This window comes from Triturus cristatus, chromosome 1_2 (assembly GCF_964204655.1).
Source record: "Triturus cristatus chromosome 1_2, aTriCri1.1, whole genome shotgun sequence".
Classification (NCBI taxonomy): Eukaryota; Metazoa; Chordata; class Amphibia; order Caudata; family Salamandridae; genus Triturus; species Triturus cristatus.
In genome coordinates, this window is record NC_140580.1 from 298,647,882 (window position 1) to 298,891,674 (window position 243,793).

Sequence of the window (243,793 nt, forward strand, 5' to 3'; positions counted from 1 at the left end):
CTTAGATATAATGGAATGTTGTTCCAAGCCTATCAGATGAGAACAAATAACATCCATCCCGTTTCTTATTTTTGCGAATTTGGAGATCAGTATTAGATACTGAGAGGAAAATCTTAATATCCTAAATGGTGTATATCTTGAAAACATTGAAGACATATATTAGTTTTTTCTATGACTTTGTAAAGCCCTGGCCTTGTGCAGACTTCAATAGCAAATTAGAAACCAGTATAGTTTGTGCAGGTGATTAGCAATGGGAGTCTTGTGACACTAGGCCCAGTCTAGCTGCTATGTTTGGACCATCTGTACTCTCTGGGTGGCATGTTCAGGAAGGCCTATTAGTAGAGAATTACTGTAATCTATACATGAAATTCTCGATGATATCATTATACTGATACTGGAAGAAGTGGGAAGTAGTGGTAGGACATTTCAAGCACATATAATAGATACTAGTTTGTTTATGAGGAGGAGGAAGGAAAGGTTAGAGTCAAGTGTTATTCCCAGATTTGTGCCTCTTGGACTGGCTGTGGGGAGGTCCAAATATAGATGGTCACCATTCTCGCATTCACAGGTTTTGGTTTTTGCATAATGACCACGTCGGTTTTATGATGCATGAGAGTATTAAAACTTTTGGGAAGAACCTGATTATCACTGATAGTCAATAAACCGTAGCGAAGGGACTCTCAACTGGTCTGTCTTTTAGGAATTGGGAGAAGAGGAGATTAGGGAAATCATGATAGAAGCAAAATCAGGAAACCAGATGACGTAAACTCTATCTCCTTTTTCCAAAAGTGTGCAAAAGTAAGAGCCCCTTAGGTGACATAGCTAGTAAACCTGTCCTTAATTACAGGTACTCTTCTATGAGACTGGAAGGAAGGGATAGTAAGGCCTATCCTAAAGAAGTGTAACTTCTTAATTAGGGGAACTATAGCCATTAATTCAGTTATTTGCAGTAATTGAAATTAGAGAAAGAGCTGTATGAAAATAACTAACAAAGCGTTCGAAGAATGTTCGAAGGATATTTGGTTTAATGGCAGCCGTGATTTAAAAGGGGAAGAGGAAAACGGAATCAGCCATGACACTAACATTGGATGAGCTCTGACCAATAATCAACGAGAGCCATAATGCTGCTCTGATTACGCTGGATCTATCCGCTGCCTTTGGTACTGTGGACCGCAATACTCTGACTGAGAGTCTTGGTATTGGGAAAACTGTGTTAAGCTGCAGCAGAGGCTTTTTAGAGAACAGATCACATAAACTGCTGTTGTCTCCTTATCAATCGACTCTGCAGAAAGTGGTATGTGTATCTCTCAAGATTCACCACTATCATCTACATTATTCAACATATTTTATATATATATATATATATATATATATATATATATATATATATATATATATATATATATACACTTAAGGCACTCATTGTGTCTCTTGGATGCTCAGGAGTTTGTTAAGCGAACACCACACAACTGATTGTCAAAAAGCACCTGAAACAGGCATGTTCCATCATGCATACTCGCAATGCAATCATGATTGGCAGTTCGATTCCAGCAATTAAATGTTAATAATATGGAACTATTGCTGGTCGGAACAAAAAGTGCCAGATGGCTCGAATCTATAAGCCCAATTTAAATGGTTCAGCTACTGTCTCAACGGCAAAGGCTAAATCACTTATGGCCTCATTTATATGTTGGCGTTCTGTATACTCCATCGCAATGGCGAAGGAGTATGCATACTACCAACGTGAAGGTCTGCCCACCCGATTTAAGTGTGGGTGGGCATTCAGTTCAGCTACAGTAGAGACTACCCTGTCACCACCATAGCCAAATGTCTCCTGCGGGCCAACGGAGTAAGGGCTTTCAGAGACATGGCTACATGTCCGCCCTCCCAATCAGGATGAGCGGTCATGTAGCCATTTTTTAGCAGGCAAACCCTGGTGGTGAGGGACAGTCAACACCAAATAATGCACCCCTCGCCATGGGATATTTCTCCTACAGAAAGAGAAGCATTGCTTTTTTTATTTTAAAAAAGAAACTCCAGTTTGGAGATTTTCTTTATGAAAATGAAAAAAAAATACTGTTTGCTGCTGGGTTGCACCAAACAACGAATTACAATGACGGGAAGCACTGTGATGGTGGTTACTGTGAATGCTTTTGATGGAGTGGGTAGTACAAAATGTTGTATATCTCCCCCATTCTGCATGAAAATACTAATTGAATAATCTATTCATTATAATATTATTAAATGAGTTTGCATGAATATTAAACCAACATTACTAATATCCAAATTACACATGGAATTGCATGGCTAAATACCCTTTATGAATAAAATCTATACGCATACTAACAGTAGTATATGTAATAAATAGAATACTGCATGATATATGTTGCTTTTGTAATGTCTCTGTAAGGTTGCTCGAGAGGAGGACAAAAGAAAAAGGGTGAATATAAATGCTTTAAATGTTGCTATACGCTAGATAAATACAAGTACATAGAGGGATTGGTAAGGGGTTAACATTAGATTTATTATTTCTATGCATTAATTACTCTTTTGTGTTTGTTTCGCTTAAGTTGGCGTTTGTGCCTAAATTCCAAAATGGCCGCTGACGCGACACGACGAAGTGGCCACTGTCCCACGAGGCATGGAGTGAAGTGCGCAGAAGTGACAAAGTCTTCCAGACCTCGTCGTGAACCCTGATCTCCGTGTACCAAAACAAGGACACTGTGGGATGGCGGCCAAGACGAAAGACAATAGACTTTCACACTAAACCAGAATGGACCGACTTTAAATGAACTTGTGACATCACCCCTTGAACTGTACCAAAATCCCAAAAAGACTCCATCGGACGATCTCAACCAACCAATCACGACCGTATTAAAATAACGAAATGTATCTTCTTGCTTTGATTTTATTATAAAAATACACGGTAGAATAGAGAGGGTCCGGATGCTGCCCAATTATCTGATGACTGTGAACTTTTCCTAATTCTATGGGCACTGACAGATGCTTGCACGTCTCTGGTCTTTACCGATCCTTTGAGACTGTAGCGTGCTGTGCATAAAACTTAGAACTTTTAGACGAATGGCAACAGGTTTGAGTATGCAGACCTAATGACTTAGAGGACTTCATATAGCCAGATTAGGTAAGTATGATGTTCTGCGATTTATTTGAAATTTGATATAAACTTTCCAAATGCAAACCTAACTCTTCAAGATATTTTAGCTAAACAGATATTGATTAACAAGAAATGAGTTTGTGGTTTATTAAGAAGGGTAAGATCTAAGTCTTGAAATGTGTTTTAGCTGGTTCTAGATCACCATCAACCAATCCAACTATTTGGTCCATTGACCATGTGGGAGGAGTGCCTTGATGTTTAGGATTGAGATCTGTAGGTGGAAGGGGTATTGATGTATATTTTGTAAATTAACTTTTCTTTCCCTATAGGTTATAAGGTGTTCCCCTTACATGTCGAGCGCTTGAACCGCTCATCCCTCCAACTGCGTGCAGACCGGTGAATGGTTAGTGTGAGTGTTGGTGTTATGGGCCCCACCAATGACTGCATGTGTGAATGAGTTAGTGTGACGTCGGGTCTGTGACGCAGGGAGGATACCGGTACGAATTTGCTTTCCCCGTTACCAGGGTTTTTGCGCTCCATCAGTTTCTCTGGTAGCAAGATGATGGTTATATTGTTTTGGTTTGGTGATTATTGCTTGTAAATTGCTTATTGATATCTGATTAGTATTGGTTTATGTATTAACACTCTATGTTGAGTCACGTCGAGTTCTATGTTGTTTGACGGCTTCTGGGATGTAGGAAGTCGGAAGTTGTAATGGTTTCGTAGTAGAGCAGAGGTAAGCGCTGCTCTCGGGAAAGACGGAATTGTTGTTGCCCTGTGGGTACACAGGGAAAACGTGTGACGATTGGAGTTGCACGACGCATTGTCTGGGTTCGATTTGGCAACATCATCTTGTGTTGCCATTAGAGACATTTTCTGTATGAGAGAAGTGTATGGTAGCGAAGGTCACCTGTGAAATTTTGGTCTTAGGAACCAGGAGTCCAAAAGGAGCTCTGATTACGCTTCTCACTGGAAAGGTAATAGGTGTTCCCTAAGCTTGCTAGAAGGATAAAGTAGAGGGAAGTGCTACTTTATTATCGTATGTCATCATTCTATAGTAGGACAGACTGTTCGCTGTTTTCGGGAAAGGCAGAATTCTGTGTGAATGAACTACATTTCTGTATGAAAGTGCGTGAATGAAATTGCATTGAGGTTAATTGTGAAACTCTGGTTTTATTTCTCAGGAGCCTTACGTCTCCAACTAGGTGTCTTAATTCTGGAGAAACGGTTAGCTGATGCTTGCTAGAAGGGTGAAGTAGAGGGATGTGCTACTTTATCAACAAAAGTAACGATTCCGTAGTAGGGCAGAGGTAAGCGCTGCTCTCGGGAAAGACGGAATTCTTGTAAGAAAGGTCATTGACTATTCTTGATTAGCGAAACAGTTAATGGTGGTGTATTTATGTAGTTACTAACAGATTTGTAAGTAAAAAGAACGTAAGAGAAGGTTACTGATACATTTTGTAAAGGAGGGGTCAGCAGGAGCTGCAGAAGTGAGAAAAGCTGACGTCAGAAAGACCGCGCTGGGATTGGCTAGTCAGTAAGAAACGTAGACACCCCTGATTGGTGCGTTAGTGTACGCCGCGCTAGGAGTGGAGAATTACAGGGTGACGTAGACGCTGCTGATTGGTGCGTTAGTGTGAGACGCGCTGGGATTGGAAAATTACAGAAGTGACATAGACGTCCCGGATTGGTGCGTTAGTGTGAGTCGCGCTACGATTGGTTAAAACAACAGAATAGTCGTAGGGAAAAACTAGCGATACACGGAAGACAAAATGATGTATTACGATGCACCAGAAAAAGAGAAGAAGTCCTGGTTTAGAAAAATCAAGGGTTTATTTAAAAAGGACAAACCGATTGTGACTAGAGAGGGACAGTTGCTTCCCCCACCGAAATCGCCCGCATCCTTTATGGTTGCGAAATATGGATATCATACATGTATTTGGTTGGACAATTGGGCGAAGTATAGATGATGGAGTTTTAGCATTTCCAGAGCATGGTTCATTTAATTTAGCGGTTTTGAGAAATTTAAGAGAGAGAATGTTGAATCTAGAACCGAGACCTAGACCAACACAGTTTGAAGCATTGACGGAATGGGAAGATGAGATGCATGACGGAGAAAGACAGAGGAGTGGCGGAAGATATAGGTACATGTTTGGTAGATCACATGGACAGGAGAATCATGATGACAGAATGAGGAGATGGCGAACTGCAAATATGACTGATGGTTTGTTTCCTGTGAGACATGTTGAAGAATTTAGTGGTAGAAAATGTATGGAAAAGAGACATAATATAGAATATGGAGGGTATGGAGTGAATGAATTGGAGGATGATGTTCTTGACAACATGTTTTATAAAAATCCACCCCCGTATCAACCAGATTCTGACATGTTGACACCAAGTGCCCCAATGAGAGAGACTTTGCGAATCATTAAGACAGAACCAGTACCCCAAGAGTTAGGGAAAAATAATTCTTTCGGCGATATAGAGAGAAAACAGGATAGGTAAGTAGTGAAAATTCAGCAGAATTAGCAAAAAACACTTTAGAGTTAACTGAAAAGATTAGGGAGTTGACTAAAAACTTAGAAGCCGTGACTGTTCCCGTAACCATAGGTCCAGTATTTTTGATAAACAAATAGATAATGAACATTGTTTAACGGTCCCTTATAACAGTAATAAACAGACAGTGAGGCCAAGGATAAATTCAGAAGAGAACCCATGGAGACAAACAATAAGTACATCAGAACAGAGTACGCCTAAAAATTTGATAGCAAATCCAGGTTTAGTTGAAAGACTGATAATGACTACAGATTCCATATCAGAGACCCCAAGAGACTTAGAACGAGGTAATGAGGAAAAACTAGTAGGTCCTACTTCAGAAGAATTAAGTGAATGGTTAAGGAGCTTACAGAGAAAAGACAGAGAATCTCAATGTATAGCTGTGGCCAAATTAAGAATGGTTTTGGAAGAATTCATAGTAGGGACTATCCCCACAGAAAAATTAAAATCCTATCAGGATGAAAAATTACTCTTTTTGTGCAAGAGTATAACTTGGAGAGCAAAGAATCTACATGAGAGACTAGAGGAAGTAGCAAATGAAATGGGTATAGACATTGAAAAGGTAAAGGCTTTGCAAAAACCATATTGAGTAGATTTTACTGAGAAAGATATTGCAAATTTGAACACCACAGGACGGATAATCCAGATTAAAGACAGTCATTTTGTTGAGAAAATGGGGAGATGTGGATAAATCGAGAAGTAGGTGGTTTAGAAAACGAGATGATGCCTCAGAGAAAACGTTTGCAGCTTTCCCCGTAAGAGAAAAAGAAAAGATAGTGACAGATTGCCCTATGAGAGAAATTTCAGGAGGAGGATATGTACATGTTCCTTGGACTAGGCAAGATATTTTATCATTTACAAATGATTTCCCTCTACTTCGCGAGAAGCCAGTCGAGTGGTATAGACAAGTGGACAGATTTCTAAAGTTATCAAAGGTTTTGTGGATTGATTTGAATAGCCTATTTGACGTAATAGTACCAGCAGATTTATGGACAGAGTGCAAAATTGTAATAGACTGGCCTACAAAAGAATACCCTAGAGATCCAAAGACAGGTGCCCCTGATCCGGAGGTGATGAAAAAATATGAACAAGTAATTACCTTTTTGAAAAACAAAGTACCTCCCAAAGATACTGATTGGGTAAAAATTGACCGAACTCCTCAAGAATCTAAGGAGTCAGTGCATGCATATTATGAAAGGTTAATCCTTGCCTTTAAGCAGTTTAGTGGTGACGAACATTTGAGTGAAAAGGATTTAAGTCATTTTGTATACAGATTTGTATATAGTCTACGTCCTGAAATTAGTGAAATGATTTAGCAGCATACAGTGGATTGGCAAAACAAGAAAATAGATGAAGTACTGAGACATGCAAAGTATTTTAGTGATGAAATTGAAGCCAAACAGCGTAAATGAAAAGAAAAAGATATGTGGGCACAAGTAAAAGTAGCAGAAAGACAGGAAGCTCAGTTGATTGAACAAGCAAAGAGTGCAGGACCAAAACCTAGATTTAATGCTGGAAAAGGAAAGGGACAGTTCAATATTGAAGAAGCCAAAAAGAAATGGCCATGTCATAATTGCGGAAGAATAGGGCACTGGAAATCCGAGTGTAAATTTCCCCCGAATACTAATGGTGATAATGCATCATTGAATCCGCAGGTGCAGAAAGAGGTGAATGGTCAACCGCAGCGACAGCAGCCGGTTGTTACCCAACAGAATCAGGTGCCAAAACCGCCTATTCCACAGAGCGTAAATTCACAGAAAAAGAGTAATGAGATAGGATTCGACAATGAAGAACAGGTAACTAACCTGCCGCGCGCTAACGCTGTTTCGCAGTATTGGCTACAACGCGATGAGAGTGAGTCAGAAGAAGGTTATTGACGGTGCCGAAGGAAGGAAGAAGAGTGCGTGCTTGGCGCAACTCTAGAAGTAGACCAGACAGGCCCTTTTGTGGACGGAAAGGTAAATGATGAAAATATTACTTTCCTGGTAGATACTGGTGCTACTCGATCAACTGTTATGTCAGCTGATGTTAAGAATCTTCCTCTCTCGGATGAAACAATCCAAGTGGTTGGAGTATCCAACAGACAGATCAAAACGTATCTCACAGAACCAGTAAAGGTCAATATAGGGAAACGTTCCGAAATGCACCATTTTGTCGTGTGCGATTCAAGTCCTGTAAATTTATTAGGAAGAGCCCTATTGTGCAAAATGAATTGCACTATATTATGTACCCCTGATGGTATAGCATTTGAGACCCCTGATGAAGACGTATTGTATAAAATGACTATGGCTAATATGGAAACTGAGGTTACTGAAGCCTATGCTGTATTCAACCCTGACGAATTACCAAAAGAATTGAAACAGACAGTGAAAGCAGAAGTCTGGGATTTCACAGGAGAAGATGTAGGATTGATGAGAAATGTGGATCCCGTAAAAGTAACCGTGAAGGAAGGAATAAGCTACCTAAATGTTCCTCAATATAAATTAACACCTGAAATAATTGAAGGAGTTACCCCTACAATTGAGAAAATGATTAAACAAGGAATTTTGAGAGAAATAATGAGTAGTCCATGTAAATCACCAATTATGGGACTGAAAAAGCCTAATGGAAAATTCAGGATAGTGCAGGATTTGAGAAAGATAAACAAAATTGTTGTGTCATGCTGTCCTATTGTACCAAATCCATCTGTGATTTTGTATCAGATTCCTCATGATGCAGAATGGTACACAGTAATTGACTTATGTCACGCTTTCTTTTCCATCCCGTTGCACCATGATAGCCAGCAAATTTTTGCGTTTCGTTTTGGCAAACGTATTTTGGCTTGGTGCCGAATCCCACAGGGGTATACAGAAAGCCCCTCGATATTTAATCAGATATTGAAAAAGTCTTTGGAAGATTTAGAAATGCCCGAGAATTCAGTGCTAGTCCAGTATATCGATGACCTGCTTGTGACATCGAAAACTCGAGAAGCCTGTGTAATGGACACCATAGCATTGCTAAATCATTTGGCAGATGGAGGACTTAAAGTGTCACCATCGAAATTGCAATTTTGTCAGAAAGAAGTACAATATTTAGGTCACAAAATTGAAAAAGGATTGAGGAAAATAACAACAGACAGAATCAGAATATTAAAAGGAATGGGAGCCATAATGACGCAAAGAGAAGTGAGAATGTTTCTTGGAATGGTTGGATATTGTCGTCAGTGGATAAGTAACTTTTCCCTGATCGCAAAACCTTTGGTACGCCTGATGAGAAGTGATGTGAGAGATCCCATTGACTTAGATAGGGAAGAACTAGCAGCATTTAAGAAATTGAGAGACAGCTTGTGTGAAGCGCCAGCGATAGGAATGCCTGACTATAATAAGGAGTTTGAGTTGTACTGCACTGAGAGGAATGGATGTGCACTCTCTGTATTGATACAGAAACATGGAAAATTGAGAAGACCAATTGCATATTTTTCAGCTATGTTAGACCCTGTAGCTGTAGCCTTGCCAGGTTGTTTGAAAGCAGTAGCTGCTACTTGTAAGAGTCTGGAACAGAGTTAGGGAATTGTGATGGGATATCCTGTGCGAGTGTTTGTACCTCATGATGTGGCAATCCTTTTAACAAGGAGTCGCACTCAGTTCATGACACATAGTCGGCTGACTAAGTATGAGAAAGTCATATTAGGTGCAAAGAATGTGAGCCTTGTGAGATGCCTGAATGTGAATCCTTCAACGCTATTGCCTGATGCTGAGAATGTTGAAGTTAGAGACAAATCGGATCATGATTGTTTGGATGTATTGGATTTCTGTACCAAACCACGTCCTGATATAAAAGATGTACCTTTGCCAGAAAGTGACTTTGTGATGTTTGTGGACGGATCATGTTTGAGAACAGACGAAGGAATGCTAAGTGCAGCATATGCAGTATGCACAGTTGCAGCAGTAATGGAAGCATCTTACCTGAAGGGAGTAAAATCAGCCCAGGTTGCTGAACTTGTAGCCTTAACTAGAGCATGCAAGATCGGAAAGAATGTGAGAGTGACTGTGATAATTGATAGTCAGTATGGTTTTGGTGTTGTGCATGATTTTGGCCAGATATGGCTGCAGAGAGGATTTCTGACTTCAAGTGGAACTCCTATAAAGAATGCTGAAGGGGTTGGAAAGTTGCTTGAGGCAATACAGTTGCCAAAGCAATTGGCTGTTGTGAAGTGTGCTGCTCATGTGTAAACCGCTGATTATATCGCGGTCGGAAACAAATATGCCAAAGATATGGCCCAATAGTGTGCTCGAAATCAGAACTCAGTCAACAGGGCTAAAGAGAGAGAGATTAATTCTTTCCCCCTAATGTTTACTAACATTGTGGGTACCTGGGAAGAAGTGAGGCAATTGCAGGAAGAAGCAGGAGATGAGGAAATGAGACAGTGGGTAAAAGCAGGATGTGCACCAAGGGAAACAGATCATGTGTGGGTTTATCGAGATGGAAGACCAGTCATGCCTGATAGCATGGTGTCTGCCATTGCACGGCTGTATCATGGACAGGGACACATTGGGAGGGACGCGATGATTCGGTCCTTCAAGCAAACGTGGTACAATGCAAAATTTAGTCTTGTAGCTGAGAGCCTTTGTCAAAGATGGCTTATATGTCAGCAGTTCAATCCTGGAAGAAAAACAGTGGTAAGCCTAGGAATGATAGGTCGAGAAGGAGGGCCTTTCACCAGAATGCAGATTGATTTCATTGAGATGCCGTCCTGTAATAGATTGAGGTATGTTTTAGTAATGGTCTACTTGTTTTCTAGATGGGTAGAAGCATATCCCACAAGAAGGAGTGATGGAATTACAGTGGCAAAGCTGCTCTTGAGGGAATTCATCCCTAGATTCGGGTTCCCAGTTACAATTGAATCAGATAGGGGAAAGCATTTTCATAATGAGATCATGAAGTTGATTTGTGAAGCATTGAATGTACAACAGAAAATACATTGTGCCTATCGCCCAGAGGCTTCTGGTGTGGTGGAACAAATGAATGGCACTATTAAAAACCGATTGGGAAAAAGGTGTTTAGCCACAGGTTTGAAATGGCCTGATGTCTTGCCTCTGGTACTCATGACTATTAGATCAATTCCAGATATAACCACAGGTTTAAGTCCACATGAAATTATCATGGGAAGAGCAATGCGCCATGTATTCATACCAGTCAACAAGCTGTTGCCTATATCTGATGACTTGGTGTTGGATTACTGTAAGGGGCTGGCTGACGCAGTTTATTCTGTGTTTCATCAGGTTGGATCGGACGCCACCACCCTTGAAAAGAAGCAAGCTCATGATCTGAACCCAGGAGACTGCGTGAGAATCAAAGTACACAGAAGAAGAAACTGTCTGGTCTCACATTGGGGGAAACCACGACAAGTGATTTTGACTACAACAGCTGTGAAGTGTGCTGGGATCAAGAACTGGATCCATGCTAGTCACACATTGAGAATCCCAAATCCAGTGGATAATCAAAAACGAGAATATTATGACGAGTCAGAAAGTAGCTCTGAATCGGATGCTGAGAAGTATTAACAAGAGAAAATCCTGAAATGGGGGAGACAGAGCCAAACTTGACATTTGCCCCGGAGAATATTCCCTTGAGAAGGAGATTGCAGATTTCTGATACCAGCTCAGACTCAGAGACTGAACAGATACCGGTATGCTCCGGAAAGGAGAAAAGCAGTGAAGAGACAATCAAAGAAGTTATTTATGAGGAAATTCCTGATGAAAAACTAAGAGAAATTCCACCTGAAGTAACAAAAGTAGATGAACAGGTGCCAGATACAGAAAGTAAGGGAAATATTCTTGCGGAAGACCCCCGAGGAGTAGTAGGGAATTCCAACATCCAGTTAGAAGAAGGGACAGTTAGTCAGCAGGAAGATATTGGGCAAGAAACACGAGGAGGGACAGAAGTAGGGAAATTAAAAGAAGTGGTGGAAAGAAGAACAGCTGAAAGCAAAAAGCAAGTTGAAACAGTATCAGAGGAAAGTGATGAGGAAGTACGAGAAGGTCGAGTCCTCAGAAAAAGAGCATGGAGAGCTGAAAAGAATGATAAAGGAAATAAATCGAAAAGATCAGCAAGAGATGAAATCTGGCCTAACAAGATAAAGAGATTAAGATATCGACTGACATGAGTGAATTCACCAAGAGCAGAGCAGGTGAATGAAATATCAAGTCAGGAAAAATCGAAAATTGAGAAAATAACTACAGCAGACGAAAACAAAAGAACAAGAAAGCCCAACCAGAAGTATAAGTCGCCAGAATGGTCGTATGTGACAAAAGTGCTGCTAATTGAAAGAAAATAGAATACAGGAAAATACATAACTGATAGAACCAAGTAGGTGCTTAGAGCCTTGGGTTAGACAAAACTAGTTGTGAAGTAGAAGAGGCTAAGTCAAAAGACACTGATCATTTTGCAAAAATGGCAAACACAGAAAGTAGAAAAGCTAAATGTGTGTTTCTAAAAAGATGGTTTAAAATGTGTTGTTGTTGTACAGAATTACTAATGCTTCTATGGAGTGTGTTAGCATTACTGATTTCATTTAACGTTACAATAGTTACAATAGAAGGACATAGTGAGAATAAAACTGATATAGAGAAGGTTCAGAAAGTATATCCGACTAGAATAGATAGAAACTATCTACATAAAGACAGGTCTATAAATGATTTCTCTAACAATGTGTTTTCAAAACTTTTGTACGAATATGTAAAGACAATGGATGTGAGGGATTGCTACGTTTGTATGCAGTTACCTGCATCTGTATCGGAGGGAGTGACCTACCATCACCTCCCTGTAACATATGGAATAACATGTAGTGTAATAGCTAGTCTGTTTTACCAAATAGGGAAGTTAGAATATTATTTTTCAGATGTAGATAACATATTTTCACAATTACCTGCGATTAACAAATTAAATAAAGTAAAGCCTGCAAAGGTGTTAGGTGAATTTTTCTTAGAAACTAAGGAACTAACATTAGAATATATATTTAGAAATAATTTGACTTGCAGTTTAAAGAAGAAGGGACGTTCTTGGATATGGTTGAAGAAAGGAGATTGAAACTGCAAAAGAAAGCATTTGAGAGAAAAGAGGAAAAGACAGTCTGGGATGTTGAAATGGAAAAACACTTGAAGGGAGAAGCTAGTCCAACTATGGCTTTAGAGTGGCCTCAGAAAGGGAAGTTGTGTATTAGAAGGAATCAAACTGCATATGATAATTACTTTGTAGGTAACAGTGAATGCCATGATACATACCGAATCATGGGTGGATGGGGATTTAAAGGAGGAAATGATCCAGTTTTTCCTGGGTTATATTTTATCTGCGGGAACAAGGCATATTATCGGTTGCTAGATCATTGGTATGGTACATGTTATGTAGGTCTGGTTTTTCCAAAGATATTCCACATGGGAAGAGGAGAAGATGGTGTACATAAGTTAGGTAGTCTATTAGCTTGTAGAAAGAGAGAATCTTGGTCAGAAATTGTAGGAGACATCTTTGGAGCATTGATACCAGCAGTGGGAATATCTCTGAATGCACACAAAATTAGAAAACTATCAGCAGTAGTGGATCACTTGTCAACAAGCACCGCTGGAGGATTCTTATTGGTAAATACTGAAATGGTTGCCATGCGTGCTATGGTAATGCAAAATCGACTTGCTCTTGATTTATTATTGGCAAAAGAAGGTGGAGTCTGTGGAATGCTGAAAGTTCAACATTGTTGTACTTACATTCCTGACGAAAGTAAAGATCTGAAAATCTACATTAAAAATATAACTGAATTGCATGAGGAAATTACACCACTGGAGGTTGAAAGTGTTTGGGAAAAGATTGGGAATAAACTTTTTTTATCAAAGATTTTTTATTAAACTTAGGTGGTACCTTTATAGGTAGGATCTTATTTCCATTAACCTGTGTGAATTTTATAGTATTAATTTTAAGATTAGGATGTCTGTGCCATAAAAGAAAGAAAATACAGAAAAAGTTAAAAAGAGAAAATTTGAAAAGAAGACAGAATAAGAGACAAGAGAGGGAATTTGAAGAAGTAGAATTAGAAGAGATGAAAGAAAGTATGTATAAAACAGCTAGAAGAGAAGAAATTGGGGAAACAGATGTAAACTAACTAAAAGAATTCATTTCACTTTCTTGACAAATTGATACAAAATTTTAATGATGTGGTGATAAAATCACCAAAGGGGGGATTGATGGAGCGGGTAGTACAACATTTTGTATACCTCCCCCATTCTGCATGAAAATACTAATTGAATAATCTATTAGTTATAATATTGTTAAATGAGTTTGCATGAATATTAAACCAACATTACTAATATTTAAATTACACGTGGGATCGCATATTGCATGGCTAAATAACCTTTATGACTAAAATCTGTACGCATACTAACAGTAGAATATGTAATAAATAGAATACTGCATGATATATGTTGCTTCTGTAATGTCTCTGTAATGTTGCTCGAGAGGAGGACAAAAAAAAAGGGTGAATATAAATGCTTTAAATGTTGCTATACGCTAGATAAATACAAGCACATAGAGGGATTAGTAAGGGGTTAACATTAGATTTATTATTTCTATGCTTTAATTACTCTTTTGTGTTTATTTCGCTTAAGTTGGCGTTTGGGCCTAAATTCCAAAATGGCCGATAACGCGACACGACGAAGTGGCCACTGTCCCACGAGGCATGGAGTGAAGTGCGCAGAAGTGACAAAGTCTTCCAGACCTCGTCGTGAACCATGATCTCCGTGTACCAAAATACGGAGATAAGGTGTTCCCCTCACATGTCGAGCGCTTGAACCGCTCATCCCTCCAACTGCGTGCAGAACGGTGAATGTTTAGTGTGAGTGTTGGTGTTATGGGCCCCACCAATGACTGCATGTGTGAATGGGTTAGTGTGACGTCGGGTCTGTGATGCAGGGAGGATACCGGTACGAGTTTGCTTTCCCCGTTACCAGGGTTTTTGCGCTCCATCACTTTATAAATGACCGCGAGCTTGTGGTCATTTATAAATTCTGCGGTCTGGACCTCAAATAGGGCAATCGAGAAATTGACTTCATCACTCTGGCAGAGCAACGGCCCGACCATTGAAAAATAATCAGGCCCTTAGTGTCTATATAAACAAAGGCCTATCCTTGAGGCAGAAGATTAATTCCCTTACCTCCCTTTGTTTTTATCTGGTAAAGGATATTGGAAACATTTAGAAATATCTACTAGAGCACCTTCTCAAGCAAATAATATTGGCCTGTGTTATGTCCAAAATTGACTATTGCAATATTCCCCATTTCTGTCTTACAGTATCTTCAATTACAGTTTATCAAACCTATGGTAGTCAGAAATGCACGAAACCTGAGAAGCCACCATGAGCCTGGCTCACATGCAAAAAGGGAAATGGACAGGCTCCCAGTTAGGGAGAGAATTCTGTTTAAAACCACATCCTGGTGCATTTTTTCTTTCAGGAATACAAAATGAAGCCAAAAGAGGCAAATTCCATTTGGTATATACCCTTTGGAGAGCGTTGCTCCACATCTAAAGCACTATTTCTTACTACTCGAATCATGAAATTGAATGTAGGTGGCAGATTACTATCATACTTTGGACCATGGTTGTGAAATATACTACCACTTAAGAGTAAATCTATTTAGTCCTATATGAGTTTAAGGAGGGCTCTTAATACTCACCTATTCTGTTAAGGACTAATGGGAAGCTGCTGATTTGAGACTCATGGAGTGAATTGTCTGAAAAGCACCAAGATGCCCTAAGATGAACGTTGCAGTTTATAAGAACTGTTCTGTGACGCAACCAGTTGCTAAAGCCCTTCAAGAGTGGGGCGTTCCTTCTGTACCAAGCTGTAGTCTGCAACTCAGCTGGCTCAGCGGTCTTTCCAAGGCACCCTGCCCTGTGAGCTTACAATGCACGTTTTATGGGTGATTTAGCTAATATATAAATATACGTAACTTTGTCTTGCCACATGTTACTGCATTGCTATAAAACTGCAGCTTTAAATTTGGTTTCATGTTTGTAGGCGGTGTAAATACACACATATGACACTTAATTTCCATGTTATTAATTTCGGGCACCATCTAACATGGTTTTACATAACAAGATTAATAAGCCAGTTTAGATGAAACTAATGCACAATGTTTTTGGGTAGAAAGCACAAATGCTGCGCCAATGTTTAGCCAGGATGGGAATGGCACAGAGTTACAATCAGGCAAATGCACAGACAGGAAACAGTAGGGGGCGAGCTTGACAAAAAGTATGTTCTTACAGGCACGTCGATATTTTAATCTAATTTTATAATGTGTTCATTAACAGAAAGCTGTGGAGTAGTTATCCATCAATAAGTTGACAACTCACTAGGGGAAATGGTAAAATTGGACATTGGTTCCCCATTATAACACGTGTATTTGTAAAGCGCACGTATCATCACCCAAGGGAATCAAGGCGCTGAATAACCGATGTTTGTTTAAAGGCTCTAAACTGTGCTTCTGCACTTGAGTAGATCTTGTAATTCTAGGGTAATTGGGCTATCTTTTCTGCCTCAAATTGTAAATATGTGCACAGTAAAATACATCCTTAGAGTGAAGTGTCCAGTGCTTGTTCTGCCTACATATATGTTTCTACTCCTCACCAATTTCTATTTTCGGCAGTCTCTTTGGATATCCAACTACACACACCATGGTTTTATATGTACAGTCCCATGCACAGTACCTGATGTGTGAGATAATGTATGAGATGCTCAGTGATGGAAAAATCTATGGAATTTTTTAGTTAAAAGTGCAGCAGTTATAGTTTCTGTTTTGAGCAACTGGATGGGAACATACATGTGATTAAATGACGGTGATGAAGATAACATATTTCTTTCCACAAAAATGAAATTTATCAATGATGAAGCAGTCCAGTCACATTTAACATAACCTATAGCATCCTCGCACAAGGCGTCTTCCACAAGAATATCACTACTGGAAATATCCATTAGCAGCTGAAGGAATCCAACCTTAAGATTGAGGTCATCCCTACCTACTGCCCAATCAACCACCTTTTGTTCATCCACGGGAGAACTACTACTGGACTACAAGGGCAGATACAGGCAAAAGTTTTCCTTTGCAACTGCCAGTCGGAATTCAAATTGCAGTGCACCACTGAGACAGCACCACCCAGTTGTTGCATGTTGCCATGCTCATTACCGACCATGGTAACATCTGTACCCTCATCCTTCCAGAGACAAAGATTCAGATGTTAGTATGGTCAACCACTTAGCAAGGCTGAATAATCACACTTCACACATGAACTTTGCAGGTACTGTACTCAAAGAGTTTACCTCATTCTTGGCCTCTTGGCACCAACCTGTTCAAATGAGCATCTCCAAATCCAAATGCATCCCAGATAACTGAGCAGTTCCCGAGGCTCCACATTATCACCTATTCTCTTCAATTTCTACTCTGAACTCATGGGCAATAGCCAATGGCAGTAGCCGAGCTGACAAAAAACAAGCCTTCTATCCCACAAAGGTTTTCTTAAAAGTCTCAACTGCCAGTAACATTAGTCCTCTAAGGTTCCTAACATAGGGTCAAAGGTCACTTACCAAGGCGTTGTCAGGTGTTTAGAAACATAAATAATTTTTGCAAAATATGTACACCTATGCATATAAAAGCAACATTGAAAATTAAGAAATGTAAAACACTCAGTAAATGTTAAGGAATTTGAAACTGAAGGCTAACAATTAGGTTTGTGTCCTTAGCGTCATTCATGGGAGCAGGTCAAGTACAGCAAAGAGCATCTAATATGGACAATTGTGAACTTAAGGCAGCACTGGTATGCTCTGACAAATCAATCAATCTATCAGGATTTATAAAGTGCGGCTAATAACCCAAACAAAAAAACAGAACATGAATTAGGAACAAAAAAGAAAAGTCCAGCATATTGCTTTGACTTTTGGAGAAAAAAAAACAAATATTGAAATGCTCCAACCTTTCTTTTATAATTAACATTCAGATGTTTGTATTTTTTTATTGTGAATTAAATCAAATGTTTTGTATTTTATGTATTTGTTTTATGTATATTTGACTGGGTATTTGCATGTATTACTTGAGATTCAAATTATTGAAATTGCTTAGGACTGGGTGCGCAGCTTCCACTAGTGGATCAGTGGAGGTGCACAGAAGTCAAAAGTTTAAGACCTACTGCTCTATATAACTACCTCACCACCATACAAGCCTGTCTAGATGAAGGTAAACCTCTTTAAAGCAGTCTTTGTCTAGCGCATCATCAACAACAAACAAGCTTTTGTACAGTTGAGGAGAAAAATAGGATGGGGTTAACGCCAAGAGTTGGCATGTTGCCATGTTGATATCACACACACACAACTAATTGAATGCGCTTCCGGCAGGATGTCACGCTGATAAAGCTAATAAAAAATCTAATAAAGAAATTAATTAAAAAAAAATAGGATGGCTGAAATATGATGGGAGAAGTATGGTAGGGGAAAAGATTTTTTTCCATTACTCTGCATGACACAATTCATGTACATGGATAGATTCTGACTCTAAATTTGAATCCTAGTTGTATGTATTTGGTGCCTCTGAGTATCTTGATAGATCATTAACAGGGCTTGCTCCCCTCTCAAATGCTATTGATGCTGAAACCACAGATACAAATCTTTGAGGAGAGCTGTCCATGATGTTAATAAGAGATTCTTCAAGCCACGAGTGGAAAGTACACAAACTAGTAACCATATAAGAGGCCTCATAAGTCACAATTTGGGGTTCTCCGCTTTCTGTGTCATGTGGGGCATGGAAATTACTGGTCAAGGAAGTTAATAAACTACAGTCAATTGAAGAGGTATATGGTGGTGAAGCTAGGCCTGTAACAGGAATGGAAGCAGTTTCACATTTTGTTCACTTCAGTTAATTGGCGACTTTATAAAATTTAGCTTAAAACATGAGGATCCCACCCAAGCATAGGTTGTTTACTGAGAGAGGAATGTACATTTGCTTGCTTCCATATGAAATATTAATGGAGGCATAACACTTTATCAATCTGAATTCAACAGGATTTCATTTAAAAATATATATATTTCATTGTTGAGGTTTGTGATTTACATCCCAGCTATTTATCGTCTCTTTGTAGCTGTTGGTCCTATACATATTAATGATAATGATATTAATGTTAATCATAAAACAGGAAGAATAAAGACTGGAAAACATAGTCATAAGTTCAATATTCCTACATTGTCGAATGCAGCTATAGCTCAGTGTGAGCTGCATGCATATGCATGCAATACCAGAATATAAATCCCATAAGATATGAGATTTATATTTTGTAGGATGAGATATCTGTCACCGTTGTGACTGAGTAACCCTTCTGCTGAGATCTAAACCAGGCCCTATGTCAGCATATGTAATGAACCAACGTCCCAGGGGAGTATAGGTAGCTCGAGTGTCCAGCTATGGCAAAATTAAGCAATAAGAATGAGATAAGTTCAACAGGATCTTCCTAAGGTACCCGGGAGACTTTTACCAAGTAATTTTAGTTAACTGAAGAACAAGTCCCATGTTTTTTGGGTACAATTTATTGCCAAAATTATAAAATGAAGATGAAGTAATATTTAGTGAATTAATATTCAAAACGAAAGTCTCATGGGCCATTGAGAATTTAGGTAGGAGCCAGGCCGCAGGAGAGGAAGCCTCCCTTAGCTTGACTATACTGAATTTGTAGACAATTATTGTCACCTGGCTTCTTTGGGTGTACAGTGAAACCCTTGAGACTGTGTTGTTATCAAAATCCATGTGGATATTATTATGTTACTTTTGTCTAAGACAGGAAACGATGGAAGGGACTGTGATGCCTACTAACCCTTAACCCTAATATATGTTGTCACAAAGTTGGTGTGGGAAAGTTTGCCAAACAGGCTTTGGAAGATGATTGTGCATGAGGGCCAGGTTGGATTTATAAACTGATGAATGCTTAAACAATTTAGGTTGCTTCTGCTTTATCTTCAAGATAAATACATTTGCTATTTTAACTCCACATGAATTGTTGTTCAAGTGGTGATTTAAAAATATCTAAGAGTCTTCTCCTTCTCTTTATTAGTGGGAATTTCTTCATAAGGTGAAAGAGAGAGGTTAGCCGTGAGTTAATTGAGTGAATTATAATGAATATATATATATACACATATAATTTTTATTGTATTATATACATTTTATATATTTTCTGTCCGGGGGCACCATCCACCATCCCCCGGGGCCTGCCCACTTTTTTTGATTTTGATTTTTTTATATAGGGGAGGGGTGGCCCCCCATTTGGGCCCCGGGCCAGGACTTAATTTTTTTTTTTTTAAAGGGGCGGGACCTGCGCGGCAGACGTCATTGCTTTCAGACCCAGGGAGCTACTAAATTGCAGCTCCCTGGATCTCAAAGCAATGTCTGTTTCCCTGCTCGCTTGACAGCGGACAAGGAAACAGATATGCTCTGCTTTCAGCAAGCGAGAGCATTTTCTGCTCACGCTTGATGAAAGCAGAGCCCTTGTTTGCTATGGCATGGCAGGAGCAGTGCTCCCACTAAGCCATAGCATGCTGTAGTGTCCCGGGGTGGACACCCCGGGCCCTGGGGAGGTGGTGGTCCCTGGGGCAGAGGGGTCTGAAAGGCCCCCCCACATTATGAGAATTAGCCCCGGGAATTTGGCGTTCCCCGAGGCGGCGGGTGGGCCCAGTTGGCCCACCCACATTCATAATGAAAAGTGCCCCAGGGAGGTGTTGGTCTCCGGAGCTTTGATAAGCCGTAGGAGGGGGGAGCGTGCACCCCCTCCTACATTTACTATATGCCATCGGGACCTGGTCCACCCAGGGGTTATTCTAAAGCAAGCGCGGGAGTCCCCACTTGCCTTTTTTTAAATGTTGCTGTCGATCCGTAGATCTGCCCTCGAGTCTGTGTCCCAATTTTTATTTTACATTTGCTTTACCCCAGGAGACTCCACCCCCCCCCCCCCCCCCCCCCCCCCACCATATTTGGAGGTCAGGGTATTCCTACCCTGCCTCCTTTTCTTTATTTTGTAGTTTTTTTTCTGGGACTGAGCTTCAAGCCGAGCCCCAAGATGGCTGCCATCACTTCCTGGTTGAAGTGTTGGCAGCCAATCAAATGTTAGTACTATCTGCGAGTCCACTGTAAGGCCTTGCGTCCCCAGATATCTATATTTTTTAAAGTTAGATGTCTCAAAACCTACTGAATGGATTCATAGCAAATAACAAAAAGCACGCTTTCAGTAACAACATCTAGCTTTCACCCAAATTTGGTGTAATTCCGTTGAGCAGTTTGGGCTGTAATTGTGTTAAAAAAATGGAAAATACCCCCAGATTTAACATGGGGAAAACGCATTTTGGGACCCCCTTTTTTTCAGCGACCGCTTGATGGATCACCCCGAAACTTTCAACACAGAAGCTGAACTAAAAAGGAGAAGGTTTGTAAATATTTAGTGGAGATTCGTCAAACGGTGCCAAAGTTATTGGCAAAAGAAAAAACGCTTTTATATGGAAACTTTGGCCCTAACTATACCTGCCTGCTGGCGTCCGCCAGTAGGTAATGTATATATACACACATACACCTATTATGTCCCTTTAACCATTGTTTTTTTCAGTCAATATATGTATATATATTATATTACCTACTGGCGGTCGCCAGTAGGTAGTTATAGTTAGGACCCTGTTTCCATAGGAAATCCGCAACATTCTATTTGGAATAACTTTGGCGCCGGTCGACGAATCCTCGCGAAATTTTCAAAATAGGTGGGGCGCTCCGCTCCGCTCCTACCCTGAAAGTCTCGGGGGGATTCGTCAAGCGCGGGCTGAGAAAAAAGGGGGGTCCCAAAACGCGTTTTTCCCATGCATTTTTCCATAGGACCTTTAGACACAGCTACAGCCCGAACGGCCGAACAGAGTTACTTGAAATTTGGCAGAGAGGTAGTCCTCAGGTCAAGGAAGTGCCTTTTGTAGGTCTGGTGTAAATCTGTTCAGTAGATCCTGAGAAAATAGCATTTAAATCAATATATATATCTGAGCCAGCTTACGGTGCGCTTACCGTGCGCTTACGGTAAGCTTACCGTACGCGTACGGTGACGTGCGCGAGCGCGATTCTGATTGGCTGTTCGATCTTAGTAAACATTCGAATCGGTCGAAACCAGGAAGCGACGGCCGCCATTTTCTCTCTCGCACTCTGAGGGGGGGAGGAAAAACAAAGGGAAAAAACATGTAAAGGGGCTGTTTTGACAGCTCCTAACCACCTAGCCTTGATGAAGGTGACCCCAAAGATCCCCCAAGGCCAAAAAGTCAATTTTAATTATTTTTAAAAATTCGGCGATTACGCTTACCGTACGCGTACGGTAAAAATGTTTCCAAAAAAAAAAAGAATCCATACTCTCCCCACCCTGTGTGCAAATGGTGCCCGAAGGGCTAAAAAATTAAAAGATTACCTTTCACAACGAAGCGCATAATATGTCCTCCATGTGCGCACCGTGCGTACATGGCCCATCTAGCGTAACGTGGGCACGCGGTGCGCAACGCGCACCGCGTGCCCACCGTGCGTGCACGGCACTAACTGCGTAAAGTGGGCGCGCGGTGCGCTTCGCGCACCGCGTGCTCACTGTGCGCGCACGGTGCGCGAAGCGCACCGTGCGCGCACGGAACGAACTGCGTTAAGTGGGCGCGCACGCCACGAATGGCGTAAAGTAACTTAGCATTTAAAAAACCGTACAAATTCACTGAAAAAACCATAGGTTTCACACACGTTATAGTTAGGAATTAGCATTTAAAAAACCTTGCAAATTCACTGAAAAAACCATAGGTTTCACACATGTTATAGTTAGCTGGGCATTTTACTGATAAAAAACCATTGAAATTCCCCCGTTATAGTTAGTGCAGGCAACTATAACTCACGCGACCGCAATCCTCTGCTGATGACATATGTGTCTTTATGAAAAAAAAATATTTGTAATATATGTATAGCTAAAATTTAATGGAAGAAGACATGGGCAAATAAGTGTCTAAATACAGTATTAGCATCAGCAGAGGATTGCGGTCGCGTGAGTTATAGTTGCCTGCACTAACTATAACGGGGGAATTTCAATGGTTTTTTATCAGTAAAATGTCCAGCTAACTATAACATGTGTGAAACCTATGGTTTTTTCAGTGAATATATATATATTTATAGATACCCATATGTGTACATACATATTATATCTTTTTTGTGACCATAATACACTATAAGTTCCTGCATTTCGCTTAGTTTTTCGCTCCAGAGTTGACAGTAAATAGAAGGGTCTCTGATTGTCACCCAAGGGCACCTTTGATGGCCTTCATATAAATTCCGTAAAAACATCATCCAGCTGCCTCAGTGAAATAATATAATGACGATTGAAAAAAAACGGGGCAGCCAGAAACTCAGACATTACAACCACTGCTTAGTCAGTCTAAATTGGTATCTTTTGTACTCCGAGTACAGAAATAATCAATGTAATTGACTAATAATATCAATTATTACATTTAAGAGGTACCTTGTAGCTCTAAAATACACAATCAGCCTTGATTACTATAATTAGTAACAAAGTGAATATTGAAGGGCTTCAACTAGTAGCCCTGGAATAATAAAATATAGAACTCCCTTGTGGAGTTCATGCTTTAAAGGACATCAACAGAAGAGCCCAATCGACAGAATGGGGCCAAAGACGATTATGCAACGGAAAGAGGAATGCTACAAAATGGCTTCCTAAATTAGATCCTGCAAACGGAGCTATTAGCTGCACTGCTCCTCGTAATCACAAAGGCACAACTTAATTTCGATTAAAAGGGTTTAACTGGTGCTCTTTTGTCCCTAAAGCGTGTCAGTTAGAACTTGGATTCACCTCATTAAACGTTTCATGTATTCCTCCCAGTTTGAAAATTGGCTTTACGAAAAGAATCCCAGTTGGAGAATCTATCTATGTACTTATGACCCGTCCGCACCATATCAACAAACTCGGTGTTCAATTAGGTATTTGATGCGTGCAAAAAATAAAGTGTAGATATCAGTCGTTAGCATATGACAAAAAACAGACACAGTTAACATTCTCTTCAGTCCATTGGTTTAATTCCTCTGCCTAGCAATTAATATGTAATGCTGATTCACCATACTGGGATCCTGGGACATATAATAGAGTTCTAAAAGAGGGGGATACTGTATAAAGTCTCAAGATATTGGTTGATTTTTAGTATGGATTATAATGCCTGTAACATGCAATTTTGAGCTTGTGTGCAATTTAAAAACTTTTTCTTAACAATATTGTAAATTTTAAATCTCAAACAATGTTATGTATTTTCATCTTTGATGGTCTAAATGACCGAGAATAAAGATTAAGAATAATAATAATAATAGAGAAATATATTAATTAATTTTATAAAATAATACACTTCTTTATGGGCAATATTATTTTTTATTTTACATCTATTTCGAAAATGAGAAGCACCATTTTACAGTAGAAATCAACTTGTCTGAAATACCAATTACAATTCTATTTAATAAAAGAAACATAATGCAGGGAGACTGTCATGGAGGAGAACATGGAGTCTGCTACGTGAGCAGCCGCCTGCACCCGGAGCACTTCTCGCCCGTTCTATAGCATGATGCCGCCCTACCTGGTCGTACACGTTCGGTGAATTACCGGAGCGCTTCCTAAGGCTTCGTGCTGTGTTTTGGGCTCCGCGCAGTGTTTCTTGTGCCGGCTGGGGATGTGTATCAGGCTCCCCGGTGCTCTTCATTCTTCCTGCTTGCTGCGCTGGAGCGAGGCTGCCCTGGAGCTTAGGTGGGGCCACACAGGGCCGGCTTTAGGGTGGTGCGACCGGTGCCGCCGCACCGGGTGCTGGCTTCCTGGGGGTGCCGTGCTTGAAAGTTTATTATGCTTTTGAAGCACCTGCTGCAGCGTTTCTTTCCCCCGGCAATTACCAGGCCTCACATAAATGTCACAATAACTCCTGTGATTAATTATCCTCCTGGAGAGAGATCAGCCTTTTGCATAGTTGAGGTTTTGACTTATGTGAAGTTAGTGTAGAGCAGGGGTACTCACAAACTTTCTCTGGGGGGCCAAATTTACAATGTGGTTTGTGGCCGAGGGCCTCACCGGTGGGGGCGGGGTCAGTGGGGGAGGGGGCGGGGCTAGAGCAAAAAAAAAACTGTGACCATGAGGTTGAACACAGGCCCCTGCAGCAGACGCCTTCGTCCACTGAGCCACCAGACCCGGTATTCACACATCTCTATCTATCCATCTATCTAGCTCTGTCTCCCTCCCTCCCTCTATCACTCTCCCTCTCCCTGTCTCCCTCCCTCTCCCTCTCTCTCTTCCTCTATCTCTCTCTCTCACCCTCTGCCTCACTCACTGCGTTTGTCTACCTCCCTCTCTGTCTCCCTCCCTGTCTCCCTCCCTCCCCCTGTTCCCTCCTTCCCTCTCTCTCTCTCCCTCTCTCTCTCTCCCTCCCTCTCCTTCCCTCTCTCTCTCCCTGTCTCCCTCCTCTCTCTCTCTCCTTCCCTCTCTCTCTCCCTGTCTCCCTCCCTCTCTCTATCTCTCTCCCTCTCTCTCAATCAGTTCCTCATTCCTATCTGTGGCTCTCCCCTGTGCTCTGCAGCTCACTCATTCTCTGCAGCTCACTCATTCTCTGCAGCTCACTCCTCCTTCCTTCCACAGCCCCAGAGCAGGCCGTTGGTGGGAGCTGTGGGCTCGGTGTGTGCCAGGCTGTAGGATTGGTTCGCCGCATTGTGGCGACATTTTTACAGGCTTTGCACTCTATTTGCTTTATTTAATATTTTCGAAGATGTTTAATTTATTGGGCAGACGATTTTCTTTCTTTTATCTTTCATCCTCTTTTTTGACAATGACAATTGTCACCAGAAAGCTGTGGAAACGAAGTGACATGGAGGACATATTTAAACATAAAACTTAGGAGGCATCGTTTTTTTATTAATTTGGAAGCTCCCCTTCACGTATTACCAGACACTAAAGATTCCCCGCCCCGAGTAAACTGCATTAGTCACTTGACTCGAGAACTGGTTACATTTTGTATGTTAATACACCATGTCGAATGAATATGGATTTTAATAGTGCACGCTTGTGCTGCAAGTGTGGTTGTCTGATTTAATGATTCTTGCTATCAACTTCAGAGGAGTGAAAGGCTGAGGTGGCTTGTATTCAGATTGAGGATGGCCACTACTGGAACTCTCCTAGTCCGAAGCTTTCACGTGATGTTCAGATACTGAGTGCACTGACATTTTGTATTAAATATTTGGTACTCTAACTGAAGGGATTCGTGTTCTTATTATACATGACACAGACTGGATGTGTGTTCTAAGAGCTGGAAAGTTCTCTTGCCACTGTGTGCCCTTTCAGTTGTAACCCCCCCCGCCCGTCACCTCACCCCGCGCTGAGTCAGCTTCCCTGGAACGCACACAGCCGCCCCACCCAAGTACTTCACAGGTCTTTTAAAGACCATTCACTTGTTAATGAGGCTTTGTTGTATTTCATCTCTTCTTAGCGCCCCTGCATCTCCACTCATTCAGAGGGGAGATGCAGGGGCGCTAAGAAGAGGTGAAATACAACAAAGCCTTATTAACAAGTGAATGGCTTTTAAAAGAATCACCCGGCCCGGCCTCCATAGCTCCACGCTGCTGCAACCGGCGGTGCTTGCACAGGTACGATGTCTGCAAGGTCCGCGGGCCGCCAAGGAAGGCTTGCCGGGCCGCTGGCGGCCCGCGGGCCGTACTATGAGTATCCCTGGTGTAGAGGGTTAATATGCCTGCTGCAAAGAACGTGTACCAAGTAGATTACAGAGTGCGTATGATGTAATCAGATCAGCAGGTTACTCCTTTCAAAAGAGACATCCTTTTGTTACTTGCAATTTATAACTTAAAGTCCTAATATAGAATAGTGAGCTATTAACTTTCATCATAGAACTGCATACACACTGCAAAGTATACATTATTAGAACATTGATTAATATTGCAAAAAGGATTAATTTGGCTAGATATTGATTCTTATTATTAAAGAGAACTCCCAACTATGCTGTTTCTTTTTCGACTCGGAGTTTGTGCTTCTCCACACGAAGCACTCTTAAACTATATTGCCTACCAGTATGGATGACATGTGACTCCTACACTTTTAGTCCTTTGGCTTATGTAACATTTCCTATACACTGATTTACACACATATGATTGATTGTCTCTGTGTAATGTGTGTGTGATGCAAAGTGCTCGGACACCCTACACTGGTATGAGTGGCGCTATACAACTAATTCAATGCTTCTGAGAGAGTGTGGTTATGGAGACTTGGTCACTGTTAAAGGGTGCCAGTGAGAGAATCCGTGGTGGAGGTGGTTATTGGGGGGGCGCCAACAAACATTGTCGCACAGGGCGCCACCAGCACTTAAGCCGGCCCCCACAGAGCGGCGGATCGCGGGCTCCTTCGGATCAACTGAGGCAATGGAGGTGGAGGCAGCGTCAGCATCAGTCAGTTTTTCGACGCAACTAGGCGGGTCGAGGGGGAGCCAGGACCAGCGTCCATCATTTCTCCTGCCATTTCTGCTCCTCCGGTGTGTTTGGCAGCTGGGGGGTAACTTCTAGAGACAGAATTAGAGCAACTGCAGGAGGCGCAACCACTTATGTGAACACAGAAATCACAGGTTTGCTCCCCACCGCAGGTGAGAGGGATTTCAGAGGTTCTGGGGGCCTCAGAGGCGGTTATAAGAGGGGGAAAAAGAAAGGTAAAATACGTGGGGCCGCCTTGGGACTGGTGAGGGCTAAAGGGAACGGAAAGTAGAATAAACAACAAGCTGAGGAGCAAAATAAAAATCAAGTTTCTGAAAGCACAACGAACGAAGTAACTTCTATAAGCTGCACAGCGTTCCAAACCTATCAGGTTAAAGGCAGGAGTATTAAACCCGGGAGGAATAAAAGTAATCCCCCCCATCAGTAAAGTCAGGGTCACCCCTTGTCAACGGTAGTTTTTTAGAGTGCAACCCGAAGTTCTTGATATCACAAAGAAAGGGAAGGCTCTTGGAGGGGGGACCACCGGTGGTTTTTTGGCTAATTTACCTATTGATGACATGGAATCTGCTAGTTCTTCATCCACCCAGGCCGAATCATTAACCACGGTTACCGATAGTTCACTCGAGACAGTGCCAGATAAAACAACAGAGCTGGTTGAAAAGAACCATGTTGGGACTGTCAGTCATGAGTGCGGAGGGGTAGATAAAGGTTCTCATTTTTAAGCATCGGTGGGGCCCCCAGCAGTCTCATTGGAAACTCTTTTTGCCACGTTAACAGAGGATATAAAAAAAGGGTTCTCTGTATCGGCTACCAATCAAGGCGAGATAAGGTAGTGTTGTGAGTCCCTAGAGAGGAAGGTAGATCTCCTAAACACCAGGACGGAGTCCCTAGAGAAATCTGTTGAAAAACTAATAGACAATCTCGGGGTAGCAGAGGCCGAGATTTAGACACTTAAAAGGGAAGAAGTCGCTCTCTGTGACAGAATGGAGACATTGGAAAATAACTCCCGTAGGAATAATCTTTGCCTTATGCACATACCGGAAGGGAGCGAAGGGCTGGACCTTAAAATGTATATCATTGCACTGCTTAAGGAAGCTTTGCAGCTTGATGAGTCAGTTGAGATCCTAGGTAACGACATACAGAGAGCCCATAGAGACCCGTTCCGTAGGAACCCAAATAGAACAAAGCCAAGGAAAATCATCCTTATTAATTTTCTCACTTACTCACTGAAGGAGAAAATTCTTAATTGGCTTTAAAGGTAAAAACATTAAGGGTCAGAGATTTCTCCTTCAAAATCCGTTCAGATCTTGCCAAAGTTACCCTCAAAAGACAGTGGGAACTAGGTAGGAAGATGGATGACTTCAAGAAGATTGGTGCAGTGGTACAGTTGAAAATCCCCGCCTTCCTGAAAGTTATGCATAACAATAAAATGCATAATATAAGATCAGTTCAGGAGGCGGAAGAGTTGCTTGACGCCATTGGAAAGAAGGTCCCCTTATAGGAGTTCCCTATTCTTTGGGTTCAGTTTAGATTGAGGCAGAGGCCCGTTTTTCTAATATCAGATCCTCTTTTTCTTTCAGTCTTGTATAAATCGAAATTAGAAAGCAAGAATGAATGATGACCTGAACTTTGATGGGCTCACTTATTCACTTGATTCTTCAGAATATACTTATTCTCTGGTAGGGGTGCACATGTTGTTTGTTTGTATACTACACATGTTTAGAACTGGAGGGATTGGGCTGCTCCGAGGTGCAACACCTGGACAACACGGATCCAGATAAATGGGGGATGGGTTCTCCAGGATGGGTTAGAGTAGTGGGTGGGGGGTTGGGGAGTACGGGGGCATAAAATATAAAAATTCCTCAATTGCCACAATTATATTAGATCTAGCCCAGATAGCTGCAGAGGGACTTCGAGGGGTCCGGCGTTGGTTTTTTCCTGGCTTAGAGCAGGCCTGGAGTTTCAGACTTAAGCTTCCATTAAATCACTCCTGATACTGTCCTGGAATGTCAATGGTCTGAGCGTGAGGTCTAGAATAGACAGAATTTTGCAATAGCTAAGGGACTCTCCAGCGCAGGTCATTGTCCTCCAAGAGACACATTTCTTAAGGAAGAGACCAAGGAAATTCTTAAAAGCCAGAAATGGGTTGACTCTTTTATTTGTACTAACCAGACGGCCAACATTAGAGGGGTTTTGATTCTCTTTAAAAAGCAAGCCAATGTCCAGATTCTATGGCATATGGAAGACCCAGGTGGCAGATGGGTAATATTGAAGGTTACTATAATGGGCATTCTTCTTACTTTGATTGGCTACTACGGCCCGAAACAAGATGACCCCTCATTTCATAAAACAATATTCTCGCACCTTTTAGATTTTCCTGAACCGGTTATCATGGCCGGAGATTTCAACATCATTCTCAACCCTAAACTTGACAAATCTGCGAGTAGTAGAGCTGTCGTCCCCTCAAGATCTTGGGTGTATCTTCAGACCATGATGGCCCAAAACGGTTTATGCGATATATGGAGGGAAAAGTCGGGTCAGCAATTGGGAATATCATACCAAAATTTTACATACAGACATAAATCAAGAATCGATTATATCTTGGTTGGCCACAGTTTAAGGAGCAAAGTCAAAGATATAATTTACTTGTCGTCCCATCTGTCGGGCCATTCAGGAATATTATTAGATCTTGACTGGGACTAGGCCCGGGAGCCCAGAGCTTGGTCTTTTGTCTGTACGTTGCTCCTCGAAGAGGAAGAGATGGCCTTCCTATGTCGAGAGACTGAATCCTTTTTAGGACTAATTTGGGTACAGCAACTATCACTGTGGTCTGAGACTCCCTTAAAGCCTTTTTAAGGGGCATTATTACTAGCAGGTCGACTTACAGAAATAAATAGTATAGGGGAGAGATCGCATCTCTGGAGGCGGAAATGTTGGCTGAAGAGGCAAAACTGAATAGCCAGGCTGCTCTAGGGAGTCAGCAAGAAGACCTGGGTAAACGTAAGAGATTAAGGGAGCAGTTGGAGAATGTCCTCCAAACAAGGCTTTTGCGTAGATTGGAGGCAAGTAAGATCGCCCATTTAGAGTATGGGGAAGGTGCAGGAAAACTATTGGCATAGAAGGCCAAAGCAGACCGGTTACGCAACCAGATTAAGGAAATTACAGTTGGGGATGGGGAGCTGTTTTATCCTCTGACAAAGAAATTGGTGAGGCCTTCTTTGAATATTTTCAAGATATATACCAAGAAGACTGTGTAGAGGATAGGCCTAAAGTCAAAGACTGGTTTTATAGGACTACATTGACATCTATGAGTCTTAAACAACAGGAAGATCTTGATCAAGACATCACTCAAGAGGAAGTGAAGAAGGCTTTAGCTGCTTGTAGGAGAGGCAAAGCCATGGGCCCCGATGGATTACCAGCAGAGCTATATAGATCATTGGGTGAGGCGATAATTCCTGTGTTGACACAACTATTCAACATGATACTAGCAGAGGGTGTAAGGCCCCCCGGGTCTTGGAATGACACTACAGTCATCTTGATCTTGAAACCCGGCAAAAATCCAGCAAGCTGCGGGTCATACTGGCCCATTTCACTCTTAAATGCAGATTATATAATTTTTGCCTCAATCTTGGTAGCAAGGTTGGGGTCTGTGGCTGATGATATCCTCCATTCAGACCAAAAGGGGTTTGTTAAAGGAAGACACCTATCAGACCTCACATATGATCTTATCGAAGCAGTAGATATCGCCTCAACATATTCACTCCCTCTTGCAGCCTTGACCCTAGATGCCACCAAGGCTTTCAACAGGGTCAATTGGGTTTACCTGTCGGAAGTCATGGGGAAATTTAATTTGGGCAAAAAGTTCTGTCGCACTATCCAGTTGTTATATCAAGAGCCTTCAGCCAGATTGTTGGTCAATGGAAATCTGACTAAACCACTTAAGATCACAAGGGGTACCAGGCAGGGCTGTCCCCTCTCCCCTCTCCTTTTCGATATGCATATGGAGCCTTTTGCTCAGAGGCTGGGAGAAGATCATAATATTGTGCCTTTTAGTTATGGAGAGTGAGAGAGGAAGGTAGCCCTGTATGCAGATGATGTTTTGGTCCTTTCGGCGGATCTAGCAACAACGTTCCCGGCAGTGATCAGATTAGCACACAAATTCTGGCAGGTCTCAGAATGAGGTGAATGCCGGGAAGACTGAGCTCATGACGTGGAATCTTGAGAGGTGCCAACATTGGGTCAGCCCCAACATGCGATACTTGGGAGTTAGAATCGTCCAGGATATAGCCAAGATTGCAGAAGTTAATTTAGCACTAGTCTCAAGAGTGTCAAAAACAGATGAAATCTTGGGCCCACCTCCCTTTAACCATTCTGGGGAAGGTGAATTTAGTTAATATGGTGATACTACCCAAGATAACCTTTCTCTTTAATTCAATCCCCCTACATTTTGATAAACCAGCCATCGTTAAAGTTCAGCAGGCTGTAACCTCTTTTATCTGGGCATACAGAACCACCAGAATAGCCTGGAGAAAGTTAAGGTGTAGGAGAGAGAAGGGGGGCCTTGCGCTACCTGACCTACAGTACTATGCTTGGGCCTTTCAGTTCTCACACTCGCGGATGTTGTTAAAAATGCCTGTTAGCACTGGGGCAGGGGACATGTTCCTGGCTATGTTAAGGGGAGCTAGTCTGCCTGAAGAGGGTTTTTTGTTTAAACTTGGGGAACCAAAATTCTTCAAAAAGGTTAAACTCAAAGTCCTCCAGGCAATGGTCAGAGCATGGGCAATACTAAAACATCTGGTGGGCCTCAATTATTTTTCAAGCCTAGCGCCACTTTGGGACTCACCGGGCTCGTCGGAATGTCTTCAGGATAGGCTTGCTTTACCACTCAGAGAAGAAGGTTTGAAAGTATGGGGAGATTTGGCCTATGAGGGTACTCTCATTTCATGGGAACAGCTGAGAGAGAGAGAGTGGGAGTGGGCCTCTCAAGATTCACGTACATACAATGCAGAGCTGGGTCAAAACCCAGCAAAGCCAGAAAAAATCCATAGGTTGTGGTAATAGTCTTGAACAACAGCTAGTAGCCAGGCCAGTAGGGAGGAAGGAAGTCTCCTACTGGTACTGGGCAATAGAAGAGGCAGTGGATGGCGAATTCAAACTCGCAAACGAAGTATGGAGTGAACATCTTCCAAATGAATTGTGTGAGCAGCTGTGGCAGAACTCATTTAAGACACTCTTTAACATAGTAAAACCTGCATGGCTGAAGAGAAAGCACATATTCACTGTACATAGGGCCTATCTCTCCCCTCTAAGGCTGTCAAAGTTTTCAACGGGGTCGCAAGTTAGCTGTACGAAGTGTGGTCTAGTTGAAGCTTCAGACGATGAAGTCCAGAAAACATTGCAGAGTATTTTGAAAGTCCCAATCCAAATAGATTTGGCTCTGATAATTTTTGGACTTACAAAACAAGTCACCGGTCCAGCTTGCTCTCTTTTATTTTACGCTATTTTACTAGCCAGGAGGCAAATATGTAAGCGTTGAATTGATCCTACTCCTCCGATGCACTGAGTGGTTGGCCTCAATGTTTGAGACCTCTAAGATTGACCTGTCCAGAGCCTGTAGCAGAAAAAAGACAGCATTTTGGGACCTGTTACTTAAGTGGGTGGAGGCATTAATGATAGGGAGGCATACACTTGTTTTAAACAATGAACTCAAGAACAGCGGGTCCTATGATTATGCCTCCTTGGTACTCCCCGGACCATGTTGGGTGCCCCCGCTCAGTCTCCAATGAAGATGTCCATCAGGTTCTTGTGGACCTAGTCGGAGAGAAACCTCCCCCCTTTCAGGGGGAAGCAACATCCATCTCTACCAATGTACCTTATAGGCCGAAGACACCGTGAGATTCCAACATGACACCTACACTCCTCAGACTGTGGAGATATGGTACGGACAGCTTGGGTGTTCAATGGGGTTTGTGGCAATTGAGGACAAAAAAAGGAACATAATGCAGGAAACACCCTAAATACAGGGCTGTTTTGACACTGTCAGTGTAAGAATAACCATTGTCAAAGCCAATAGGTCTGGATTTATGTGCTAAACCATGCAGCCTTAGCACATTAGTATGAGAAACAGAAGATGGAGCCAGCAGGAGTACTTGTAAAGTCCTATAGTTATAACATTGTACCTAACACAGTTCAATTTAAGGTGGTGGTGAAAGAAAGCACTCAAACAACCAAAAGCATTAGGTGCAAGATAAATACTCCACTAAGCTGAGGCAAGACATGTTTGACAAAGTCTTAAGCGGGTGGCTGAAAGAGGCTGGTTAATGACAGCCAATTATTGAATGGGGGGCTCCTAAAGCCCACTCACTCTATATATATTCAAAGCAATATGTCTGATAGAGAGCTGCACAGTTCAAACCCAGACCTCAAAGAGGAAGCTCTAAAGAACTCTTACCTTAGTGCTTCAGGCACTTTACCAGTTCCGTTTCATAAGAGTCCATTGGCGGTATTAAACCTCATCAATGAGTGTTACATACTGTTTAGCTCCTCTTGAGTGGCCCAGTAATCTGGACAACATTTCTGCACCTGGGAATTGCCAATACTGCAAAGAATGGTAACTCTTAAGTGACAACATATTTGCAGACTCTAAACAGACTGGAAACAGCAGTGCTTGGAAAGGCTAATAGCCATAGGAATCAGTGTTTCTGCTCCAATTCAACAACAACAACAACAACAAGATGGGTGATGGAAAACAAGGCTCCCACCAGAAGGGACCACTAGCAACCCCTGACCAGTTTTGACCTACTTAGATCTCATCAGTGACGTATAGCTTGAGTTCTATGACACAGTAAGCACTGTAGCGACGCCTGGACATACTCTGCACTTAGAGTGTAAACTGCAACATCAACAAGGTCATGGATAGAATGTTTGAAATGATCTCAGCCGCTGGTAATCTCACGGAATGCATCCCAGTCTTGTTACAACCTACTTAGGTCTCATCAGTGAGGTATAGCTTGAGTCTTATGGCACAGTGAGCACGGGACCTACCAGTCACACTTGGGGCATAAAATGTAACAACAACAAGGTTCTGGATGGAATGCTTGAAATATTCTCAGCCACTGGCAGTCGCTTGGGCCTCATTCCAGCCCATAATTTTTCGCCTACCATGCAGCTGTATATAAAGGTCTTTCTTATGCAAATCAGTACCAACTATGCTCCTTCTGGGAACAGTCCAGAAGGGATAACAAGGATCCCCAGACCAGGTTTGACCTACTTAGGTCTCATCAGTGAGGTATAGCTTGAGTCCTATGGCACACTGAGCATAGGGCCCATGTCTGGGCTTACATATCCCACTTAGGACGTAAACTGCAAACACAAGAAGGTGATGGTTGGAATGCTCGAATTAATCTTAGCCACTGGCAATCACTTGCAACCCATTCCAGTTCATCGTTTCTTGCCTACCATGTCACTTTAGATGAAGGCCCGCCTTACAGTTCCAATCCTGCCCCTTTTGGGAACAGTCTATCTCGACCTGCCAGACGAGGCCTCGTCTAGAACGGAACACAAGCAACTCCAGACAAGTAGCAACCTCTTTAGGTCTCATCAGTGAGGTATAGTGTGAGTCCTATTGCATAGTGTTTTTATGATAGATATGTGGTATGAGTCATAGGTGTATCGGCGTCTCAAGGAAAATACACATTGGTTGTCTTAGATTCACTTATATGACGGTGCTGCAAGGTGTAAAGAAACCACAAACTTTCCTATTGCATAGTGAGCACCGGACCCACATCTGGGCATTCTCCTGAATCACAAGGGCAGTTTCATAATAACAGAACAAAAAACCTCCTTCTCCACCAAAGATGATTGTTGGCAAAATACCACATCTCAACCCACACCAGTATAGACCCAGTACACATGCAAGATCAGAAATGTATCGTCTCCATTTTACCTTCCAGGCAGAAGACTACCAATGAGGTTAGATTCTTCATGAAGTCTGTTTCAATAATGTCAATAATGTCACATTCCACAAAGTAATGAATAGAACAGTAGTAGTAATCATGATCAAGAATTCTTGGCCTTGGAAGACAACCCACCTGTGTATTAGAAAAAAAGTATCCCCTAACATCACAATGCAACGACGACAAGCACTCAGAGAACTTCAGAGTGACCAGAATCTGATCATCAAGGAGGCCGAGAAAGGAGGAAACATTGTCCTTCTAAACACAGATCTCCTTACACTAGAAGAGAAACAGCTCCTCCTCATTGAACATCCAATGATCCTAACCCTATACCTGTTGCCCAAAATCAACAAACCTGGGACACCACCTAAAGGCAGACTAATAATTGCGGGCATTGACTCAATCTGCTCAAAGCTTGGCACATTCATTGATGCAGAGTTACATCCATTCATGAAAGATCTACCATCTTTTATTAAGGACACAAAAGACATCCTAAAAAAGGTTCAAAATATTTCTGGCGAACCGACTATCTCTTGATAACCATAGATGTGGTCAGTCCCTACACCACCATAAAACATCATGATGGAATTGAAGCAATAAGAAAGTGTCTACACACAAGATATGTACTCTATCTTGGACCGGAGACTCTCCTAAAACAATTCATCAATAGCCTGACACCAAATAAGTGGGGAATAGAAATAACACATACTATCTCTGAAAAAGAAATTGATTTCCTTGTCCTCACAATTTATGAGGATCAAAACATACTGCACACACAAATTCATAGAAAATACACAGCTGCCGACTCTATCCCTCATGCCTCTAGCTGTCACCCACACCAGACCATCACCAATATTCCAGTGGGGAAATACCGAATAGCTCGCAGAAATTGTAGCCAACAACAGGACTACGATCGAATATCTTCAGAAATCACTGAGCGTCTCAGTAAGATGGGATATAATTGAAGCAACCTGACTCAGATCCAGTGTCTCTATTTAAACACTGACGGTTGCTCAATACTGCACCACCATAAACTCAAGTGCTCATCGCCAACTATTTGGTTCACAACCAAATAGAATAACGGACATTATCACATCCAATTTCTTTTCAAATACTGGTCATTGCTTGTGAGTAATCCTACAATATCTGCTGTCTTCAAGGCTTTATCACAGTTTAGCTTTAAACAAGCTAGGAACGTCAGAGACCAATTATGTCCCTTAGTTTTTTCAAGACAAAAAAGATGTGAAAACCTATCTTCAACAACCAACAGGCTTCTATACTTGCTCCAATTGCTCAATATGTAAATTGGGAATGTCCAAAACAAAGAACATATCTATCAATGGACACATCTATCGGATATGGGATTTCATTAATTGCAAGAGTACCAATGTAATCCATCTCATCTCCTGTCCGTGCAACCAACACTACATAGGTAGTACTATTAGATCCCTGAAAACAAGGATTCAAGAACACTATCCTAATATCCACAAAAATGATCTGAAACAACCACTGGTAGAACACTTTGAAAATTACTATCAACATCATCACAACTTTTCCTTCTGTGGCTTGAAGAAATTGAAACAGCATGCATGAGGTGAAAACTTAGAATCGAAACTAAAACAACAAGAGAGTGCCCTTATCATCCATTTTGAAACAGTGGCGAAAGGCCTAAATAAAGACTCTGAGTGGCACTACTGGCTTTGAAAGCCTACAGGACAGGGACTCGACATTGAATGATATCTTACACCCAGCCGGGAGCATGATGACCCTATGGGACACTATGGAGGTTCTTGAACAATGTCTGACATAACTGGCTCGATAAGCGAAACAAGAATGGCGTTCTTAGATACTTACTCTAAACTCTGCTTTACTGATTTCTAACTCAGTCTCTACTTACAAATGTTTATAAAACATGTCCTCATATTAGTGTCCTTTTCCTTCCTTCCTACCTATGTTCTCATAAGTAGAATGATGAACATCAAAACGCTTGTTCAAACAAGACAATTATCCAAATTTCTAAGGGACAGATACTCAACATCGAATGATATCTTACAGCCAGCCAGGAGTATGCCGTCTGACTTTATTGGACGCTATGATGGTTCTTGAATATTGCCTGACATAACTGGCTCAAAAAGCGAGAGAGGAATGGCTTTCTAACTCAGTTTCCACCTCTACTCTCCTTTGTAATGTTTCCGAACATGTTCTCCAATTAGTGTCCTTCTCCTTCCTACCTACTTTCATGTAAGTAGAATGATGAACATCAATATGCTTGTTCAAACAAGACAAGTATCCAAATTTCTAAACTAATCCTTATGTCCACCTAAGCAAATAACTTAATAACTTGCTGTTCTTCCTGCATTGCAGTCCAATCCTCAAAGATCAGACCATGACTAAATATTTTAAAATCAAACAGAAGGCTAGGCATAGCATCATGACTTTTGACCAATACTTATTATATATGCAAATATAGCCATATCTATATACAAACACTGTCAAGCATATGCTAATATATACATTTGATTGCAAATTACACCATTCCAATATGACGACCATCTCATTCCGTACAATAGAACTTGTGCAAGCTTGTCCTTTCTCTAATAAATATCGAGCGTACACAAGACGCCGATCCGCACCAGAACAGACCTGCATTGAGCGATCTGTCCTGGGACAAGACAAAAATCAGTGATCTGCTCTGTAAGTGTTATAGCATCAGTGCCTACTTGCACCTTTTGTTATTATCTAAAAATCGCATAAGAATAGTCAACTGGCCCAAAATTCCGCTGCAAAGCATTGGATTTAAAATTGACTATATTTTCACGCCCAGTGATCAAGCCATAATTTCCTGACTCAGTCTGTCCTCTTACCCGCTGCACGGCAATAGAACCGTAATGATTATGACTGGTCGCCCTCTGCACGCTTATTCTTTTCTTTACCAAATACGCTTTTGACCTGAGATCGCATATACTATTGTAGGGAGTGGGGTGCCTGGTGGGGCAAGAGGGACCACAGTACGCTCTATTTCTGTACACATGCTTTTATTGTGTTCTGGTTTTGGTGTCCTCTGTGGGGAATAGTAGACCACACAACAGTGTCAACGCTCAGTTCTCTTAATCAGGCAAACAAAATGGTTGGCAATAGTCTCTCCCATTGCTCCTCAGGAGTCTTCTTCAACTCCTCGGGGTCTTGTGGTATTCTGGGCTTTAGGGTCTCTCTCTCTCTTGGACAAAGGTGCGGGAAAAGCAAAGAAAACAGATCAGGGTTAAACCGGGTTTTCGGTTACCCTTTTTAAGTGCCACCATCACCAGTTATTTCGCAGTAGGGGAGGGAAACCGTGAGGGAATTATCGCATTGCTTGAGCAGAACCACACACGCGTGCTCTAACTCCCCGTGCCTCCCCACCACCCCCACCAAAATGACCCCCTCAGTGGTACTCGCCTCAAGCCACGACTCGTATCCAGGGCCGTGGAATAGGGACACGGAGTGTCTTCTCCCTCCTGCGGCCCGCCGGGTTTGGTTGCCGTGTACAAGATGCTCTTCTGGATCCACGTCTTTCTGCCTTGCTCGTCCTCTTCCGCGTCCCTATCGCTGCTCGTCTCCGCCTTCTCCAACAACTTTCTTCCGCTGTCTTGTGCCTTGAACCCTGTGTGTACCCCTTTTGGTTCCTCTCCTTCCGCTATCGTCAGAAGCTCCTCCCCTCTCTCTCTTCGGTCGAGACTAGTACGCTGTTTGTTTCTGGCTTGGTAGGTGTGGCTGGCTCCCCCATCGGCAACTTACGGTCCGCATCAGTACAGACCTTCTCACAACTATCAAATCCTTTCGACCCAGTTTGCTTTTATTGCTTACCGCGACTTATTGTCGGTATCTCTATGAGCACTAACTCATGATAACCTTTGAGCAACCAATCCTACTTAAACCTCGAGCACACAGCATACATGCTATAACTATAGATTTTACATTAAGATGACACATGTCAAGGCTTACAGTCCTTGTCCCCAGCACAATGTTCATCATTCTTAGGCACTAATGTTATTTGAACGTAGAATTATCTCCATTCTTCGTTGTGCAATATACTATGTTCTTTTCCTCTAGGAAAACATTTCCAATTTGCCTTTCTGCCGCAAAACATGTGCTTAATGATGCTGAGTGCAATGTTCAAGAAATAAGATGTGTTAAATGTTTTTAAGAGTTAATCTGTTTTATATGACATGTTAGATAAACAATTGCCTATATAATGAAAGCATGGAGACTTAAATCATAAGTACACATCCAGATATGAGTATACAACATAAGGTTTTGTTCACCACACTAAGCTAAAGATTTGTGCTTGAAAATCTGTTTTCATGCCTACTTTACCATACCACATGCTTCAAATACTCACTTAAATTGTCACCTTGCACTTGCCAGCACCTCTATCACATCTTGCTATCTCTTCTTCTTCTTCTTTCTCTTTCTCTCTTTTCTCTCACATTAACACAACCCAACAATTCTCTATTTCTGTAGTACTTCATGACGAAATATGACTTATCTAATCCACCCAATATCAATAATGTCACACTGTCCGACCTCACGGGTTATAGATCTTAATACCAGATGCTAACTCATGTAGTGCAGGAATCATTCTGCATGGAGTTTCTGAGAATCTTTTTACTTGGTACCTGGTGGAGGCTTTCCTTTGATCTCATTGGAACCTCACAACTTAATGTCTCCCATCACATTTTTGCAGCCGTGAGATAGCCCCAGCAACATGGCCAACAGGGGGCGAAACACGTGTCGGCTGTCAAAAATCATCACCCTGATGTTGATATTATGTATATGATGAAAATCCCGATCTGAAAATTAAAAAGCAGTACCTTAAATAAAATAAGATACAATGTGTCTCTTTGTATACTAAAATTTAAAACAAACAAAACTGACATGAATATTTAAAAAATAAAGTAGGAGGACGTACTCAACCATTTCTACAGCCACCTGTGGGTTCTGTTGTACTTTTTGTGGTACACAGCTACTTCATAAGCACCTACAAGGAGAGTCAAGACAAGTTTATTATGATATGGAACTCCTACGGAGGTCCACAAAAATACACACTGCAGGTTAAACGAGAAATACTTTACATTCAATAAATAATTCTTCCTTTTTACAAGGCTGCCTCCTAAAAAACTATTATCATACAGACTGAGCGGAGAGCAAGGGATGATGATACAGTCGTATGAAACAGCAAAGTGCAAAATACGCATCCAAGAAGAAAAGCAAAATAAATAAAAAAATAAGTCAAAGCATTCCTATGGAGCAAGAGGAAAAATATTAGAACACGTATACAATCAAATAACCAACAATCAAAATATTACAACATAAAAAATAGAATTACATTTACCTAATAAACAGCCAAGAAACTTTAAAAAAATGTATAAATCCTATAACAGACCATTTCATTTGGTGGGGACAAGACAAAAAATAAACGGGCCTCATGGGCAGAATGAATGTTAAATTTGATAAATAATGTTCTTAAAAAAAATTGCCTAGCCTTTTGTAGCCCCTGACACACAAATAGCATATGATTAAAATCTTGAACTTGCAAACGGCACATTTCACAAATTCTCTCCTTTTTCTGTATTTTATCCCAAATACCAGTAAATTCTCTTAGGGGCAACAAGTGGAGTCTCCCAGTGCGCTCCCACAAACCACCTTGTTACACAACTTGGGCTGACTTAAAACAATATCTCCGGCCAGACTAATGGAGGTTACAGACTTCTTTATAAACAACTTCAATACAGACTTTGGCATGGAAGTCAGTGTTCCAGTTAAGCCCAAATACACCGTTTGCACGCTCAAAGGTCCTAAAGAATGTTGATTGTTCTTTCAGCTTAGCAAAGATTTCCCCTCTCAAGGCAGCCCTAAGAGTATCCTCTTCCCCCCAGAAGAGGGAATTACCCCACATCAAAACCGCTGCCAGAGATAAAGTATATGAGGAGAGTAAGTCAAGTTCAAGACATAAAGCATGGGGGGCGGCCAGAGAGATTAGGTTACAAATGGGGCGCAGAATTCGACCTTCGGCCTTATCGAAGGAAAGCCAATGGTTCATATCCAGCACCTCAGCAGCGTATGATAATGAAGGGGGAATTTTAACCTTGAACACTGACAAAACATGGGCAAAATTGCATCTCCCACAGGTCTTATAGAATCTGTTCAGAGCGCTAGCCTGGGGCACAGCCCTACTTACTCAAAGTTTAATATGCTCTATATCTCTACTGGTTTTAGAAAAAAACATTCCTAGATATAAATAGGAATCAAACAATTCCAGTTTTTCAGACCCCAACATCCACTGGACACACCTCTTTATTCTGAGCCCTTTCTTGCGGAAAACCAAGATCTTACTTTTGGCGATGTTCATTTTCAAGAAATGAGCCTCTGCATATTTAGTTAGGGCGTCCAGGCCAGGTTGCAAGCCAATAGGCGTTAAATCAACAAACACTGCACCAATTCTAGGGGCATCCCCCCTCACTGAATTTTAAATGCCGGGAAGATCAGATATATATATAAGGAAAACAAAAGAGGGGCCAGCAGGCAACCCTGCTTGAGCCCATTATGTGTTCTATTCTTACAAGATAACCCCAGCGAACCTCCCATAAAAACTTGGCACCAGGTATCTGAATGTAATTCTATGATGAGACCCAGAAGATGATGTGGTATACCAAGTTGAAGGAGCTTTCTCCACAGCGTTTGGCGATCCACTTTATCAAACGCCATGGAGAAATCAATTAATGCAGTATAGACTGGCATTTCCTGTAAAAAACGTATTTCTCTACGATGGTCTGGAGGACTCCAATGTTGTCCAGTGTACTATGTTTCCTTCTGAAACCAGCTTGTTCTGGCAGTGTGAAATTCTGGTCATGGGCCCATTGTTGCAGATGATATAGTATGCTTTTAGCAAATAAATTGTCTGAAGCTGGATGGCGAAGTTTTGGGACCCTTTTCTATACAAAGGGACTATCACAATCCCCTTCCAAGAAAGGGTAGTTTCCCTGGTTCAAAAGCAATAATTAAACAGTGGGGCTAAAAGAGCTCCCCTCGCAGCTGCCTCCTATTTAATTAACATAATCGGAATTCTGTCCGGATCTTGCACGCTGGATATTCTGGCGTTCTTTATAAAACCCCACTAATTCATCCCCTGACGTGGGACCAAATTCCGAAAAAGAGGACTCATCCACTTCAATCATCACAGGAACAACTGGACTGTTATTCTTATATAATAGGGAGATATAATCCACCCAGTCCTTTCCTGGGATCGGAATAGACAGAGCCTTGTACCTTGAGTTGCAATATTCCGCTATTAGGTGTCAATACTTTCTAGTATCTTCGGCCCTTGCAGCTTCCCTCAACCCATCCACTTAGAGTAGTACTCCCTTCTCCTTTCACTAAATTTACGGCGACTTCTTACTCATTTGAGGTGATTCATTTCCTGCTGACGACCCATAGAGAACTGTATATGCTGTTTTTGAACTAGTTGATTCATTTCTTGATTTAATATTTTCAACGGAAATGTACCCTGTTTAGACGAGCGAGAGCCAACAGATTTAGAGCTTGAATTGCGAATCTCTTCCATTTGGACCTCAAAACACTGACTGATATTAGTGGGAACACAACCCCACTGTTCTACATCAGCCCTCTTAACTATCTAACTAACCTCAGCTATATTTTTTAATGTCCAAAAGGAACGCCCGTTTGCTTTATTAAAAACAACCATACCCGGGCCAGAGTTCCCCGGATCCAATACAAGTAGATCAAAAGCCACTGTCATACCCACTACACTATGGTCACTCCATGCCGACGGGAGGACAAAAAGATTTTCACAAGCCCCAAACATTTGATAAGAAACAACCACATAATCTAAGAGACTCTGAGTATGGTGAGAATGACAAATAAATAGAGCAGCTTTGTCAACAGGCACTCTCCCACTTAAAATAATCAGACCTATACTTCTAATGCTCTCAAGCAAGGGAAACCCTAGTTTATCAATTTTTATATTTTTCAGTAATAAAATCTCAGGTATATGCCAAATGTCCTCTTTATTGGTGTTGGCATAGATCTCCGAGGCAGAGTTAGAGATTTTGGCATTTTAATCTCCCAGGATTATCACTAGGGGGCATTCTTCCCTAATAGCTATATCATGAACAGTAGATGGTCATAATGTCTCCTAGGAAGGCTGTACCAATTTGCCAAGAGGAAGAAAGAAGAATTGCCATAGTCTCCCAAACTTGCCAACTTCAAACATATACAAAGATTTAAGGGATGACGAAATACCATCTGAATCCAATTAATCGAATTCTTAAGCAGAATAGAGACCCCCCCACTAGCGTGTCCCCTTTCAGAGCACTTAGCATAACTGGAAAACACAAAATAGCCATCACAATCAAACTCTTTACAAGAGCAAGTTTCTTGTAAACACATAATTAAAGGGTTCAGGGTTTTCAAAAAATTAAATGTTATCTCATTATGACCCAAACCGGACATATTCCAAGACAATAGTAAAGCCCCCAAGCAACCTCAAAGGATCACTCCTTTCCGCTGCAGGACGGATGTTGTTCAAAGCTCTTGCGACCCAGCTCCACTGGGCCGATTCATCTTCCATGTCCGAAGCCTGAAGATAAGCTGCCAAGCCCTTCACCATATTTATTGATCGTCCCCTCTTGCCCAAGGAAACGCGATATTTGGGGGATTACCAGGTAAATACTCTGTGTCGGGACCCATCGCATCTAACACTACTGGTTTAACGGCCCTTGGGGCTTTCGGGCACTGAATTATGGGATGCATGGTAGAAAATTCCTCATATTCTAAAACCGATGTAATGTCAATCCCTCGTTTGAGAAAATGCTCGCATTTCTGCACACGGAGAGCATATATATATATATATATATATATATATATATATATATATATATATTCATTACCAGCTTTTGTGATCCAAAAGAATACCAGGACACGCAGGAGTGTAATCAGCAAGGTTTAATGGGCAAGGTCACGCCACACCAACGCGTTTCGCTTTACAGCTTTATCACGATGTAATTCACCGAGTTTCACTTCCTGTTTTTTAATCCTATACAATTCATGAACATGAAGAAAGGACTTCAGGAATGAACCATCATAGTTGAGAGTAAACAACAGCGCCATTTTAGCATGTTGAATTAGAGTCTAACAGCAATACCCCAGTATAATACTAAAGACTGCATAGACAAACATTTCATGTGATATTAATTGCAAATAACGGTACATTCGCAAAATTCATTATATCGACATTACCTCGTTTTTAAAAATGAAACTCGAAAAAAAAATTTGCAAAAACATTTTTTTGTTCATACCACATGATTATACACACGTATAGATGGTTCATAGATTAGAAGTAATACCCACAAAGCTAAATAACTTGTGAATTCAAGTCCTTAAAGAAATACTGAGAAAACAATTGCGCCCCAGTGGGCTCGAATCTTCTAGAATATTGTCACATGGTCTACATGTTTGAATCACTTTAAAGAAACATCAATTCAAGTTAATTTTAAAAAATGTTACAAATGATCTTGCCCCAGTGGGCTAATAGTGTGGGTGTTCACGAACTGTATATTGAAAAAAAATAAATAAACAACATTTTTCGAGGAAAAACTCTGGTTTATAAATAATCTTGACCTCCAATGTTGTTATTTACCAACTTGCTAAAATCTCAATAGAATGCTACATAGTATCTTCATATAGTAAATCAAATTCATTTTAGTAGAAACCTCATAATATTTAAATTTCAAGATGTACAGCCATTTCTTCGCTAGAATTGAGTCCTTCCGGCATCACGGTGTCAAAATCAATAATGTACCTCGATTCCAAACATCTGAGTTGGCGCTCTCTGTCACCACCTCTCTCTTGTCGTTTGATTGCATCTAGAACAACATAAGATAGCAATTTTTCATTTTGTTTGTGTACACTGAAAAAGTGACGAGCTACAGTATATTGGACATCGTGTTTTTTTATGGCACGTAAGTGCTCCAGAACCCTTTTCTTGGCTTGATGCACTGTGCTTCCTATATAAAATTTGCCACACGGGCAAATTAAACAATAGACACAATAATCTGTTTTACAGTTAAAATGACCTTTTATCACAAAATCTCTTTTCATTTTGGGCAAGTTCAGAATCTTGCAATCTGCACTATGGGCACAGGCCTTGCAACGTTTGCAAGTCACAAAACCTAAGGGACATTTAAGATGATTTAAGTCTCTGGTGGTTATGGCATTTTTGCTTAAATCATCTTTCAAAGATCTGCTTCTTCGAAATGTGATCTGCGGATTTTCATTTAGATATCCACTAAGCACACGATCATTCTTAAGAATATTCCAGTTTTTTTCAAACAGTTTTCTTATTTTGAACGCACTTTTCGAAAAGGTCGTTATAAATCTGACTGATTCTTCAGTTTCAGATGGTTTTGGTTTCTGGCATAGCAGGTCTGATCTCTTCAATGTATCTGCTTTTGTCACAGCTTGTTTTATGATTTTTTGACTGTAGCTCGTCACTTTTTCAGTGTACACAAACAAAATGAAAAATTGCTATCTTATGTTGTTCTAGATGCAATCAAACGACAAGAGAGAGGTGGTGACAGAGAGCGCCAACTCAGATGTTTGGAATCGAGGTACATTATTGATTTTGACACCGTGATGCCGGAAGGACTCAATTCTAGCGAAGAAATGGCTGTACATCTTGAAATTTAAATATTATGAGGTTACTACTAAAATGAATTTGATTTACTGTATGAAGATACTATGTAGCATTCTATTGAGATTTTAGCAAGTTGGTAAATAACAACATTGGAGGTCAAGATTATTTATAAACCAGAGTTTTTCCTTTTTTTTTTTTTTTTTTTTTCAATATACAGTTCGTGAACACCCACACTATTAGCCCACTGGGGCAAGATCATTTGTAACATTTTTTAAAATTAACTTGAATTGATGTTTCTTTAAAGTGATTCAATCATGTAGACCATGTGACAATATTCTAGAAGATTCGAGCCCACTGGGGCGCAATTGTTTTCTCAGTATTTCTTTAAGGACTTGAATTCACAAGTTATTTAGCTTTGTGGGTATTACTTCTAATCTATGAACCATCTATACGTGTGTATAATCATGTGGTATGAACAAAAAAAAAAATTTTCAATTTTTTTTTTCGAGTTTCATTTTTAAAAACGAGGTAATGTCGATATAATGAATTTTGCGAATGTACCGTTATTTGCAATTAATATCACATGAAATGTTTGTCTATGCAGTCTTTAGTATTATACTGGGGTATTGCTGTTAGACTCTAATTCAACATGCTAAAATGGCGCTGTTGTTTACTCTCAACTATGATGGTTCATTCCTGAAGTCCTTTCTTCATGTTCATGAATTGTATAGGATTAAAAAACAGGAAGTGAAACTCGGTGAATTACATCGTGATAAAGCTGTAAAGCAAAACGCGTTGGTGTGGCGTGACCTTGCCCATTAAACCTTGCTGATTACACTCCTGCGTGTCCTGGTATTCTTTTGGATCACAAAAGCTGGTAATGAATTTATTGGTTTACGGAGCCCATCCAGGACCGCCGCGTCAGAAGCACCGGACTTCCGTAACCTTTGGCTGTGGATATATATATATATATATATATATATATATATATATATATATATATTACCTACTGGCGGTCGCCAGTAGGTAGTTATAGTTAGGACCACGTTTCCATAGGAAATCCGCAACATTCTATTTTGAATAACTTTGGCGCCGGTCGACGAATCCTCGCGAATTTCTCAAAATAGGTGGGGCGCTGCGCTCCGCTCCTACCCTGAAAGTCTCGGGGGGATCCGTCAAGCGGGGGCTGAGATAAAAGGGGGGTCCCAAAACGCGTTTTTCCCATGCATTTTTCCATAGGACCTTTAGAACGAGCTACAGCCCGAACGGCTGAACAGAATTACTCAAAATTTGGCAGAGAGGTAGTCCCTAGGTCAAGGAAGTGCCTTTTGTAGGTTTGGTGTAAATCTGTTCAGTAGATTCTGAGAAAATAGCCTTTAAATCAATATATATATCTGAGCCCGCTTACCGTACGCTTACGGTAAGCGTACGGTGGCGTGCGCGAGCCCGATTCTGATTGGCTCTTAGATCTTAGTAAACATTCGAATCGGTCGAAACCAGGAAGCGGCGGCCGCCATTTTGTGTATTTCACTCTGAAAAAAAAGAGTGAAAACAAGGAAAGGGGGCAATGAGGAGAGTTACAGACCCCCTAACATTTGTAAGGGGGTCAAAGAAGGACAGAAAAGTACAAAAAAAACATTTATTGATTTTTAAAAAAATCACGGGGTACGCGTACGGTAAGCTTACGGTAAGCGTACGGTAAAAAAAAAAAAAAAAAAAAAATGAAAAGCAGATTTAAGAGTTTAGATATTAGGGAGCTCTAAAAAGAGCTGTTGTGTTTATGAAGTCATTTTTTTAGTGGTACCTACAAGTAAGTACCGATGCAGAGTCTAAGGTTCAAGAGGAAGACTCTGTTCCCTTCATCATTGAAGTGCACACCATCTCCTCTATAAATGTCTTGCATGTCATAACGCAAGTTGTTGTGGTAAATGGCACCCATACCATAGTCACGGAGGAAAGCAGAAACAGATTTGTTGACGTGCTTTCTTGCTTTGTCATCGCACTGCGTGCCCACCGTGCGTGCACGGCACTAACTGCGTAAAGTGGGCGCGCGGTGCGCGAAGCGCACCGCGTGCTCACTGTGCGCGCACGGTGCGCGAAGCGCACCGTGCACGCACGGAACGAACTGCGTTAAGTGGGCGCGCACGCCACGAATGGCGTAAAGTAACTTAGCATTTAAAAAACCGTACAAATTCACTGAAAAAACCATAGGTTTCACACATGTTATAGTTAGCGGAAATTTTACTGATAAAAAACCAATGAAATTGCCCCGTTATAGTTAGTGCTGGCAACTATAACTCACGCGACCGCAATCTTCTGCTGATGACATATGTGTCTTTATAAAAAAAAAATATTTGTAATATATGTATAGCTAAAAATGTATGGAAGAAGACATGGGCAAATAAGTGTCTAAATACAGTATTAGCATCAGCAGAGGATTGCGGTCGCGTGAGTTATAGTTGCCAGCACTAACTATAACGGGGCAATTTCATTGGTTTTTTATCAGTAAAATTTCCGCTAACTATAACATGTGTGAAACCTATGGTTTTTTCAGTGAATATATATATATATATGTTAGCTAGGATGTGGTTTCATAGGAAGAGCGTTTTTTTATTTGCCAATAACTTTGGTGTCATTTGTCGAATCCTCACGAAATTTTCAAAACTAGTTTGCTACTAACTTCAGCTGTTGACTTGAACATTTCGGGATGATCCGTCAAGTGGGAGCCGAGAAAAAGGGGGTCCTAAAACTCGTTTTCCCCATGTTTATTTCCATAGGAACTTTAGACACAGCTACAGCGTGAACTGCTGAACGGAATTACACTAAATTTGGCAGAAAGGTAGCTGTTAATCCAGGAAGCGACTTCTGTTTGGTAGTTTTGGAAATATTAAAGAAAATACAAATTTGTATATATAGGTACACGAAGGCTCTGCGACCCCTTCCGATCTCGTGCTGAGATCTGATTGGCTGCCAACTCTTCAAACCAGGAAGTGTTGCCAGCCATCTTAAGACTCTCCTTTAGCAGAGTGCCAGAAAAAAACACATTTAAAAAGAACAATAACGGGACAGGGTAGGAATACCCTGACCCCCTTGGCCTCTTGAGGGGTTCACACAGGGATGTCCCAGGGCCACAAAAAGCATTTAAAAAAAACATTTTTGACAGGATCTGCGGATCTGGGCAAACTTTTTTTCGTTTCTAATTGCCCTACGGGTGGGCCAGGTCCCGGGGCAAGTTTAATAAAGGAAGAGGATGGCACACGCCCCCTGGGCTCATTGATGCCCTAGGGACACCACAGGGCTTGTTTAAGAAAAAATGCAGGAGAGACCAGTATGGCCTTCCCTGCTGTCCCGGGGACCACCACTTCCCCAGGGCCTATTTAATTATCAGTGGGGGGAGGCCTCTTGGACCCGTCCCAGCCCTGGGGACAACCATCTCCACAGGGCTTTATGTTTGAAGAATGAGGGTGCTGCTCAGGAAACTATAGCGGCTCAATTTCACTGGTTTTGTATGAGGTAATAGGGACATTTTAGTTAGGCTAAGATTTCACTCTTACAAAACCAGTGAAATTCAGTAGTTATTATTACCTGAGCTAACTATAACTTACGCCCCGCAAATGCACTGCTTATGACCTCACATATTACTTCACTCGTGAAATGGTCAGTGACATCACTGTACGAGTGAAATGTGAGCCTAAATATAACGTCCCTGTAACCTTTTTTTCAGTGAATTTCTAAGGATTTTTTATTCTGTTTCCTAACTATAACATACCTGTAATCTTTGTTTTTTTAAGTGAATTATTAAACTTTTTTTAATTCTATTTCCTGACTATAAAGTCCCTGTAACCTTTGTTTTTTTCAGTGACTTTCTAAGGTTTTTTAAAATTCTATTTCCTACCTGTAACCTATAACCTTTAAAAATGACTGTGGATGAGTGCAAGAGTGCCTCAGTGTGTGTGTGACTGTGTGTGTGTCTGAGTGGGTCTGGGACTACCTGCATACATGTCTCACTGGGTGTGTAAGTGGGTCTGAGTGTGTCTCTGACTGTTTGAGTAGGTTCATAAGTGTCTGAGTGCGTCAGTGATTGGGTGCATGAGACTTTGAATGGATTGACACTTAAGAAAGACCGATAACATGCCAAGTGAAGCTTCCAGTGAAAGAGCTTTGACAGGGTCTGCACTAGTATCCATCACCCATGTTTGGAGGACTATTTCTGTACATGGTTGAGAAGATTGTGTCAGTACTTGCCTGCATATCTCAGAGAGTGTAGAAGTACACCTCTATCAGTGCCATGAGATGTTTAAGTGAAAGGTGCTGGTATTTAACTACCTGCTATAATACCTCTATGGCTGCCTAAATGTGTATATAAGTGCCTGCACAAATAATTCAGTGCCTATGTTAGGCACTAGAGAGCTATGTAGGCATCACTGCATCTACCTTTGAGTGTGCTGCATGCATAAAGATTTTCTGGTGAGTGACTGAAAGTATAAGTGCTTCTGTAGCTGTATCTGTAACTGAAAGAGAGGCTCTATGTTTTTGTGAATATCTATGTCAATTGTTTTAGGGATGGCATACTCTATGTATAACTTGGCATAGAGGCCAGCAACTGCACAAGTAGCTTATTAAACTCAAAAGGATATATGTCAATGTCTTAAGCACAAAACATCATCCTTTATGGCATACCTACTGCATTTCTTAGAAGTGTGTTAAGTGCACTAAAACGTGGGTTTGACATTTCAGATAGACCTACAACATGCCAACTGAAGCTTGCAGTGAGAGTGCACAGACAGGGTCTGCACTAGTAGCCATCACCCATGTTTGAAGGTTGGCAAGGTTGTGTCAGTACTTTTGTTCATATGTGAGTTCAGCAGTATACCTGTATGAGTGCCATAAGATGTTTAAATAAATGGGCTGGTATGTGATTGTGTGTTGTAGTAGCTTTGTGGTTGTCTAAATGTATATGTAAGTGGCTGCACAAATACTTATGTGCCTCTGGTGGAATATAGAGAGCCATGAACGTGGGACATCAACTACCTTTGAGTCTGCTGCAGGCAAAAATAGTTTCTAGTAAGTGACTAAATGTATAAGTGTTTCTGTAGCTGTCTCTGTAACTGAAAGAGAGGCTCTATACTTTTGTGAACATCTATGTTGATTGTTTTAGGGATGGCATACTCTATGTAGTACTTGGCATAGAGGCCTGTGAGTGCACAAGTAGCTTATTCAACTCAAAAGGACAGCTGTCAATGTCTTAAGCACAAACCAGCATCCTCTAAGGCATACCTACAGCATATCTTAGACGTGTGTTATGTGTACTAAAAGGTGAGTTTGACACTTCAGAAACACAGATTACATGCCAAATGAAGCTCTCAGTGACAGTGCACAGACAGGGTCTACAATTTCTCTGCAAGGTTGAGAAGATTGTGTCAGTACTTGCCAACATATATGAGAGAGTGTAGAAGGTCTCCTCTATCATTGCAAGAGTTGTTGAGTGGATTTGACACTTGAGAAAGACAAATAACATGCCAGGTGAAGCTTTCAGTAAAAGAGCACTGATAGGGTCTGCACTAGTAGCCATCATCCATGTTTGAAGGACTATTTCTGTACATGGTTGAGAAAGTTTTGTCAGTACTTGCCTACATATCTCAGAGTGTCGAAGTACACCTCTATCGGTGCATTGAGATGTTTAAGTAAATGTACTGATATGTAACTACCTGCAATAATACCTCTATGGCTGTCTACAAGTGGCTTCAGAAATACGTCAGTGCCCGTGATAGGCAATACAGAGCTACATAGGTGTGACTGCAACTATATTTGAGTCTGCTGCATGTATTAATAGTTTCTGGTGAGTGACTGAATCTATACGTCAGTCAAAGAACTTTTTTGGCAATATTTCTTTGCATAACAGAGTATCCAACACAAACAATAAATACAATTCATCATTAGATTATCTAAAAGCATTACTATAAAAGCATATAAAATAGATTATATAAGCCAAATGTTCGTTACTCATGGCTACAAAGTTCATTGATACTTAATTACACCCCCTATCAAATTAATATGACATTCAGTGATTAACATCAATACCCAATAAGATGGACGCCACTCCCTTTAACCCTTATCAGTGCATCCTTCTTTCAGGAATCTAAAAGTACTTTCCAACATTTTGCAATAGCCCACAGGTAAGTGGGCAAAACCAAGAGGACTAAAGGGTTTTCAAGCCGTTGAAAGTGGTTCAGCGCTTGCCTATATTGTCTAAAATAAGTAGTAATCACATAAGGTGCCTATATTGTTTTTCTTTGTTGCTAATAAAATAAAGAAAAGAACGGTATGTGATGGGCTGTCTGTTCAAAAACACCACCACTAGATTCGTTTTTGTTTGTCTCCCATCTAATACCAGCTGCATGTTCTAAAAATATCTGCTTCAATTTGGCTTTAGGGAAGGTAGAACTAGCTGATGGAGAATCAAATAACTCACACAGGCCCACTCTTGCCAAAGTGGAACCTACATATCTCACCCAGGTAATCTCTTTGGTATGATCCAGTTTCAAGCAATCCCGTAATCTTGCTAGAATAAGAGCTATTGGCTCTCTCTCTTCCAAATAGAATGCCACAGTATCAGAGGGGGCAATCTGACTGTGTCACTACTATATGGGAATCCTAACTCATTAATGGATATGTAATTTGAGCAGCTTCGAGGCAAAGAGAGCAGCCTTTTAGCAAGAGCATTTTCAATATGTTGTAATGGATCTATATTTGCTATGCCCCACTGTTGCCCCGTAAGTGGCTTCCGCCTTTGCTTTTGAAGAATAAATATGTAACATTTCATGCATAGGTTTATTCCCCACCTTCTTTGAAAATTTATAAACATCAGCAACATCTATCTCCAAGTGGAGGGCTCTATTGTTCACCATATCCTTCCATGAGAGATTCCTGTCAAATAAGATCCCAACATATATATAAGAGTCAACCATCTCCAATCTACGCGGGGCAAGATAAAAGACTGAACACTTCTTTGGTAATGAGCCTGTGATTAGAAAATATGATTTAGGGGGGCGTGGCTTGGTGCTCGAGCGAGATGGCAGCGCACGGGTGAAGCGCCCGGTGTCTCCTGAAGTTTCACGTATTTTAACCGGCGCGAAGAGGCGCTGTCGGCGGACACAGATGGCGGAATACTCCCCCAGCGCAATGTGACCCTCGGAGCCCCCTTCTGTCAATGGCAAGTGGTTTTTTTTTTTCCTTCCTGCATTTCTGTTTTTGCGGTCACGTAGTATCGCGGCCGTCATATTGTTTTTCTATTTTTACTGCAATTGAGTTTTTCAAAGGAATGAAGTTGCGGCTCCCCTTTATTTTGTTCTTTCTGCATCCAGCAGTTTTTGTGAGGAACAATTTTTGTTTAAATATCAGGAACTTCGCTGACAATGCTGCGCTTCCACTGCTATATACTTTAATGAGGGTCCTGTGAGGTATGAATTTGACAGCCATTTTGTGTTTTACCTGCAATTCCTACAGACTTCCTGCGCCTGTGTTCCTCACTTATTGAATTTAACTGAGCTGTGTGAGGATTGCTCATTCACAGCTTTTTCTGAGGAACACTAGGTCTATATTGGTAGTATAACGCTCAATAAAGCAGCTACAAATGATCTTTGCCCCATTGGTAATTTCTTTTTTTATATACGTCAGGATTGAAGGCTTAAACAACGCTTTATGGGCAGACTTAAAGCTTTCAAGTTACTTTTATAAAGAATTCAAAACTTTTTTCTGAATTTTCTAAGTTCGACATTTCTTTACGGTCCACTCCTCATAGCTTAGAAGCGACAATGGATCCCTCTTCTGGGAATTCTGGGAAATCAATAACTAAATGTCTCAAGAAAGATCCTCCCTCACCAGCCAAGTCAGCTTCGCAGGTATCGATCGAAATGTTACTCGAAGAGATTAGAGCTCTCCGACCCTTTATGGAAGAGACGAATTCCAAATTGCAAGTCTTAACAGACAATTGTTCTCAATTGGATACGAGAGTTTCTGCAGTCGAGAACTCCGTTTCTTCCTTTCAAGAAACATGTGTTCAGGTTTCTCAGTTACACTCACAAGTCTCTACGCTTCAGAAACAGCTTGAGGAGTTGGAAAACCGCAATAGACGGAATAACCTACAAATTTACGGACTGGGAGAAGGACTTGAGGGATCTGACCCATTGACTTTCTTTAAATCTGTTCTTCCCAAATTCCTTCACATGCCTGAAGGAACTATCCTCAACATTCAACACGCTCACAGATTGGGACGTCCCTCATCTATTGCTTCACCATCACAAAGACCAAGAGGAGTCATCTTATATTTTTTGGAATATACAGACTTGTTGAAATTTTTATCAGCAGTCAGAGCATCTCCGAAAATTACTTGGTCAGGTTCGTCTATCTTCTTTGCACAGGATTACGCCAAGGCTACCGCTAATAGACGTAAGGCGTTCCTCAATATGAGACCTGACCTACGTTCTCTGGGAGCCCGATATGGCTTATTTCATCCATGTCTATTCAAGGTCACGTATAACAACAGAACGACAACATATGAAGACCCGATACGTCTCCAAAGCTTCATTAATTCATGCAAAACAGATGTTATGGATTCGTCAGGACCTTTGTCGTCATTTTAATGCTTAATTAATTGTGTTTGTTTTCTTCTGTTCCCTCACAGGTTGCCTCAGGCTTCTACTCTTCTCTTCATAGTTTCCTTATACTCAAGACTTGTCTCCATAGACTGTTGTTAAGCTTATTGTTATCACAGAAGTTCGCTTGATTTTATTTGGTTTAATGGTATCCCTTTGCTCTCACGTTTTCCTGTATGCTTTAATATTTATTCTAGTTTGTTGTCATTTGTCTCGTCTCCACAGATTCCATACCCTTGTAACATGGTTTCTTCCTGATTCTCCATTCGGTTGATCCTGGATGTGTCGCCTACTCCATGTGGTTCCATCCCCCATCCTCGTGTATTCCTGAATCTCCCCCTTGTAGGTATGTTGTTTCTCTGTATTTCTTTTTTCTTTTTATCTGTCCTCCATGAATCCTCTTGCTTCTCCTCTCCAAACAATCTCCTTTATCTCCTTTTAGGTGTCTTTACTCCTTTTAATCCCTTTGTCTTTTTTCATTACACTCAGTCTCTTTTTTCGGTCTTTCCTATTATTGATGTTGTCGCATCTCAATTCTCATTGTTCCTTACTCCTGTCTCTATTCGCTTACTTCTTCTTAGCATCCTTTTTAATAATTTTCCTATCTACGTATTTATTTCACTACTCCTTTATTTTTTCCTGTTGATGCATCAGGTACACTTGTTTCTCCTTTTTTCTTTCGAATCTTTATCACATTATATATTATTTACTGTAATGCATCATAGGATATATTCTTGCTTCTTTATTTTTAATTTACGTTCAAGTGAGTTGGGTTATTGGCTTGCATTTGTTGCATTCATTATTTTTTCTAAGATATTATGTCATTGAAATTAGTATCTTGGAATGTTAGGGGACTCAATTCTCCTATTAAGAGGCAAAAGATCCTGACCCATTTAGCAAATTTGAATGCCGACCTGGTATTTCTCCAGGAAACGCACCTTACAGAGCTGGAATCGTTGAAAATGAAAAAGAAATGGGTAGGGGATGTTTTCTTTCCTATTGGTGATGGCAAACGTAATGGTGTCATGATACTTGTCCGTAAAACCGCTCCTTGTTAAACTTATCTCGCAGGAGTCTGACACCGAAGGCCGTTGGCTTAGTGTCAAGCTATTGCTGAAGGATGTTCCGGTTTCTTTATTTAATGTCTATGCCCCTACTGGTGCTGACTCCTCCTTTTGGTCTGCACTAACACAGCAGATTACTCTTTGTAAGGAGGATAATTTTATATTAGCGGGAGATTGCAAGTATTTGATCCCTTTATAGATCGCAATTCTAAAGCTTCATTTATCCCTAATAAATCACACAAATCCTTCGTCCATACTATTAACCATCACAGTTTATTGGATGCATGGAGACTATGCAATCCAATCACTAGAGAGTATACCTTTCATTCCCCGGTTCATCATTCAAAATCACGAATTGATTACTTTTTTGTCTCACATAATATGTCCCAAGCATTAAGGAGTGCAGAAATAGGACCTATATTATTATCTGACCATGCCCCTGTTTCAATTTGTCTTGATATCATACCCAAGGCTAATGTTTCCAAGAGATGGCGTTTTAATAACGCTCTCTTATTGGACCCGATATTTCCTGCCTCATTTGCTACCTTCTTTAATGAATACTTCTCAATTAAGCAAACTGATTCCCTTCCCATCTCAACTATTTGGGACGCCATTAAGGCCTCAGCAAGAGACTTTATAATAAATTATGTTGCTAGAAAACGCACTATGGCACGCAAACGGACTCAAGCTCTCCTCCTTGATATAAAGAGACTGGAACATTCTTTTTATACCTCTAATTCGAAAGATGTTTTGAATAATCTCATAAAAGCAAAATTACAGTTTAACAAAGAATCAACTGACAATGCTTCATTATATTTATTAAAGTCTGGTGCAAAATTCTATGGGGGTAAGAACAAAGCAGGGAAAATTCTAGCTAATTATTTGAAAAACTAGAAACAACAAGTTGAACATTGACTCTATTTATGATGATCATTCAGTTTTACAATTTAAAGATGAAGGTATTTTAAATGCTTTCCCTTCTTTTTACAAATTAATATACTCCTCCGAAACAAATCCTACGGACCTCATGCTATCCAATTTCTTATCTACTATACAAAAATCTAAGCACTTCTCTCCTGACCTATCATCACTAGAATCTGATATCTCACACCAAGAATTGCTCGATGCGCTTAAACACCTCAAAAAAGAAAAAGCACCTGGACCGGACGGTTTTACGGTTGAATTTTTTCTTTATTTCTCCAAACTTTTGTTGCCCAAGCTGTTACTTTTGATTGATTCGTTTTGTCTTCTGGAAAAATCAGTTGGTTCTTTTTCAGAAGCACACATATGCCTCACACCCAAAGAAGGTAAGGATCCCAAGCATTGTAAAAATTATAGACCTATTTCTCTCGTAAACATAGACTACAAAAAAATTTCTAAAGCATTAGCCCTCCGTTTGGAATCTTACCTACCACATATTTTAGGCAAAGAACAATCTGGTTTTGTTAAAGGACGCGTCATTACAGACAATACACGATTATTTTTTTATATTCTTTCTAAAGCTTCACATTTGAAACATCCTCTTGCAGCAATAGCCTTAGATGCCGAAAAGGCTTTCGATAGAGTTGAGTGGCGTTATCTATTTTACACCCTTAAATGGTTTGGCTTTGGTCCTAAATTTACATCCCTAATTTCCCTATTATATTCAAATCCACGCGCCGCGGTGGGCACTAATGGGTTAATCGCCTCATTTTTTGATCTCGGTCGAGGTGTACAGCAAGGATGCCCTCTTTCTCCTTTTCTTTTCAACCTAGCCCTTGAGTCTTTCATTTCCAAAATCCGTCAAAATGTGCTTATACATGGTTTCGAGATGCTCACAACTCATATTAAACTTGCGTCTTATGCCGATGACATTTTGCTTTTTATTTCAAACCCTAATGAATCTGTTCCTGCGTTTTTAACAGAAGTACGCTCCTTCTCCCTTATTTCTGGATATAAATTAAATAATGATAATGCGAAATTCTTCCCTTGACTAAATACACTTTTAAAGCAGACTTTACATCAACTAATTTCACATGGAAATCCAACCATATTAAATATTTAGGATTACAATTCGCGCCTACGATCCCAGGTATGGTAGCATTATGTCTGAATACCTGTATTCAGAAAATCTCGGAGCTTACTACTAAATGGCATCCTCTTTATTTATCTTGGTGGGGTCGCCTCGACACTATAAAGATTATGCTTTCCCCCATAGTGTTATACACCATCTCCAACATACTGGTTCTTATCTCAACAACATTTTTTAAATCTATTAATTCTATCCTTTCCATGGAATAAGAATAAACCCCGCATGTCTGTGTCCAGATTAATCCGTCCTAAGGCCGAAGGGGGAGTTAATTTTCCCAACTTTATTGTTTATCAAAATGCCTTTTTATTGCGTCGAGCCTCATTCTGGATATTGGACTCCACAGATAATTGTCCTTTATGGACGCTGGTTGAAAACTCATTTTTATCTCCATTCTCTTTTCAAGAATACTTATCCTTTTCCCGCAAACCTCAAACTCTTTCTACTCCCATACTTAAACTCACTTCTAAACTTCTGGACTCACTCTACCCTCCGACCCATAGCACTCTAGACTCCTTCCTCGCTTCACCTATTTGGTACAACAAAACCCTATTAATACGCAACAGGCCCTTTTACTGGAAGACTTGGAGACTAAAAGGCTTAGTTTGGATTCATCAACTATTTACCAATTCGGAGTTCATTCCCTTTGTATTGCTCAAGCAATTATATGATTTACCAAATTCATTTTTTTTTTTTTGCTTGTTTTTTTTTTAAAACCTTTATTACAGTTTCAGAGACATACAAGTATGGGCCTACAACCAACAGGCCGGCCACTAATGCACACTATAAGCATAGACACATCTTAACAGCCACATCGGTGAAGCAATAAGAGAGCTACTGGAGTGCTAATCAACTCAGCCAGCCGCAGCCGCAGTCCATAGGCAAACAAAGAAAGGTTTCATATTTTTAAAGAAAACGAAAAACATCACACACACAAGGCAGAGGAGGTCAATAGTAGTAACATGTGCTCCCCGTATCGAAGGGGTAAACAAACCCAGGGAGAAAGAGGGGGGGGGCAGGCAGAAGAAACCAAATGCACATGTCGCAGGAGCATAGAGGAGTGCGCGGGCTAGGGAGACAGAGCAGCATCCATCTCTCGCGTCTGGGGCGGGGCGCAACTACCCCCACGATAGGAGTTCCAGGGACCCCACACCTTAATCCACTTCCCAGGCTTGCCTCTCGCCACATACACCGTTTTCTCTCTGAACATACACCAGTCCATGTGTTCCTTCCACGCTGAGACCGTTGGTGGCCTCTGGGAGCCCCACAGTTGTGCAATGTCACGCTTCGCTACCATATAGCCCAGAGTCACCCACTGCGTCTGCATCACATTGTAATCAGTCGGCTCCCAGACATTCAGCAAACATCTCCGTGCCTCCGGCAACAAGGCAACATGCGTGACTTCTTCTAACACCGCATGCACTCTACACCAAAACCGAGTCACTTCTGGACACTCCCACAGGATATGGAGGAAAGTCCCCAGTAGTCCACAGCCTCGCTTACACAGACCATCCACCGAATACCCCATACGCATCAAACCAGGCCCCATGACGTACACTCTATGAAGTATCTTAAGCTGGACGAAACGCAAGCGGGCCGGGATAGCCACCTCTTTCGGGGAGGCCACCGCTGACACCCAATCCTCGTCGTCAAGTTCCAAGCCGTCGGCAGTCCATGTCTCTCGCAATGAGGTCAGCAAACCCATTCGATCATTGATAAGCTTCTTATAAATCAGCGAAATGGTGCTATCCGGCACATAGCCGTCCAATACTCTATCTTCCAACGGGGAGGACTCCGGAATAGCCGCAACGTCCGGGAATACGGAACACAAAGCGTGATGAACCTGAGCGTACCGAAAGTATTCCCTATCGTTCAACTGATATTCGGTTTTCAGCATGTCCTAATTCATTTTTACCTAAATATCACATTCTTAGAAACACTGTTCTTGACACTTGTACCCATTTAATTAATACCTCTTCTACAGCCCACAACTGTACTTTTCCTACAGATTTCTCTTCTTTACTTCACACCTTACATAAGGCGTCCAAAATATATACTTTCCTCCAGTCTCCTGACAAAAATAGGCTAAAATCAAAGACAGAGCTAGCCTGGGAAAAAGATTTTAACACATCCTGGTCTCTTTCTATGTGGAGTAATTTATGGATCAAGATCCATAAATCTACACGAGCAGCTAGTCTAACGCAAACATTATTCTATATTTATAATAGGCTTTTATTGACCCCAACTACCTTGAATAAAAGATTCGCCTGTGTACCCGATACTTGTTGGACTTGCCATTCTCCAAATGCTGATTTACTCCACTTGTTACTTTCTTGCCCATTAGTGCATGAATTTTGGAAGCGTGTGTGGTCTCAAATCAATTCCATTTTCAGTACTAATGTTCCCTTCTCTATCATTAACATCTTTTTAGGAAGTATGTCACCGATATGGCTTGAGCATTCACCCAATGTTCGAATTATTGACCTGTTATTGGCGGCTGCTTTTCAACAGATAACACGGAATTGGAAGGATTTCTCAAAAATTTCTTACAAAGCATGGTGGTACGATATTTGTCATAATAATAGATTGGATACTTTCCTTATCTATCCCACGCATTTGTCCACAAAACGTCTTCTATTATGGTCACCTGTAACAATGTTTTTTGATACTTGTGCTAAACGATCTTCTTCATTATCTCCTGCCCAACAAGAAGTGCTTAAACCCCCATGAGTCCTCCAGACATTCCCATTTTTTCTACTTTATCTGTTGTTTATTCCATTTTGATCCTTTTTGTTTTATTATATAACACTTTCTCATGTATTACTTATTGACTGAGTGTATGATGTATTGATTGTTGAACACATATATGTATTGTATATTGACACCTCTATGTTTTCAATAAAACTTTTCTTTTGATTTAGACTCATTAGCACACAAAACAAGATAGGTCATAAAACTGGTATATCCCTCTATGAGACTATGCAGTGCTCAAGGAGTGCACACCATGAGCACTGCATTGTCTGAGTAGAGGAGAATGGGGAGATGAGCACCTTCAATACACAGAACATCCCTAGTACATTGTTCTAAGGTATTCTCCACCCTATTAGAATACAGGGAAAACAGGAATGGAGAGAAAACCCATCCTTGTCTCACTCCACGTTTAATACCATAGGGCTTTGTGCATTCCCCGTCTTTGCCAAACCTGACACTGGTTGTGGCCCCTACATAGAGCTGCCTTCTGAAATTGATAATTGTTGTATCTACTACACGCAGTTAAATGCTGCTGATAGGTCCATGAACGCCACATATGTAACTGGCCTTTTTCGCAATTGTGTACTTAGCAACCATTATGCTTAGATTAAGGCATTGGTCACTTTACCTTTTTCTGAACCCATATTGAACCATAGAAATACCTTGTTTCTCCTCAACCCATTCCTCCAATCTATTTAAAATTAAGCAACCCATCAATTTGACTGTGCTATCGGTCACCGATATCAGCCTATAGTTTTTGGGGTCTCCCTTATCTCCCTTTTTATAGATGTTTCCATAAGCGGGGGACCCACTTTGGCGATTGTGTGAAACACATTAGTCAGAAGAGGAACCCATAGATCATGAGGGTTCAAGCAGGTGTGGGCGGGAACCTGTCAGGACCAGGGGCGTTTAAGGAACTAATTTGTAGCAATCCCTGAGAGATCTCATCCGGCTCAAACTTTAAAAATATATCCTTTCCTTTATCCATTGGAGAACTATTAGGGCTTGCAGTCTTCAGGGAGCTCTGGAAAATATTTCGAAAATGTGTGCCCCAACACATTTCCTCAGTTTGTTGACTCAACAGACGGGCCTAAAACATTCTGGAGAAAGGGAGCGTTTACCATTTTCCAGGAGCCTCTACTATCTTTTGTCTCATTAGCTCTCCTCAGCTATGCCCAAGCTTCCTCTCTTAAAGTTTGAGGTCTGCTCTCTCTGACCACCTTATATTTAGCCCTTAGACTCTGGATCAGACGGAGATCTCTAGGTCCAATGTGTAAAGCTTTGCGCAGATTGAATAAAGCTTTAGTACATAGGATAGCAATCCAACGATCAGGGGGAGGTGTTTTAAATGGAAAGGCCTTGTCAAATAATGTATAATTTCATTTAATAATGAGACAAAGTGAGCTTTAACCTAATGAGGGTCCAGACATGGGTCTAAACATGCCATTAATTCTACCTATTTATGTTGTAATTCTATAGGGAGATAAATTCTCTTTATCCACTTTGTCCCATTTTAGAATGTAGCCATTTTACCTAGCTAAAAGATGTTTTGGGGCTATGTATGGACAAGTCTTCGTTCTACCTTCCCATTTAAAATCACTGTCAAGGGCAGCATGATCGCTGAGCACCAGGAATTTGGTCTGCATGTTTGTCCTTCTCCCACTAAGGGTGTTTGAGACAATTATATAATTTAGGGTCGACCCCTGGTCAGAAAACTACAATATCGCCTCCAAGGTACCAGTAAGGGAATTTATACTATTTAATATTGTCAGATTCCACATCACCTAAAGCCTATTCAAGGCCTTAGCATAGGTATCTTGTTCAAAGTGGATCATATTGTTGCCAACTCAGTCTGTTATTCCACAGACAGATCTCCCCATGTTTTGAAAGCATTTGGCGTTAAAGTTCCCCATCCAGATAATGTGTAGGGCTTTGGGATGTTGTGTAATGATTTCACCAATTGCCTGTTCCAAGGTGTCAACCACTAGTGACATATCCCTATCAAAAAAGTTATTATAGAAATCGAGTAAGATTACATTGGAGTCAATATTCTCCTCACATATCAGAACTAGGGCTGAGCAGAGCTCGTGGAGTTTCGCTCCGTGGAATTCCACAGAGTTCTCGAAAAACTCAGCAAAATTCCACAGAGTTCCATGAGGGGGTGGAGTTCAGAGTCCATTTAAATGCAAAGCCCTGATTGCATTTATTGGTGTACTGTACTCCAGACAAATCCTATTTATGGCACTTAGCCATTGATCTGGCTTGATCTGTACATATCGGGTAACAAACTAACTAGTTGTACTTTTAGGAACCTCGGTCTTGAGGCCGGGGGCTGTGAGGGATTGCCCCCCTGGAGTGGTGTCCAGGCCAGTACAGAATTCTGGTGCGATGGATGGGGGGTGATGGATGGAGGGGGCACACCAAGAGACAACTAACAGCACCAGGGGTGTGGGAGAGGGCAGAAGGAAACACACCCTCAGGCGGCTGGCAGGAGTACCTCCACCTCTCCAGGCTCCCAGCCCTGCCCCGGACCAACAGCCAGAGAACATCGATCTGGACTTGCAGCAGGCCTTGGAGGCTCTAACAAAGCCACCCTAGAGGTTCATGACCCCTCACGTCCCTCTGCTGCCTCTCATCTCATGGGCCTGGCCACCCTTGCTCTGTGCTGTCTCCCAGGAGACGCCGTTCCGGTTGCTGCTGATGAGTGCTGACTCCGGCCGACCAAGATCCAAAATGGCGGCACGGGCATGAGGGCTCCCCTGCACAGGCAGAGATGGGTGAGTCCAGTCCGTTTTCTGGTTTCTCTTCCTACATATGCCTGCTGCCGTGTGTGCTATTATGCTTATCCCTAGCTGTGCCTGCTTTCCTGTTCCCCCTGCTGCGTTTGCCTGTCTCGGTCAGGGACCATGTCTTTTCCTGCATCTACTTATCTCAATGTTCCTGGCCTTGTATAAGTATTGTTCCGGCTGTGCCTACCACAGCTTGTTATTGTACCTACTCCTCCACAGCTTGTTGTAGCAGTGGCACACCAGGTAAAGCTGTGTGACAGCCTCCTGAATGTAGGAATGGCTGCTGCTTACAAAGATACACAATGTTCAATGGAAGGTGATGGGATGAACACCAATCTTAATGCAATATATCCATCTTTGTCCAAAATCATCAAATGGTGCCTGCTTACTAGGCCGGTGCCTTGCCCCGGTGGCACCCTGATATGACCTTGCTGTGTGGGGCGACATTTCACCCCAAACCCAGTCGCACAGCTGGATTGTAGAATTACAAGAATGTTCCAAATGTTTTACTCATTTTAATCCTTTTTCTATGTATTGTGCTCCAGGTGAATATGCTTATGTTTCATTTAATCCACGTCAGGTGTAATGCTATTTCAAAGCTTCACATGTTCAAGATGTGCCCATCCGGACCTCTGTCAAAAACACAATAGAAACGCATGATTTCATCCACGGCAGTGTTCTTTATTTATACCCAATGCATTTCGAGCTACACAAGCTCTTCTTCAGGGGTAACTGTAAGTATCGAAAAGTCACCATTACTACGTTGTACTTCATTTAGCAGTTAAAATAATCCATATTGTTTAATTAAATGCCAAGCATATACCAAAACTAAAGCCTTCATAAACAATCTATTGACATTCATACAGTTAACTAAACCAAAAAAGTCCCTGAGTGACCAACTCATTTAATCCCATACCTACTCAACCCAGTGATAATTAATCCATTCCAACTCCCCACCTGTTTTAATTCAACCCATGTTCAACTTGAAGCTCTTACACCTCTACCTTTCAACCTTCCACATGCTCCCCACTCTCGTACTCCACCCGCTATCCACACACCCACTCAACACCCACCACATCTTTCAACGCTGCACTCTATCCAAATCACCTCCACACTTTCACCTCACTTCTCCAAACGTAAACTTATCTACACTGCTCACACCACACTCACTCGAATCTTTCAAAACTGCTCACTTTTAACTACAAACTCCCAAATTCCTCCCACATTCACGTACCTGTCAAACCAGATTCGCACTTTTGTCCCCACTTCCTTTTCAATAACAGTTATTCCACCCATATGCAACCTTCCATTTTTAAACAAACACCCACCTGTTGATACTTGGGAATCCACATCACACCGCTACCAGAGTAATTTATAGAAAAAAACTCATGCCACCTTTGAAAAGGCTTCAACGAGACGCAAAACATTGGCAGTCCCTGCCATTAACACTGCTTGGGAAAGCTGCACTTTTCAAGATGATGGCGCTTCCCACGTTTCTCTATGGCCTGCAGAATACCCCGTTCCTTGTTCCACCAAGCTACTTCAAAGCAATAATGGCGGAATTGTCCAATTTACTCTGGGGAAAAAAAATGGCCCGTATCGCCATGAATAAATTGGTAAAGAGCTGGCACGATGGTGGAATAGCACTTCCAAACATACAACTATATTATTGGGCATTCCAGTTTATGGTACTTAATCAATGGATTCACGCCCCACAAACAGACCCCGTCTTTAGATCAGACAGACATGGGTTGGGGGAAGGAGGAGTAATGTGGGCACTATACACCAAAAAGCGGACTACACCACTGACTGGACCCACGGCACACACAGTCCAAATTTGGCAAATAGCAATCAAAAAACTAGGATGGGATGGTGTCATAACCCAACTAACCCCACTCTGGGAAACACAACGACTAGGAAGACTTAGTACTAGTTAACCCCTTCTGTGCCCATGACGAGCTGGACTCGTCATGGAGCACAGTCGCGCTGTGCCCATGACGAGTCCAGCTCGTCATGGCACCCACCCACGGGGGAAGCGCTGGCGCTCCCCCCATGAGTGGTCGATTTTTTTTTTTTTACTGGAAAGGCAGGGGAAGACCTTCCCCTGCCTCCCCCCGCCCCCCCCGCATCATCAATGACGTCAGCGCGCGAGCCGCGCTGACGTCATTGGAGGTTTTCCCTTTGCTCTCCGAGGCGCAGGAAGCCATTTGCTTCCTGCGCGTCGGAGAGTAAAGGTGAGTTTTAGGGCTTCAGAGGGTTTTTTTTGCATCAGTGGGTTTGGGTTAGGGTGGGGGCACTTTGGTATGCCCAGGCATGCCACGAGGCTCGGCTTCGCTCGTGTGTGCCTGTTGTTGCTTCCCTGTGAAATGGATCCAAATTTGAAAAACGCTCGTCTTTCTAGTTGCTTCCCTGTGAAATGGATCCAAAAATGCAGAGAAATGCCCTTCTTTTTAATTTTTCAAATCCAAAGTGCAGCAGCATGATTTTTGAATCGGTGGGTTTGGGTTAGGGTGGGGGCACTTTGGTATTCCCAGGCATGCCACGAGGCTCGGCTTCGTTCGTGTGTGCCTGTTGTTGCTTCCCTGTGAAATGGATCCAAATTTGAAAAACGCTCGTCTTTCTAGTTGTTTCCCTGTGAAATGGATCCAAAAATGCAGAGAAATGCCCTTCTTTTTAATTTTTCAAATCCAAAGTGCAGCAGCATGTAGAGAAATAGAATTTCTTATATGAGAATTAAATACCTAACTAATAGCAAGACGTAGGGGTTGCAAAGTGGCCAGATTGGTTTTTTTTTACATCCAAATACACCAGCATCACTTTACAGAGTTTGCCAGTGAAGTGCTACTTTCATTTTCTCGTCTTTCTTTGAAGAGCATTGTTGTTTCCAGGTTGGGAGAGTGTACCATTCCTGGAGGTACTGCAATACCTGGTTGATGGGTGGATTGGAAAACACAATGTGTACCATGGCTCTGTGTTTATGGATGTGGTCTTTTTATACCACACTGCTTACGTTTTGTAAGGATGTAAGCAATGGACAGTGAAACGGTTCCCTTCAGGGCCCTCTAGTCATGTCCATAACTTTTCAGGTGAAACCACTCGCTGATTTCTGAATAGTTAGTGAGAGATCGTTTAGGTAACCATGTTGTTTCTGCTTACATTTCACATGCTTTGCATTCCCTATGAGTGGTTGCTTTTTTTTTTTTTTTTTAGGCAGCATATTACTCTTATCAAGTGCATAATTTGAATTGAGCCACATCCAAGTGTTTATAGCGGGCACAATTAGGTTATAGCTGAAGGCAGTGCGAGTTTCTCTCAGTGGGCAAGTATGGTGTTCAGTGGGGATGTGGCACTATGGCCAGAGCTGTGGAATTTGGAACTGGGGAACCGGGTTCCGCATTCATGACCAGTCCACCACACCACTGTACTGAGGGAGCACATTCCCATGCTAGACCGTAGAAGGCCCCACTAGACCTTAGAAGCCTTGATGTCTTAGCACAAGCAGGTGTACCCTAGTGGTGTCAATTGTGGGTTAACCTTGAAGGCCTGTCCACCACAATCCATACTGAAGTTCATCTCCAGTCTTGCGGGCAGGCCTACGAAGCAGCACACCCTAGAGCAACAGTGATCCAGTCGCTGTGACTGTCACTGAGGTCACATGAACTTTGAGCAGGTTAGGGCGATGCGAACGGTGTGACCTCACTGGGTACCTATTTCGGGTGGGTGTTTGCATTGTGCTGAGGGGATTACCAGGTAATTATTCACGCAGCTCTCTGATGGATGTCACATGAGGTAAAATACTGCAATAAATGGCAGACACTCTGAAAACAAGAGCAAACGTTATGTTACATGAGGCAATGGTGGTAATTGTGCATGTATCAAAAGCAAACAAAATACAAGAGGTAGCAAACAATACGTTACAAGAGGAAAAGTGTCATGTGTGCAAGTTACAAAAGAGTACAAAGTACAAGTAGGGGTATAAAAGTGCAATAAATGGCAGACACTCAAAACACAGGAACACACTGGGAAGGCACTTCTACGGGCATGGAGAACAGAATTTCCTATAATGTAAAGACTTCCTTCAGACAATAGAGAGGGTGTGAATTAAGTTTGGAAGTGTCTTTGCAGGAGGAGAACTTTGAGGTCAGTTTTGAAGGACTGGGAAGAGGGAGGGGGTGGTCCGGAGCTGAGGCTGAGTTCCAGATTCTCGCCGCGTTGCTTGTAAAGGATTGGGCCATCGATCTTTCCTTCTTGAAAGTGGGAGGTTCAAGTAATACATTTTGCACAGTACGTGATGGTCTAGAGCATTATATGCATATGTGACAATAAAGTTTTTTCTCCTTTTTATTCTAGTCTAAAGCTTTTGATTCCTGATTCCAGTTTCGACAGTGGTTGTTCTGCAGTTTTGTGTAGTTGCATTGTTTTGGTAAGAATTTTTTTTTTGTTGTATTTACTCCAAATGAGTAATATTGTAATGTCTGAATTAATTTTTTTGTAAGTGATGTCATAATGGCAGCATATTTAGTTAGTGGTTTGAGCATGAAATTCTTTGCAATGTGTTTTGCATAGTCTTATGTGTAATTGCTTTTCTCTTTCTTTTTTAGTGGGTTATTGTTGATCCATACTGTGTCTGTACAGAGTAGGTGGTGGTGAGTAGTTTAGCCCGGTAAAAATGGTGCCTCACTTGTGTGGGAAGCCCAATTACCCGCGACAGGCAAGGGCCAAAAACGTAGTGATGCGACATCAACATTGCCTATCCAAAAAAATGTTTGGGCCCTTGCCTGTCGCGGGTACTTGGGCCTCCCACACAAGTGAGGCACCATTTTTACCGGGAGACCCAGGGGAACGCTGGGAGGTGGGAAATTTGAGTGAGCCCGGTGATGCCACAACTTTCCCACACAAAAATGTGTGGAAAAAAGTGATTCTTTCAGCTAAAATTGAGGTTTGCAGGGGATTCTGGGTAAGGAAACGTTGGGGGATCCACGCAAGCCATACCTCCCTGGAAGCCCCCGGGTGTCTAGTTTTCAGAAATGTATGGGTTTGGTAGGTTTCCCTAGATGGCCGCAGAGCACCGGGCCAAAAACCCAGGTGAAACCCCTTGCAAAACCACGTGGTTTTGAGATAGGCAAATTTGAAGTCACCTCACTACGTTTTGGGCCCTTGCCTGTCGCGGGAACTTGGGCCTCCCACACAAGTGAGGCATCATTTTTACCGGGAGACCCAGGGGAACGCTGGGAGGTGGGAAATTTGAGTGAGCCCGGTGATGCCACAACTTTCCCACACAAAAATGTGTGAAAAAAGTGATTTTTTTCAGCTAAAATTGAGGCTTGCAGGGGATTCTGGGTAAGGAAACGTTGGGGGATCCACACAAGCCATACCTCCCTGGAAGCCCCCGGGTGTCTAGTTTTCAGAAATGTATGGGTTTGGTAGGTTTCCCTAGATGGCCGCCGAGCACCGGGCCAAAAACCCAGGTGACCCCCCTTGCAAAACCAGGTGGTTTTGAGATAGGCAATTTTGATGTCACCTCACTACGTTTTGGGCCCTTGCCTGTCGCGGGTACTTGGCCCTCCCACACAAGTGAGGCACCATTTTTACCGGGAGACCCAGGGGAACGCTGGGTGAGGGAAATTTGAGTGAGTCCGGTGATGCCACAACTTTCCCACACAAAAATGTGTGAAAAAAGTGATTTTTTCAGCTAAAATTGAGGTTTGCAGGGGATTCCGGGTAAGGAAACGTTGGGGGATCCACGCAAGCCATACCTCCCTGGAAGCCCCCGGGTGTCTAGTTTTCAGAAATGTATGGGTTTGGTAGGTTTCCCTAGATGGCCGCCGAGCACCGGGCCAAAAACCCAGGTGACCTCCCTTGCAAAACCAGGTGGTTTTGAAATAGGCAATTTTGATGTCACCTCACTACGTTTTGGGCCCTTGCCTGTCGCGGGTACTTGGGCCTCCCACACAACTGAGGCACCATTTTTACCGGGAGACCCAGGGGAATGCTGGGTGGTGGGAAATTTGAGTGAGCCCGGTGATGCCACAACTTTCCCACACAAAAATGTGTGAAAAAAGTGATTTTTTCAGCTAAAATTGAGGTTTGCAGGGGATTCTGGGTAAGGAAACGTTGGGGGATCCACGCAAGCCATACCTCCCTGGAAGCCCCCGGGTGTCTAGTTTCCAGAAATGTATGGGTTTGGTAGGTTTCCCTAGATGGCCGCCGAGCACCAGGCCAAAAACCCAAGTGACCCCCCCTTGCAAAACCAGGTGGTTTTGAGATAGGCAATTTTGATGTCACCTCACTACGTTTCGCGCCGTTTCCTGTCGCGGGCACTAGGCCGACCCACACAAGTGAGGTACTGTTTTTCTCGTAAGACTTTGGGGAACGCGGGGTGGGTGGAAATTTGTGGATCCACACAGATTCCGGAACTTTCCACGACAGAAATGTGGGGAAAATGTGGTTTTTTTGACAATTTTTTAGGTTTGCTAGGGATTCTGGGTAACAGACCCTGGTGGGAGGCAGTCAAGTCACCCCATCCTGGATTCCCCTGGGTGTCTAGTTTTCAAAAATGTATAGGTTTGCTAGGTTACCCAAGGTGCCCGCAGAGCTAGGGTTCAAAAACTACAGCTAGTCATTTTGCCAAAAAAGGGTCATTTTTCACTGCGAAATTGAGGTGTGACCACGATGCGTTTTGCGACGTTTCCTGTCGCGAGCACTAGGCCGACCCACACAAGTGAGGTACTGTTTTTCTCGTAAGACTTTGGGGAACGCGGGGTGGGTGGAAATTTGTGGATCCACACAGATTCCGGAACTTTCCACGACAGAAATGTGGGGAAAATGTGGTTTTTTTGACAATTTTTTAGGTTTGCTAGGGATTCTGGGTAACAGACCCTGGTGGGAGGCAGTCAAGTCACCCCATCCTGGATTCCCCTGGGTGTCTAGTTTTCAAAAATGTATAGGTTTGCTAGGTTACCCAAGGTGCCCGCAGAGCTAGGGTTCAAAAACTACAGCTAGTCATTTTGCCAAAAAAGGGTCATTTTTCACTGCGAAATTGAGGTGTGACCACGATGCGTTTTGCGACGTTTCCTGTCGCGAGCACTAGGCCGACCCACACAAGTGAGGTACCGATTTTCTCGTAAGACTTTGGGGAACGCGGGGTGGGTGGAAATTTGTGGATCCACGCAGATTCCGGAACTTTCCACTACAGAAATGTGGGGAAAATGTGTTTTTTTTTACAATTTTTTAGGTTTGCAAGGGATTCTGGGTAACAGACCCTGGTGGGAGGCAGTCAAGTCACCCCATCCTGGATTCCCCTGGGTGTCTAGTTTTCAAAAATGTATAGGTATCTAAGTTTCCCAAGGTGCCAGCAGAGCTAGGGTTCAAAAACTACAGCTAGTCGTTTTGCCAAAAAAGGGTCATTTTTCACTGCGAAATTGAGGTGTGAGCACGATGCGTTTTGCGCTGTTTCCTGTCGCGGGCACTAGGCCGACCCACACAAGTGGGTTATTGTTTTTCTCGTAAGACTTTGGGGAACACGGGGTGGGTGGAAATTTGTGGATCCACGCAGATTCCGGAACTTTCCACGACAGAAATGTGGGGAAGATGTGTTTTTTTGGACAATTTTTTAGGTTTGCAAGGGATTCTGGGTAACAGACCCATGTGGGAGGCAGTCAAGTCACCCCATCCTGGATTCCCCTGGGTGTCTAGTTTTCAAAAATGTATAGGTTTGCTAGGTTTCCCAAGGTGCCCGCAGAGCTAGGGTTCAAAAACTACAGCTAGACATTTTGCCAAAAAAGGGTCATTTTTCACTGCGAAATTGAGGTGTGACCACGTTGCGTTTTGCGCCGTTTCCTGTTGCGGGCACTAGGCCGACCCACACAAGTGAGGTACCGTTTTTCTCGTAAGACTTTGGGGAACGCGGGGTGGGTGGAAATTTGTGGATCCACGCAGATTCCGGAACTTTCCACGACAGAAATGTGGGGAAAATGTGTTTTTTTGGACAATTTTTTAGGTTTGCAAGGGATTCTGGGTAACAGACCCATGTGGGAGGCAGTCAAGTCACCCCATCCTGGATTCCCCTGGGTGTCTAGTTTTCAAAAATGTATAGGTTTGCTAGGTTACCCAAGGTGCCCGCAGAGCTAGGGTTCAAAAACTACAGCTAGTCATTTTGCCAAAAAAGAGTCATTTTTCACTGCGAAATTGAGGTGTGACCACGATGCGTTTTGTGACGTTTCCTGTCGCGAGCACTAGGCCGACCCACACAAGTGAGGTACCGATTTTCCCGTAAGACTTTGGGGAACACGGGCTGGGTGGAAATTTGTGGATCAACGCAGATTCCGGAACTTTCCACTACAGAAATGTGGGGAAAATGTGTTTTTTTTGACAATTTTTTAGGTTTGCAAGGGAGTCTGGGTAACAGACCCTGGTGGGAGGCAGTCAAGTCACCCCATTCTGGATTCCCCTGGGTGTCTTGTTTTCAGAAATGTATAGGTTTCTAAGTTTCCCAAGGTGCCCGCAGAGCTAGGGTTCAAAAACTACAGCTAGTCGTTTTGCCAAAAAAGGGTCATTTTTCACTGCGAAATTGAGGTGTGAGCACGATGCGTTTTGCGCTGATTCCTGTCGCGGGCACTAGGCCGACCCACACAAGTGAGTTATCGTTTTTCTCGTAAGACTTTGGGGAACACGGGGTGGGTGGAAATTTGTGGATCCACGCAGATTCCGGAACTTTCCACGACAGAAATGTGGGGAAAATGTGTTTTTTTGGACAATTTGTTAGGTTTGCAAGGGATTCTGGGTAACAGACCCATGTGGGAGGCAGTCAAGTCACCCCATCCTGGATTCCCCTGGGTGTCTAGTTTTCAAAAATGTATAGGTTTGCTAGGTTTCCCTAGGTGCCCGCAGAGCTAGGGTTCAAAAACTACAGCTAGACATTTTGCCAAAAAAGGGTCATTTTTCACTGCGAAATTGAGGTGTGACCACGTTGCGTTTTGCGCCGTTTCCTGTTGCGGGCACTAGGCCGACCCACACAAGTGAGGTACCATTTTTCTCGTAAGACTTTGGGAAACGCGGGGTGGGTGGAAATTTGTGGATACACGCAGATTCTGGAACTTTCCACGACAGAAATGTGGGGAAAATGTGTTTTTTTGGACAATTTTTTAGGTTTGCAAGGGATTCTGGGTAACAGACCCTGGTGGGAGGCAGTCAAGTCACCCCATCCTGGATTCCCCTGGGTGTCTAGTTTTCAAAAATGTATAGGTTTGCTAGGTTTCCCAAGGTGCCCGCAGAGCTAGGGTTCAAAAACTACAGCTAGTCATTTCGCCAAAAAAGGGTCATTTTTCACTGCGAAATTGAGGTGTGACCACGTTGCGTTTTGCGCCGTTTCCTGTCGCGGGCACTAGGCCGACCCACACAAGTGAGGTACCAATTTTCTCGTAAGACTTTGGGGAACGCGGGGTGGGTGGAAATTTGTGGATCCACGCAGATTCCGGAACTTTCCACGACAGAAATGTGGGGAAAATTTGTTTTTTTGACAATTTTTTAGGTTTCCAAGGGATTCTGGGTAACAGACCCTGGATTCCCCTGGGTGTCTAGTTTTTAAAAAATGTATAGGTTTGCTAGGTTTCTCAAGGTGCCCGCAGAACTAGTGTTAAAAAACTAGAGCTAGGCACTTTGTCAAAAATGGGTACATTTTCACTGCGATATTGAGCTGTGACCACGTTGCGTTTTGTGCCGTTTCCTGTCGCGGGCACTATGCCTACCCACACAAGTGAGGTACCATTTTTATCGGGAGACTTAGGGTAATTCAGATTTGTAAAGGAACTGTTATTATCTATTGACTTTCGATGCATTTCTGCCTTCCAAATGAAAGACATTGTGTAAAAAATGAGTCATTCAAATAAATGACTGATAATTCTCATGCTAGTATGAGTATTCCCAATTTCAGAAATGTGAAAATATCTACTGTTTCTAAACTCTATATTTTGTTCCCATTTCAGAAATACATAGGTGTCTTTCATACCGATTTTTCCATGTACACATTTTTACAGAATAATTACTATATACCCGGTACATAATAAAAAACCATTGCAAGTTGCTGCTCAGTTTTTGGCTCTGGGCTCGTCGGGTTCTTGGTGAACCTACAAGTCCTATATATCCCCACAACCAGTAATGTCCAGCGGATGCAACGGTATATTGCTATCAAAGATCTGTCATAATTAGAAGAAGTTACAGGTGAAAACGTTGACACAAAAGGCTGTTTTTTTCAACTAATTTTCAATTTATCCTATATTTAACTGTTTGTTTCTATAAAAAAACCTTGATGGATCTACGCAATGACCCCTTGCTGAATTCAGAATTTTGTCTTCTTCTCGAAAATGTATAGCTTTCCAGGATCCATTATTGCTTTTGTACCCATTTCTGCCATTAACTGGAAGGAGGTCAAAAGCACAAAAAATAGCAAAAATAGGCTATGTCCCAGAAAAATGCCAAAACTGTGTAAAAAATGTTGGGTTTCTGACAAAAGTCTGGTATCCCCGAAAAGCTGGGAAAATGGTGATTTCAACCCCACAAACCCTTTTTTGATAGCATTTGCAGGGAAAAACCCAGATGCTTTCATTTACAGCCCATTTTTCCAATTTTTCTGAAAAAAACCAAAATGTTGCTGTATTTTGGCTCATTTCTGTGACCCCTCCAGGGGGATCCACAAACCCTGAGTACCTTTAGAATCCCCATGATGTTGGAAGAAAAGGACGCAAATTTGGCGTGGATACCTAATGTGGTCAAAAAGTTACAGGGGCCTAAGCCCAAATAGTCACCAAAAGGCTTGGCACAGGAGGAGGAAAACGCCTGGCAGCGAAGGGGTTAAGGGTTCAAACGATGGGACACTATCGGAATATCAACGGTGGGTGATTTGTGGTTCAAGGGAGAGGTGGCTACTTTCGCTCACCTCCAGGAACAGTACAAAATGGAGCCCTCCGAAATATTCAGATACACACAGATCAGACATGCATTCTTGACAGCGATACCAGCTGGTACCACACTGCCGGAGGCCTCCCCATTAGATGATTGGCTATTGACAGAATACATGGACAAAAAGGCTATTTCCCTCACCTACCGCAAAATTATTAACAATCTACCAGATCCCACGAAACCTCTCCATGAAAAATGGTTTAACGAACTTGGGGAATTAGACAACACAGACTGGCAGGAAGCGCTCTCGTCCCCGCGAGAAGTAGCGATATCCTCAAAATTAAGATTGGTACAACTGAAAATACTTCATCGTACTTATTACACCAGAGTGACCTTACACAGAATAGGAGGGGCCAAAAATGCGCTTTGTCTGAGGAAATGTGGGGCAGAGGGTACTTTTTATCACAACAGTTATTTGAACCATTACACAAGTAGGTGGAGTTTCGGTCCTGACAGAACCCAAAAGATGTCTCCTGTATATTTGGGAGCCCACTGATCTCAATCACGCAACACAGGACTGGGCAATGCCAGGAATGATGTTCGCCAAGCGTAATATAGCTAAATACTAGGGGTCACAATCCTCTCCGACACACCATGACTGGTGCAGGGACATGGATGGTGCTGTGGAGGCAGAAAAGGCGACGTACATGCACCGAGGGTGCCCCAAAAAGTGGGAGCGAGTATGGGGAGCCTGGAACGGGTATAGAGGGAACATTTGTACTCCGCCTCTGACCGCGTCAGACACAAATTCTGCCTGAGTTGGATGAGTGAGGGATAATGATTGTAACTTTCTGACAAAATTAAAGTGCTGAATGTAATGGTATCATGACTGTATCAATGTGCTGTGAGACGTGCGATGTATATTAAGATTACATTTGTAACCGCAGTTATCAATAAAAATAATTTTTTTTAAAAACAATGCCAAAGGTTGGAAATTTCTGCCACCACATTATGTGTTGATGACAGAGCTAGACCACGTTTATTAAATAAAAAGAGGTGATGAAAGTTAAACTGCAAGGAGAGGGAAACAACAAACACAATAACAAAAAGTCCCACGATGGCACACTTCCACAAAAAGCTATTGTTTTTAAGTTGTTTTGAAGCTCAGTGGCTTTGGAGGGCAGAGGATACCTCCTCTGCTCTTCACGAGCGTTTTCGTTAGAGATTTGTTCTCCTACAGCCTGCTGTTCCTAGTGTGTAGTCTGGATTGCAGCCCTCTCTGTCTGCAGTAATGCGTGCATTGCACCATCTGCTGTATAGATTTATAAGCGTTCTACAAGGATATATTTTTAGCAAGCACCACAGGAGCCGCCTTCTTCTCAGCGACTGCTACAGGTTGCCAGAAGAACAACAATAAACATTCAACTAACTAATGCATGATCAGCGGCAGATACAACCGGGTTCTCCTCTCTTCTCAGCCCCCTCAACTCTGTGTGTAAGGCGCACGCTGCCTCCGGTTTGCCCTGGGCAATGCCCCGTAGAGCTTCTACAGGAAATGCAATAGCTCTGAGTGCCGCACCTCTAGCAGCTGCACCAGGCTGCGTGCCCCGGTCAGGACAATAACCTGCTTGGCCATGGGCCCTGCACTGTCACCGCACGGCATCATTGGCTCCATGGCAACTGGAGTCACAGAACAACGAGAGCAGCCTTGACTCTGCCCACTCAGTCCTCATAACAATCTTAGCGCGGTGACCAAAAATGAATGTGTCCTTCTGAAACGTATGTGGTGTGCATGTAAAGCACTCCAATACCTATGGATCGAGTTTGACCTATTTAAAACAAAAAAAACATAACTGGCAAGTCTTTTCCCGTCAGGCGGTGCTAAGCCTGCAACAGCCACAAGGGAGGAGCTAAACTTGCAATAGGGAAAGGCGAGTAGAGGCCATCACACACTGTACAGTGTGATGGCCAACAACAATATTATCTTAGTGTAATCACCAGAAAGGGAGTTAAGCACACAAAGGAGGGACAAGTGTACCAATAACAAGCCAGCATTTCTGAATGCCACAGATAACAACCAATGGTCATCGGTGGGTGTGCCACAAGCCAACTGAAGCAATACAACAGGTCTTGCAGACAGCGCAAGCGCCGGTAGAGGCTCGACTTAGATCAACTAATACTTCTCTTTGCATAGATCGTGTTTGCCAGTTCTCATCAGAACGTTCTACAAAACCTCCAAATGGCTGCCAATGTTCTGCAGAACTTGAGGCCTCAGAAAAGTAACAGTAATTTAACATTTTCACTGGTACATAATAATACTCTGGTCGCAGAGCTGAAAAAAATTGTTATAAAATATTTCCTTCAAAGGCAAGCCTGACTTCTATGTGCCAGAAATGTCTTAAATGAAGCCTCATTGTTTTCCATTTAGATTTTCTAATTTCTGGGTTTGATGACATGCTTCCTCAATAATGGTACAACGCTTCCAAAATAGCAAATAGATTAGATATTGTGACACTGATAGGTGCGCCTGATCTCCTGCTCTTTACTTTCTGCAAGCCAACCATCATCCTCCAAGTAAAAGTCTTGAACCTTAATAGTCTACAATCTTTTACCATGTGAATGGTTGCTACATAAGGTGCATTGTATCATACTGTTGGCTCAAAATAGAGGATACCAGTATCTTAGGCTGTCATTTGGTAACAGCTGGTTTTAATGCTCTCTTTCCCCATGACCAGAACACTGCTCCCTCTCCACTACACTGACTCAAATTTCCTAGCATTGAGTTTCCAATCCAAACCACTGTGGTGGACACTTGCTTAATTTACTCTAAGTAAATCCTTCCCCCTTTCTCAGGAACACACTCCGACTGCAAGTTTCTTTCATCCTTAGGTCCCCATCTGTGGTGATGCCACTGGTCCCACATTTATTCTTCCTCCGTCTTGAAGCCTCCTGCTCCCTGCCATTAATGGCCCTTAACTGTTGCCAAAGTGGGCCATTGAAGAGCATCTGAGGAATGGTTAAGATTGGGTGCAAGGGCTCTCACAATCGCTCTCTTCAGAAAGCAAGCTCTATTATATATCTGTCATGAGCGCACACGACGAGCGCACGCTGCGTGACGACACCGTCTCGGAGCGCAGGCAGCACCGGCACATTGTACTACACTACCCATGAGCACTCGCGCGTCACGTCGAAACGTCGCGAGAAGTTGGCATAAAAGCCAATGGAGTCCGGAGAGTAGCGTCGGAAATTCTTCGTCCCTGTTGCTGCTGGTCTCGTTCCTGTTCGTGGTGTATTAGCAGAACGGTAAGGGTGCATTGCACCAACCACTTCGCCCTGGTCGTGTCCCACCAACCCTCCGTTGGAGAGCGGCTGCTCATGCGGAGGTTGGTGCACTTCAGGAGGGGTTCCTCGGCCGGCGTTAACACCCAGCAGTGAGGAGCTTATGGTCACTGGATTCGTTTCGGCCTGCATTGTCGGCTGGCGGGGGGTTCACGATGGTCTTCCCCTGAGTTGCTTCACCCACATCCGTTGGGGAGCGGCTGCTCGTGAGGAGGCTGGTGCACTACCTGGATTGCTTCCTCGGCTGGAATTATCATCCAGCGGCGAGGGGTTTGGTTTACAGTCTTGTACCTTTGGGGGCACTGAGCCTAGGTGTCTGTACTACTCATGACTCTACGTGTAAGGGGCATTACACTAGAGATGTTATTGTGCTATTTACGTTAAAATGCCAAACTCTGTTGTATGAGAGTAAAGCCTAAGGATTATCTTACCACTGCAGTGGTAAAAGTTTTGGAGGGCTGTTGGTTTTCATATATGAAGGTCGGCTACAAGGTCGGGTTATAAGTAATCCTTCTGGCTCTGTCTTTTAACAGGGGTTGGTAGGAGTGGTAGAAGCCTACTCTCTAACCCTGTGAAGTGCGGTGGAGTCTAGACAAGGGTAGGTTTATGCCGCTTAACATAGTATAAGTTATTACTGTTGCTTCTGGCTGCTAGGAGTGTGTATATGTCCATGTAAGGCTAGATGTTCTCTTATTTCTGTTTTCCTGCAGTTATAACCTTCTGGTACATCCGTATAGAATGCCTCTCCTTCTATCCAAGCCACAGCCGTTACAAAGATGTTTTCCTTTTCTTTACAGGTATATGAAGGTTATTCACCCCTGGTAGGGGTTAGTCGTTGAATTTATTTTTGTTCTCATATATGTAATAAGAAGGTGTTTTCAAGCTGGTGTTCTTTTCTTCTTTTGTTCCAGATCTCCTTCCCTGCCGTTCCCTCCCTTTCCTTCCCCCACTTGATCCTTCCACTGACCTTTGCCATTACGGCTTGTAGGCTTGGTTAGATCAAGGGGTGGACCATTCCCAGCTACAAACCGATCCTGAGGACCGACCACCATTACAATATCTTAATGAAACCTCACAAACCTCATTGTGTGAAGAGCTTTGTGATATTGCCCCAAATTCTCCTACTCCTCATCGATGGGGTATCAGCCACACCTCTTCGATGTTGGAATCTGCTGCATGTGGGCTATGCTGCTGAATATAGATAATTCTGAGTGTTGTTGGGCCTTCCACCATCACCTCTAATGTGCTCCCTGCTAATCCTACCGTTCCATCATGATAAGATTTTACAACATCCTGGACTGAAATCCAGGACTGTCACATGTAATCCACACTTGGTCAGCTCTAACCATAATTTCCATATGCTATGCACCATCTAGGCTGATAGAGACTCCTGTCATTGTCATTGTTTTTTCATTCTTCTTCCACCACCTTGCACATTGTACATAGAGCCTGCAATGTCCACTGTTTTCCATCCAATACACTGCCAATTGTGTTAATTCACAATCATAAAGGTTCCCTCTGTCATCAGCGACTTAGGGTGTAACTCTTGAGTACGGTCTACTAGTAAACATTCCCTGGATGCAGCCACCAGTGAACGGGGAATAACCCCGGCCACATTATACGACAGAGGGTAGGACAGGGATTTGCCTGACAACTACTAAAGCTCCAACCTTAAGGAAATTAATTGCTCCTGAATCATATTTTTCCTTTGAATGTGTAGAGCTAGAAATAGAGGGGCCCATTAGGATGGTGGGCGGATCACCCCCGCCGGGCCGGCGGTAGCCACCGGTGGCCCGGCGGGGGCGATCCGCCCGCCATCCATGCCTGAATGACCCCCGCCATATTAGTATGGCTGAAGGGTACGCGGCAGACGGAAAGACCGTCCGCCGCTTTTCTGCCGGTCGACTTGTCGACCGGCGGAAAAGGGGCATAATATGGTGGCGGTGTCTGCAAGACACTGCCATCCATATTATGATGCTGGCGGAGATATGCCTTTCCGTTGCCGCCATGGAAAGGCATGCGGTGTTTTGTATTGGGGGCCCCCGGGGTGTTGGGATGGTGGGGGGTGCACTTGGGGGGTACCCATGGTACCCACCTACATTTGCATGCACACGGTGGCAGGCACAACATGCATTTTTTACATTGTGGCGAGTGCTGCTTACAGCACCGCCCGCCGCAATGTAAAAAATGTAGGATGCGACCATCCTGATTGGCATGGTGGGACCGCCGCACTTATGGCGGGCGGTCCCTTTTGCCGTTGCGGTGGCCGATGCCCAAAGTACTTATTTTTCTTAGAGAGTAAGTGTTGACCTGGACATTGATTTATTGTTCGCACTGTGTGCAGTTTGAGTTGTAAGTCATGCTCACTTACCTGTATATACACTTTCCCTCCCCTGAGAGAGCGTTTAACTGCTTGTCCACTACTACCACTGATAGTCAAGAGCAGAAAGGGTACTTGGCTCAGTTGTACAGGATCCATAGCAGGTCAGGCCCCAGGACATCAGGAGAATCATCATCGCAAACCGTTATTCAATTTAAAAAATAAAGTAATAAAAGAGTAAAATATAATACAGAACAGATTTCTTACATCAAAGGAGTGAAGTCCATTAAAACGAATACATAAAATTAAAGATAACAGGTTGCGCAAGCCAGGAGCAACTGAGCACCACCTAAACGTTGCAGCTGCCCACGAAGTGCTGGGCAGCTGGGGAAAGGAACCTGGCACCGGCGTGCCTCCTGAGCCCTCTCTGGGCTCGGGGATGCCCTAAAACAACGTGGGAGCCTCGTGGGCTCTGAAATACAAATCTGCCCTGGGGCAACGTTGGAGCCTCGTGGGCTCTAAACAAACAATGCGCCCGTCGTTGGAGTCCTGCTCAGGGACTCGAGAAACCAATGTCCCCGTAACTTTGGAGCGTGTCAGGGCTCTATTAAACTATTGCCCCCGACGTTGGAGCGGCCCGCAACGGCGGCACCGCTGTGGAGGACAGGGGGGCAGAGACCACAACCACGTGGAGTCCCGCTTACCTGGGGTTCCCGGTTGTCTCCGCGCAGTCTCCTCAGCATACAGGGCTCTCAGACCACCCGGAGCCCTGCGTGAGTCGCACTGTTTTCCTCCTGCGCGTCCGGGCCACAGGCAGGCGGGGTAGGCTCCCGGCCTCTGCTGCAGCACGTCCCCGTGCGGGGTGAGCTCCCGCCGGGGTCTTCGGACGCGGTGCTTCTTCTGCACCGGCGAAGGCGGGGTAGGCTCCCGCCCTTCTACTTCCGGTTGTCCCAGAGGCCCGCCCCTGGCCTGCCTGACTTCCTGGATGTCCCGTCCCGGGCTGCAGCGGTGATTTTTCCGGCAGTAAGAGGGGTAGGCTCCCTCGCGATAGGAAATATACGGCGGGGTGGGCACCCGCCGTGAGATTAAGACAAATAAGCGGGGTGGGCACCCGCCAACGACCACGGCAATGTCCCTGGCAGGGTGGGCACCTGCCAGGGGACTTCAGGATCAGCACAGCCTACACGTTGAAAATGCCGGGTGGGCACCGGCTTCCAAAAATAAAGTGCTCCTAGCGCTAAGGATAAAAGTGAAAGCGCTCTCAGCGCTAAAGGCAAGTCCAGCAAAGTTCAGGAAGGTAGGCAGGGGGCAAGGCTGGGCCCAGAGCCAGCTCACTGGGCCTCCAGGCAGGGAGGTAGTCCAAGTGGCGGTCCTCTGGCCCAGCAACAGCAGCAGCCCCCTCAGGCAGGATCCTGGAAGAGAACAAATTGTAAGGGGACACAGCCCCTTCTTATACACAGGTTTACCTTTGTTTCAAGGTGCAGGGGAGGGGCGAAACCAGTCGCAGCTGGTTGGGGAGCACCCTTGATGTGCTCAGCCCCTCACTCTATTCACTGGCAGGGCTAGGGTCATCAGTCGCACCACAGGGGGCAGAGCCAGCATTGTGTGGGGAAATCCCAGCCCTATTCACAGGACCCAGGTGCACCACTCCCTCACATCACACATGCTGATCTCAACACTCACCACCGGGGCAGACCCACCCAGACTCCTGGAGCCAGGCTCACCAGCCAGCTCCAGCCAATCACGCGCCAGACACATTTTACACTAATATGCCAACTCCTAGAAGTGGCACTTCCGCACATGACATAATCACGCATTATACATCATTGCGAAGCATTCGATCACACAAGTCCGCACATACCAAACTCGAGCCTGCAAACCCCACGCATCAGGAACTACCAGGGACACATACATTCCCCATGCATTCCTATGGGAGGGCAGGCCTATCTCACCACATGGACTCAGAGTGCGCACGCACTTTACTCTGGGACACAGGGAAAGTGCGCAGAAACCAAAAATCACTACCACCAGGTCACCAGTGAAAGCAAAAAGTTCAAGAGTGAACCTGCCAGAAGGGCCAAGTCCAACACCCAGGAAGAGATGAAAACTGACTCGCTTGACATCTCGGATACTCCTGGAGTAGTCATCCCTCAAGAACTGGATACCGAAGACGGTGGGGAAACCTGGTAGGAGGAGTGGTGGATACCCCCGGAGGTTGCCTGTGAGCCACCGCAACTCAGGAGAGTTGCGGCTATTGCGGTATGTGACTCAGAAGGGGGGAGGGAGTGAAGGGAAGGAACCGGGGCAGGGGTCTCCCTTCTTCACGCACGGTGTGTAGTATTGCCTTAGTTTCCTGCACTTGACTGAAAAAACCCTCACTTCCCCTCCGCTTGAAGCCCGCGTTTTTTTCTGCACATTCCTTTCACGAAGAGCACCCGACCCTAATAGATGCTGGCAATTGAATAGCGCTTTTCAACCCTAATTTTTTTGTTACATTATTTTGTCCGTTATTTGTGGTTGAGGAAAAAGCCTGAAGGGACTAGATACTGGCACACCCTCAGCACCTGAAGTTAAGGGGCTATTACTGTAGTCCCATGGGGAGGAAACCCCCTTACTATCATACAGTTAGGGCTAACGGAGAAAACCAACAAGCTCTGATGGACACAGGCTGCCTACAGAGCGTGATTCAGCCTTCTGCCATCCCGGGAGGCATCACACGAATCACAGGAGAGGTTAACATCCAATGTGTGCATGGGGACAACAAGAAGTATCCCACTACCGATATACAGATACAGCATGGACCCTCATACAAACCCGTACCTCTGCGAGTAGGTTTGATTCCCAGATTGCCAGATAGTCTGGTACTGGCCTCTGAATATCTCCACCTGTCTGCATCAGTATCAGAGACAGGCGTTGACCAAAACGACTGGTGTCAAACAGCCCCTTTCTCCCAGATGCCTTGTCTTGTCTGTCCCCAAGGGAAACCCCGGAAAAGCGGGAAACAAAAGAAACGGGAAAAGAGAGACTGGACCAGAATTGCTTTAACCCAGAAAAAAGAAGACCCCATGTGGCAGTATGACAAGGGGTTCCTTGCTGCCCAGAGAGAAGACCCTACCATGAGAAAAGCTTGGAATAGGGCCGCCGACGCTGAAGACCCTGAACAAGTAGGTTCCCAGTTTCTCATTAAGAGAGGGTTGGTATATAGAAAAGGAGGGAAGGGCCAACCTCTTCAGTTACTGGTACCTCAACCATACAGAGAAAAAGTGATGTTTCTAGCACATAGCCATCTTTTAGGGGGGCACTTCGGAGAGGAGAAGACAGAAATAATGATCTTAGAAAGGTTTTTTGGCCAGGTATATACCAGCAAATCCGTAGGTATTGTAAGGAGTGTCCGATTTGCCAAAAGAATAGCCAAACCCTGCCCTCTAGGGTACTCCTACATCCTCTACCCATCATTAGTGAACCCTTTTCCCGAATAGGGATGGATATAATTGGACCCTTGCCCCCTTCCCGGAGTGGTTGTAGATATGTGTTGGTGGGCTACGACACTCGCTTCCCAGAAGCAGTGGCGTTGAGACATCCCAACACCCTGCATATCGCAAAAGCCACGGTGAATATATTTTTATGGGTAGGTTTTCCCCGGGAAATCATAACAGACCAGAGAACCCCCTTTGTAGCCAGGCTTCTGAAACTAGTTTGCTTGCAACTAAACATTAAACAGATTCGTACCACCCCCAAACAGACAGGTTAGTTGAGCGGGATAATGCCACGCCCAAAACCACATTAAAAAAACTCCTTGATCTGGAGACCCATAAATAGGAGGATATGTTACCCCTAGCCCTTTTTGCCATAAGGTGTAAACCCCAGAAAAGCACGGGGTACTCCCCGTTTGAGTTACTGCATGGCCGACGCCCACGCACCCTGTTAGACATGGTAAGGGAAGAGTGGGAGGAGGAACCAGAAGGGGCCAAACCCCTCCTCGACTACGTCCTAAACCTGAAAACTCACCTCCAAGAGATTCGGAGTATCTGTAAAACCCATATGGAACAAGCACAAGAATCCCAGAAACATCAATACGATAAAAGAGCCAAAGAGCATACTCTGAAGGTGGGTGACTATGCTTTACTCATGATGCCCCTTCGCAGATCACAAACTCTTGGGACAGTGGCAGGGCCCCTTTCGTGTCATAGAGATAGTTACTCCGGTAACATATCGCTTAGAAATGGATCCTGAAAAGAAGACCAATACCCAGGTCTTCCATATAAACCACAGTGACTCTAACTAAAAACCCCTCACCGTTTTTTTTATCAAAGCATAGATTCTAAGCTGACTGAAGATCAGAAAAATGTCTTAGATCATAGGCTAGGGCCTCGCCAAGACTTAGTCTCCTCCAAACTCAGGAGAACCACATTGATTAAACATGCCATCCCAACACAAACAGGGAAAACGTTGACACTCCGCATTTACCGTTTTCCAGAGTCCCGTAGACGAGCTATTGAGGAGGAGATACAGCAAATGCTCCAGATGGGGGTGATAGAACCATCCAACAGCAAATGGAATTCTCCCATTATATTGGTGCCAAAGCCGGATGGGTCCATCAAGTTTTACATCGACTTTCTAGCAGTAAACAAAATCTCGCAATTTGACTCCTATCCGCTTCCGCAAGTTGATGAGATGATTGAGAGGCTGGGAAAAGCTCAATACATTGGTACATTAGATTTGCGTGAAGGATATTGGCAAATCCCATTGAGAAAACAAGACAGGGAGAAAACGGCTTTCTCGACCCCCGGAGGATTATATCAATTTACTGTATTACCCTTTGGGCCACACAGGCCCCTGCGACCTTCCAGAGGTTGATGAATACCGTGCTCAGACCCTGTGCCAACTACACTGCTGCCTATATCGATGATATTGTGATACACAGCAATACCTGGGAACAACATCTTGACCACCTCACTACAGTTTTCAAAACTCTGTGAGAAAGTGGCTTAACTATCAACCCTGCCAAAAGCAAGTTAGCAGCTAGATCCGTAAAATTCCTAAAATACCTCCTTGGGGAGGGTCTCATAAAACCCCAAAAAGAGAACGTTGCCGCCATAGCTGACATTCCCTTTACCCAGACAAAAAAAGACCTCTGAGCCTTCTTAGGCATCTTGGGTTACTACAGAAAGTTCATTCCTGATTTCTCCTAATAGGCAGCCCCCTTGACAGACCTCCTTTAGAAACAAGTGAACACAGAAAAAGAGTTACGCCATCCTTCTGCTATGCTACAACTCACCTTCGATAATCTAAAGACTGCCCTCACTTCTAAGCCCATATTACTTACCCCAGATTACAGGAAACCCTTCATACTCCAAACAGACACCTCTGAACAAGGACTAGGTGCTGTTTTGTTCCAAACAGACTCATAAGCACAAGAAAGACCCATCCTATACATAAGTCGAAAACTCTTTTCCTGCAAGAAAAAGTATTCAGTGATAGAGAAGGAAGCATTGGCAATAAAATGGGCGATCGAAACCCTTTGTTGCTATCTGGAAGGGTGGAAATTCACTTTATATACCAACCGTGCCCCCATAGAATAGCTTTCCCGCAAGAAAGGATATAAAGACAGGATCATGCGATGGTTTCTGGCTCTGCAACCCTTTAGTTTTCACACTCTTCACCGAAAGGGGAAAGAACAATCAAAGATACCGAAGATGGTGGGGAAACCTGGTTGAGGAGTGGTGGATACCCCCGGAGGTTGCCTGTGAGCCGCTGCAACTCAGGAGAGTTGTGGCTATTGCGGTACGTGACTCGGGAGTGGGGAGGGAGTGAAGGGAGGGAACCGGGGAAGGGGTCTCACTTCTTCACGCACTGTGTGTAGTATTGCCCTAGTTTCCTGCACTGCACTAAAAAAACCCGCACTTTCCCTCCGCTTGAAGCCCGCATTTTTTCTGCACATTTCTTTCACGAAGAGCACCCGAACTTAATAGACGTTGGCAATTGAATAGCGCTTTGCAACCCTAATTTCTTTTGTTACCTCATTTTGTCTGTTATTCGTAGTTGAGGGAAAAGCCCGAAGGGACTAGATACTGGCACACCCTCAGCACCTGAAGTTAAGGGGCTGCTTAAACGGGAAAACGTGTCTGAGGTGTTGCCAATTGTAGGAGATAATCTTCCGTTCAGAAGGAGATACTTTCTTTACTTTTGCTCCCTGCATGTCTCCCTTTTAGATGGTGAAGGGTTCTATGCTGACAGGATCATTGAAAGACCAGTATAACTTACGCCCTTCTCTTTTCCTCTTTTCTGAGCCTCTCAGGGTATCCTTCCAATAAGGAGAAAGAAGAAGCACTTTAGAAGAACACCACCGAATACAGAGTGAGGAAGAGGAAGGTACATCCCTTGGCTATACTGACTTTTTGATTCCTGCTGTTTTCAATAAAGATATTATCACAATTGATCCCCGAATTTGGCCTCCTAGATTCTCCTTCCGCCCGTCCCTCTCACAATTATTGATTGTTCTGCAGCCCCATCACGAGGGCAGGCTGGTAAGTGATTTCTCCAAACAGTAGGTTCATCAGGGAGCACAATAAACACCATACTGTGCCATTGTCAAGGTAAAGCAAACCAGGACAACTTCCCTGTTAAAACTTAGGTTTACACTGGTCCATATCCTAACCCACAACAAAAGTGGTGCCAACTTAATAGAGTCCAAAACATAATGCAAATTAGGCTCTGAATGAAGAATACAATTGGAGCTGGTAGGTGGGCGATTCAGTCTCCATCTGCATATCCGATATTCTTCAACCTCAATAGGGAGACATTATGAAACCCCCACACCACCATACGTAGCTGTGGGGACACTGCAATTTATATGTCTTGAGATATGAAAGGAATATGACCACGGTCTACTTTCAGCACAAAAGGGGAAATAAAGAACCTGCCGCCCTGCTCAGTTTCAAACGTGCAGCGTTTATCTGTGGCTGCCAAGAGCCTGATGTACTAAAAGTAACCCTGAGGTAGCAAAAGTTCTGCACAGAGCTCAATGTCTGGTCTGTAATCTGTAGGCAACCTATGTTCGTTTCCCCAGGGCCGCATGCCAAGATATGGGACTTCCCAAAAATGGTGGACATGTCTAAATTATCCATGAAAGCAACAAATTATTCAACCAAAATCCGCAGGGTGCCTGGGGTGCGTGCCATTAAAAGAGCATCATCTGAATATAACAACGCTGGGACAAAACATTAGCTATTTACGAGACATCTCTGGTGGCTATAGACAAATGCCTGCTTGACTCATTAAAATCAAAGATAAAGAGTAAAGGGTCTACTGGCGCACCCCGTTGGATAGAGGAAAAAAACCTCAGTAGTTTCCCCTTCATGGCCATATTGTACCCTAGCCCCCAAATTCTCATTCAGGGTATACAAGAAATTCACCAGGGGAACCTCCATTCCCAACTCCAATAAAATCAGCCACAAGATTGCCCTGTTGACGCTGTCGAAAGCCGTAGACAGGTCCATTAAGGCAAGGTATAGTGGACAGCAGTGCCTGGCGATGGTGTACTTCCTGACAAACAAATGCAGGTTCAGCCACTGGTCCACTGTACCAAGCCCTAGAAGAAAACCATACTGACATGGGGACAGGACATTGTTACGACTTATCCAGGTCTGCAAATGATTAAAAATTACCCTCCTCAAAACTTTTACATAACTGTCAATAAGCAAATCTGGCCCATAACATTTTGGTGACCCACGGTCCCCTTTTTTGAAGATAGGAACACTTGCTGAAAGAGCCCACAAACTTGGTAACCTAGTACAAAGAGAATTGTTAAACAAATTATTGCTCAAGGGGCTCCAGATCCTGGTGCTACACTTATTGAGGTCTAAGATCTGGTCCAGGGGCTTTACCTGCTGGACTCAGCATGATGACTGATTCTACTTCTTCCAGGGAGACCTGAAAAGTGGGGGGGGGGGGGGTGGATTCCCCAAACAAACCATCAAGAGGTTGTGTTGAATCTTATCCTCAACTGACTGATAAATTGCTCGACCCACTTCACACCGGATAAGTTACAGGCAAAAAGGTGGCTGGTGATGCATCCCTCTTGCTGAACCTATTTACAATCTCCCAATTTTTTTTACTGTTATTACGTGAGGAAGCCAGTACCAGCTTCTACCAGTCCCTTTTATTTAAATACTTTTTCCTGTCCTCGATGGTACAATAGTATACCCTCCTAACCTCCCGCTCTTTCTCACCGTCTTTCGGATTTTCAGAGAGAGCTTTCCTTAGACAAGGGTTAGCTGCGGAGCAAGCTCCATCGAACCAAGGTGGGTAGCATGAGCAAGGACGGAGGGGTTTTATCTAATAACTTTTAATACTTGAGGATAGGAGTTGGAAGCCTCCAAAAAAAACGTCTCCTGTGTTCTCGGTGAGATAGTCCATGAATATAAGTAAGTGTTTTTTAAGGAGAATACTGAGCATCTGCTTAGAGTCTTTAAGTGACCAATTCAAACTAAACCCATCCCTTGCATGAGGATTTGTTTAAAAAATAGTTGCCAGCAGTTTATCCTTTCTCATGGGAAAGACCCCTTCTAAACATAGTGGGTAATGATCCCCCCAATGTGACTCTAGGATGGTACACTTGGAGAACCACTAACGGAGGCTCCTTGGAGCAAAGATTTAATCAATGATGGAAAACCACCCCCTTCCTCTGAAAGTGGGTACACTCTAGCCAGCATCCAAAGAAAAATTGACTAAATCAACTAGGTTATTTGAGGCTAAGAAATATCTCAACTCACTTCCCTGATTGGCAACACAGTCGTCAATAATGTCAGAACCCATGGGGCCTAAATCCTCTTGCTGATACCCCAGTTTGGAATTGAAATCTCCACAGAGGAAGAATCTAGGTTAGAAGGTAAAACTAGAACCAATCACTTAAATCCTGCTTTAAATTGGAACAGTCCCTCAAAGTGGTGGAGAAATGAGTCAGTGAAATCATTACCTTGGAAATTCACTATATAATGCTAGCCATCATGGCCGCATGGGTGTGATCCGTTCGAGCTCCACCAAACCCACTCTATTAAAACAAAGACACTGGACTTCTGCAGGGGTTTCATCACCACCACTTACCGATGAGTATTGAGAGAGAAGACTCAATGACGCGCTTTAACTAGGGGTTCCCTCCGGAGATCTGCACAGCCCATTCCTGCGGACGCTGCCTGTGAGGGTGGCGAGGGCCGAAGTGAAGCCTGTGGGGGAGGCACTGACCCACCGTGCTCTCTCCCAAGAGATCCAGCAACAAATTCCCTGAGCTGCGAAAGACGGAGGTGGTCTCTAGCCTTTAGGAGGTGGCTGGTGCTTTTCTGCCGGGAGCAGCTGCAAAGTTGGCGGTGCCCGGGCAGCTCTGATCTCTACAAGAGTCCGCCGGGAGGGGTATGAGGTCAAAAAGAGGGCCTCCTGGACAAAAAATGGCACACGCCCTGTGGCAGTAAGAGGGGAAGGCGCCCACCTATCTGGACCTGTGTGGTGTGTGTGGGTCTGCCCTTGTGGTTCCCCCTGCAGCCCCCGTTGATGAAGGAGCCCTGACAGTGAATGCTGCGGTTGGGGCGCGAGGAAGCCTGATTTATTAGGGGCCTCATATCGGCTCCTGTGACGGTGTCGCAGTTGCCACTCGAGTCAAGCTATCCTGGCAGATGAGGGGTGAAACCCCGAAATCGATCCAAGGATGCTTGTTTCCAGTCTAGGGAGGACCTGGCCTTGCACTAAGGGCTGGACTGTTCCCATTTTGTGCAGGGTCAAGACTGATTTGCATATGGCTAGGTTCAAACTGGAATGGCATGGGGAGCAAACAAACAATGGATTTAGGCCCAGATCTCTGTACTGGGGTGAATGTACGACATTGTACTGCATTATGTCCATCAATTGTTCTTTTTGCATTTGTCACCCCGAGTAGTACGTGTATGCCCAGACGTGGGTCCTGTGCTCTCCATGCCACTGCAGTCAAGCTATCCTGGCTGATGAGGGGAGAAACCCCGAAACCGGTCCTAGGATGCTTGTTTCCAGTCCAGGGAGGACCTGCCCAGGCATTTCTGGCTGGACAGTTGCCATTGGGCGCAGGGTCAAGACTGATTTGCATATGGCTGAGTTCAAACTGAAATGGCCTGGGGAGCAAAAAAACAATGGATTTAGGCCCGGATCTCTGTACTGGGGTGAATGTATGACATTGTTCTGCATTCTGTTAATCAATTGTTCTTTTTGCATTTGTCACCCCGAGTAGGACAGGTATGTCCAGACGTGGATCCCGTACTCCCCACGCCACTGGAGTCAAGCTATCCTGGCTGATGAGGGATGAAATCCCAAAACCGGTCCTAGGATGCTTGTTTCCAGTCCAGGGAGGACCTGAACCTGGCAGTTCAGGCTGGACTGTTTCCATTGGACACAGAGTCAAGACTGATCTGCATATGGTTGGGTTCAAACTGGAATGGTATGGCGAGCAAAAAAACTATGGATTTAGGCCCAGATCTGTGTACTGGGGTGAATGTATGACATTGTTCTGCATTCTGTCCATCAATTGTTCTTTTTGCATTTGTCATCCCGAGTGGTACGGGTATGCCCAGACATGGGTTCCAAGCTCTCCATGCCACTGGAGTCAAGCTATCCTGGCTGATGAGGGGTGAAACCCTGAAACCGGTCCTTGTGTAAGGATGTGGGTTCGTCCTCGGGTCGGTCCGATGCTCAATAAGATCACCTCTTAATAGCCACAATTCTGCATGCCATAATAGACCAGAATTTTAAAGTGATCAAATGAGGGAAGGAAAGGGAGGGATCAGCAGGGAAAGAGACCTGAATTATAAACAACACACTATCAATATGTGTAGTTGTATCCACCTGTGCAAAACATGTCATAAACTCCTTAATGTACCTGTAAACAATAAGAAAGCCTTTGTGTAAACACTTGAAACTGAGTCCATCTTCATGTAGATAAACATTAGTATAGGTTTTATGTAACACTGCTCGCTCTTCAATAACGAGTGGCTTATAACCTGGGAAGGATACCTCATTTAACTGTAACAACAAAGAAAAACAATATTGGTAACACATGTCCATTATCCAATGACTACTCTCTCTTCCCTCTTTATGAATCTCTCTTTTGAAATGTTATTTGATGTACCCACCTAACACTTAATGCTCTGCATCACAGGGAGTGAACCTTAACTTGACAGGACTCACGTTGAACCCTGTTAATAAACAGCAAAGAATAAATGCAGGTGAACAAAAAGCATACTACCATCTCTTAGGCTTTGGAGCCGTATTTGCAGAAGTATAAGATGATTGGGTTTTTCGTCATACCCCTAGGATAGTCTGTGAATGCCAAGTAATGTTAGTCTGAATAATGCGACTCAAGAAATGTCTCGTAGAATTATTTGCACTGAAACTCTGTAATGGTCATTGTATCCTTAGAATCCAAAAATATCCATATATAGAGGAAATCCTGTCCCCTCAGCAAAAGTCAGTATATACTTTAGAACCAAATAGTGTGATCCAATATTCCCAAGAACTTTGTACCGCACTGTCTCCAAGCGCACTCATAGATTGGGACATTTACCACAAGGGAAAAACAAAACAACACTCCAGACACCCACTCATTGACAAGAGCACAGTGCAAGGAGTGACTCAAAATACTAACATGGCAAAAGCCCAAAAAAGAATAAGAAAATGGTGCAAGCACCCTTACGATAATGGGAAAAGATCACAATGAATTTCTGCAGCGCTTCCACAGGCCTCGTAACTGGAATAATCTGCCCGCCTCGATGTCTGAAGCCGTTTAAATACTTCCTGGTTGAACTTCCAAACCTCGAGGAGGTTCCTCTTCCTGGTTTAAGTGAAAGCAGTGGAATCATGGGAATTGTAGTCTTCATTCCCATGTATACTTCCCTTCACATGTAATTTCATGCTTCAAGCAGTTTAAGGAACAGCGAAACCACCCTGGTGAGTTCGCATGGCGGTTCTGATGTAGCTCTTTCCTTAGCAAGCATGTTAGTCGCTCTTTCTCTATGTGTCCTAGCTGAGTGTGTAACACCTAGGATGCTTGTTTCCAGTCCAGGGAGGACCTGGCAGTGCAGGCTGGACTGTTCCCATTGGGCACAGGGTCAAGATTGATTTGCATATGGCTAGGTTCAAACTGGAATAGCATGGTGAGAAAAAAAAGATAGATTTAGGCCCAGATCTCTGTACTGGGGTGAATGTATGACATTGTTCTGCATTATGACTGTAAAGATAAGGAGCCTCCTGCTACGAATGTGAAGTTCACCTAGGCAGGGAAATACATACTGTGAAATTACCTAGGGCAACTTCAAAACTTATTTAAATAACCATAAATGATAAAAACAATAGAAAAGCTGTCACTCTAAATTAGAAAAATACAATTTTTTTTTAATTATTTTCATATATTAATTCAATAAGTACAGTTCATAACAGAGAAGTAAATATTTGAATCACATACATGCTGCATTCATCCACCTAACCATACTTACGTATCATTCAAATGTTTCAATTGTTCACACTAATAAATTGTTTGAATTTTCCTGATACACAGTAATTTAACCAAAAGAAAAGAATGGTCAAAGTTATATCAACACAAATAAATGTTCTTATGGAGTTCCAAAGAATAGACAGAACAAACAGGCTGAAGATATAATATCTGTGTCATAAGGTAATGTAATTGACGGGTGGTTTTCATATCATCTCTACGAGCGTTTCGGCAAAGACCTGCCTTCTTCACGAATGCCACCTCCAAATGACTTCTCTGTGGATTAAATTTGACAAAAATTGTAAAGTGTTGCTACTCTTGTAAAGGGCATAAAGCCTCAACAATATAATTTAAAAATCTCGAAAACGAGAATCTCCACATTTAAAATGCCTTTCAAGTAAATAGATAGAAAAAGGGAAAGGAAAAGGATAGGACCTAACACCCAAACAGATGGTGAAAAATATCGAAAAGATGTATAACTCTAAAACCCTAGAGGTACATTTTATCAATGCAAGTGCTCACTCACTTGCAAATGATGGGTCTATAACATCCTCGATTGGATAGGTAATGTAGTTTAGAGATTTAATAAAAGACGAATTCAAAAAGCCTCTCGTACACTATCCTGTTGTGTGATCCGAAGGAATAGGGTCATCCGTGTGAACCCAAGAAGTGAAACTACAGAGACCTTAAAACCATTGTCCATCAAGTGTATATGGTTATTATAATAAAATGACCAACTCAAATATGCTTACTCAAAAGATGTAAAGGTCACAGTTAGTGGTAAGTATTCACAGAACAGGGATGAAAAAAGGACTTGCCAATGGTCTCTCTTGTTTAAAGATCTGTATCCTACAGCACCAAGCAAATGATAGATAACAGCAATTATAAATTGAGGGAAACAGGACAATGAAATTCATCAATCGAGGTTACCCCAGAAAACTAGTTAGAGAGGCATATCAAAGAGCTCATTTTTATGATCGTGATCACTTATTACAATCTGTAGCTAAGAACGAAGAGCCCAAACTAGTGTGTGTCACCAGGCACTCAGTCTTCAATGAAAAAATACACCAGATCATTAATGCCCAATGGCATTTACTCAATGTAAACAAAGAACCCAATACCATCATACCATGGCCCATGTATGCACATAGGCGTAATAAAAACCTCAGAGACCTGGTGGTACATTCTAGAATAAAGTCCAATGCATCGTTTGTACAGAAAACCATTGGGGGACTGAATGCAATTGCAGGTAATCATAAATGTTCCCAATGTAAAGCTTGCATTGGAGCTATAATCACAGACACATACACATACCAAACCAAAGAAATAAAACTTGAACATTCACTAACTGCAAGACCAATAATGTGGTTTATCTGCCCCTGTGAAAAAGGTTATGTGGGCGAAACATCACGACAATTCTCTACACAACTGACAGAACACCGTTCTGCAATCAGAACCAACAAAACTTTAGCATCGTTAGTCAAATAATACAAAGAGAATAATCACACACCTGAAGACATTAGATGGTTAATTTTAGAAAAAATAAGAACAGAACAGACCTAGATTCTGAAGAGATCAGGAAACGCAGGAAAGTTTTCTGGATTGTTACCCTTGACACACATACTCATGGATTAAATTAGCAAATCCCGTGGGATCAAGCCATATGTTACAACAGTGGCTAAACCTATTCTTGGTCAACATTTTCCTTCTTGCTAATTCTGAGATCCAACTAAAATTGAGTATGAGGACATGTACCTCCCCAAGACTCTCTTTTGCTTTCTATTATGACACTATGGGGTCTATTAGGATGGTGGTCGGAAAACCACCCGAACGCCATGGTAGCGGAAATCAACCGTCCACCAGTACCGCGGCAAAACTGGGGGTCCGATTAGGATCAACCGCCCAAAAAATCCGACCGCGGCGGAACGAGGCCACGAAAGACTGCTCGTAGCGGGCGGAGCTGGTGAAAATCCGTCCGCGGTGGTTGGATTCACGGCGGAAACACACTAAACAGCCGCCAGGCCAGCGGAGCAAGCGCACAAAAAATTAGGATTCCCCCGATGTGACAGCAGGACGTTCCGCTGTTTCCGACCGCCGCGGTGACAAACAGTGATGAATGGGAGAGCCGGCGGAAGGGCTGTAGCATAGCCATCGCTGCTGACGCTCCGTGACAATTATGGCGGTCGACAAAAAAAACTCACAACAAGGCCACCAAGTGTTCATAGCAAACTAGCCCTGCCCCCAAAAACACCTAACACACCCCAATGACACACCCCCTTGGCAACCTCAAAACTACAAATCCCAGGACAGCCCACACAACACACCTGACAGCAATACTCCATTTTGACACACCCACATAGCTGAGTATAAAACCAGCCCCTTCCCTGACCAGAATCCTTTGCACTACTCCAGCACTGAAGGAACCAAACCCTGCAGCACATTGGATAGGCAAAACACCACACATCTCACCAGCACAACAACACAAACACACACACCACCCCCACCACCATCACAACTGCACCTCAAAACATTAGCACATCACACACCATGGCGCCACAGAAAATGCCCAAATTCACAGAGTTGGAGTTAGCAGGTAGATGAGATCATCAGAGTAGAACCACAATTGTTTGGTACCCTGGTCCAACAGGCACCATTAGCCACAAGAGCACAAATGTGGGCAAGGATAGTCGACAAGGTCAATGCAGTAGTGAACACCCCACGCTCCACGCATGAAATCATGAAGCGGTGGCATGACCTGAAGAGGGTTGTGAAACAAAAGAAGAACAAGAACCGTGAGCTGACTCAGAGGACTGGCAGTGGACATCCCATCCCACCAAAAACATTCACTATATCAGCAACAACAACAACTACGCTGACCCCTGCTGGAACATCCTGTGCGGCCTCCACCACCACCACCACCAATGCTGCTTGCAACACTCTCCCTGCCCCAGAGTATGACCATCTCACCCCACCAACTGAGGAGGGCAGGGAGAGTAGGCAGGTGCCTACAGTAGTGAGGCCACAGGTCCATGACAGCAGGGCAGGTGGGAGGGCAAGGGGGAGTCTAAGCCAAAAGGACACTGGGACCGAAGCCCTGGACAACATCACCAGAGTCCCTGGAGCCTATGAATGGGTCCAGGGACAAACGGGCCAGGCACAGGAAGATGCCTGTGAGCTCCGCCTGCTGCTGAGGTCCATAGACACCGGCATAGGCCAAATCATGTACCTCTTGGGCCAGCTAGTGGCGGTTCTGAGGGACAGGCCTGCATCACAACCAACACCTCCACCTCCCTCCGGTGGCCCGCAGTATGTCAGTTCCACATCCTCCCCTGCAGCCACAAAGAGGGGTGACTCCTCAGACCCCACTGGCCCCGCAGCAGAGGCCCCCCCTGCGAAATGATCAAGGGGCCGTCCGAAGAAATCCAAGGGAGGAACCCGTGGGAAAGCACCTGCCAAACACCAGTCAAGGAGCCAGCCATGAAGGCAACCCTCTTCAATATTGCATTGACTGTGTTGACTGTCCTTCCCCACACTGCTTTGTTAATGGCATCCATCTGTTGGACTGGGTCACCACATCAATGTGGTGACTACTCGATTGTCTCATCTACCCTCACTTCACAATTCATCCTTTTGTAAATATTCACTCCCCTCTCACATGTACCCATTGTAAATAAACACTCCTTATTCACTTATGTCATTGTGGCAGCTCCGTGTTTATCACAGGATGTGCAATGTTCACCATGCTTACAATGTACCAGGAGCACGGATTGTTTGTAGGAAAGGAGAGGCTAAAGGGACCTAGGAAAACACAACAGAACAACATTCACTAGTCAGGCGGTGGCATCACAGCCATCACACAACTCATGTCATCAAGTTACTCCAATCTGCACACATTACTATGAGCAACTGTACCGACATAGACATCCTGTATCAGTGCCAAACTACCCTGTACCAGAAACATTGGCAGCCAGCACTGAGTCAACAACAGGCTACAGTCACAAAGCTCACATAGACCTTTTCACCAACAACGACATCAGCAGACAAGGGCCCCATTGTACAGTGTCACTCACCTTCAAGTGAAGTAGCGCTTGATGAGCTGTTGATGCAGGAAGACACCTTCCTCCCCTCCACTATCCTCCTCACTGGACATGGGTTGGTTTGCAGGCGGGGGCCACGGCTGCTTATCAGCATCCAGGAGCAGGGGGATCTTCTTGCGCAAGGTCAGGTTGTGGAGCATGCAGCATGCAACTACAATCTGACACACCCTTTTGGGCGAGTACATCAGTGCACCTCCGGTCTTGTCCAGACAGTGGAAACGTGACTTCAGGAGACCGAAAGTACGCTCCACCACACAACTTGTTCTCCCATGGGCATCATTGTTGTGGACTTCACTTGGGGTCCTGGGATTCCGCAGTGGGCTCAGCAACCAAGGATGGTTGGGATATACAGAATCACCTAGGTATGAGATACACAGACCAACTTTGTAATATAACTGTGGCAGAGGACAGCATGTCACACACACAGCACGCTTCTTGGACCTGTGTACTCACCCACAATCCATGCACGCTCCGGAAGCAAATTAGCCATCAGCTGTGGCACAATGCTGTTACGCATGATGTACGAGTCATGGGCCGAGCCAGGGAATTTGGCACAGATGTGTGAGATGATCATATCCGCCTGGCACACCACTTGCATATTGATGGAATAGATATGTTTCCTGTTCCTGTAGATGTGCTCACGTGCCTGTGATGGAACAAGTCCAACATGTGTGCAGTGCAAGAGAATGGGGATCAAAGCATAGATGCCCGCACCAGTCTTAACGTCCCTATAGTTTAAACACAAAACAAGGTGCAAAGAACTTGGGAGACAATCCCCTAGGTCCCAATATAGAGAAACCAGAAGAAACCGAACTGGTTCCTCTAGTACCATACAACAAAAACAGCTCAGCAAACTTGTAAATATCAAATGTAAACAATCAATAGTGAGATAAGTTCATAATACACTTGTTTTCCCAAGAAGAGTTGATATGGTCTTTCGATTTTTGAAATTCATCCTTTATTCACATATTTTTTGCAACCGCCAACGCGTTTCGTCCACAATCTGACTTCTTCAGGGCTACAAAGAGTACATAAAAAAATACTATTTACAACTTTGAACACATACATTTAAAATATAAGAACCAGATTGCTTTTTTTCACCCAATATCAACATGATTTATTCATTAGTTATTATGCTGGGAAAACTTTTGCATGTAGAGGGCGTACAAGGAATATATACAGTCCAAGTACCTTGTTCCCTTAATTAATAGATGGAGGAGCAACCATATGCAAAAGGGAAGAGAAATAATATTTTGGTTTTATCATTTTGTTTGATACTTATTCTTCCATAATGCTATTTCGAATATTAACATATCATAAGGAACAGGCCAATGCTTACATATATTACATCATCATAGACCACACCATGTACAAACATACACATACCTCACAATGTAAGCTTTATGTATTTTCATATATCCGTTACCAATGCGTTTTACCAATTGATCTGTAAGCGTCAAGATATATGGACATTCATGTTTACCGGTCTTATGTGTGAACATACTATAATTGTCCACACAGACACTTTTTTTAGGTATAGCCAGCATTTGCAAAAGAAAAAATAACCTAGACACATTATGCGACAGAGATACTATCCCTATAGTAGGGAGAATTTGTTTAAACAACTTTCATTATGACCAGTTATTATTAAACAACTTACTTGAAAATACGTGTATCCAAACACTGTATATGTACTGATTCGAAAAGGCTCAATTATAAGTGTGTCCTAAAAAGGAATGTATAAACAAGCAACGTGTCAGAGACAGCTATAACCAAATATAGTTTGTTCACAAAGACCCAACGTTTGGTCATTAGTCTTTGCATATATACATTCTATATCACTTGCATTTGTATTAGCATAACACACATCTTATGTGACCTGTAGCAATGCCTGTCACATTTAAGTAGTACCCATGAACTGTGTTCTTCCCCTAATTAATAAATATGTCTTCCTATAATAACCAAGAGGGGTCCTCATATAGCTTCTACTTTGACAAAATACTGGTCAAAGAGACACCAAAAGCATGTGGTATGGTAACTATCTTATTCCATGTAAATCGTCAGACAGCACGAAGGGACAACAATTGCATCCTTCTTCTTATAACCTACATTCCTTACAGGCAATCGTAACAGTACGCATTTGTGTTTTGTTACCAAGTAAGTCAAAATTTCATAATCTAAAAATACACGATCGTATACTGAGCCCGTGCTGCTTTATCATGCCCGGCCATTCAGGCACATAGCCACAACTTCGATGTATTAATTGAAGCCGTTTTGTCTGCCATCTTAGTAAGGTTTGAACCCCCGAATTAAAATAGAGAGACAATATCAAAGGTTAGGTAAACAATGTTTAGTTCCCTCTTGCGAAACCTCCATGCTGGCTACTCAAAATTAGTTGTAAAGTACCCCACGTACTCACGGTGAGTAAATTCACCCATCTCTGCACGATCGTCTGGCTCGAAAGGAAGTTCTCACAATGTCCCCACAGCCATGCCTCTTTATAGGTCACACAAATGGTAAATTAGCCAATTAGGGAAAAATTTGTAAATTCAGTATTCTAATTTACGCCAAAAAAGTCGCGTAAGTGTGGAGTCAGAAAAACAGTAGGTGCCATCTTGGAACGGGGCTATCGATCCCTCACGCAGATATTCAAAATCGCATAGCATATATATCATATCCACCACATTTTTCGTGTGGTTTTAAAAAAAAACTCAGTTTCATTTGCGTTATATATTTATTTAAAAATCAGATTAAAAAACATCCCAGCGCATCTTGTTCCCAATTTGTGTAAGCATTTTATTGGTATACCTATGATCGTGTTTTTTTTTGGCATATCGGTCTGTATAGTCAGTTTAGCGCAGTCTCGTTAAGTACTATATGTGCCTCGGTCGCATTCTCACAGAAAGAATAGGCGCCAGAATTGGCCCAGTTTACCCTGAGACCCGACACCGCTTCAAACCTGTGGAACAATGTTGAAATTGCAGGTGGCACACAGCGTGCAAATTTCTAATGTATAATAACAAATCATCTGCATATAGCGACACTGCATGCAATCCGTCGCTTAAAGGGATGCCCCTTATCCGCGCCACTTTCCCGGAGGAGAGCTGCTAAAGGCTCCATGGCCAGAGAGAAGAGCAGCGGTGACAAGGGGCACCACTGCCTGGTACCCCGTCTCACTCTTATTTCATCCGACAGGAGCTTGCCCTTGCAGACTCTCACTGTTGGGCGTTGATACAGCAATTGTACCAATTGTAAGTAGTCATCTCCTAGCTCATACTTGCGCAGAACTGCTGCTAAATATGGCCACTCCAGCGAGTCAAAGGCCTTTTCCAGGTCCAATATCAGGCAGCCAGATCTAGGCCAGGTCTCTGCTGCGTATCTCTGTAGTTTAAACAGCCTGCGGATATTTAAGGAAGTACTTCTGTTAGGGACAAAGCCATTCTGATCTGCATGTACCAGAGTCGGCACAAACGGAGCTTTACGCCTGGCAAGGGTGGAGGCGAGGATTTTGTAGTCTGTGTTTAACAGAGCTAGCGGACGATAATAGCCCAAAGTCTCAGGGTTTCTGCCAGGTTTCAATAGTGAGACTAATGTGGCCTCATTCTGTGTGGGTGTGAGAGTTGCACGTTCCAGAGCCGTCTCATATACTCGCAGCAATTCTGGTATCAACGCATCCAAGTATGCCTTATAAAATTCATCCGGTAGTCCGTCAGGGCCCGGCGTCTTGCCATTTGAAAGCGAGTAAATGCTATCTCTGATTTCCTCCGATAGCAGAGGGGCACCCAGTTCCTCCCGTTGATGGTCTGTTAACTGCAGCAGCGTTGTGGTGGATATAAAAGTCTTGTATGTCGGCGTCCGTGGCTACAGAGCAAGATCTGTATACGTGGTGTAGTGTTCCACAAAAGCGCGGTGTATGTCACTCTGGGTGTGTGCTTCAGCTCCCTGCTCCGTTTGTATTGTTGTCACGGGCGCAGCGGCCACGTCTTGTCATATCAGCCACGCCAGCAACCTGCCAGGTTTGTCTCCCATATGGTGCGTGCGCGCAGAGTGTGCTGCATAGTTTAAATTGTCGTTCGAGCAAGCCCGAGTGCTCCACTCTAAGGTTCGCTAGGGGTACAGCATTGCCGTCCAACGCTGTGCCCTCCTCTCGGAGCAGTGCAGTTTCTAGGCGTGTCAGATGTGCCTCCAGTTGTCTCCGCATACCCGCCTGTGCCCCAAGGCAATCCCTCCTTATGACAACTTTGAATGCATCCCAATGCATGTGTATGAGATGGGCAGGTACTGTGTCCACCCTCATACCTGCATGCATTTTCGTATGATTCTCCCAAGCTAATGTACTATGTGAGATGCTGTGTTGTCTCTGCTAGACATATCTGTGAAGTAGTGCTGAGTTAGTATGATGCTCCTATACTGAGAGATAGTGGTACATAACCCTGTGTCACTGATTTTTCCCCCTCTTGTCTCCCATGCCTGAAGCTCAAAGTCCACCAGCCTAAGGCCGTGTGGAGGGCCAATGCATGCAAGGTGCAGGCTATCGGTAACAAAAAGTTCAGTAAGGGTATCTGACAGTTAGGAAGTTAACCCCTTCAGTGCCCCGCCCTTTCCCCCTCCTGTGCCGGGCGTTACATTAGCGGGCGGGGTTCATGACGAGATAGTCTCGTCATGGGCACAGCGCAACCGTGCTCCATGACGAGACTATCTCGTCATGGGCACAGAAGAGGTTAATGGCGCTCTGCAGGTAAACATGAATGGTGTGAACTCAATAAATGTTTAAGGTGCAAACAGGGAGGGGAAACCCTTAAAACCCCTAAAAACGTGTAGGAAAAACCTACAACCAAACAATTAGGACAATCCTGTGCACACATACAGTTTATCAAATCAATGTTGACAAGGGTAAGTACAGAAATGAAGAAAGAAACATCAGCATATGAACAGGTGGTTCTGTTTAATTAGCGTAGCCAGCCGACACGTGTTTCGTCATGGAAAGAGTAGACCACGACTCTTCAGGGCCCACAGCCGGTGATAATTCCAACCCGGCTGGGTAAACAAAACAATCGGTGAGGACGGTTGGTCCTGGCGGCATCCGTTCGGTGTAAAAGTGACTTTTACACCGAACGGATGCCGCCAGGACGCGTTGACTCGCCATCTACAGTGACTATTTTCGCAGAGACTTGTTCGTGATGGAACTGTCTGCCTAATACCTACTTTTCAGAATTACTATACTTCCAATACGTATTGACATTGAAGTCTTGATTTTGCGTTACTGGCGGTAGGCACCTTTAGAACCACTTTTGCTCTAATTAAGAGATTATACTGACTCGTTTTTCTTGACTGACCAACCGTCCTCACCGATTGTTTTGTTTACCCAGCCGGGTTGGAATTATCACCGGCTGTGGGCCCTGAAGAGTCGTGGTCTACTCTTTCCATGACGAAACACGTGTCGGCTGGCTACGCTAATTAAACAGAACCACCTGTTCATATGCGGATGTTTCTTTCTTCATTTCTGTACTTACCCTTGTCAACATTGATTTGATAAACTGTATGTGTGCACAGGATTGTCCTAATTGCAGGCTATGGGTGTCACCGACGGCGCACACACTGTCACAAGAGGTGGGATGACATCTGCCGACTGAGCAAAACGTTGCAGAGGTGACGCTGGGGCTGCTCCCTCAGACTGGAAGGATGGCACGCAGGAGCATGACACCACTAATGGCCCGCATTTTAACTGTGACACAGCCTGAGCTGGATGCACGTTTGAAGGACCATCAGCAGCAAGCTGGGGGTGAGTATTCTGGGAAGGGTGACTTTTGGTTGTAAGTGGCTGCATGTGTTCCAAGCCTGGACCAGTGCTGGGCTCTATGATGTTGCTAGTGTGATGCAATAGCTTGTAACTGGCCTCTGTGTTGGGTGCAGCTGTCATGCATTTTCCCTACCTGTACTTTCTCATTTAATTGGAGTAATGGCCCTTGACATTGCATTCTGAGTTGTGGCCTTCTGGCATCATCTAAATTGGGGTAGTCAGGGGCATCCCATGGAAGTGAACGGCAGTGTGCATCAGCGGAGTGTTCTTTCATCAATATGTGCATTGCCTGACGTCAGCATTGTGAGATCTACACATCTGACAGCAATGTGCAACTGTAGTTGTGCCCCAAAGTACGACATGGTGAATGGCATCAGCTCATGGCCATTGTGGACTGACATGTTGGAGTCTGTATCTGTGTTGTCCCCTTCTGCTGCCTCCAGATGGGACTGTGGCAACATGTGGGGACACATCTTTTCCCTCCTCAGGGCCCTAGGTGTGCTCAGAGGGATCAGTGTGCCTGGTTACATGGAGCCACTGACAGGCTATTTGGCTGTGTGGATCACATATGCCAAGTTTGCATGATGACACGCAACAATCGAGTTTTGAATTGAGGTTGCACGGTGTTACTGCACAAGGTGGTATGCAACGTGGGTATATCATCATCTTGTTTGGTGCTTTGCTTGTATATGATGGTTGTGTTAATGCCACAGACCTGACCCTCCGTCTCGGTCTCTTGCAGCATCTACCGTAGCCACAGAAGGACAGGGGACTGACACCAGTGGTGAGGCATCAAGCGCGACTGCTACACATGAGCACACTGTCACTGATGTGACCAGCACCTCGGAGGGGGACCAGAGTCTGCTTGAAGAATCACATCCAGAGACATCAACCTCAATGTCATCCGATGCCAGCGGTGACACATCTATGTTGGCGGGCACAGGGAGTGGGAACTCTGCCTCCTCTTCCACCACACAGCACCCAGTGCCCACCCTCCCAGTTACTTCCACTAGTGCTGCCTGTGTTGGCACCAGTAAGAAGGGAAGAGTGTCCTTCACCCCAGGCAAGACTGCCCCTACCCCTGTCTCCCCTGCTGCCATCAGTGTTGAGTCTGTGGACTTTTTGCGCCAGCTGTGTGTGGGCCAGACAACTCTCATCAACGCCTTCCTAGACCACGACAAAAAGCTGGCACAGGTAGTTGCTTTCATGCCGGGCATTCATTCAGACGTGGGTGGGCTATACCGGACTGTCCAGTCTTTGTCCTCCGCAGTGACGGCAGCCATTCAGCTGGCACAGTCTCAGAGTCCAGCTCCAGCCCCTTTGGCCACGCACCTGCCAGTGGCTATGTCACGGGTGTCCAAGCTCCTCAGGATCAGGGTGATGCTCATATGGGTCCACCTCCTGATTTCCCCACACTCTGACTATACAAACGTTATATTGGTCAATAGTAGTTGCATCGTTTGACTTGCCGTAGGCAGGTTTTTACAGGGAATGAAATGGCCCATCTTCGTCAGACTGTCTATGACTACCAATATGGCGTTACATCCCTGATCCAGTGGGAGGACCAAGATAAAATCCACGCTGATCGACTGCCACGGTTGCGATGGAGTGGGTAGAGGCAGTAGCAGTCCTTTGCTCTTGTTCTGTTCGCCTTTGGCTCTGGCACAGGTTTCACATTGTTCTACCCATAGTTTTACGTCCTTGGCCAGACTTCCCCACGAGAATCGCCTTTGCATCATGTGCATGGTCTTTTTATATCCCGGGTGGCCTGCTATAACCGCGTTGTGACACCAGTTGAACGCCTTCAATCGGAGGGCGTGGGTAGGTATATATAGTTTGTTCTCATGCAGGGGGATGCCATGTTTGAGAGTTCTTCGAACATCCTGCGCGGCCCACTTTTTCCACTGTTGTGGAGATCGGTTGCTGGTAACTTGTTCCAGGAACTGGTTTGCGGATATGGTACATACGACTCGCACGGGGGGTATGATTGCTCTATGTTCTTCCTGGGGGTTTCTTCCGCTTCCCACTGCCTAGACAGCCAATCCGCCTTTTTATTGTCTGCCCCTGGTCTAAAGGTGATCACGAATTCATATCCTGCAAAAAATAGCATCCACCTCATTTGTCGTTGCGACAGGTGTCGTGCAGTTTTCATGTACTGCAAGTTTCGGTGGTCCGAGTAGACGGTTATCGGATGTTGTGCTCCCCAAAGGTAATGCCTCCACTCCTGGAAGGCGTTTTTTATTAGATCAATTCGACAATCATAGTCGCGGTGTGGAGGTAGGTTCTCCGCCTTGGCTTCACAGAACACGTCTCGATATTGCCGATACTCCGCGGGCAACATGACGTCTTTTTCGGCTGCTGTGGCTACCTGGTAACCCTGAACAAGGGACAATACCTGTGAGGTATGTTCTTTCATACACGAGGACAAGCAGTCTGGAGAGTTGAACTCAATGGTTTTTTGTCTCCAGTCCATTGTGGGATTGTGTTGCCATAGCCAAGGCATGCCCAAAATAACTTCATATTGTGGTGCCTCGATAATGTTCAGTGCGAGGTTCTCCACATGGTCTTGTGGCGAACCCTCGAGCACTAACTCTACTACTTCCGTGTGCTCGGTAACGGGACCGGATTTCAACGGCTTGCCGTCTACGGCTAATACTGTCTCTGGTTTGTCGCTGGGCACTCTACCGAGTCCCAGCCGCTGTACCAGCCCATAATCTATAAAATTGCCGGTGGCTCCGGAGTCAATCATTGTCCGGACCAGATGTTGTTGCCGCCCGGTTCGGAGAACCATTGTCAGCACTATGTGTGCGGTTGCACCCGGCACCCCTGAAACCCCCAACGACGGCACTATCCACTTGCATTCTGCTACCTCCTCTCCAACGAGCTCCCCGGTTCTATGTTCTTCGGACTCCGCTCGTACGGTGGCTACTTGTTTCCCGGAGTATGAAACGTTCCTTTTCTTGGGCTTCACGGGGAAATCCCTAACGTAGTGGCCCTTCTTTCCACAGTACATGCAGAGCCCCTGCACCCGCCTAGATTCGCGTTCGGTTAAAGGTAGTCATGTAAGTGATCAAATCCTTCCTACCTTGCCGCAGCTCCAACAATTCCCGATCTGCACTGAGAGTAGTGGCTCTCCTATCGAACACCCTCTCGAATTCTCTCCTGAATGCTGTCCAATCAGAAAGTAGCGGATCGTCGTTTCTGACCAACGGAACCGCCCAATTGGCAGCATCCCCGGTGAGATACGTTATGGCAAACGCAACCCTGGATATGTTTGTGGAAAACGAGGCAGGTCTACAAGACAAATGTAGCGTGATTTGTTTTAGGAATGTTTGTATTTTATGTGGGTCGCCGGCATATCTTTCCGGACTAGCCAAGGATATCGGTGGGGGAACATTCACCTGTATCTGTGAACTGCCTGTAGCCACATCAAAGGGGTTTCTAGACTGTCTATCAAGTCTCTCCTTAAGCACCGCGTTCTCTGCTCGAGAAGCGGCTACTTCCTGTTGGACCAAACTCAAAGCTTGTATCACCTCTTCTAACGTGGCCATCACTGAGCAGAACCCTGACCGGGAGGAGAGGGTTTCGTGGGTACGTGATTCTGTCACGGGTGTCCAAGCTCCTCAGGATCAGGGTGATGCTCATATGGGTCCACCTCCTGATTTCCCCACACTCTGACTATACAAACGTTTACAGAGCATAGAGGTAATCAAGCGAGGGATAGGGTAGGGAAGGAACCGCAAGGGAAGGGATACCTTAAATGAGAGAAACACACAGGTTAGCAAAATGTCATTCCCTGACTACTCTCATTTCATTCTCGCTAAGACCCTTCTGTACCATAAGCCTTCTCTCTTCCTGGGTGTTGATATCTCCCCTCAGTGGTGCTGATAGTAAGATGCGTCTCTCACCAATGGGAAGCACCTTCCTAACCCCTTATAAAGCATAGAAGATCTCAGCCAACTCCAAGAATCAAGGAAAAGAAAAACGAAACCCCCCACAGGGGTGGAAAAACGATGCTGCAAAGTTTAGAGTTGGTTATGAGAATGTACAAAACGGGAAACTGTAGATTCCTTTGCAAATGTTCTAACACCACAGACCCTTGCAAGTATTCCTGAATAATGGCCTCTTGAGTCAATTGACGAACAGCATCACAGTCCGCCCCAGTATTATCAAAAGAAAGAAACGAGCCTCTTCACTTCCTCACCGGAAGCCTAGAGGCGGTGACCAAATGTACCAAGGGAATGGGAATGGATTCTCTCAACCTCCGATCCAGATGTCAAGAGGCTTACCGATCAGTTTCTCGGCATGCCCACGGGTCTCGGAGTCCCTCCGGGAATTCCCTTCCAAGGAACGGTGTCCCCCGTGGGGAGTCTTTGGTTGTCTGGCGGGACACAGCTTCGGACCCGGACGATTACTCCCGCTTCTGAGGGAGGTCAGCTGCAGGTCCGCCACTGCGGCAAAAAGACCCCAAGGTTCTCCCAACGCTCAGCCGAGCGACGGAGCAAGACGGGTGGCTCCGAAATGAGCCCGGGTTTGGCGATGTCCTCGCTCCTGGCGTTCTCCACGAGAACGCAGATTCTCCTCGCCAACGCGTCCTGTTGGTAATCGAGTCAGTATCACGTACGACGCTTCTAGCGTCGTACGCGATTATATGCGCGTGGCTCCTCCCCTCCGGAAAGGGCAGCCGGGAAAGGTAGTTCATACTGAATGTCGGGGGTAGGCGCGGCTCGTTTCGTCACGGCCTGACAGGCTACATCTGACGATAGTGACCACACACCACAGACCTCAGGCTCAAGATACAGCACATGCAGCAGCAGCCCAAGCAGGCCAGAGCGCAGACACCATCCCCCAAAAAACCAAATCCACCCTAGAGCGCAAAGGCAAATGCCCTTCAGGCAACACACAGGTGCATAAAGCCAAGAAGCAGACCTCAGGCTCACATGCCTCAGAGGCATCCCCAGCCAAGGACTCTCCTGTGCCAAAAGCGTCTCGCAAAGAAAAGCAGTCAGTTCCCATTCCTGCTGTGAAGCTGGTGCCAGCTAAGGGTTCACAGAAAAAGCCCGCTAAGGCAGATTCAGCCACAACCTCAACTCCTATCCAGAGCCCTGTGAAGCAGGGCAAGGTGGTCAGTGTAGGAGGTTCACCTGTTCAACAGGTGATGGGGAGAAAAGGCAAGGCCAGGCCAAGCGTACCTCCGGATCCAGCAGGTCCCCAGAGGGAGGGCCACTGGCTGCACCTGGTGCAGCTTTGGTGGAGAGTGTGCTTGTTGTGGCCGCAACACCTACCACTCCTCCCAAGAACAAACCTCCATTTAGACTCCCCAAGAAGTGGAAAGGCACCCCTCCAAATTCTCCCTCCCACACTGTGTCTCACGGCAGCATAACTCCACCTCCACGTGCCACCACACCACCTGGTCCAAGCAACCCTCCGGCTTCCAAAGCCACTGATGCCTCTACCTCAGCTGGGCCTCTCTCTCCCCGGTCCAGTCCTCCAACTGACCCAACACTCAGCCACCTCCCAGTCCGACTGACAGCCAAGTATGAGTCAAAGTCTCCCTCACACACCTGTCTCTCCCACAGCGGTGCCTGGACTGCCCATTGTTATCCCCCTAACTGTGTTGCTGACCATGGCAGTGTACAGTCTCACCCATTCCCTGTGCCTTTTTGGCAATGTATCCTTTTTGGCAGGATCTAATGTACACATGTGCCTTCTCTGCACTTTGGACTGGCCACTGGCCTTGATGTTCATTGCTGTGTTTGCCCATTCCCTGTGCAGCTTCTCATGTACCTACTCTGCACTTTGGACTGGCCACTGGCCTTGATGTTCATTGCTATTTTTGCCCATTCCCTTTGCAGCTTCTCATGTACCTACTCTGCACTTTGGACTAGCCACTGGCCTTGCTGTGTTTGCCCATTCCCTGTGCAGCTTCTCATGTACCTACATTGCACTTTGGACTGGCCACTGGCCTTGATGTTCATTGCTGTGTTTGCCCATTCCCTATGCAGCTTCTCATGTACCTGCTCTGCACTTTGGACTGGCCACTGGGCTTGCTGTGTTTGCCCATTCCATGTGCAGCTTCCCATGTACCTACTATGCACTTTGGACTGGCCACTGGCCTTGATGTTCATTGTTGTGTTTGCCCATTCCCGGTGCAGCGTCTCATGTACCTACTCTGCCCTTTGGACTGGCCACTGGCCTTGATGTTCATTGCTGTGTTTGCCCATTTTCTGTGCAGCTTCTCATGTACCTACTCCGCACTTTGGACTGGCCACTGGCCTTGATGTTCAGTGCTGTGTTTGCCCATTCCCTGTGCAGCTTCTCATGTATCTACTCTGCACTTCGGACTGGCCGCTGGCCTTGATGTTCATTGTTGTGTTTGCCCATTCCCTATGCAGCTTCTCATGTACCTACTCTGCACTTTGGACTGGCCACTGGCCTTGCTGTGTTTGCCTATTCCCTGTGCAGCTTCTCATGTACCTACTTTGCACTTTGGACTGGCCACAGGTCTTGCTTTTGTCTACTTTTGATGCCTATCTGTGTTATATGTGAATAAAGACAGTTACTCCTGTTGTCTGCTTTGTCAGTGTCCTTGCTAAATAGAGGGTATTATGTGTGGGCATGCTTTAATGTGACACATGCTCTGTATGCCACTTTAACATTGCCAAAGGCTGTTTTAACTTTTTCAGGGTTTTGCAGAGGTGACAGGCACTTCATTTCTTATTGACTCTGAGACTTGGGGGTGCGATTATGGTTGTTTGTGATGAGCTACTTTGATCCTAATCAATCTATGGTGATGTTAGCTAAATTGTACACATGGCATGTTTGGATGCACTGCCAGCACAGAGTGGGATTCTATCCACAGTATTGCAGGCAGGCTGGCCAGGGTCCATCATGTCTGTGTGATCTTTCTTGATGTGTGACCAGCAGTGTTGGTGTATGGTCATCTTGTGGTGGCCAGTCATCACAGTCACATGGGTAGATTTCAATGTGTGCACTTGTGTGGTCATGAAGTGTGCAGTGTGAAGGGGTGACTTTGTCAGTAGTGTTGATGTGTGTGTGCTCCTGCAATGGAAACTGCACACATGTGTCAACCTGGATTTGAGTGCCTGTTAGTTGGATTGGTCAGCCCTGTGCTTGTGAGCACATGTGGGAGTTGTAGGGTGTGCACTGTGCGGTGTGTTGGTGTGTCCATGCACGTCTGGGGGACACCTACTTGTTGTTGGTGCCAATTGGGAGTATGCAGAGTGTGTGACTGGCAAGTCAGTGTTGTGTTTTGTTGATCAGCCATGTGTCTTATTATTGTTTGTGCTAACTATTCAGACCTGCTCAGCCACACTGACATTGTGGGTGTGTTTTCTCATGCATTGCTGTCACTTGAGCATTTTTGGCTCCAGTATGGCATGTGGTATGTGGAGTTATAACATCCCCTATCTGTGCTTCTGATGCCTACCCGTTGTGAGTGAGCACTCCATCTATTTGTGTATGGTGCACTCCAGACATGTCCACTACTGATGTACACAACACTTCACTCTCATGTTAGCTGTCCCCTTGGGTTGCCAGTGTGTATGCCTCCCCACCACTTTATTTGTTACACTATGCTTTGTGGTGCTGATCTGTGCACAGGACCAATGTGCCACTCTGGACAGTTTTCCAATTGGTTATATGTGATTTTCTTGTTCTGTTTTGCAGTCATGGTTGCTCATAGCAGTTCAACAGTTTGTGCTGCACAGTCCTCTGGTCATGGTGTTTTCACCTGGGTGTCCCAGACTTGTGCATCTATGGGTGATGGGTGAGCTGTATGTGTGTTTGCTGAGGTACTTCTCCCCTTCCTGAGTGTGATGTTGTCTGTGTGCTATGGTGATTTGTGTTGTGGTGGTTCATGGTGTGGCACTCATATCTGTATGGAACTGGTATGTTTGGTGTGCACACACTGCTTGTCGTGCATGCAGTGCTGTAAGTGTATGTTGCCTTGTACTTGCCTGGTGTGCATCCCCTGATGTCCAGCTGTGTTTGCAATGTGGTGGATTGCCATGTGCATCTGTTGCGTGTTTGATGTGGATGTGTGCAGTGTTTGGCCTGTGTTGTCTCTTGCAGCTGACAGATGCTCTGTGTGTGATGTTCTATTTGCATGTCATTGTGTGTGATTTGTTTGTGCATTGTGATACATTCAGTGTAGTGAGCATTACTTGTGTGTCTGTCACATGCACTTAAGGCTATTCTTGTTCCTGGGCTTGTTTTGAGTGCATCCTTGGGGTTTTCTCCTCTTATATTTGACCTGTCAATTGTCAGGATTGTGTATGTGCATGCATGTGACACCATGTTGACATGATGGGTGGTGTGGTATGTCTGTCTGTGTTTTTTTATTGGCCCATTGCTCCCAGTTTGTGTTTATGATTGTTTTGAGATGATGCACTTCTTGTATGTGTTGGGGTATGTTGTCTGTGCATTGTTCCTGAGTGATGATGTTGTGTACTCCTGTTCTGTCTGGGCTCTCATTGCCTTTCCACTGTTTTACTGCACAGGTCTGGGCTTTTTGTATTTCTGTGTATGTTGTTAGTGAGTTTTGTGTTTGGCTGTTGTTTTTGTGCCAGCATTGGTTCAGGCATCCCTGAGTGTGTGTGTGATGTTTGTGGATGCCCCCAGGGAGTGTGATTGTTTGTCAGTGTGTTCACTGGACATTATTGGCACCATTCTGTGTGTTTGACACCGGTGTTGAGTGTTGTAGGTGTGAGGAGGGTGGGGGAGGGGTATGTGTGAAGGATCCAACTTGTGTTTAACAGTCCTGGAGTGTGACAATGGGCCCTGTATATTGTGCTGATGACATACACCTGTCAAGTTGTTGGATACAGATGTGTGGCTGATCACTGATTGACTTCAGAGACTTCCTATCATCCCTGTGCCTATGCATGGGTTGCCTTGCTGTCTCCATGAGTTGTTGCACAGAGGTGACTGTGGTTTAATTTCACTCACTGTGCCAGCCATGTGTGATTTGATGGGCTAAGGGTGTTGTTATATGTTACTTCTCTTGCATGTGATGTACACATGCTTTGTGGCTAGCTCCTTGGCTTTCCATTTGCTTTGCCCATTTGTTGTCCTCCATTGCTGCTGACATCTGTTCTGTGTATGTGGCTGTGTATCAGTGTGGGGTGTGTCTAGTTGAGTGATTGCTCATATTCATTGTGAGTGTTCATTTTGTGATTAGACTCAGTTTCCTTGACATGGGTGTAGTGTGGGTGTGGTGTGAGGGTTGCCCTGGCCCTGAGCGTATGTGCTGTGTGTTCCTCTGCAGCCCCACCTGCTGAGACTGTCTCCCTGGTTGTTTGGTGTGTGGTGCAGGGTGTGGGTTCACCTGGCTGGTTATTGTGCATAGGGGAGCACAGGAGGGGCACATAGCATGACCCTTAATGGGTGGGGGAGCCTAGTGTGTGGAGGGTGGAGGTGTGGCCCTATGATCTTTGTGGACTGCCTGCCTTCTACACTGTGCGCATGTTTTCCCACGTCTTCACTGCTGCGGTGACGTGACCGGGACATTGCACTGATATCGCGGTTGATGGATGCGGAGAGGTGATTTAGTGACAGGTAGGAAATGGGTGGTACACTTGTGGATGTGTTCCTGTCCCCACCAGGGTGTCTGGTGTGAATAGGAACCCTATATCAGCCCTGTAGTTATGTGTTGTGGTTGTGTGCAGAGTTGTGTGATTGCGTACCTGCGGCATCGTCCGCGACGGTGCATAACTTGCTGATATTGTATCAGGTACAGCACCGGGAAGACATGTAAAGCTGGATCCATTGCGGTCAGGACCGTGTGGAGGGGACCGGGAATCTGGTTTTCCGATCCGCAGTCGTGCTTCCGTCTCTGGTTGGGCGGTTTGTCCGCTGCCGTGTGACTGGCTGGTTGGAGCATCCTGATTTGTACGGCGGTCGGGACGTCATTCCGCACGGCGGTGGGTCTCTATTGGCTCCCACTGCCATGGTGGATGGCGCATTTTTATGGCGGTTCATGTCGCACCGCGGCGAACTGGAAATGGGATATGTTTGACCATACTAATATGGCGGGCGTGAGGACCGCTGCTGGCATGTGGAAAATGGCATTTTCCGCCAGCACCGCGGTGGTGCCTCCGCCCGCCATCCTAATGGGCCCCTATATCTCGTTGTGGTTTTTACCATCTGCCCACTTTTCCAGCACTTGACTTGACATGCACTATACAGGATTAGACACCTTTTTATATTAAGTACACGTTACGTCGTTCCTGTGAGTATTGGTTATTCAGAACTTTCTAATGACATCGGTCTAAGATGGCTGCCAAGTCTCTATTCCACATCTACTGTTGGGCTAGTGCACCACTGCAACTACACCAACTTTGTAAAGCATCTGCAGTCTGTGGGCTATCTTTTCATTTAGCCATTGCATCATCTGAATGTTATACATTTGCCAGGTCACCACATACAAGCAGACCTCGTTTTAGATATTTTTTGTTTTTCTAAAATAAGTATTTTCTTATTATATATACATTTTCAATATTTTCTTTCTTTATTGTAAATCTTTTTCCATTATCCTTCGTTTTCTTCACATTTGTTTTCATAGTTTCGTTATAGTTCCCCTTACATTACAAGATGGCCGCCTCAGTGCCAAGGAAACGAATACGTGACCCTGATCGCGATCACATGACTTCCCATGTGATCAGCAATCCGCTTTTCAAAAGTGCTGCATTTGTGTGGCTGGCTTACACCGTTTACGGCTGTAGGAAATAACCCTGTAACTCTTGCTGCAGTTACCTGGACGAGCTATCGGGGAGGTAATTCATCACGAAGGTAAGCGCTCCTTCCGGGCCCTTTTAGCCGTTATTCAAACGGGTACTTATAACTTCCCAGACATAGTTCATCTTGTCATATAATGTGCCACTCACAGTGGGTTGTTCCCTCACACTGTCAGTAAATTTTACAGGGACCTTGCTGCCTTTAGTGAATGTCGCGTGTAAAGTATTTTCCATTTTGCCCTCTCATTATATTATCGCTCATAACTTAACCGGTGCAGACCGTAGACATACGTGTATACCTACCCGGAGGGTGCCTCTGCATTATCATGTTGCTTATGTGGCAGATCCATCAGAGCGAATATAGATTAATAAATATACAACAATTTTGCTTATGCAGAAACCCCCCCCAGAGCTAATATAGATTAATAAAAACATAACTATTTTTCACGTTTCGATCTAATGCATAGTATTCACTTCACAGGTGAAATATCAACCATCCAACTGATCTCGTGATTAAGATTACCAATCATGTCATTTGGAGGTGCAGCTCACCATGAGCGTTGCTACAAGCTTTAATATAGTAAAGATCTTATGATTGCTGTGATTCATAAATAGATCACTGGTCCTATTTCCCCCGATTTACAATTGCTGTTATCTATCATTTGATTGGTGCTGTAGGATACAAGTCCTTTTTTCATCCCTGTTCTGTGAAAACTTACCACTAACTGTGACCTTTACATCTTTTGGGTAAGCATATTTGAGTTGGTCACTGTATTATAATAACCTTATACACTTGGTGGACAGTGGTTTTAAGGTCTCTATAGTTTCACTTCTTGGGTTCACACGGATGACCATATTCCTTCGGATCACACAACAGGATAGTGTACAAGAGGCTTTTTGGATTTGTCTTTTCTTAAATCTCTAAACTACATTACCTATACAATCGAGGAGGTTATAGACCCATCATTTGCAAGCAAGTGAGCACTTGCATTGATAAAATGTACTTCTAGGGTTTTAGAGTTATACATCTTTACGATATTTTTCACCATCTGTTTGGGTGTTGGGTCCTATCCTGTTCCTTTCCCTTTTTCTATATATTTACTTGAAAGGCATTTTAAAAGTGGAGATTCTCGTTTTCGAGATTTTTAAATTATATTGTTGAGGCTTTATGCCCTTTACAAGAGTAGCAACACTTTACAATTTTTGTAAAATGTAATCCACAGAGGAGTCATTTGGAGGTGGTATTCCTGAAGAAGGCACTTCTTTGCCGAAACACGCGTAGAGATGATATGAATATCACCCATCAGTTACATTACCTTATGACACAGATATTATATCTTCAGCCTGTTTGTTCTGTCTATCCTTTGGAACTCCATAAGAAAATGTATTTGTGTTGATATAACTTTGATCATTGTTTTCTTTTGGTTAAATGACTGTATATCAGGATGTGAGAGGGTCGATGAGGACACCATGTTTTCCCTTCTGTCTCCGTGTTCTCGTGACGCTGTGCCCCCACGTGGAGATCCACTCAAGCCAGGAAAGCAGGAGTTAATTCCGCCTGCTACCTCTCGCCTCCAGGGACGTCACGGACAGCTGAGGCCTTCCAATCAATCAAACCACGGAGAGGCGGGGTCACGGCCCCTAAAGGCGGAAGCAGCAAACTTGGAAGGTGCGTTATGCCTGGAGGAAGAGGAAGAGAAGGGAGACGCTGTGCCACAGGAGACGACTCAGGAGCAGAGCTTCAAGGAGAGGGAGACCACGGGGAGACCCGATCTACAGGACCTGGACGGAGACGGCGGATTCGAATCCTGACAGACGAGTGGTGGATGCCCCCGGAGGATGCTGGAGAGCCGCCGCAGCTCAGGAGAGTTGCAGCTGACGCGGTACGTGTCTTGGGAGGGAGACTGGGGAGGGAGTAAAAGGGAAGGTCGTCAGGGAGATTGGTTCTTGCAAGGGGTTCACTGTGTGTAGCCACTGTGTGTGTAATCACTGTGTGCATGTGATTCCCCACCATTTCCCACACCTAGCCCAATCCCCCACGACTGCATCACCTACCCCACCTGTGTTTTTTTTTCTTCGCTCTGCACTAAAACAAAGCCAAACTACTATCCGACTGTAGCGTATCAGCAACAACACGGGGTATTCTACAGACGACAAGTCCTGAGACCTCGTATTCGGGCTTCCGTCTTTCTTTGTTCTTTTAATCCACCTCATTTTCAAACTCCGCACGCCTGCGGGCTCTCTAAGACGGTGAAGGTTTCTGTCCTGCCAAATCGTTGCAAAGACAAGGTTCATTAACCGCTCCTCTCTTGTGTTGCTTCTCTCCCTTATGAGCCTCCCGGGATATCCAACCCCAGAAGGAAGAACACCCAGAGAAGTGAGAGAAGAAGGCTCGAGCTTCGCCCAGGAGAGAAGACGACCCTTACAACCTTCCACATTTGACCCTGATTCTGTACAATTGAATAAAGTTTACCATCATTGAGCCCATAATCCGGCCTCCTCGCTTCTTCTTCCGCCCGTCCCTCTCACACAGGTAAATTCAAACAATTTATTAGTGTGAACAATCCAAACATTTGAATGATACGTATGTATGGATAGGTGGATGAATGCAGCATGTATGTGATTCAAATATTTACTTCTCTGTTATGAACTGTATATATTGAATTAATATAAGAAAAAAATAAAAAATATTTTTGTATTTTTCTAATTTAGAGTTTCAGCTTTTCTCTCTTATCTATTTTTTTATCATTTATGGTTATTTAAATAAGTTTTGAAGTTGCCCTAGGAATTTCACAGTATATTGTTTTGCATTATGTCCATCAGTTGTTCTTTTTGCCGTTGCCCCCCAGTGTTTGTATGGCCTGCTCTTCCTCTCAGCGAGGCCGGGGACTGCCAGTTGTTTTAAATAAAAGATGTAGAGGCTCTATTGGTTTTTGCGATCAAAGCCACACTGTGCCTTTTATTTTATTTTTTAAAATAGCAGCTGCTCCTGGACATTGATAGTGTGCTGGATCCACTTGCGTCTCCCAGCTCCAAGATGCCCGGGGGTTACTGATCATGACCATGAACACTACGGCATACCCATCAAGATCTTCTAATGAGTACATGCTGCAACTTACTTATTGAATGGAAGGCCCCTGAATTGATAGCTCCCACGGGCCACCTCTAACTCCTAGCACATACCAATTGCCGCCTCTAGTTGCATTTCATATACCACTATAGACACTACAGAGTATGCGCCACTGAGGATTTGCCTTGAGTCCCTTGGGGAAGTTGAATCCCCTTACCCTCCCCCCCTATGATACAATAGGGTTGTGATCCGAACGTGATATCATTGAAATAAGCACCTTGGAGTCCGTAATCTTCATGCCTCCCAAAAAATCCCAGACGAACAGGGTCTCGAGCCATTTTCAACCTACTGACTCACAGATATCTTATTCACCCCTCCACAAGAAAGGTGAAATGACCCTTACTAACGAAGATCTCCTGTCCTCTCTTCAAGATTTTAAAAAGAACTATGTGAAGACTTAAAAGCTGACGTGACCTCTTCTATAGATGCCCTCCATGCCGAAATTACCTTTAAATTCGGAGCACTCCAGCAACACGTGGACTCTATGGGCAGGCGATCACCTAACCTAGAAAAAAATTGCTAACCCCTCACTCAGAGAGTAGAAAACCTGGAAGACTCTACTAATCGTACCTAAATGCCACGCTTCTAAAGTTGCGAAGACCTTGAAAATCACTCTAGACGCGATAACATTTGACTGTGTGGCCTGGAGGAAGGGGTGGAAGGCCCAGATCTATAAACCTTTGTGACAGGGCTGTTTTCTGAACTATTGGGCTCAGGGAGTCTTAAAGTCATGCTAGAAAAAGTCCACAGGGTAGGTCAGTTGACCCACGGTGACGGGAAACGTCCCAGAGATGTCCTGGCGAAGTTACACTCCGTCAAAACAAAAAAAGCCATCCTCAATGCAGAGAGAAAGTTATATGAAGTGACCTTCCAAGGTGTTTCCTGCTACAAATTCCAAGATGTTGACCAGCACCCTAGCAAGACAACAACAGTTCAGGCCCGTCACTGAGAAACTTCGCCAAGACAACATCAAATACAGATGGATGTACCCATTTGACCTAGCTTTCTCCTCCGTAGTACGTCTTATCAGTTTACTGACCTGGAAGAGGTAGCAGCCCTGCTTGGAGTGAAGATTTTGGGATACATATTGAGTGGATAGGCCATCTACGTGACCCCCAGCTGATACTGGCAATGAAGTCTAGCCTCTGCAGCATCACTCCAGGAAAGAAGGGAAGAGAGGTGTTCCTGCCTGACATAGTTACCTTTGCTTCACTGTGGTGGGCATACTTGAGGGTCTTTAATTCTCTTGCCTAGTGTGTCTGCAATCAACTGTTAATGCCTGCAGATAATTCGTATGGTAGGCTCCAGAGAGAGGTAGCTCCATCCTGTACTACACTATGTCGGAGTCTGTAGGGGGCTCACAGGAACCGCTCCCTGTACCTTAATTGGCCCAATATTCTCTTTCTGGATGTACCCATTGATAATCGAGGACATAAGTGTCCAGTTTGCATGTCGGCCGCACAATGGAGGAAGCTCTTTGGTGGGATGTATTCTTTGTGACTCCCAGAGGACCGCAACAGACATTCAATGTTTTTTATATAGCTCATTACTATCCTCTAATAATACTGTTTGACTCGTTATCTTACCCATTAGCTACTTTTCTATGGGGGTTTCATGTGGTTCACGATTTACACGCACAAACTCACAGTTACTTCAACAGTTTTTCGATTATGGGACAACATGGTCCCTAACTCAGTTTGTTTTGATTCTTATTTACTGTTCCATGCAGAGGATTTTTGGAGATGTCCTCGGTGGGACTGGGGATGAGGACTGTGTTGGAGACAGCAGACAGGGTTTTGAGGGAGAACTAGGTGTCAGAATGTTCCACCGACACATACATCATCATACCAATGGTACTGACCACATAAACCTGGAACATCAGGGACCTTAACTGCCCTGATGAAAAAACACAAGTTATGGAAGTACATTACCGACAAGCGTTATGATATATTAGCCCTTCAGGAGACTCACTTGAAGTGTAGTGAAGCAGCACGGCTTCACCATAAGCAATACCCAGCCACTTACCAATCCTCTGCACCCACCAAACACTGGAAAGTATCCCTCTTGTTTCACTCCTCCCTCTTTTTTCATCCTTTAGGTAGCAAAACAGACAAAGATGGCTGACTCTTAATAGTGAAGGGGACGACAGGCTCTGCACGATTGCATCGATTTACACGCCACCCCAGCCTAAATCACATTCCTTCAATAGTTTTTAACACTGTTGGGGGGGATATGCCGAGGGAGATATTATACTCATGCGAGATTTCAATCTCACCTGGGACCCACAACTAGATAGTACACACCCCCAACACGCCAGCGCAAGCAGTTTTAAAAAAGCCTGCATCAGTCCCCAAACTCTATTGGCTTGATAGATAAGTGGCGAATAACACACCCCAAGGCAAGGGATTATACCCTCTTTTCACATTTCCACCGCTCCTATTTAAGGCTCAACTATGTGTTCACTAGCCAATCTTTAACGCAGCATATTTCAGCAGTGGACTTCCACCTAATTGCATTGTCCGACAATGCCCCTGTAGAGTTAACTCTGGAATGGGGCCCCCGCCAAAACATACTCAATGTTTTTTTCCTGGATCCCTTACTAGGGACTGTCTCTTCAGAGATAAGTTACGCAAAACAGTTAGGGAATACTTTCAACTAAATTAAAGACACGATTTTCTCCACCACTTGGGAAGCTTTTAAAACTGTCATCAGAGGGAAATGAATCGCTCTTTTATCTGCTCTGAGCAGGCAGAAAACTCAGGACAGATTGGCCCTCGAGAGCAACACCTGCATTAACATTACAGAGAAAGGCCACGGCCTTCATGGGAAAGTTAAACGCCATCTATAACAACAGAGCCAAATTCATCCTATTGCATCTTAAGCATCACGCACTCATCTAACATGCCAACTACGAGTAAAACATGGAAAAGAATACATTAACCAACTCTATAAGGCGACAGGGGAGTTAGTGATCTCGGACCATGCCAAAGCCCAGGTTTTTCGTGATTTCTATAAAAACCTCTATATTTTTTACCTGCCGCTGAGAATAAGCCCAATGAGCATACTTAGCCGGATTAGATATGCCCTGAGTGTCAGCAGCCCAGAATGAGGAGTTGAGCAACCACATAGAGGAAGAGGAGATCGATTGGCGAAAGCCACCCTTAAGTTGCAGAGGTCCCCAGGTCCCGACAGATTCACTGTGCTCTTTTATAAGACTTTCAGTGCAGAGCTTACACCATATCTTACACTCCTTTTTAATCATATGGCAACTAACAGGATGGTCACTGTTTCAATGAGCGAAGCACTCATATCGGTAATTCTCAAACCGAGGAAGGACCCACATTATTGCGTATCCTACAGGGCTATAGCCTTAATAAATTTAGATGCAAAACTCTATACTAAGATTTTGGTCACATGATTAGAAATAATTCTCCCTGAGCTGATTCACTCGGGCTTTATTCGAGAACAAACACACAACAACTTGAGACAGATCATCCACCATGTCAAAAAAGTAACCAAAAAGCAAATTCCAGCTGTCTTACTAGCGCTTGACGATGAGAAAGCTTTCTACTTGGGTGGATTGATCCTTCATCTTTCAAACACTCCATAAATTTGACTTCCATAACAAGTTCAATGCCATGATCACAGCGTGCTATACAAATCCTCTTTCATGAGTAGTGGTAAATGAAGTGTCTTCAAAATTGTTTAGTTTAAGTCACAGGAGTTTAATAAAAAGAGCTTGACAAAAAAATGTATATAAAAGTACACAGAGTTTGCAACATCTTTCATTAATTTAGTACAGGGGATCATTGTACCTGGCCACACATGGTGCAGGGCCTTCGCACAGTGAACCATGCTCCACATGCCCTGAATAGTCATGGTGGCCAATGACATGTACGCAAGCTGTCTGGACTCACTCTGCTTGGGCATAGCACCATATAATGTGCACGAAATAAAACACTATACAAGGCAAACATTTACCACAAAATAGAAAGAAAAGTTTGCAGGAACGTGCTGAGTTCTCATCACTGGATGCCACTCCAATAAACTGACTCTTAAATTCTCTTTGCCAGAAGAGTATCATTAGCTCAAGCTCCGATGGTGATGTTTTAAGAGTTTTATCTCAGTAGTGTTTGCAAATGTGAAACTATTGAACCTAGTGCGCCTTGTTTCACCCAGTGGCCAACCTGGACCACTGGGATTAGAGTAGCCCCTTCCCAATTTAGGCAATATCAAGGGAGGCCCGCCTGTCCCTGTAAACAAGTGTGGCCACATAAGATCTGTTTGTTGGGTTGGTGTAGTGCAGGGCTTCTCCCTAATAAATCATAATTCAGTACTTTTTCTACAGCCTTATTATGTGCAATTAACTAATATTACAGCATCTTAATTATACTAAGTGAAAAACATTACCTCATCATCGGCCCTTTGGGAAAAATAGGATCTAGTTAGCCAGAAACCTCCACAGGTTACATCGTCTTTAGACTGGCCAAGGGGTCCATTTCTTCCATTCTTCGTCTTCATGAACCTCTTTCTCCACCATGTTTGTAATTATAATTTTACATATGTAGAGCTTACTATCCCTACAAGAAGTTGAAGTGCTTTGTTGCAAGTAGCACGCTACTTCGAAACTTAAGGATACTGGTAAACCTTCCTTACTATGGCAAACGTACTTCCATATCCTATCAACTCCTTTGCCTTCTGCTCTTTATCAGAATTTTAAGAAAAAAATGTAAGCAGGAGATTTTCATCTAAAACCACGTCCATCTACTGATTTCACTTTTGTCAGCTAAAATGTTATATACGTCTTCAATAATTGTGACTTTCAATAACTTCAGTGACTTCCATAATTTAAGCATATGATTTCCTCTTCCACAGGGTAACTGAAACTCTGCTCAATACATAATTTTCTACTGCATCCTATCAGAGTGCTGAGGTCAGCACCTGTAATGCTATAAAACTAACCATTACAGGAGATCCTTATAAGGTAGATTATATCTAGTCTATGTTCTCTAGAAAGTGTCTAAGAGTTATCTGCTCATCACCAGGGCCAAACTGGCCTTAGCGGGCACCAGGAGTTTCCGTCGTGGGCCGCCATGGTGGGGGCCGGTTTTGCGCCCCTGGAATGCCATTTCTGTTACTGGAGATGGGCAAAATGGAGACGTTAACAAAATCAACGGAAACAGCTCGCCCGCACTCCCCCTTCCCCTCCAGGGGGGCCGGCCGGCCAAACAAAGTTTGTCAGGGCTGGTTTCGGTTCCCAGTCCGGCCCTGCCCATCACACTGGCATGTCACACACTAAATTCGTCCTGGCGAGATAAAGGGAACCCATAACACAATATGGGGTGGTGTTGGGTTATTTCTGCCATCGGGTTTAACATATCACAAAACACAGAATGCAAACACAGGCCACCAAAGGGACCTGCAAGTGCAAAATAATTGTGGGTGTAGTACTGTTTTTAAAATGTGTAATGCTGGGTGAAAATTATCTATCACATTTGAAAGTTTTAATTATTCATGGAGTCATAATTGATGAATTCATGATCTTGCTCTTGAAATTAGTTTGCTGAGTCACTTCGAAATGTAATTAATACTGTGAAGTAGTTATGCCACCTTTTAATATGAAAAAACAACAATTGATGGACAGAATGCAGAACAATGTCATACATTCACCCCAGTACAGAGATCTGGGCCTAAATCCATCGTTTTTTTGCTCACCATGCCATTCCAGTTTGAACCCAGCCATATGCAAATCAGTCTTGGCCCTGTGCCCCATGGGAACAGTCCAGCCCGAACTGCCAAGCCAGGTCCTCCCTGGACTGGAAACAAGCATCCTAGGACCGGTTTCGGGCTTTCAGCCCTCGTCAGCCAGGATAGCTTGATTCCAGTGGCATGGAGAGCAAGGGACTCACGTCTGAGCATACCCTTCCCACTCGGGGTGACAAATGCAAAAACAACAATTGATGGACAGAATGCAGAACAATGTCATACATTCACCCCAGTACAGAGATCTGGGCCTAAATCCATCGTTTTTTTGCTCACCATGCCATTCCAGTTTGAACCCAGCCATATGCAAATCAGTCTTGGCCCTGTGCCCCATGGGAACAGTCCAGCCCGAACTGCCAAGCCAGGTCCTCCCTGGACTGGAAACAAGCATCCTAGGACCGGTTTCGGGCTTTCAGCCCTCGTCAGCCAGGATAGCTTGATTCCAGTGGCATGGAGAGCAAGGGACTCACGTCTGAGCATACCCTTCCCACTCGGGGTGACAAATGCAAAAACAACAATTGATGGACAGAATGCAGAACAATGTCATACATTCACCCCAGTACAGAGATCTGGGCCTAAATCCATCGTTTTTTTGCTCACCATGCCATTCCAGTTTGAACCCAGCCATATGCAAATCAGTCTTGGCCCTGTGCCCCATGGGAACAGTCCAGCCCGAACTGCCAAGCCAGGTCCTCCCTGGACTGGAAACAAGCATCCTAGGACCGGTTTCGGGCTTTCAGCCCTCGTCAGCCAGGATAGCTTGATTCCAGTGGCATGGAGAGCAAGGGACTCACGTCTGAGCATACCCTTCCCACTCGGGGTGACAAATGCAAAAACAACAATTGATGGACAGAATGCAGAACAATGTCATACATTCACCCCAGTACAGAGATCTGGGCCTAAATCCATCGTTTTTTTGCTCACCATGCCATTCCAGTTTGAACCCAGCCATATGCAAATCAGTCTTGGCCCTGTGCCCCATGGGAACAGTCCAGCCCGAACTGCCAAGCCAGGTCCTCCCTGGACTGGAAACAAGCATCCTAGGACCGGTTTCGGGCTTTCAGCCCTCGTCAGCCAGGATAGCTTGATTCCAGTGGCATGGAGAGCAAGGGACTCACGTCTGAGCATACCCTTCCCACTCGGGGTGACAAATGCAAAAACAACAATTGATGGACAGAATGCAGAACAATGTCATACATTCACCCCAGTACAGAGATCTGGGCCTAAATCCATCGTTTTTTTGCTCACCATGCCATTCCAGTTTGAACCCAGCCATATGCAAATCAGTCTTGGCCCTGTGCCCCATGGGAACAGTCCAGCCCGAACTGCCAAGCCAGGTCCTCCCTGGACTGGAAACAAGCATCCTAGGACCGGTTTCGGGCTTTCAGCCCTCGTCAGCCAGGATAGCTTGATTCCAGTGGCATGGAGAGCAAGGGACTCACGTCTGAGCATACCCTTCCCACTCGGGGTGACAAATGCAAAAACAACAATTGATGGACAGAATGCAGAACAATGTCATACATTCACCCCAGTACAGAGATCTGGGCCTAAATCCATCGTTTTTTTGCTCACCATGCCATTCCAGTTTGAACCCAGCCATATGCAAATCAGTCTTGGCCCTGTGCCCCATGGGAACAGTCCAGCCCGAACTGCCAAGCCAGGTCCTCCCTGGACTGGAAACAAGCATCCTAGGACCGGTTTCGGGCTTTCAGCCCTCGTCAGCCAGGATAGCTTGATTCCAGTGGCATGGAGAGCAAGGGACTCACGTCTGAGCATACCCTTCCCACTCGGGGTGACAAATGCAAAAACAACAATTGATGGACAGAATGCAGAACAATGTCATACATTCACCCCAGTACAGAGATCTGGGCCTAAATCCATCGTTTTTTTGCTCACCATGCCATTCCAGTTTGAACCCAGCCATATGCAAATCAGTCTTGGCCCTGTGCCCCATGGGAACAGTCCAGCCCGAACTGCCAAGCCAGGTCCTCCCTGGACTGGAAACAAGCATCCTAGGACCGGTTTCGGGCTTTCAGCCCTCGTCAGCCAGGATAGCTTGATTCCAGTGGCATGGAGAGCAAGGGACTCACGTCTGAGCATACCCTTCCCACTCGGGGTGACAAATGCAAAAACAACAATTGATGGACAGAATGCAGAACAATGTCATACATTCACCCCAGTACAGAGATCTGGGCCTAAATCCATCGTTTTTTTGCTCACCATGCCATTCCAGTTTGAACCCAGCCATATGCAAATCAGTCTTGGCCCTGTGCCCCATGGGAACAGTCCAGCCCGAACTGCCAAGCCAGGTCCTCCCTGGACTGGAAACAAGCATCCTAGGACCGGTTTCGGGCTTTCAGCCCTCGTCAGCCAGGATAGCTTGATTCCAGTGGCATGGAGAGCAAGGGACTCACGTCTGAGCATACCCTTCCCACTCGGGGTGACAAATGCAAAAACAACAATTGATGGACAGAATGCAGAACAATGTCATACATTCACCCCAGTACAGAGATCTGGGCCTAAATCCATCGTTTTTTTGCTCACCATGCCATTCCAGTTTGAACCCAGCCATATGCAAATCAGTCTTGGCCCTGTGCCCCATGGGAACAGTCCAGCCCGAACTGCCAAGCCAGGTCCTCCCTGGACTGGAAACAAGCATCCTAGGACCGGTTTCGGGCTTTCAGCCCTCGTCAGCCAGGATAGCTTGATTCCAGTGGCATGGAGAGCAAGGGACTCACGTCTGAGCATACCCTTCCCACTCGGGGTGACAAATGCAAAAACAACAATTGATGGACAGAATGCAGAACAATGTCATACATTCACCCCAGTACAGAGATCTGGGCCTAAATCCATCGTTTTTTTGCTCACCATGCCATTCCAGTTAGAACCCAGCCATATGCAAATCAGTCTTGGCCCTGTGCCCCATGGGAACAGTCCAGCCCGAACTGCCAAGCCAGGTCCTCCCTGGACTGGAAACAAGCATCCTAGGACCGGTTTCGGGCTTCCAGCCCTCGTCAGCCAGGATAGCTTGATTCCAGTGGCATGGAGAGCAAGGGACTCACGTCTGAGCATACCCTTCCCACTCGGGGTGACAAATGCAAAAACAACAATTGATGGACAGAATGCAGAACAATGTCATACATTCACCCCAGTACAGAGATCTGGGCCTAAATCCATCGTTTTTTTGCTCACCATGCCATTCCAGTTTGAACCCAGCCATATGCAAATCAGTCTTGGCCCTGTGCCCCATGGGAACAGTCCAGCCCGAACTGCCAAGCCAGGTCCTCCCTGGACTGGAAACAAGCATCCTAGGACCGGTTTCGGGCTTCCAGCCCTCGTCAGCCAGGATAGCTTGATTCCAGTGGCATGGAGAGCAAGGGACTCACGTCTGAGCATACCCTTCCCACTCGGGGTGACAAATGCAAAAACAACAATTGATGGACAGAATGCAGAACAATGTCATACATTCACCCCAGTACAGAGACCTGGCTTGGCAGTTCGGGCTGGACTGTTCCCATGGGGCACAGGGTCAAGACTGATTTGCATATGGCTGGGTTCAAACTGGAATGGCATGGTGAGCAAAAAAACGATGGATTTAGGCCCAGATCTCTGTACTGGGGTGAATGTATGACATTGTTCTGCATTCTGTCCATCAATTGTTGTTTTTGCATTTGTCACCCCGAGTGGGAAAGGTATGCTCAGACGTGAGTCCCTTGCTCTCCATGCCACTGGAATCAAGCTATCCTGGCTGACGAGGGCTGAAAGCCCGAAACCGGTCCTAGGATGCTTGTTTCCAGTCCAGGAAGGACCTGGCTTGGCAGTTCGGGCTGGACTGTTCCCATGGGGCACAGGGTCAAGACTGATTTGCATATGGCTGGGTTCAAACTGGAATGGCATGGTGAGCAAAAAAACGATGGATTTAGGCCCAGATCTCTGTACTGGGGTGAATGTATGACATTGTTCTGCATTCTGTCCATCAATTGTTGTTTTTGCATTTGTCACCCCGAGTGGGAAAGGTATGCTCAGACGTGAGTCCCTTGCTCTCCATGCCACTGGAATCAAGCTATCCTGGCTGACGAGGGCTGAAAGCCCGAAACCGGTCCTAGGATGCTTGTTTCCAGTCCAGGAAGGACCTGGCTTGGCAGTTCGGGCTGGACTGTTCCCATGGGGCACAGGGTCAAGACTGATTTGCATATGGCTGGGTTCAAACTGGAATGGCATGGTGAGCAAAAAAACGATGGATTTAGGCCCAGATCTCTGTACTGGGGTGAATGTATGACATTGTTCTGCATTCTGTCCATCAATTGTTGTTTTTGCATTTGTCACCCCGAGTGGGAAAGGTATGCTCAGACGTGAGTCCCTTGCTCTCCATGCCACTGGAATCAAGCTATCCTGGCTGACGAGGGCTGAAAGCCCGAAACCGGTCCTAGGATGCTTGTTTCCAGTCCAGGAAGGACCTGGCTTGGCAGTTCGGGCTGGACTGTTCCCATGGGGCACAGGGTCAAGACTGATTTGCATATGGCTGGGTTCAAACTGGAATGGCATGGTGAGCAAAAAAACGATGGATTTAGGCCCAGATCTCTGTACTGGGGTGAATGTATGACATTGTTCTGCATTCTGTCCATCAATTGTTGTTTTTGCACCTTTTAATATGAGACACCATTTATTTTTAAATGGGTGCAGTTTTGGGTGCTCTGCGTTTCTCGCTCCAGCTTATTCTCCCTCCCAACCAGTGTCCTGCTGCAAGCCATCTCTCCTCTCATTTTCCGGAGCACCAAGTGAATGACGTCAAAGATTAAAAAATGAACTATTGTTTTGGGAAGTGTGTTTCGTGAATAAGCTTCTGTGGTACTTTGAAATTTGGGACCGCGTGGGAGACAGGGCCCTACCCCTGCCTCTCACGATAATAGCGAACCGCGAATGGTCAAAGCGGTATGTACAAGTGCTTTGTATAACGTTTTAGCTATAAATGCACTGTGTATACGATATTATACATTGATTTCGTGGATTCCATCTTAGAGCGGTGGCCATCTTATAGTTGCCCTCACATAGGCTACACATCACGAACAAATACGGGCCCTTAGAATACATGTACTTTCTGTTTGACTTCTCTGTGACCTGTGCAGCTTGGCTCCGCTGCCCCAGGTCAGTCCGGTCTCACGAGCTCCCCATCCTCCGGCCACCTGTGATTAGCATCAGGGTTTGACACACCATAAAACCTTTTCATCCCACACAAGCCTCCGGCTAATCTCTTTCACACCTGACTCTTCCCGCTTTATGGCTTGTTTTCCAAACAAGAGATGCCCGTGTTTATTGGGGCCTGGTGATATCTGATGTGGGATCTGAGCCTCGCTGGGTAAATAATTGTGGGCTGGCCTAACAGGAATGTGGGATGGTCATCATGACTCTGCCTTTTCGTTTGTAAGGTATACATGTATATGACCATATCGTAAAACGAAGAATGTGTGCCTGAAGCATGATATTTTGCATTTAAGGAGAAGCCCGTTTCTGTACAAAAGAGCAGTCTCCTGAGAACATACATTGTGTTGTACTTCTCGGATACCTGTAATTGGTCTGCAGCCAATAAACGATCTTTGACTTCACCCAGAAGACTCTGTGTTTCTGTAGGTCTGAAACAGGAAGAACCCGAAGTCATAGGGTGTGTTCCCCTGCACCGCTGGGCTTTAAATTCCCAGTACTTCACTTCCATTGTGTACCCAAAGTATCATATACAAGGATGTACACTGGAAATTGGGCTGAAGGAGTGTTAATTGTAGGAGCCATTTTTTTTTAGAAATGTTTCAATTTGTGCTGATCCACTCCGGAGTGCAGTTGCTGAGAGAGTAGGTGGAAGATTTCTCTTACCTTAAGTGTTAGTGTTGCTGTCTCTGATTTGCTGGTGCGACCTTAACTATGATCATGCCATACTGAATTTGCAGTACTGATTTTGTACCGCTTTGTTCGCCATAAGTTGGCAGGGTATGCTCAGACGTGAGTCCCTTGCTCACTTTGCCACTGGATTCAAGCAAGCCTGGCTGAAGACGGCTGAAATGCCAGAAACCGGTCCTAGGAAGCTTGTTTCCGGTCCAGGGAAGGCATGGCTTAGCAGTTCGGGCTGGACTGTTCCCATGAGGCACAGGGTCAGACTGATTTGCATATGGCCATGTCTGAACTGGGGTGGCAGAGTGGGCTAAAGAACGGTGATGGATCAAACCCAGATCTGTTGACTGGGTGAGAGTGTTTGATTGGTTCTGATGCTCCGTCCATCACCACCAGCTTTTGTACCGCTTTGTTCGCCATAAGTTGGCAGGGTATGCTCAGACGTGAGTCCCTTGCTCACTTTGCCACTGGATTCAAGCAAGTCTGGCTGAAGACGGCTGAAATGCCAGAAACCGGTCATAGGAAGCTTGTTTCCGGTCCAGGGAAGGCATGGCTTAGCAGTTCGGGCTGGACTGTTCCCATGAGGCACAGGGTCAGACTGATTTGCATATGGCCATGTCTGAACTGGGGTTGCAGAGTGAGCTAAAGAACGGTGATGGATCAAACCCAGATCTGTTGACTGGGTGAGAGTGTTTGATTGGTTCTGATTGGTTCTGATGCTCCGTCCATCACCACCCCCTTTTATACTGAATTTGCAGAATCTATTAAAAGAATGAGTGAATTTTGTATAAAATCCTGGGCGTTAGTATTGAGGGGCTCATTCCATTTTGTACGTGGAGATCATTTTGTTCATTTTTGCTGCTGCTGCTGTATTGACTTTTCATTTTTCCACTGAGACTCTATCCATTTGTCTTAGATTTTCTTAGGAGAACATTGTCCGTACTCTTTAGGAATTCAGTTCTCTGAGTTGTGCCTAAACTTGTTTAGCTGGGGCAAAGGTTTATGACTTTGTATTTCTGTATTCGGGCCTTTGTTGCATTTCGATGCATTTTTCTCTGTACCCCATTACTAAAAAACCTGTAGTAAATCTATTTTGCCTTATTTTGATCTAGAACTTAGTTATTAGTGCTTCCTCATTTATTCTGTTTTATTCGGCTGAAATGTATATATTTCCATAAGGAGTGTAGTATCTAACATTTAGCTCTATTGGAGATTTGGGAGCCAAATTAACAGGGCAAGAATTGGTGCTTTCAACATATTGGGGTTCAGATGATATGACTCTCACAAATGTTTGGCACCAGAGGATAGTTTGAGTAAGGACACCTCCTCTTTAAGGGGTTCACTGTTGAGATGTTAAAGTTTTTGGATAATTTTTATCTGGATCAAAGGAGGAAGACCATTTTGGAGATTTGACAAGTTTTCTGATGCCTGATCCTCCTGCATGAACTAGGATTGTAGGTATGAAGGGAGAAACTGAGTTCATGAATGAGTGTTGTGATGTTGGATTTCTGCTTTTGTGTTGGGTTGTTTCGATATGTGATGATTGTGGGTTCCAATTGTGCATGGATTACTGTTGTAATGATGTATTTATATTTTTTAACTTATTTGAAGTTATTTGTCAGTTAGCAGAATTGAGTTGATTATTGGATTTCTTTGAAAATTGGAGATCTTGAGCTATTGATACATTTTCTGTATTTTGGTGTGTGGAGTGAAGTGTCACAATGGTATGTATTCTACATTAAGGAATTTTCCTTTCCAGATTTGAGAGTCTAACTTGGGTTATTATGTCTATCGTGAGTGCACAGGGTGAAGTATGATAACACAGAAATTAATTTCTGCTGGACATAAATTGACTAGCAAGAGTTTCATTAGATTGTTGTGGTTCTTTCTCTTATTGCTTGAATTCAGAACTTATTGTTGTTGTTGAGTTGCCTTAACTAAGAAATGACTTTATTTTCCTTTCTATATTAAACAATCAGGTTTATAGACTTAATGTGGTTTAATGCGGTTCTGAAATTTTCTTCCTGTTCATGCAGAAATCACATTGTGATTGGTTGCTCAGCCAGGGAGCTGTGCTGGGATTGGTGTGACGTCTCCACTAGTTGTGCTCTAATAGGCTGTCTGCCAGCATAGTCGCACTGTAATTGGTTGATTTTCAACAGATTCACACTGCTACTGATGGTTGTTTGTTAAGTTCTTTGTTTACTATATTTTGACTTTGTTTGACCTATTTGGTTGATTTGAGCTTGTTAAGCATAAAACATAAGTGGTGTGGAGTACTAAGAAAACCTAAATCTAGGAGAGAGGAGACACCTAAAGAGAGACATAAGTTGCAGAGTGATGGCAGTGATAAGCTTGGGTATTATACTTGTGTCTGGATTACAGAATGAAATAAATGTACAGAGCATTAATAGGCTTTAGATTTCCTGAGATAACCGATATATGATATGGTACCAATGACAAGAACTAAACAATTTGAGATGCTCAATAAATGGCATTGTGCGCCAACAGAGAAAGAGAGAGCTGAGAACTATAAAGAAGTCATTCAGGAATGAATGAAATGCAAACTAGATTGCTAAGAGCACACCGGGTGGAGTTGCAGTAAAACGCAAAATGAAGATTCAGTTTTTAAATTAAGCTCAGAAGACATCAGAGTAGAAATGTACCCAGTTTGACAAGAGAAGACCTACCTCCAGATTTAAAACATTCATTTAGAGAAGAGGTATGGGATTTCACTTAAAATTAAGGTAGACCCCAGTGGAATTTTTCCTAGGACTAGATATTACAGACTAACTAAAGAAGGAAGCTGAAGAGGGAATGAATGAAACCAGTAAATGAGAAAATAATTGAGAAAGGAATTCTTTGAAAAGTGCTTGGTAGTCTTTGCAATTCTCCAGTGATGGGAATTAAAAAGCCAAATGGCAGAATGGCACACAGCCATTGACTTTGCCAAGTGTTTTATTTTAATACCATTGAATGAGGATTCTCAGTTCCTTTTTGCATTTAAATTTTTGAATAAAGTTTTTGTGTGGTGTAGGATGGCACCAAGGTATACAGAGTCCATCAATTTTCTCACAAGACAGAACAAAGGATGTGGAGAATTTAAAATTACCATGTAACTGAACTCTAGTCCAATATATAGATGATCTCCTAATAGCATCCAAGACAAACCAGGGTTGTAAACTTGATACCAGTGCATTGTTAAATCATTTGGCTGAAAATTGACAAACTCTCCCCAGCAAAAAAGCTGTATTGTGAAAAAAAGGTTATTTATCTCAGACACCACATTGAAAAAGGTTTGCAAAACGTCTCAAAGGAACGCAATATTACATTTTTGTAATGTAATCCCCTGACCACCAAGAAGGAGATTCATATATTTCTTGGAATTGTTGGGTATTGTCAAGAATGGATCCCAAACTTGTTCCTAATTGCCAAGCCTTTAGTGAAGCTAACTTGTAATGATGTACAAGATCTGGTACCATTTGATCAATAGTGCCTTGAAGCATTAAAAACATTTAAAGAGAGTTTGTGTCATGCGCCTGCATTTGGGAAGCCCGATTACAATATGTTGTTCTAGTTGTTGTTTAATGAAAAAGATGGATGTGCAGTTTCAATCCCTACACAGAAACATGAAGGACTCATGTGCCCAGTTGAGTAATTTTCAGGAATCTTGCACCCAGTTGCTGTAAGTCTTCCCAGATGTCTAAAATCAGTTGCAGCATTTCGTCTAGCAATTGAACAGAGTGAAGGAAATGTGATGAGCCATACTTAAATTGTCTATGCCGCACAATCAGTCAAAATTCTTTTAACAAGAGCAAATACACAGCAGATGATAAACAACAGGTTAACAAGATATGAGCAGGTGATTCTCGGAGTAGAGAATATTTCTATTTGAAAATGCAATATTCTGAATCAAGCAACACTTTTTCTAATTTAAGAAAAATGTGAGGTCAGGGATAGTGGGATTGATGATGAATTGGAGCACAAATGCATTGAAGTGGTCGAATTATGCACAAAACCAAGACCACACATAAAAGAAGCTCCATTAGAATTGTTTGTTGATGTTTCTTGTCTCAGAGACCAATATAGAGGATTAAGAGCCGCCAATTCAGAATGCCCTATTATAGAAACATTGGAAGCATCCTCCTTATTCATTTTGATGTAATAATCTATACAGAATGCCAGTATAGTTTTGGTGTTGTTCATGAGTATGGGCAACTGTGGTCACAGAGAGGATTCATGACGTCTTCAGGTGCTAAAAAAAAGTATGTATATATTGAATATATTAAATGCAATTCCAAAACCAAAGGAAGTGGTATTTGTAATGTTTCAGGCCCTTAAGACTGGCAAAGACTTAGTCACATTACGAAACAAGTATGCTGACCAAATGGCAAGGAATTGTGCCTTTCAGAAAAAGTCAGTTATTCAAGAAAATTAAAATGAAATTCTTACAGGCGTGAAGGCTCAAATGATGTAAACTGTTTATATCTGGATTAGATGCAGACTCAACTGAGCGAGTTAAGAGATTTGCATAAAGTTTCTACTAAAACTGAGAAAAATAAACCGGGAGAAATAAGGCTATACAAAGTATAATCAAGACTTGTATGTAAATTCAGAACACAAATGCATTCTGCGGGATTCATTGTTGCAACCCAAATATTTGCATAATCAATCTCATGCAGTAAGAGATAGTTTGGTTAGGTTGTTTAAATAATACTGGGAAAATAAAAAAAATCAACATGTTAAGGATGTATAAAATCATTGTGGAATGGAATGGAATGGAATGGAAAAACATTTATAGAGCGCATTTGCTACCCGGAAGCATCCCAGCGCTGATAGTCAACACAGGAGACCAGATGGGCTAAGGAAAGAGCAAAGTCTTTATTTGCTTCCGGAAAGCCATGTGGTCCGGGATTAAGCGTAGGTGAGGAGGCAAGGCATTCCAGAGTTCGGAGGCGTTATAAGAGAAAAGTCTGCCAACACTTCTGGACCTCTTGATCCTGGGGATCTCAGCCAAATGCAGATCATCTGATCGAAGTTTACGGTTGGCTTAATATGGACGAATCATGATGGAAATCGCCGGTGGACCGAGTCCCTGCCTTGCTTTATGTACTAGGCACAAGGCCTTGAACTTAATTTGTTCCTGAACCGGGAGCCAGTGGAGGGAACGGAGTGCCGGTTCAGCTGACAGCCTATAAGAGATTCCCGTTAGCAGTCTCGCTGCACTGTTTTGTACGGATTGAAGTTTCTTGACTGCTGAAATGGGAGCGCCCAGGTACAGGGCGTTCCCATAATCCAATCTGGAGAGTATTATTGATTGGACCAATACTTTCTTGGCCGTAAAGGGAAGAAGGGGCAGGACCTTTCGGGCCATTCTAAGTAGGCCGTAACAGAGGGCTGCTGTTTTCCTGGCTTGCGTCCTGAGGCTGAGGTCCTGGTCCAGCCATACCCCTAGACTCTTAATTTCTGATTTTGGGATTGGGGCTGGGCCCATACAAGTTTAGTTTGTCTAGTTTGTCATTTAAGCAACGAGGGTAAGAAGGCTGTTACCGTCTTGAATCCCATTGGCAAATCAGAAGGCCCATTCTAGAGATTAAATGAAGAGTTTATTGAGATGCCACATTGCCATGGCCTAAAGTATATCTTGGTAGTAGTTTGCCTATTCTCAAAATGGGTCAAGCATTTCCCACTAGTAGAGAAGGTAGCCTTCCCTATATTTGGCAAATTGTTGTTGAGGGGATTAACACAGAGGTTTGGCCTCCCAACTTCTATTTAAACTGACCGTGGCACACACTCCAGAAATGAAGTGTTACAGTTAATCTGTGCAGCTTTTAAAATCAAGCAATTATTCCATTGTAGCTATCAACCACAATCCTCAGGTGAAGTGGAGTGAATAAATGGCACTTTCAAGAATTAACTGGGTAAAGTGTGTGTTCAGACAGGATTAAACTGGCCAGATACACTTCACCTTGTGCTAATAAATATGAGAAGCACTCTGAACAGAAAGACAGGACTATCACCCCATGAAGTGATCATGGGCAGAGCAATGATACTTGCACATGTACCTTCAGCTAGATTCAGTTCTGTAACTGATGCCATTGTGCTGGATTATTGCAAAGGATAATGTGGTGAAATCTGTTTCCTATTAGGTGAATGCAACCACAGAAGACTACAAGGATACACCCTGCCATGGTTTGAATGTGATGAATGAGTGTTTATTCGCAAACATGTCAGAAGAGGGTGCCTGGATAAATGTTGGAGTGGTCCTTTGCAAGTGATTCTCACCACCAACAGTGCAGTCAAATTTGTGGGGGGGTACCTCAGTGGATCCACGCTGCTCATACGAAGAGAGTGAGAGTAGATGATGCAGTGGATGAGGCATATACAAATGGTTCAAATGTACAGTCTACTGAACAAGACACAGTCACACTCAGATTCGCAGGGGAGGTGAAGATTTTTATGTAACTGGTAAAGATCATACAGAAAGTCATAAAGATCAAACAGAAAGTCACAGAGAACAGTGTCAGGTAAACGAAAGTTCAGATGAATAGCCTGAAACTTCTGAAGTCCAGTTACAAAGTGGTCATATTGAAGGGCATTTGCAATGCAAAAGCACAAAGTTGAATGGCTGCAAGAAGAGAAAGTCTCTTCTGAAAGCAGTGACAAGTTGCAAATGAAAATCAGAGTTAAAAAGGCCCCTTCTGGGTGAACGAAAATTGCTGTGAGAGAAGCTAATGAAAGAGAATCTGAGTAAAGTTCAAGCTCAAGTTTGAATCACGGTCTTAAGAAAGAAAAAGACTGAAAGACTTTTGCTGAAAAATTACCCAGAAAAAGAACTTGCAAAAACAAATGCTGTGAATCAGAAAAAGATCTAAAGGGACATTTGATGGGAGTGAATCACCATCTGCCAAAAGATAATTTAGAAAGAGAGTTCCCAAACGGAAATATGCTTCACCAGAGTGGGTGTACCTACCTACAGTGCCAGAAGAAGATAGTAATGAAGATGATTATTTCCAAATGAGTAAGTGCCATAATGTGCATTTAAAAAAGTATTAGATCTAGAGACAGACACTAAAGAAGTTTTTGATGAAAATCACATCGAGACAGGAGAACTTTGTTCAATGACTGAAATAACTGGAGAAACAAAACATACAGAGACTGATAACTTTTGATGAAGCTTATTTTTAATTTATTTTTAATTTAGAATTTTTACAAGAATTAAAAAGTGAATTATAAGTATAAGTTTATTATAGAGTGAGAAAAGAAACTACATTTTTGCCACAAATGTTTGTTTTTAGTCTCTAACATGAAGTCGGGAAACTGCAGATGCTGTGAATGTATCAGAATGGTACCATTAACATTGACAGGAGTATTAGTTGGCCAGTTAGTGTGATTACTGATTACTTTAGGAAGTGATGCAGATCAAATAACTAGTGAGACTGCAAATAGGTTTCATCTGAAAGAAACTGAGCAAAAAGTGAGTAGACATGAAAAGGATTTAGTTAATGATTTCAGAGATAATGTGTATATTAAAATGATCAAAGAATATACTGAAATTATAAAAGTTAGTAGTTGTCGTATATGTACTTTCCTTCTTACGTCAGCAGGTCAAAGAGCTACTTATATCCAAGAAAAATGTTCTTACAAACTTTCTTGTAGTGTTTTGTAGCTATCTTGAATTATGAGGAGTTTCGTTCCCCATGTCTGGCTGATTATAATGTAACTTTGGAGAATGTATTTATCATTGAAAGTGACAAGGAAATTAAGTGTGGTAAGTATTTGAGAGAAATTGCACAAACCAGAACTAATACTAATATGGAAGAATTTTTTCGGTGTTCGTTAAGCAGTGAAGAGTGTGATTTAATTAGCAAATTTAATTAAAAAGGTGTAAAAGTGGTATGAAATTTGGAAAAGTAAAAGATTGCTTTAGACCAAATTTGGGAGGAATAGGAATTTAGGATTTCAGGGCATCATCCAAGGTTGAAGAGGGTAACGTGTAATTCCATAGAAGGAGAGAGTAGAGTTTGTTGATGAGATTATATGTGATAACCCTTATGAAGTTAGGGTATATCTTTTGACTGGATGAGTTTGTTCAATTAGCTAAGAAGATGAAAACTTTAAAAGACTAACAGTTGGATAATAAAGTTACTAATGAGGGTAAGTGAATTTTTAAAGTGGGATTTATAGTAGCATTTTTAAATTGTGAACATGTGTAATGTCAGCTGAAAATTATTTTAAAAATCTGAAAGGTTTAATGATATATGAAGTCATAATCAATGAATTCATGATGTTGCACTTGAAATGCTTTTACCGAGTCACTTCAAACTGTTAAGTAGTTATACCACATTTTAATATGAGATGGCATTTATTTTAAAATGGAAGCAGTTTTGGATGGATATCTCGCTCCCGCTCATTCCTCCTCACAATCGGTGTCCTGCTGCAAACTGCCACAACTATCATTTCCACAGAGTACCAAGTGAACAACGCCAAAGATTAAAAATGTGTACTATTGTGTTATGAAGAGGGTATTGTGACTAAAGATTCCATTGTGTATCCAAAGTATCATATTCAAGGATTTTGCTGGAAGTTTCTCTAAAGGAGTTTTAATTCTATGAGCCATTGTTTGAGAAATGTTTACTTTTGTCTGATCACCTCTGTAGCACAGTTGCTGAAAGAGTAGGTGGAAGATTTCTCTTACCTAAAGAAAAAGGGTCTTTGCTAATATATAACACCCCTGTTTCTGATTTGCCAATGCAACGCTAACTAGTGTCATACCATACTGAATTTGCAGAATCTATTAATAGAATGTGTTATTTATGTATAAAACCTCTTGGGCTTTAGTATTGAGGGGCTCGCTCAATTTTTATACAGAGAAATTGTTTTTCATTTTTGCTGCTGGGTTGACATTTCAGATTTCTCCTGAAGCTCTGTCCATTTGTTTTGGATTTTATTATGGAAACATAGTCAGTAGTCTTCATGAGTTTGATTCTCAGGGTTTTGCATAAACTTGTTTAGCTAGGGCTAAGTTGTATGACTTTGTATTTCTCTATTTGGGACTTCATGGCATTGTCATGCATTTTTCTCTTTATGGCATTTACAAAAATTCCTGTAATAAATCTAGTTTGCCTTATTTTTTCTCTAGAACTCAGTTTTTAGTGCTTCCTTATTTATCCTGGTTTACTCTGCTAAATAAATATTTTCCCATGAAGAGTGCAGTCTCTAACCACTAGATCTATTGGAGATTCTGGAGCTGCATTTACAGGATAAAAATTGGGGTGTTCAAAATATTGGGGTTCAGATAATTATTGGGGTTTGGCTCCTACATGGGTTTCCACTCTCACTCCTGCCCGGTGAATAGATTGGCCTGCTGTGTCACTTGTGCAGAAAGAAACCTCCCAATCTTATTACGTGGTCCTCACCCTGCCATGAGCCTAAGCCAGAGGCTACTTGTGATTCCCCTTGCCACCTGGCGGTTTGTTAATCTTAGTTGAGGTGCCAATACTCTGCCTGTTGCTCTGGTTTAGGATTCCTTGGAACTTCTGCTTCCACTTAACAGGCTCCCATTTAAGAGACACATATCCAGAGGCTCAGACATGCCCGAGGATTACCTGTTGAACTACTGGAGGACGTAAGAGCCTGCCCTGCTTTTAGGAAGACTACCACTCGTGAGTGCAGGCCACTTGCCATTTGACTTTACTATCACTCAATGAAGTAGACTCTTAAGTAACCAGCTCATCCCCAACCAATCAAGAATAATAATCAAATATGCTGCCTCTAGTTCCCTATCATGCGTCAATGAGAGGTACCAGGCTAAGCAGAGCAAATACATTATTGTCAAATCAAGAACCATCAAGGACAGGTAAATGTTTACCTTCCTAGAGAGACCTGTGACCCTAAAAATGTTTTCCAGAGCAAAAGCATTAGGTATGTCATTGATCACAAAGGTGTGACAAACAATTACTGACAAACCAAGGGTTTAACCTTTTGCAGAAGCTGGAATCTTTCACAGAAAGCATTTTATAGTCCATTGGATAGGGAATGTATTTGCATAAAGGGCATTAGTTGCAGGTCTAGAGAATGCTCACCGTGTATCCTTAGGCATCAAGGATACCACAGGGTTGAACTTTTGTCCCATTCTTAGCCCTTCAACAGTAGTCTAATTTATGCAGAGGACCTAGGGATTGTTACCCAATCTATAGAACATACAGAAAGCAAAATGGTTTTCTAAGTCCATGTATACTTTCTGTTTCTTTTGATGCCTTAATGATACTAGTGATCATGTAGATAGGACAGTGACCAGGGCCAATTGATGTTCCCTAGCAATGGGCCTGATTCTCAAACTGCATTCTATAATGCGTAAAGTAGCACTACTTATTTACTACAAAATGCAATCCACAAACCTACAAATGTACATCTCCACCTCCACTTTGCCTATCTTTTCTATGTGGAGATCCTCGCACATGTACATTTCCTACCTAGTAAATGTGGGAGGGGCCAAGGAAGTGATTGGTAAAAAGGGTATAGTTGGTACCAAAATGGGACAGTTTTAGAGAGGAGCTAGGAGTTGTTTAAGGAGGGTTAGGTAGAGATTTAGTGATGGTTAAGGAAGTATTTATGGAGGAGACATAAATCCATCCACAAAAGAGTAAGCCCATTGCAGTTCGCAAACTGCACTTCTGCAGTTGCCAAAATGGATCCAAAACAGTAGCAAATGTACTTCAGCTCAGAGATGGAGTAAGTACAGCACCACACATGGCAAACCAGTAGCTCTGTAACACCCATACACAGAAATGTATGGAGGTAGGGACTTAAAACTGTGTAGGAAATAATGTTAAATTAACTAGTAAAAAATATAAATAGGGAAACTCCCTTATGACACAACGGTCTCCTCCCTCAGATCGACGACCTGTCTGCGATGCTAGGAGGCTAGGAGAATTTTGGTATTTCCTCAGTGGGGAGTGGTCATGCGTGGGTTGATTCTTAAATCCTTCCAGGAGCTTCAAAGCAAATTCACCATGTCACACACCCAATTCTACAAATACCTACAATTCCACCATGTTCTGGCACCCTGTATCAAGGACCTGGAGGCACTTTCAGAGTTCAATCCACTGGACGGTAAACTGCTCATGGGAGAGTTGGACACCACAAAATACTAAGATATATCAGACAAGACCCTCCATCCCCCCCTGACGTGGACGGTGCAAATTGCAATAAAATGGCAGAGTTCTTCTCGGCAAAAATTACCAAAATCCTAACCTCCCTTCCAACCCCATTGCCAATCCAAGCACTACCAGGCCCCTCCCCTCTCCAAGACACCCCGAGACTAACCTCTTTCTCCCAAATCTCCATCGAAACGTTCCTCAACGTTTTACAGAAAGTCAAAAGTGGCTCCCCATCAGACCCAGCCCCAATTAGTAAATTGAAGCTAGTTGCTTCCACTATTGCTCCCCTATTTACTAAACTGATCAATGCTTCCTTTGAAAACGGTATAGTCCCGGAGAACTGGAAAAAAGCCACGGTCAAGGCCCTCATAAAGAAACCACACTTGGATCCCTCAGACCCCTCCAATTTCAGACCAATCTCGTTGCTTCCAGCTATGAGTAAAATAGCCGAACGAGTAGCAAATCGGCAACTTTCGGATTTTTTAGAGTCCAACCATCTTCTTCGCATGTCCCAGACAGGCTTTAGACCAGGACAGGGGACTGACACCGCTTTGTTAGCCGTTGTCGAGGAAGCCAGAGGCATACTGGACGCAGGAGGATCAGTGGCAGTGATCCTCCTCGACCTGAGTGCCGCCTTCGACACGGTGGACCATGCAACCCTTGTCCAGCGCCTTGGCCTAAGGGGAGTGGCCGACTCCGCTCTGGCCTGGATATCATCCTTCCTCAAAAACAGGTCCTTCCAAGTAGCGGACGGGTACTCCGTCTCCTCTGCTCAGCCTCTTGGGTGTGGTGTGCCTCAGGGATCTTCCCTGAGCCCCACACTCTTTAACGCCTACATGGCTCCCCTTGAGGATGTTGTAAAGCCGTATGGCATTAAATCAATAATGTATGCTGATGACACCCAGCTGATCGTCTCCCTTAACCAGGCGGACAATGCCCTGTCCAACCTGAGCAGCTGTCTAGAGGGGGTGCATCAATGGATGTGCGAATCAAGGCTAAAATTAAACGGGGAAAAATCGGAAATTCTCCTTTTAGGGACCTCCAACAAAATTCCCACTTCCCTTCCTTGGCCTCCGTGCATGGGAACACCACCCATCCCCAAGTCCGAAGTCAAGAGCTTAGGGATTTGGCTTGATCAGGATCTAAGCTTCAAAACTCAGGCGAGAAAAACGGCGGGAACTTGCCTCGGCCTGATAAAGATGGCTCGGAAGATCTTACATTTACTGCCACTCCAGTCCAGGAAACTCTTGCTGCAAGGGCTCGTGAACTCCAGACTGGACTACGGAAACGTCCTGTATCTGGGAGCCCCAGCATCGGTGACCCATAGACTCCAATGCGCTCAGAACGCAGCGGCGAGAATCCTCACAGGAACTTCAACGAGGAACTCAGCTAAACCAGCTCTCAGAAGTCTGCACTGGCTGCCAGTGAAGGAGAGGGTCAATTTTAAGACCCTGTGCATCACCCACAGAATTCTGCACAATGAGGGCCCTCCCATACTCAGGACACTGGTGACTCAACAACAGTCGAGTCGCCATCTGAGGTCCAACTCTCTATCCCTCGCCAATGTCCCCAGAATCAGGAAGGCCAGATCAGGAGGTCGCCTGTTCTCCTATAATGCTCCTAGATTGTGGAACGCCCTCCCCCTTTCCCTGAGGCAAGAACACAACTACCTCAGGTTTAGGAAACGCCTAAAAACTCTACTGTTCCCCTGAGTTCACCTCCTGACCCTTCCTTCCCTCAGTTCTGTAGTCTTTTTCAGCGCCGGGATGCCCCAGGGTAGCTGCGCGCTTAAGAAAACATAAAATCAAATCAAATCAAATCAGACTCTAATTACCAACAGCCCTACCACACTAGATACCCTCTGGGTGACTTGGCAGAGAGACATAGGTCCAATAGGGGATGATGACTGGACTGAGGCCCTAGAGTCTCAATAAAGTACGGCCATCTCCTCACGATTATGCTTCATTCAATTCAAATACTTATATTGTGCATACTTTACGTGACATAGACTCTGGCTGCCTTCCCCCACATGCCTGCGATGTGGCAACGAGGAGGGTACCTTCCTTCATATGACATGGTCTTGTGGCGCGCTCGCAAGGTTCTGGTGGGGGGTTATAGCATGTTTATTGGATTTCTTGGCCTGAAATCTACCCATGTCACGGAAATTTATTTTTTTACATGCCATGGACAAAACTGGGAGTAACAGGTATAAACAACGCTTATTTTTGGGCCTCACCCTGGCGCAGCGTGATGTAGCCAGACTGTGGAAAGCCACCTCCCCTCCTTCACCAGGCATTTGAAAACAAGGCATGGACTTTTGCATGGGTATGGAACTACCAATATTTATAGCCAGGGGGTGCCCACAGAAACATCCTAAGATCTGGCAGCATTAGGCCATGTATAGTGGCATTCCGCTGATACCCTTAACCTCTACAGCATCAGATCCAGGAGATGAACCCAGATAGGGATACAGGCTTTCTAGACTTCTATATGATATACATGGGTCCGAAGAATTTTGGCACACTGGAGGGTGGCACCGGGGGCATATGATACCGACACTGCACACTTAGTTGTTTTGTTGGCTGCTGTTTTGTTCCCGATTTGTACTAATATAGATGATAATGCCATATTCATATGCATCAATCTGTACATGTGTGGATTAGGCCCTTCAGCCGTATATGGCTGAAAATACCAATAAAAATTGTTTTGAAAAAATATATATAAATATATGTAATTAAATGTTTAGGAAACTATACATATACCATTTGTCATTTTATTTTAAAACATGTTATCATTGTTTTATGTAAAGTTTTTTTTTTTAGTTGAAATATAATATCTTAACAGATCTGCTCCTTGCTTTCAGAAAGATGCCCTGCACTTTCAGGTTCCGTCCCACCAGTCATTGTGTCAGTTCCCTGCCACCTATGATGAGCAGGGCAAAACAGAGGGCTCAATGGGTGTTCCACAAAACACCTGTGAGCCTGCAGTAGAGTCCAACTCCACAACATCTAGAAAGTTAAAGACATACATGTTGTTCTCCCAGGATAGCCAATCAGAAAGATGTTAAATAAACCTTTACTTCTTTCTCAAGGCCCCCAAACACGTGGTTTGCCATGTGGCCATCTGCCAGTGCACTTGCTGCTTTCATGCAGTTCTCCAAGAGAACTCACACAACCAGTGAGAATAGTGGGCCTCTAACAATGTGAATTTTTATATTTTACTCATACAACACATGCGCTTTAAGCGATGCACCCAGGAACTGCTATGGTTATCCAATTTAACAGTACTCACTTCGCATAACAGGCCAAACTGGCTGTCACAAGATTCAGATGCATGGCCTGCAGATAACTTGTTGCAAGGTGAAAAAATTATGTGGTATGGCAGGGGTGCCTTACTATGTAATACTAGCACACAATACACAATGATGGAACCTGGATGCTCTCTCAGTGTGGGTCTCACCTGGTGTTTCCCCAGAAGCAAGATGCAAGATCCGAATCTAGGACCCAACTTCCCACACCCACCAGAGTTAGCTCAACAATGTCAAAGCTTGCAATGGTGATGGGGACAAAGGGAAAACAAAACAAAGGAAGTGATAAGGAGATGTGTCACACTCGGACGTCTCTCACAGCGTTTCGATCGAGCAGGTGGCCTGTACTTCCTGTACAGAAAATAAAACACAAGAGTTATTCTATTACTACACCAGGGAAGTGGATCTATACATATGTATGCCCCAGTAAGTATTTCTACCTGTTGATAGCCCCTCTTCCTCTTGCAGTTAAGTATAGAAAGGCAGTGAACAGAAAAAACTGTCTTGTCGTAACAGGAAAAGGTAAAAAAAAAAAAAGTATAGATTTGTTTTGCCAAGTAGTCTAAATAAACATGTCTTTTGATTATGTAATAATAAGTAGTGTACTAAGCTCAACATATGTTATGACACTATTCAGTAACGCCCAAAAAACTCATCCAATATTAACCAGGAAAAAAACAGAAAAACATATTCTCCCATATTGGACAAAAATATGCAAAAAGGTGCAGGGCTAAGTGATATAATTAATTAGCACCTTGTAACATCAGGATACTAAAAATATATATTCTATGAGTAATTAGCACCTTGTAACATCAGGCTACTAATAATATATATTCTTTGTTTTTTTTACAGCCAGGAAGATGTTCTAGTAACTTAAACAGAATATCCACTCACCGTGGAAAGCGTACTTCAGATAAGTATTTCATATCTGTATTATCAAACATTGCATAAACATTGTTACAGTCTCTTAAGTAATGTGGGTTCATTATAAATATCAGTTTTTCCTCACATTTGTCACAGGGCGCTAAACGAGAGGTTCCCCATGAAGAAATGAGCAGGTACAGGAGAGGAGCAACTCGAAGAACTGCAGCACAGGCCGAGGAGCCATCAACGACCCAGAAGGAGAAAGGGAACTGAGGAGAAGGGCTGGATGCAAAGCACTCGGACACCCAATGTGGGATAACGCCTGCGCGTCCGACATCGGAGCAGGAATCAGGTAAGTGCAGGTAAAGCCGAGACTCAACAAACACTGAATGTGAAGCGCGTCCGTGAATTCCATGGCCCTTAATATAAGGGCTCGTCTCCACCCGTCACGCATGTGCCAGGAAGAACGGAGCGTGCCTGGCACTCAGTACGCCTTCTCTAAGTCCTGGGAGAAATCAGACACCAATTTATAAAAATAGCTCAGATTTTTATATATTTTCAGACACCGAAAGAAAATTAATACATACAGTATAACCGGAGTTATCAATTTTAAAGCATTAAATAAATCAGTACTTTGCAAAGTGAAAACATTATCGTTGCGGTCAATGGGAAAAAAACATATATGCAATTGGTTACTTAGAGAGTGAGTCCAACGGAACCCACTTGGAGTTAAGATCTTGTGAGTCCATAGACCAGTTCATGACAGCTAGCACAATTTTACCTGGCTCAGGTGAGCAGGGTGCAGAGTTGCACATTAGCTGTCAGACGGAGCTGTCAATCAGGCTTGGGGTGTTGAAATGGTTACCTTAGTAAAAAAGTACTTGCCGATCGAGTTGAACAAAATCCTTTGGTACTCAAGCAAGGATCTGGCCCTGGATCAGGAGTCTCCAGGCAGATCCGATCTACCTGGCTCGCATGCAGATCCATCGCTATCCATGGTGCTGAACAGGATCCGGGGCAAGAGGAGCTGGCAGGCATGCCAAGAGAGGGTTAAAACAAAAGGAAGATCTTTATGATGGAGCCACGGGGTGGTTGGTCATTCATGCAGGTGAATTTCTTCTCTAGAAGTGTTGAGTAAAGCAGGTTGTTGTCAGACTGACCATTAACTAGCCTTGGTACCTGCAAGAACTCCAGTTGAGGAGATCTATCCAGAGGACCTGGGGAACACTGTAGAAAGCTGACCCTCACTGAGGGTCAGAACTAAAGTTCCCAGAATCCACCTGCCCATGGACTTTGAGTAGCCACGTCGGATGGCTCAAGGAGCAGGTCTTCAAGGTCATGGACTTAGAGGTTTAGGCCTGCCGACTGCAGAGAACTAGTTCCTCTAGCCCAAGGCAATTCTTGTGAAGTCTGGAGTTTGCAGAGGGGTTCGCCTTCCTTGTGGTACCAGTCTCTTGCCTGGGTCGAGTTGCAATCCAGCGGGTGCAGGGTGGCTGCCACAGGTGAAGAGATTAGAGCCTATCTTCACGGAGCCCCGCCTTGTAATGGATACGGGTCTCATCGTGATACCACATTGAATATAAGGTTCTGGTGTCTGGGGTGCTCCTTAAATCCTGTATTTAGGGGGTGTTAGTGGTTGTAAAGACTAGTAGCCAATGGGCATCAGGTCCTGCATCTAATCCGTCCCAGTAGTGACAACATCCTGTGGGCGTATGTCACTAAAACTAGCCAGAACCTGATTTCTAGCCTAAATTCAAGATTGCCAAAACCAACTGCACACCTCAGCTGCAACACCACAGAGGTGTTTTCAGCCTTGTGGAGGTGTACCCCTCCTGCATAGCTAATTTCCCGCCTGCCTGTAAAAAAAACAGTGCAAGGGGCAGTGGGAGGCTTTGTCCTCGAGCGAGAGACAAGTAGCTTTGTTCAGTGGTGCCAGTGAAGCCTTTGAGGCTCACCGCCACACCGGTCAAATCACTAACCATCCTTGTGAGTGGATGTGTCACCGCCTGCTCACACAAGTCTTAGTCTCTGGCCTCTGAGAGAGGCACACACACCACAGCATGAGGTCAAACTTCTGTCTTGGTGGCAAACCTTTGAAAAAGCCCACCAAGGCACGAGAACACTGGGTTAACTTGGTGGACACTGTCTCAAGTGCCACCTAGGTACATGCTGTTTGAACATGAATACCACCATTGTGTCAGGGGTGAAAAAGAACAGTGTTTGAAACCAAACACGAAAGAAATCGGATGGGCTATCATAGAACTAGACATACAGGTAATACCGATATGCCAGCCCATGTTATCCAATCGACCACCTGTCACTTGCGGTAGAAGTACGCATAAGATGCTACCACAGGGCAATATATGCATGCACATATCTCCCCACACAAATAATACAATGCACCCTTCCTCCTCGGCTATAGGAAGCCAGCCTTAGGGGGGAATGACAAATATTAGATTCAGTGAAGTGACCCGGTCACACATGGTGTGTGCAGGGAGGAACTTGAGCAGGCAAGCTGCTTGTGCAGGGCTGATGGCGGACATGCAGACTTCGGTTTTTGTCAGTTCGCTCAGGGTGGTACAATAAGTGTTTCAGCCCTGGTACCCCTTTTACATCCCTGCCTTGGGTACCTACCACTGGTACCATATATTAGGGCCTTACAGGGGTGCAAAAGAACTTGCCAATTGGGTGTACCAATTCACATTTACAGTTTAAGAGAAAGAGTATTGGTGCTGGACCTGGTTAGCATGAACCAGCTCACTTTCAGATCAATTACTGCAGCATTTAGCGGCAAAACGTGGGAGATGACCATCCAAAAAGGTCACTTTACAAAGAAAGTTAACAACAGGTTAATACATCTTCCAAGTTATGATACAATATTATGCACAATTTGAAGTGCAACTGTAAACTTGCCCTTTTGATATCTTTTTAAATCTGAGGTAATTACCAACAATGCCATAATTAAATGTTATTCTAAAAAGCTTCAGAGAGCACTTGTCAGTTTAAAACGAACATAGCAGGGGGATTGCAGGGATGCTGAATGTACTGAAATAGGATTTCTGTACTTCTTTCACTTTGCACACCCCAACAATCATACTGAACTGATGACAATGAGAAAGTCGGATAAGGTCATAAATAAATTCAAACTTTTCATGAAGGCCTGTGACAGGCACACCATGTTTTGCCAAAATATAAATATATACACCCAGCTTTTGGAAAAAGCAATACTAAAACTGCAGCCTAATTTGTCAACTGCATTTTATTTCGAGCATGCTGAAGTATGCTGAGACCCGTGGGATTTCTCCAGAGCCGCGGTTCATCAATTTTTATCTCGCTCAGTTCAGGGATTCTTTAGGCCCAAAGCTGATGCAATTAGCGACGCTGCCCTTGTCGAAAGCCGCCTAATGCCACACTCAGCGTTGTCAATGCGTGACAAATAGCTTCATATTTTATCCATATCCCAAGGCTCCTCTTGCCTGGGTTTTACAGGTTGCTGTAAAAGCTTGCATTGGAAAAGTACATTATACTAAAGAATTGTAAAATGTACAGTCGTTTACTGCAAATGCTCAGAATATATACTCTTGAAGTATGTGGGTTGAGATTCTAGGGCATAATGTAGCTGTTGTCCCTCTTTGATGGAGGGAGTCACAATCCAACTTGGGGCCCTACTCAAGAGAGTAGGCAGAAAAATAAAATGCCACCCACTTTGAGCCATATCCCAATTGGCACTGAGAAAAAGAGGTGAGAGAGTCCGGCACTCAAGTAGGGGTTGCCCCGCTCAAAGGGGATTCCTCATGTAGCCAAATATTACATTTTACACATGAATTCTCAAAGAATTGGACCAAATGTAGGCTTTCTGGGAAGTTCTGTAAGGGCATTCTTGAAATACACAGATCCTATTGGAATTTGACCTTTCTAAAAGATATTGAAGAGTTCTCACCTTCCATAGAATATGTTGAAAAATGGGACCACAGTGTGCATTTTACAGAACAATTTAAAAAAATTGCACTTATGCAGGTCGATGCTTATCTAATTGATATTGAGAATGAACCCCATTCTATCTTTTCTTCTTTGCATCTTCCTTTCCTTCCTTCATACCTGTTTTTTAAATTTAATTCACTGTCTCCTTATCTTCCTTCCTTAATTCCTGCCTTTTTTTTTTCTTCATCCCTTTTCGGCTCTTCTTACCATCGTTCCCTTCTCTTATCTTTTTCCATATTTTTATCATTCTCTCCTTTTTTCTTTTCAATTCCTTTCTTCGTTCCATCCTACTTTCAGTATTCGCTCCTACATAATTTCCATCTAATCAATTATCCATCCACATATATACCATCCATCCATCAATCAATTCACACCGTACATCTTCCATTCATCTACAGATTCTCTCTATCATTATCTCTTAAATCTATCCACCCACACACCGAGCCATCATTCTTCACTCTCTTTTGCATCCATCCATATATCCACCCACCTGTCACCTCCATCCATCCATCTATAATTCCATCCATCCATCAATCATCCTTCCTTCTCTCCATCCAGGCAATCCCATCCTTTTCTCAGCTGTTCTCCCCATCCCTGCCCCCCATGCTTTCTTGTTTCATTTGTACTTCCAACACATAGCTCCACCATGTTAACATTTTGCAATGGTGGTTATGAGATTTCGTTTGGAAACCAGTGACACAGGTGAAACACAAATAAGTCATGAATAACAATGCAAATGTTTTATAACACAAAGAACTGTGTGGAGGCACCCACTCAAGCTGCTAAAGAGGGTGGTGGGTTTGGGATGCCCTTGCCCTAATTCTACCCAAACTTTTGAATATCTGTGAGTCGGTCAGCCTGAAATACATCTTGGTCGTTTCATTAAATTATGAATAATGGTTGGGGAATTTTGCCACTGATAAAATTGATGTTGCCTGTTACAAGGAGGTTCTGACCCTATGGGCCGCCCGGATTTTTCGCTTTTTGAGCACCTAATTGTTGAGCTTTTACTGTGGGGGAGCCTCATAAGTTGGGACTCACCCACAGTGAACTCAGGATGTAAGAGACTGCATGGGGATTTTACTGGTGTTCCCCTGGCTTGACCAGGCCACTGCGCAGCAGCTGGAGTAAGGGACACCGGGCTGGTTACATGCAGACACATGTGTACATGCGTGTGCACACATGTACGGGTTGCGCAGGGGAGATTCCTAGCGTGCGCAGTCTAGGAGCAGCTACAAAGTGAATGGTGTGGCAGGACTTATGCAGTATTGGGTGGTGACATGGAATAGGCTTTATACGCTGGAAAGAAACATGCCAGGGAAAGTCAGTGTGTTTTATTGTGTTTTCACTTCATTATTCCCCTAAGGGAATGTGGGGCCCATGGGTAGATTAACTTCCACAAGGCCTACAGTTTCCAGACACGCACTACAGTCCATTGTATTGGAGGTGAAAAGAAGTATTCTGCAGAGTCCAAAGTCATATTTGTACTGCTTTTGGGTCGTCCAGAAATGTCATATTTCTCTGAGTCTCTGGCTGGGGTCTGGCCCTGGCAGGTTAGATTAATGCCCTTTCTTCCCTGAGCGAAGATCTTCCCTCCAAGGAAGGGAGATAGATGGAGCTACCAGCCAATCCATCAACCGCCGTCGGTGGGTGCCAGGCACCAAGCTGAACCCAGGTGAAGGCAGCACTGGGGGAAGGGGAGCATGTGGCCAGAGACAATGGACGACGCCATGTTTGAACAAACCCAGAGGCTGGACAAGAAGGAGGGATCAGGGGCAGGGACGTGATGTGTCGCTGTTTGATAGGACTAACAGAGACTTCCTGCCAGCCCCCTACTCAACTTTTAAAAAGTGCTTGCACAGGAAGAGCTCTCTCTGGGGTGTGGTCTGCTGAGGCTGAAGGTGCTGGAGCCTGGCGCAATGGGCAGTTGGAAGGAGAGACCCCCTGACTGCCTCCAGGACCCTAACAGCACCAGAAGAAGAGCCGAGGACCGGTGCGCAGGAACAGTGGCCTCTGCGCAGGGAGAAGAGAGGCCACAGAGGAGAGCCAGGCGAAAGGCTGGCGCAGGGAGCCAGTGAAGACAGCACCCTGCTGAATCAGAGACCCCGAGGGCGGAGGAGAGTGTTCCCAGTGGCTGGGGCTGGTAAAGAGGAGCATGAAGCGCCCCATAATGCCTCGCCAGGCATTTGGAAATCTGCCGTTTTGGTGCTTGGTGGCCCCCAGAGGAGGGGGGGTCACCCTCACTTGTGAAAAGGTTCTGGGGAAGCTGCTGGAGAAGCCCAGTCTCCCCCCCCCCCAGCACGAAGAAATCTGCCATTTTGGTGCCTGGTGGCCCCCAGTGGAGGGGGTCACCCTCATGTGTGAAAAGGGGTGCACGGGGGCTGCAGGAGCACCGCAGCCTCCCCCAGCATAAAGAAGAACAGTCCACCCATAAGTTTCACGGGGCATCTGAAAGAATAACCCCTCAAGGGCTCACCAGCCTTTAACACCTTCTAGGCTGGAACTTATGTTCTACAGCTGAGGGTGTACTATGAAGTGCATCATGGAGTGAAGGGCTGAGTTGGGGATGTCTGGAGAAGGGCATCCCCTGGAGGTGAAGTGGTGTAATTGCACCGAAATGCATTTACTATTGGTTATTTCTTTTTAGGTGGACTGAAAGTCACATGTGTAAAGTGAAGTACCTGTGTAAGGTGATGTTAAGCTAAATTGAGGTATGTTGCTGGACCTTCCTGCTAGGGGGTCTGGCTGTATTTACGTAATCCCATGCTTTTACCTGTGATTCCTTTTAAAGTGAAGAGGTGCACTGCAGGAGAAGTGTAGTTGCCAGGAGTACTTCTTTTGAAGGGACTGTAAGTCACATGTGTAAGGAGATGTCATAAGCCAAGTGGGGCTATGTTGCCAGACAGTCCTGCTAGGGTGTCTGGCTGTATATGCACAATCCTGTGATTTCATCTGTGATGCCTTTAGGGGCTGTAATTGCAATGCATTCCAATGATCAACCAAGGTGATGAGTACTGTCATTCTAAAGTGTGCGTAAACATGGATTCTTGCTGCTGCGCTTGGGTGAAGTCCCCAGACTGCTAGCCCTTAAGATATAGAGGTGCATACTTTATGGTCAGTAGGAGATGCTCAGTCAGGGTCATGCTTGTTGAGGTAATGGGGTGGGTCGCCACTGGGATGGTGCCAGTGCGCAGGGCCCTCGCTCCAGGTTATGTTCAACTATCTGCATTGGGGGCAAGTTGATGTGCATACATGGGAGTGGCGGTACTAGACCCCCCCCCCCCTTTGCGGGAGGGGTGGAGATGTTATGCAATGTCACAAAGTAATTCCAACAGCTTATGTATATTTGTAAATTGGTGCATAGTATTGAGTAGTGTGTGCGTTTAATAAATGTACTCTTACTTTTATAAAGCAAGGTACAGACTGGACAATCAATTATTGAGTGTTATTTTTGTGCACCTGCAAATGGCGATTACTAGCCCACACCACCTCCCTTGAGTAAGCCTCAGACTGCTCTGCAACGCTACCCTCTGAGAGTCAGGCGCTACAATTGGGTGTTTGGTTCCCAGTGAAGGACAAATGTAGTCATGTTATTTGTGCAGGCCTCACAGATGCTGCCTCGTTTTCCAACATTGCCTGATTGGGTGTATTATTGAGCTGCTTGACCATCTGCACTATATATTATGGTTCTAGTTATGTCTAGATAAAATGGAATACTGCCACAGAACAAAAATAGCATCAGCTCCTTCTCTAAAAGTCAAGATGAGAGCAGGTTATTTAAGTCTCACAAATACCAAGCTTTAGAAAAGCCAACAGGATTGATGTTTAGACTACATGATATTGCCTTTGCCATTCCTTGTGTGAGGACTGGAGAGTGAGCACAGAAACAATCATCAGAAAAATGGATGATACAATAAAAAGGATTTGCTTCCTTTTTTGCAAGATCACTTTTCCTACTGCTTTTGCGCTTGTTCCTCAGTGCTACTGGCCGACTGATTACAAAACGTAGCTGTCACATTGTGTCTAGACGCAACATGAAGGCCATTCTAGAAATACAAAATCATTCCAAGATGGTAGCTTGCTACTACTTGCTCTGCTAATGCTTTCAACACTATGCTATAAGCATTGGCAGAGACATCAGATTGGTGGAGGTTTCCATCTTTGTGCATCTTAGGAGATGATTGATGTAAGGTTAGTATGGTGTGGTGAAGGTCAATAATTGAGGCCTGCAGCTCTTGCCTCAAAGTTACTGGATTTAATAACAAGTCGGTTGTGAGCTGATGGAGGATTTTCCATGATGCACCCAAATGTGAGAATGAACATTTGAATGGGAACGCATCAGCCTGATAGCTGGACAGTGAAAAATAGAGACTCTGGGCCTTATTTAGAGTTTGGCGGATGGGATACTTCATCACAAAAATAATGGAACTTCAAGCCACCTTCGTTGAGCAATATGCTGTGCAGAAAGTAGTGAACCTATTAGAAGTTGAGTTGTGCTTGCCAAAATAGTTGGAGACTCATTCAGGCTTCAAGAGTGCACATTGTAAAGGTTTGCAAATTGACATGGCTGGCACCAAGTTCAAACTGTACAATGCTCATAAAATAGGAGTTGGGCTAGAATTACGGTACCGGTTTTTTGAGGTTGCCGGGAAGAGTTTTTTTAGGTTGCTGGGAAGAGGAAGATGACGGATTGACTCCGCGCTAGAGGACGCCTCCGGTAGCTCTCCTCATGGATCCCGGCGCATCCGCTGATACGTCTCTTGCCTCTTCCTAAAAAACCTATAGCTATAATTCTTTAGGGGCTGCTTATGCGCCTGCATCTAAAAAAAAAAAAAATTTTTGAAGCAAGTAAACAGTGGTACTTACAGTCAGTGTGCCAGATCGGGGGGCTGCGGAATTGTATCTTTGTTGGGCGAGCGGCGTGGTGTTTTTCGTTATGGCTACCGCTGCCCTTTGATTCCAGGAACTTCTCCCCCGCCCGAAGCAGCAGGTGGAGACTTGCGGCAGTGCTGACGGCAGTGCAAGAGGGAAGAATGGCTCTGCAGCGTACCGTGAGGGGACGCAGCTGCACTGAAGCACCCGCTGATGCCGGCTCAGTCTTGGGGAGCCGAGGTGATGGAGGAGGTGGCGGCGGCGCTGGGGCCGCGGATCTGCTGCCTGCTTCCGATGTAGCGCCCTGCTCCGGTTCCCAGGTGGGAAAACCAATCCTCCGGTTGCTACACTCTGGAAGAGCGGCTGGATTGCCCCGATCCTGTGAGTCGGAGACCTCCATCCTAGGTTTTGAGATGGCAGAGGTTTTCAATGCAGCAGTCCAGGAGGGCTGGGAAGATGAGGAAGGAACTGTTATCTGCTCAGCTCTGTTATTGCCGTCCTTAATCTCAGATAAAAGCCTGCAAAAAAAATGAACTGGTTGTTAGGGATCAGGCAAATATGGCTAATAACATGGAGAAGAATACTATTGTGGGCAGGGAGACCCACTAGGACTTTGGAATCAGCCCTCCTGATACTCCAACACCTCATGTACTTGGCTTTGATGTCCCTGTGGAAACTGTTGAAACCTCGACTCAGCTGCAGTATAGGTCAATCAGCGCAGGTGCAGGGGATGGACATTTTTTAAGCAATGACATAGCTGAATCATTGGAACAATCAAAATTAGGTCCCATGGATGCTCGGACCAACGATGCCTCAAATATTGAGCAATCCTTAGATACTGCACAATCTGAACTTATTCAATGTGTGGAAAGTACACAGATCAGTCACCAGGTAGGGCATACGAATCAGCTAATTGGCTCGAGTAACTGCACTGGCGAGGCAGGAGAGCCCAACACTCTGAAAAGTAGTACCCCAGCTGTGGGGAAAGTTACAAAGGCGAAAGGCCCTAAAATTACTAGAGCAGCCAAAGTAGGCAAGGGCCGTGGTGGTGGTAGAGCTAAACCTCAAGTTACTGCTGCATTGGGACGGCTTAAGGATTCTTTGGCAAACAGCTCAAAGACTGGCCCTGGGGTCAGCGCCCTGCGTAAATGGGTGGCTTCCAAGGGCGATGTTAAAGCTATCATCTCAAGGTTATCTAACCCCGGCATAAAGGAAATTGTAGTAACAGCAGCTGGAGTCGGAGTTGAAGCTGAACAGTCAGTACCTGCACCCAATCTTGGTGTTTCACCAGTTCATATCAACGGCCCTGATGTCCCAGATGGGTTATCAGACAGATTAAATGGAGGATCTCACAGTCCCCCAGTTCTACCTTCAACCAGGTCTCCAGCATCAGCAGTAACATCTGTACTTGTGGTTCCCTCTACATCTTTGGATCAGGCTTGTAGTTTAGTACCTTTACCCCTGGCCACACTAGAACTGGGAAAATTTGCAAAGGAGCGCAACCAGTTGAATATGAGGAGCCGTCACTGTCCACAATTCTTCAGGCGTTAGTTACGGAGAGAGTGGAGGCCCAAGAATACTACTTACAGGCTAAGACAGACAGCAGAGAGATAAAACAAGCCCTGAGGATGTTACCTCCTAAGGATCTTCGGTATACCGGAAGGAAGGGAAGGCTCTGATCCCCGGGCCCATATTGTTAGCCTTTTTCAGCAAGCATTCCCAGACCTAGAGGACTGGGATATGGACACACATATACACATATACACATATACACATATACACATATACTGCTTATAACCTCAGTCCCCGTTAGCTATAGCGCCAAGAAACCGCTGGTATACGTGCGCTCTAAAAGTACTTTCAAACTCAAACTCAAACTCAAACTCACACACACAGGTCCAGCGTTTGCATAGATTGCCTTTGACTATCTCTCGGGGGAACCAAGCCAAGTCAAATTTTTCACGCCCAATATTGGTGTTTTGGGGCAATTTTTTGCTATGTCAGGCAATCTATTTAAAGGCACGTCAATCTGCTCCTGTTAAGCTGGACACTATTTCTATATTTCAACGCTCTGACCTGTGCAAATGTACAGTGGACAAACGTTGGAGGTTACGTCAACTAACGGACCCTTTTAAGGCAGTTAGTTCACAAGTGTTTTTGCAGGAGCCAGCTCGCCTCAAGATTATTGAAGAGGGCCAGTCGCACTTTTTCTGCACTGAGCAGGATGCTAAACAAGCATTAGCAAAATGGCAGTCTGATACCAGAAAATGATTCTATGAGTAAAGGTGGCACGCCCTGGGGCAATAGAGATGAGTGCCTTTGTGCTTGCTCTCAGCATCTGTTTTTCTCTTTTGCTTTTTTCTTGTTTGGACACTTTTCACATTTACTGGTGGAGCTCCGGGGTGCGGACGGGCGTCGTCTTAATGCTGTCAATTAGGGACAGCAGAGGAAGGAGGTGATTCCTTTTCGCAGGTACAAGGGTGGTTAGAAAGGGTGGGCGGCAAACAGAGAATGGTAGCCGGCCACCATTGGTAGACCAGGTGGAGCAGCAGGAGGGGAGGGGAGGGGATTGGGGAGGGAGGGGATTAAATTGCCACACTTTCGATAAAGTGTCATTAGTAGAGCAAAAGGGAAAGGATTACGGAATAAGGGAGGAGGTGACCGAATCAAGCTTACAGATACTGTTTAATGTCTGATTTTAATAATAAGTGTTGGAACGTAGCGAGGCTCAATCAGGCCAGAAAGTGCCGGCTAGTAATGGAGGAGCTTCGTGTATTTAAATCTCATATATTGGGCCTTACTGAGACACACTCAGCTTTCAAGGATATATCTCAGCTAAAACAGATTGGTCTTGATTGACTTGTTTGTAACTCACAGGCGATCTCTATTCGAGGGGTAGCCATATTAAAATATAAGAATTGCAGAGCCACAGTTTTACGTACACTGGCTGACTCTAAAGGGAGATGGGCAATTGCCCAACTGTTGATTTTTGGGTGTAAGACTTCGATATGTGTGGTTTACGGTCCAACACTGATTTCCCTGAGGTTATCTATCACCTATGCTCTGAACTATTGGAGAGGGCTGGCAAGCTGATAGTCATGGGGGATTTTGATTGTATCATTGACAAGAAGATCAACACCACTAACACTGCAACTCGGGCTAGAATGGGCAGAACTAGGGCCGCTATCTTGGAACTTCTCCATATACACCGATTGGAGGATCCTTGGAGGAGATTATTTCCAACTATTCCAGGGTACACGTTTTATTATTCCCCGCATCAACAATATTCCCAAATTGTTATGGTTTTTACTAATAGAACTATGTTGGAAAAAGCGTCTATAGAGGTCTGTCCTAAAATAACATCAGACCACAACCCAGTAATGTTAACTGTGAAGATCCAGCGGGGGGATAAAGAACCATTTAGGGAATTTTCATTTCCAAGACATCTCCTTAGTAATTTAGATTTTGTGAAATTCATGCAAGGAACATTAGGAGAATATTTAGAGAATAACAGGGGCACTGCATCTACTTCAGTAGTATGGGACTGTTTAGAGGCCTATGTAAGAGGGGCTACGCTACAGTATATCTTAATGCAGAATCGCCAGCTTACTTGGGAGGTGGAGCAGTAACATGGGCTGTATTCAGATTTGAAGCAGCAACATGCAGGAGCTATTGTTCTAAAAGATGCGGTGGAACAGCCAAAATAACGGTGGCTTGTAGAAGTAAGAGCCAAGGTTAATAGAGGGTTAGTGGATAAAGTAGCCGCCAATTACCACAAGTATAAATCTAAGCAATATGAATATGGGGATGGCCGCTTGTTAGCCACTCAGATTGCTGACCAAAGGGCCAGGTCTTACATCAAATCAATAAAAGGGGCAGATGGTCCATCCTATACTCACTCAATAGATACAGCTGAACAATTTAGACTCTTTTATGCTGATTTATATGGCGAATCCTTTAGCAAACAGATTGCCCTGGATTATATACAGGAGAGTGTGCTACCTGTTCTGAATCCACTGGACTATGAGTCTCTACAAAAAGATATTGAACTCGGGGAAGTTGAGGAAGCGATCAGCACCCTACCAGCAGGCAAGGCTGTTGGTGAGGACACTATCCCTTTGGAATTCTATAAAAAAAATAAGACATTTTGGCACCTGTCTTTTCTACACTATTTAATAATATTATTCAAGGGGAAGATGCCCCTTCCTCTTGAAATATCGCTAACATTATAGTATTTCCTAAGAAGGGGATATCGGTAGAGGACATGAGCTCGTATTGTCCTATATCATTGATTAACGCTGATGCCAAAATTTTCTCTAAAATCCTTGCCTCTGGGTTGGCTCCTATTATTCATCAGTTAGTCTCTGAACAACAGCATGGTTTTGTCCCAGGTAGAGATATGGCAGCCCATATTAATATAGCTCTTTCTGCATTTGATGTCTCTGGTCAATTAGATCAACATATAGGGATGTTGATGCTGGACGCTGAGAAGGCCTTTGACCGAGTTGCCTGGGGTGCACTATGGCTGACTATGTCATCATTTGCCCTCGGTCAAAGGTTCATCTCTGCGGTTCAGAAACTGTATAGCAACCCGATAGCAGCAGTTAAGCTGAATGGCCTCTCTTCAGCCTACTTCGCTGTTCGAAGCGGTACGCGGCAGGGTTGTTCGGTATCCCCATTATTGTTTGCTCTCTATATTGAGCCCTTTATAAGAAACTTGTTGCAAGACGTCAGGATTTATCCAGTGTCTCTTAGTGTTCTGGAATTAAAATTAACTGTGTATGCTATTTTTTCTTCTAGCCCAGTAGATGCCATAGTCGAAATCACATAAGAGGCACAGCGTTTTGGCTCTTTTTCTGGCTCCAAATTAAATTTGAATAAGACCCAGACAATTTTACATTTTCAACCTGAAACAGCTCCATCAATATTACGGATTACAACAACAGCAACATATCTGGGATTCTGTTTTAGTAGCTGAGTGGACGATGTGGTCTCTCTGAATTATGAACCACTACTAAAAACTGTAATGGCAAAATTACGCAGCTGGCATTGGCTCCCTCTTAGTATATACAGGAGGTGCAACATAGTGAAAATGAATATTCTCCCAAAATTCTTGTATTTATATCGTACAATACTTTAAGAGTTCCTTGGACGATTTTTAAGCATATAGATAGTGCTGTAGGTAGCTTTATATGGGGTTATAGACGCGCAAGGAGAGCTCTTGGGTATATCAAACTACCATATAAACAAGGTGGTTTTAAGCCTTTAGATTTAAAACTTTATTTTTGGGCTGCATTTTTTGGTCGAAACTTAAGCTTTCTCAGTGGGCCTGATACTGGTACTGCTTGGCTTTCATACTAACTGGCTTGTGGACCAAATACTGGGTTCCTGCTTAATAAAACGGTTCACCCTAACTACTACAAACTGGTCAGGTTTAAGATACTTAGAGATATCACTAGGATATGGCAGACATCTTTAAGAAATACTCTTTGCCAGTGCTGCATCCATATACAATGTTGTGGGGCAATCCCATATTGCCCAACATATTTCATGATCATGTTGGCAGCGCAAGTGTATTTCTCAACCTGGTCAGCTTTTTGATGGACAAGGGTTTCAAACTCTTTTAGCCTTGAAAGATGAGTTTGGTTTGCTACACAGTACATTTTTTAAGTATTTGCAAGTAAGGGACTATTTTTTACGGGGCCAGAGGATATTAGAGATGGCGAGTCCCTCTCAAGTACTATCTGTACTCTTTCAGACTTCAGGCCGAGGAACTATCGGTATAGTCTAGAAGAAACTACTAGCAGCCGTTAGCGATGACGGTATACAGGTAGCAGCAAAACAAAGTCGGATTTTCCACACCGATAGAACAAATTAGGAAATACAGGAGTCACTGGATACTACAGACGCAGCTGTAACATCTGTTAATTTGAAACTTCAACAACATACAATAGTATTTATGCTGTATTATACTCCTGAGCTTATTTCCAAATGGGCTACGACTCAACCATCGGCTAAGTCACTCTGTCCAAAATGGCAAGTGTATGCTGCAAACCTATGACATATGTTTGTCACTTTCCCAAGGTTGAATATATTCTGCACAGATGTAACTTCTGTTCTTACAATATTGGTCAGCCAGGATGTCCAGATCGCAGAGAAGGAAGTAGTATTAGGGGTAATATGAGACATGGGCAGTTATATGAGACTGTTAGTAACAATTGTTATAGCATGTGCCCGTTTATGCATAGCTCGAGTATGGATTCAAAATAGGAGTCCAAGCATCAATTAATTTTGTATTTTACTTTGACAAATATATGAAATGGAATTAGCATTAGCCAAAGCCAGAGGTCCGCCATCTTGGTTAAAATTTAAAAGGGTGTGGTCTAGCCTCTAATGGGACTAATAATCTATTGCTTTTCTGGATCTTTGTATTAGTCTTTTCATGATTCCCCTTTTTCTTAAAATGTATTATTAGTCCTGCTGATATTGTTTTTTCCCGGTACGTTTGTGATAATTGTATTAAGTCTTGATTGATGCTATTTCCTTTGTGTTATGTATGCTCTACTTCCGGTTATTGTTTTTTTTTCCGTACCTTTTTTGTGTAATGTATTATACTTATGGCTAAGAAAAAGAAAAGAAAAAAAGAAAAGAAAAAAAAAGGAGGCGGGCTAGGAGGGAAAGGACATAGAAATTATCTCAAGGACCAGCTGAAGATTTTAACATTTGTCATAGGCACCCAAGTTAGTATCAATGTGATTACAATATCCATAACAGGTCATATGGGGTTGTTCTGAGACATTCCACAGCATTCCAGGTGGGATGCAATGCTTTGTTGGGGTTTCCATTGTATATTGTTTTTTTAAGTTTCAACCAAATTGTATTTGGAGTTAAACTTTTGTAAATTGTGATAACATAGATTTAATACATTGTTTTAAAATAAAAAGATTGCAGTATATACCAAAAAGCAAAAACTGACTATTGCACAAACAACTAACATGCCAGAAAACAATGGAGCATTACACATCGGCGGTCCCACGGTGTAAATATAGTAAGGACAGAGGTTCCAGAGGAAATGTATTTTTTGGTTTGCAAATAACTCCACCCATTTAATCTTAACCAAACTTTCTATAAATAAGGTTAATCCACCTAAGCTCCTTCCGGGAAATTCTTGGAGTGGTCCACCAAGCAGGGACTGAGAAAAAGGGGGTCCCAAGACGAGGGGTTGGTGGAACTCATGGAGTTTCACTCTGCAGTTACCCAAATCTTCTTGAGATTCTGCAGACTTCTGCTAGCAGTGTAGATTGGGTACCTTGCGCTATTTGCACTGATTTTTAGCGGCATGAGCTTGTCCTCTGCTGTGCTGTAAAATCAGTGCAAACGGCATCATGAGGTGAGCCAGAGGGTGCTGCTTCTTTCTGCTGCACGGGTAGCAGCTCCGGGCGAGTTGACGCAATTCTTCACGTTGGAAATAGCACACCGGGTACCTGCCTGACCAGTGGCACCTGGTCACCCTCCGAGACCGGTGGTTGCCCGGCAGCTGCATTACAGAGACAGGGACATCATCCTACAGAGAGCCCGCATGAGTGGCCCCTTTGTGGTTAATAACGCCAAGGTCTCCATGTACCCGAACTACACATTGAAGGTGCAGAGGAAGCGGGCCTCTTATTATGAGGACAAAAAGGCACTCCGCGAAAAAGGACTACAGTATTCGCTTATGTTCCCGGCTAAGGTTCGTATAGCGGTGGATGGTAGTACTCACTTCTGCAATACCCCACAGCTGGAATGGGAGTGGCTTGAGGTCTACTGCACTGGAGGACCAGGCCCGCAGAGGAAGGCGGGGGACCGCCGGTCAGGGAAAATATCCCAGAGATGGTCAGAACGTATCAGAGCAAAGAAGCCCACCTCCTCCCAGACCGAACTGGAGCGGGCGGCCGCACTGCAGGCTGTGGCGGAGATAGCCTGTAAAGGGAACTCACCGTCGGATCTAGGGTCAAGATCTACAAAGGGAACGGGATGCTCCGAGTCTGATTCTTCCGGTAAACATAGCCTGGAGCTCCCGGAGGTGACCCCACGCATGGCAGATGACATCATCTAGCAGGATCGGTACCTTGGGTGGATTTGAGACTGGGCCGGTGCTGGATTATCGGCACCACTGTTCATGGTGTCCTGTTTGATGTGAGCTGCAATGGACTTGCCCAGGCAGCGGAGCTGCGACCCCCCTGGAGGTCTTCACCACATTTGATTTGGGCCTTCAATGCTTGACTTTCTTACAGGCAGAGTTTGGGCAGATGGCCGTTGCCCGAACGCCCTGGGGCCGGGGAGTTGTTTCATGTTTGGGGTTGTTACAGTCCAGCAGTTATGTTACTCATGCAGGTGGGAATGCATTATTGGGGGATCTGGTGTCTGGGGGCGGGGGGGAGGTGTTGGAGCTAACTGAACCACCATGGCGTACAGCCAGGTGAAGATACTTACCTGGAATATTAGGGGTATGTGCTCCATGGCTAAGCGATATAAAATTTATAACTACTTAAAACGCAGAGGAGTGCAGATTGCTCTGCTATAGGAAACCCATTTAACACAGGACGAGGTGGGCCGGCTGAGGTGACGATGGAGGGGCAGGTTTATGCCACTGGATACTCTGCGTTTGCCCGGGGGGTGATGGTGTGGGTACGCCCTGGGGTTCCCTTTGAAATGTCTCGCACCTTGACGGACTCGGAAGGGAGGTATGTGCTTGTGGCGGGACGATTACTGGGTCGGGAAATTACCATTTGTTTTTGCTATGCCCCCAATCATGTTCAGATGGCCTTCTTGACATCCCTTTCATCGTACATAGCGGATATTGAGGTGGGTCAATTAGTGGTGGGGGGGTGACTTTAATTGCGTAGCAGATGTATGCCTGGACCGCTCACACCCCTCCCTGGCGGGAACGCAGGCGCATAGAACAGCAGTGGGGCTGCACAAGTAGATGTCACATTGGGATTTGTATGATATATGGCACTTACAACACGGTGGGGACAGAGGGTACTCTTACTATTCACACTTACACCACCTCCATACTCGGATAGACACATTTTGGTGTTCACAAGCAATTGGTGCCATTATCCAATCCTCTGAATACTTGGGCCGCACATATTCGGACCATAGCCCTTTGCTATTTACACTCCATGTCAATGGTGTAGGCCCCCAATACCTGCGTGGCGACTTAGTCCCACAGCCCTGGATGATGAACCATTTGCAGACGCGCTTCGTACGACAATTGACACATTTAACAGAGAATACAGGCACGGCGTCCACTGCGCTAGTCGAGTGGGAGGCATTTAAGGTGGTGGTGCGGGGTTACTGTATGGGGCAGACTGTGGGGATCCAGAGGGAACTACATAAGGAACTTACAGACATCGAGGGGGACCTACGAATTCTTGACAACCTGCAGGGGGCAGATCCCGGGAATCGTGAACAATTATTGGCCAAGCGCAAAGAATATGATGAGGCACTGGACAGGCTCCGAACTTATGACTACAGAGCATACATGGACAGGATGCGGGGTGAAGAGGGGAAGGCAGGGAGGATCTTTGGCGTAGCTTATTATACCAGAGTCACGGGACTCCCCTATCACTCAGATTAAGCTGCCGGGGGATGTGCCTGAGTTTGACCCAGATAAGACTAATGGTAAGTTTCGGTCATACTACGAGACGTTGTACCTGGCACCGTCAGGCCCCTCGCATGAAGAGATTGCTGCCTTCCTGGCCCCCTTGGCCTTGACAGAAGTTGAGGGCAACATTGAGGATGAATTGGGGGGCCCAATTACCCTTCAGGAGGTAAGGGGAGCCATGGTCATGCTGGCGGAAGGGAAAACTCCGGGCCCAGATGGCCTGCCAGCCGAATTTTATACAAAGATTGGCACTGAACTGGCCCCTCGGCTGGTAACCAAGTATAACGAGGCCTGCCATTGGGCCGTCTGCCACCAACGACATGCTCTGCTACTGTTATACCGCTCCCTAAGGTAGAGCGAGCGGGGCCAGAGTGCGGGATTTTCAACCGCTTTTTATGCTCAATACCGATTTTAAGGTGCTCAGTAAGGTATTGGCGCTCCGACTGCTTCCTCACATGACTCATTTGATCCACCCGGACCAGAATTGGTTTGTCCGCTCCCGCAATACTTCCTTCAAATTGCGACGATTGTACTGAGTCTTGCACCACGCTGAGGCGAGAGACCTGCCTCGAGCTGCACTTCTCTCAGTTGATCTGGAGAAAGTGTTTGATACGGTCAACTGGGATTTTCTTTTGGAGGTAATGCGGAGGATGGGGCTGGGTGCGGGCTGGCTACAGTGGGTTTGATTGCTGTACAGTTCTCCGACGGCACGGGCCAAGATGGGTGGTATCATATCCTCAGAATACGCAATAACCTACGGGACCCGTCAAGGGTGTCCTCTGTCCCCGCTGCTGTTCGCACTGGCGGTGGAACCACTGGCGGCACTCTTTTGTGCAGGGGATACCATTGAATGGGAGACTACATATGATTTCCCGGTATGCGGATGATCTATTGATTTATCTCACGGATGCTGTCCAAGGGGCGGATTCCGCCTTCGAGCTGTTGGAGCGCTTTGGCGACTTGTCCGGCTTGCGGGTGAACAACCATAAGACGTGCCTGTTTCTGGTGGCTGGTCCGGATCTCCCTGACGAACACAACAGGACGTCGACTTCTTTTTGGTACCTGGGCATCCAGATCTTCCACACCCTGGAGGATATGAGGGACGGTAACTTGGGAAGGCATTGCGCTCACTGCGCTCAAGCGTGGCTTTTTGAAGTTCACTGCGGCTGCCCCTGATGGCTAGGATCTCCCTGACTAAAATGGTCATGCTGCCCAGATTACTGTACTTCTTTGCCAACCTACCGGTCTTGATGCCCACGGGCTGGTTCAGGCCACTGAATCCGCTGGTGCGGGACCTTTTCTGGGCGGATGGAAGACGTAGGGTGGCCCTGCGGATGCTGCAACGCCCTGCAGAGGAGGGAGGTCTGGGGTTACCAGACTTTGAATTATATCAACAGGCTGCACAGCTACAGTGGCTTGCACAGTGACTAGAAGGGGTTAATCAGGAGGGTACATACCTGATGGAACCTGGGCAGAACCCCCATTTGCTATTGGCCAAACTACTGAATCCGGCCACGAAGGTACTCTACACGTTGACGTTACAGACCACTGCGCTACTATGCTGGAGAAGGTGTATGAGCCGACTCCCGATAGGCCCGAGATACACGCCAGTGCTGCCACTGATAGGGCTCCCTCACGGAGATCCTCAGGTGGTCTTTGGGGCAGAGCAACTGTTGGTTTGGACTGGGGCCGGGATAGATACAACGGGGGATTGCTATCAGGATAGATGCATACTCCCTCTGGTAGAATTGGTGGAGGTATATGGACTACCTCCTGGCCAGTTTCTTTCATATGAGATGCTGGTAAGAACGTTTGAACAATTGTGGGGCACCGGACGGAAGGAACCGGCAACGCATGGGGTCCTTCACGCAGTGGTCACACTGGGCACGGCCGGGCATCAAATTAAGTGGTTTTATGCATCCTTGCAGGATGCATCCCGGTCTCCATTGATAGACCTGCGGGGGAAAAAGGAGTGGTGTCTTGACAGAACACTCTCTGACCCAGAGTGGGGGCGTATATTAAAATATCCCAAAAAAGTCTCCCACAACTCACGCCTTAAATATTTACAGTTCAATTATGTCCATATGACATAAATGACTCAACATCGCATACAGGCTGCATTTGGGGGTGTACCCACAGAGTGCCTGAGATGCAGATGACTGGACTCAGATTTTCTCCACAAGGCGTGGAGCTGCACGATTTTACGATTTTGAGACGCAGCGGTGAAGAATCTTACTGACACACTGGGCCGTGCGTTGACTCAGTCGATTGAGGTTTGTCTCCTGGGGTTGTACCCCAGACCGCCTAAACGTAAGGTGGGAGTCGATTTATCGACCTGGCCCTGGCCTTGGCCAAAAGGCGCATTGCGATCACCTGGAAATCTGCGCTGGACCACAGTTGGGGTCTTGGGACTCGGAGGTCTTGCGTTGGGCAGCGGCAGAGGGCATTACACAAAAAAGAACAGAAGGGTATGTGTAAGACCGCTATTGCAGGAGCCTGAAGGAAGGTACTATTCAATTGGGAACAGCCGAGCTGCCCCAATAGCGAGGAGGAGGGGGGAGAGATAACCCTAATACAGGGGACCCCGTCATGAGACTATATAGCAAGGAGCCAGGAGATCAAGGGGGGGGTGACAATCAGACTTCTACCCTGGACAGGTGCTGACTCTGACTACTCGTGCTCCTTGAACAGGTGCTCACCTCTTGAGGAGGCTTTCTCTGGTTGGCCACTCCTCCCCCTCTTATCTTCTCTCTTCTCTCTTCCCCTTCCTTTTCCTTGGCCCCTCCCCCCCCCTTTCATCCCCCCTCTCACTGACGGCATAACTGATAGATATTGCTTGCAATGGCTGGCTGATGATGACGAGCGACATTGCACCGCCCGCATGAAGTGTAATAGTGCTTGAGATGGCACATACGAGGACTGTTTTTGTTTTTGTTTTTTTTACCTTCTGTTTTACAGTTATCTTTTTGAAATGGCACACGACCATGAGCTACACTAGGTCAGATCGTTGATAAATTGTTTCTTTTTGACTAGATTGGGCCCCAGGGTTCTCAGATGGAAAAGGCGTAGGCATAATCTGATGCAAGACTGGGTGGAGTTGTAATGTATGTACCTTATGTTACGGGCACTGAGTAGAGATTATACAGACTGATTGCTGGGATTGTTTAAGGATTTATTATGAAATGTGTGGAACGCACTCCACTAAAGGTTGATTGCCCAAACGGATAGTTATTATATCAATTGTAATTGTTGGATATTTAACCTTCATTTATTCATGTGAAAGTCTTACACATGATCAGAAATGTATCGGCACTTTACATTAAATCTACAGACAAAATACATACTTATGTACTGGTTTCTCATAATGTTGGTATATATCGAGGTACCAAGCAAGGGTGCCCATAGTCACCCTTACTGTTTATCCAGCATCTGGAACCTGTGGGTATATCGATTAGGTAAAAATAAATTGTTTGCCAATGATATGTTACCAGCATTAAAAGATCCAACACACTGACCTGCCTACTATGGCTTAGACCTGTCTTAGTGTACCAACTTAACTGGACAAAATTGGGTTTAATATCAATAGCTAACATTATTAATAAACATGAATAAGATCATCTTCAAATGAAATGAGAAAGGAACCAAGTAGCTAGGCATCACCTTCACATCAGACATTGAAAGCTTAATCTTGCTATATCTTTCAAGCTTAAAATGCCCATAGAGTTTAGATGTTCATAGATAGAACAAGGTTCAGATTTAGGACTAGAATAAGAATTATAAAAAGTAAGCATCTGGCCAGAGTTGCTTGTCTTCCAAAAGTAGGACAAACATATTTCTGGTTTGGTTAGAGATCTCAACAAACGTGTAACAACCTCAAATACAAAGTTGAAAATCCCTACGTTTCTCAGAGGTTTTGGGTTTTTGGCAATACCATAGATTATTTATTGTTTTTATTCGAAGATAGTGTTTAAATTACCATGGATCAAAAAAACAAATAAGGTACATATAGACTAAAACTTAACAAAGAAGCCACTCGAATATTGTGTTTACTGCAGACAGGTTGAAACCCAAACCACACTGTTTGGAATAAGTAGAAATATCTAAATTATTTTGATCTGAAAGAAAAAGACTAAAATGGGATTCAAGTCCAAAGAGACTGCGATCTCAATTGTATGGAATTAGGCATACTTTAAGAGCCAAATGAAATGTCTATTGTGATAAATTTGTAATAAATATGGGATTATTATGGTGGGCAAGTTGCTTCAATGTCATTCCATCATATCATTCAAACAGATTTAATCTATGTATCATCGGCCTAAATATGAGGTATGGAATTATCTGCAGTTTCAGTCAATAAGTTAGCCCCGTCTAAAAGTACCCACAACCAACAATGACCAATGTAAATTACTTTTATTTCTTCTAATTATTCCAACATAAGATATGTCCTTTGCATCTCAACTCTGCAAATGCATCAGCGTTACCAACAGTGATAAGAAAAAAAAAACAGGGAAAATGACAAAAGATTTAGCATCTAATGGCGAAATGTGGGAAAACCATGGCAAGAAAATTTTTATTAAAGATAAGCCTCTCTCTGAAAAGAGTCTACACTCGACTATGGATAATATACAAGTTTTCCATTTATAACCTACTCTACCTGAATGGTACATTTCACCTTGATATAGCTACAAAATCCATATTCAGTGCACAAGAAAGATGCCATACTAGGCACTAAACAATTGCATGTATTAAGAGACTTTGAAGAAACGGTATAAATAGAGAGCAATCTGGTTTGCTTCTTTTTAACAGCAAAGTCTGGGTCCATATTTCAAATCATTGGGGGACATGGCTGGATATTGTAGCAAGAGGATTGTCAAATAGGACAGGTTACTTGCTACCAATATTATTCTGTAGCTCTTTGCCAGTAATCTGCGCATTTGTCCATAGTCCTATAAAAGACTGAACTGGATTGCACCCCTATATTTGTAAGCCAGCATTATATTATACTATAAGGTTGATCAGCTGACTTTGTCTAACCCAGGCTAATACAGGAAAGAGGCAAAACAAGGTCGGACAAAGGGAAAGAATAAACCTTTTGCTTGACAGGGAGTACCAAATGTCTAAACATGAACACTGCAAAAGAACAATGCAAGTAATACAGCTGTTGTAGGCACACTTAGAGCCCAATATAAATGAACACAAGTCTCATGACTTCTGGGAACAGCATTGTCTGATGTAGTAAAACATCTCTTGTCCACCAGCTACATTAATTTCTGTCTTAGTGTGGGAGCAACATTGTTGTGTATTGCATTTCCATACAGGGATTATTTGTCCCGATGAGCCGAGTGTGTTGTGAAGTTAAAAGGATCTATTCACACACAAACAAGGCTATCACCATGCCCCTAACCAGAACAAAAAAAAGGGCCGACACACAGGCTACACTATATACCTAGATGTCAATACTTGAATAAAGCAGCAAAGGTGCTGGAAAAGTTCATCAACAAGCAACTCATGACACACCTGGAGTAGGAACAGCTATTCAAAACCTCTCAATCCGGCTTCCGCAGCAATCACAGAACTGAAATCATCCTGATCGCAGCCACCGACCATATCCGAATCTTTTTCGACCGAGGAGAAACAGCAGCTCTGATCCTCCTGGACCTCTTGGCAGCCTTCAAAACTGTATACTACCACATGCTGATCGAAAGACTCCATATTGCCGTCCAAGGGCATGCGCTCGGATGGATCAACTCTTTCCTCACCGGAAGAACCCAGAGGATCCACCTTTCACCTCTGAATACAAGGAGATCACCTGCAGTATCCCCCAGGGCTCATCCCTCAGCCCCACGCTCTTCAATGCATATATGATCCCGCTGGCCAACATCGTCAGATCTAACAGTCTCAACATAATTTCCTACGCAGAGGACATCTAACTCAACCTCTCACTCGCCTATGACCTCCCAACACCACCAAAACTAACTTCCACCAATGCATGACAAGCATCACCGACTGGATGAAGAACAACTGCCTGCAGCTGAACACAGACAAGATGGAAGTACTGATCTTCGGCAACAGCAGCAACACATGGAATGACTTCTGGCAGCCATCAGACCCAGGACCCACACCCAGTCCCTCCGGCCACACCAGAAAACTTGGAATCAAAACTGACAACAAGTAACAAGTTCACCATGAAATCACAGATCAACGCTGTCTCCTCCGCCTGCTTCCTAACTCTGTGCATGCTATGTAAGATCTTCAAGTGGCTACCCCAACACAGGTTACGCACTGTGAAACAGGCCCTCATCACCAGTCGAATGGACCATGGACCATGGCAATGCTGTCTCTATAGGAATCTCCGCACACCTTCTACAGAGATTTATGACCTTACAGAACCCTGCATCCAGACTCATCCTTGGCCTTCCCCGATGAACCCACGTCAGGCTCCCCACACAGAAGAGATGCCAATTCAAGCTGCTGATCTACACAAGGCTCTACACAACCAAGGGCCAGCATACATTAACCACCGCCTGAACTTCCATCAACCGTCTAGAAGACTACCCTCTGCCTCCCTCTCCCTTGCCCAAACTCCCCTCATCTACCGTAGCAGAAGTTGAGGCCGCTCCTCCTCTCACATCACAGCAAAGACCTAGGACAGCCTCCCCAAGCAACTACTGACCATCACCTCACTTCCAGAATTCCAGACGGCCCTCAAGACCTGGCTGTTCGAATAAGCCTCTGGGACCTGCAAGTGCCTGGAAAACCTATTGGGTGATTAACCATGTTTTATAAATCCTGCTTGATTGATTGATCGAAGTAGTGGTGAGAGTAGACTCAATTATAAAAGTCACATCTTTTTGAATGCACAAAAAGAGCAAAAGATGGACCCAGGACATTCAATCAATCAATCAATCAGTGACACTTGTAAAGCGCGCTACATACCCGTAGGGTCTCAAGGCGCTGGGGGGGGGGGTGCCGCTACTGCTCGAACAGCCAGGTCTTCAGCTTCTTCCTGAAGGAGAGGTGGTCTTGGGTCAGGCGCAGGTCGGTAGGGAGGGAGTTCCAGGTCTTGGCGGCCAGGTAGGAGAAGGACCTTCCTCCTGTAGTCGCTCTTCGGATGCGGGGGACGGCGGCGAGGGCGTGGTTGGCTGATCGGAGGTGGCGTTTGGGAGCGTGGAAGTTGACTCGGCTGTTGAGGTAGCTCGGGCCTTGGTCGTGTAGGGCTTTGTGTGCGTGGGTGAGGAGGCGGAAGGTGATTCTTTTGTTGACGGGGAGCCAGTGAAGGTCTCTCAGATGTCCGGAGATGTGGCTGGTTCGTGGGATGTCGAGGATGAGTCTGGCTGAGGCGTTCTGGATCCGCTGGAGTCTCTTCTGGAGCTTGGCGGTGGTACCGGCGTAGAGGGCGTTGCCGTAGTCCAGTCGGCTGGTGACGAGGGCCTGGGTGACGGTCTTCCTGGTCTCGGTGGGGATCCACCAGAAGATCTTCCGTAGCATGCGTAGGATGTTGAAGCACGCCGAGGAGACGTTGTTGACTTGCCTGGTCATGGAGAGGGAGGAGTCCAGGAGGAAGCCCAGGTTGCGTGCATGGTCTGTCGGTTTGGGTGCGGTGCCCAGGGCGGGAGGCCACCAGGAGTCGTCCCAGGCGGAGGGTGAGGAGCCCAGGATGAGGACCTCCGTCTTGTCCGAGTTCAGTTTCAGGCGGCTGGTCGTCATCCACTCGGCTACCTCTTTCATCCCTTCGTGCAGGTTGGATCTGGCGGCGGCGGGGTCGTTGGTCAGGGAGAGGATCAGTTGGGTGTCGTCGGCGTAGGAGATTATGCTGAGGTTGTGTTTGCGTACGATGGCCGCGAGGGGGCTCATGTAGACCGCGAGGGGGCTCATGTAGACCGCCCCATATCGGTCTACATTTTTGGTCACCATTGTGAAGGTATTTTCTAAACTCATCCTAATCAGACTTCAAGACAGGCACGTTGGAACTAAGGCAATGAACTGAATGCAAGCATGGTTCTTGAATGAAGCAGGTGTCACAACATTTCAGCTTTCAGACTCTAGAGCCTTTTCATCAAAATGTGCCATAAAGAAAGCTCCAATACATTTGCTACTGTGAGATATGAGAAATACCTTTGACAGAGTCGACTGGGCTATTCTCTTCTAGAAGATTAAATGATCAGGCATTCCACGTGAGCTGAACCTATGAATGCAATCAGACTTCTCTATATAGAAATCTCCACTAAGGGTAGGGTAGACGTGACAGACAGACTGACAATTAGAAAAGGTATGAAACACAGATGTCAGAGTGCACCCACCTTATGCTACATTGCTGAAAAACATTGCAGCTTGATAGAGGATGTTCCTGCTGCTGTACGTCTGTCTATTTCATTTTTATTATATGCTGATGATATTGTGATTTATGCACAGATAGAACATAGTTTGCTCCAATTGGTGGATTTTGAAGGAGGATAACCAACTTACTGAGCTCTTTCCAATACACCGGGGAGTGAGACAGGGATGCGTTCTAGCATCGACCGTATACTTACTCTTCATTAATGGGGTAGTAGATTTCCTTGACAGAGATAGGTGTGATGCCCCTAAAGTAGGAGAGAGAAGAGTGCCAGTACTTCTCTTTGCTGACGACACCCTACTAAGTTCAAAATCCCCACAAGGCCTCTAAAAGTTAGTAAATGACTTCATCTTTTTTCTAATAAGCAGGGCCCGGTATTAAATGAGACTAAAACAAAATACACGATTACTAAATACATTTATTCAACAGACGGCTCACATAAGTATGGTCCACAAAAGTACAGTGTCCAGGAAAGTGGCCCCAGCGCTTGAAATTTACACAATATTAAAGCTCAAGGGGTGCACTATATGGAGCCGAACTATGGGGTAGCGGGAACACTAATTGTCTTACCATCCTAGAGAACCGTTTTATAAGATCGCTTTTAAATTTGCCAACTAGCACCCCCCTGACCCCAATTTTCATGGACCTGACCCAAAGAAATCTGGCCCACAAGTTGGACTATCAGCACATAATGTTCTGGCATCACCTGTGGTCCACTGAAGAGCTTTCCCCCTATCGAGCTGTGACGATGGGCCTCCTGAAGCATTCTCAGGTAACCTCCATCCCATGGTTTAGTACCTTGAGTGATCTAGGGTTGGAGGTGCATCGGTTCAACCCAGAAAAGCTGTCCCTAATAGCAAAGAACAGGGCCATCATTTCCTAATGCAAAACAATAGCAGAGAAGGAGGTGATCAATCAGGTGGGTACCTTGACCCAGGACTTTATGAATTTTAAATCTGTCCCATTGTACGAGGAAACTATTGACGAAATTGCACTCCCCCCACCACGGCAATTATTTATACAATTTCGATATGTCATTATCCACCAAACTGTTTTGTAATAAGTGGCACATAAATGCTTCCTCTGATTATATCTGTCCAACCTGTAATGAAAGTCCTGAACCCCTGGTCTATTTGTTATTCTTTTGTCTCCATTACAAGTCCCTGAGGGGCAAGTGGATAATCGCCCTGGCCATTACCTCAATATGTTGAGACTTTTATCCACCAATACTAGCAGGGCAATAGTCTTTGTCTTGGCCAAATACTGGCATGTATTATGGATTAAATGCTTGAAATATATTGTATGAGTTCCTCTTATGCAATTTTTAACCTGTATATATGGAAGTATTGTCTCCTTTTAACCTTGGTTTTTATCTTTATATCCATCTTAATCTGTGCTTTTTTTATGTACTTGATCTCTGTGATCAAAATAAAGATATGATGATAAGGATATCATGATTTTCTGATAGAGTTTTTACCTTTGAATAGATCACCTAAGCTCCCCTGGCTATGGTATATAAAACAAATACTTTATGAATTAAGGGCCTGATTAATATATTAGCAGAAAGCATACTCAATCGCGAAGCCGAATTTAGATGCAGGTTGGCCCATAGCTTGGCCACGGCAGAGACTATGCATTCTCCACCATGGCCAAACATCTTTGATGGCCCGCCAGAGTAACGGCTGTCGGAGAAATGGCTATATAAATGCCTGCCCAATTTAGATAGGTGGACAATTCGCCATTTTTTACTGCCTGTCACAGCGGTAGGGGCAGTAAAAAATGTAGATGCCCGGTCGCCATGGGAGTTGACTTACAATGCAAAGGTGCATTGTTTTTTAATTTCCAAAAAGACACCCTCACTTTGGGATTTTCTTTTTGCAAATAAAAAGATATAAATTTGAAGTACTGCTCCATCATGTTGACAGAGCAATGCGTCAAGCTTGAAAAAGAGGTGACAGAAACTGCCACAACAGCGGCTCCTGCCAATGCTTTAGAAATTACCCCAAACTTGGTAGTCATTTCTAATTTTGGCTGGGGGGGACTTAGTCGGGGCATCAGAGTAGTACACTCTGTTGCCCTGATGAAGTAAACCCTGACAGCCAAAAAACATAATTAGGCCCTAAGGGCCAGTTGTACAAAAGTACTGATTTGAGGTTTCCTAATTGCATTTTTTTGTGAATCTTAATTAGGTAATCACAAAACAGAAAGTACCACCGAGTTGTGGCCATATTGTGTAACTCGCATTTTAGTGGCTTCTTTATTTTGGTACTCTCATTTTGTAATTAACAAAATTACAATCTCATTCACAAATTGTGACCGAAATACAGAGAAGTGCTTCCTGTTTCTGAGTAATGACCACAAAACCAGGAAGTGCTTGTTATTTCAATCCTGGAAAGCAGACTGAGAGGAGGAGATGCATAGCTTCTAGAGTAAATATGTAAATCTGAGCAGCAAGCCACAGCCTTCTACACCAGCAATGGCAAGCCAAGAGTCTGAGGAGGAGGCAGGAGGGCTGAAAAAGAAAACTCAAGTTCTCTGAGAAAGACCTTGAAATATTGACAGAAGAGTGCTGCAACAATCATGACCTCCTGTTCGGGAGATCTTCCATGATTGTCCCGGAGGCACAGAAAAAGAAAATATGGTAGGAGAGGCTGCACAAAATTAATGCTGTTTCCTGGGTCCTGGGCTCACTGTGCCACTGGAATCAAGCTTTCCTGGCTGAAGAGGGGTGAAACCCCGAAACCGGTCCTAGGATGCTTGTTTCCGGTCCAGGGAGGACCTGGCTTGGCAGTTCGGGCTGGACTGTTCCCATGAGGCACAGGGTCAAGACTGATTTGTATATGGCCAGGTCTAAACTGGGGTGGCATGGTGAGCAAAAGAATGATGGATTTAACCCAGATCTCTTGACTGGGGGTGAATGTTTTGATTTGTTCTGCATTCCGTCCATCAATTGTGTGTCTTTTGCTTTCTAGCCCTAAGTGCGCCAGGTATGCCCAGACGTGGGTCCTGGACTCACTGTGCCACTGGAATCAAGCTATCCTGGCTGAAGAGGGGTGAAACACCGAAACCGGTCCTAGGATGCTTGTTTCCGGTCCAGGGAGGACCTGGCTTGGCAGTTCAGGCTGGACTGTTCCCATGAGGCACGGGGTCAAGACTGATTTGCATATGGCCAGGCCTAAACTGGGGTGGCATGGTGAGCAAAAGAATGATGGATTTAACCCAGATCTTTTGACTGGGGGTGAATGTTTTGATTTGTTCTGCATTCCGTCCATCAATTGTGTGTCTGTTGGAGTAAAACAGCGCTCCATCGTTGAAATTAATAAGAAGTGTTACGAACTTAGGTCGCACACAAAGGAGAAGGTTTTGACTTGGCTGAGGGAGCCCATCTACTATCCCCTACCCACTGCACTGAAGTCGATGGTGGAGACTACCTCGGGCCTAGAGGCTGTTGCAGGATTAGCAAGGATTGATACATTTGCTCCTACAACATCTCAAAGTAAGTTTAAAAATGTTTTCACTTACACTTCTGTTATCCTAAAACTGTTTTCTATGTGCATACATTATTTATCCTTCTAGAGAGTTTGTAGTAAGGAATCTTTAGGCAACTATCAAGTGCATTATGGGACATGTAGTCAATAATTCACTCACTAATGTCAGTCTTAGAAAATAGTAAGAATTTCTTTTCACTCATTCAGAAAATAATGTTATGTTTATTCTTTAAACCGATATGGATTTAGTTTGTTTTATGCTGCAGAGGTACCCTCTCCTCCGGTCGAGCTAAAGGAGGCTTACTTATCATTAGGTCTCTTTCGAAAGCGGGACATTGGCGAGGGAATAACACCGGTTCTTTTAAGTTGCAGGCAGTGGAATTTTGTCCTCCGCACACAAATTGTATGTTGATATCATATTTCATAATCCTAATCACTCAGGTAGTAATATGGAACATTTAATTTTTTATATACCTTTATGAGGGAATGCAGAGATAAAAGTTCTTCTTCTGATACTTCTGCCCTGGGGAATTTTTACATTTCATACTTTATTATTTCAAATTTGTCTTAGTGAGTATTAGTTCAATTCAGATATTCATAATGCTTTTCCTTATATCTCTACAGATATTGCTGATCTCTTGACTGTTCCAAGCACTTGTGTGAATGCCCCACTTCATATTATAGGGTAAACAACCTTTACAACGCAACTTTTACAACGCTCTACCATTACAACGAAACTTTTACAATGCAAGTGGATTTACAATGCATGCCATTACAACGCAAGTCTTTACATCGACTTGCGCTAGATGGCGTGCTAACATTACAAATAGTGTAGTTTACTATCCCAACACCTTCCCTACTGTTAAGTGGACCGGAGTTGGAATAGTAAATTACGCTTTTCTAATGTTAGCACGCCATCTAGCGCAAGTTGATGTAAAGACTTACGTTGTAATGGCATAGCGTAGTAACATCGCAGTCGTTGTAACGACCGCGATGTAACTGCACGCGTTGTAATGACTTGCGTTATTACGTCATACATCCTATTATAGGTGGTTTGATAGTAAGGGCGCCAGAGCACATCAGGAGTAATGAAAGCACTTAAGGCCTCTCCTAGAGATCGAAATACGGTCTTCCTTTGCCAGTGTAACTATAAGGCAGAGCTTACCAAGCATTGGCAAAGCCAATAGGTTCTCACCTTTGCAAGAGTTTTTTTCCTTTGCTTTACAGTAGCGTGGGTGTATAATAAGTGTAGACGGTATGACTTTTTTCATAAAACAAATGGCGCGGGTGGGAGGGGTGCACAGAAGCACATGGTACAAGAGTGATGGGGAGCCAGAGGGTGCAGGGGCTGAGAGAAGCATGCAATGGCCTACCACGATCAACGCCATGAAGAACAGGAACTTGCTGCACTGTGTTGCGTGAAAGGAAGAAAGCAGAAATGCACCATATTTAGAAAGATATGTCACACTTTTGCGCTCTTCTTGTACTGGTACACTAGTAGCAGCATAGCGACAATGCAGGCACACTTGCACCGCAATACAAGGGTGCCTACATTGTGGTCAGAATAGTTTTGGGCAGAAAGGCATACCTCCCTGCACAAAAATTACTTTTAGATGCGTATTCCTCTTTGTTTGAGTGCTGCAAAATACAGCACGCATGAAAAGAGGAAGTAACAAGGAGAAATAAAGATAGTTCTGTTTCTTCCAATAGCCACGCAAACACGCACCATTTTGGCATAAAGCCATGTTTACATACTTTAGTAAATCTGGGTTTGCTTTAAAATCTATGGGTTTGCGCACCGGAACGCCCATGTGCTACCAATGTAATGCCTCCCTGATGCAAGGCAGAGCTATGCACTTTTGTTCACTAAGACCCGCAAATTGAGCGTTGAATGGTTTAGTAAATCCCAAAATCAATGTTATGCCGAGCTGTGTCAAAAACAAAAGTGACACAACCCTGAAGCAAACTGTGATTAAATCTGGGCCCAGGTATGGACTGCTTTAGAGCAGAAATCGATGGAGGTATGGCTGTACAAAGGCTATGTAAGACAATTGTAGGACAGATACATACAGCAGACAATGCTCAGAACCCATGGAGACAGCATCAACGAAAATACGAGCAGCACCAGGGCTGACAAAAGCAGGCAGATTAAGACAGCAGAAGAGCAGATATAACCAACAGCAAGACAGATACAAGCAGCAGCAGAGCTCACATAGACAGCAGCAAGGCACATACAGATAGCAGCAGGGCACATACAGACAGCAGCAGGGCACATAAAGACAGCAGCACAACAGATAACAGTATGATACACACAGACAGCAACAAAGCAAATACAGTCAGCGGGGCACCCAGTCAGCATTAGGGCACATACAGACAGCAACACAACAAATTCAGTTAGCAGCAGGACACATACAGGCAACAGCAAGGTATACAAAGAGAGCAGCAGGACACACATAAACAGAAGCAGTGCACACACAAACAGCAGCAGTGCAACAGACAGTAACACAACAAAAAGAACAGCAGGACACACAGACAGCAACACAACAAATGCAGTCAGCAGGGCACATACACATACTAAAAGAACAAATATAGACAGCTGCAGGGCACGGAGAGTAACACAACAAAAATATTTGGCAGCAAGGCAAATACAGACAGCATCAGGGCACATACAGAGAGCAACGTAACTAATAAAAACAACAACAGGGCACATACAGATAACAGGAGGGCACACAGAGACCACTGCATAAGCATACACATTGCAACACAACAAATACAGACAGCAGCAGGATGCATACAGATAGCAACCGATTACACAAAAAGAGCACCACAACAAATACAGATATCAGCATGCCACACGCAGAGAGCAACACAGTAAATACAAAGAGCAGCAGGGCACACACAGAGAGCACCATACCAAATACAGGCAGGAGCTGGGCACATGCAGAGAGATGCAGGGACCATGCAGACACCAGCTGTGCACATAAAAACATCAGGCCTCACCAAGACTGCTGTAGGACATATACAGATTGCAGCACAACAAAATAAAGAAAAAAGCAGAGCACATACATGCTGCAGCAGGGCACAAACACAGAGCAACACAACAAATACAGAAGGTAGCAAGGTACATACCAACAGCAATATGGTGCATTGAGAGAGCAGTACAAGCGCTGACAACAACAGGGCACATACATAGAGCAAGGCAACTACAGAAAGAGGCAGTAGGGGACAGACAGACAGCTGCACTGCTAAGGCCTAGAAGTATTGGTATCCGAATGGCCGAGGCACATACTGATAGAAGACAAATGATACAGAGAGTAGTGTGGTGGCAGCATTTCTACCTTTTTACAATCCCCCTCAGTTGCGGTGACATAACATAACATAACCCGCGGAGCTGATATCAGTGCATCCACCGGCACCCGGAGCAGATACTATAGGCTGCCCCTAGAACCAGTGCTGTCCCCTGTGCCTCGTCTGCAAGCGGCATCAGTGCATCCTGCAGAGGAGTGTGCACCTCCTGCAGTGATTTGTGTGTATACCTGTACTATTTGTGTGCCTCCCGCAGTGATCTGTGCGTGTATGCCCCCAAAGCTTGATGCATGTATGTGTGCTTGTATGTTTGTGCCTGTGCGCGTGTGTGGTCTTCTACCGAGGTGATGTGTTGTATGTGTCTTCTGGTGTGGAGTGTGAGAATATGAGTGTGAGCTAGAGGGAGTGGGTGGTGTTATTCGTATCTAGTCACTGCAGAAACAGCAATGCGGGCAAGGGACAGTCACAAACACTAGACGACGTTGTGCAGCGCGGGGCAGGAGGGGTGCATAGAAGCACATGGTACAAGGGTGATGGGAAGCCGGAGGGCAGAGAGAAGCATACAATGGCCTACCCTGATCGTTGGTTTGGAGGAATGACAGCTGCAAGCCTGCAATTTACACGCTTGTCGAGGGAAGCTGTGGTGAGCAGACTATGGCATCACACACACAAAGAGATGCCAAGGAAATTGGAGGACCGAGCATATCCAAAAAAGGTGATCAAACAAGCCAGAAAGAGGGCCCTCAATACACCTAGAGCTGCCCTACTTGAGAGAAGTACCAGGGCAAGAGGGGAGTGTACACCGGTGGTTACGACATTTCGACCACTGTCCACCAAAATCCGTCAAATCATTAGAAAACACTGCCACCTACTTGACACCACCAAAATGAAGATGCCACAACCGAGGTTTGCATTCAAGCGGTCTGCGAATCTACGCGACCGTCTCGTACACACCCGGCCAGTTAAAAAAACAAAGGAAACCGGAGTGCCTTCTGGACACTACCCCTGTGGGTGGTGCTCAGTGTGTGAGCTCACAGAGGTGACAAAGAGTGTAACACTGACAAATGGAAAAACTTGGTACCTTAACAGGTTTAGCAACTGTAATTCTGTTAATGTCATCTACAGGCTCACGTGCCGTGTGGTCTTCATTATATTGGACTCACAACACGAAAAGTCAAAGTCAGAATTCAGGAGCATTTAAGCACGTTAAAAACAGGAAAACTGACTACCAGCTTGGTACAGCACTTACAAACACAGAAGCATCCTTACAAGGACATCAAGTGGGTGGTCCTGGAAAAGGCACTGGGTGACCAACATAACATGGAAAGCAGGTTGGGCCCTAAACAGGCACACTAGATTTACCAGGAGGGGGTGGACTAACGGGGCCTTAACGATGTCATTGAATGGAACAGAGTAGGAGCATACTAGAGTGATAATATTTGTACACGTGTTGGGACCTGCATAAAACTGTTATTGAAAGAACCAAGAAAGTTGTAACCCACCCAGGGCTATAAGCAGATACTCTGTGTATATGGTGGTGGTATCGGCCTGGTAAGAAACAAAAGTATAGATCTGGGTGCACCTTGCCTTTTCTCAAATCTAGGGGCAAGTGTTGATGTATTTTAACATACCTTTAACAATTCTAGGCTATTGTAGATAAAGCTGTGAATAAAAACCGGGGCATAATGAGGATGCACCCATGAGATGCACCAATGTTGCTGAATCTTCTTGACCTATGAAATAATTGGAAGCGGGGTCGAGCATGATCTCGGCTTCCCTGCAGTTCCATGTGTGAAATATATATATTGCCATGAGTATAGATTGCTCTTGTGAAAAAACTGGGGCACCATAGTATGAGGCACCCACGAGATGCACCAATGTTTTCAAAGCTGCTTTATTAAGAAATAACTGTGTGCGGGATCGAGGGGGGGCGCTAGAGGGCGCACAGTGGAATGGCTGCCTCCTGAGACAGCTCCGCCGGACGGGGGAAACAAATGGTGCTAAAGGCATGATCCGAGAGCCGCCGCTGCTCGAAAACAACGCCTCAGGGATCGGATCTCAGCCTCCACCCATGGCAAGTGAGGAGACCGCCCGAGCGGGCCGGTAGCCCCGGCGATGCGATGTTTAGCACTCCGCCGCGGGCGCATCTAACGGCTGGCAAGATGGCGGCGCCCAGGAGGACGGAGGCGCGATGGTGTCGTGAGCCGCTGTGACCTCAAAAGCGGGCTGCCACCGGGAACTGAGACATCTGCACTGGCTGCTGCCTCCGCGGGTTGGACTCGCACTGGGGACCTGGGGGCTCCGTGGCGGTGTGCGACCCGGGGGATGCTGCGGCGCGTGGTGACGGCTGCAGCCGGGAGAGAACGCCCCGCGTTGGAGACGACGATGGAGCCCGGAGAAGGCGCGAAATCGGCTCGGGAAGCCGCTGCGCGCTGCCCGCCCGCCTGAGATGGGGGGGAGTGCTGACCCTGTGGCCGCGGTGACCATTGCACACATGGATGACACCGGCTTTGCGCTGAGGCGCTGACGAGGTAACTGCGATCTAGCGCGACTGCTGGGGGTGCTGTCCTGGGCCTGCCGGCTCGATCGGCCACCACCACACGGGAGTACCTGGAGGGCTCCACGCTGGCCTGGCGCGAGTGAGTTGAAGGCCGCCCCTGCCTGCATATAGCGGCTTGCACCTGGCCCTCTCCCTGCGCTGCAGGCGAGGACTGAGCTCCCGGGCACTGCGGACCACGCTGCACACGTGCGCCCGGCCCCCATTGCTCACCGACCAGGCGAGGGAGGCACCGTATGGTCAGGCTACCATCGCGATTGGGCAGGATCGGAGGGGCGCGGGCGGTGTGGAGTGCGGAGGTGGAGACGCGATCGCCCGGAGAGCTGAGAGGGGCTCTGAGACTGGTGCCCTGCTGAACGGGAGCTCATCACATCGGCGGGAGTGCCGCGGCCGCCTGGTGAATCTGCAAACCGGGTCCCCGGGTGACTGACGGAGGAAGGCAGCGAGATGGGGAAATCGGAAAAGACGCAAACCAAACTCCCCTTCGAAACCAAGCGTCTGGCCAAGGGCGCTGCGGTGATGTCGGACGCTGCCATGGATGCTGGAGAGACGACACCCCCAGGCATGGAAGGAGCTCTGAGGGCCATCCAGCAAAGCCTGCAGGACATCCATGGAAAACTGGACACCATCACGCTGCGTGTAGACAACATGGCGGCCAAGCTGGATGGGCACGGTGAGCGGCTGACGGAGGCGGAGACCCGCATTGGGGCAGTGGAAGATGTCTCGCAAACCACGGCCAAAAAGTGTGCAGAGACCGAGAGACTGCTGGAGGCGCTAAAAAACAAGACGGAGGATTTGGAGGCGCGATCGCGGCGCAATAACGTGAGAATCACGGGGGTTCCGGAGTCCACCAACACTGGCCGGATGGAAACGTATGTCGAGGATCTGATTCGCAGCGTTCTTGGCACGGAGCACCTCTCCTCGATGTTCCTGGTTGAAAGAGCGCATCGGTCACTGGCCCCGAGGCCGCAACCTGGGGCGCCTCCACGTCCCATAGTCGCCAGGGTCCTAAACTATAGGGACCGTGATGCCATCCTCAGACTAGCGCGGGAAAAAAAGCAGATCACACACCAGGGCAATACTCTGGAATTCTATCCGGACTTCACAATCGCAGTCCAGCAGGCACGGAAGGAGTTCAATCCGGTTAAAAAGAAACTGCGCGACCTTGGTGTTGACTACGCCATGCTCTATCCCGCTAGGCTTCGTATAACGCACGGGGGCCGTGCAACGTTGTGTCACACACCTCAGGCGGCACAAGATCTCGTCAAAAAAATCGGAGCCAAGCGCAGAGAGAGGCAGAGAACGGATCAGGGTGCGGACACCGACTAGTGGATTGCAAAAGAGAGTTGCCCGGAGGGTGGCGGCGGCGCTGCCCATCATGAGACGCTTCTGCGGCCCGATGGGGAGGCCAATGTGGATAGGCGCGGACGGCGGTGGCCTCTGTGGACTGTCGGAGGCTGCACGTGCGAGTGCCACGAACAGGACTGCCCGGGCCCACGCCCTGCTGATAACTGGTAACTCTAATGTTCCTCCAGCCCTGGTGGGACTAAAGTAGCTGTTGATTGCGGGCTGCCGAGGGGGTAATGCTATAACAAGCTGGGGCTCACCTAGTGGTAAATATTGACGCTCTGTGTTGCGGTCATGTACAGCCCATGGGAATGGGAGATAACAGGATCGATGAGTAGCTGGAGAAATGAGCTCTGGTGGCTGGGACTGGGACCCTGATACAGGTGACAGAACTGGGAGGCATGGCTACTGGCTGGCTGGGGGTTAGTTATTGTTCATCGCACAGCGTGAAAGTGATGCTGCGGGGTGGTTGGCGTGGATAGATAATGTGCTCACTGTGGGCCATGATGTGGGATGTGAGGAGGCATGCACAGACATGGGGCCCTTTGGGCTCCACATCATAATCTGTCCCCGTCCACATCCATTGAGTTGGATGGAGAAGTGTGCTCTAGGCGGTCCCCCGAAGCGGGTGATCCCCGAACTAAGTTCATTCAATGTTCGTTTTCAACTGTGGGGTGTGTCTTTGGCATGGTTGGGGTGCTAAAGTGGGTGGGGGGAGGTGGGATGGGGCTGGGAAGTTGATATGTTGGTCACTGTGCATGAGACGCATCGCTGAAATCCAAGTACTATTGGGGAGGAACACCGGAGGCCTTCCATGCCTCGATGGTCACTGGGGCGCGCTCATTAACTGCGGGGTTGAATGGTGCAATAACGTCAGTACTGGGACATGGCCGAGAAAAGGTTAGGAACTGGGTGCATCCGACTGCTCACATGGAATGTGCGGGGGCTCGGTAACCCCAAGAAAATCAGGCAAACACTGGCATACCTAGACAGGCTGCGCATCGACATTGCACTCATACAGGAGACACACTGTGCACCGACACACCAAGCCAGTGTGAGACAGCGGTGGGCTGAGTCGGTGCATCACTCCTCATACTCATCATATGCACGGGGGGTACTGGTACTGGTTAGAAAGGGACACTGTTGAGGCGGATGACATGGGGTGCTTTGTCATACTAACAGGTCTCCTGCGGGGACAAAGACTTGCTGTTGTGAATGTATATGGGCCTAACGTGGATGACCCGCAGTTCTACCACTCACTGTGGGGTAAGCTGCGTGATCTGCAAACCCCCCACGTGATCTGGGGAGGAGACTTTAATCTAGCGCTCTGTGATGACGTAGACAGATCTGGAGCGACAACGGAACCTCACAGACGCGCACTGCATGTCCTACAGGACATAATGGTGGACAGGGGACTTACTGACATTTGGAGAAGTAGATACCCCGAGGGAAGAGAAGCCACACATGTAGCTGCGGCACACAGTAGCTGGTCCCGCATAGATTACTGGCTGGTGACAGGGGATATTGCCTTATGGACACGGGAGGTCCGACATCTGCCTAGAACGCTATCGGATCACAGCCCGGTGCTCCTTTCCCTGGAACTCCCGAACTTAGATTTAACGCTAAAGCACTACTAGATCCCATATACGTTGATACCATCGGGCAGGCGGTGCAGGATTATTTTACTAACAATGCGCCTACTACAGACGACCCGGGCGTACTCTGGGAGGCTTTCAAGGCCACAATACGAGGCGTCTGTATAAGCACTAATGCTGGTATCCTTAAAGACATACGGCAACAGCTCCAGACAAGGGAGGAAAAACTACGACATTTAGAGCGGGACTATGAGCGCACACAAAATGCACAGATACTAGGGGATATTAGAAAAACACCTTCTGAATTCCAGAGCTTCGCGGAAGACGAAATTAAGTATACAGCAAAAAGACAGGTAGCGAGGGCCTATGGGGAGGGCGGCAGACCGGGCAGGCACCTGGCGGCTAACATCTGTGAAGGACGTGCCCCACAGAGCATTCAGATGATCCGAGGTCAGCAGGGAGAGAGGAACTATGGAGAGCAGGAAATACTGGGCGAGTTCGTGGCCACCTATGGGGCGCTGTATGCCTCCAGGCCAACGGCCACTTCGGCGGAAATAGTGGAATATTTGGATGATGTGGCGATAGCGTGGCTGTCAGACACGCACCGGGAATACCTATCTCTGCCCATCACGGTAGAAGAGGTCACGGAGGTGATTAGGTCGCTGCCGAATGGTAAGGCTCCAGGCCCAGATGGGTTCACATGTGAATTCTATAAGGCCTTTGTGGACCAGCTGGCCCCTCATCTGGTGGAGATGTATGGCAATGCCCACGAGCAGCAGCACCTGCCGCCAACCCTACGGGAAGCATTACTACTGGCTCTGCTTAAACCGCAAAAAGATCCGGAGCTCTGTGACTCGTACAGACCCTTATCCCTTATAAATGTGGATAATAAGATCCTGGCCAAACTGCTTGCTGCCCGACTGAACCCTTTAATGCCCAGCCTGATCCTGCCCGATCAATCGGGGTTCATACCGTCGCGCTCCACTGCGCACAATACCCGAACACTGTTCGGGCTCTCGCACTATCTAACACCCGAGAGAAAGGCGGCGGCGGTCTTCTTGGACGCGGCCAAGGCCTTTGATTCATTGGAGTGGCCCTACCTGAATGGGGTGCTGCGCCGGATGGGCTTTCCGCCCATGTTCCTCCAATGGATACAATTATTATATGACGCGCCAGTGGCACGGGTTCGGGTGAACAACTATATCTCAGACCCCATTGACATTCGGAGGGGGACACGGCAGGGGTGCCCCCTGTCCCCTCTCCTGTCCGCGCTGGCTTTGGAACCTCTAGCGTGCAAAATTCGGCAGGGGCATCATTACTCGGCTCTACAGTTTCCGCTGCACATATCGTTGTATGCCGACGATATGTTGCTATATGTGAGGGACCCAAAGGACAACTTGAACCCTTATTGAGGGAATATATTAAATTTGCGCGCCACTCCGGTGTCACTATAAATTGGGCCAAGTCCATGATCATTCCCTTGACGGACAGCACGCAGTCGCACCCCATGGACTACCCTCTGGAGTGGAGGACTGACCCGATAAAATATCTGGGCGTGTGGTATCACAGAGATCCGGAAATTGTGATCCGGACTAACTATGGGAGGGCAATCGATACCTTGGAAGAGAAGGTGGGGAGATGGATCCACTTACCACTGTCTCTGGCGGATCGCACTGCCATTGCCAAAATGGTAGTGCTGCCAAAGCTACTCTACCTATTCAATAACATCCCCATCCATCCTCCAGCAGAGGTCTTTCGACGTATTACCTCGATGGTTCTCCGGCTCATCTGGGCGGGAAAGACGGCTAGGGTTGAGTTGCGGACACTTACACTGCCGTACAGCCGGGGTGGGTTCGGGGTTCCCGATTTTTTACTTTACTATCTCTGTGCGCAAGCGCAATATGCGCATTTCTGGTACCACAAAAGTCCCATTCCTCACCCATACCGCAATCGAAGAAGGGGACGCCCTGCCAATCCCGCTAGAAGCGGTTATAACCCATCGCAGGCCTCCATTACACAAGAAAGACATTAACACAATAGATGCCACGAACAAAGCATGGTATATTATGGGCAGGAAAGCTAATAAACTACCGCTGTATGCCCCGGCGCTCCGGCTCCAATGGCATCCGGAAATTTCAGTCACGCAGGAAGAAATGGGGTTGGAATTGCTGTGCCAGGTGGGCATCGACACGCTGGGGGATCTGTACGAAGATGGGACTTTTAAAACGCTAGATCAATTGACATTCATTAGTAATATGACTGTACTGTTCCGATTCAACTATCACAGGCTGCAAAAAGCTGTGAAGCAGCTGTACCCAACATATCCGGCAGAACCTCCGGAATTGACCGCTCACCACGCCCACGGCCAAGCACCTGGTATCTACACTGTATACGAAAATCCAAGCTGACATAGCGGCAAATACGAATGCCTCCATGGAGAAGTGGAATAGCTGCTTAGACACCCCACTAACAGAGGATGATCAGGAATGGAACAGCGAGAATTGGATGACGGATGCTGTTGTACTGTGACTGAAATGTTATGGTTGTCTTTGTTTGTACACAATTAAAATGCTAATAAAAAAAAATAAAAAAACTGTGCGGGATCGAGCATGATTCCGACTTTGCCTGTGCAAATACTAGTGAATTATACATCTAGATATGAGCATACACTGGCCATTGTAAGATGGCGATCGCAGAGGTCAATAATGTCCAGTGAGATGAGACACCAGAAGAAAAGGGGCAGGACTAGACGTAGCACGCTAAAATAAGCAGGTCGCATTCAGACCGTGAGGTGTTGAGCGAAGGCCAAACACTCTAGAAGACCCGGTAAGCGGCATGACCAAGGGGAAGGTCACTAGTTGTTTTAAGTGTTTTAATGTTGGGCCAGCGAGTGCGGAGAGCGTGTTGGGTGCACTGGGGAGGCCTATGAAGGGACCCTGAATGTTTAACAGGTTAGACATTTCTTTGGCATCAAACCAGAGTGTATAGATAGGGAAGAGTATACACCAGATCTAGAAAGAGTAATCAGACCTGGGATAACATGCAACAAAATAGTTACAGCGTTTTTTTTTTTTACAAGACGTGCCAATAATCCATCTCCCTATGGCTGACGATAAGCAGCTGTGGCGATACACTCTAGAAGTGTGGACGCGTACACACATTTGAAAAAGAGGGGGTTGCAGGTATGCCCAGGAGAGGCAATAACCCGGTAACTATACCAATAGGATGAAAATGGTTTCCGAACGGACTGCTGTTCTTGTACTGTGCTCACTGAGTGATGTGTGTCGTATTGTCTTTGTCTCCTCCAGGTAAAAAATATAAAAAGATTGTTGCAGTGTGGCGAAAACTGACCCTTGCCCTGAAGAAATTGCCGTAAATTCAATCATGGCAATGAAACATGTTGGCCCTCTATAAACAAAATAGATAGTCAGCAACAGTGTGTCTTGGTTTTAATGTGAGCAGACCCACAGCATAGAATAAAACAGTATAGCCAGTGGTTGTCTAGCTCGTTTTTAATTTCGGAATAGCGGTATTCACGTTCAGTTCCCGCTACTCCGTTATTGGGTCAGAATAGGTGGGCATACAGATAAGGTATCCGAGTGCCGGTCTCACGATTCACCACACTGAGCAGGTGACATTTTCTTTATTTTTCCTACACTTTTTCTGTTGTGGCTTAGCAGTTGCTGATGATGAGAACCTGAGTTCACGGGTGAGAACCTATCTGTGAACTCCCATGGAGTTGCTCCCGTGAGGCACTGCTAGCCTTTTCACCACCTTTATTCTAAACACTTGACTCTTTGCACTACAAGGTGGGATTAACCGGGGGAGACTAAGTACAAGAATTTTATATAAAGGCGAACATGGATTCCCTATAAGACAGTTTAGCCGTAGCTGCTGTTGATGTACATAATTTTGTGTGGCCTATGATGGCGGAGGGAAATCCAACCATTGTGTTCAGTTAAAGGATCAGGTCCTTATCGTGTTGTAATATTGTGAGTGGGGGGCGATCTGATCTGTATCCCTCTATAGCTCCTTTTTGTAAATGATCTCACACACAGAGCCAGTCAGGGGCTTTTGTAACAGAAGTCCTTGTCGGCTTGTGTCTCTTTACGGTGGACGCGGAAGAGCTGAGGGTGTTTCAGATGCTGATTGTGGCGAGCAACAGTTATGAGGGTGGGGGGACAGCTCATATTACAAAGCTGGAGGGGGTTTGGGGATTGGCAAGCCATACCTTGAAATCCTCTCACTTTGAAGTGAGACAAAGTAAATAGAAAAGATGTGCAGGCCTGTTTAACAGCGCTCTCAGGGTAAGTGAGAAAAAACAAGCTCTCTGATGAGGGCTGGTCAAACACGAGCAGGAAAAAAAGAATAGTCCCCCAAAACAAACACATAAACATAGAAGTGTAAAAATACTAGTAATTGGACTGTGCTCCATAGGAGGAAACCAAACACATAAGGAGGGACAAAGAGGAAGCATTAACCACTAGCAAGCAAGCATTTTTGAAGGACAGTTGAAGGGCCAATACAAAGGCTATGGGCTGGCTGTTAGCCCAGAGTGGATAAAACATGTCTCAAAGAGACAGCACATGTACTGCCCAGGCTCAACCTAAAATTTGGCAGAAAACCTTTAAAGTTGAAGATTGGCAACAGCTTCTTCATGCTAGTTGTTTATCCAATAGCTGTGCATTTTGGAAAATCATTAACCAGCCACTCTTTTTCCACTCTTGAGAGAGCATCTTGTCAAGTCATATTTCCCCTGAAGCTCTGGCCACGCTTTTTGCACTCTGTATATTGACTCGATACAAGATAATTATTTTTCTGGCCCCATGACGCAATTAGTGGGTGTTTAAAATATTTTGGTTTCATTCAATGAGGTGCATGAGGCAATTTCCCAGCGGTCTATGAGTAAAGTACCAGGCAACAATGGGATTCCACCAGACTTATTTGTTGCTGAACACCAGGTTGGGGTGTCCCTTTTGACCCATGTCATTATTTCTTCAGTAAAAGGGATCACACCTGCCTTGCTGGTCAAATCGATTATGGTACTGCTATTCAAACAAGCATTGGCAAAGCCTATGCAAAATCTATTGGCTTTGTCATAGTTTTTTAAATGCAGCAGGGTGAGCTGCTGTGCAACATGGCTTAAAGAAAAATAAATTAAAAGCACCATAATACGGCCAGCACTATGCCAGTCATAGTGCTTTTTTTTTTACCTTTAAGCCAGAAGTGTAAAAATTACAAAATAAAGAACACTATCACAAAATGTGCCCCATTACGCCACATAATTTGCCTTTTCCTGCTGCATAATTTACTGAACAGTGCGGCATACTTTGGTCCTCCGTTTAGTGGTCCTGTTTCTGACATAAACTGAGAAAACATGGTCTCAACTGAAAAATTTGAAGTGGAACAAATGAGAGGCTGCCATGTGGAGATGCTAAAATACTAGGGAAACCAGTTATGCGAAGCAGAGTGACTGAAATAATAGGTACTCCACTGCAGGGAAACAGTGCCCAGCTTGCAGAAACTATAAAATGCATATGTCTTGGAATATCGGACACACATTTCAATCTAATCAAATGCAGATAGTACCGGGGCAGGCGACTGTATATTGGTTAAGAATCATAAATAGAATAAGGCCCGGGGTTTATGGTGGACCGGCCAGGGCGGAACCCACACTGGATGTCAGATAAAATGTTGTGTTCCTCTGCCCAGCTGATCAGTCTGTTTAAGAGGACCCAACCTACCACCTTGACCACAGAGTCCAGCAGCGATATTGGTTTGTAGCAATGAGTGTTATCTCGGTTGCCCTTTTTAAAAATAGGCACTATAGTAGAAGTGGTCCATGACTCCTGAACCACCACTTCAGTACCAGAGAGCAACGGCTAAGATGCTACCTGTCAAAAACCATTTTCTCACCCAAACCGGAACCAAAATGCATAATCGTAGCGTTATAACAAGGACACTTTAGAGAAGAAGCAGGTCAGTCCATGGACCAGGGTTGTGTGGATATGAACCTCTGCCTCAAGACACGCTGGCACAACAAGCAGAAATCCAGGGGAATACAAAGAAAAGATTCCCTAGCAAAATCAACACAAGACCCACAAAAACTGTGGTGTTAAGGCAGTGTGCCTGGTAACATTTTAAAGCCTGGAAATAAGGACATGAGTTCAATCCTTTTGAATGATTGATTTTGAACGCTGAGTGGGGGTGCGGGCCTGCCCGCAGAGGTACACCTTGGCCCTACCCTGCAGGACCGCCTTACTAGCAATCAACAGGGTCACTGCGGAGTAAACCAAACCAATATGGAGCTTGAAGTAGGAGTGACAGAGGCCCAGCGATGTTGCCCATTCTGCCAGCAATGGGGAGGATTGTGAGTGTGTCCTCCTCACCTCTGTCGCATTAAGCCTATAATCCATTAGAGTGTTAAAGACACCGCCAATGATGGTGGGACCTGATGGAATGTCCAGGATTACATTCTGGATGCGGAGCAGGGACGCCTGAACTCAGTGAGGAGGAGTGTACACACTAAGGAAGCTGTGGTGCTTGCCCTCAATGAGAACATACACCCCTTTTCTCATCTGACACTGAGCAAGTGACAAAGAGGGTAAAGGATTTGTGAAGGAGGATAGCGATACCCCAGTAGCCCCTAGTGTGGCCTGCATGGTAAACCCTGTCATACTTGGCAGCGCATGTCGAGGAAGTGCATCGCCTTAAGAAATATTATAGTGGGGAAAGCGGCGCTCTGCAAAGCAAAGCACAGCGTTGGATTTAATATGGTCGTTTAGACAGGTGGTGTTCCAAGTAATAGTGGTAAAGAGCACCATCGATCTATGGAGGCTAACTGGGAGAAGAAGTAAATAAGATGTCTAGCGAACCAGAGTCCACTCTTTGTATTGAACAAGGCCATGCATAAAAAGATCAGTGGCACAATAGAGTCAATCAATCAATCAATCAAAAGTACTTTATTCGGTTTCCACATAAAACCATAAAAGTATTCTAAAACCGTACCTGGTATAAAAGAGAACTGGTACAAAATATTTATACAAGCATCACAAGAAAAACAGCTCTTCCCTAAAATCTCATACAATGCATAAAATATTTTATAAAGTACATGTACCATAAATCATTGGACGTAAAATGAGCCCAAGGTCCTTATCTAAAACTATGCCTTTAGAGCCACTAACAGTTAATCACAGCAGGTCCTAAGCTTCACTGCAGATTTCAAAAAGTTAAGAACAAATAAAATAGAATCTCCGTGCAGCAGTTGTAAATAAATAAGAACTGGACGCACCTGCTTAAACTCCAACCTCATTCAAATACGGATAATAAAAGATTTCGGGGCATCGCATAATGCTTACAAAATAAAAAAAAATTAACCATGTCCTGTGGAGACTCACTGTCGCAGCCACAGGGTTCTAAAATCTGGCCTCAGCTACACCCCTGTGGCTGTGCCAGTAGGAGGTGAAAAAGATCCTAACGGAACCTGGACAATAAAAAGCGTTCATAGGTGCTAAAAGGCCCCAGGAGGCATGGCTCTATAGATTGCATTGTTTTCAAAATTAGAAATTTACAAACACTGGGATTCCTTAGTTCCAACTCTTCCCTCAAGTTACGAAAAGACTCCCTAACCCACCCCAGATACTTTTTGGTCACTGATTTTGGATTTGTGAATAATTCAACTCTTTCCAATCTTTCAAAGCTACTCTTTATGTATCTAAGCCATGGTATGTGGTGGGCGTAATCAAGAGCTATACACTCTGTAGGACCGGGGGTCACCAGGCCCTATGGGGGTAGCGTGGCGCGAGCAGGTAGGCATCCAAGGCCTTACGTGTAAAGTGACCATACAGCACACACATCCACCGAGACAGGAAACGCACACAATAATTGACACCACAACCGTAGGTTGAATAAAACCAATCAGTTTTATCTCGTTCAACATTAGGATCAAAAGCAGTGCGTTAGAAATAAATTTTGCCGGTCTTTAACACATCGAAACCTGGCCTGGGATCAAAGCGCAGCACATGGCAAATCCATAGCGCTTTAAATATGGCAGTTTAACATAGCGCTGCACATAGCAATTCAATAGCGCGTTAAAACATGGCATTTACCATAGCGCTGCACATAGCAATTCAATAGCGCTTTAAAACATTGCATTTACCATAGCGCTGCACATAGCAATTCAATAGCGCTTTAAAACATAACTTTACAGCATAGGGCTACACATAGCACATCAATAGCGCTCCAAAACCTGGCATCTCCACATAGTGCTGCACATAGCAAATCAATAGCGCTTCAGATATGGCCCTCAAGCATAGCGTTGCACTTGGCAAATCAATAGCGCTTCCAATAGGGCATTTTAAACCTAGCGCTGCACATAGCAAACCACTAGCATCAGGGAGACATCGTGGCATAAAACAATATGCATCTCATTAGGCGTCCCAGCACACTATGCCGTTCAACATTATGCACGCCCCTGTGACTATCAGGCATACGTCAGGACACCCCGCCTACACATGCCCCAAAGACGTTGCAGCTGCCCACTGTCCTGCGGGGCAGCTGTGCCGAGTGCACCAAGTTCCCGCAATGTTGGGGTCCCCTCCGGGACTCGGAAGGAAAGTCTGCCCACCGTCGCAGAACTCACTGTCCGGTGGGGCAACTACACAAAGTACAGGTAGCAGAGTCACCGGGGGTGGGCACCGATAGTGTGCCCTGACACCCCCCCACCACAGTAGACCTGGGCCCCCTTGGCACCCACGTTGCCGCTAGAGCCCCTCACTCACCGGGACTCTCCGGGTTCTGCTCTGGGCTCCGTCTCCTCATGTGCAGGGCTCTCCTCTGCTCACGGGGAGCCCTGCTGACTCCAGCTCCTCCTGCGGCTTCACCCGGGCTCTCCTCGCTCTTCACCCGAGCCCCCTCCTGGGACTCGGGACTTTCAGGCTCGGCTCGCGGGGCTCTCCCTCGCTCACGGGAGCCCCGCCGATGCTAGGCCTTCGCTGGGCTTCACCCGGGTCCCCTCCTGGGACCCGGGACTTGGACTCCGCTCTCGCTTCCTCGCGGCTTCAGGCCAGGCAGCGGGCGGCACTTTCGACACCTCCGGCGCGTCCCGCCTCCAGGTGCACTCTGCCGGCCAGCGCGGGGTAGGCTCCCGCCTGGCTTCGTCCTTCGGTCGGCTTCCGGCTGCGCTTGGGCTCATCCGGCCTCACGGGCGGCCCCCTCAGCAACGCCAGTCCTTCCTGCCTAGGCTCCGCCCACGCCAGGCACTCTCCACATCTTCCGGGTCGCCGCGGGCAGCGCGGCGGCTCTTCTCTTTTTGTTGGCCCCGGGCTGCGGTGGTGAAGTTAGCGGCTCTGAAGTGCGGGGTGGGCTCCCGCTGACTTCAGTAAGCACCATGTCGCGGGGTGTGCACCTGCCTTAATTTCCATCAGCACCAGCATGCACACACGCGGGGTGGGCTCCCGTTATCTCCTCAAGCATATAGTGGGGTAGGCACCCACTAAAGGCGGCATCACGCGGGGTGGGCTCCCGCTACGATTTTAAATCATCTCTATGGTGCCCGAACCATGGGGTGGGCTCCCACGGGTTCCACTGTGCCCAACACGTCGCTGCTGCGCAGGGGAAGCAGACTGCAGCGCCCTCCAGACACTAGGGAGCAGATAGCTGGGATGGCAGCACTCACCAGCAGAGCACAGTCCAGCAAAATGTAGCGCCCACCGGATATAGCGCTCTCCTTCCACAGGCAGCTTGTATATAGCACTCTCTCCCCGCAGGGACTGCAGTCAGGGTCCCACGAGGCGCGTGCTGGTTCCTGTGCCCTTGGTTGAGGGTTTCTTAAGGGGGGGAAGTTGAGTTGGTGGCTGACGGCAGACTAAGTAGTCTCTGCAGGTCGTCCCTGGGTTCTCCTCCTTCTGGGCCAGATCAGTGGGTTAGTTCAGGATCCCTCACTCAACTTAAAAGGCAGCGCCTAAGCCCTGTCACTTCCAGTGGCATAGGTCCCTGACTAGACCCTACCGCCTAAACTCCTATGGAGGTTCCTCCAGGTCAGCATCGCCCCAACTATAGTTTTCCCTTGCCCTGTGGACAGTAGAGGGGTGTAGGTAAGCTCAGGGCCCAGCACACAGGCCCATGTGGCGGTAACCCCTGGCAGCAGGTCCCCTCTCTCTCAGGTCCACCCTCTGACTGAGCACATGGCATCCCAGCTCCGCCCTTTATACGCCCCTCACCCCACCTACCAAACAGTGCCAGAAACTTCTAGAAGCGTCTGGGGAAACTGGTTCTAACTGGCCTAGGGGGAGGGGTAGAGCACCCTGGGTGCCAGGCTTCCCTCCAAAAGCTGGGGTTGCTGGGAAATAACAACTAGACTGGTAACCCAGCTCAGTAAAACGGCACAACCACACAGCTATGGCATCCATTTTAAAGGTTACATGTTTTAAAATGGGGAAACTCAGTCTGCGTACACCATCGCACAGCATTCAATACTTGCATTTATTGAACATGGAGTTTCCCATCAAAGCGAAAAATTTCAGGGAAAAAGGGCCAAGTCCAACACACTCCTTTAGAATCAATCCGCTCGGGGATGATCCTTCGTTCACCCAAGTTTTCAGCCAAAACGTTGAAGGGCGGAGGACCAGCAAGTCAGAGTGATAGGAAACCCCCAGTTCTTCATGTACCACCATACTAGACATTCCCTGGGGCACACCTAACAGACATTTCAAAAAGGTATACTCAGCCACTTGTAGTTCATCCATAGTGACATGGCATCATATTTCGCTACCGTAGGAGGCTTTAGTGACACATGTAGCCTGATATATCTGTAAGAGTGCCACAATCAGTCTCCCACCCAGTTTCGAAGCAAAATTAAAAATGGCAGCGTTTGCACGCACAAGGTCTCCCCTCATTCTCTGTTTTAGTGGTCCCCATTTCATTTTCTCATCTATTAGGACCCCTAAATACGAAAAGGCGTCTGTATGGGGAACCTGAGTGGATCCAACCATGAATTGATAGGACTTTTTAGAATGAGGTCCTACCTGCATCACATAGGATTTGGAATCATTAGTTGACAAGTCCAAATCCACCATAAAAGAGGAAAAGGAATTAAGCAATGTTTGTAACCCTTTAGCAGTCCTAGACATAAGGACCATGTCATCCGCATATAATAAAACAGGCAGTCCACGCCAACATACCTGGGGGTCTACTTTAGTCTTCATTAAAACTTTTTCCAAATTATTGATATACAAATTAACCAAAATGGGAGCTAAAATACATCCTTGATGTACTCCTCTTTTTATTTAAAAGTGGCGGGAAACCCTTAGATCTTGAGATAATATGACCTGAGCCTTTGTTGCTTGGTGGAGGTCTTCCAGGAAGTAAACAATATTGCTATCCAATCCGATAGCCAACATGGTCCGCCAAAGTTTAGCTCTATTCACGCAATCAAACACGGATGAAAGATCCATGAAGGCCAGATAGATAGTACCGGGGCAGGCGACTGTATATTGGTTAAGAATCATAAATAGAATAAGGCACTGGGTTTATGGTGGACCGCCCAGGGCGGAACCCATACTGGATGTCGGATAAAATGTTGTGTTCCTCTGCCCAGCTGATCAGTCAGTTTACGAGAACCCGACCCACCACCTTGACCACAGAGTCCAGCAGCGAGATAGGTTTGTAGCAATGAGTGTTATCTCGGTTGCCCTTTTTAAAAATAGGCACTATAGTGGAAGTGGCCCATGACTCCGGACAACCAGTTTTTACTGACGCATTCATAACTGATGTCAGGAGAGATGCCCAAAATTTTGGGTCTGATTTTTAAAGATCCGGCAGGATGCCGTCAGGAACCGGGACTTCATTGCTTGACACAACAATACCAACAATACCATTCTTAACCTCCTCTATATTAAAAACCAGACCAGAAATTACTGCCTCGCGACCAGAGGAACTATTTTGGTCAGGGGGACACTGGAACATAACTTCAAAGTGAAGCACCCACTCCTCCTCATTAATTTGGGAACCTACCACGTTTCTTTCCTCTTGATTCAAGAAAGGACTATTTATTATGCTACAAAACCTGGAATTGTTCCTTACAGTACTGACCTCAATTAACTCCCTCCAAGCTTCCTCCTTTAGCAATCACATATGTCTTGCCAGTTCTGTCTTATACTCCCTGCGGAATATTCTAACGAATGTGGGGTCTCTTGGGCTCTTATTTAAAGCATCCCTCAACTTCCTCGCCACCCGGGAGCAATGGGAATCAAACCATCTAGGGACCTGAGCGGTGGGTTGCTGTGCCGGGGCACTTAAAAGATCACTTATTTTGGCGGAACTAGACTTAAAAGCACTGATGACCTGTCCCGGGGCAGTTAGTGAGGTGGTACACAATTCTATCTCGTTAACACATGTGGTGGTTATTTATTCATAAAATACCTCTGGAGATATCTGGGCCCATTTTAACCTTCTTCCACCATCCATTGGTCTCACCACGCCACACTGCCCGGTCCCCCGCTATGTGCCAATAGAGGCCCACTAAGATACACACACAAAGGGTTATGGTCACTGTGTACACTATTGTGCACATAGGGGACGATAGATCAAATGCATGTAAAAAAACATTCAGTATATCACCTTGTGGAATGTGTTCCAAATTAATTCCCCTCACACGTGGGCAGCCCTGACTCGAGGTCCTGGGATCTCCACATAGGTGAATATTAAAATCCCCAGCAATCGCAAAGTTTTCAAAAACAGCATTAAGATGTCAATAGAGTCAATAGGTGCATGTACTGTGTAGTGGAGAAAAACAAAACAACAGAACTGTGCCATCAAACTCCCAACAAATCCCCCAACAGACCCCTCCCACCCTCCACTTCATCCCCTGAAGTATCTGTCTCCCAAACTCCCTCATATAACCAAATAACATGGATGGCACAGAAAGGTAGCCTTCCCCTATTTGCACCATTCAAAATATAAGTATTTGAAGCTACTGGCCAAGCATACTGAAGTTAAAACACAAGGACGGAGCATCCAAAAGTTTGATGAAAATAAGGACCCAGGATCCCAAGATAAGGACCCAAGCACGGATGTTTCAGTTTGAGTGCAAGGCTCGGCCCCTGTCAGGGTTCGCGGCCGGGGGAGAAGGCCCCTTCTGGGGATGACCAGTCCCCCCAGGCAGCCACCAATCCCTCGCCAGATGAGAATACCCGTCCCCTATCCCGTGGCAGCCCAGCACCAAGCCCACTCGGCAGCAGAGAGTGCGGCCCCCAGTGGGAGGGTGATGAGTGAGGTTTATGGTCTCTGCACTCTGAGGGTCAGTCCCATGCTAGCTCTGAAGAGTAAAAAAAGAAAGAGGTAGAGTCATGGAAGACCTTCAAAAATTTTGCATAGAATATAAGCATATACAACAAGCTGAAGTTTATTTTTGATGCAGTCAAAGGCTTTTAGTTGTTTCTGGACCATGTAGGTGTCATCTGGAAAAATGAGGATGTGCCCATTCGGAAAGGGTACAGGCCCCTGTGATTTCGCTCCCTTGAGAATGGCATCCCTATACTTGTAACTAAGAATCCTGGCCACAAGGGGCCTGGTGTGGACCCCTGGTGAAAGCCGCTGTGCCAAGGATCTATGGCCATGCTTCAATACAAAGCAAGAGGACAGGTGATCAGACAGGAGCCTGGATTTGATCCACTCTTCCAAGAACCTCTCAGGTACCGTCCCTTCCACTCCTTGAGGAAAGCCAATGAAGCAAAGGTTGTTCTTACAAGCGCAAATTTCTGCACCTTCCTCCAGAAGTTTGGTTGAAACATAAATGATAGACCATACATTTGGGGTCATGAATAGTGTCCTCGAGCTCCGAGAGGCGGCCTTCAGCATCTGAAACCCTGTTCAACATGTTACGTAAATCCTGGTGTAGGGGGGTTACATCCACACCCACCTCACCAATCTTGGTCTCAAGAGCCACTCGTATCCCGATGCAAAAAAAGGGGGGGGGACATATGCAGCCGATATAAGACAGGCAAAAGGCATAGGGGAGAGCAGGAGGTGGTACACTGCAGCACGACGGCAGGGCGCAAGACTCTTTGGGTGCGTGGAGAAGCTTCAGGCAGCATGTCTTATCCCAAGCATGACACCGGCTTCAGCTGCGATCTGGAGTCGGCGGGATTGACAAGTTGGCTTAAAGCAAGCAACCGGACCCGGGAGCACAGGAGGCAGTCCTGAGGGCCATGTGGGCCTCATCCCACTCAGCAGCAGTTCAGTAGTGGCCACTATGGTCCAATCGCAGGCCTTAGAGCCTGATGGAACCATGTGTGCAGGCCATGACTGTCATTTTGATCTCCGCGGCTGGCTGCAGGCTCAAAAGCATGGCAATTGCAGCGATTACGATTCCAGGGCACAGGCAGGGCAGCCCCAGGAGGTCTGGGGGCCTGGCAAATACAAAACGGGTGGCCTGCAGCAGGATGACAGCTGATACAGAGTTCCCGCACAGGAGCTGGCTAAGGAGCATCTGCCATCTTGGGTAGTCAGGCCAAGTCCTTCCTAAACACTAGCACTTAATACATATCTATCTATGCAGTGATATAACCTGATGTTAAAAGGTGAAATGCATTTGCATGTTAAAAAAGACACTTTTTTGACAGGTCTAAATATTTATATTGGCTTGTTTGGAAAAAAGTTGTAAATCTGCACTCATAGAAGTACTCCTTGGATGGGTGCAAATGTAAAATTGTTTGGCATTCCCAAATATTGACAGTAGTAGGTTTGACAATTTGTACCAGTCTCAAGTTTCCAGGCATACTACTGGCAATCAAACACCCAAAAGGTGACGGGATAATGCTTGCAAACAGACTAACCACTGGCAATTTCTCGGGGTATCATTCCAACCCATCATCTTTCACTCACTTGCCAATCTAGACAGAGGCACACCTAATGAGGTACTGACCCTGTTCCCCATGGAAACAGTCTGTACTGAACCTTGGTCATCTGACCCCTCCACCACTCCACTCCTGAACCCATTGCTTTTTTAGTTGGGAAATTTGGGATTCACGCCTGAATATCACTGACTAAGCTATGTCCCTGTTGGTAGTAGGAGTGGAGTTACATAAAGAAAAATCTTAACTGGGTGGAGGATGGAGAGTGATCCAACAAGTGTTGGTATGCGAGTTGTTATTTCTCAATTGAAAGGCATGCACACTAGGAGATTTAACGCCTAATACTGGAGCAATATGGCTGTCTTCTCGAGGAGCTCCCATGCCTGAGGTGTCTCCCCCCGCCCCCTTCATTTCAGCTGTGTCAGACTGCTGCTTACAAAATGTTCTGGTGTACTTCAGCCAGTTATTGCCACTGGGTGCGCTTGGAAGAAAGTGCCCTTTTGCGACTCTTCTTTGTGCTTGACGATTGGAGTCTATTTGTGACTGGATGGGGAGTAGTACTGCAATGAGGAACAAATGGGCTGTCACATTGTTTCACTTTGTAGGTGAGGAGTAGCCCTTGAGGTGATTCAACACCTACCTGTAGGCAATGTTTCTAAAAGTCTGTTGCCCTGTAGGGTGAAGTTACCTGAGTTTAGTGCTCTGCTGTTTTCTGGTACACATGAAAGTTCACTAATGATACCCGGGTTAAAGAAACACCATAGAGATGGGAGATGTCCAGCTCTTTTTTCCACAAGAAGGATGCATGATATGGAGGACTCCGCAAGGATTGAATTTCCCCAAGCCCTCTAAACAGTCCACAAAGGTGTTGTTGTCAATACTCCAACAAATAGAAAAGCAACTTCTGGAACTATTAAAAACTTGATATAATGGATAAAGCTTTGGTGGAACCGGAAACAAGATTGAATAGTATTGATGGTGAGGTATGAGAAGTGACCATGATAAACTGGGGTCTGGTGAGAGAAAACAGACTTGGTTGGAAAGGTTTCCGAGCCAGCTGAGCAAAGTTGTTTACTTTTTGATTTGCTGTATTATTGTATAATTTATTTATTTTTTCCCTTGAGGTTAGGCAGATAGGTCTAGATAGGTCTGCAATAGCGTCCTTTCTCTGCTCCATTTCCTCTTGCTGCTGCTAAGAGAGTGTTGCCTCTGTTTGCTAAGCACTGGGTTTAATTGGTGCATTAGGAGCGCTGCACATGAAAGCCTCTTATTTTGATCAGGATTGGCTCGCCAAGCCTAAACATGGCAGTAGTGATGCTAGATCCGTTAGCTATCTGTGCCACATTTATATAGAAAATGAGTTCACAGGAAGAGGCACATTGTATTTAAATGTTCTAGTGAATTTTGGCTATTTATCTGTTGATCATTTAACAGTGGAAATAGTTATTTATTTGCAAGCATTTATAAAAAAACAGCCCTGCAAAAGGAATCATGCTGAGGCTGAATCATCATACAAAGGGTCTGCTCATGCTTCACTATCTGCCTCAAGCCAGTTTCCTGACCAACAACAGCTGAATTTTCATCAAGTTGTTATAAACAAAGTTGTGCAGGCCAACTTCAAGGCTGGAGAGTGTTTTCCAACTTCTAAAAAGGATCAACGGTTATTTTCTGGCCAGGGCATAGGCGTATCTAAAGAAGTGGTCAAGAGAGGCAGAACAGATCTGTTCAGGGTCCTGAACTAAATGAGTTAATTAAACACATTAAGAACACTTTTTTCCTGGAACTTCTACTCACAGCAGAAGATGATTTTTTTCGCACTGTATAGGAGAAATGAGCTAGAATCTTTGCCCATCCAAATGGCAATCAGTGGTTCTTTCCAGAGTGGGCAGACATCGAGAATCCTTCTTTACTAACATGCCTTTCCAGACGTTCTTCCTTGGAGGGTTTCCCAGAGAAGTTCAATGCAACAGTCAAAGTAGACTCTCTCATGGCTGGTCTCTCTTCCAGTGGGACCATTGTTTCAAAGGGTGCAGCTCCTGTTGATGCTACTGATAAGAAGATGGAAGGAACAATTTAAATGGCTTGCACAGCCAGGGGCGTATCTTGATGGGTGTTGGAGTTGTGACACCCCCAAAATAAATACATTCTTGGTCTGGTAGCCCTGAGTCAAGTCTGTTGTCTCTGTGTCTATTTTGCACACCCAGGGCCCTTTTAAGTAAACAGGAGAGAGTGAGAGAGAAATATCCATCTGGTGGCTGAAATTCAAAGTGTGAAACCGGATAAACTTAAATCAATACCTCCCTGCTTGTCTAAATTGTATGATTCTAAGCAAATATTGTATTTGACCGAGCCTCCTTTTTCTTTATTATCACACAAGAGCACACTTTTAAATACTTGAGTTCAATTTGTGGGCTGTGCAAGCACCTCTTATATGTAATTTAATAGACTGTAATGTTGCTCCATCTGCAATAAGAATCTAGGACATGTTTGGGCATGGCTTCGCCTGGCTGAAAGATGGCCGCACCTTGAGTGGGCTCTGCTGGCTGAGCGACAATATCTTGCAACATACGGCATCCAAAGGGCACAGGTATCCTCTACAGCTGAGGGCTCAAAACCTGGCATTACGCTGTAATGGCTGATTACACCAGAAACTCGAAACAAGCTCTGTGAGATCTGTGACACCGCCCCGGAGACGAGTGGCCGAGATCGCCTGTGGGCGTGCTTGCTGGAGGGTGAATGCCGAAACGCTAGATACGAGACTGCTATGAGCTTGCCTGGGGCTCACCCGGCTTTGTGCACCTTCTCGATAAATAGCACCGAAGGAACTATGCGACTTGGACAGACCCACCTCGCTGAGAGAGAGCAACGATGTGACCTGGGAGGTGAGCAGACGGCGACCTTCTTGTTTGGGGGACAAGGCCGAGACGAGTAGGCCCGGTGAGGAGGAGAAGCTGTGAGCTATGTTCCTCTGTCCTTGCAGTGGTAGCGCAGTGTGGAGCAGCACAAAATCAGACCCTGAGCTCGGCCTCTGGTGGCAAGATGGAGGACTGCCATCCAACGCCACAGTGCAGCGGAAGGGGCCTTGCCAGGCCTGCATTCGAGGCTGGCCGGCAAGGGCTGCAGAGGCGAGAGGATGGTGAGACTAAGAAAGGGTAAGGCACCGAAAGGCTGCCAGGCGTGACGCAGGCCCTCAGTTCATCACTAAGATAGGAGGCATTACCACTAGGGTGCGAGGTCCAGATGACGATGAGACCACAATACCGCTGGGGACCTGGCAAATTGCTATGCGAACTGAACTACCCCCCTCCCCCATTTTTGCTGCTCGGCAACCTGAGGGCTCCCGCCGGCGCCTGATAACTTTGGGACTCCGACTCTGGGTGGGTGGAGATCAGATTTGGACCCCTGTGTCTGCCCCTAGACTTGTCCAAAAACCAGAATTCCCATGAGACCACGCCGCAGGGTCACAGAGCAGCTAAGGGCTTGGGGGAAGAGACTGCACTGCATATAAAAGTGGCTACAAAGCTGAAAGCGCAGCCTATACCATGGTGCTTGCCCAACTGCCCACAGACGACATAGTGGACATTCAGCCCCCCCCTAACCATGCATTCAAGAATACTAACAAAGACTAGAGGGACAGCAGCTTGAACACTACCTAGGACAATGAGTAAGCCTGAAACTAAGCAGTCCAAGCTCACGTTTGAGGGACGCCACCACACTAGGCAGGGTGAGCCCGCCTAGCATGAAGACAGGCACACCATGCAGCCAGCCGAAGCAGAAACACAAGAAGAAGATATCGGTTTGCTTCTAAGGGACGTCAGGTCACGTCTAAAACAATAGATTCCAAGCTGGACCTCCTCACAGCTTGTCTGGACCAGGTTAAACACCTGGGGGACGCGCATGACGGCCACTTAGAACACATGGAAACAAGGATATCAGATATTGAAGCTCAAAGGACAGACGACCAACAGAAGATGCTAAACATGGACAAAGGACTAGAGGTCATAAAAGCCAAAAATGAAGACTTAGAATCACACTCCTGCAGTGCCAACCTCTGCGAGCGCTCCAACAACTGGGAGTGAAATATGTCCTCCTATACCTTGCGAAACAACCAATTTTGCTGGATGGTAACACAAAATTCTTTACGGACCCAGCAACTGCGATGAAACATACAAAGCAAATAAGCAAAAACAGACGTGCCACATCGAATGCCCCCGTTCATCTGAGGAAGGCCGCACAAGTGATAATGACTAAATGCATCAGCGTCCACACACTAAAGGCACAGACACATTTGGGGGACTATTGATGTGGTAATCGAGACCTTATCAGCCAAGAGCATTTTTGAATACGCCTTAGTGTTCTTCTAACTTATGCTCGGCCACCCTGGTCCTCATGACAGGGTAGTCTTCCGGAGAACCCATAGCTCCATGGGATGATTCCCATATACATTATGTTGGTTTGTTGTTGGGGTAGAGGGATCAGGGAGGGCATGCTTTCTCAACCTGTTTGGGGGTTTGGAGTAGGCGGGTGGGGAATTTTCCACAAGTTTATGTTCAGTGTTTGGGAATGCTGGGGAGGTTGGGTGGGTTTCTTATGGTTGGCCACTCGAGGAGACACACAGAATTTGAATTTCATCCAGAAATCACACTTCTCACTTACACATTTGTCTGATCCCCACAAGCTACAAGCATTGTAGACCCCTCAACACACAGACGGATCAACACCGATAAGCCCATTTTCACCCTATTACAATGGTTAGCGTTAATTGTCTGACCTGGAATGTCAGAGGCCTCAATGATCACCGCAAATCCTGGCTAGTGCACACATACCTGGGGCAACATAAAATAGACATATGCTTCTTACAGGAGACGCACCTGACGAATAATAATTACCAGACTGGTGGGGCGAAACACACTCCACAATATACTCAAACTATTGCCAGGGCGTTTTGATGCTGTTCAAAAGGGGACTACCATGGCACAGTACATGCTCTCACATCAACCAAGATGGCAGACATGTAATTGTGACCGGAACACTTTATAAGCAACCAATGACGCAGTAGCAGTGTACGGCCCAAACATTGACCACGCAAATAGAGAAACTCATTACCTAGGCAAAGAGGCCCGGGAGTGGAAGTATGGCATGGGTGACTGCCCGGGTAAAACATTAGCTGGATTGCTGCGCAATCCTCACGCTGCCACTCCCAACTGATCTCTTCGCCGTTTAAATTACCAGAAGTAATGTCCTCTTTTTACAGCCGATTATAAACTGCTGGAATAGATAGAGAACCAGTAGAGTCCCTGCAAGACTTTTTTGACTCCATTTAACTCCTATGTCTGGATCAAGGGGACAGGGACTATTTATATGCTCTGATTGCACATGAAGAGATTCGCGCAAGTAATCTGTATTATGCCGGCGGATGAAGCCCAGGGCCTCGATGGACAGACGCCGGCCTTCTACTAAGAATATGTCCACATATTTTACCCACATCTCATTGAGATGTATCACGAGTCACTAACACGGGAAAGACTTCCCCCCTCGCTGAGAGAGGCAGTAATATTGACTATCCTAAAACCAGACAAACCTGTTGACTAATGCGATTCATATCACCCACTATCTTTAATAAACACAGACAATAACATCTATGCGAAAGTCCTGGTGAACGGTCTGTTGCCCCTTCTGCCATTGATTGTACGGTCAGACCAGTCAGGCTTCATCCCCGGGCTTGTGACATCACACAATCTCCGTACTATTTTGGCAATTATGCACCACATACACCCTCATACCTCGGTGGTGGCTGCCCTATTAGAAGCCAGCAAAGCATTTGACACTCTGGAGTGGCCCTTTCTCTTTCCGCTCCTTCGAAAGTTGAGACTGAGAAATAACTTCATTCTGAAAATACAACTACTGTACACCCTTCCCACAGCGCGTATTAGACTAAACAGAGGCATCTCAGATCCAATAAACATTACTTGTGGCACCAGGCAGGTATGCCCCCTATCCCTGATATTATTTGCCATAGTCATGGAGCCATTAGTGGCCAGACTAGCGCAACACAATGCGGAACGCGGTATGGGCGGCCTCATTGTATCCATGTACGCAGATGAAGTGGCACTGTACGTGCGAGACCCAGAAACAAACTTGGGACCAGTGATATTGGAGGTGGTCCGCTACGGCGGTTACTCAGGAATCCACGTAAACTGGTCCAAATCGATTATTTTTCCACTGACGGATTTTGCAGCGCCCTATGTAGCCTAATATCCTTTAAAATGGGCGGCAGAGCCTGTCAAATATCTGGGCATATGGCTAAGTAAAGACCCTGAAAAACTTTGGAGAGCGAACTTTGAACGTGCCCTGGAATGGCTGGAATCCCGAATCCAACTGTGGATCAAACTTCCACTGTCACTGACTGGTCGCATAGCCAATGCTAAGATGGTTGTGCTTTCAAAGTTCCTGTACCTCTTTGTAAATATCACCCTCCCAATCACTGCACAATTTTTTAAACGGCTGCGGTCCAACTTGATCAGATTCACGTGGGCGAATCGTCAACCTAGAGTGTCATATGAAAGGTTGACGCTGCCACCCGCACGCGGTGGACTGGCAATTTTTACACCACTGGTTGCATCCCACCCCATTCCAGCTGCAGTTAGTGATTGAGCATGTCAGGGTGAAGCTGTGTGTTGTAATTAAATAAAGGTCCGGTAGCCAGGTTAAGTATAGGTATGCTGTAGGTTTATTCTCAAGTACAGCCTTAGGTAGATTACTGGAAGTCCAAGTGATGCCCCACCAGGAGCAGCCTCCCTGCTGCTCAGCCTGCTCACTCCAACTGACACTCACAGCCTCACCAGGCACCCAAGCATTCCACGACATCATCAATCATCCAACATTCCAGACCTCTCCAAGCACACTAACTCTCATTCTGGCTGAGCAGTAGGGAAGAGATACATAGGCAAAGGGGAACGGCAAACAGTAGATTATAACACATCCCCCTTTCTAAGGAAACCAAAACACAATAAAAGCAAATGGAAGTACATCAGGCAATCAAGATAGGAAATACATTAGAATATCAAAAATGCATGAAAAGACAATGAGCAATGAATCAAAGACATATCAAACAAATTAAATGCATGACAATTCATTTAGTCAACAATTCACGCACCAACCATCACTAAAAGTCAAATTAATATTTCAAAGGTAAAACCAGAGAAACCACGTTAGACTCATAGCAAAGTAAATGCAGAATCCTCGTAAGACTCATAACAAGATAAACATAAAGAAGCTTCATAAGAAGGTGTCTTCTCAACCAGGAAAAACATTCACCCACACATTCCAAACAGTGAGGGAACTAACAAAGTCATGTCAACCATTTACCACAAATCAGTGGCAACACAGAGAAGCTTCATAAGAAGGCGTCTTCTCATAACTACGGAAAAACCACTTACCCACACATTCCAAACAGTGAGGGAAATTGACAAACTCATGTCAACCTTTTACCACAAATCAGTGGCAACACAGAGAAGCTTCATAAGAAGGCGTCTTCTCATAACTAAGGAAAAACCACTCACCCACACATTCCAAACAGTGAGGGAAATTGACAAACTCATGTCAACCTTTTACCACAAATCAGTGGCAACACAGAGAAGCTTCATAAGAAGGCGTCTTCTCATAACTAAGGAAAAACCATTCACCCACACATTCCAAACAGTGAGGGAAACTGACAACTCATGTCAACTAATTACCAAATAAGAGGTAACACAGAGAAGCTTCGTAAGAAGGTGTCTTCTCATAACTAAGGAAAGACCATTCACCCACACATTCCAAACAGTGAGGGAAACTGACAAACGCATGTCAACTAATTACCACATATCAGAGGTAACACAGAGAAGCTTCGTAAGAAGGTGTCTTCTCTTAACACAGTCCAAACAGTGAGAGAAACCTTCCACTCACACAGGTGACACACTAATCTCAACCAAATAACCACAAAAATGAGTGTATTAACACAGCAACGCACACTAAAGTGACCAGGGACACTACACCCCCCCACTATTCTACAATACCAAACAAAGACATTACGCACATCTCCACATGGAAAGATACAACATCCCCAAACCAGGACACACTATAGACCAAATGCCCCACAACCACATGCAATATCATAATAGGATACACACTTTACCCCCCCCCCACCAAACAGTGTTAAACAGTAAAAAAAACTCAAGTAAAGTCTTTCTTCCGAGATCATCACCAAGTTCTTGTGGTTGTTGGGATCAAAGACCATGTAGTGCAATGACTCCCTTGTGGCTAATAGAAGAGAAACACATCGAGCCGGTAGATTCCGATCCCAGAAAAGCACCATAAGAATCGCCATCGCCATCAGTTAAAACGCGAAGAAAAATTTGGAACCCAATCCAAAATGGCCACCACGTTCAGTGACGCTATGCGTCAACATAGCCCAATCTAAGATGGCCGCCACAGCGTGCAGCGTAACGGGAGCGTCAGTTTCTACTCAATGCGATCCAAGCGTTCTACCAAGCCGCGTGAAGATCGTTGTCATGGAGCCAGCAGCGCACGTTGGAGCTCGCGAAGCCTTTAAAACAAGTAAGTGAACAACGGCCATTCATCGCATGTCCACCAGGTCAATGAACAAAATCCAAATGATAACCTTGCGATGAGCAGTAAATCCAATCCAGTAGCTTGTCCCCAAACAAACAGATGGTGTAGTAAATCCAATCCAGTAGCTTGTCCCCAAACAAACAGATGCTGCAGAAACCGCCAGAATAAATAACCAAAACCCCTCTGGTGCGCCAAAGAGCTGGTGTTCTAAAGTCACAAATCTTCAAAAAAATAGGATCAAACAGCCATTAGCCATCAAACACCCCAGCTTGTCATGAAAATCACCCAGTCTCGATAAAATTCTCAATTGAATCACTGATGCGGTCCAGCAAGTTGCATCGAACACCGCAGCTTGTCATAAAAATCACTCCGCCTTGGTAAAATTCTCAAATGAATCGCTGATGGGGTCCAGCGAGTTGCGCACAGACAGAACAGATAAAGTCATGTAAGGCAGGCAACGTGCAAGGAGACAGAGACGAAAATTAGCACTTCTGTCAAACAAAAGTCTAATGCCCTGGTCTGCAGGCTGTCTTGTTGACAAAGGACACTGGTGGGGCTGACCAGAGCTTAACTGTTGTAATCTTTCTTCTTGGGAATCCTTTTTCTTGTGGTTCCAGAGCATACCTTTGGTTAGACAAATCCTTAGTTTCAGTAGAGTAGTCCTTCAGCAACACGCAGGTTCTTTGAAAATCGTCGCCAGTGTTGTAATTATATAAAGGTCCGGTAGCCAGGTTAAGTATAGGTATGCTGTAGGTTTATTCTCAAGTACAGCCTTAGGTAGATTACTGGAAGTCCAAGTGATGCCCCACCAGGAGCAGCCTCCCTGCTGCTCAGCCTGCTCACTCCAACTGACACTCACAGCCTCACCAGGCACCCAAGCATTCCACGACATCATCAATCATCCAACATTCCAGACCTCTCCAAGCACACTAACTCTCATTCTGGCTGAGCAGTAGGGAAGAGATACATAGGCAAAGGGGAACGGCAAACAGTAGATTATAACACATCCCCCTTTCTAAGGAAACCAAAACACAATAAAAGCAAATGGAAGTACATCAGGCAATCAAGATAGGAAATACATTAGAATATCAAAAATGCATGAAAAGACAATGAGCAATGAATCAAAGACATATCAAACAAATTAAATGCATGACAATTCATTTAGTCAACAATTCACGCACCAACCATCACTAAAAGTCAAATTAATATTTCAAAGGTAAAACCAGAGAAACCACGTTAGACTCATAGCAAAGTAAATGCAGAATCCTCGTAAGACTCATAACAAGATAAACATAAAGAAGCTTCATAAGAAGGTGTCTTCTCAACCAGGAAAAACATTCACCCACACATTCCAAACAGTGAGGGAACTAACAAAGTCATGTCAACCATTTACCACAAATCAGTGGCAACACAGAGAAGCTTCATAAGAAGGCGTCTTCTCATAACTACGGAAAAACCACTTACCCACACATTCCAAACAGTGAGGGAAATTGACAAACTCATGTCAACCTTTTACCACAAATCAGTGGCAACACAGAGAAGCTTCATAAGAAGGCGTCTTCTCATAACTAAGGAAAAACCACTCACCCACACATTCCAAACAGTGAGGGAAATTGACAAACTCATGTCAACCTTTTACCACAAATCAGTGGCAACACAGAGAAGCTTCATAAGAAGGCGTCTTCTCATAACTAAGGAAAAACCATTCACCCACACATTCCAAACAGTGAGGGAAACTGACAACTCATGTCAACTAATTACCAAATAAGAGGTAACACAGAGAAGCTTCGTAAGAAGGTGTCTTCTCATAACTAAGGAAAGACCATTCACCCACACATTCCAAACAGTGAGGGAAACTGACAAACGCATGTCAACTAATTACCACATATCAGAGGTAACACAGAGAAGCTTCGTAAGAAGGTGTCTTCTCTTAACACAGTCCAAACAGTGAGAGAAACCTTCCACTCACACAGGTGACACACTAATCTCAACCAAATAACCACAAAAATGAGTGTATTAACACAGCAACGCACACTAAAGTGACCAGGGACACTACACCCCCCCACTATTCTACAATACCAAACAAAGACATTACGCACATCTCCACATGGAAAGATACAACATCCCCAAACCAGGACACACTATAGACCAAATGCCCCACAACCACATGCAATATCATAATAGGATACACACTTTACCCCCCCCCCACCAAACAGTGTTAAACAGTAAAAAAAACTCAAGTAAAGTCTTTCTTCCGAGATCATCACCAAGTTCTTGTGGTTGTTGGGATCAAAGACCATGTAGTGCAATGACTCCCTTGTGGCTAATAGAAGAGAAACACATCGAGCCGGTAGATTCCGATCCCAGAAAAGCACCATAAGAATCGCCATCGCCATCAGTTAAAACGCGAAGAAAAATTTGGAACCCAATCCAAAATGGCCACCACGTTCAGTGACGCTATGCGTCAACATAGCCCAATCTAAGATGGCCGCCACAGCGTGCAGCGTAACGGGAGCGTCAGTTTCTACTCAATGCGATCCAAGCGTTCTACCAAGCCGCGTGAAGATCGTTGTCATGGAGCCAGCAGCGCACGTTGGAGCTCGCGAAGCCTTTAAAACAAGTAAGTGAACAACGGCCATTCATCGCATGTCCACCAGGTCAATGAACAAAATCCAAATGATAACCTTGCGATGAGCAGTAAATCCAATCCAGTAGCTTGTCCCCAAACAAACAGATGGTGTAGTAAATCCAATCCAGTAGCTTGTCCCCAAACAAACAGATGCTGCAGAAACCGCCAGAATAAATAACCAAAACCCCTCTGGTGCGCCAAAGAGCTGGTGTTCTAAAGTCACAAATCTTCAAAAAAATAGGATCAAACAGCCATTAGCCATCAAACACCCCAGCTTGTCATGAAAATCACCCAGTCTCGATAAAATTCTCAATTGAATCACTGATGCGGTCCAGCAAGTTGCATCGAACACCGCAGCTTGTCATAAAAATCACTCCGCCTTGGTAAAATTCTCAAATGAATCGCTGATGGGGTCCAGCGAGTTGCGCACAGACAGAACAGATAAAGTCATGTAAGGCAGGCAACGTGCAAGGAGACAGAGACGAAAATTAGCACTTCTGTCAAACAAAAGTCTAATGCCCTGGTCTGCAGGCTGTCTTGTTGACAAAGGACACTGGTGGGGCTGACCAGAGCTTAACTGTTGTAATCTTTCTTCTTGGGAATCCTTTTTCTTGTGGTTCCAGAGCATACCTTTGGTTAGACAAATCCTTAGTTTCAGTAGAGTAGTCCTTCAGCAACACGCAGGTTCTTTGAAAATCGTCGCCAGTGTTGTAATTATATAAAGGTCCGGTAGCCAGGTTAAGTATAGGTATGCTGTAGGTTTATTCTCAAGTACAGCCTTAGGTAGATTACTGGAAGTCCAAGTGATGCCCCACCAGGAGCAGCCTCCCTGCTGCTCAGCCTGCTCACTCCAACTGACACTCACAGCCTCACCAGGCACCCAAGCATTCCACGACATCATCAATCATCCAACATTCCAGACCTCTCCAAGCACACTAACTCTCATTCTGGCTGAGCAGTAGGGAAGAGATACATAGGCAAAGGGGAACGGCAAACAGTAGATTATAACACTGTGGCCACTAAAAACTGTATTGTTCGAACAATACAAGGCCCCCAAAGCCAAAATCAACACCCTGGATTATGTACGATGGGCATGGGGAGGCCTCGGTAAGCGAGCCGGCCTTACAGCACCATATGCGCCCACTACCTCCCTAGCAGACAACCCTGCATTCCCTCCTCTACAAGATAAGGGAACGGCCAGGTGTACAGGTATGCACGGTATCAAAACATTTGCTGACATATCCAAGTGGCGAATTTTCCCTAGTTTTATCAACACCGACACATGAGTGCCGACACTTTAGGACATGCTATTATATTATCAAATCAGAGCCACCTGCCGCACACTTCATGACTCTTTCTCTGCCCCCCCCCCCCCATTTTTACAGCATTAGAGTATGTCCACACAACTACCTCGCTGAGCAAACTCATAACTCGACTCTACACACTAACACAGAGAGCCTCAACAATTGACACCACAAAGGCCCGGTTGGCTTGGGAGTGGGACTTACACTCTGAGATATCGGAAGCACAGTGGAACTATTGCTGCGCCCAAAATGAACAGCAGTCCCCCAACTATAGATTGAGACTGATACACTTTAACTATTTACATAGGACATATTATACACCAACACAACACCATAGAATTCGCCTAACGACTGATTGCAATGTATACATTGCCATAGTCCAGCAGCCACTTTCTCACACTTAGCATGGACCTGCCCCAAAGTAGCGCACTTTTGGGCCGAGGTGTGCGACACAGTGAGCACCATCACAAGGGCACCACTCCCGCTGGACCCCATCGTATGCCTGCTGGGCTACGTGATCAATGTCCTGAAGGGCTGCCGAAACCTTACAACGGTGCTGCTACTGCTTGCTAAATGCAGAGTGCCGATGCACTGGGGAAGACGGCCACACTGACCAAATTAGCCTGGATCGTAGGCATTCCATACTGCTAGGAGCAATTAGCGACCTATTGGTACCTGCTCCCACTAACGACACGACCTAAAGATTTTTGGGAACCTTTGACGACCTACCTAAGACTGACTGATATAGAGGGGACAACTGCACCCGACCCGACACAACTACTACCCAGTCAAACACAAGAATTGTTCCCTCGCTGAGCAGGGGACCCTCACCCCTGTAAACCGGGCCTACTACTACTGGCAGGAAGAGGGGCAGAAACCAAGAGGGTTAACGATTACTGACATATGTACCTCCAAACAGATATATACGTAACATATTGTATTGTATGTCAGGTGAACTGTGAAAACGTGAAATGTTTCCATGTGTGGCTAAGTTGGAGGGGGATGTGTTGACAGTTTAAAAACCAATAAACAATTATTTTTTTTAAAGAATCTAGGCCATGTTTAGGGTTTGCATGACTACTGAGTGCCTCTTACTTCACTAATGGCATGGTCATTTGCGTTTGGGGAGAGTCTTGAATGTTTCTAAAAAGTATCACTTTTAATAAATGTCTGTCTATGCAGTTATATAGCCTGATGTACTAAGGTGAAGCTCTTCAGCATGTTAAAGAAATACACTTTTTTAATTATGAAGAGCTTCTATGATATTTTTACATTATGTTTGTTGCGCAATATACATGCAAAACGTTTACATGGCTGAGCTCCAGCACAGACTTTGGGGCCAAACCAGACCCATGGATCCAGCTCAGTCTGTCTTATTAATTTGTCCTTTACTTGCGACTCAGGCTTAGAACATGGACCGACAGTCACCTGATAAAAATATTTGTAAAAAGTGACTAGAAACACAGGGCTCAGTCCTAATACACTGATTTGACAACCCTACCATCAAGGCTACTTGTAGCAGAGACAAAGAACAGTGTGTCAAATGCTGTTTGATTGACCCCAAAAATATATTTTAAATAAATGACCCAAGTACAGGACTCCAGGCCATTCTGTTATACTTGACCACAGTCATTAGTTCCATGGAGAACTACCACACCCAGATGGGACGGACAGGGGCAGAGCTTCAGCAGGGGTGTTTGGGGTGTGACACCCCTCAAATGCATTCTTAAAAGTAGAAAAAAGGTGAAATGGTACAGTGCAACACAAGCGAAAGGTCGGGATGGAATATAGAAGGGAGAGAAAACAGCAGAGCGATACAGAAAGGGCCAAAGTTCTTGATTTCAGGGTTGCATAGAAAGACTCCAGGACAGGAATATTTTGTATCCCTGAGAGACAATATGCAGAAACCCAAGAGTCACATATTTTGGATTTCCAAATGCCTGACACCTTTGCTGCATAGTCACGACATTTGGGAGGGAGAATGCAATAGAAAAATTACAAGATGAAGCAAGTACTTATCACCAAGGAGGCCTCCCCAACCATGAGCCCTTCCTCAAAATGGCTTAACTTGATCCCCTAGAAGAAGACAGGGCAAAAGCTTGATGAAACCCAAAGTCTCTTCCACAGGAAGCTGGACAAAGTGAAGCTACTAACTTATTTCCCCTCCATGCTTGCACGGGTTTCGGTAAAGAGAGGAAAGCAGCTCAGTTAAGCTAACCAGGCAGTTGATTTTGACCATGGGAAGATCTCTGCAGAGTGCAGCAGCTTCAGCATCTCATGAAATATCCAGTGATGAGTGAGTCAGGGGCTCTTGTCAGGTCATCCTGTACCTCGGTCTTGGCTGTGATTGGCTGTTTTATTAACCCTTTGCCTCTCAACTTTAAGAGGTCACTGCAGGCAGCACTTACTTTCAGACCAGGATGTGAGGATTAATATTGCTTGGCTACTAGGAGCGGGAAAAACAGAACAGCTACTTTGTGTTCTGCACACCATGGAATTAAGTCAGCAGCAAGGTTACCTTCAACTTGATGCTGAAAAACAGGTCTTAGGAACAGTAGTCCTCTCTCACTGCTTAACTTGCATGGTAACCCTACAGGCAGTAACTGACTGCATCCGGGTTAGTGAGGTATACATGATGGACAGAATAAAAAGGCGAGATTTAGAAATAACATAGGGTCAGATGTACAAGGTTATGTGACGTTACAACGTATGCCATTACCCCGCATGCCGTTTCAACACCAATCTTTACCCCGACTTGCTGTCGGGGAGAGCTGGAAGTTGGAATATATTAATTTTCTATTCCAACTTCAGTGTGTGCAACAGTAGGGAAGGTGTTGGAGTTAAATCTAACACCTTCTACCCACTGCTACACACCTTTTTCGTTGCAACGGCATGCGGGGTAAATGCATGCGTTGTAACGGTTGCAGTGTAAAGGCTGTTTCCTGATGTACAAACACTCAGTTTTAGAATGATCTAACTGCAACAATTTGCGGCTCGCAATTAGGTAATCACAAAATGGAATGACTGTACATTTAAGGATCCCGAATTACGACTCGCAAATTGGAGTGCCGCAATTAGCGATTACCTATTTTGCAAATGGAATTGTGAATTGCAAATAGTAATTGTAATTTGCACACACTCCCACAAGTACAGATAAGTACTTCCTGGGTCGGGTGAATGACATCAATCAGCAAGTACTCATCATTGCCATCTTGTGCAGCCTACTGAGAGGAGGCAGTGCAGACTGCTGCTGATAGTGAGAGTCCTAATGATAAGGAGTCTGATGAAGAAAAAGACAACTTAAATTCACCGAAAATGAGTTAGAAATTCTCACTGAGGAATGCTGTAATAATCATGAGCAGCTTTTTGACAAGGCCTCAATGACAGTCCCAGAGACCCAAAAAAGAAACATCTGGCTGAACATGTAGTCCCAAATCAACACTGTTGGAGTGACATAGTCTCAGTGGATGAAATCTGCAAACGATGGTATGACCACAGGTCACGGAAGATGTAAATGGTGGCCACTCGCCTGGCAGAGAGACGTACCACAGGAGGAGGACCATCCCGACTACAACCGCCCACAGCCATGGAAACGCTAGTGGAAGGCACCCTTAAGCCAGAGGGAGTTGGAGAATTCAGCCACATAGACACCTCAACAGCAGGACCGAACCCAAGTATGGTCCTGCAGCACGTCCACTGTCCTCTCAAAAACGTATTATGTACACAGATACATGTATAGTTAGCATTCACTACAACCATACAAGTAAATTATGGGACATGTAGCACATTGGACATGGTGTATTTATTGAATATATTTAATGTGCTGTAACAACAAATAAATGTCATGCAGCTACAAATCAAACACAAAAATTAATTGTAAGTTTCTTGTGCACCACAGACACTGCTGCACAGCAAACAGAAGGGGCTGAGTCAGAGGAAGGTGATACCACTCATATGGATAAAGAGGACAATCAACAAGACACATTCTGTGGATACCCACCATCACATGGGCACACCAGCAGTGCTGTATGTACACCACAGCCGGCATCAGGAGAGGGGGTTGCTGCCCAAGCATAGACACAGCTCCTGTCATGAAACCACACCAGCAGCACCTTCAGGGACATGGTCGACCTAGATGCAGACCAAGACAAGTTGCACAACCAAACCCGTCCAGTCCACAAGCTGTTGACAACACCCAGTTGTTTGGAGGAATCGAGAACCTGATGTTGCTGGTTCATCGCCTGCAACAAAAACAAATAAAAACCATAAACAGGAGGTTGCAGACCATCCAACAATGTCCTTTGGTTTGGCCAATGTGTCCAGACAGTTGGCTGAAAATCAGAAAAATATGGACATGAGGATGGACAGCATGACAGCTACAATACAACAGTTGTGTGTCCTACTAGCTAACAGTGGCACAAACCAAAAGCGACGGAAGGGGTACTTTGCTAACAAAATGGACACACTAAGCCAGGCAATTGGCAGATTGGCACATGCCACGACTACTCTTTTCAGGAGGACTGTTAATGTTCAAGTAGAAATGTGCCACTTCAGTGGCACGGTAGCAAGGCGTATGGAACTCAAAATAGCAGCTGTTGAGGGAATGCAAACAGACTGCATTGCAGAAGGCACAGCTAGTGACGGGCAGGGAAGCGAGAACATCTCTAGCATCAGTAGCCTGTCCACTACCAATACCACAAACCAAAGATACAGCAAACCGGACACATGCTGCCACACATGACCAGAGGAGACCATAAGGCCACAGGGGCAGAAAGCATCAATGTAGTTAAATTAGTGTGGTACTCATGTCTTAAAATGGACATTTATGGTGGGTTAACCAGCATTGCATACTGTGCAAAATCTGTGTTTGGTAATTAAGTAATTAACATACATAACAGCAATTAAAGAAATTTGATTTCAAGCATCATCAAATATCTGTTTTTTGTCCACATGATCAAATGCATTATAGCTGTCAACTTACCCTCCGAAATAATTGTTGGCAATGTGGTCCTATCACCATCTTCCCTACACTGATCTCCTTTCCTCTGCTCACTGCTGTATTAGGTCGTCTCCCTATCCCAACTAGACGACCACCCAGACAAACTGGCAAACTGCCTTACGGAAATCCACGGATGGATGTGTGAGTCATCACTAAAACTAAATGGGTCAAAGACCGAAGTGATGCTCATGGGAAAGCAATGGGTGACCATCCCCCCAGCGGTCTGGCCGAACGTGTTCGGAGAAATTCCTACCCCAAAACATCACATTAAGACCCTAGGTGTATGGTTAGAACCCGAGCTCTCCATGAAAACGCAAGCGGCCAAAACCGCAGGAACCTGTTTTGGGCTTATGCGTACTACCCGCAGGATTCTCCCCCTACTCCCCCCCGCAGCCAGGAAACTACTGGTCCAAGGGCTCATACTATCACGTTTGGATTACAGTAACATGATCTACCTGGGAGCCCCTGAGGCCACCCTGGCGAAACTGCAGCCAACACAGAATGCAGCTGCCCGTCTACTCATGAACCTTCCCTCCAGAGTGTCAGCGAAACCTGCTATCAAGGCCCTGCACTGGCTCCCTGTGCGCCAAAGAGTGGAATTCAAAGCCATGTGCACGGCATTTAAACTGATCAATGGAAGTGGCCCTTCGATCCTCAGCGACCTGGTTACTCCATATAAAACCTCCAGATCCCTGAGGTCTGAGAGTGAGCACCTAGCCAACATCCCCAAATTTAAAAAGACTCGCACTGGAGGTCGACGCTTCTCAGTAAAAGCGTCCACTGGATGGAACGCCCTCCCACGCACCCTTAGACTGGAATCCAATTATCTAGTTTTTAGAAAAAAATTGAAAACACTCTTATTCCCTAAATAAGGCCTTCCCCCTTCTTTCCTCCCTCCCTTCTGGACAGCTAAGTTTATAGCGCGGGGATGCCCTTGGGTCACCAGGCGCTTTACAAATCGCTAAATAATAATAATAATATAATCATCTTCTGAGTCAGAGGCTCACACAGTGATGTGTAGTCCTCTCCTGGTCGAAATGTTGTGCAGCACTGCACAAGCTGCTATAGTTTTGCCTGATGCTTCTGGTTCATACTGTAGTGCTCCTCCACTCTTGTGTAAACACCGAAATCTGTTTTGCAACAGCCCAAACGTCTGCTCAAATATCCCTCGGTGCGCTTGTGTGCAACACTGTAGCGCTGCTGAATGGGGTAATTTGGTGAGAAGTATGGTGTCAGTATCCAGGGGCATAGGACAAACGCACTGTCACCTGTGTCAAACAAGTACATGAGTGTGTGGTCACAACATGAATGTCACAATACTACTCTTCACACATTGCAGTACGGGGCATTACCTAATAAATATCCATCATCAAACTCCCCATGTTCTAGCCCTTAGGAGATGCCACTGTGCTTGAACATGGAGGAATCATGGATGCGCCGGGTGCTGGGATACAATGTCAGTAAGGATGATGTGTGCATTACACACCACTTGTATGTAAAGTCAATGTGTGTTTTTGCGGGTTCGTAAAATATATTCCAGGTTTGATGGTGGGCATCCACACACCCTACCTCATGCAGAAAATTGACAATCCCATAGAAATCCAATTTTGTTGCTCGGATTTCAGTGGCACTTCTGCGTTGATAGATGTATTGCTTGATATATATTAACATGGTATTGAGGGAAGCGTGAAAAAAAATTGACAATACTCTCCGACACACACCACCAGCAACAGCAATGACACCCTGGTAACTACCAGAGGCTAATAGGTGTAGTGAGCACCGGACCTTTATATATGTGGGGATGGCATTACTGCGCAGTGTGTTGCTTTCAAGGTGTGGTCTGAGGAGTGCAATCAGATATTAAATTACAGCCCTGCTCAGCCTGTATTTGTCATAGATTTCCTCCTCTCTCTTGCTGAAGAAGGTCACCTAGCCACTGACTATCCTCTCCTGTCACCCCCTCCTCCTCAGCTGAGCCAAAATCTGCATTCTTTTTGCAACAATGTACAATGCTGCCATTTTAGAAACACAAAGATGCATTTTGGGCCTTTATTTATAGGTTGCAGTCAGTTAACAAATATCCTGACTTGATGCTAATTTTCACGTGCCCATTTGCAACTGACTCCCTATTCGCAAATTGTGACTGTATTGAACATACTGTTTGTGACTCACTAGTTGGTATTTCCGAATAGTGAGTCGCAATTTTCAGTCGCAGTGTTTAGGAAAGCACAATCCATTTGCTTCGCTGTTTCCTGTTGGCGAATGGGTTTTGGACATACAGTTTCAGCAAAATAGCAGTCGTAAAGCACTTAGCGACTGATTTGCGAGTTGCTAACCCTACGTACAATGATTTCATATAATTGGAATACAACACAATGCTCTTTGTTAGAGAATTGTTGGTCGGAAATCTGTATCATTTGATGAGGGGGATACATAACATATGGCTAAGTTCAGGTTTACGATTCTAGGCAATGTGTATATTCTTAGATGTTTAATCCCTATGTAATTTGACGGAACTCAATATTCTGTCTAATTTCATTATACACATCTATCAGACGGTCTTGAAGAAGGTGGAATAGATTAGTGGGAATGTCCGACGAAACATGTGTTGAAGGTTTTAGATGTCTACTGTTGGCAGCCTGCTGAGGAATACTACCTTAATTGCCACTTTTTATGCGGCTAGGACTCGCTCTGCACAATAGGGAATTTTGTATTTAATGAACAATGGACTTATCTATTGGTCTCCTTGGCTCAGGCTAAATTTTGTCCATTTTTTAATAGACTTATAAAGAATGAATATAGAGTTCAATTAAAGTGCATTTTGTAACAACTTATCAGTCAATATTATCAATGTCTTTGGTAATATATTATCAGACAGAGTTTAGGAAATAGTCTCTGTCACTGAATTTAAGATACGTATGGGGTGTGAGCCTATATATTTTTGATGTGCTGTTTTGTGGGTACTCTTATACCCTTTACAGGCCGCACTCTCTCATTTATTTATGAAGCTGAGTGCAGCAAAAAAGAGGTAGGTACCTAAAACACAGGGTTCTTCTGCACCACTGTATATATGCCTTAGTTGTGACTCGCAAAAGCCTCTTTATTGAGTCAATGATCTAAAACGAAAATAAGACAGACCATCTCAGGGGGAAAAAAGCAGTAAGGTATTTTGCCCATTGCATTACTTTTTATTATGTATGTTACACCTTTCACCATATGCATAGTATGGCTACATTAGGGAAAGTGGTCATTAGTTCACTATACTGTACAAAAGTGTGTAAATAATGAAGAGAATTTTTAACTTGTTTTATACTTTTATGATGTTTTTTACATCGAATAAAGTTTATCCGAATCCGAATCAGTAAGGTAGTTTAGGAGAAAACTGCTGGACTTTGCCTCCCTCTTCCCACTAGAGGAGAGAAGATTCAATCATTTGTTAGCTTATTCAATCAACTATGAGGCAAAATAGGCTGCTGGCTTTGTGACAGAAGTTCAATTTCAAATAATAACTGGACGTGTGCCCAGACGAAGAAGCTATTAAAAGCTAAATAATTCCTTTGCCAGGTAGATGAATAGTTTACTGTCTATTAGAGAGTAGGACATACTACAGCACTTATGGTGCAGAAATACACAGCTATACATCTATGCTTTATCACGTCTGAAACAGTCACTGTTTCAGGTAGAAAACCATCAGCTTGTAAATACCAGCCAGAACCTGGCTGTATTTACTTTGTTTTGCTACAAAAGGAAATGAAATTACGGGACAAAACCATGAGCAGCTTGATTCCGGAGACAGAAAAAAACAACTCTAAAAGGTGCATGCCAAGAGAGCCTTATGTCATCCCAATATTGTTCTTTTTACCTCAATACGGCCACATTTAATGCACATAGATCATTTTATTTCCCTAGAACATTAGAGGTTATGTCCTTCCTAGTATTTCCATTAGAAATATCAGATAGACATGCTGCATTTGAAGTCTATTTTAATTGGCATCTATCTTGTCACACATCTGGTCTGATGACTACAATGTAGGTAATGTCAGGTACATTATTTAAAACATATAACACTAGGGGGTAAAGATCTAGATCAAAATAAATGCAAATGCACTGAACAAGTGCTCAAGAGACCACCCTGTAATAAGTCTCCGTGGCAGAATCATAATATCAATTTTTACTAGAAAATTAAATTTTGACAAAATCCAGTTTCTACTCTTCATGTTTATTAAGGATTCTGTACTTAACGATGTATCGAAAGGCCAGATTTCTAGCTAGGTAATATCTAAAACCCTTTCCAAATCAGGACGAAATTATCACCTTCAAATGTTTCACCCCAAGTAGCACTTTCTCAACAAAAAGAAAAAAAATCTCCATTTCTGTCCAAATCTGTTGTCAGTACCTAGTGTTAATAATTTTATTTATCAGTGGAATCGCAATTTTCTAATTTGAACTATTCTATTTCCGTAACACGCTCGAGCACTTTTAGGACCACTAGCATCAATTTAGTCTTGTTGCCCACAAGACCTTAAAGTTGTTGTCTACCTTATCCTAACTGGCACCAAAATGTTACTTTAAGGGCTAAAGACCTAGCCATAAATTATCATGAGTTAAAAGAACAGCTATGTGCAGTTTTCATAGCCTTGGAAATCCACTCCTCTTGCTACTAGCTTTAGAAAGGTTTTAGATACACATTAAGTAAGTGTGGTGGAAGTGTTAAGCCTTGAGGAAATGCCACATTTTGATATTTCAAGTCAATAATTCCTGGAGCTTGTACATAACTGAGAATATCCTTATTTTAGAAAGTCAAAAGTCAAAAAAATTCTTTATTTCGGCCAATTTGGCCATAAAAGAGTACAGAGTAAAACAGAAAGGGGAAGAAAGGGAAAAGGGAAGGCAAGTAACATTTAAAATCCATTTGTATACACATGGCAATATTTTCGTACAGGCAAAAATACCCTCTCATTAAAAAATTTAAAAATGCGTCAGGTTCCAGACACTCATTTCAAAAACATTAAAGCTAGCAATCAATATCGATTAATTTACGACGCTTGCACCACATAGCTAGCAAAAATTTAGAGAGTGCAAAAACAATAGCGCTCGATGAACTAGATTTAAAATTCGAAAAGCATTCAGGCAATGTTTAAAACCCAGATTTCTGCACAATGGGATCAGCCAATATTTTCTTGATTTGGTATATGCTGGACAAAAGAAGAGAACATGAATCTCATCTTCTAAATCGCAGCTACAGCCCGGACAAGACTTATTAGAGGAGGCCGTCCACTTGCTTGTGACGGCCTTGAGGGGTAAAGTGCCATGTCGCTATTGCATAAAAAGTTTACGCGCTAAAATCGGGAAGACAACATCCATGAAGTCCTCAAAATAATAAGAATTTTTAAATTCTAAAAAAGAATTAGTGAGGGAACCCACATTAGGGGTCGTGATTAAAAGTTCCAGCTTTTGCCCTTTGTAAATTTTGGTAAACATCTTTCGTGATATCCGGCCACAGGCCCTATCTGGGTCTTCCCACATGGATTGTAGTCCTAGACTTAGAAGTTCACGCTTAATAAACGCAAGCCAGGGGATTTTGCTTACACAATTGAGACTAAGGATCTGTTTAAGTTCGTCCCTATAGTTTACAAGATCTGGAGTGGTCCATAATCTGTGCCAGAACCTTAAGGGCTTTACTGCTAGCTCGTTTGCAATAGGCGACAGTCCCAGATCTAACCTCAGCGGTGTTAATGGAGTACTCTGAGGAAGCGATAATAATTGCCTTGCAAATTTGGACTCAACTTTAGTAATTTCAGGGGCAGCACAGTGACCCCAAAGCTCACCCCCATAGAGAGCAGCTGCCCTTGCTTGTGTTTTATAGACCTCCAGGGCAGGACTCACTGGTCTAAAGCTTGATGAGTTGGAAACCTTCAAGATAGCACCCGACAGCTGTGAAAGTCTCATGTGGGATTTGGCCTTTTGCGGACCCCATGACAAATTTTCATGAATTGTAACACCCAGGTACTGGAAGGTCGTAACCCTTTCCAAGCATACATCACCCAGTGATGGATTAGCGCGAGTCTACACTGGCGGGTTAAAGATCATGAATTTTGTCTTGTCAGCGTTGATCTCAAGGCCTCTGCTCCGACAGAAGTCCCCAAAGCCGTTCAATATCCTCTCAATCCCCATGGGAGATTTGGAGAGCAGGAGGATGTCGTCCGCGAACATGATCGCCGGCACCCTCCTGCCAGCCAGTCTTGGTGCGTCATTGTCAGGGACACTGTCCAGATGAGAGATTACCCCGTTGACATAAAGGCAGAACAGGGTCGGTGCTAAGACACAACCCTGTCTCACCCCCCTGCCAACGGGGAACCTTGGTGACAGCGTCCCATTCTTGCCACAGCGAACCTGGGCAAAGTTCCCCTCATGCAATCTCATAAGTAGCACTAAAATCTGGTGCGGGAGGCCCAGACCCTGGAGGACAGCCCACAGTTTCCCCCTAGGAACTAGGTCAAACGCGGACTGGAGGTCCACGAAGACCATATAGAGGCTGCCACCCTCTACCTTTACCGTCTTCCAGTACAGTAGGATCAGTCGGAAGATTTGATCCATAGTGGACGTATTCCTTCTGAATCCCGCCTGGAAGGGGCTCAGTACATCGTGATCCTCCATCCACGTCAACAAATGGTCCAGGACCAATCTTGCAAATATCTTTTGTTGGACGTCGATTAAGCTGATTGGCTTGTAATTGACTGGGAGCAGAGGTGACCCCTTCTTAAATATCGGGACTATCTCTGCCCCCAGCCAAGTACTGGGAATTTCCATGCCTCTCGAGATAGCGTTAAATACGACAAGGAGATAGGGGCCCCAGATTTCAGGTTGATGTCTAAAAAGATCCCCCGGTAATTTATCAAGTCCCGGGGCCTTTCCCACTGAAAGTTTGCCTATTACACTTATCACCTCCCCCAAGGTAAACTCCAGGGGCTCCTGCTGATCTTCTGGGACTTGTGAGTCGGGCAAGCTACACAACGCGGCCTCCCCCCCATATAAACCTTTAAAATAGGCCTCCCATGCTGATGGCGCAATATTCGATTCAATGGCAGATTTTAGGTCACCCGAACCATGGTTAACAAGTGACCAAAATCTGCGCGCATCTTTTGTGTCCAGGGCTACCTTTAGGTTCATCCACCTTTCCATGTCCCATTCTTTTCTTGCATGCCCCATGACCTCTTTGTAGTGCAATCTGTAATCTCGAATCGCCATTTTGTTGTGCCCTGCCTTAATTGCTATAACAAGATTACTCTTTGCTCTCCTGCATGCTGAATTGTACCAGGAAGAGGCAGGTTGTCTGGGCCGTCTCGTGGGAGCCTGGGGGTAGAAGACTTCAGCCAGGTTATTGGCCAAATCTGAATGGATTACACTAAATTCTCCATTGAAGTCACTGGGAACATCTTGGGAGATTAGAGTTTCGACCTTCAGGAGTCGTGGTAGAACTATGTTGTAGACTTTAGCTAAGTTCTCTTGCGAACCTACTATTCTCCCCCACTTTACCCTACGCCTGTTACTTGATAAGAACAGACCCAGACCCTCATCATCTCCTCCTACATTAGGTGAGTCTATTTCTTGTTGGCCTGGATTCACCAACTCCAGGCGTAACGCGTTGCGGTCACTATCAACCCTCTCAACTACCCTGAAATCAATGAGCATCGACCACATCCGGGTTTCCACCATGATGTAATCGATCCGGGACTCTTGCCCCTTCTTGTTATAGGTGCATACTGACGGGCTATCGGACATTGCACGGCCATTACAAGCCCTAAGGGAATTATGTAATACAAGGGCTGTGATCTGAGTAGCCAATGGGGACCACAGCTTAGGGCGTGGGGACTGACATTGGGGGATCGCCCAGTAGTCATCCTCTCCCATAAGCGCACCTTTGCTACTTCCAAAAAAAGGCTCATATTGGCAATTCACATCCCCTGCCACCAAAAGCCTAGAATCCCCTGGCAATGTACTCAAGAATTGGGATAAATCATCGATTGTGGATGCCTCAAGCCCTATCCGAACTGGCCGCGAGTAGACATTCACAACCGCCAGTCCATAGCCATTGGGCCATTTTAGCACTAAACACTGCACATCCTCTGAATGGGTGGGCATATTTTCCACCACGCAACCCAAGTGAAGAGCAACCCATATAGCCAATCCCCCAGAAGGTCTTCCTTTCCCTCCCCACCTTGCAGGTACATGATAAGTGGCAAATCCCACTCTTGAGTGTTCCTCCCTGGCCCAAGTCTCCTGGAACAAACATAAGTCCATCTGGTCTACCAGGGCACCCCACTCTGTGCAATGTAGCTTGTTTGTTATACCCGCCACGTTCCAGGACAGTATTTTAATTGAAGTCAGTGCCGTGGCTGATTTAGTTACTGGAGCACTTCCTAGTGTCTCACCTACACTCTGTGCCCCACAATCAGGTTGAGCTTGGTGCTGTAGCATGACACTTTCTTGAGTGGCAAGCCCCTCTACCGTTTTAGGTACCCAGGTCTGGATAGATGGAAACGCGCTCTCTGGACCACCCTCAAAATCCTCTGCACTTTCAGTAGTCTTTTTAGGATCCATAGTCTGGGAATTGCCCACCCTCAGCTCCCTATCTGCAAGTCAGTCCACCATTTCAAGGGAACTAAACCTATTATGGGTCACAAGGTAGTTTTGGGTGGTCAGGTCTCTGTGACCGCCCCTGTTCACCCTTTGACCCCGCCTTTGCATCACCAGTGACCAATCCGATGCGCAAACTGGCGTTGCAGGTCAAGGGTAAAAGAAGGACAGGGGATAGGGTTTGATCATTGAGCCTACACTGTCGTGAATCCAGTTGCAAATGTGTTCAACTGTGCGCGGGTCCCTAAAATTAACCAGAACACAATCGCCTGGGATGGCTTTTCTACTGCGTCCCACCCAAGCTATCCTACGTACCATCAGTACTTCACTTTTGACATTTTGCGGTAGGGGCCTGTTATGATTAAGCCACTGGGTCACTTTATTTTTTAAAGACATGAATGATTCCTGACCTAGATTGCTAATTTCAGGAATACCTGTCAAAACCACCACATACGGACTGGTTTCAGGCGGTAAATCGATTCTTTTTGCAAACCGGGGGTATAAAATTGGGTAGAGACTCTCCCTCCTCTAGTGCTATCGCGTCTAGGGTGTACGTGTTCAAGTTGGCTGCCTCAGCAGCAACTCCTGCGGCCGCAGCTGTCATATTTGCAGCTGTGATAGGAGGCCAGGCAGTAGGAGAATGAGCAAGACTCACAACCCCAATGGGCACAGAACTGGGCACAGAACTGGTTTGGGCTATGTCCGTCGACTGCATTTTTTTCTTTCTTTGTACCCCATTCCCAGCCATAGGCTGTTGTAGCTGGGAGAGCTGAGATTCCATGTGAGCAAGTCTCTGATCTTGTGGAAATATGGATTTTTATGATCAGTTATGTCCCCTATCTTGGACCCCAACGGTTTCATGTATGAATCACAAGTACATGTATGTTCCCTCCAGTTCCAGTTATGAAGACGCAAACACATGTGCGTCCACCGTCAACATGTCCTCTTTCAGATCCGCCATGAATGGGCCGGATATTCTATTTCTAAGTATGAAAGGCCACCGGCTTTATATGGTTCACTTATGCCATTTTACAGTTCAGGCAAGTAGGCCCTGATTCTGTCGTCAAACTCTTCTTGCCTTCTGCCTCTGAAAGCTCCAGTCTGAGCCTGCATCTGTGACCATGAACTTTGTCTCATTCCCTGCGCGGCCCACGAAGCCTGACATCAGCTTGCTGCCTGCCAAAAACTGTATTTCACCTTCGAAATTATCTGCTCCGTCCCTATCCAATGCATTCCTGTCTAGTAGTTTAAGTAAACATCCTGCCAGCTACCGAGCAAAGGCCCGGCTTCTCTGTCTTTATGCAAGTAATTCATAGCCCTGTTACTATGGACGATTTCTGCCCTCGCATCTCATGTAGACACTTAGACGCTTGTGCACGCACTCACAGTCAGTATAGAATAGATTTTGTCCGAGAGCCCTTCCCTTGTGGATAACATAGTTCTTTAAACATAGGATGTTAGATATGATTTGGGATTAGGTTGAATTGACCCCCCAGACTTTTTGTCTCCACATGTAGAGCTAAATGTCAAGTCCCTTTCTCCCTCTAGCCCCACGTCAGTTACACGTCATGATCGAGTTGAGCACAAGTAAGGCAAAGTTCCAGTACAATTCCAGCAGATCACGCAACCCCCTCCAGGTATCCACCCACACATGACAAATTACCCATTATCATCAAGTGGACGCCCACATGGACGCCCACCTTCACGCCTACTTACACGCCCACATGCTCTTATCTCATTCTCTCTTGCTCTTTTGCTTACGTACAATTGAGAAATGTATATATACTGTACTCTGTGAATAATGTTTTGAGAATATTGAGAATACTTTTCAGTCCCGTCCAGATCCTTTTTTGGTGATGGAAATATTCTCCCTTTGACTCGAGTTAATGGAATAAATCCCTTTATGAACCTGATACCACAGACTCAGCCTCTTGCTTTATGCATGATCTTATTTATATTTTAAAAGTCTGACAGCGTAATATTTTATTTACCACATAATGGCGCCCGAACAGTTTAATCTCTTTCCCCACACGCCGGAGATGAAGGTCCAGTTTTGCCCCCTTCCATAGCCGTGATGGACTTCAAGCGCGCACGTCGCGGGTTTTCCCGCCAACTCCCTCAGGCCAACGAAGGGGACAGACTGCGACCAGGCATCCATACGAGGCGGTGAGGAACGCAGATTGTCCTACCCAGAGCCCACCTGCGAGAGAGCTGTGTCCGAGGTATACAGAGGCCCACCAGATTCCGAAGTCCCAAGTCCCGAAGTTTCAAGTCGAGCCCGAAGTTTCAAGTCGAGTCCAGTCCGGTAGTCCGGTCCAGTTCAAGTTCAAGTTCCGTTCCGAGGCCTTCTGTTCCGAGCTACCCGGTGAGTACCATTATCGGGGAGGCGTTTCTGACGTGCACATAGGTTGTGCCGGTCAAGACGGGTTTGGGTACACAAATCCGGTCTGCACTGTTTCAGCAGTGTATCTGTACTGTTTAGCAGTATATCTAGTATGTCAAGTATGCTAAGTAACTAGTTTCCCTAATGGCCATCGTTATTGTTCATTAACTGTTAAATGTTAAATGTTAAATGTCAAATGTTAAATGTTTTAAATACGTCCTGCATATTGTGGTGTGAATGAATGTTCATTATCGTGTTTATTGTATTAAGTTTGTTCAAGATCAAGTATCAGATCAGTTCTCAATATGCCGCTCTTTTCGAAATTAAGACAGATCACAACTAGAAAAGGGGTACTCGAAGAAGCTGTTCCCATTCCACCTAGGGACACTCCAGGGTACTTTATGTATCATAAGCATGGCCTAGATGCCGTATTATTTCTTGATTTATGGGTGAACTACACCAAGGATTTACCAGAAAGTCAGAGGTGGCCCGCAGTTGGGACATGGGATGCAGATTGCATCATGAGAGTAGAAGAAGAATTATGGAAAAAGATAGCCGGACAGTAACAGAAAGACGTCATTGATTTATGGCGAAAAGAATCGTATAGACGTACGGAAAAAGCACGTAGACAGGAAGAGAAGAGTAAGGAGAATTCAAATAAAGTTCGAGAAAATATGTTAGTTGAGGAAGGTATCCGAGTAAAAGCAGAACAAGTAGATGGACAACGAAACACTCTTATGAAAGAGTAATTTTTGAAAAGTTTAGCTTGAAAAAAAAAAAAAAAAAAAAAAAAAGAATTGTGGGTATTTCGAATTTGCAAATTGTTCAAGAATACAGGTTTGTGTTCTTGGTGGTCCAGTGAGCCAATGTGCTGGGTCAAGTCGGTGAGATTATGACCCCCTGAGTGCAAATTGTATGTAAAAATAATTTTTCAATTGAGCGAATTATTGCAGTTTTTATGGAATTGAGTAGTCTTTTTGTCTTTGACAGCTTCAGAGTGAGGAGAAGGTGGGGGCTGTGTAGAGCAGTATGTGATACAGAAATCGGAGACAGATTCTGACCTTGTAGCCAGCGTAGGTGGGGGCCGGTGAGAGGAGCAGAACAGAGGCACTGCTTAGAAAGCTTCTCTGACATCGCATCTGTGTAATGCCTGCAGGCGGAGAGCCTTGGGGGCAAGGAGTAAGAAAAACAAAAAAAGATGGCTGGCAGCCCAGGCTCAGGCCGCGCTGAGGGGCTATTTTTAACTTCTCTGATAAGACAGGGCAGCTGAGAAATGTAAGTCGAGAAAGATTCCCTTGTTCTATTCTGTGCAAAACAAGTGTCCCGAGGAAATGTATATGGAGAAGATTTGTTTTATTTTTTAGCAATTGCTATATTGCTTCTGGCCAGAAAGTAAAATGTTGCTCTTGCTTGGAATTTTAAGGGCTATGTGCCTATATAAAAACGATTTTCAAATTCAGACATTTTTGAATTGTGGCCACAAGCTGCCACCAGTTGCATTGGATAAATGATCCAGTGGTTAACAGTCTGTGAGGAGAGATGAGAGGTGCGTCTTCGTCTGGGACATTAGGTACATTGTGTTGACGAAGATGCATAGCTCATTTTTATAAAAGAAAACAAACAGGTTCGTGTGTTCTTCGTTTTTGATTATTATTGCTGATTTTGTTTTTATAAAAGAAAACAAACAGGTTCGTGTGTTCTTCGTTTTTGATTATTATTGCTGATTCTGTTTTTATAAAAGAAAACAAACAGGTTCGTGTGTTCTTCGTTTTTGATTATTATTGCTGATTCTGTGTGTCAGACTTGACACGGTGATTTCAGATGGGGGTGTATAGGGCAGGTAAATGAATTATTGATTATAAGCCTGACAAATTAAGCAGGCCAGAATGTTCGCCTCTGAGCTGTAGGTACTGTAATTGCGCATCGCTGCTCATTTATATATGTTAGTGCAACTGTCTATGCTTTCTGTGCTTGGTATACTGATGGCTTGGCATATGTATTTTATATATGTTTTGTTTTTGTGTTGTATTGACCAGTCTGTTTAGCGTTTAATACCAAGTTCTCCTGTGCAAGTACAGAGATAGTCGTGACGACGGCGATCTTTGCACAGCGCTTGGCTGGAACTTGTTCACAATTACTAAATTTCACAGACGTGATATTACCTTTATCATGCTGTCAAAATAGCAGACAACACGTTATCAGTGTATGTCTAATTGGTGTTGGAGATGAATGAAATAAAAGGAAAAATTATGTAAGACTAAAATATTTTTCACATGACTGCCTTTCTCTTATAGACAGGCAGCCTCGGTCATATGTTTCCAGATTGGACATTGAGGAACAATTATGATCTGTACACTCGCATCTTAACTCTTGAAGGCCTGTTTTAAATAAGGACTGCCACCACAGAGTGACAAATGAGGCTCGGTATTTAGGGTAATGAGAAAATATCTGACAGGATTTCCTTTTTAAAGTTTGCTTTAGTAAGCTCATTCTTGTAAGTGGTGGCCCCAAAAGTTGACTTGTTTTTAAATTAGGCTATTTATTGTATAGGTGGAAATTATTGCAAAATGACTGATTTCTTTAGCAGATAAATTATTAATTATCAACATTAACAACTGTTCTTAAACTTGGTTTTCCGAATATTTAGGTAATTTAGCATTCCTATTAGGGCCTACTAGCATTAATATTGACTTCAGGTTGGTGTAGGTTCATGTAATAGGGACATTTGCATATGAGATGTCATTTGGCCAGCTTATGAGCTAACACAATGAGGTTTGTACATTAATTTGAAGGATTTCTCGCCGTTTCAAATACGCTGTGTATCTCCTATAATTTTGCTTACGCCCAGTAGCTACACACAGGGATTAATAGTGTTGACAAGACACAGGGTTTGATAGTGTTTGACAGCAGTGAAATCTGTTTCAGATTTCCTCCTGTCAAAAAGGGGGGGAAGGAGGAGAATATTGGCTTTCTGCTGGCCCCTGAGGAGGTTCGCTTCCCGCTAGCCCCTTAAGAAATTAAGCCCCTTAGAAATTAGCCCCCTTAGAAATTAAGCCAAGGAAATAGGTATGGTGTTTTCCCCTTTTTCTCATGTTTTATTGTGATCTTTCAGGGGAATTAGTCCAAGCCCCTAATACAGCTTCTACTAAAGTCCTCCCTTGGACACAAGAACACACTGTGGCATTTGAAGAATTAAAGAGAGCTTTATGTCAAGCACCAGTTTTAGCAAACCCTGATTACAACAAATCGTTTATGTTTTTGTGACAGAGCGGGATGGAACAGCACTATCTGTCCTAACACAAGATCATGCAGGAAAACACGAGCCCTGTGCTTATTTTTCTAGTACATTAGACCCAGTAGCACAGGCTTTGCCTGCGTGCCTAAAATCAGTTGCAGCAACGGCCTTAGCCATAAGACAAAGTGACTCGATAGTGCTGGGCCACCCCCTGACAGTACAAGTACCACACGCAGTAGAGGTTCTCTTGAACCGGACACAAACACAACACCTGACTGTAGCTAGACTGACAGGCTATGAGCCAACGTTATTTCAACCACACAGAGATCAGACGATGCAACATACTGAATCCTGCTACCCTTTTGCCCTCCAGTACAGAAAGCGTTTCACCACACGACTGTGTTGAAGTAATACATACCGTGACTAAACCAAGACAAGACTTGACAGACGTTGCACTCCCAGACCCCGACCTAACACTATAAGTTGACGGCTCATGCATGAGGACAGGGGCGGGAGAATTAGTGGCAGCATATGCAGTGACTACTGATACTGTAATAATAGAGACTAAAAGAATAGACATATTGTCAGCACAAGCAGCAGAGCTCATCACCCTGACACAAGCGTGCATAAGAGCTAAGCACCTGAGAGTAAACATTTACACCGATTCTCTGGCGAGAAAGAGGTTTCTTGACCTCTCATGGGGCCAAGATACAGCATGGCCCCCATATTCAAGCCCTTCTGGAAGCGATACATTTACTAACAGCCATAGCTATCCTAAAATGTAAAGCACATACTAGAGCCACAGATACCATTTCCCCAAGGCAATGATCTGGCAGACCGAACTGCTAAACAGACAGCTCAGACCCCACTAGACATGACAAAGTTACAGGTTCAATAAGTGTCCAAAGCCATGACAGTTAGGGATCCTTCCAAGGATGTACAAGACATACAGACACATGCTACTGTAGACGAATTAAAGAAATGATCGGAACAAGGAGGGGTACTGACTGATCAAGGTTGGATGACAAAGGGCAAATCCCCATGGTTTCTTTCTGATTCAATGGTACAAATAATCATAAATACCGCACATAGTCCTGCACACTTAGGAGAGAAAGCAATGATAGATAGCTTACAGAATATATGGTTCAACAAGCACCTGCGTGCAGCAGCGAAACAAAAGGTCAGAACATGTATGATCTGTTGCCAATTCAATCCAGGTAAAGGCATTCCGATGGAACAAGGTGGATTCCATCCACCTGACCACCCTTTTGAAGTGCTCCAAATGGATTATATCCAAATAAACAGATGTAGAGGTTACAAATATGTCCTGGTACTAATGAAGCAGGTGTCCCTTCTGTTAGGGTATACCTGGAAATTCCATTGTGTGCGACATCCTGAAGCAGCAGGCCTTGTAGAAAGACATAATCATAATGCCGGTTGCCCTCTTTTACATGCGAATGGTAGCTCATTCTAGAACAGGCTTATCTCCCTATGAAGTGGTCTTTGGTAGACCACCAAATATGTGGGGCACTCCAATACCTAAAAGATAATAACATGCTGACAGATTACCTGGCTTCCTTGATGTCTGCACTACTCTCTTGTTGTTCGCAGGTTGCTGCCGCCTTCCCTGACAACACCCAGGTCAAAGAATACTCCATCGCTCCTGGATGGAAGGCGCCAAAGTCAGTGCTCTGGACCACGGGGACGGCCGTTAAAGTCAAAGTGCACCTTCACCACTCTTTTACAAAGGAAAAAGACTTTGAACTTGAATTTTGGATTTTGAACACCATTTTCTAGAGGAGACTCCCCAGCAGTTTCCACAAAGCTAAACTTAGATCTAAAAAAAGTCAGAACCCGTTTGATCAATTAAGTCCACTAGGTGGTGAAGCGGTTGAACATGTATTCTGGCTTGCATAAGATCTTGGACTATAATATTAAAAACAAAGAGCAAGATGTGCATCACGATAATATGTATCAGCTTAATACTACATGCTATTTTTCCTCCTATTGCCTCACTCTTATACTCCTCCACTAATGATACCATAAAGCACACATTTAGTGATCTGCCATCCTATGAGCTATCATATCGACTTGCCTTACGCAACAATACCTTTATTCAGATGCTGCACCATTCACATCAGACTAGCAATGCTACAGACTGCTGGGTCTGTGGCCGACTCCCCCCCTATCAGAACTATAAGGGAGTTTTGCCCCTCTTTCTCTATCCGTTCACACACAATGGCTCCTGTGGAGCATGGTTTAGTTTGATTAATTCCCTAGATTCGAATTCCGCAGTTTATCAAGACAACTGGGTATGAGGAAACCTGAATTTAGTTTTTGCTTAAAGTCTGCTACCCTAACAAGGAGGGACTTCCCAAAAGAACAGGAACTGATCTAAGAAATGAAGTATATGGATTAGGTAATTTTACACTTAACCTCATGATCCTGAACGTTGAATCTGAAGCTACACCAATCTTGCCCGCCATGTCCGTATTCCCAGTAAAAGGGGAATTATGTATAAGAAAGAATGGCTCCATACACATGGGCCATAGTAAATGCACCACTGTAATAAAATTCAGTGATCAAGGCAAGTCTACATTTAGAGCTTCTCGTCATTCCTACTTTATATGTGGCCAGACCGCATATATACGCCTACCTCTAGATTGGGATGGTACCTGTTACATAGCATTCCTCCTACCACCTGTTTTCCTAGCTCCTCCTGATTATCATAGAAATACTCATTTAGTACACAATAGACAGCAGAGAGATCTCCCAATTGTCGATTACACTGAAACAGCATGGGAAAAATACACAGATTTCAATAAAGGTTTCTTTCCCTATATAGGTACAGTTACCAATAGTAAGCTGATACATAGATTAACCAGAACCCTTGAAGCAGTAGTGAACGAAACTATTTCCGCCTTAGGCAATTTAACAGAAGAGCAGTCTGCTATGCGGATTGTTGTGCTTCAAAATAGTCTTGTCCTTGACGTTATCCTGGCCGATAGGGGCGGAGCTTGTAGGGTCATCAAATCAAGCTGTTGCATTTTTCATACCAGAAAATTCGCCATCTGTATATAAAGCCATAACTCGCCTTCATAAGATTGTAAGCCAGATACACCAGAATCCAGGCACCTGGACTTGGTCCGGTTGGTTTTGGAGTGTATTATCTACCTTTGGATGGAGGGTCCTATCCTTCCTAGGTATTGGCTTTCTCATACTATTCAGTTGCTGCTTATGCCTACAATGTGGACCAGCGATTTGTGGTCTGTGTGCCACATCGTGTATTCCACCACCAAGATTTCATTCATCCCGGAAGAAAAAAGAAGAACAAATGATGTTATATGAACAGATCAATGGATTGATGAAGATTGATATCTCTTGACGGGCAAGTAGGGGACAAGGAGGGAATGTGGAAATATGGATTTTTATGATCAGTTATGTCCCCTATCTTGGACCCCAACGGTTTCATGTATGAATCACAAGTACATGTATGTTCCCTCCAGTTCCAGTTATGAAGACGCAAACACATGTGCGTCCACCGTCAACATGTCCTCTTTCAGATCCGCCATGAATGGGCCGGATATTCTATTTCTAAGTATGAAAGGCCACCGGCTTTATATGGTTCACTTATGCCATTTTACAGTTCAGGCAAGTAGGCCCTGATTCTGTCGTCAAACTCTTCTTGCCTTCTGCCTCTGAAAGCTCCAGTCTGAGCCTGCATCTGTGACCATGAACTTTGTCTCATTCCCTGCGCGGCCCACGAAGCCTGACATCAGCTTGCTGCCTGCCAAAAACTGTATTTCACCTTCGAAATTATCTGCTCCGTCCCTATCCAATGCATTCCTGTCTAGTAGTTTAAGTAAACATCCTGCCAGCTACCGAGCAAAGGCCCGGCTTCTCTGTCTTTATGCAAGTAATTCATAGCCCTGTTACTATGGACGATTTCTGCCCTCGCATCTCATGTAGACACTTAGACGCTTGTGCACGCACTCACAGTCAGTATAGAATAGATTTTGTCCGAGAGCCCTTCCCTTGTGGATAACATAGTTCTTTAAACATAGGATGTTAGATATGATTTGGGATTAGGTTGAATTGACCCCCCAGACTTTTTGTCTCCACATGTAGAGCTAAATGTCAAGTCCCTTTCTCCCTCTAGCCCCACGTCAGTTACACGTCATGATCGAGTTGAGCACAAGTAAGGCAAAGTTCCAGTACAATTCCAGCAGATCACGCAACCCCCTCCAGGTATCCACCCACACATGACAAATTACCCATTATCATCAAGTGGACGCCCACATGGACGCCCACCTTCACGCCTACTTACACGCCCACATGCTCTTATCTCATTCTCTCTTGCTCTTTTGCTTACGTACAATTGAGAAATGTATATATACTGTACTCTGTGAATAATGTTTTGAGAATATTGAGAATACTTTTCAGTCCCGTCCAGATCCTTTTTTGGTGATGGAAATATTCTCCCTTTGACTCGAGTTAATGGAATAAATCCCTTTATGAACCTGATACCACAGACTCAGCCTCTTGCTTTATGCATGATCTTATTTATATTTTAAAAGTCTGACAGCGTAATATTTTATTTACCACAATCTAACGGATCAAGCGCTGTCTTTAGCAAGGACCCTAGTCTCTCTATGAGGATATCGTCCTCCCCCTTGCCTCCCCCATACACTGAACCTGCTCCGGAGTCATGGGTCCTTTTGAAGCTGGAGGTGACAGGGATAAGTCAGTGTCCGAGCCAATTGAGTCATTCAAGGTAGGACCACCCTTGGGTTTTAAGGATGCAACACTGCTAGTCCGGCCCTTCGCTGTTCTGGTCTTCCTGTGACAAATCACTTTAGTGGCAGCCCGCTTCCTCTTGCATTTTGCCGCTCTTTGATCCCCCCTCGATGGATTTGCCGGTGATTTCACGGGCGTGGTAGGCAAAGATGAAACCTCTGGTACCACAATTGCCGCAGTTGCCTCTGGAATTGGGAAGCCTATAGTTGAATAGATGTGGCCGTCGTCCTGAGGAGCATGTACCAGGGTTGGGACACAGGTAGTATTGATATGATTGTCATGCACAGGCGTCTGAGCACTGGCAAAATGGCCCAAGGAAGATCGTTTAGCCATTGCTAGGTCCTGAGACACTCTGTGCTCCATAAGGATAATACCCTGGTCAATCACTGAGTTTGCTCTAATGATAAAATCGTCTAAAGTGCCATTAACCAACCCTCTACTGGCCAATGTATTGCTCCTTGTTCCCCGAGCAGCCATATTAGTGATGTCCCCAGCAACACTTACTGTGGCAGATGTAGTACAGTTCTGAAGCCACAGGCGAATGGAGAATAGGGAATGGCCCAGCCCGGCCTCTCCGACCCCCGAACAGCCCGCAGACGGCCCGGGCTGCTCCCGCACGCTCCCGCGCAGGGGAAGTAGTGATGGAGTAAGTAGCGTCAATAGGGGAGGCGTTGCTCTATCCCAGGGGCAGGTGTGTACAGCAAAAAGGATTCCTGGGACTTCAACTCCTTAATTAAAATGTGCGCCCCTCTTGTCTTTCATGCAGCGGTCCCCCCAGTGATCTCCACTCCTCCTCCGCCTCCATGTCAGGCAGTCACCTCGAGCCCCCGATGGCCTCCTCGCAAACGCAACGGGTAAACGCTCAAACACCAAGCCACGAGGAGCCGCCCCAAACAGCAGAAAGGACGCCGCGGACCCGGGACTCGGGACTCCCCAGCACGGCCAGGACAGCGGCAGCAGCGATGCTCCTCCTTCCCAGCACCTGCAGTAAGTCCCGCGGAGTCTCGCACGCTCTTCTCGGAGCCAACCCTTCTCCAATCTTAGAAAGAATCAAAACCGCCAAAGAGCTTCTTCTGAGGTGCTCAAGACCTGTTCTACCCACGTGATCAAGATGGGGGGAGGGGGATATTTAATTCTGCAGAGAGATCAAGTATCAGAAAAAGTGATGCTTCTCTTTTGTCTGCCATCTTGAGCACTTACTGGATAACATGCTGTGGTGCTATAGACAAAAATAAAAAGAAACCACAAATCCCAAAACAATTTTAAGGTATTTCTCTAATTGTGCTGAAAATGCCTTTTGCATGTTTTTCAGACTGTGGGCCTTAGTAATTTCTTTCAGACTGCCTACTTCTTGGGCATCTAGAAAGGAATTTCTTTCAGTGATACGAACTGGCAGGACTTCTAGCTGACAGAAATATCCTTCTATATTTGGGGAAAATTGATCCGCAATGACTGCGCTGTTCTGAGCTAATATCTTCACAGATATTCTTCCCTCTCTATGCAGTTTGGAAGATACCAGTGTTTTTATTTGCTCACTGACGCAGATCTGATTGGGTACTAATGATGGTGCCATGCAGGGACTGACTGGGCCAGAAAATAGACCCGCTTTAAAATAAAAGTGGCCCCTATTGGGGATTTAGAACGTTAAAAAAGGGGCTCACGCTTGCAATTTGGGGTAGTTTTGAACCTGTAAAGACACGCTGTATAAGTGTTTTGCACGGTATGGAAGACTGCATGGATGTAAGTTTGTTACGAATTTTTATTTTAATATCAGGGAAATAAACAATATAAACCAGCTCTGCGGACCATATAAAAGGCCCACAAACAGCGAAAAAACCAGCCCCGGACACTGATCCATCAGACCGGCCCATCGGTCACTGCCTGATTGCCCTGTAAGTCAGTCTGACTGCCATGGCACCATTCAAAAGGAAATACTGATTTTAACCTTTAATTATTCTATTATCTAATGTTGACAAATGTCTGGCTGATGAAATCTACTAAAGTTTTCTACGAGTTACTCTATATTTCTTGAGTCTCCTACTTCTTTTAAAACATTTTTTTTCCAGGCAGGTCCTGATTCCTCTGCCCTTGTAGGGCCATGGTTTATTAATCTACAACAATACTTTCCAGATAACATTCTCCTGACAGATTTTTCGTTAACCTTTTTACACACTTTTGAGGCGTTCTATTTTTTTCTTTCTGTATCTTCAGGGAAATGTGCTAAGCAATCTGTATTGTAAATTAAACTAAATTCTGTCATTTGACAGAAATATATATTATTCTGGATTCACATCTAAATATTTCTTAATACTATTTTCAAACTGATATTATGATCACTTCAGTCAAGCCTCTTGTTATGGGGCCGGATCTTTGTGCATGCCCAGATAGTTGCCTAACTGTGGTGCTCCAATTTTAGTAAGACAAACTGCATCCAGCTATCCCCTCTCTTGCCTCAAGTCAGGATCCAACGTGGGCAAAGCACAGGCGATGCGGTGCGACGCGACGTCCATGAACAATCCTGTGCCTGCGTGTGGCCGACAGTGGTGCACGATGCAAGGCCAGCAGGGCCTGGCATCATTGGTAACTCCCGGGTGACTAGATGCGCAGCCATGAGGCATCCAACTTGTGGGTGAGTATGGGGGGGGCGCTGCCACAAGGGTTTTGCAGCTGGCCGATGGGGGTTCCCACTCCACCTGTCACCACATATTTTGAACAATAGCTGATGGTGCTGTGGCTCCGATCAATGTGGGAGGCCCTATGGCTGATAAAATAGTGCCCATATGGTTGTGGGGGAAATGGCATTAACAATGTGGTGTAAATCACAAGTGCCGTTTAAGTGCAAGAGTTTATCACGCTTGCCTTTACCACGCATATGCCTTTACCATGCATATTCCTTTATAATGATTTCCGTTGTAAAGGCAGTAAAGGAATGTGCGTGGCAATGCTCCCTCCCCCGTTTTAAGCTCTCCAGTGCTTTCTTTCTGAGGGGGTATCTGAACAGTGGGCGATTGACAGCCTCTCTCTGGTGTCGTGCGCAGGTGGCAACGCCTGAGTTCTGTAACCTCGCCACATTCCCACGAGGCTCTGGTACTGGTGTTCACAGAATGTGATAGCGCTGCGTTGTCTGGTCATCAGCCGTGGCGCTTTCTCTCCCCTTACCTGGTGTTCCTGCAGCTCTGGTGCCTGGAGTAGTGCAGAGCCGTGTAGGGCCTTGTGCTCTGAGGGTGCAGTTCTTGAGTTCTTTATTTTAGCTCTTTCACTTCCTGTCTCCTGGGCTCAGCTTTTCCTCACTTTCTACAAAGCATCACATGTGCATGAGCCAGAGGAGAGGGTGGGAACTGGAAAGGTGCTGGAGAGAACGCGAGTGAGTGGTCTAGCATTGGAGTGAGTGGGCTGGGAGTGGGAGGTGTTGGAGACTTCCGGCATGGACGATAATGGAAGGAGCGGCGTCTTGGTGAGTAGTTTTTATGTTTTTTTAGGTTGGGTTATAGTTGTGGTATTTTTCAGGCTGGGTCGTGTTTTAGGATCCAGGGCGGGAGGTCGGGGTCGTTTTTAAGGCTGGGGTCGGAGTAGTTTTTAGGGCTGGGGGCGGGTTTTAGGGCTCAGGGCGGGTGGCTGGGATGTAACTTTTAGCAATCATTTACCTTTACCAATCATGCCTTTAACAATGAAATTCATTGTAAAGGGATGCGTGGTAAAGTAATGCGTGATAAAGACGCTGTCGTGGACAAGACAGCGTAGTTAAAACATGCAAAGTGATTGGATGCGTTGTTCCCTCTTACAACCGTTTGTAGACCTTACAGTGCCATGGGGGCCAAGCAGGCCCTTTATTAGAGTCACTAAGCCTGGAAAACACTCCACATCAATGCCATTTGTGGTGAAGCTCACACCAACAAAACTTTGGAAATTAGTGAGTGATGCATGGTGCCGGAAGAAGACAGCACAGAATTGGTACTGCCCGCAATATGCTGAAATGATCCTGTTGGTGTAGGTTCACGGTGCAATTGGGGATAATACTGGGTTACGCCTAGCAAGTCACTATGGAAAATACTGGCCAAAAACAGGGCAAACTCTACTTTCAACAATGCATGAGCAGGAGATTTCAATCAGTTTGTGTGAGCCTGACCCTACAGTGGTCCAGATGGTGGATGGGGCAGCTAAACTGTTGCTCTTCGACTTGAAGGCAGGACTGAAAGCTATAGATGGAAAGGTGGATGTAGTGATGAACAGGCTGGATAACCTAACAATGCATGACTAGTTTGTGTAGAATGGCAGGTCTGGGACCTGGAGGATGAAGGAGCCATGCATGTGGGTAAGCTGCTCACAATGGAGAGGATGATGGTGGCAGCAAAGAACAAGCATTGAAAATGCAATAGGTCTCACCTTTGATTAAGTTAAAGCCATTTGCTTTGCTAATGGTATTGTATAGCAAAGCAAATGGCTTTAACTTCATGAAATGCGAGACCAATTTCATTTTTAATGCTTGTTTTGATTCTGGTGCACTTCAAGTTTTATGCTGGAGTAAAATTTACCTGTCAGTGTAAAATTTCCTTTGACGCCCGATAGAGTACGTGCCATCAGAAGTAAGCCATCTGACCTATTTAGAGTTGAATGGTCAGGTGGCTTTCCTTTCTTTCTGTCCGTCACTGCCAGGTACAACCTAGTGGTGACAGACCGGTAAAAACACAAGCTTTTGCATAGCCAATACGTCTCGTCTTTTGGACTTTACAAGTGTGTAGCCAAGCAGCACATTATCCTAGCTGCCGTGCTGCTAGGGATTTAAGAGCTATACAATTACTACACACTAGGTCCTGCCAGGGCCGTTTCTAGGTGTTTTGCCGCCCTAGGCGAGAATTGAAAAATGACGCCCATCCCTTTTACTACCATCACTCTCTCTCCCTGTCACCCAGGCTACAAGAATTAATGCATTAGATATACAAAAACTCATGTTTTTTTCCGCCCTCCTCCTTTTGCCGCCCTAGGCGGCCGCCTAGTCTTGCCTAATGGTAGAAACGGCCCTGGGTCCTGCAGTCTGGTTTAGGAATACATGTTTGCCGCATGAAAAGGAAACCATGTACTATAACTAAGATGTGCCGCTCTCGGACACTGCTGCAGACAACACCCATTGTGCACTGCTGCAAATAATGCACACCGCTGCACAAATGTGCACTCAAAACGTCCAAAAATGCCCCATCTAGGACCTAGCTAAAATAGGCAGACACTTAAACAATGTGAGTATGCTCCCTATATCTAAGCTGTTTGCTATGCACATGCTTCTAATTTCGGCTTCTCAAAACCAGGGAAAGTCAACCAAGAACAAATATACACGTTTCTTTAGGGATCACTGGTTTCATGGGGAAATATATGCATTGTAAACCAAATGCAAGTGTAAATGAATGACCGGTACGAGCCCACATTTTATGTGAAAATACCGTTGTGTATGCTCAAAATGTAGATCCTGTATGCCGAGTGCAGAAGTGATCATCGGTAACGCTCCTCCATGTGTCTTGGGAAAGAAATAAGCGTTCTCACGTACCGAATAAACAAAAACAAATATTTCTAAAAGACCCCGCAGTGAAGGAGCCAGCAAACTAATTTCCCATTGGTGCCTTTGATGCTTTTATCATGTGGCAGTGCTACCTGCATCCTTCTACAAAAACGTAGTGTCCCGGTACTTCAGTTTCTTACAAATTAAACACTGCGTGGCAGGCATTTAATCTGGAGCTGGTGGTACATAGTGGTGCGAGTACATTCCTGGACCATTAATGCACCGGGCCAATGATTTAACGCGCATTCAGGCTTCTGTGCAAGAGCATGCAGAAAGGTATTCAATTATACAAATGCTATAATAAGTGAAGTCAAATAATACCAAAAAACGATTTAATGTTTTCATGTTGTGTAAATAAATATGATTATTCAAAAATACATTCAGCGGTGGGGAATGGATACATATTGGGCAAATTATTTCACAAGCTTCATGCTGTGGACTAACAGATGCCTGCGTTCTAAGCACCATGAAGTGAAATTGAACGCACATTTTTACAAGTTGTTGCATTAGACAAACTTCAAGGCTTTTTAAACCACAGGCTATCTGCAATCAGCACAGATCATGGGATCAGTAGAATATATGCTGCTAGAAAAAAACAGAATTACAGAAATAATAATGCCTGAAATGTTTGACATGGCACAGGGGTGAGGGGGAAGGGAAGAGAGGAGGGCCACATCATTTGGGTAAACCAACGCAGGCACACAGAGGGAACTAACTTCAATGGAACGATCATAATTGGGGTTCTAGCTTGAAATTCTTGGTGATCACTTGCAGTCTGTAAGAATCAACTCCTGCGGAGACAAAATAACTCACTGAAAATCACACTTAAAATTAGTCACAGGGCACGAGCTCAATACACGTCCAGAAATCTATGCTGATGCACAAAGCCACGTGTAAATCCTTGTGCTAGAGGTAAAGTGGGTGCAAACAGCTTTTGTGGCCATTTTAAAATTAGCACCGAGTGCATCCAGAGCTTGCTTGTTATAGTTGCAGGCAATACACCTCCGAGAGCACAGCAGAAAAATGTTGAAATATCCTGCAAAAATGATACAAAAATATTTGCATTTCACTATATTGTAAAAAGGGTGCAATAACGCAGCTCACTTGGTAAATGCACAGCAGGCTTTTTGCACCCACTTTTTGTCGCCTGGACAAAAGTGAGGCCATTAGTGCGCCACTTTTATTTAAATGCACATTTGCACGGGCCTAAATTGGGCCCAATCCCATCACATTTTTTAGTGACTGGTCCATTTCTAGCGTTATTAAAAGCAGGAAAAAATGATTAAAGATAGGTAGCCTCCTAACGTGCAATAAAGTAAAGAAACATCTTTACAGGTAGTGACTTACCGAAAACACTAAGAATGGTATCAGTTCCTAAAGGGAGAGGAGAGTATGAAATCTGGCAGTCCAGGTCGGAACTGCTTCTAGGGGTGGGTGTCTCAAAAGGTAGGTTCTAGAATGTGTGTAGAATAGGGTAATAGTACTCCTGTGCGGGTGTTAGTTGTGCCTTCACACACCCTTGCGGGTGCAAAGCATCATCATTGCGCAATGCTCCTTGTGGGGTTGGCGCTGCAGTCCCTCACAGGCCCTCTTCGAGGGCACCCTGTTGGAGATCTTTTTAGGAGTAGCCGCAGTTATGCATGTGGGTGTGTGGGTTGGGTGGGAAGTGGTGAGATAAAATGACCCGTTGGTACCCTTGTAGTTTTATTCACGAGTCCTCAGGATCAGTTTTAAAAATAGATTGGGGATGGAGGCGCTGATCGCGCTGGAATGAGTAGGGGAAGGTAAAGTTATTCTCCCGCTACTCTCAACCTGTATGTGAATCTAAAATGAGATAGTGGGTGAGTAGTGGGTGGTCGACATGTTTCGCGCTTCCTGTGGTCCCTAATGAATCCCTTAGCGCTTCATCGTAAGAGAAAGAAGAGAAAGGGGAGTCAGGGTGGAAGACACCCTATATTCCCTTGTTACCATATGACAGATGAGTGTCACAGATACTGTAATTGGGCACGTCTTATTCGTGTCCCATGCTCGAAACCTGGTGGAGACAGAGAGAGAAGAGGGGGGAAAAAAGGAAAAGGGGAAGAAACAACATGATATTGGTCATGTGACAGGGGTGTAACAACATCAACACTACATGTGTCACTCTGTGTATTCTAGAGACATGAGCCTGCAGGTGAGACAGATACAGGTAAGGATCGGATTGTGATCACACTACCAGGTGGGGTACTCATGAGTATGCGTATGTGATAGAAAGGGAGTGTTTCACTAGGTCCATGGAACACAGGGAGAGGGGCAGGACATCAATTGAGAACAGCTAAAGTGTCCACTGAACGGACCTGATCACAGTGATTCTGATGGCGGTAGATGAAAAAGTGCCGAGGCAGATCTTTGTAAATGGAGATAGGACCATGAAAACTCAAGGGATAGGATATAAGCAGGAGTGGTAGCATTTGTAACCTTGCTTGGAATTAAAAAATTAAAAAATGCCACGTGATCAGCTTCCATGGTGGCGTGTTGTTAAGGGAGAAATAAAGGCACTGGCTAGTGTTGGAGAAAGCGACAGACAAAACACGTATATGCCGTATGCATCGTGACAAGGTACATATTGTTTATAGAATGATGTGGAACCTAAAAAGAGTGGGAGACAGGTTAATAAGCCTCGTTGTAATAGAGTTCGAAAGCTATTTGAGAATCGTAAATACTCCCCGTAGTGGAGGCGACATTTCAAAGGGTAGTGTAATCTGTAATAAAGGACATAAAGCAAACAGTCATACCCTCCCTGTTATTGAGAAAGTCTGTGCCGGCGTCGACCATCTGGTGAGAAGGGTCAACTGCAAGGGGGAACAGACGCGCACAACGAACACAGAAGAAAAAAGAAAAAAGCAGAGGAACAAAATACAATTAGTGCAGGCACGGGGAGAGCCGAGAGTTTGGCGTGTTACCTTCGTTGGCAGCAGCGGGATGAAAAGACTTACGTGTTCCCCTTCTTGTTCAGTCTGGAAACCTGTTCTTCCTCCAGGGTCGTCGGTGAAATGCATGTGGGAGGAGAGCAGTTTTAAAGGGCAGATCCTCATTGCTGCAAGACCCAGAGGGAAGAGGCGGGGCGGGGACAGTGAAAGCAGGTACAGTGGCTGCCCGGGTACAGTGGCGGCCGTCTTGGAATGGTGCTGAGACGGGAGAACTAAAGTGTAGGCGGGCATGATGATCGAGTAGAACTATGGATAGAGTCTAACGGCTTGTGACAGTTCATAGATATTGTAAGAACAAAGTTCTCCTCCTAATCGCTAAATACAACAATAGTGTAATTGCCAGATTGTGAGAACAATTCTCATGGCTGTACACTGACAGACGTGTGTGTATTGGTCAACTTTGGAGATATTAAGAGGATATGGGGCGGTTGTGGCCATAGACTGGTATAGTATAGCAGTGTTTTTTCAAGAACGTTGAGGCCCAATGTAACTGAAAAGGGAAGACCAGTTCTGTGGTAAGTCACTCCCAGAGCGAATCTAAAAAGTGCCAGTAGGCTAGCAGAGTAAGGACCCCTTGTGTGGGAATATATTGCAATGTGCACTATTGGATATCTTGAGAGATACCAGAGGAGTGCGTACTCTGTGCTTTCTCAGCGTATGGGTTAAAGTAAGTGTGTGTGCACGATTCATGGTAATCAACTGTGCAGTAGTGAATAACAGGTCTGAATCGGGGTTGCACAAGAAATTATTAAAATCAAGTGATTCATAGGAGGTGTCTAGGGTGAGGGTACTGAGACGGATATTATTAAGACAGAGTGGACGTTGCGTTTAAGATGATAAATCATTCCACGGTATATCGTCGTTCAGACCGTTGATGTTACTTTTTAGTCTAAACACCCAGCATTGTTCGGTCTTAAACAGGGCTGTAGGTGTCCATAGTGGATTCTGTTCTATGACAGTCCATTGAAGGCTCTCTGGTGGGTGGTTATTCTCCAGAAAGTGGGTTTGTAAGCGGGTCTTCGTTCTTTTGCAACGAATCGTGCTTTTGTGCTCTCCAATGCGGATTTTCACTGATCTTGCTGTCATCCCTATATATTTCTATCCGCAGGGGCATGTGATCAAGTATATACAGTTTTTTGAGTTGCAGTTGGTATGGCATCTTTTGCTGCCAATGTCTCGTGGGTCCCATATCTAGCTCTTTTGATGTTTTGGTTTGTGGACAGGCTGTGCATGAGCCACATGGGAAATGACCCGTTACTGGGGGTAGTGTCCATAATGTCGGTTGTGGTCTGATGGTGTTTTTGGGACGGGTGTGTACCAAGATGTCCTTAAGATTTTGTGTGCGTTTAAACGCAAACAAAGGAGGAGGGCCTCGGTCAAAGGGGCCCGTCTTCAGTATTTTCCAGTGTTTTCTCACTATTTTCTGAATTTTGTTTGAATTGGGAGTAAAGGAAGTTACACATGTGAGAGTGTTGGTATCGGTTTTTGTTTTAATTTCTAGCAGTGCATCTCGGTGATTATTCCTAGCCCTTTTATGAGCAAGTTTGATGATCTTGTTAGGATACTGTCTCTCGGAGAGGTTTTTTGTGAGGGCACCTGCTTGAGTTTCAAACTCACTAAGTGTGTTACAGTTCCTTCTCAAACGTAAAAATTGTCCAACGGGAAG

The 243,793-nt window shown here is 44.7% G+C and overlaps 1 long non-coding RNA gene across 1 annotated transcript; it reads right to left on the reverse strand.

Moving 5' to 3' along the window:
- Positions 1 to 97,308: 97,308 nt before the first annotated feature.
- LOC146867213 (uncharacterized) lies at positions 97,309 to 242,247 on the reverse strand. Its single transcript, XR_014961112.1, has 4 exons — positions 242,134 to 242,247; positions 213,560 to 213,800; positions 98,032 to 98,097; positions 97,309 to 97,389 (listed from the first exon to the last, which is right to left on the reverse strand). It is a non-coding gene; the product is annotated as an uncharacterized LOC146867213 (long non-coding RNA).
- Between the last annotated feature and the right edge of the window lie 1,546 nt (positions 242,248 to 243,793).